Source organism: Cyanistes caeruleus, chromosome 1, assembly GCF_971803275.1.
Source record: "Cyanistes caeruleus chromosome 1, bCyaCae1.hap1.1, whole genome shotgun sequence".
Taxonomy (NCBI): Eukaryota; Metazoa; Chordata; class Aves; order Passeriformes; family Paridae; genus Cyanistes; species Cyanistes caeruleus.
Window position 1 is genome coordinate 99,763,747 of NC_141701.1, and position 246,510 is coordinate 100,010,256.

At 38.6% G+C, this 246,510-nt stretch overlaps 2 protein-coding genes and 1 long non-coding RNA gene across 6 annotated transcripts; 1 reads left to right on the forward strand and 2 right to left on the reverse strand.

The window, feature by feature from the left end:
* The first annotated feature begins 20,155 nt into the window (after nt 1–20,155).
* Nucleotides 20,156–224,582, forward strand: LOC147655768 (uncharacterized). Of its 4 annotated transcripts, none has more exons than XM_086844839.1 (6): nt 20,187–20,777; nt 23,785–23,866; nt 25,948–26,045; nt 80,043–80,100; nt 219,291–219,426; nt 223,090–224,582. In XM_086844839.1, exons 1-5 carry the CDS (start codon nt 20,695–20,697, stop codon nt 219,354–219,356), a joined length of 387 nt encoding a protein of 128 aa, XP_086700965.1. In that variant the 5' UTR covers nt 20,187–20,694; the 3' UTR covers nt 219,357–219,426; nt 223,090–224,582. The 4 variants fall into 4 exon arrangements, 1 of the variants encoding a protein (XP_086700965.1); XR_015274698.1 differs by lacking the exons at nt 23,785–23,866; nt 25,948–26,045; nt 219,291–219,426; nt 223,090–224,582 and adding exons at nt 90,077–90,235; nt 91,861–92,018; nt 94,037–94,083; nt 96,523–96,640 and having other exon boundaries at nt 20,199–20,777; XR_015274681.1 differs by lacking the exons at nt 80,043–80,100; nt 219,291–219,426; nt 223,090–224,582 and adding an exon at nt 26,900–29,425 and having other exon boundaries at nt 20,156–21,251; nt 23,618–23,866.
* On the reverse strand, nt 94,138–104,379 carry LOC147655769 (uncharacterized). Its single transcript, XR_015274705.1, has 5 exons — nt 104,314–104,379; nt 102,275–102,486; nt 95,578–95,780; nt 95,030–95,255; nt 94,138–94,382 (listed from the first exon to the last, which is right to left on the reverse strand). It is a non-coding gene; the product is annotated as an uncharacterized LOC147655769 (long non-coding RNA).
* INHBA (inhibin subunit beta A) lies at nt 127,353–145,220 on the reverse strand. The gene is made up of 2 exons (XM_023919523.2): nt 144,428–145,220; nt 127,353–133,427 (listed from the first exon to the last, which is right to left on the reverse strand). The coding sequence occupies exons 1-2, from the start codon at nt 145,218–145,220 to the stop codon at nt 132,541–132,543; spliced, it is 1,680 nt and encodes a 559-aa protein (XP_023775291.2). The 3' UTR covers nt 127,353–132,540.
* Nucleotides 224,583–246,510: the final 21,928 nt, after the last annotated feature.

A 246,510-nucleotide genomic window follows, 5' to 3' on the forward strand; every position in this document is an offset into this window, starting at 1 on the left:
TGACCTTCAGCCACACTTCATACCACTGATTGCCACCCTTTGGGCCTGAATGTTCAGTGAGTTCTGAGCCAAATTTACTGTCTGCTCATCTGGCCTATTCTTCATCAGTTTCCATATGAAGACCTTATGGGATACAATGTCAAAATGCTCTCCTCAGCACGTTGGCAATGTCTACTGCTCTCCCCTCAACTGCCAACCTATTCAGTTTATTGAGGAAGGTTATCAGGTTGGTCAAGTATGATTTCCCCTTTGTAAATCCATACTGACTACTCCCAACTGCCTTCTTGCCCTCCATGTGCCTGAAAAGCATTTCCAGCATTAATTGCTCCATGACCTTATCAAGGACTGAGGTGAGGCTGAACAGACTGTAGTTCCCTGGGTCTCCCTTCTTGTCCTTTTTAAAAACAGGACTGACATTTTCTTTCTACCAGCCATCCCAGCTGACATATTGCTCAAATATGTTCCTGATTAGGAGCATCTTTACATCTCATGACAAAAGATGTCATTGTATCCCCAGCCCCAGCTCCCTCAGCACTTGTGGATGCATCATACTGGGGCCCATGGATTTATGTACATCCAATTTGCTTAAGTGTTCTCTGACCTGATCTTCAGCCACCAGCAGCACATCTTCCTTGCTCCAGGCTTCTCCCCTGGTTGCTGAGGCCTAGGATCTCCGACTGAAAAGCCTTTGATGAAGACTGAGGCAAGGGTAGCATTTAGTACCTCAATTTTTTTTCTAAACCTGTGTCTCTTTCCCATTCAGCATCAGGCCCACATTCTCTCTAGCCTTTTTCTGCTTCTGGACTTAAGAGAAGCAAGGGGTTGGTTTTCATGTCTCCTGTCCACTTCAGGTGGGCTTTGGCTTTCCTAACACTGTCTCTGCATGATTGGATACTGTCTCTATGTCCTGTCAGGTTACTTGTCTTTACTTCCATCTTTTGTATACTTCCTTTTGATATCTAATCTTTGCCAAGAACTTCTTGTTCAGCCATGCAGCTGTTCTGGCACTTCTGCCAGGTTTGCTGCTTGTTGAGATAGACCACTCTTGAGCTTCAAAGGGGTGATCCTTCAATACCAACATTTGCTTGGACTATCTCCCTTCCAGGGCCTTAAGTGAAGAGGTTAAAGACTACTCTCTTGTTGATGCACTACATGATACCTAAGCCAGGGTATATGTAACCGGGTCTCATGATTACCTCTCATTTTGGCTCTCCCAGGCTGATCCAGCCTGCCCTGAAGCCAAAATCTAGGACTTCTGCCTTTCTGCCTTGAAAAGAAGGCCCTGAATTGCCATGAGGTTGTCAGCCTTTCCTGTATTCCGATGCTGCTCAGGTCATACAAGGACATGGGGTCACACAAGGACACTGGTTTCAGTAGATCCATGCCTCCATGAACTAACCAGCTCTGTGGGCTGACCTGTGTGTGCTGGATGAAAGAGAAAAGAAAGGGAAAAGAGGAAATGAATAGTAGAATGGTGGTATAAGTAATCCCTCACACAGGTATTGACATTCCCAATGTCAAATAAAAAACAACTGTTATCTTAAAGTTGGAGTATTTGGTGATTTATTTTTTTTCTTTTCTCTTCCCGCCCTTTTTTTTTTGATTGTCTTGACTACTGACATTCATTTTGAAGCACCACTTATTTCTCTTTGGAACCACCCTGCTATAACTTTTTAGTCTGTCAAAAGTCTGCTTTTGCTCTCAAATGAGAATCACAACATTTTTGTTTTCATTTTTTTTCTGACTATTTTCTGAACCAGAACTAATGAAAGTCATCTTATGTGGTCTGTTTTCCTGGCACTTTAACGGTAGGACAGAAATAGCTGAAAGCTGAGAAGAATATTTTCAAAAGTACTTGCTCATATATAAAGATACATAATTTATGTTGGAAAATACACTAAACAAAGGTACTAGGACTCCCGCTATCCTGACTCATTCAATTTCTATTAATGACTCTCAATGACAGGATTCAGATTTTAGATCAAAAAGCAACAATTAGCTCAAGGATTCTAAAGAGCATAATTTTAGAAAATTCAGGGACAACTCTGAATTCTCTCTTAGACTTAAAGGATTTAATTGATTTGAATAATATTCCTATTGTCATTTAAACAGTTGTGGGCTTGCCTGAATCTAGCATCTGTTCCTTCAATTTTCATAGCAGAGCTGGAATATAGTGTCTCTTTTTATTGTAAATGTCTACAGTATTAACAACAGTGTAGGGTTATGATTATTAAAATCAGTAACTGTTAAATCTGGATTTTTTGCCTTTAGTGGTTTAACACATACAAATTCTGTCTGATAAGGGAAGAAGATTCTCATTGAATTAAATTAAGTTACCCAGATAATTCATTTTTAGAGAAAATAATATAATTTTATTACTGTGAGACATTCCAGTGCTTCCAAATTGTAGGTGAAAATTTTGCTTCAACTTGACAGTGTACATTACTTGGCTTATAAGTGCTTTCTGCCATACATTCAAAACAAATTTTAAATTTTTTAATGGGATAGGTACTCAAAAAGCAAGTTCCTGCTCCACAGAGTAGGGACTGTTACACGGCACTCTGTTGTTAAGGGTTAATAAATGAGAGGTTGGAAATGCTGAATTCAGACCTACTCCAAGACATCTTGTCCTGCTTTGGTCAAATCAAGGCTTCTCTTGAATTAAGACTGTTTCAAGCAAGTAAAACCAAAGTCTTATTCTTTGGCCTACTGTCCTTTAACAACCTACAAGAGCGGACACTGTCTAACTCAATTATGTGTGACCTGGGACCGATTTAATTCAATTCCACAATGGCAGAGAACCAAGTGTTGGACACCAGCAAACCATTATTCCCACTGAAAAAATACCCTTGTGCGGTATTATTCTTTGAGGAGAAACAGCATCTAATTTTGTGCTTGCGTAGCAAAAAGTCTGGCGTGAATTTGGTCTGTGTTCATTCAATCAATGGTGTTGGCAAACTACAGAAGTTGTTGCCATTTGAGTCTTATGAAGTGAAATGTAAAGGGTATTTAGTTTTGTATACAGGACTCAAAATCTTCTTTGTTCTCTTTTAAGGATCCACATGGTAAAGAGAATCTCTTCCTGAGAGGGGCATAGATATACAATATATTGATTGTGGATAAACAGTAACAGCTGTGAAAACTTAATGGATTTTATGCAGTGTATGATCTAACTGCGGGAGAAATTGTGTACCAAACGCAAATGGAATTACATTGGGAAGAAATAACACTGAACATGCTAATTGCAATAAACTTGCCATTGATTATAACAGCATGTTTCATTTTAAATAGGAAATGGCATGGGAGAAGTGAAACAAAGAAGTGGGAGTACATCTAAGACATTAATTATTTAATTAGTGGCTGGTCAAATTATACAATGGCTAGTCAAATTCAAGAAAAACTGTGGACAATCAAACATCAGGTGCGTTTGCATTGCTAAATTCAAAGTTATACATATACTAATGCAAATTTCTCACACCTACTTAACAAATTAAAAGGAGAGGAAGGTTTTCTGTCTTTTTAAAAGTGTTTGTACTATCCAGTTTTTTTGTGCATTTTGGTGAAAAACTGAACAACTTCTTGATGGTGTTTGCTTGAAGCTGAACACTGATGCAGCCAGTAGAGATGGTTAGCCTTGGAAGTTCCCTCATCTAAGGACAAAGGGGTAAGTATATGTGATACAGGGCCGGCCTCCTGGGGAGACATGGTTGTGCCTGAGACTTCCAGCTCTAGAATATGACAATCTGAGCACAATGTTAGATCTGCTCACTCAAAAAGCATTTTAAGCATGTTCTGTCATTGGCTTTGTACACAGAACTAGATGTTTTATCAAGTACAAACAGACTGAAACAGAGATAAGGATTTTATCTTGCATTCAGTGAAATCATCACTAGTTGTCCTGAACTAATTAGTGCAGAAGTTATTTCTAAAATATGTATTACACGAACGAATGCATTTATAATCATTATTTAAGAAAAGGAAAAAAAATCAAACCAGATTAAAAGGTTTTCTACGGTTTCTTTCATGCTACTTCTGCAAAGTGTTTCTCCAAGATACTACCCTTTTTATACGTGAGCTTAAATCAGTGCTTAATCCTCAGCATTTGACACTGAAATGTGAGTATTAAGGTCTGATAAATGTAAGTTTCATCATTAGTTGCTTTTCACTTTCTCTTTGCATAACATTTTGAGAAGTTCTGAATTATCCAATGACTTGTGCTTTGCCTGAACAAGACCACCCACTACTGTGATATGATAGCTGCAAAGAGATTTAGTGGAGGTTGTTGCACATCAGTGAAAAGTAAATTAAATATTAATGATGTCGTCTAAAGAAGCAATGCATTTAATTTGTGAAATATTTTTGTCACTGCAATGAAATGATAATAGTAAAAAAAAATAAACTTTAGAAATATTAGATTCTTAAATAATCAATCCCACTACACTGGGCAGTGTGAGAGTTAGTGATTATGTGGTTTGACCCTCATATGGTACATCAATCATGGCAATGCTTTTTCTCTTTGCGTCCAAGTAAAACCACTACTTCCCACGCAACATGTCATTACCATCACAATAGGATCTGCTTGGTAATAGCATTTGGAAGGGATCCTTCACTTTAAAGCACTGTTTGAAATCAAAGCTCCCTTCCTGTTGCAACTTAGCTTTAAAACAGACTTCTAGTGATCCTGGCAAATACAATGCTCTTTTTCTTTACCGTCTTCAGTTCTGATTCCATTCACTGCCTTTTGGCTATATTTTTTTTAAATGGAAAACCAGAAAAGAGGTTTTCCAGATCTTGAAGTGGTATTAAATTCTAAATTTTAGAGGGGAAAAAAGAAGAATTTTCCAATTTACATTTGCCTGTGTAATTTTGAAACCTCCATAGTATGTCCTTTAATTGAAACCATCCCACAAACTGCAAAAATCCCCAACCTTTTTTCAATTGACTAACTCTAAAAAGAATTAAACTGTAAAATTCTACTTTAATACAGCTGCATTATAAAGAAGTAAGCTGCAAGAAGGAAAAATCCAGAAAACACACTAACTCCACCTGTTGCGGTAAACAGTAGCAAACAGTATTCACTTACAGCCTTCACTCTTTGCCAACAAATTGTGCAAGAATTCCATCTCTTTTCCTTAATTTTAAATACTGAGTCATTAGTTGCTAAGACTTGTACTCTCTCACATATTCAAGGGCTAATGTTGCAAAAGAAGATAGTTTAGTTTACTACTACATTTTGATCTTTCAGTACACATGGCTGCTGGGTTTTGGCTATTATCTAACCAAGAGTATTAGAAGTGAACCCAGCACTATGCTATGTGGGAGGTCCAAAAACATAATGGAAATAGTTATCTTTCTTAATTAAAAAGGATAAATATTTCCCTCCTTTCTCATGTTACAGCTGTTTTACTAAATAGGATACAATCCCCACTGGGCTTTTGGGACAACCTAGCTGGAGAGAATCATTTTTCTCTTAGGAGGGAGAGGGCCTGCCTTAGGACATTCACATTGTGCCATGTTATAAAGCTGTGTCAGTCTGATTCTCAGCTGGAGTTGGATGCTACAGGTCAGTGACCTCTTCTGAGAATATCCAACCACTGTGAATTCACATAAAGCTTCCCCACAAACTTAACTGCTAGTCAAGGAAGAGGGAAATGGCTCAGGATAGTAGAACCTGCTATAACTTCCACAGCTATGTATTAGATCTGCACAGTCAGCTTATAAATAGAATTTGAATTTGTCTGGTCACCTGCCACTGTCCTGTCTTCTCCACTTGGTGATTATTGAATTTTCATGGGTTTGTGTGTTCTATTTTTGTTTTGGTCATTTGTTTGGTTGGGATTTTTGTTGTTGGTGGAGTTCATCTGTTTAAGTTCTCCACATTGTTACTGAGGTTAGTGGGTACTGCAGTAGGCTAATACAGTTGGTGAAAGCACATACTTCTATACCTAGACCAATAACAAAGTTGTGCACCAGGACAAGAGTCTGTACCTGCAGACCAAAAAGGATACAAGCACAAAAGTAATATCAGGTGTTTATTGCTACAGCCATAACTATGGCTGCTTCCATAACTGTGCATTAATGGGCCTGTCTCCATGATGGGATATTTTGGGGCTATCTTTTGTTTATTCACTTGAGGTATTTTTGGGTTTTTGTTGTTTATGGACAGCAGAACATGTGTCTGCATGTGACATGTCTAAGGACTAAGGAAAAGTCAACAGCTTTCTATCACCAAATAATTGTGAATGGAACGATCGCATTACTGCGTTCTAATATTTGCAAAAACAATGATTTTCTATAGTTTCTAATAAAGAGAAATGCCATATATTTCATGATTACTACCCAAAACTACTTGACTCCGTGGATGTATTTATTTCCTCTACCAAAGAAATGAAAGATTACTTATGAACTTGTTGTTAGCTATGAGTGTCTTTTCTATAACAAAAAACCTTTCTATGACTACTTAACATGGGCCTAAGAATAGGGGAAGAACTGCCTAACTAGTGGGTGCTGATAGAGAGTGCACTTACCACTCTTGGGAAACACAGTATAAACCCATAGTGGTGGAGGACTTGACCCTCAGGGGAACTGGTCTAAGGGATATATCCCTTGAGAGTTCCAGAGCAAAGTACTCTCTCTGTAAAGCTGTGAGAGGGCATAGCAGCTGGGAAAAAATGATGTGCTGTTGAGGACATCAGACTAATCTGCCCATCCATTGCAGTCTTGGATATGAAATAGTGAGTGCTGCAGCTGGACAGTTATTTCAGCAGTTTCAGCATAGAAGCTATTGCCGGCACATTCTGGGAAAAGACAGTATTGCCCATAGGCTTGTGTAGGTTTTCTTCATCCATTTCCAAAATGTTTTGCTCCTCTTCCAGTGCACTTCTCCTTATTTAAACCTATTTATTTGACTTGCTGCTTACAAATGGGGAAGTATGGCTCACTGAGTACTTTAGCAATATAATTTGATTGCCAGACTGTTGGATAATGGCTTGAGTGTTTTATTTTGCAGCTTTCAAAACTCTGTTGCTATTGCCTCAGCCCTGCTGCTTGCTAATCAGTGTCTGGCTGAAAGGTTTGTGAAAAGACAGGTCACCAGTGGAGAGTGAATTGTGTAGTTTTCACCTCTTGAGGTTTTTCATGAAATTTGCCTTGTGTGAACGAATTGTCAGGGAAAAAATTACCTGAACTGAAAAAGGGGTGAGCTGGGAGATGATAGGCTGCTGACAGTTAATTGGGGTATGCAGGGAAAAGCTGACAGAAGAATTTCAGAATGATCCAATAAGACTGAATGACTGGTCAATAAAACAGCAGATTAAATTCAGTGTGGACAGTGATTCAGAGAGGAGAGAAAAATAATCCTATCTCTGCCTCAATTAAGGACAGTGACAGCAGAAGGACAGTGGCCTAGTCAGATCTTTGCTCCAACCTAGTAAATCTTCTCTATTTTTCCTGGCAAGAGTAGGTCTACAAAGACTGTCCCTTTTTACTTGGTAAACTATGGGAATTCACACCTATTATAAAAAGTGAAAAAAAAAAGAAGGAAAAATAAACTGTCTGATCCTGGGTCCATAAAGAGTTACAGACTTCAGTTAAAATTCACAGAAAAGCTTGTGCAAATCAATTTCTTCTTGCAGAACCTTTATTGTTCTTTTCTTTGTGCACATCTTTGTGGGAGACGGAAAGTGGAGCAGAGGGTGTCTTTTCTATGTCATGTGTCTCAGCATCTGACTCTAGTAATTTATATCATTCCTCTATCTCCTCAGTTCAGAGGAGAAGAGAAAGAAGGCAGTGTTTAAACTTTAGTGACATCCTCTGGTATACAGACTACCTAATTGTCTTCAGGTCTTTGTTTGAAAGCAAGAGTACTTGTGTACAGCTGGAGTCGGGATAGAGTGATGTCTACAAGAACATGTAAGGCAAAAGCTTATTTTTTTCAAAAATCATCTAGTGCTCTTGGTTTAGGAGGTTTATAAGGTGAGACTCAGAATACATTAGCTAACCCAGAGAGTAGCATTTATGCTGGTTGTCTGGCCTGCTCAAAGAGGAGTTTGTACAGTCTGTGATTCTTTGTGCTTATATTTTAGGACTCTGAGTTTAGTCTGGATTAGAAAACTTGGGCTGGACTCAGAACTCTTAAAAAGAGCACTCCAAACATTTCAAATGTTCAATTTTGAATGTCATTTCCTTTCTCTGGAGAATGTGGTTTTCCTAGATACAAAGTTTAGCATGAGCCTCAATGTGGCAGACCACTAAGGTGAGGATCATGACTTTTATCTTTAATAAAAAATTTATAACATTCTTAGCAGCAATCAATACTGCAGGATAGAATGCTTTATGATTTATTGCAGTCACAAAGCGCACACTTACTCGCAAGGGACTGAGTACATCCTCAGTCATTTTGCCATGACAAGCTGGGTGGGAGTGTTGATCTGCTGGAGAGTAGGAGGGCTCTGCAGAGGCATCTGGACAGGCTGGATAAGTGGGCCAAGGGCCACTGGATGAGACTCAACATGACCAATTGCCAAATCTTGCACTTGCGTCACAACCTCATGCAAAGCTACAGTCTTGGGACAGAGTGGCAGGAAAGCTGCCTGGCTGAAAAGACCTGGGGATGCTGGTCAAGAGTGGCCGAACATGAGCCAGCAGTGTGCTCAACAACACCAAAGGCATCCTGACCTAGATCAGCAACAGTGCAGCCAGGAGGACTGGAGCACTGATCATCCCTCTGTACCTGGAGCTGATGAGCCTGCACCTTGAATCCTGTGTTTGGTTTTGTACTCTGTACTTCAAGAAGAATCTGAGGGAGCTGAGATTGTTTAATCTGGAGAAAAGGTGTCTCATGGGAGACCTCTGCAATTACTTGAAAGGAGCATATAGCCAGGTGGGGTTGGTCACTTCACCCAGTTAACAAATAATAGGACAAGAGGAAATGTCCTCAGATTGTACCAGGTGAGGTTTAGGTTGGATAGTACCAATAAATTCTTCTTTGGGAAGATTATCAAACACTAGAATAGGTTGCTTAGGGAAGTGGTTGAATCACTATCTCTGAAGGTACGTTAAAGATATGTAGATGCGTCACTTAGGGACTTGGTCTAGTGGTGGAGTTGGCAGTGATGGATTAACAGCTGGACTCAATGACCTTAAAAATCTTAAAAGTCCTTTTCAATGTAAACAATTGTATGAATTCTAACTTAATGTATGACAGAATTTTCCAGCCACTTTGGAGTAGGGCTCCAAAGCATAACAACCATTAGTAGGATAAGCTAATTTTCTCCACAGTTCACTTAAATAGTTATAATTTTTTTTTTTTGAAGGGATTGTGGGAATTCTTTTTATGTGGTGAACCAAAATTAGTTTAGTATTTAATTGAAAGTCTTTGCTGTTCCTTTGTAATGTAAGTTTTCATTGATGCCTTCATAATGGATATACTATATAACCAATGTGTGTCTGATGCAGACAAAGAGAAAAAAATTGATGACAAGTGGAAGTGTGTTTCTAATTGCATTGGGAGTTTGAATTGGCTTCAAGTTATAATGTTTATGCAATATAAATTAATAGAAAGGCTCAAGTATTGCCAGTAGCTGAAACTTCTATTATTGGATAGAAACTTAGCTATAGCACAGAATGAGTTGAGTCTTTTATTGTGCACTCATACACACAGAACTACACAGACCTACTGATAGAAAGCAGTCTCTGAACCTAAAAATCACCAGATAATGTTAAAGAGGTGTTGGAGTTAATGGCACTTGAGAAGTTCACACTTTTTCTGGTTCGTTTCTACCTTTTCCAGGAAGTACTCTGCCTCTCAAATGTTACCAGTTCCTGTGTTTGATTTTTAACTTGAATTTTTCAGTGATCCATATTCAGGCTAGTCCCACGTTCTCTGTCGTTTTAGTGAGCTTTGGATGTAAGCAAGATTAAAAACAGATAGAGTAAGTGATTTGCATGGTATATCACAGGCAATAAAACCATGCACTATTTCTCCTGAACTGAGTACTATGACAAGAAAAGAATCCTGGTACTAAACCACATGTGAATATTAAACTCTATTCTAAGAGATTGGGTACACTATAGAAACATTTCAGGCAGTGAAAGGAGAGTTTTGTAAATAGAGTATATAGGACCTATGCTCTGAATGTCAGTAGACATTTGGTGTTACCTTGAAAAGCCTGTCTAATTTCTGGCTGAAAAAAATTCAGATGTGGAAACATTCATTTCAGAGAGATGTTGTGAGGCCCAATATTGTTTCCTCCAGAATCCTTTCCTGCTTGTTTCTGAGGGCATACCTGATAGGAAGCTAATTGGTTTCTAAACACATAACATTTGCCCTACGTCATGAACCCATGCCCTACAGATACTGATTTCTCAGATACTTGAATTTGATCAGAGAAACAAAATACTCAAAGGATTTTTACTCAAATGATTTTTATTGATGAATTTGAAGAATTGGGTTTTGAAAGTTACCATTATTTAAAATCCAATAGATCTGTTTACTTTATGGTATTGCATTTCTTTGTACATATATACATATGCTTTTTAGTTTGTATTTGTACTTATTTCCTATGATTGTCTATTTAAGAAAAGCTTTTTGCTAAGGCTTCTGATAAGAGGCTGCATTTTGAAACAGTTTCTCTAGAGAAATGAAGAAACAGTGTTTGAATTCAAACATCAGTTGTGGTTTAAAGGTCTTAGAGTGTCTAAGGGATGCTGCTGCTGAAAAAAATTCCAGTAACAAACTTAACTGAATTTCATATGCTGGAGTTGCTAAGATATTGCTGTTCTGTGAAAGAAACTAGGAGGGAAAGAAAAATAAATTATCATACGATATTAATTTTGAAGTTTGACTGAAAGAACAGGTGGTTGAATTCTGCTGTTAGTGGCAGAAAATTAGTTAGAAATAGCAACTGAAAAGGAAAAATGGAAGTCTGAAAAATGTATCCATAAAGCTAAAAAGTCTTTGGTCTGGTCTAACGAATATTGGTATGTGTGCCGTCATACTAGTGAGTATCAATGTTTACTGCCTGTTAGCCCAGCATGCCAGACAAGCTTGAAGTAAGAGAAGCAGATTTCCATGGGGCTCTTTCAGATATGTTACTGCATAGATATGGGATTGCCCAGCTGTGCAGTGCTTCCTGTGCACTGCTCAGTTTAGTCTGTCTAGCTCTTGTCATGGGTGATGGCAATACATTCCATTCCTTTCAAATGCAAAGAATTTAGACAGACTTGGAAGAAAACAGAGTTTTCAATTAACTGCTATGCTGAACGTTCATTAGGAATTCTCCATTCAGTACTGGTAATACCTAAATACCCAGTTTCTCATTCTGGCCTATAATCACAAATAAGAATAATTATTGACACTTAATGGTGATTTACTAGCTGTAGGAATGCTAGAGCAAACCAAAATTTTGTTATTTCATACCAAGGAGTCCAGGCAGCACAGACCTTAAAAAATAATTAAACAAAACCCTGAAAATATTGTAACAAATGGATTTTTTAGTCTCATGTTCACATCTGGTGCTAATGTGATTGAAAATATATATTTATTTGTGTGAACCTTTTAAAGAGGGAAATATTGAGAAAATACTTTTAGGATTGACTATAAAGATTTTAATGCATTACCCATTAAAATTTGTTTTTATTTTTACTTCTGCCACTTTTAAACTGGGTAACCTAGTGCAAATAAGGGCATCACTTGGAATCTGAGATTTCCATTTTGACAATGGGAATAACCTTGCTTAGTCCCACCTTTGTTCTATTTTCTTTTGCCTTTTTTTCAAGTGTTTTGCTTTCACTAGCTTCTTATGAGACAATATTTTCTTGCTGTGAATATGCAGAACTTGCACAGAGATTCTAATGAAGATTGATACGTCTAAGTATTAATGCAGTGTTAAAAATGAACATTATTTGGTTTTTTCACATCTCCTTTCTAGTCCAGTGGACCTTTTCTGTAGTCTGCTTGTTTGCAATTTGAAGGGTTAAATAATGTAACAGAGTTCTGCCTTCTGCAGTTTGGTTTTCTCTACTGTGTTTCTTGCTGTGGTGTTAAGGGAGCTGGTCAAGAGAACATAGAGCAAAGCAGTAGATATTTGTACATACATTGAAGACTTTCATGATGGTATTCTGGTCCCTTTGAAATAATTGAGAATTCAATGGCAATGTTCTCTCTGTTTAAACAGAGTAAGGATTTCATCTTCTTTATGGTCCTACAGGAAAGTTCTGGATTCCAGAAAAAAGCAGTACTTCAGTTAAGTGTTTCAGCAGTGTTTCTCTCAATCCAGCTGCACTCAAAGCCTTAATTTTGTGGTTTGATGTGAGGCTGAGTAAATGCTCAGGAAAAAATAGAAGTTTAACTTTCCAGCTCAGCTGTGACAAAGAAAGCAATTTAAAAAACCATCCAGGAAGGAGGAAGGTGAATCTCAGATGTATTTTTTCCTTAATGTGTAACAAGACACAAGAATTTTACATTTTAAATATTTTTTCCCTTGTTCAGGAACATTTAGTAAGAATATGTGCAATTTTTTCTGCATTTTGAGAGATATTTCACTGAGATGAGCTATTGTTGTATAGTGAGATCACTGCTGATAAGATAGGAGATTAATATATATATATATATATCTAGCCTGAATCAGGGTTTTATGTATGTTTCCTTGTTTGAAGGGAGTGAGGGTGGGACTTCCTGACTCTGTAGCATTTCCAGAGCATTTCCTGCTTTTCATGAAACAGCAGGCAGCATGTACACCTACAAGAATCATTAAACACAGTTAGCAAAAAGCCATCAAGTTTGTCCTGTGTTCTTCACCATGCTGTTAAAAACTGGGCATTAAACAGCTCTCCAAAGAACATAAGGATCATCTGAACAGATGTTGCAGTCTCTTTACAACTCAGTAACCCAAGGGATCTCCTGTCTCTTGACTTGCTACTTATTATTGCCAAGGCATGAGCAGAGATCTTTGCAGAATATAGAAAGAGATCAATATATCAATTTCCAAAATCCTTTTGATTAAGACAAGGTGTATTATTACCATAATATCACATATAGGGTTATATCCTATACATACATATGCACACATAAAGAAACCCCCAGAAGTTCATATAGTCATAGATATTTATAAAGAGTCATAGCTCTTTATTGTGTATAGCTTAAGTTTTAATAAGGCAAACATTTGAAGTCAGGTTTTCAAAAGAATTTCTGCCATAAAATGTGGCAGGGTGTGGGGTGGAACTTTAGTTCTCACAGCAAGTAACAGATAAATTCAGATCTGAATTCAGTTTCAAGCTTTTTCAAGAAAAAGAGTAGCGAGAATCAAGGATGTTTTCATGTGTGTCAGACTTTCAAGCTAAAGTCTCCTACACATACTTTATGCAAGTACTAAATAACTCTGTATTTTATAAATGAAGTAGGTGGACACGATGTTAAGAAATTATTAACTGGCAGTTGGCAGGTGTACCTTATAAAGATGATGGAGAAGTACAGTCAATATAAGGCTTCTGCTGAATTTCACAACTCAAGCACGTAGGTGTGCACATGAACAAAATTAGCCATTAAGTAGAAAAGTAGTAAGAAATTATAACGTTATAAAATATGTTGACTGTTTGACTTGTTTCCCATTCCTTTTTATTCTATAGGTTGCAAAGCAAAATTTTGCCCACATTTTAAGAAGTTAACGATCACTGAATGACACAAACAATATAAGTGGGACAAGGGCAAATGTATACTTGATCCATTAGGTGTGGCTTGATGGGATAATTCATGGTGACAAAACACAAGCAACATTTTAGCTTTTAGGCAGCTGGAAAACAGCATGAGATGGTGACCTTCTTGCAGTGCGACTACAATGGAAAAAAGGTTAGAGATGCAAGAAAAATACAAATGACTATGCAGACAGTTTTTCCTGCTCTCTTGATTTTCTTGCTCTAAAAGAGAAAGAGAGAGAGAGAAAGAGAGAAAGAGAGAAAGAGAGAAAGAGAGAAAGAGAGAAAGAGAGAGAAAGAGAGAAAGAGAGAAAGAGAGAAAGAGAGAAAGAGAGAAAGAGAGAAAGAAAGAAGAAAGAAAGAAAGAAATAAGAAAGAAAGAAAGAAAGAAAGAAAGAAAGAAAGAAAGAAAGAAAGAAAGAAAGAGACTGTTTATTCTTTTTACCTCATTCTTGATTTATTTGATGCAGCTCTGATTTGTTTTCAGTTTTTTTAGCCAAACTAGGGAAATGTTTTGTTTCAAACTAATTTGGGTAAATTTTTTTCTAAATTGTGGGAGGAGAAGCAGGGAAACAAGGAAAAAGCAAAACTTTTTATCTGATCAAGCCTTTAAAATATTTTTTTATTTTAACATGGGCAATTTTCTTAACAAAGCTGTCACTTCAAAATGAAAACAAATGAGTTCTTTTAGAAAAAAAAAAATTAAACTTTTCCAAAATGAAAGATTTTTTTTTTTTTTTTCTTTTTTAGCAAAGCATATAATAAAAAACTGCTCTACCTTTGTTTGGTTTTAGTTTCAACTCCTTGCTGACAACGTTTCTTTTGCTAATCCTACTGTTGTTAAAATTTCCTTTTCTTTTTCTTTTCTCCCTTTCACCTTTCTTTTCTCTTTGACTTTTTTCCATGCTGCTTCTTATAAATGCAAGTTCTCAAAGAATAATCAATGGAGGTATCAAAGTAGCCACAGAAACACTGTAGAGCAGCAGAGCTGACATGGCTCTGTGTTAGGTTTCTCCTTCAACTCGACTCATCTATGAGCTGCAGTGAGAAGAATATGGTGACTCAGAAAGGACTCTTGGAGGGCTCTTTGCTGGGTGGACCAAAGGGGAAATCAAGTGGCAAGTAATATCTTTATTGAAAAGTTCTCAGTCACGTTGTTTCCACTGTATTCAGCAGAGTACCGTGGTCTTTGTCTTCTGTACAATATCACATTGTCCTTTCACACCATTATCAGGTTTACACCCTGCTGGGCAGCACAAAGCTGTCATCCATCCTCTTCTAGCATAAGCAAACAAGGTTTAAGTTTGGAAATATTGACATACTACAGTATCTATCTCTTACTTTGAGAAAACCCAAATATAACTGATTCTAATGAAGGACCCCTCATAACAGTCTCTTTTCCCCATGTTTTCTCTTGAACTACATTACTCCCTACCTCAGGTTTTTGCTGGGCTGCATTCCTACTGCACATTAGTCCTGGGTCTAGCAAGGGAGTCCTGTGAGAATTGATGTGTGCAAAAATGCCATGTGAAAATAGATGCAGTTCAGGTATGGTGTTTAGAAGAGCTTCAGTGCAAAGCCAAAGCAACAGACTTCAGTGCAAGATTATCTCTCATGGCCTCTTCAGTTCATTTTTTTTCTTTTTTCATCCTTTCCTTGGTACAATGACCAAATTCAGATGCTGGAAACCTTACAGTAGAGAGGTCATAAACTATAGAAATCCCACCCCTCATTTCCTGTCTTTTTTTTCACATTTGTAGAAAGTATGTAAATTACAATAACTTCTATGAAAAATAAAGATGTGTTCAATATTAAAGGAAATTAAACAATAAAACCCAAGATACCGTTATTCATTTTGGTTTTGCCGTAAAGATTGTGTAAAATTTGGGTGCAACATTACTGTTTCCTTTTAAAATTCATCATAACCAACCCAGCAAGCTCAATTCAGTTTGGGATCTATTTATGTATTTTTCAATTTTGGACCTCTTGGCTGTGCAAATGGAGTTTCAGAGCCTACACTTAAGCTTCTGTTCATTTATAGCTTGGTCTTAATTACAATATTGAATTATTGCAATCAAAAACTCCATTGTTCTGACATCCTAGGATGGATGTGTGGATCAAAAACAACCTCAGGAAAGAAATTAGAGAGGTTGTTGTTTAACCTCATAAATTGAAGGCTGGAAGAAAATGTCTAATGGACCTTTATAAAAGCATGGCACAGATGAATTCTAGGATCAGAGAATGGGTGCTTAAGCTCAAGAACATCATTGGCCCAGGGTAAAAAACAGATATTAACTGACAAAATTTAGTCTGGAAAATGTTATTCTGATGGTAGATAATATTCTGCTAATAGTGTTTCGGAATTGTGTTTTAATGTTAGCAGCCAGACTCAAGCCAAACCCAACTGATTAGAATTTGAATTGCTTTCTGTATGGGATTAAACAATCAGTTTGCATTAGCAGAGGTCTTCTCTGGAGGCAGTTTCTTTTCCTGTATTCAACTTAATTATTTTTTATAACAAAAATTGTAAAAGTTTGTAAACTGGGAGCCTAAAACATTTTTCTTTAATATACAATATTCAGAGATTTATGTAAGAGTAATGTGAATGAAAAGTTTAGCTGAAAGAATGCACGATTGTTTGGAGTTTGTTTCTGGCATAATATAAAATAAATCCTGATTGTATGATATACTTTGTATTCATTCATTCTTGTATGATTGCTCTAGATAGAACTGGTAAGCCATTGAAAGACACAGTTAGAAAATACAAAGGACATTTATGTTCCTTTCAATACCTCATGTACTTTATTCAAAAATAGACTCTTGCTATGACATAACCTCTTAGATGTGCTGTGGTTTGTGGTCATAGTTTAGTAGCTTTGGATTGCAGCCCAAGGTGCATTGAAACAGTTTAGGTGACAAAAATACTACCCTATTTCCAAATAAAGATCAGCTTCCCTCTGCTTCTCACCTTGAAACCTTTGGAGATGTGACCTTTTTGAACTTGTTTGTGTGCAAGGATGATTCTGGGTACAAAAGAGAAAAGCTATTTGCTTTTAACTAGTAAAGTCTATGATACCCCATGCATTGCCTGACAGTCCATTATTCCTGAGTCAAACATTTGGGTTTCTCTGGACTTGGCTGTGCCTTTTTCCAGGTCCTGATATGCAACAGTTCACTTTTGGAATTCTTTGTTGTATGCAAAGCTTGCTTAGACTGGGATAAAACTTCCATTCATATGGGGTTTTTTGCTGCTTCTTTATCTCAAATGAAGTGACAATATATTATGTAAACTGCAATATGTGGCCTGCAGAACTCCGTGAATATATGTTGAAAGTCAGGTTTTCTGAATTTGGAAGAACCAATGAAAACCTGCCACTTGAAAGCCCAAAGATATTGAAAAGAATCGTCTGTGCCTGGGTCAGGGGAGAGTTTTAGTACTGTACAGATGGTAGCTATAGAAACAATATCTGAGTTTGCCTAGATGATGATGAGAAACGTAAATAATGAACAAACCTTACCAAATAAATGTACATACTGTGCTGAACAGAAGTAAAACAAATTCACTAAGAAATCATAGAATTGGCAGCTGCACATTTATTTCTGTTAAGTGTGTGTGCAGTGAATAAAGTCTTAGCCAAGGGCTGGGTTGCACATCTGCCTTGACCCTAATGCTACAAGCTCCAATATAAACATTACAAAAAAAATCGAAACCTATTTCATGTCTTCCAGCATAGCACACAAAGACCATTGCTCTCTGGAGTGATTTTAGTAAGTACAACTGCCCTTGCTTGCCATGTTTTTAGCTTTCAGTTTTCAACAGCTCAACTCTGACCTAGCAGATAAAAGCAGTTTTGTACGTGTGATTTTAGGTAAATGGAATTGGATTAAATGTTTCAGGCTGGTCCCTCTTTCTTTGTCTGCTCCATGTTACTTTCACAAGAAGATGTCTGTTGGGAAATCCTACTGCAAACTTTGCCTCATCCTACCAGCAGAGCTTTATGAGAGATGCCCAGACTGGATGACTTCCAAGAGCTAAGTCAGTGCAAAGTATGAAGTAAGACACAAGACCATTAATGAAACCTTTCATCTTTTCAGTTTAGTTTTGGTTCGACAAAGATAACTAGGTTTCTGTATTAAGCCTTTAAATGTCTGTTTTTGAACTGCCTCTTCCATTATTGCATATTCAGGTATGGAGAGATTGATCTATAGCATTCTGTAAATAATCTCATTTTCATATCTTACTTGATCAACTACGCAGTCAAAATAATTGTTTTAAAGGCTTTAATTTGAGGGGTTAAGGGTGTCTCATTCTCATTTGTCGCACTGAGCAGAAAATAAAGATGTTCAGCAATTGTTAACCAAAACATGCTGCTTGTAAAATAAATTGTTTTCTTTCCACATATGTAAATTATTCCAAAAAATTGAAAGAAAAAAAAGAAAAGAAATTTAATGTTGGTGGTTGGAACATTTTACCCAGGAAGTGGAATCACATGAGTTATTGTGTTTAGTCTGTTTTTTATTCATACTCATGTGCAAAGGGATTAATAAAGGAGATTGAAATACCCACGTAATCACCAGAATATCCAGATAGCTGTTCTGGAGATGGTGGGTTCATGTGCCATTTGGCAAACAAAAACTGCCTGTATTTTACTATAAGTGACTGGGTTAAACCACTTTCTTCAATTTTAAAACAATCAAAACAAACTTCTGAACAAATCTTTCCTAGTTTGGCTTGAATTTATAGAATTTTCAATCTGAAATTTTTATGAAACATTTTATGGAAATTTTATGGTTTGTGGATAAGTTTTGCCCAGCTCTCATCTGTGTCCAGATCAAAGCACACCTTAATGTTCTTGACTCAAGCATCATCCTGCACATGTAAGTATAAAGAATTGTCTTTTTAATACAGGTGGACAAGTCAGGCTCAAAAAAATATGCTATGTGCAGTCATTCTCTAACACTAATATCTCCTGGACGATCTGACAAAGTAGAAATCCAGGAAGAGAAAATTTTATAGTTCACTGGTATTTATAATAGCAGGGCTCTTGTTCCAAGAATGGGGGCCTAATTACCTTCTGAAATTCGAAAAAATCACACTGACTATAGTATATTTTACATCATGTGCTACAGTTATTTTAAGATATGAGCAATTTCAATCTTTTTTTAATAAAAGCTTTTTGCATGGCACTTTAGCAAATCTGTGTATAAGTGGGTTTCCAGAATCACTTACTTTCTTGGCATTTATTCAGGAAGATGCAAATTCTGTTAACTGGCATCTATATATAGATATCATAAATGCACAGACATAACTTAATTACCTCTTGGGGTGTTATTTTTTGTTCTTTTTAAAAACATCTTTCAAATAAACTAAAATTCTGTGTATCATCTTTGAGGTAATTTTAAATAAGGCTAACTTACAACCCCTGGGAGAATGCCTGCCTAGACCAGCCTTTAAAAGTTTGATCCATATAAATTATTGTTCTCTATTTAACAACAAAATCAATTAAAAAAAAAAAACCAACAAAAAACCTTAATTTTTGTTGTTTCCACTCATGAAAAGATTGAGAAATAATTAACAGAATGGTAGTGGTGGAGACACCAAAAAACAGTCAGAATAAATTATTGAATACTATAATAATTTTCACTGCTTGCAATGCTTCAAAAACAATTGCTCTCTCAAGGGTCTGATCCTGGTCCCTTTCAAGCTGATGGAAGTTCTTCAATTAATTAAATGAAAAACAGCATAGACACAAGTTAAAATGAACTTGTTAGCTGGAGTGTCACTTTATATTCTGCCTCCACAGAGTTTAAATTTGTTGCCTGCCAAATAAAATTCTCTTCATTTGCTTTCTACATTTTAACTGCAAAGTATGTGAAAAGCAGTATTTCAAGTTTTAGTGAGAAACATCTCTGTCTTGTGTTTACTTGGGTTTAATCTTCATATGCCTGCGCCACTATGGGAGGAAAACTCACAGGTTTTCCATCTGAAATCAGTCTCTTACCTATTTACCTGTGAGTTGCTGCTGAGCATTAAGCTTTGGGTCACCAGACTGCTGGCTTGTCTAAAGTCACTATCTCCATCATACGACCCAAGTTGCTTGTTTTCTGAACATGCACGCTTTTCATGTTTGCTTTCATTTTCTAGTGTTTGGCACACCTTTAAGAAGACAGCTATCAAATCTGTTACAGTCACTCAGTGTAAAAATGGATTTAAGATCATTCCAGGCAGTGCAAGTACACAGCATTTCTCAATGTGGAGGGCTGCCTGCTAGGCTCACCCAGCCGAGCTCCCACTCCTCCTCTTCCACAGGATGGGAGAGAGAGTAAAATGAGAGGGAGAAAAAAGAAAAAAAAAAAAAAAAAAAAAAAGGAAAAAAAATTAAAAAATTATAAAAAAGAGGAGCTTGAGAGTCAAGAGAAAGGGAGACCATTTAGCGAGGGGTGGAGAGGGACCGGGTGCTGCGGTCAGTCAGGGGTGAGGCCAGCCCCTCTTTGCCGCTCCTGCTGTCTCTCGCTGTTTCCTTGCTCCAGCGGGGGTTCTCCAAGGGACTGCGGTGGCGGAGCCCCTCATCTCCCTCATCCTGCTCTCCCTTCGGGGCTGCCAGGGCCTTTCCTCCCCCTTTTCCCCTCACGCCTTCCTGCCCGGGGCTGCGGGGCTTGGCTGTACCCGGCTGTGGCCGGCGCTGGGCTGCCCGGCCTGGCCTCGCCCACGGGCACGCAGCCGGAGAGCCGCACCTCACACTCCTTGTCAGGAGACGGGCAGGACACTCTGCAAAAGGCCGTGCTCCTGGCCCCCCAGCTTAAAACAAGAACTGAACACTTCAGTGGTGATAAACTAGCAGTTTATCAACAGCAGCGAATTTTTCCTCCTATGTTTCTCAGTCAGCAACAACCAGGGAAGATGGCTGGGTATGGGCTTCTCAGAGTTGGTCAGCTGAGAACTTTGCTGGAGTAGTTGAGCTGCTCTGAGTATCCCAGCTCAGTCCTTTGAAAGTAGTCTGGATGTCTCTCTACTTGAGTAAAAATTGCAGCAATTTCGAAGGCACCATGGCTTGGAGAAAAAAAGCCACCAGACAGCCAAATAGGTAAAAAAAACAAAACAACCAAAGAAACTAAAAATCCGGAGCAAACCAAACAGCCCCCAACCCAAAAACACACAAGCCCAACACCAAACTCCACTTCTTGCAACATCTGTACCTTTAAAGGATGAGGATCCAAAACCCATGAGCTATTTATGTGCTTTGCAAGAGCATAAAAAGTTGGTAAATTAGAAAAACAGCTTTGAAAGGGATCTTTGTCTCTGTAGTTTTGTTTAGAGGATATGCCAGCCTTTACTCTCTGATGTCAGGGGAAACCTTTTCATGTTGGGGCAGCTCTTCCTATGGCCACTTACTGAGTAGACTTTGCTGCACCTCTTACCAAGCTGGGACTGCCCACAGTTGAAGAGAGGAAATCAGGGTATATGAACCACTGGTATCTTTTAGTATGGGAGCTTTTTTTTTTCCATAAATCTCAACCAGGGAAACTGGAAGAAGTGTGGTTTGGGAGCTTAAATTGAGGTAAGAAACAAGGTAGGTACTGCAGGTGGATTCTTCTATTGCATCAGCTTTTGGATTGAAAATGTCTGGTAAGATGTTTGGGTTTGTTTGGTTTTTGTTTGGGATTTGTGTTTGTTCAGTTTTTTGTTCAGTTGGGCTTGGTTTCTCAAATCTTTTCCTGTGTGTTACTGTCTTTTTGCTACTATATATTTTATTTATTTTTTCATTTTTTATAATAAATAAACTTTTTATTAGTAGATTGCCATGCCAGCTATATAATTTTAATATACCTCCAAGATAAATCCCTGACAAGGTCCCATGTAAATCAGGTACAGCTGTTTCCTAAATCCAGTCATTCCTGCCTTGTTGTTTTCTAGTAATTACCTCATCTACAAGAAATACTGTATTCCTGTATTGTGCCCTTGAGTATACCAAGTGATTCTATTAGCTTGGCTGCTGCTGAGACACCTCAGAGTTTTTGGTGTGGGATTGTTGGTTTTTTTAAATACTATGTTTTTTTCATCTAAAAAATGCACTTTGCATCTCCAGTATTCCTACTGGTTTAAGCAAGAGTTTGGTGTACTGGCTCCTTGCCTCCTTTGAGGTCTTCCTCTGGATATTTCAGGTTAGGGCTTACTTACGTACTGTGGAGCTTTGTCAGTCATTGCCCAGAGTTGGCATTCTGTCTGATCGTAATTTTTTCACAACTTTTCCTGGGAGATGTGTATCTGGTTTTGTCATTTAGTCCCTGGATTTTTGAACAATTACTCAAAGAATTAGTGTAATGTCAGCAAATTACCCCAGTCTCTCTCAGAAGCCTTTTTGCCTCCAGATGCAACATAGTTTCAGAGATATTTTTTTAAATGTCCCCAATTCTGAAAATGTGGGGCTTAATTTATGTATTTGTTCTATGTCCCTTAAGCCTGTTACAATTTTCAGGGTCATCTTGTCCTATTTCTGGCCCCACTAGAGTAAAACTCATGAGCATTCATTTATCTTTAGGTGTTTAAGTATTTCTGTTGTCTTTCACATTGTTTTGATGCCTTCATATGAAAAGTAATCTGCTTCCTGGATAAAATATGGTTTATTTCTCATATTCAGTGTTACTGCTGCCTTCCTCTTGCAAATCTAGGGTCTCTGTCATGCTTAAATGAAAAGCTAAAGTTAAATACATTTTCTATAAAAACTCATTTTGACATGGTTTGCTCTCTTCTCTGAGTAGAACAGATCAAACTATGCCAAAATCAGATTGAAAACCTGATGGGGACATATTTCTGCTTGCAGTAGTAGCAATGTCTTGTCCCATCAGCTACTTGGTTCTTTCACATTGTGTACTCCATGTCCTTCTGTTCACATGGGATGACTTTTTTTTGCCTTCTCTTTTTCCTTGAAAACATTTCATCCCAAGGATAACATTGGCATAATATTGAAAGTGAGATAATACTGTGCAAAGTTTTCCAGGTTTTATGTCATAGCTTTCCCTTGACTTTGCTCATGTTCACATGAGTCCTATATAAGACTTTTTGAAAATGGAAGAAAAATTCTTGAATCTATTCATGATCCTTTTCCAAGCTTTTTGGGTTGCAGTGATTGCTGTTTTCCATATAGCAGGGGTGAACAAACAGCTTCTGTGCTCTGTATTCTACTGACTTTTTGTTGCAAAGATGACCAAAGAAATGTCAAATATTGTAAGATTAATTAGTTTTAAAAGCCTAACAACCTCTGTATCAATTAAACATTAGTTTTTCACTGAGCATGTCATTGCTCAAAGACTTTTATGCAGTGTCTCTCTATTCTATGTTCCTAAAGTGTTGAAGCATGAAACAACCCATTCTGAATCAAGGTGGATGACAAAATACCATTTGCACTTACAGCATGACTATTTTTAGGATTTCCTATTAGCTTATGGGCTTTGATTTTTCTTTAAAGGCCTGTGAAATAAACATTACCAGCTACATTACTTTCCAAATAAGTAGGATCAGGAGAAGACATATGCTAGTATTTTCAAATGTAAATGTGGGATTGCCTCTGGACACCTAGATTAAGATATCTGTTAGTTTTGTACTTCACAATATAGGTATTTTTAGTCTTGCTATTCATTTCTGGTAGTGCTGGAGGAAAGTGTTCCAAAGCTGTAAAAGTCTAAAGAAAGTGCAAGAAAAGAAGAAACTGGTTCCAGAAAGGGTAGATAAGAACGTGTCAGATTTTTTTTCATGGTATTATACTGTTTGAACAATAGTGTTGCTTCATTGCAGTAATTTGAAATTTAAAAGTTCATTACAAGAAATAAATATTTTGATACTGCAGCATTAGATGCTTTGATGACATAACGATTGCTACCAATTCCTAAAAAAGAACATATTAACCCTTTATATCTTTTTTGAAAGCAAGTTAATGGGATTCCAGCTGCATTTGTGAACCTCTCAGAAAAATTGAGGTTAACCCACCGTAAACACAACTTCTGTCACAGCACTTGAACATCTCTCAGAGGTTCTAGGTAGAAGTCACAAACAAAAATACTCCATATTGACTCATGAACATTTCCATGATCCAGGACACTGGAAGAATGTTGTGTCACTTGGAGTGATAAAGAATGCCAACTGTATTTATTTTCTGAGGATCCTCCTTGCCAGGCTGTGAGTAATTCTCTGTTATCCATTCTACATTTTTTGCTTCAAAGTCCACATTGTGTTCCTTGTTCCAAATTGTGAATTCTGGACATCTTGCAGGCAAAACAAATTTTTATTACCCCTTGGTGTGATCCTTAGCTAAAAGAAGTTAATTTAGGTGACAGAGACAACCACTTCAGTGCAATTGAAAAGAAAATTGAGTTTCCTTGTGTTTCTTTGCCTGTATCATAACTCAAGCTTTGTTTCTGATGCAGGATAATGGTGAGCCTTTAACATCTTTACAAAGCATATCAAAAAATCTTCCCTAATTGTAGCTCTAGTAAGACACCATCTGATCTTCAGTAAACACACAAGTATAAGTAGCATAAATTAGAGTTTGAAATTTCTGCAGTAATTTCCTTCATCCTCTTCTTAAATAACTTGGCTGTGGATGGTCCATCAGTTTAAATGATAGAACAAAAGGTTCTACAGCTACAAAACAAACTATTTTGGCTTGCTTCTTGGGTGGCTGTTCATTGTTTTACAAGACAATGGGAATTGTCATAGTGTTTTGGATTATTTTCATAAATTTATTGAATATTTATCATCAGGAATACTTCAGTTTTGTATTTTGAAGTTTGATGCTACTTACATTTTTAAGAAATCCTCTGGTACTTTTCCAGTTTTCCGTGACTTTTTCTAACCGCTTGCTCTCAAAATCCTTTTAATTTTTGTGAACTGAGTAAACAATCTGGAAGTCTTTGATAGACAATAAAAATGGCACCCCACAATGCTATTTAAAAAAAAAAAAGGGCGACAGACACTATTATCTTGTCCATGTTTGACATACTTTCCTGAAATTTCCCACAATTACTGGCTCAATTTCAGCTCTGCTGGTGGTAAAAAATGTAGAAATGTTAGTATACACAGGACACTGATGTGAACTAGTGTTTCGGATCATCCATTGTTATTTATTGCTATTTATTACTTGTGTATTACAATTTCTGTGACCCAGCCTTGTGGATCAAGTATTTCATTGAGCTTGGCACCAGGCCAGCTCTAGAGAGCAAGACTGTCCCTGCCACAATGGGTTAAAACACCGTAGTTAAACTGCCGATGAGCTGTGCACCTCAAAATGTCTCTTTGGTTAGCAGAGAAATGCAGAGGTAGACCAACACAGCACCCAGAAAATTAAAATACTAGTTTCTGCTTTCACAACAGCTTCCATGTGGAAGTTGTGCATTCTTTACAACTGCAAGATCAAGACACTTATGGATGTTTGATTCTACTCACTACTACAAGTATTTTAGAAATAAATATAAAAATTATGGAGGGGGTTGAAGGACACTGACCATGAAAGACATAGTAGTATGCAGGTTTTATTCTTTTCTGACAGATGTAGCAGTAACTTGTCCTTCCTGTATACTTATGTAGGTTTCTGGAGAGTAGGAGAAAATAAATTTCAAATAGGTTTTATCTTTCTTGTGAAAATTGCTCCTAGACAAATATATTACTGCATACACTGATATAGTCTCTAATTTGGCAGGTCTAGTTCACCCCTAAGCAGAGGAAAACAGATTCAGTAGACACATAACTTGTAAAGAACTGTAGAAGTAATTTGTTAAACTATAAATGTTACTATGTTCACAGTAGCACAGAATCCGCTATTACTGGAGAGCTGAACATATTTTGATTGATCTGAGATCAAGCTGTAGCCTTAAAACCACTTCACCTGTTCTGATTGGTTTTGACCAGAGGAAGTATATTTGTTCAAATGAGCCCTTCTTTCAGAGGAAGGTGTTTCATTACCCTTTGAGAACATGTGCTAGAATAAATATGTTTTAACCTCTGTAGATTTTCCCTAGGGGGAAAAGGTACTGTCTTTTCTTTGTTTTTGGGAATAGATGAGATTTCCATAACTGTAAGAAGAAGAAGAAGAAAATAATTTGTGGGCACCTTGAAGTACTAGTTTGTCTATAAATTTAGCTGGTAACAAACTGGAGTGGCATACTGAATTAAGTTAGTACAGTATAACATTAGCCTGGAGCATTTTTACTTATCCTGAATTACATTACTTCTTGATAATGATTGGATTGTTTCTTCTTCAGCACCAAATGCAGCATTGCTGGGAATTCACCATGTTGTGTAATGGGATTAACATTTATTTATGGACTTCATTCATCAGTACTGAAGTAATTTCCCAAAGGTATTTTTGAATGCTTTATTATTATTATTGTATCAACTTTCCATTGTATCATCATGATATTTTTGTAGGGAGCTGGCAAGTATGCAGGCATTTCAAAAGAATGCAGGAACTTGGAGCCCCACTGGAAGGTTTTCATTTGTCATTTTTTAACATTGCCAGTCTGCTCTAGGTATTAATATTTCTTTTTATCAATTATAATGGGTAAATAAACTGCTCTTAATTAATTTCTAATTGTTTCATGGTTTAGACAAAGAGAAGGGCCCTTACTGGATTTATTGAGAGTAGGACAATTGTTGGAATCTTCATATGATCTCTATAGAAGTGACATTTAGAAATTCTAAACTTGTAGAGGTTACAGGGATATATTTTCCCTGCCTTAAAGTCCTTTGTGGATCTTTAAGATTTAGGCAAGCTCCACCCTGTCCTTTGATAAGGAGCATTCACTTTTTGTTTTCTCCTGTGCTATCCAGAAATAAAATTCAGCTTGCCTTTTATTTATTTATTTATTTATTTTAAAATCTCTGAAAGTTTTATTCTCTGAGATCACAGTTCCCTGGAACACCTCTCATGGAGAGAGGAAGATACTTCTTTTGCTTCTGTACAAAACATTTGGATGTAGTATTTCCATTGTGCAGCTAATTTAGCAAGTTTCTGGGTACATATTTACTTTTCTATGACCTTCTGAGAATACCATTATTAAAACCTCACACATCATACTATGAAAAGTATTGATTTATAGTAATCTTACTGGGATTATTTCTGGGTTTTCTAAAAGATCATTGGGTGAGGCTATCATTATAGATGTTAAAATTGGAACTGAGACCACTAGGTAAAGACCTACTTTTCTCCTTCAGAAGTCCAACCTGTTGAAGATGCACAGCTACCAAATCCTTGAGATCATTCTTTCCACTTAAAAATTTGCAGTACAACAGGAAAACAACTGAGAAGCTGCATGCCCCATCTCATCCACATAATGAATGTAAGAGATCACAGAAATAAAGCCTAGCTCAATCAAGTGATCCCAGGTTAGAAACTATAAAGAAAAGACTTAAGAGTTTAGTAATCCATGGATGAGTGTGTTTAATATTTCTTGTCTAGAAATTAGACTTTTTCTAAGAGCTACAACTAATGAGCATTAACCCTGCTTTGAAACACATAGAAGAAAACTAATACAAATACATTTTGAAACAATTCCAGGAAGTCAGGTGTCATTACACTTGCCTTTAGTGATGAAGTATTTTAGAGATAGGTCAAATTCCTTCCAAGACTAAATTGCATTAATGGGCACAGAACATCTGGAAAAATATGGTATGCCTAGAAACACCTTAAATGGCCTGTTTTCAGAAGACTTGTCTGTATAACATGGTTTGACGTTTTTCTTATGTGTGATTCAGCTGTTTGGTTGTTTTTTTCTGAAGTAGAATATAGGCTAGGAGACAAGATATAAAAAGGTATTTGGAAGACTATGGTCTATTTATGTAGCGTTAATTATTGGGGAAAAAATGGTTTTGAATGGAAAAATGAAGTTATATGTGCTTGCAGGTAATTTGTAGTGGAAAAGAGTATAGGGTGAAGATAGGTCAAAAAAAAAAAAATCTGAAGATCTGCATTGCGGGTTTTACCTTGAATGGTTTGCATTTTTCAGATGGACCATAAGTAGATCAGTTTGGAAGTTTTCTTAATCTGGGAAATTCTTGTTCACAATTCATGAATCAGTTGTTTGTTTCCCTTAGGGAGAATATGGCTAAAGTAATTTAAAATTATAATGAAACACTTAGCTTTACTGCATAAGTTAACTCAAAATTTTACATAACATCTCATGCTTTACATAGTTCTTCAAAGTGAACAGGAACTAAGAATTTCACCTGAAATTACATCTGTTATGTTTTGTTGTGAAAAGTGCTTTATGATATTAATTTGTCACAGCTAAAGTTGTGTATTAGAAATGCAGTATTTACAGTAACTAAGTATTGCATTTTCATTGAGCATTTGATTGGAAAATTGTCAAGAGTTTGGAACAAAGGTATCAAATTTTGCAAAGAATTAAGTTCTTGCATATTGAACCTATTATTGAATGTGAGCAGTGTCCTCACTTGGTCAAAAGGTTGACTCAGGCTTATTTTTGTCCTAGTGCAGTGTGTTGGAAAGAAGTAGGCTTGTGTTTTTGTCTTCTTATGATGAAGCTTTAGTTCCACAGAGGCGAATACCCAGGATAGAGTTCAACATAAACCATCTTCTTTCAAACCATTATTCCAAACTCCGGTGTGTGTAGCTTTCCTTTTAATGTTGAAGTGCACCCTTTTTCTCTACCAGTCTGGGTCAGGAAAGTTTTTGAAAGTGTGCTGAATGTTGTGGATACAGTTAAGTTTGATTTTTGTTGCTTCAGAGTGTTAAGGAAATATTAGGATAAAAGGTTTCAATTTAAAATTTCCAAGTATGTCTTGCAGATATGGCCAGGACCGGTTTTAGAATTGTCTGCCTCCTTTCTTATTTGTACCTCTGCAAGTCAAAGAGGGAAGAACAAGTGTAGCATATAAAAATTGTTATAAGGTGCACTTAGATGAAAAAATCTGTTTCCTCGGTTTCTAAGGTGCATTTGAATAGCCATTTTTGAATAATCTTTAAGGCAATTTCAGGTATAGAGCAAGAACAAGGTCAGAGACAAGATGAAGAATATGTTTCAATCAATGAAATACTTCATTTTCGAAATATTTTCTCACATATACTGTTTCTTGGTAAAAAGGAAATGTTTTATAAACGTGACAGTGTAAAGGAATAGGCATGGATGACATGCTGAATCAAATCACTACTGATATCAAATGGTCCCTTCAGCCTGAGTGGACAATTCTTTTGAAATAGAATGTGGCAGTTCTTTTGAAATATCTCTGCTTTATTGCCTTGCAACTATTAAATAATAGTTTCAGATATTTAAGGCTTTTCTCTGTGTCTTTCAGGGGCAAAAAATGCCTGTTTTATGCTGAATGCCCCTTTTGTTTCACTCATTTTGCTGTATTATTTTTATTAGTTTCTTTGCAAATAGGAATAGTTCAGGATGCACTCTGTTACTACTTATAACGCTAAAGAAACCGCAGCTCCATCCTCACTGTAAGCAAAACTCGTTTCACATCCATCGAGTGTCTGAACAGACAAAAGTGCTTTGATCACTTTCAGCCTCTTTTAACAAGGGACTTGTTTTATTTATAGAATACTTTAGCTATTACTAAACATTTGCCTGGCACAGTTGGCATATGACATCATTTTACAAAAGCTTGGGTTTCTTTAGAGCATTCCAGCCTTAGGCTGCTCTTCTTAGAACTAAAGAAGGAGCATTATTTTTCCACCAACTGAAAAAGGTATCTTTAAATTAGAGCCAATAAAAATAAGATTATAATCCAGAACCATTCCCAAGTAATGACCACAATGCAGCAGTCTCCTAATGAAGACCTATTTATATTCACTGCTGCAGTATTTCCGGTGACCTCATGACAATACCAAAGATTTTTCCTATTCACTCATGCAGGGAAGAAAAAGAAACAAAAAAAAAGAAAAAAGACAGAACTTCCAGTAATCTCCCCACCAGTTTTCATTTTATGAAGTTGCATTGCTCTCTGAAAAGAAAAATAAAAAAACAACCCCCAAAATGATGGAGTGTTTTTCTATCCTTGTATATGCTATTTAAAATGTACATTATAGATGAAATGCCTTGTAGGATGAGTATAATGTAAGAAGAATCTGTCAGATCTGTAAATGAATGATGAAGACAGTAAATAATATTTAATGTTTGATTTTGACTATGTTGCAATATGGATAGTTTGTATAGAAATAGAGTAGTAATATTTGTTGCCACTGCTAACTGTCAACATTTTCTTTATTTCTTAAAGTGGAATAAGATATGATGAAATGGGTCTTTTTAAATTATATTTTAGTAATTCTTTGGTAGAGCAGAATATGAAGACTGTTCTCAATGTCATTTTTGTAATTGGTGTAAACTCTATACATATCCCATTATTTGGGCTTATTTGCTCTTGTCTTCATTCAGCTTTAAGACTTAAGTCAGGATTACTTTTTTCCTAATGAGATGTAAACTATTCATATTTTTCACACAACACAGTGTGTTTAAAACTTAACATAGCGTAGCTACAATATTATGACAGTGGCTGTCTGAAGTTAAAGTTTTATAAAAGCTTCTCAAGTTCATTGAATAATTTCTCAGAAATGAAGACTGCTGAACTAAAATTTTACAGTCTGGTGTTTGTCCAGGTTCAGACTTTTCCTCTATTCTTGGGAAAGTAATTTGGTTTTGGATGTCTCAGCATCACCAGTATAGAGTACTGCTTCTAGGTAAAGGAAAAAAGTATATACATTTCTCACCAAATCTTGGTATTTCTGCATTCCTGTAGGTCTCAGTTCTGATTTGATTGACTGCAGAAGGGTAGGGTCAGTTAGGGAGAATCAGTAATCCAGGCAAAGAAATTTTTAGGACCATTGTAACTATTTCAATTATATTTTTGTGGAAACTATTTTTTTTTCTTTTTGAATTACATACCTGCATGAATTTATTTAGGATTTGTTTGTATTTTCAGCAGTGTTAATCCTATTCAGTTGTCTGTTGCGTATGTTTATCACTACCCAGTAGCTCTTTGGTTATTTCTAAGATAAGTTTATCTTTTTAACAACTTTGATGTAAGTAGGGTCATATCTGCAATGTATGGTAAATAGCAATGAAAATTAATTTGCTTGGGCTATATTTATCTGAAATTTCTTTAAAAAGCTTGTCAGTGTACCATCTGGTGATTTTTCTCATGCTAAGTCTCAGAGATTATTTACTTTACTCGTTGGTATTACTAAATATTTGACATAAGAAATCTTGCTTTCTCAGAATCATTACCAAAATACTCCAATATGACTTGAATAAATTCAAAAAATCTTAATATGTCAATTTATATATCCTTATTGTAATGGCTTTTGAGCCACATTTTAGAACACACGATTTTGCTTACCAGTGTAAAGAAGTGTTTGTATTACTGTGTTTTTAATGTACATGATACAAAAAATTACAATTATTTACCTAGATTAAACACATTACAGAAGTTATAACTTCGAGTTTTTTAATTCAGTGCATGGGTTGTGCATTACCACCCAAGGCACTACAGTTGACATCAAGAATCCAAAATTTCATTAAATTGGATGAGTGTGAATGCTATTCAATACCATTTTACATTTGGCGGTTTTAGCTTTCCATTTTCATAAGGTTGAATAAGATCTTGTTTTCTTAAGCTTTGGATTTGCCTGCCTTTGAAAGAGAACTTAATTTTCTATTTTAGAAAAATTATCTCTCTGCAGTGTCTACAGGGAGCATCTACATGACAAAATTAAGCAGTGGAACTGTAGTCATCTTTATCACACTAATCCTTCCCAAGAGATTAGACTGTATTTATTCTAGTATCTGAAGTATTCCAGTATATTTAACATGAATAGATTCATATTATCTTTAATTATGCTATTTAAACCCTGTTCAACTTAGTGCTCAGATAAGTCATGTTCTTCAGGAGCCATTTATATGCCTAGGGTGAGAAGTTATTAGGATAACGTCACTGACAGTCGTAGTAGCTCTGATTTAACTCTATTAGTGTGACATATTGAAACCTCATTAAATTTCTCCGTTACATCGAGGGATGCCAGCCTTGTCAGTTGGTGAAAGTTGCACACTAGAACCAGCTGTGTTTTCAATTTAGGAAGGTCTTAGCATAGGCGTGAGACAGAAATGAGAGCTTCCCCTGTTTGTGTTCACATCATAGCTCTAAGCAGTGGGTGGAGGGTTAATGCGATGACATTTTGTGAAGGCTACCTGCACTTCAGGAGGCTGCCCCTTGTCTTCAGAAGTGTTGATAGGTCTTTATTCCTCCAGAAAATCTGATACAGTGCTGGAGCCCAGCTGCTGCTGGTGCTGTGTTTTTCACACAGATAACAGCCTTTTAAAATACTTTTGCAAAATATAATTAAAAAAAAAATTCAAAAATCAACTGTGTGCCATAAGTAGTGTTATTAATACATAGGTAGCACTTGTCAACATGAACTGTTTTATTATCTGGATCTAAAATAAGCTTTGTAACCAACACAGTTTTATTCTGCTGATTCTGGAATGGCACAGGGTGTCAGCAAGCATTTGTCCTGAGTTAACCACTTCCCGTATTTCCCCTGAGAAGCAGTGGTGCTGTCTAGAGGGAAATGAGAAGGATGAGAAATTATTTAGGGATTCTTTAGGGTAGGTTTGCAGAAGTACTGGGCTAATCCAAATGTGCATTAATTGACCTGAAATCTTCAGGTGCATTCTCTTCATTCACTTTTACAAGCAAGAAACTTGGAGAGGGAGAACTGGAGAGATGAGAAGACAAAGCAAAAAAACCTACAAACCACATTTCTGTGTTTCTCTTGAGCTCTCTGCCTTACCTTTGAGTTGGTGAGTTTTCTGTCTCTCTCACTCACTGTAAGTGCTCTTCTTCCTTGAGGATGAAGAGCCAGAGTAGGCTTTGCTACTTTTCATTAGTACCTGCCCTGGAATGTCTTTGAAAATTGGCAGGGCATTCTTACAGGGCACTGTGTAGAAGAGGGGTAGCAGGGCTGCCAGTCTGTTCCAGCACTTGTGAAAGACTTCAAAACACATCTCCTCACAGGTGTTATTTTTATGCTGTATAGAAAGGGAACCAAACCAGAAATGTTGTGTAATGTGACAAAAATATTTAGGTATGAATCTGACTTAATAATGCTGATTTTTCAAAGCTGGTCTTAATAGAAGCTTACATTTGAAAGGATGCTAAACTGGAAAATTTTTGCTCTTTTTGTGATGACATTACAAGTTTTGATTTGAGAGAAACAGCTGTTTGAATAGAAAGGTAGCTGGTGCAACATGAGAAGTGTCTAGAATGGGAAGTTTAAATCACATCTCTGCAATGTATCAGGTGAGTCACCACACTTTTATACCTTTGGCTTTCCTTTGGTGGAACTGTTCCAGTTTATAGAAAAGAAGAAAATAAAAAATTAAAGGGAATTTAGGTCTTAGTATTGCACAGGACTTTGTCAAGTTATTTTCTAACTCAAATACTGCTTAATGATAACCTGAAATTGAACATGTATAACAAGGTAGAAAAATATTTAGCTGGGAATAGCAAATCTGATTTCCATCACTTTTTTTCCTTACTTCAGTAGAGTTGAGAGCCAGGGGAATCCTGACCCATCTCTGATTTAGGCTGGTATGCACACCAGGTGCAGGATGACACATTCACAAACTCCATCCTCATGTATAGCTCATGCATAGCTCATGCAGTGCAGTTTCTGCAGCGAAATACCTGCTTCTTGGTTCCATGACAAATGTGGTTGTACAGCTTCTGGTTACAGACCTCATGCAGTTCATGGTATGATCTCTGTGCATGAGTCATTTACACAGTGAAGATCTGTGCTTAAAAAACTGAGTCTCATCAGGCATGGCCCCCTCCTGTACAGATGTTCCACAACTTGCAAAAATCCTTTGTCTTGTAGCTTTCGGCCTCCATTCACAAAAAAATGAGATTTAAAGGATGACTCTTTCTCTCTTTCTCCCTGAGGAATGTAGTTTGTTTGCATAAACTAGAAACCTAAAAACATGACAAAAGCAGATATTTCTTGAGATTGGAGAATATAAACATGTGTTGAAACTTTTGTTTTTCAGCATATTAAAAAATTACCATCTTCATTCAGTGGTAGACTACTGCTTTTTTTTAATAACTGTCCTTGGTTTCCTAGTGAACTAAGATGTTCTCTGGCTACTACCATGGAATTGTGGGGCTTTTTCCTAGTAATGATAGAATTTTAGGGTTAAAAGGGAGCACAAGAGAGCATCTAGTTCATCACCCTGCCCCAAGGCAGCATGAGCTAATCCTGACAGATGTTTGTCTAACCTGTTCCAAAGCTTTACAGATATTCTTTAAGGCCCCCAGGCAACCTATTACAGAGCTGCACTACACTTACTCTTGGGTATTTTCTGCTAATGTTTAAAAAACTTCTGCTGTTAAGCTTGTCACTTCTTGTCACTGTGGATATGGGAAGCAGATTGCTAGTTTGCCCTTTGCAGTAGTTTGGGGCTGTTTTTGTTTTGTGTTTGGTTGGTTGGTTTGTGGGCTTTTTTAGCTTAAAAATCATATAATGTCTTTGCTGTTTTACTTTGCTTCCTAGAGTTCCAGCCCTTTCAGTCTTCTTGTGCAGCTGATGTTTCTGTAGACTATACATATTGCTATCCTGTATACCTGTAAGCTCCATTCAGACAATTCCTACTTTTCTTTTTTCCTTGCCATTAACCAGAATATATTCTACTGATCAGTTTGACTGCATTTTTCTGTACTAGAAACTTAGTTCTTAAAAAACCCTCTTTGTTTGTAGTCTGCAATTGAAATGATACATAGCAGCAGTACAGAGATAGCTGATGTATTTTTTGGGATCAGAGATTACCATTGCAGGCAGTAGTGATATCTGTATCATTACTTAGTAGTTACCCTTTCCTCAATATGGGTTTAAGACCAGTATTGGAGACTAGATACTGAATTGGATGGTATTACCAAAAATGGCTATATGCTTTAATAATCCATGGTTTTAAGTGATGTCTTACTGCTGAGTATATGAAACTTCTAGGCAATGTTTCTTTAATGCTTTAAAATTGATGCAGTAATGTTAAAAGGCCTATTGAATATTCATTTTGTGCTAAGTTCATAAAGAGAAATCTTCACTGTTGGCTGTCTCACTGATGGTCATGTCATTTGGTGTTCCACAGAAGAGCCAGCAAATGATGTGGGTCACGGGAAACCCCTGGCAGACAAACTCTATGGAAATAATTTTATCCTAGCTTAAAATGGAGGGACTTGTGGCCATTCCATGTACATCCATGGAAGCTAGGCATTTATAGATATCAGAGGCACCATGAATGACTTGTAATCTTCAGGGAAATCTTTAACAAGCATTTACCCTAGCCATGGTCTTGAATTTCCATGACTGACTTTACAAAAATGTATCTCTCGGGGAAAATAGTGTTTTGGTTTGATTGTTAAATTCAGAGTGAAGAGTTCAGTTATTTGTGTAAGACTGTTATTAAGTCATCATGTCTTAAGAGTTAAGTGATTTAAAGGACTTAGCTATAAAAGAACTTTCATTTTCATCAGCCTTATCCTACTTGAAAGCAAACCTTCAAGGTGGGAATCCAGCTTCTGAGAAAAAGTTCTTCAATAAAAAAAATATTCTTGGCTATTACTTTATGTTAATTTTTTTTAAAAAAAGTTTCTTTTTTTTTCCCTTTCTTTTCCTTTCATTCTTATTTTCTTTTTGAACATTCATATATTATTACAGTCATGTCTCTATCACTGTCCCCATTTTTTCCTTGAATGTTCTGTTTTAAGGTATGTGCACCTTGTCTAAAAAGCCAGCTGGGATGCCACAAATAGTGTGCTCTATTTATGACTGCAAAGTAATTACAATGGAATTTAAAGACTTGGTTTATAGATCCAAGACGAGGATCTTCTGTGTACACTAAAAGGATGAATCCTTTCCAGACCACTTCTTATTTGGCTGAAGATGAACTTGAGGAAGCATTTTGGAGTGTCAGCCAAGGCTGCTTTTAGAAAGACCTGGGTGGGATTCATACTGTTGATATCCAAATAAAAATAGGTCCTGATTTTAATCTCTGCATGGTTACTTTATTGTAGTTATGAAACCATGAATTAACTTTAAGGCTTTCAGGGATGAAAGGAGATGTATAAGTAAGTGCCTGTTATCTTTTTTAGATTCATGGGAAAATATTTCATCCAGTGTCCTAGCAGCTTTCTCTTGTGGACTTGTCTTTTGTTTATTCTGTTTCTGTGTGGTATGCATTTTAGTTTCCTGTGAGAGCAAAATCTCTGTGACTGGGAGAAATATGTTACAGGAACAGGAGAAAAAGATGGGCAATTTGGGGAGGAGAGGGGGGCTAATCTGCTATATATAAATGGAAGTATACTAAGTATTCGTTGCTTAAGGGGAAGTTGAATATAGCTCTTTCTGGTAGCTGTCACTGAAAATTGTACAGTTTCAGTATTTTTTGTGAAAAGAGTTTATTTCAGAATTCAGTAAGGGGCAACAGTTTCAAAATACAGGCCTAATAACATGAGGGATATAGATATAATCATTCAAAGGAATATATTTTAGATTATCCAGGAACCTTTTAGAGTTAAAATGCTGTTTTCTCCCTGGTTTGTTTAGAGACTTCAGCACCCCTCTCCCTGTCCATAAATCTTATGGATTTCAGGGCATAATTTGAAGGACAAATATATTTATTCTGCATAAAATTTTAACAATTAAACATAAATGTAAGTAACTTTGGGACTGGGGAGAAATATACATTTATAGTGTGTGTGAGATAGAAAAATGCATTCTCTAAGCACTACTTTACATGATTTTGAGGTAGAGAGGTCTCTGCTATCAAACTAAGACTTTGTCATCAAGACAAAGGATAATTGGCTGCATGATTGCATTCCTAAGCAAATGTTCGTATCTAAAGGAATTTTTGTATCTAAAAATTAAGATATGCTGGTATTCCCAACATATACAAATGGTCTCTTTCTGGTTTGCTTCTTGAGATATAGTTAAATGGGATTTCCGTGTCTTACTGGAAGGCAAAACTGGACTCAGCTAGTGATAATGGCATCAGTTAATGAGCCCATGACCTATAACATATAGACAGTACAGAAGAGAACAGTGCTACCACTTTGAATGTAGCCATAGAGTGAACATACAGTCAAAAACAGGCTTGCTTCTTCTCATCAACATGGAAAATCAGATGCTTCAAAGTCCATTCTGCATTCTTTTATTATGAAGTTATACTTCTTGAGCCGACCTGCATGATAATGATGTTATTAAAAAATGCCTTCCAAAAATGAAATTCCCTGCTTCATTTATCTTTCTTCATGAAGTATGACCATTTTCTTTTTTCCTCCATCTGCTCCACTCACTGTTTCAGCTTTCCTTTTTTTTTCTACATTGTCATTTAACAGCTGTAGTAAATGTATTAGGGTTCCTATATATAGTTAAACTCGTGGTCTTAGCACAGTTAGAATAAGACAACAGAAAATGCAAAATTAAAACAAGACTGGTGTGCCAAAAAGGTGGCCTAAATGGAGGGATGTGGTTGTCCTTGGCAGTCTGCTCAGCAGATACTGTCAGCGTCACTTGGGGGCGAGAGGGAGCAGGAGATGAGCAAAAAAAAGACCATCTGTTGTGCGGTTTTTTTACTGTGGGATTATACAGTTTTCCTCATCCCTGTTCCAAAAGTGGCAGATCTTGAATGTCTGTGTGGTTTTTTTTAGTGGTTACATATAGCTGCAGTGCATGTTGGCAAACAGAACTGACACCATCTTTGTCAGGAAGCAAACAATTGTCTCCCTAGTCTGAGTTTAGCAAGTATTCCTGTTCATCCTGGCCATCTCTGCATTCCCAACCTACATCATTTTGCCTTTTTAACCTTCTCAAAGAGGAAAATGTATAACCAAATTCCAGATATTTTAGTGAGCCTCTACAAATATTATTGCAACTGTATTGGCATAAGTGAGAATTTCTCTTTGGGGCAAAGGCTGCTAGTTAAACAAATACACTTATGCCACTCAGACTGCCTATCAGTTACTGGAGCACTGTCAATATTTTTATATATTTTAATTTTTTTTTAATGGCTGGACATGAGGACACAAAAAAATACATCCAAAGATTGGAAATTACTTATAACCTTGTAGAATGTAAAAATATGTGGAATAAAGCAGACCTGTGTACCTGTGCCATGTGGAGCTTGCTCTTTGTCCACACATTAGTGGGAATTTGGGTTTACAAACTTGGCATACCTTTTCCCTCTGCTAGGTCTATATGGCAGGAATCAGCTCCAAAATTCTGCTCTGTCAGCATGGGCAAAATGCCTTGTGAAATCAGCAAACTCATTAATTGGAATTTAAAAGAGTAACAAGATCTGAGTATGGGAAGTACAACCATCATCCCTTTTTGAGAGAAAAAAAAATTGTCCTTAAAAGCTTAGCTGAGCCTAAATCATCACTTAGGTAATTCAGTTGACAGTTATTTAATGTTGGCAGCAGTATGTGTGTATGTACCACTGCCCTGGTAGTCAATGGAAGATGTCATAACCATTCAAGTGATTTATCAGTTTATAATTGTTATGTGTTGTAGTAGCTAGAGGCCAAGAGGAAGATAGTAGAGATTCTGCTTTAGCTCAGATTTTCCCTGTGGAAACATCCTACAGAATGCTAGTAAGAATGAAATCATGCTTTACTATGGAAACCCAATAGAATTATCTCATCCAAAATCCTATATAATTTACTGGCCATAATTGTAATTCTTCACTCTGTTCACCATAACACAGAATTGCACTTACTCTGGGATGTTTGAGAAAACAAACTACAAAAATTTTTGATGAGGTTATCATTCTCCATTAAATTTGGTAGTATTCTTCCAAAATAATCTAAATAAATAGTGTCCAGAATTAGCACATCCTTCAAAGAGGAGCTTTTATAAAGCAAATTGTGCTAACATAATCTATTTCTACCAGAGGAAAGATTAGGTATAAAGAATAGGACTAATCTAAGACAATCAGTGCTCAATTTACCAAACCACATGCCCAAAAAAAACAAACCAAAACAATTAGGTGGGCTTACTCCTTAGCAGAGTCATTTCCAGATGCTTTCCTTTATATTCCAAAGCTGATACAGAATGATCAAAGACTTCCATCATTTAAATCTCTTAAACCCACCTGTCATTTCTTGGGTTGTAAATATTAACTTCTGACTATGAACACTGTTAAGTAATTGAGGTTTGCCTGAGTCTGCAGGTAGCCTGAATAAAATCTCAAAGTTGTTTCTGTCCTGCCACTTTGAAAAGAAGATGATGCACATCATTGTTCCTGTTATTAAATGTTTCCATAATGGCCTTTTTAGCAAGTGGTTTGCATACTTCCCCAGGAATTCAAATGTTCTCTCATTATCATAAGTGCAGAATGCGCTGAGCTTCTGCCATCCAGTCATAAATACCCTTAGCCCTCTCAAATTTTCCACATTCTTAAAACAAAAGTCTGCATTGAGAACTCAGACTGTTTGCTTTTGTACATTTTCTTTAGTAGAAATGGATTTAAGAATCATGGTGACAGAAGTGCCCTTACAAAGTAAAAAGTAAAACTTTCAATCAGTACTATTTTTAGAGACTGTCTGGACAATTATGAAAAAATCTTACAGAATTTATTTTAGAATGCTAGCCTATCATATGAGTACTTTATAACTTTTTTGGTTTTTAATAGTCATATATCAAGAATTGCTTATTCTACAAGGATGTTTAAAGGGTAAACATAGGAGAAAATAAGCCATGGGGACACTGGGGACAAATGACTTGAAAACTTAAGCATGGCAGTAACAATTTGAATTTCGTAAGAAAGAAAAGAGTAAAATAATCTGGGTTTTCTAAATGTATGGGGTTACAGTAGTCAGAAAAATGGAGTTAGATTTTCATATTAGCTCAGCACTTTTTGTGTTTATCATAACATGCTGAATAATTGCGCCTCTCTGGTACTGAGAGAAACCGAGACATGGGTGTGCTACATGTAATCAGAATTGATCAGTACTGTGCCTTTTTCCTACCTGATATAATTTCTGTAAGGTGTATCTGCAGTTTTTGCATAGTTAGGCATTCTGAGCTTTTAACAAAACTAGCAAATTTGTTTTAAAACACAGCTTCAAAATATGGACAAGTAGTCCCACTGTTTTCATGACTCAGATGGGAGCTCTGTGGCAGAGGGCTTAATATGGTTTCAGGTCACTGATACGCAGCGAGTCTGATGTCCTGCTTTAACTCAGCTGTAGGTGGACTGGAAATAGAAGGGACAGGAGTAGCTCTGAGCCAGTTTTGGATCCCTCTGAAGTCTGGGGCTGTCCTCAGATAGACCTAGTTCTTATAAGAAACCAGAGGAACCTCAGAACCTCACTGTCTATTGTTGTAAATGGAACAGAGTGCAGCAGTGGTCAGTCCCTTGTTCTGTGTAGAGAGCTTTGTACAAGTGATCTGAGTTACCACTGCTACTACCTGTATAATTTTTTAAAATATCTTGAGAAATTCCTTTCAGGGGTGCAGGTTATATTTTAAGTTGTCCTTCTTCTGCTTGCGTGTTGTAAAAGGGCTGGGACATTCAAAGCCAAATTAGGCCCAAAACACACAGGGACCATTATATGTAGTTCCATACACCAAACGGGAGATCTTCTTAACTTTATAAGGTTTAGACTGAAAGGGAGTAGATTGTCTTACACCTGTGCATAGACTACACTTAAATCACATATTTGATTTTGCCATATGATTTTTATATCTCATGTACCTTCGGTTTTACTTAAATGCCAGTATAAAAAAAGCAGTACTGTAGGCCACCAGATCTATGTAAGCAGCAAAGAGTTAAGAAACTAAGACAGTCCAAACGTGAAGAAAAATGTAAAGACACGTTGCAGTCTGATGAAGATTACCAGACCATCACAGCAAAGCCCAAAAGCATCCTTCAAACATCAGGAAAAAATGCACTAAAGAGTTACCATGGGAACAACAAATTTAAAGAACAAATGAAAACCAACAGCTATTTACACCCCAACAGAATTATACAAATAAACAACAAAAACAGAATCGTAAATCAGCTAAATTCAATCACTAAGCAGAATGTGGAAAAACTAAGATATTAAACATGGGAATAAAGGAGAGGGGGAGGGCAAGAAAGGAACCATCCCACAATCCAGTGCTAACTAAGACATAAAACAGAAAATAAAAATGCTGTATAGAAAACAAAACTGATCATTACCACAAGACAAAATATAAAGCTAAGCAAATGCTTCAATCTAAATAAATGTTAGCATTTTTTGTGTGATTTCTGCTAACTTCTTTATTGTATCATCAGTGAGTTTTTCCAACATCAATTACAAGCAGCCTGTACTGAAATCAATGTGTTATGCTGACTTAATGAGAACAGCTTTTGTCCATCACACTGGTATTCAGGAAGAATATATTAGATATTGATACCTTGATAATACAGAAGACATGGTATTTCGATTAAAGGGACTTCAACCTATATTTCCTTAGACATTTAGGTCCCTTTAAACTCAGATTCCTCCAATATATGCCTATCAATTTTTAAAAGCCAACTATGGGAAACTAAAAGGTAGTGTTATAAGGTGACATTTGACATGACGAGGAAAGGCTATTAACCTGTAGCTGTAATAATTTTTAATGAAGAACTCAGATGTGATAAAAAGATGAGTGAGAATAGGCCCACTAAGATTAATTTGCGTGTTGAGAGTATCTTGAAAATGTTGTCTTCCTCAACCAAATAGTTGATTTATGGATATGATGCCAATAAAAATTTATACTGCAAGAAAAGGGAAAAAAAAAACCTAAACCAAATCCAGAAACTTATCATACTTCAGTGTATTGGAAGCATCTTTATATTTTACTTACGAGATAAAACGTAGTTTCACAAATTACTGGAGTCCATTAAGGAAGAGCAAGACTGTGTGGTCCAAAGTCTCAAGGGATTCTGGTCTATGTTCGGGAAGCAGCTTATTCATTTTCTCCCAGACAAATATTTGTTACTTAGCCATTAAATCAAAGATGGGTTTATGCTGCCAAATAGATTTGAATTCAAACCATTGGAGAATTTTAGGTCACTCCCTTGCAGAGCTTTGATTTGTGCCCATCTCTTAATGTGGTGAGGCTTTTAAACTTCTGCTTGCTTTACCAGCATTAGTTAACAGATGAAACTGTGTGAACATGGAAGGGAGGGTGGGAGGAATCCTGCCTTTTGAAAGATTCTATTAATTTTCTTTGGCCAGACTTTGAGTTTTCCTCTTTCCCCTTTTTGGCAAGGTCATGGTTCTCATGAATATTTGACTGAGCACTTGAATCTGCATATGAGAGAACTTACGGAAGTGGGTATTTTGACTTGGTGCTAAAGAAAAGTAACTAACACAAAACACATTATATATTTGTACACTGTACTATTAGAAGATAATCATCTGCACTTAGCAGTCGCAAACACCTTTGTTGGGTGAATTTGAGTTACAGAATTTGCTCCTTATCATTCTTCTTGCAGCGGGAGATAACATGTTCGTCAGGTAAATAATTAATTAAAAATAGATTTTGATTCTATTGATTACCATTTTAAAAAAGAGAAACCCCACCTCTTCCTGGTTGGAGGCACAATTCTTTCCTTGTATCACCAGGTAATGACCAATTTAAAACCTACCCAGTCATGTAAACTTAGAGAAGTTAGTTGTCTGCTTCAGATACCAGTTAGTGTCTGTGCCACAGTTGGGAATGCATCTCAACATTTGTTGGGTTCCCATGCTGTGATAACATTCTGAGTTATTCCAAGCAGGTCAGTGCCTCCTGAATAACCATTGAATATGGTAATCTGTGCAAAAGTTGAGATTTAGCAGCAAATGGAGAAAATTATAACAATACTATAATATTACCACCTTGAAGCAAATTAACTATGCTTTTATTGTAGAAATATCATACTGAGGTTAATCAAAATAGAGAGAGTAAAGAGAAAACCACATCCTTCCCACCTTGAAAAGTGTGGTGTAATCAATAGCAAAAAATAAATGGGTGATCAGTGAAGATCTGTTTAGTTTACTGTTTACTGTTTACTGCATGGTTGCTAAGGAATGTCTTGCATGATGGGGGCCAGGTTTGTGAAATTAGTTTTTTATCCATTACAGATTTTGTTCCCCATGTGAGTCTGCGTCAGTAGCACATAGTGAAATTCAAAGTTATTCCAGACTCCTTCATTACATGACTGCTACTGAAAACCTCATATGATTTTAAAGTACATTTTACACTATAGAACTCAAAATTTAATGCAACTTTTTGAATAATTTCAATTTTTTGATGGGAAAAACAAACCAAAACAACCCAAGCCAAACACCATGGATTTGTTCCTTTTTGTTTACAAGGATATGATTGTGAAACATTACTAATAAACTTTTATTAACAATAATAAATGACAGCTGTGTGTAACATGTACCAAAAGCCTGTTCCAAGATTCATTTCTAGGTTGCATGTCATGTTTAAAGCTATAAAGTATAATGACCTTTTCAGAGATCAAAGCCCTGTCTTTTTTTTTTTTTTCCAAAAGAGATGTTTGAGGTTGTAAGAGTAGTGAACCCACTGAGTGAAGTTCCAGTTTCTACCAGAAGTTCATTAATAGAGAAGTTGAGAATGATAGTGCCATGGGGTGAATAAGGGGATAAGGGGAACAAGCCAGGTAGACAAGCAGTTGACCACATACACTTTTTCTCATGCATGATCCAGCAGATTAATTTGCTACCCATGGATCCTCTCCCTAACAGAGGACTTGTAATGAACCTGCTGTAGGTGGATTTCCTTGTGTGTATTGTGGTGGATTTGTGGCTGGCACAGAGCAAGGCTTTGCTGTTAGTCAGCTTGCTATGCTTCATCACTCATAACATTGCACTCTCTCATGTCTGCACAGAAGCATGGCTAATGTGGTAGCTTTGATGCTCTTAGTCTTGTGGAAAGATTTCCAGGCTGGCTCCATTCAGCCGGTGTAAGCGTGCCAAAGGACAGCCGCATCATCTGGATGTACATTCCTGTATCTCCATCAGTATTGTCACAGGCCTTGATAGTACTCCCTGCCTACCAGGAATCTTTACTGATGCATGCTATGGAAGTAGTACATGTTCTTCCTGTGGCATGTACTATGCACTTTGCTCTTATTTAAACACTAGTTTAAATTTGTTCAGAAAGGTGTTAAAAGGCTCTCACTGTCCTCAAACTTGGCTTAAAGGAAGTTTATAAGGTACAAAGCAACAAACTGATGTGTGAAGAAGCAATGATGTTTGGAGTGAGCTACCAGGATATTGTCACATATACAGACAAAGATATTTTAGTTGGCTACCTTTGGCCTGGAATCTTGTCTGGAGAGGTCAGGTAGTCTCCCTACAAGTGAAACTTGCAGGTTGTCTTGTTCTGCTGTAGCATAAAAAAAAGTAGCTTAGATCATATAACACAATGTTGCTTGCTACTACTTGCTGTTGTAAAATTCAGATGTAATTCTTCCAGGCATTTCTCTGTCAGGTGAAGGACCATGAATGAGTATTTTAACCACAAGGTTCCAAATTGCAGATAAAATCATTTTGTTAAGTCTTCTGAGAAATAAGTAAAAATTTATGATGAGTGCAAAATATTCTTTTCAGTGTTTTTTCTGAATGAAATTTTGTCTAAATCATTTCATGTTTTATGGGAAGATCAGCACAGTCTTTTCAGAACTTCCGTGGTAGAAGCTGTGACTAAGGGAAGATCCTTCTTGTCAATTTTAATCGACCTGGAAAGGTAAGATTTTCATCTCTGCTCTTGCGTGAATGTTACAGCACCTCTGACTTAGTCTGTTATTGTAAGTTACTGAGTAAAGATAGGCTTTGCAAGGAATGTATTCAACTCCCCACTGTCGATAACTTTGCTGACGCTGAGCAGATGTTGAAAAGGGTAGTTCCAGTGCTGATGTGTATTTTCACAATCTTTGGTCAATATTCTTACCATCTGGTCTCTTAGGCAGCATTTTTCTATGCTTTATTCATCCTTAAAATTCTTTAGCTGAGCAGAGACAGTACAGGTGGGGTCCATCATCAGAAGTACCTGGTATTTCACCACCTTACTTTTACTCAGCATTGTTTTAACTTCCTAGTAAACCTTTCCATACACCAGATCCCCAGTTTCTTGCTTACAAGTGCTGTAGAGAATCACAGGGAGTTTGCCTTTCTGTGCGTAGGCTGGCACAACGAAGTGTTTCAGCAGTGATATCTTAGCAGCCAGGTTTGAAGAGCTGCAGCTCAGAATGAGGGAAGGGGCTATTTTGGGTGGTATTACTCCATTGCAGACACAGAGACTCTGGATAAGCACATATATTTATAAGGGCTGAATTTTGGAAGACACCAGATACCACAGTGATAAGTGCCATACAAGTACCTCGATAAACTCTTTTCTGGGATGCTGCCAGTATAACATCAAATGAAGTATGAAGTTAACACCTTGTGTTGCATGTTGGTCGTAAACCAGGGCATTTCATCCTGAAGAAGAGAAGTTGATATCATTGTGCTATCAGCAACTTCAAGTTTTAGCCTAATAGAAAACTAAGTCTCCACAATTATGGCACCAGAAAAATCAAGAGATGGCATTTTTTAAAATGACACTGAGAGGAATCAAGAGAAAATACAAGTTGAACAGTAAATAACATATTTAGCTATGGCAATATTTGTCTATACAGAATTATTTTCCCATCAGTAACAGTGCACTGGATTTAGATAACACTGACAAAGCATTGCAGTTCATATACAAGCAAACAAATGTATACATAACTAAGTTTTCAGAATCAAAGAAGCGATTAAGCTAACCAGTATACATTTGATACAGACATAAAATGACCATATAGCACCCTTATCTCTTGGTTTGGTCATAATATTGTGCATATATATTTGTGGTTCCTTTCTTTGCCTGTCTCTCTCTTTCCCTCCTTTTGGTAACATTGTCCAGATCTTCTTTCCTGCCTGTGGGGCCTCACATTAGGGTATCATATTTTTTCCTATCTGGTGGCCTGCGGTTTGTCTGTTCGTCTATCACTTGAGTGTTTCTATTTTGGTGCCAACTTATAATATCCCAGACTTCAGATCAAGGGTTTCTAACAGAGATTGTGCCATGGACCGGCTTCCTTCCCATTTGTGATCATAAAACTACCCCTTTTGTTCACAGAAAGCCCCTGCAATATGCTCCTCAAAGAACCCAGACCTGCCCTAACAAGGCAGAATTTCTCCTAGTGAAAATGGAATGATTCCCATGGAGTCATCTATATGCTCCACACTTTTCTCACCCAGGCGTGTAGGAGTTGTGTCTGGGCAGACTGGGTACAGTTTCATTCTGTACCAGAATTAGGAGAGCAGATGGGTGATTTAGAGTCATATTTCCCTCCCATCTCTGATCCTTCACTGAATCCAGATCAAAATCACTATTTTTTATCTCATCACCCTCATTCTTTTCTTCTAGCTGGGCTAATTATTTTCTCTCTTTCCCAGTCTCCACAAGGAGACGTTGTCTTTATTTCAACAAGAGATGGGTACCAAAAGTTTCCTCTAGGCATTGTGAAAAAGGATGAGTGTTGATCCAAAGCTGGAAGGAGGTATGGAGTATCTTCTTCCTCACCTTCCAATTCAAGTAGAATGAAAGTAAACTTGTATTAAAAGCAGAATTAATTTTTTTTTTTTTTAAAAAATAAATCCATTTTAAAAGCTGGAGAGATGGCATGCTAGAGTAATCATGTATCCTGAGGGTGACAATACTATCTTAATAGGGGAAAGATGTTCGTTCTGCAGGGAATTCAGCCTTCAGTGTGCCTACATTAAGAGTTCCCTCAAAAGTGCTGCTGCTGTTGCATTTCTGAATGCCTTTGAAATGTCAGGTTTCTGGCCATAACAGCTTTGATTCCAGATTTATTCTTCGTGAGGAACCAAAAAATATTTCTATTTTCACCTTTACACAACACATTTTTCACCTTTTTGGGGATACACTGTTATAGGGAGAACTGGAGTTGTTTTATTCCTTTCTGTAGCTTTTTATTCCATAAAACATGGAAAGCCAAAGAGACAAAATGGAAATACAGAACCTACCAGTTATCTATGCATTAGCTGTGGAGACCGTTCCCTGTGTCTTTCTATTGAGTACTTGACTTTGTCTACATTTATCTTTAAAATTTAATTTTAAAAAATTTAAATCACTCTTTTTGCTATGCTGTTCAATCTTCCATCCAATTATTTAAATCAGGTGCACTACACAGTGCAATTCTTTACTTGGTGTTGGTCTAGAAAGGAAATCTCTTCAAACCTAGGTTAAATTTAATATTAAAGTTATAACTAAACAGTTCAACGAAAGTTAATGAGGCTCCTTCACATGCATTCCAACACTCTCTAACTTCTTTTTCATGCAAAGCAATCTGTGCCACGTAATCAGTACTATAGAAATGCTGTTGCTCTGTTTGAGGACAATGCATTGCATAAGAGTATGCACTTCTGCTATCAAAACTGGCTTTTATGGCCGTAAGCCCAGTCCTTAAAAGTAAGACTAAGCAAGATTATGCTATCTGAGATACTGATGCTTTTATTTTGCTCTGGATGCTAAGCTGTATTCTCTTACCCCTTAGATTTCATTTCTCTATCAACCTTACTATGTTTTAGTTTGTTGTTTCTTGTGTCTCACATACTTTGAAGCATAACCACTATCCTGAACTTTAAGGACACTCCTGTCAAGGGTGTATCAAATATGACTGTGTCTCAGGGGGGACACCAGCACTGTATAAAGTAAAGCAAACTGAGTGGAGAAAGGATCCACTGACAGAAATTGGTGGATCCAGCCCCCAACCCTGCATATTTTACCAAGCAGAATATAAGGGCATATGCACAGACAAACTGACGTCCCATTACATTCCTCCAGGGTAAATAATTTATCAGGACCAATGCTGATTAAGTATAAATGTGGAGAGTGTCAGGAATCCAGGTGACACAGTAGTGAGTGCTGGTTTTTGCCTCCAAGGAGTGAAAATCACATTTCCGCCTTTACATCCACATCCTCTTTCAGGGATTATTTGTGATTCTTGTGTGCTATTTTTCTTTTGGGCAGTAGAACTCTTTTAGAAGAAAACAAAATATATTCACCAGGCTAGCGTCATAGCACACATTTAGTCCTAGAGCGTGTCCTCATTAGGAGGTAATTACATTTGGTTGGATCTTCAACTCACTGATTTTATTCAATCCTCTTTATAAATCCTCCCATTTCAGTCCTCCCTCCTGAGTACATTTTATTCCTGAAGTTTTATTTGTCTGTTTAGAAAATGCTCCAGTTTACTTCTGTCTTAAGGCCATAAGCTTTAAGCAGGTTAAAAGTAGTGTACACATACCTTTCGTCAGATGGCAATACTCACTGCATAGTATTGTTATACAGGCACTGAGACAGGCCTTGGAACTCCAGTAGCTCGCAGGACACCCAAAAAGCTAGATTTTGTAACACCTGTGGGGGTGTTGATTTGGAGGTTGTCAAAGTATCCAAAGCCACTTTTCCAAATGTATCTCATCCAACATATTCATTTGGTTCCTGCACTGCTGAGATGGGAAATGCCAAATGCTGTTTAAAATTCTAGGCCTAAAATACTGCACACTGATGCAGAGTGCCTGAGTTCTGCTGATAGCAGCTGCTTAGAAGATATTTGTCAAATATACAGTTTACTTAGATCAAAAGTGTATCCCCTCAGAGAGGGCAAAAAGTCAGGATGTGAAATTGAAGGAGTGCTCTCCTCCAGAGAGAGCACAAGGTTCAGCAGAAGCTGGAGCCACTAGTGACTGGCCACACAGATGAGAGCTTTGACTGTATGTAAACCAGCAGTGAGTCCAGCTGGAATGCACAGCTGGGGCAATTGTTGGGAAGAAGCTAAAACTGTTTTTACATTCTCCTAGTCAAGGAACTTGAGCCTAGTTCTGCCAGGCTCACTTATGATACGCTTCATAATGTGGCTTGGGTCATCCTTAAGGCAGTACTACCACAGACAGGAGGAAAGTGCCTCTAATGCTCTAGAGCATTCTCTGTTGTCAGATAGAGAGATGAACTTTCATAGCTGATATTTACAGCTATTTGTTTACAGCTATATTATTTGTGCCAAAAATGCACACCAGTGGAATCTCAGTGGAACTGGCCTTTTTTAAAACCAAGAAAAGTAGCAGGAGATGACATATGTTCCACTTGAGGTGGAACAATTGATAGGGCCATTACAATATTTTTGTGGCCACCAAAAATGTATACCTGGGATCTCAGCTCTAAACTCATCCGCAGAGTTGACAGATAAGGAATTGGCTGGACAGACACAGCTGAAGAGTTGTGGTCAATGGCTCTGTGTCCAGGTGGAATCTGGAGATCTTCAGGGCTCTGTCTTGGGACTGGTGCTCTTTAATATCAGTGACACAGACAGTGGGATTGAGTGCACCCTCAGCAAGCTTGTACATGACACAAAACCAGGTGGTGTGGTTGGCACAACAGAAGGACAGGATGACTTCCAGGAGGGCCTGGACAAACCTGAGAAGTGGGCCCACGAGAACCTTGTGAGCTTTAACAATATCAAGTGCAAAGTGTTGCACCTGAGAGAAGTACTAGGGGGTTCTGATGGATGAAAAGTTGAGCACAAGACAGCAGAGTTCAATTGCAGCCCAGGTGCCCAATGGTATCCTGGGCTACATAAAAGGAGAGGTGGCCAGCAGGTAGAAAGAGGGTGATTCTTCTCTACTCTTCCCTTTATAAAACTACATCCAGAGTGGTGCATCCAGATCTGGAGTTCTCAGCACAAGAAAAACATGAACCTGTTAGAGGGTGTCCAGAGGAAGCCACAAAGGTGAGCAGAGGACTGGAGCATCTCTCCTATTAAGACAGACTGGAGAGTAGTGTTCTGCTTGGAGGAGAGAAGGCTTCAAGGAGACCTCATTGTGGCCTGCCTTTAAGTACTTAAAGGAGACTTATAAAAAGAGAGGGAGAGTGATTTTTACATGGGCAGACACTGACAAAATAAAAGGAAACTATTCTGAATTTGAAGAGAAGAGATTTAGGTTAGATGATAGAAGGAAATCCTTCAAGAAATCCTTCACTTTGAGGGTGGTGAGGCACTGGAACAGATTGCCCAGAGACATGGATTCTCCTTCCCTGAAAATGTTTAAAACCAGGTTGGATGGAGCTTTGAGCAATCTGATCTAGTGGGTGGCATCCCTGCCCATAACAGGGGGATTCTAGAACACTAGATGACTATTAAGGTGCCTTCCAATCCAAACCATTCAATGATTCTATGAAATCAAAAACAGATATCAAAAACTGTTCAGCATTTTCTTACAGAAAAAGAGAGACATCCCTTTCTTTATACTTACAGTCCTAGCATTCTCAAAGTCACTGCCCTTTGGAATCCAAGACAGATCTCTTGGAATTACCTTTCTCTATTTCCTATATAGCTCCTTGTAAGTCCATTAACAGGAAATCCAGTGGAATGTGCAGAAATAACTTCCAGACTCATGGAAGACAATCCAATAATTTGTCCTTTGACAGGCATTATTTAAAGTTAGGCAAAACAAGGTCTTTAAACTAACCAAAAATCTACCAACTCTTAAGAAAAAATATTATTAAAATACATCTTGGCTAACTTATAAAAGACTTGTCATTATAAAATAGAAATATGTAACTCTTACAGTAGTTTGATTAGAGTTACTAATATTTTTATTTAGACTGTATCTGTTCTGTTCCATTTTCTTGTGTTAAACTGTGTTGACAGCTATGCTACTGAAAGTATTTCAATGCACTGAATAGATGGGGAAAGACATAAAAGCTTCCCAAAGAATAACTGAGAATAAATCCTATTAATAAATATAGAAATGAGCTTAAAACCACAAAAATTTATTGGCGCTAGTCTTGACTTTTCCCAAACATTAGACGTATTCAAATCTAAACCCCTAGCCTTTCTTTATTTGGAAAAATTGACTTAGAAAAAAAATCATCTGAGAGGTTTAAAATTTTCAAAATGTGTTGATGAAAACATGTTTGTTTTTCTAGTTTTGTTTTAATTTAACTTATCAAAACAGATACATTTTCACTTAGGTTTCTTTAAATCTGAATGCCAAAACAGTATTTTATATAAACAGCAACATTATTGTTTGAATGTTTCATGTTTCGTCATGAAAATTGTTGGTACCATGATTGTTTTTCTCTTTTTCTGGACAGTCTTACAATGCTAGTAACTTTGTTCAGCCTCTGAATTACACAGCTGCTGGATTTTACTCTCAGTCCCCCTAATTCAGCTTTTCTTGCTTCACAGGATTTGATTAATCAATCAAATCAATTATTTTAAGGTTACTGTTAAGTCTGGCAAGGGCTGTAGCCTAAATGAGGAGTAATGCTATCTAAACTTAGGCTAGAAGACTGCACGAAACATCTCGATGAAGGAAAAAATAGACTCAGAGCTTGCTTCTGAAATATATTCTCATTTTTGGTGTTTAAATATAGCAGTCATGTTCATCAGAGACAAGTTAGAGGACAGGGAGAATACTGGCTCTGCTCTATGTGTCATCTTGACAAGGTGAAAGGAGAGTGTCATTTCAAGCCAGTAGTGAGAAGAGCACAGAGCCTTCTTGGAAGTGGTACAAGGGAAGTCTGCATGTTGCACAGGAGTCAGTCTTCTTTGGAAACCTTTTATTAGTACCAAGAAATAAACTAACTCGTGTGTGTTCAACATCATGAGATACAGTTTGAGTGCTCCTCGCCCTGCTCAGAGCCCGGCTGGTAGCAGTAACAATTGTGAGCAGTACACGGCCTGACCCTTCAAGGTCTACTGCTGACTGCAGCCTGTTACTCATCTCACGTAATATCTGAGGCAGCTTGGGCTGATGCAGCCGACTTACCTGATTTACCCTTTCTCTAGGTGGGAGGAGAGAGCAGTAAGCACCTTGCCAGTGAGACACAGTAACATTCCAGTGTTCCTGAGCACTCTGCTGGAGCTTGTGGCCTCGGACAGCAGTCACCCTGTTGACTGTATACGCTACTGGCATTCTCTCAGAAGCCAAATCAGATACCTGCTCCTTGTGAAGGACTTGGATTGCCAAACAAGAGCTGTGTTGAATTCAGCATTTGAGTGGATTTGGAATGCCGTTTGGGGGGAAAAAAAAGTAGAAAATAACATGACTCATTCTATGACAACCATAAAATACAGCAGTGTCAGAATCATAAATTTTTGTCCGTGAATGTATCACCCACCTAGCAGAGACAGATTTCTGCCAACATCTCTGCCAATAAGAGATAGAGTTTTGCATAATTTTTAAGGTGGAACGTGCTGGATTTAATTACAGACCTAAAAACTCCTCAAAAAACATCATGGCATTGTTTTAGATTATTTCCTCTTCCATTCTCAGCAGCTCTACTGTGGAGCAGTAGCCTTCTTAAATATGTTTTGTGGACATTAGGACAATAAAGGAAATCCTGACAATATAGTTTCCAAAGTTATCCAGAGGTCATTACTAAAATGGGATCACCAGCAAAAAGGCAGTGTAGAAAAAATAAATCCATGCTTCAAACAATGTCAAGTTTTGACTTCACTCATACAGGATGTTCTGATAAACCCAGAAAAATAATTTCATTTGCCCTTATTTGCTTAGTTGTCCCCTTCGTGGCTTAAAAGTCAATAGGTTCATACAACTGATCTCTAGCTGAATCACCCTAGTTACAAGGAGCAACTTGTATTTTGGCTGAGGTAGGTACAAAATATAAGCAGTTAAGGGCAGAATGGGATAGATTGTTTTAAGGGGTACTATATGTGCTCACACAGAAGAGGGAAAAAGCCACACATCCTATTCCAACCTTCACTAGTCTGCATGAAGTATGCTAGAGAATGAATACTGTGATCATTTAGAGCATTTTAAACTCAACCATATTTTCATAGTACTGGTGTTGGTTATCGTAGTCTCTTAGAAAATAAGCTAATTCTGGGAATAAAAAGTGATAACTGTAGGAGGGACAATAAAGCAAGCCTGAGAGCTGATGTAAGGATTGCCAGCTTCTTAACTTTAAGGATGACATAATTGCTGTCACCACAATCCATCGATGCAAAGAGGCTGGAAGCAAGCTGGCAGAAACACAAATTTTTCAGAGAGTTGACTGGTGGAGTAATTTATTTAACTGTCCTTTTGAGCAATGTTAGGACTCGTATAAGCTCCCCATAGAGCACATACTGTATATTGTCCCTATGAAATATGATGAAGCACAGATCTTTCTGAGCACATTAGCAACCAGATCCAAAACAACAGGGCTATAATTTTACAGTTACTGTGCATGATTCATTCGCCTACATCCCCTCATCCCTTTTTTGGCTGTTACTTTTTAAAACATGAAATATATGCTGTAGTGCAACCCTTCCTGAAAGAATATATTAGCTGTGCTTCTGTGTAGCGGATGGAACTGTCTAAAGATTTCTGTTATGTTTCTAATTTTCCCAGTGTTTTTCAAATTGTTTTGAGAATGAGACAAGTCAAAATAACTTGAGCTAAGAAAAGGAGGAGCCACAGTTAAGAGTACTACTATATAATAAGATTTAAGTGACTGTTAGGATTTTCAGTGTCTTAATTGTAACGGGATCCTAGCTGAAGTGCTTTGGATGCAAGGAAGACTGTAAGTACTATAATTGCTGAAGTTAAGCTTCTTCACTGCTCTTGTCTGTAACACAAAATCACCTAAGGAAAGTGAAAGTGAAAGTTTTGATGACTGGTGCCTCCTCAAGTGTATAATATAAGAATCGTTCAATCAGATGTGGTGCTATCATCTTGTTGTATCACCACTGACATGGCTTAGAGAATCTTCATAGTCTAACACAGTGAAGAAAAGTATTATTTTACACAATATATGGGACTTGGCAGGGTGCAGTGAAACAGACTTTTTTAATACCCTTTTTCTCCTCATTTATTCAGGAGAGAAAAAAATTTAATATTGAAGCAAATACCCTAGAAAAATATCATAGGAAAAGAAGCTACCTCTCTCTTGTGGTCTGTAGGAGTGCTTATGTTCCTGCAAGCAGCCTGAGAAAGTGGGAACAACTTCTTTCTGTAGAATCTCCAGAGACTGCCGGTTCTATTCTGCTTCTAACAGAGTTTTCTGGAGGTCATAAGCAATACAATGTATTTTTAATTAAGAAAATATTAAAAGATTTCTCTATGAACCTTGCTGCCTTAGACAGAACCTGCCCCATTTGGCTGGGATTGTGATTCCATTTTCTTGGCAGTAAGTATGAAGACCATGGAGCATGTGGAGCATAGGGGAAACTACAGCCTTATTCCAAAAGCTGCAGAGATGGTATGGCAAAGCTATAATTTCTCATATGCCCCCACATAGTGTTTTGAGAATTGTTTGAACCCTGTTCAGAGGATTGAAGTCATGCCTTATGCTGGTCCTCCACAGAGGAATGATATTCATCCAGTGTGAATACTTTTGAATAGAGAATGAATATTTAAGCCCCATGGGGACAACTGATTGTTGAACTGATCTGACATTGATGCAGCTGGGAAAGGAGTCTGACAAGGAGCCCACATGAAAATATACAGGATTTGTTGTTTGAAATGACAGGTGGCCATCTGACTCAAGCTCCTCCATGTCACAAGCAATGGGGACATTGCCTCACACAGTTCAATAGTTAAAATTTCAAAACCAAGCTGTGTGATTCAAGTCAGGAGATTCTGATTTGTTGAGTGTATTGCAAAAAATTATCCAGAAGCAACTGGTCTGAAATTGGCTCATCTATTATTCAGTATGTAACATTTTTTTTCATTATGATTCATGCATGTCATGTAACTATCAACTGATAGCTGACAGTGGGAGCCAACCTAAATCTCAGGATAAACAGGGAGGGTAAACATTACTTTCAAAGGAGCTGTGCCTGCTCCATTCCACCAATTAACTTACTTAGCTTCATTAAATGCCACACACCATTCTTTGTTGTGTTGTGTTGTCGGGAAGATGGGGATTTTAAAAGATGTGCAAGTCTTTGTGTTATGTGGCATAAATCAACAAGTCTTGTGCTCTGAGGGAGAAAATCCACTCCTACAGTGAAATCCTGGTTAGTGCTAGGAGCTCTGCTTTGAAGAGCTCAAGTCTCACGCCCTAATTTTCAGAATTAGCAACCAAAGTATGAATGAATTTCTAAGTTGAGAGTAAGGACAGTTACAACTAAAAGATACTGAATCTTTGTGTTTCTGCTGAACAAACTGAGGTAATTGCTTCAGCAAAAAAAGGTAAAATGACTCTTCTCAAGGGTCCACTATTTGAACATATATCTAGTGTTTACTGTGTTTTCTTACTGTGCTCCCTTTTGGCACACAAAACCCCTGTTCTCTGTGGGAAGAATTTTTGAAAGCCCAAAGAATGCAGGATCAGGTAGAAGTTAGGCATGGACATACTGGCTGTGTTTTCAGAACATGATATATCATTCCCTTGCTAGTTTCTCATAATTCCTGGCTTGGAGAATACACTTTATTCAGGGAAAGCTGTGTAGCTGGTCTATGTCGTTGGGACATAGCCCAGATGTGTGTCAGGGGCATGCAGCACGCAGCACTCTGCTATTTGTTTTCTGAGTACTTGTATGTCATCATACTGCCCATACATAATTCAGATGTAAGTGAAAGCCACTTTTCTGAGCTCCCTTGTTGATCCATAGGGTCTTTTTAACTTTGTAGAAGATTGCAGTGGCAAAGGGCGGAGGTAATTAGAAATGGCCTTGTCTGTTCTGTAGGTTGCATCTGTTTAAATTTCAGTTCCTAATCTGACATAGTGTTCTCAGAGCCGTATCTTTTAAAACTTCCCAGTAATATTAATAGGCAATGAGGCTAAGCTGTGTCAATTTTACATAGCAAAGGATTTTCTTAGCTGAACTTTTAAGTATGTACAGCACCATTTTCTATCGCTTATCTCTGTAGCATATTTGTTGTATAAGAATGATGTCTTTTCATTCCTCCTACTGCTACCTTTCATTCTTTGCCAATCTACATAATGATTTTGGAAGATGAATGAAGAAGCTCTGTCTGAGCTCTTAATGAAAGCTCCCTTTTTATCTTATCTTCCACTCTCAAAGTAACTTTCTGATAAAATTGTTTGTTAGAGAGGATAAACTGTTTGCTTCAACTTTGGTTTAATTAGGATACTGTAAAAAAAAAAAAAAAGACTTAATGGGAAAGTGCTTGGTCAATTCTAGAACTGGAAAAATATTCCTGAATTTCTACAATTACTTAAAATTTGCAATTGACTTCACCCTTTGGGATTGCTTTGTACATAAAATCAAGGAAAAAGTTTGTTGGCAGAATATGTTCAAAAAAGAGCAAAGTTTGGACTTAAACTAATTCCCCTTGGTTCAGGTTTTAAATAGCCAATCTTATTTATGGTTTCCTGCTTGATTTTTTGTTTGTTTGTGAAGTTGGGCATAAGAAATCCAGTCACAAAGAAGTGCTGTGGTGTGCTTGGTGCATATGTGTAAGATGACAGTCAGAGATTAATCTGAGTTGGAAGAGACCTGCAAGGATAATCAAGTACAACTCTGAATTGAATGGCCAATATAGGGATTGAACCCCAACCTTGGTATTACTAGCACCATGTTCTAACGTAGATGATGATGATCCCTGCTACTACAAGTCTAAATTTAAACATGTCCTCTGTCTGGATATCTCTCAGTATGTTTTTCAACAGAAATCTTGTTAAAATGGAAAGACTTTTGACATTTGTTCAGGGTGTCTTAAGGTCCCAGATACAGTATGTGAGATCAGTCCATGGGGTGTGTGGAGAGAGCAGGCAGGTACAGGCTGGTAGTCTGGATTTGTCTGGTAAAGTGAGCTCAAATCACTCAGTGCTTTAGGGATAGGTATTTAGTAAGTGTTGTGCATGCACCACTAAGTGCAAAAATAAACGTCTGAACCTATGGAACTGACATCTAAGACACCACATCAACGACTGAAGCACAGAGTGTCTTGCAACAAGCAGTTCAGAAAGAATCTACATCTATTCAAATGGTGAAATTTATTCATGAGCTGAGAAACAGCAGAGTGTTTTGAGAATTGTTTGAATCCTATTCAGAGGATTGAAGTGATGCATATGCCTTATGCTGGTCCTCCACAGAGGAATGATATCCATCCAGTGTGAATACTTCTGAATAGAGAGTGAAAATCTAAGGCCCATGGGGACAACTGATGAATAGAAAAAGAGGATAAATTATCAAATTAATTAATATTAGTAGTGAGTGCTTACAAATAGTGCTCATCAAGGACTAGACCTTTTGTTGCTCTGACTGGGTGGGCCCTTGCTGGTTTGAATTATCTTTGTAAGAAAATGATCATCAAAGAAGGCAAAAAATATTTTAAGAAACCCTTTTAATACAGCATAACTCAGAACAAAATATACTATTGTTTAATAAAGCTATCATAGGCACAATTCAGAATTTATAAAAGTTAGTGTCTTGGCTTGAAAGAAGAACAATATTCTATTCCAGTACATCTCTTTTCTTATTATGAGGAGATTTATTCAAATATAATGTATTTGTTTGTAATAACCTGGAACATAACTGGCCCATAAAAGTGGAAGAGAGAGCAGCAAGCCAAATGTTAATGCCTGAATTCTCTGAAGAAGTATTATACAACACATTTATTTGTTTTTTATCAGCACCATTATTAACTCTTAGATGCAAAACATGCAGAAAACAATGTAGAAGTTCTACACTGTTTCTAGAACATTTTTATACTTCTATCTGTGCTCTTTCTGAATTTTATGCAACCCTCTCAATTTTAATCACTTTCAATTTCTTTAATGTAGGACATTCTCACTTTTAAGTTTTGTGATTTATTGTAACATCTGAAATCAATAAAAAGGAGCTTTTGGGATATTCTAAATAATTCTAAATATTTTAAAAATTGTTGATGAAAAACTAAAAAAATGCATGCATTTTAAGAACAAAGCATACATAATTTTTGAACCATATACCATAACCAAAAGCTTCTGAAGTGCAACATTTCAAGCATTAAATCTAATAATTTCAATTTCAAAATCTATGTTGTTTCATTGAAAAAAATCTTGCACTTTCAGATTGTAAATTTTTGCATTTTAGCAAAGATTTTTAAGTATGTAAGTGTCCTCAGATAATTAGAACATTGCATAAAAAGGAAGCCTGCAGTCTTTCGTTTCATGAACCTCACCCGAAAAAAAGTATTTCCAGATGGAAGTATTATGCACATTTGACTTAATTTTTCACTAAATTAAATTTATTTCCCTCTGTCCTTGTCTCTTCCCTAGGTGTCCCAGACTTAGTTTTGGTATGTCTTCCTTAGCTGACACCTTGCCAAGTATAATTTTATTTCAATGTAGTGTTTAACTTATACTTACATGATCTGTACTAACACCACAGTTTTCAGGTGTGTCTGCTACTGTCCCAGCTTTATTCCCATTGAAGTCATTCAATTCCCCTTCCTCCCACCTCTGATGTCAATGGCAGCAGTTAAGTTATTGTCAAATATGATCGGAAAATTTGGTGTCTATTAACTCTGCACAGTCAGAATAGTGATCCTATCTGTGATATATCCTGAAGTAGTCTTACTTGGGTTCAGTATGAATTTTTAATTGAAATATAAACTAAATCTCTGCTTTCTTCCCAGTCTCAGGCCAATTGGCTGAGAAGATATTTTTGCCTCTTCATAATTTAATGTTTCTAAACTAATTTCCTTGCACATAGATTTTGAGTTTCAATACAGGCCTTTTCTTTCAAAACACAGCAGTGTCATCATGGTAGCTATTGGCATCATTAGCACTTGGATTTCTTTGCAATGGAAAGAAAATCTATGCAAAACATATCTTCTCAATGACAGAAGAGATGCTGACCTGTGCACTAGGAAAAATCCCCATGCTGTGTTTTAGATGATATAAAGTATATATACATTGCAAATAACCATGTCAGAGATAAAAAATTTGCTGTGCAGAAGCTGTAGCCCCTCCAGCAGTCTGGAAGGTGAAGCTGAACTGAAGAGACTGGAAATGTTTGCATTTAACCTTCTCAGGGAAGAAAGCCGGGGAGCTTGCAGGGAAATAACAGCTAGTGTGTGGATCCAAAACCCCTGAAGGGACCATCATACATAACAGCAGTAACTAGAACCAGAGGGCAGTGAAGGTTGGCGTCTTCTCCCCTACTTCCACTGACTAGGGGTAGCCCTGCCCCAAAGGCCGCCTGCAACCTCCTCACCCAGCTCAGGGAGGGAGAGGCATCCAGCTGTACCAGAGAGATAGAGTATGTCTTCCCATCCCTTCACATGATTCTTTTTTTTAACCTGCTTCTGTTTTGCCCTTTTTCATTTTACTTGCTGACTTTATTCTCTAAAATTTATTTTTAATAATCTACATTTTAATGCATTGATCTGTTGCATGTCTTAAGTCACGTAGTTTTTTTGGTTCTTCCTTATTTGGAAAAGGCAGCATAGTAGGTCTCTGATAAGCTGATACCCATCTGCCCTGAGTCAGTGATGTGATATTAAATAACCTGCATTATGCAATGATTACCTGTATCAGTACAGCATAAGTCACTCTTCCAAAAATAGTGCAGACTTTCACCTGGTTGTTACCTTAGAGCTTTCTGCCATTTCTTACTCTTATTTGGGGTTTTGCTTGGTTCTAATTTTGACACATCATGTTGTGAAACTCTCTCAAATATACCTTTAAATTGTTTTTATTGTTCCTAATAATTCCATTCCTTGGAATAGCAAAAAATACAAGCTTATACAGCTAAACTTCAAAATGTCCATGGTGCAATAGATAAAGCTTTCTCAAACAGTTATAGAAATCTTCTTTTCTTGTAAATTGCATTATGACTGCTTTGAAATCCAATGGAAATAATTAAAAAGTGGTGAGAGCATTTGTTGCAAGCCCATCTTTAACATATTAAAATCACTCCTGAAACAATACTGGCTATGGACAAAAGGTAGTGTTTCAAGAAGAAAATACTGAAGAAAATAAAGAGTTGGCCTGCCACTCCCCAACACATGCATGCACAGCCTGCCACAACATTTTTGTAGATTGTCCCATTTTTAAATTACCAGGATGCAAAATAGACACTTGTTTTATTTTCCACATTTGAAGCAGCTGGATGATGTCAGAGACTCCCATGTTAAAAATTATTCTCATATGAAGGACTCAACAAAAGTTGAAATCAACTTTGGGCATCACTAATTCATAGATCAGTTTACTGATGGTGGATGGATATGGGGAAATATTTTTTCCCAAGCTTCTTCTTTGAAATTTTCTATTAGTAGTGGAACATATATATGAATGTGTGTGTGGCAAAAAAGCTTTCTTCCCTATGTGCAGAGTAGGCACACTATCCTAGTGCAGTGTGCTACAATCCTTGCTCAGAGATATAGGACTTCCATAGATGGGTTTATTACCTTGAAGCTAATAGTGCCATAGCTGGAATTCAGTCTATGACACTGAAATACAGAAAAAATATCTTCCAGTGTAAGAGAAAACCTATTCTTAATGATTCTTCTGTTAGTATGTGTGCCTGGTGAGATATGTTCATGGCCTGATTTAAAAATCAGGGAGGTTCTGACAAGGTGGGAAAACTATATTTATAGATACAGAATACTAACTATGGACAATGGTTTGATATTTAAATTCTGTCAGGAGAATTATAAAGGTCTCTAACTCACAAGTGGTGAAGCAAGAAGTATGGTAAATTACTGAAATACTATTACACATGTCTGAGCAGGAAAGTGCTTTATTAGCAGCTGCTGTAAATTTCTGGACTCCATCTCTTAATGCTTTAAGTTCATGAATTAATTTTTACCTTTTTTTAATATGGTTTTATATATTTGACTAGTATTGAAGGCAAGGTAAGAAAAAAATAGCCATGCCACACTGAGGCATATCACTCCATGTGTTAAGGTTTGGCTTTTTCTGTGGTTTGCAGAAGAAAGATTACCTGTTTTCTCCATTTTCTCATCTCAAGTTGAGTTGTTGGAGTGGTTTTTGTTTGTTTGTGGAGTTGGTTCTTTGCCTTTTACCCTGTGGGGACATGAGATCACAGATACCTAATCCATATTAAACTCAGCTTCTTAACTTAATGACATTTTCTACTGACTCCTAGAGTATCTGCAGATGAAGAAAACCCTGAGTTGCCTGAGAAGGAGGACATTTTTTCCTTAATACAGCCATGTACTGTATAACCAAGCCTTTATTCCTTTATATGATGCTGTTTTAAAGATATGAACAAGATCTGCCACTGTGATGCTGTTGCCTTTAGGTACACTTGCAGCTCTGGGTGGCCACTCCCCACAGACACAGACCTGGTCTGTGCTGGAGTTTGAAATTGCCCTCAGTTCTGAAGGAAACCTGTATCTGCACCTCTAGATGCATAGAATATTTTTTATGTATTATATTAAAAAAATGTTAAGCTAAAAATAAAAGAAAAACAAAAAGGTGAATAAAAATCCTGGAATCTTAGATTATGTGTTTAAAACCAACAATCAACTATCCTCTCCTTTCCCTCTCCTTCACCCTTCCTCAGCCAATAGTTTTTGATCCCATGTAAATGCAACAGACATGACTGATTTAGACAGGAAAAGATGTGGAGGACTTGCTCTGTAATTTACTTCAAAGCAAAAACAAAGTGCCAAAAAAAATATTATAGTACCCAAGGTACTTCTTCAAGGAGATATACTTTCACAGTAATTAATGCATGTATAAAAAAAAAATGGGGGATTTTTTATGGAACTGGCTGATAGTTTCATATTCCACACAAAATGAGTACTCTGAAGTCTTAAAGAATACAATATAGGTCACATTACACTGCTAAAAGCATGCATATGAACTTTACTAAGGCAGTTATTGAGGCTCTATCTCATATCACCTCACAGTTTTGAGTTATGTTGTTGGTTCTGACTGTAAATACTCACATATAGTTGTGAACAAGACTTCAATTTCACTTCAACATAACTTCAGTGCTGCTCACTGTAATTCTACCCAACTGAAAACAAGGAAACTTACCTGCCAGGTATACAATAGAATAACAATGGAATATGTTACAGTTTCTATATAGATTCTATATAGAAACTATTCTGTAGATTCTTGTTATTATTTAAGAGTTTTCTAAGTTGCTTGTGACTATTTTATCTGTGATATGCTGCTGTGGTAATCCCCAGGCAATGGGACAAACACAGGAAGGATCTTACAGACATGAAATGTGGCTCTCCAATAACCATTATAACTAATTAATTACATTAGCAGATAGTACTGTATTTCATTACCTTCTTCATACATTCAGTTTGGTAGAGTCTAGATTGAGACTTTACAATGCTAAAAAGAAAAAAAAAAAGCTAAAAAACACCCAAAACCCAACAACAGCCTCCCCCCAAAATTACTCCAGCCAAATCACCAAGACCAAAGCCCCCAAAACTGCCAACCAACAAAAAAAAATTATAACTCAAAAAACAAATGCAAGATCAATACTGATGGAACAGGGCTTCCTGAATTCACAAGGTGAGATAGATTGCACATACCAAGTGCTGCATTGTAGAATATCAATTTTTCTTTTCTGTTAGAACATATGTCCTGATTAGAGATCATCATACATAATCTCTCTTGTTTTGAGATTTTGGACAATGGTAGCAGGCACATCATATTACTTTTGTGGTTAGCCTGTGCATAGCCTGGGAGTTAGTCTCGATAATCCTTGTGGGTCCCTTCTATCTCATGTGTTCTATTATTCTATGATTCTGGGATAATGAAGCCCATAACTGAGATGGACCGAGAAAGACAACACAGCTTTTGATTCTGTACACAAAAAGAGATTCAGATGTGGTGGAGACAGGAGAATAGGGTGAAAAGAAATGGGATAATGGTGTCTGTGGATTGATAGCAAGTCAGAAAAATTTCAAGAAGGGTCAACGTGTGCTCCTCTTTTCTACCTAAAAGAATCGTGTTTCACCAGCAATGATGTCCGAGGATTGTTGTCATTGTGGGTAGTGTTAGATATTCTGATTTGCTCTCCCCTTCACTGTCCTAATGTCAGGAAATAAGTAAAATCCTTAAGGTAACTGTTGGTGAAAGCACTGTTACGAGCAGGATCCAGCTTTGGGAACACTTTCTAGGGAGTTTTGCATCACTAAATGCTGGTTTCTGGTTAGATGTTTGTCTGAAAGAAAGACATCTCTTTAGGTATTTTCAACTGTTTGGCTATTTTGCCTTTTAAAATTTGTCTGAATTGAAGAAAAGATTGTACTAGACTGACCTTAATCCACTTCCCCATTTCCACAAAAAAAGGTGGTGCATAGAGGAAGTGCAAAATACTGGCATTACCCATTTATCTTTGAATTCCATGTTTTTACAAAAGGTACCATTTTTTCCTAGAAGACTAAAAAATGTGAAGGTAAATTTAAAAAGTTTTGATTTAACTTCTTCAATTTCCTATGTATTTGTGAGTTGCTTAGTAGATTTATTTGCTTCCTGCTGCTATTTGAGATTTTTGTCTGTACAGAATCTGGGAACATATTTTTCTTAGTTAGAAATAAGGAGCAAGAATAAATACATTCATATCTTGCATCAAGGAATTGGTGGGCTATTTTCTGTAACTATTTTTACTGTGGTATTTTCTTCTATAATAAGTTTGCTGACAAGTTATTTTTCCCCACAGGAGTAGTAGACTCAGGGAAATTAGAGATGGAAAAGTCCTATTAGGTCATATTGCCAATTTTCCTGTCAACACAAGAATGCTCCTTGAAAAGAGGTTTTCTTCAGTATTTCTATCTGCTGGGGCAAATGAAAAGAGTGAAGAACATGCATTTTCTTATGTAATAACAACAGTGAGAAAAACAGAGCTACTGTTAAAATTCCTTTTTTGAGGCAAACGTGGTCAGAACAAGCTGGAAAGAAATTCAAGGCAGTTCTTTACAAAGTAAAAAATATGTAAAAATACTTAAAGGTGAAGTAGAAGTAAACAGTGAATTTTACTAACTTTATCAGAAATTAGCCATTTTTGGTAATGACGCTTCATTATTTTTGTTTGCAAAAGGTGCTACACATACAAAATGTCCACATTGGGCCCCATTCCCCTGGCCATTGTTCACAAAAACTGTCCTTACTTAAGACATACCACAGATTGCATTGAGGCTTGTCATAGGAGTAGGAGCGGCTTTTACAAGTAATAGTTTTCAACAATGATTGTATAAGCTGTGAGAGGGAAAATGCAGTATGAAGAGCAGGGCAGAAAATACATTTTCTATTCTGTGCAAATTTTCACATCATAAAACGTGTTCCTGTTCCAGGGTAGGGAAGGAGGTCAGGAAACATCTTTAAAAGTTTTCCATCTTGCAAAGAAGGTGTGGATGTACTTGTTCACTAGCTCAAACACGCAGATCAGCCAACTCCTTTGTGCTTGGGGCACATATCCGGCTCTGTGCTGTCTTTCACCAGTCTCATGATGGCTCTTCCAATGTAGGGCTCTCCTAGGCTCCTTATTGCAAGCTCTTTCTTGGCTTGATTTTTGTAATTTTAAATGGGGCAGCTGCAATGAGAATGAGTGTCCATAATATGGCCCAATTTTAAGAGTCTTACATAGTATGTGAACAGCTATCTGAAAAAAAACTCTGAAGTCAGGTCTCACATCCCCAGAAATCATCTGTGAGCTGTTGGCTGTCCTTGATCTTCACAGTTTCACACTGGGACTCCAAGGCTGTTTTTCCTTAAAAAATCTCATGAGAGCTGGTATGCTTCCATGGAGTTTCATCTTCAATGAACTTACTCCACATTTTCCATTATAATCTGTTGCATTAAAACATTTGCCACTACCTCTGTTTCTCCATACTGCCAAACCATACTGTCTTATAATAAAAGAGTTTTCTAAAAAAGAAAGCAAACCACATACTTCTATTTTGAATACAGAAACTCTGGTTTGTTCAGAAAGGCAAATTCTGCAATACTAAAAGACATCCAAAATACCAAGCAGCTCTTTCCTGATGCTGACCGTTTCCGGGGTGGTATTTCTGATCATTCATTAGTGTTTGTTTATTTATATGATTTATTGGGAGGAAAAGGAGTATGAACTCTGCAGTCCCTAGCTATGCTCTCATTGTGAAAAGTGTCAAAACAATGGATCTGGTTGCTTCAGAGAGTTGTCTCTGAATGCATTCTGAGAGCAATGTTACAGATAATCACATCATAACAGTTTTTTCCTTACATATTTACCACTACGTTGTACTTCTTAAACAGATTAGGTAAAAAGTACATATATCAGACTGAAAACAATTGCTGAACTTCTTCACTACTGTAACCTTATTCCTGAGTGTAAATACCTCTGTTTGCATCCTGTTTATAACCTACTGAATAAATACAATTACTAAATTGCTTTTATTTGATGACTTTATTTACTCAAGAAGACCAGTGTATTATGGCATCCTTCACAATATTTTTTTTCAATCCTGTTTAATAAAATACATTTTGTTTAAAAATTTTTTTACAATTTATTTAGCATTTTTTGTTATTGCTTCTATTCCTTAGTATTAGCTTCTATTGCTTGCAATGGATTTTGTATCATAATCTACACTGTGGCATTGAAATATATATGGGATAACACTTATTGTTTGTCAGGAGGTGGTTTGATTTTGGTTTTGCAATTTGTAAGTACATGACAACATTTATGATAATATCATATCATATCCAGAGTGAAGTTCTGTCTAAGTTCCAAATTAATAAGTATCAAAAGACATAGTGCATAAAAGAGATTGTAATCTTTGTCTAAAACTACAAGTTGGCTTGGTATGTAAAAAATTCAGGAAACGGTGAAAATATTTGACATATTTATTTACTTATAAAGAAGATTGTTGAAAAGCAAGAATTACTGAGTTTTGCCTATGACCTTAATAATAAGGTTTGGTTTTGGAGTGGGGTTTTTTGTCTTTCACTTGGGGCTTTTAACCACTTTCTATTTTTGAAAGAAGTTTTAAATTCTTGTTCTTGTCATGCCATGCTGCTTTATAAACAATTATGCATTATCTGCCTCTAACTGCATATATATATTCAGTTGCTTTGCCTCTGGGATCTCTTAAAAAGCTGTCCATAGAAATACAGATAGAAAAGTGGCCTCTTTGCTTGTCTCGCTGGTTAGTTTTTAATGCAGGATAATTTTGAATTCAGTGGAATTTCTTATGCTTTTGTAAAGAAGCAGTAGCTGATTTATTCTAAAAAGCAATGTTTGAACAAGTGCATAGTTATACTCTGGGCATAATTTCATTGTCTTTCAGCTTTCCAGAGTATTGTATAACCTGAAATAAATGTAAATCCAAATTTTATTTATTTATTTATTATTTTATTTTATTGTAGAACTGCTAAGATGAACTTTGGTAAAGGGCAAAAAGGTAATATTTGATGAAAGGAAAATGGAGAAAAAGGCAGCCTTGAGTCTAGTGAATTGAAAGTGCTAGAACCTGCCATACTAATGTTGCAGGTTTTATGGCTGGTTTTCTAGGAAAAATAAAATTTAAAAAGTATGATCTCAGGAAAGTGGAAGGTCATGCAAAGAAAAGAAATGTAGGCTCAAATATCCCAACCTGACAGGCTAACTATGATATACCACTGGTAATGAAATAACAAAAATAATGTATGAGGTCTGTGTTCATTGAAAGATGCATTTCTAGAAAAAATGATGATGGTGTAGTGCTATCCAGCATGTGCTGGTTTTTCCTTGGTGTGAAGCCATGTAAACACCTGCAAAGCCTTTTACACAGTGTTTGAGGGAGATGGCTCAAAATTAGAACATGAGCAGAAAAAGATCTCTTTTTCCAGTCTGAAAAGTCATAAACTAATCAGATTTTTTTTTTCTAAAAATGCATGCAGTAGATAAATGAAGTAGAAAATAAAGAATCATGCAAGATTAAGATGGGACAGAGAATCAAAGATTATTGACTTATGATAAATTTAGGCAGGAAATTAAGTCAAGTTTCATGACCATTATAGCACCGAGTCTTCCAGCTGGGAGTGAAGGTGTGGATACAAACACTTGTTAATATGTACCTACAAAAGTTTTTTACCATATCTCTGAAAGTGGAGGACTCAGCATGATGGTGCAGGAAACTACTTTTTACCTTTTGTTCTCCTCGTGTAAGAGGAGAGTAGTGTGGTATTGTTGAGGATGGCAGGGACATTTGAGATTATCTGGTCAAACCTCCCTGCTCACACAAGGTCAATTGGTCATCCAGGATTGTGTCCAGTCAGGTTTTTGATGTCTCTACTACTTCTCTGAGCAATCAATGGCAGTGCTCAGTCAAGAGGTTGAAGAGGTACCAGGTAGAACACTCATGCACGTGGAACCAGACAGGGAAAGCTCCATCAGGCACATTTCAAAGTTTCTTGTGAAATGTGTTTATTACTTCCAAGCTTTGTGTAGACTGACTCCAGCTCTTTAAAATCTGACCTACATAGATGTTTGTGTAAGGTGAAAAGATTGTTGGAGTTGTTTTATGCTTCAGAACACAGATTTGGGGGTTGGATATGGATGTTAGGATTCATGATCCTACATTGTTTCAGGACTGACAATGTTGTAGCAGTAGACCTTTAATTTTCTATTGGTCGTTTATCATATATGAGATGTATACTCAAAACCCAATACTTCAATTAGTGGGACTCCAATTCAATGCAAAGCTAAGAACAAAAGAAGGGGGGAAAATAGTTTTTTACAACAGTTTTTCCCCGTGAAAAGTTCCAAAGCATGTAAAGATCAGCAGTTGTGTAGTAGTGACATTTTTGTGGTCCATGTTTCTGACATGTGAAAGAGCCTCTGTTGAAACAACACTGCTTTAGTGACCAACTTGAATTTCATGTAGGATTTAGGTTGATAGCATGGAGTTCAATGGAGTTATTCAGGGCCAAGTCCTGATTTCCTTACTAATGCAGGTGGTTCCTGTGGCTTCCATGTGACTTTAAATTTTTAAGAAATGATTTTTTTAAAGATATTTCTTTCATCAACAAGCTTCCAAAGAGGTACTTAAAAAAATATATCACCATATTTTTCTTAAAACTCTGTGATCAGTAGGAGTGGTTCCTTGATTTCTCTTAAATAATCTTGTAAATAATACATTCACCTCAATACTCTAGAATCTAAAGTGCAGATGAGAATATATTTCCAAACTGAAAAGACAAACAATGTCTTATCATGTGATGTGCTGAGATAGCTAAGTAGAGGTGATTTTTTTCCATTTTTTTTCATTCAGGGTGAATACACCATACTGACCTTATTCCCTCTTTGTGCCCAGCACTTCAGAGCAGGACCCATTCTAACTGTTGCAACTTCATTTGTTTCATACTGAGATCCAGAGAAAAGCTTTTTGAAGGTGTAATTGCAAAGTTGAGTCAGGTATTTACTTTCCAGAAAACTTCTGTTTTATGAGAGGGAAGACCTGCTGATAACTTACCCAAACAAGCTGGACAGGTATTCCCTTACCACTATCCTAGTAAGGGTATTTACTAGGTCAGGTTTCTAGCAGAGAAAAGGAAGTTATCTGGTGTTGATAGTAAAGTAAGTTTTTACAGGGAGGTATTGGATTTCAGTATTACCCTTTCCACCTGCATTATCTTTTACAGATACCAAATGACAATTGTTTGCTGACATTTTACTGAAGACTGAGTGAAAGAGTAAGCAGTTGAGGGGAAAATCTTTGTCCTGAGCAGCCAAAGTGAAAATAATAAAAAAAATCTCTTGGAGAGGGGGGCTGCTAGAAAACAAACATGAAAATCATTCTTGTAATTGAATGTTTTCACTGCTATTTTAAAAATGCTAACCATTTTAATTTTGCCTCATAGCTCATATTCTGATCCCAATCTTCTATTCTTTTGCTTGTTTACTCTTTTGTTGACGTTTCTTTAAAACTTGAGATTTGAAACCTTATCATGTCTCAGGGTCTTACAAGAGAGTATTTAATTGACTGTGTAGGGATCTTTCTAGCAGGACAAGACCAGCTGAAAAGGCCCTGAAAAACAAAGGCATTGCTGAGGGTGCAAAAGGCTTCCAGAAGATAAACTTTTAAACTTTGTTTTTATTTTGTTCTGCTAATTTACCATGGCAGACTGCCTGGGCTCTTCTTTCACTAGATGTTCAAGTAAAGCTAACTTTGCATTTACAGGATATCTTAAGTGTTGGTCTCTGCTTATTGGCTGCTAGACACCAGGCTAGCTACAGAGAGAAGCATTCACTCCATCTCAAAAGCCCTTTGGGTTTTTTCTTTTGGACTGGGTTAAATGTCTGCATACACTAGTCATGGACAGCTGACTTTATCAAGGTCAAAACTTGGTGAAATGCAAAGGTGTGCTTAAAGCTCTGGCTCAGTGAAATAGCAAAGCCATGACTGGCTGCTTCTAGTTGAATCTGTGAAATCCATAGACTAAAGCTGTAGTCAAAAATTGATTTCTCTCTCCTAAGACTACTTCATCTCCCCTTCCAGTCCTGTAACATGGCCTATGCACTTTACTGTATCTTGACATACAGTAACATTCTGAATTGCTGGTTTCCAAGGGCAGTCTCATGAAAAGGTGCATTGTACTTTAAAAATCAGAAATCAGGAAAGAAGATTTAGTCAGAGTAGCCAGGGGATAGAGTTCATCTGCATCTTTCTCAATACTACCCTTCCCAAAGGCAAACCAGCAGAACTGAAAAAGCTGTGCACCACCTGGTTTTTATATTAATATTACTCTTCATGCCATTCTGTAGCTGTGAGCCCACCAAGGTCTGCACAGCTCCCTGACACCTGAGGCCCAACATCTCTGCAGAGATTTTGCTCTGCCACTCCAACAGGATGAATATGAGTTTGCAGAAGAGACTGCAGTGTCTTGCTGCCTGTGGATGCTGGGTTTCTGCCTTGCTTTCCTGGGAATCAACAAGATTCCTATGCAGGACTGCAGAGGTTTGCATGGTTTTGCATGGTTTGTTACTTGAAGTGTCCCTCAGGATTATAGAATAGAATACTTTCCCACATGGGATGTCTGATATTGATTTTGGATATCATATAATCTTCCTTCCTAACCATTTCTGTTGCTCTTACAAAAATGTTTCTTGAGGGAGAAGGGGAATCCAATATGAAGACGATTTGTACTGTAAACTTTGGCACTAATGAAACTATGTCCACAGCAAAACCTGCCTCCCTTCCTGTGTAGTCCTGAAGGGCTCTCCCACAGTATATTCAGTATTCTTTTCACACTCCTTGGAGCTGAACCCTATGTATCCATTACTGTCTCCTCCTCCTATCTCTTTAGCATCTTCAAATGTTTCACAGTGGGGTGCAAGGAATCAGATGTTCCAGGATCCTCTGGACAAGAAGGAAAGAGCTTCTGGGAGCTGCTGTGGATGTCCTTTACGTGCAGGCATGACCAGACTCTTGTGCTGCTGTCCTTCCACCCTTGGATTTCCAGAAATTTATGAGAAACTGATATCTTTTCAAATCCTATCATCTCCCACCTCTGTCAAAACATAGTTGAGACTAGCATAAAGGTTCAAAACTGGGAGGAGAGGCAGATGCACAGAGAGCATAATCATTCAAGCTTATTCCTCTGCAGAACTCAAGCTTGCAATGCTGAATTTGTAGCATAACTGGTGTTACATTTGCAGATAAGGGGTTAGGATAACCATTAATAGGGGAATGGGGGTTCATGTTATTCCACTCAGGTTATTTTGCTCTGCTGTGAATGTTGTCTCTGCCTCTCAGGGACTGCTCTCAGATGATTGCAGACAGCAGCACCGTGCAGAGCCCTTGGAAAGAACTCTTGAGGTTGCAATAGGGCTCCCCTTGGCATTTTTCCAATTTTGTTTCTGCAAAACTGGACACCTATGAAATTTCCATTACATCAATATAGTAGTTGTTGCAGCAAAACACAGATCATTCAGCAGTGTTAGAGAATTTGTTTGTACTGCCTTTTTTCTTTCTTTTTTTTTTTTTTTTTTTTTTTCTGAGTTGAGTTGAGTTGAAAAAATAAGCAAGCTGCATGGAAAGGGTGAACATATACCCAGGAAATAGTTTGCTGATAACATAGGAGCCTTCATGTCTGCTGGGTGGTGCCTTAAGTTTTCTTAACAAAGAAGTGAGTGTTAGTTCTTCAAATAAAAGTTACTTTTTGCACTCACATAACTGAGGCTGAGAATTTCCAAGATGAAAAACTTGGCCTTTTATTTATTTTTATTTTTTTTATTTTTTTAAATGGAACATAATTTGAGTGGGATCTCCTCTCCCTCCAGCAAACCCCTACCCCCCACATTGCCCTCCCCAACTTATTAGGATTACAGTATCCCAAAAAATCTTTAGTACTGTGAGGAAAGGAAACAGAAATGGCTTTGCATTATGAACTGAACAGAGATTAAGTTATTGGAGGCCTTGAAATAGCTCTTTCTCAACTTTCATTCCCATGAGGTTATCCACATAAAGTTGCTGTTTAGTAGAGTCAGTGTGATGAAATTTATTTGTTGAGTCTCTTCAGTGCCAATGCTTTTGCCAACAATCTGATCTACCTGATAGTGGTACTATTTCAAAAATGTCCAGTCAGTAGCAGAAATGCAGTAGAGTTTCAAAAACAGCAGTAGTAAGTGGGATTAGAGCAAAGAAATCAAAGCAAAAAAGTCTCTCCTTTTAATAAAATAAATGCATGTAATTATTACTTAGACCATTTACAAGCTATGAAAAAGTAGACATTACTTTTTCATTTCACATACCACGGCTGCCCTGGGCATATGGAGTCTTTTTTTTTGTATGACTCTATCAGTGGACCTTATTGGATTGCTTGTGTCAGCAGATATATAAAATAATTAACTCCTAGCTGTCCTTTTCAGATAAAAGTTAATTGCAGGAGAGGCTACAGGACCAAAGAGTTAAGATGGCATAGACTGTGGATTTTGCATATGGTGTCCATTTTTTTTTTGTTTTGCTTTATTACATTTAAAGAGTTCTCTGCCTAACCATTTGCTGTACTAAAAAATCCTTCAGTACTGTATATCTACATAAATTACACATAAAATAAAAGCTTAGGAAATGAAGTATTGCCATTTTAAGTACATATGTTGTAAAACTATATATGTTTTCATTTAGTCTCCAAACTGCAAGGAAGCATTGTCCTTCATTTCATTTTTCACAACCTTTCATTACCAACATCAAATGAAATTATGATAGTCTTCTCTTTGTTTAGTTATCTGTGAAATGAGTTTATGGCATTAGTTTCCTCTAAGTCAGTATCACATCCAAACCCCAGAGCATATGGGAGTGGTGTGACTATGTTAACTATGAGCCATTCAATACCCCATTTTGCATTTTATAAGGAATATATATATACAGGTATAGGAATACCACAAGAAGCTTTCCACTCAGCAGCCTGTCTTTATTTTATTTAAGACAAATATGAAATCTTGAGAAAAGTCCATCATACCCTTGTCTCCCTCTGAAGCTTGGAATGGATCAACTTGAGACGACTAAAACCACCCTTTTCAAAAGCCTCACTGCTCTGATCTGCTGTCCTACTGCACACTCTAAGATTATGTGATTTGATCATCATGCTTTCTGCTTACATACAAATATAAACCAAAACTTTTAAGAACAAAAACAAAAACAAAGAAAAAATCAACAAATTTGACTTTTGTGTTCTCAGTTAAATGACATAGGGCGTTTACAATGCAAAGGCCTGTATTCATATGTTGCATTGCAAAATAAATGTCTGGCAGGAAGAAAAGTTAACCATCTGTAGTTTCAAATTTCTACATGCCCAGCATGGTGCACCAGCTGATAACATTATGGCAGCTTTTTGCTCACCTCAGCTGCTCAGTGTGCTCTGACCTATTCAGAGGGTGTGTTTTACCTGTCGGTTCACCTTCACACCAAGCTTCACTGCTTCACCTTCACTTCAAGCTTCACCTTCACTGCTTCTTCATGACTCCCTGTTTCATCCAGGCTGCTGCAGCAATCCTGCAAGACAGCCATCCTTCTGTAGGTGTCTCATAGCTGTAGCAGGGAATATAATTGTATTTATTAAAGCTTAGGGTTAACCCTCACTTGGTGAGAATGGATCCTGCCTGGTAGGCATGCTTTTCCACTTTTCCCCAGGTCCTCAGGTTTTGGCTATAGGAGATTCTCTTAGATTTAAAGATTTCAGAATGGTCATGGAAGCCTTTTTGAGCTGGTGTTGTCTAAATATAATACAAAACACTTCAGCCTGCCAGTATTTCTTGGAAAGAGCAACTCTGTGGCAGGAATTTTTTAGGCTCAAGCAAGGTAGGCTCTGATTTAAGGAAAGGAGACTCATGAAGGCAAAATCACAGTGGCAATAGGTTGCTTTCTGTCTTTATTGAAAGACAAAAGGCTGTGCAAGAGGCTGAGCTCCCTGACCTTGGTCTTGGGTAGCCATATTTCCCAAGCTGCTGGTGTATCCTAGTTGGTGCCTTGAGATATTTTGGCCCTGTTTTTTTCTTCACCCACAGAATGGCAAAATTTGGTGTTGCCTACATGGCGGGGAAACTTGAAGCTTCCCTTTTGTAAGGCTGCACATGTTCAGGCATCAAGTTTTGAAAATAGGGTGGAGAATGTGTCAAGTGCCTGCAAGGTGTACTGTAACATTTTTTAAGACAGGTTAGGATTGAGGGTGGGCCTCATAGTCATGGTTCATGCCAGGACTGCTTGTCATAGTAGCAGTATGAGGAACATGTACAGTGTTGTCAGTATTATTTTAGGAATTTAATCAAGGGCCATATGCTGACTCAGTCACAAGGGGATGATACAAATCTCTTCTGAGTTCTACTCTCACAACTTGTTCTCACTCTTTCTTCCTAGCCTGTACTCTCTTTTTATGCTAACCACTTAACTCTGATTATATTCTAAATTATTTTTTTCTCTTTTTGTGATGTCTTGATTGTCTTCTTCTTTTTATGTTCTTCTGATTGCAATTAGAAACCAGTAACAATTCAAACTATTGGTGTCAGAGGATTTGAAAAATCCACATGATGAATTAATTCACACACCCTTTATTCAGATAAAAAGATGTCAAATGACAAAATTTAAAAAAAAAATAAAATTAAAAACTAGTATTTCAGGAAATTTCAATATTTCAGGAAATACTGATTTTTTGATTCTGATGAAAGAAAACTTTCAGGTTTCTGTATTTTAACAATTAATATTAGAGGATGACAGCAGTAAATGATTCTAAATCTTCAGTTTGACAGTCTCTGTATGGACACTGGTAGTTCAAATGCATGTCATACAACCCTTCACCCCTTTGTCTTTATGATAAACAGCTTGGTATTTTCTCCTAAAGTTTTATTTATCCTATTGTGTGTTAAGTTTCTCGCGCCAAATTCTCTAGGTCTGTTTTCATAATTTACATGATAAGATAAACAGTATTTGTCTGCTGAGGAAGGTTAAATTGCCTGCCACTTGCTTTATGCTTAATCTGTTGCTTCAAATAAGATAGAGCAGATACAACACATGAATAATATCAGAAATTTATTTTTGTGGAATGCATATTGATGGAGCTTTAAAACAAGTAAGCATTAATTAGCCTTGAGTAAAGGCTGTTGATTTTAACTCTTTAGTTCCCCAGCTTCTACTGTCCTTCTTGTAGAGGCTTCTGCAAGCAGGCCCACCTTGATCAGCATCCTAGGTGTGTGCTGAGCCAGTGCTCCAGTCCAGTCTAAGGTGAAGCATGCTGGAGAGGCAGGACATTTCCTGGTGAGCACCCTTGCCTACTCTGCATGATGAAACCCAGCAAAACAGCAGTAGACTTGAGGCAATATAGGGGAAAAGGTGATCTCTTCTGCAACTTGGCTGTAGGCTTCAAAGACAGTCCAGGCACAAACAAGCTGGCACCATGAGGCCAGGCATGCTTGTGGATTCACAGCCATCCCACCTGCAGAAGAAGGAGGTCAGCAGCTGGACCTGTTCCAGCTTGTTAGCTTCCTCCAAGGCTGACAGAGAGCAGCCGCAGTCTTGCTACAGGGAATGGGAGTCCAGGCAGAACCAGTGCCACCTTAGGGAGCTGGACAGAGAGGCCAAACAAGGCAAATCTTTGACAGTCTGAAAGTCTGAAAGATGAGCTGAGGCTGGGGTTGGGGTGTTCTTTGGTGAATTTGGGGTTGTGTTCACATTCTGTAGAGGTAGAAAGACAGGGGCAGTGTACACCACCAGATGGATAATTATTAAACAACAGCTGGAGTATCTTTCTCAGAAGAGATTTGACCTCTGTGAAACTCCAGCCCTCCGTAAGGGAAAGTGTGAGGTGGAGGGTGGCTTGTTGTGTTACAATTCAGTGCACTTTGATGGGCAGCAAGCCAGTGTGGAGAACTGTGCATAATATACAAATAGATGTGCATAATATACAAATATACAAAAGATCAATAAGGTGGAAAACCACATATAGGTAACTCTTAAAGGATCATGTTCCTCCCACTCTACGTGCTCTCACAGCCTACCTCCCTGCATTCTTGAGCACCTCCCCAGAATGATACTACATTTTTTTTAAAAAATGTTGAATACTCCAAGTCCAGGAATTATGGTGTGACATTTCTCATATGAATGGGCTAAAGAGTTTTGTATCCAGTACAAAAGAAACACAAGAAACATAGAATTTTGTATTCATAAGAGAGTATATAACATAATTTGGATTTTTCAGTCTTCATAAAACTGATACACGGAATTAATTCAGGACAATCTTGTGCACTTTTTTCCATTGAAAGATTTGATGTGAGTACGAAGAGGAAGAGAAAATTGGACAGTGGAACAGGATGAGAATTTGAAAACTAGAAAATAGCATATTCAAGTCAGAACCAAACAAATGTAGTTACCAACTCCAAATACAGCAATGAAGGGCTAAATTTCATTAAAAACAAAACAAACCAAAAAATCTCCATGCAGCTGTCTGTTGATAATTGATCATTACAAGACTGCAGTTTCAAAATATTTAAGAGAGCTTTGCCCTTGTCCTGGCAAAAATCAGGTTTTTACTTCATTGTATATTTCTCATACTGATTTATTGCATTGCAATTGCTGTAGCTTGGCATGTATGTAGCTGAAGGCCATTATTTAGAATTATGGTGTTTACATGTTTTTGTTTTAATTAATTTTGTGTTAAAATCATTTAGAGCTACTTGGCCCAGATACCTTCACAATGGAAGACTTCATTTGTCCATGTGATATTTCCTGGTAAAAGAATAGTTAGATTAATAAACAACAGGAAAAAAAAAGAAAAAAGAAAAAAAAAACCTGCCAAACTCTAGGCAAGTTTTCATACTGGCATTCCTTTCTAAGTTATCATCATCATCAGACATCCCCTCAAGTCCTGCCATGGTGCTGTTGATTTTGTATTATGAGAACAAGACAAGTGCCTGGAGGTGCTGCAGATAGCATAGCTGGATTAAGGAAGCCTGCAAATTGTGGCAGCAATTTCCATTAAATTTTTTTAATTACCACGTGGATCATGCCAAGAAACTATTGCAAAATATGGATAGTTTGATTTGTTTCATGTCTCCAGGGTGTGTTGTAAAATGGGAATCTGGGACTATTACCTTTAAAAAATAGTGTGACTATTAGACAGACTAACATACAATGCTTGCAATGCCAGTGGTATTCTGCTAGGTCAGGACTGGTGAGCCAAACAGTTTCTTGTTTTTCTAGCAGATAGAGGGACTTTTTTCTCATTTGCTGATTTCCTTCTCCTGAAAAAGCCCCTTTTTGGCATATTCGTTTTAGCGAGATGCAGCCATCTTCTGGGGTGTCCCATGTCTCACTGCCTCACTTCATAAGGGAAGTATAATGCATGACACTTTCAAGGGGACATGGACTCCACCCTGAACTGAAGAAACATGTATATCAGCAGGAATGCAGCTGAGATTTCCCAGAAACCAAACCCTGTATGTTGTCTCTTCCTCCACTATATTGTGGTGGGCAAATACAGCTGGGAAGCTGAGGTATTTTTTAAATTGCATCTTTAAAACTTTTGAAAACTTTAAAACAATCCAGACTACATGGAGACATCTGCTCACTTACCATTCCATGAGTCATGACTCGGTTGTTTTGGTTTTTCCAGTGTGAGAGTTTTGATTTATCGAGATTTTTGACCCTGTCACAGGACATTAAAATTAAAAAGGATACATATTTAAGGATTATTTTGTCAAGGTTTTATCATTTAGCTGTAGATTAGGTACTGTTAAAAGCTTTTAAATGCTTCACATCTGCTGTACCACAGCAGAGAAAAACAGAGCATTGTCTGGAGTTTAAAGTGTGGTTACAGTCAAAAAAAAAAAAAAAATGGTGACTGTGAAAATGGCATGTTCTTAGTCAACAGATCCGTTCCCTATGTGTATTACCACTTTCATATGCATGCTTGACTTGTGAGAGTAAGTCTGTCATTACATTTCAATCCCTTTGCCCGTGGAGTGCCTGCAGGCCTATGAGGACCAAACTATGGAATGCTTTCTTGTACATCACAAACTGATTCCTCAGTAAAATCCCAGCATCAAAATCTTTTCCCATTGAGAGGGTGCATGTGACAACCTAACTTTCAGAGACATGGCTGATGGCATAATACTGGTTAACCTTGCTTCCATTTCCTTTCCCCCTGACATGCCTAAAAAGAAACAAACCAAAACAAACCCTAGCCCAAAACCAAGCACACGTACCATCTTTTTAGTTTCAAACCAAATAAATTTGATCTGGAAGTCATTGAGAAACAGTAAACATGAAACCCTACCGTGACATATTTACGGAGTGATATATTCAGAAAATGACCGCACTTAAATAAAATAAGTTCAAAGACCAGTAATCAAAACCAAATATGGTCAGTCCATCTTCCAAAGGAAAAAACACAAAAGAACCCAAAAAACCAAAAACCAAACCAAAACAAAAAAACCCTGAAATTAGTATTTCTTGAGTTAGATTGATACTTTTATATAAGTGGTAGTGAGCAAATGATAAACTGGTAGGATTTGAAGTAGAAAAATTAGCATTAGAAAAACTTAGGTGAACAAAAAGCCAGAGGCAAAATTTATGTATTAGCTTTCAACATTTACGTTATTGTTGTTCTAGAAAAACTAAGGTGAAACTATCCCCTCTCTTCTCCTCCTTGGACTGCTTTAAGAATTTGTAACACAGTAGTGAGCAAATCACTGCCATAATTCAATCCTAGCACTTTCCCTCTGATACAACTGGCCAGCCCAGCTGAGGTTGAAAACTCATTTTTCCTAGGTCATTTTTCTCATCAGCATACTCCTGAACTGCTCTGTCTCGCGGGGGTAGGGTGAGTGGGCACGGGTTTCTGCAGTCCCAGAGGTAAGTAGATGTGCTTTGGTATGGGCTGTCTGAAATTACCGATGTCAGGTAACGTTTTAGAGCCTCACATTCTTGCAAACTGGGAACTGTATGAGAGGTGACGTGTAGGAGGGTGAAAATTATATCTCTGGAACTTTCCAAGTGAATTTCCACATGTGGAAAGGATGGAAGAAGCTGTAAATTGGAGATTCTTACATTCACTTAAGTCCTTTAAACTTTCTTCTGAATCCATTTCTATATCCTATTAGGTGACCAAATTTGAAAGCCTCTTTTCTATGCTGACATGCTACTAATTTATCAACTTGTGTATTTTGAAGTCAGTGGGGAAGAAGGAAGAGACTAACAATTTTGATTAATAACTTTCATCTTTCTTGCTTTAGGAATTATTACTCTTCGGCTGCCATGTGTTCTTTCCTACAATATTTCACTTGCACTTGTTCTGTTTTCTTCCTGTCATGGAAGTCTCAGTGGAAAGTACTATGTCATGTAAATAATATACACATGACAGTCTATTATGTTGTGAGGTTATTAATCCCTGTAGAGTTGAGAGCTTTCTGGTTTGCCTTAATGTAAAATCCATAAGCATGTTCCCACACTGAAAAACTTTCAGACTTGTATTTCAAAAAGCTTAGAAAAGATCTTTTGTGAGATTTCCTGAGAAATTTTAAGAAACTTAAAAACCTGCTGATAAACTTTGAAATGCAGATTAGGATTCAGGCAGGCTTCACTTTTAGCTCTGCATAACTGCTCACAGATATTTAAAAATTACTGAAGCCCCTGCTGTTTCTAAGTTCGGTGTGCGTTAATGAAGCCTGGAAGAAATCAGTTTTAATTGCAGATGGCACCAAAACAAGTTGTCCCTCTCAGGAATGGTGAAATATTAATGTAGGAACTTGGAATCAAGCCATCATGGAGTACAAAAGAGGTGTTCCCAAGGCCTCATATCTATACATAAGTAATGTCTAATTCCTGCTTCCTTTACTATGTATGCTTACTAAATTCTTCACAAAGCTTCTAAGTTAGAAATGCATGTATGCTTGTACAGATGGGGTTTTTTTGAGTGGGAATTTTCCTGAGAGAAGGTCTAAGTTACACCTATTGTACTGTATTGTACCATAAATGTACAAAATTGGAGTTTCAAAGTGTTGTAATTAGTCAAAATCAAAATAAAGTGAGATCCTCTTGCTGGGGACTTTTTCCACCCCAGGTTTCTACTTTCTAGCTGCTTCTAGAAAGTCTTGCTGTTCTAAAATGGAAAAGAGCCTTTTTTTTTTTTTTCTGAGGTGGAATTTTCCTCTTTCCCTGTACTTCCTCTCCCTTTATTTTTACAATCACTGAACTGTTCACCCTTTAAAAAAAAAAAAAAAAAATTAATCACCTGCAGCCAGAGGCTCAGAAAATATAATCCTAGTGATAGCTGTCTGAGAAATCTATCATTGTCTGGAAGCAAGAGCTGTGCTATTGACTTCTGTTATCATTTTTGAAGCAGTTCCTTTTTCTGCAGGATCTATAAGTTAAGAATCATAAAGTTGGTAACAACCATTATTAGATAACAGTTACAGTATCTCCCTGAAGGAAATAACGGCAAAGAAATGAAACGAAAAGACTGCAAAGCAGAAAACTGAACAGCCCATTTAATGGAAACTTGGAAAAAAGAAAACAAAAGTACTTTCATAAAGGTTGAATAGAAGGAACCACTAAATATTCAGGCTGTGAAATATTTTTACTTCAAATACATGTAATGCCCCATAATCTCTTAATAACTCTTTGGCAAGAAAATAGTTGATTGTCAAAAGGCCTGGATTTCCCTCTGTCTCTCCCATCCCATTCATCTCCAAGCTCCATGCTCTCTCCAAATCCTTGCAGTGAGGGAGGTCAGGCAAAGTGGTGCAAAACCTAGGGTGTTCTCTTTGGAGGTCAGCAGGCTCATCCTGTTAACCCCAAAGAAGTAGTTCATATAGATGTGAAATTGACTCCAGTGACTCAAAACAATTCTCCTGTTTCCCTGCAGGTTGTCCCTGGGGCAGTGGCAGTCTCTCTTGCCATATTCTCCTATGTCCAGCACACAGGTAAGCCAGCTCAGGGCTATGGAAGCATCATGACTTGACAGCCTGTTCTGAACACACTAAGCAATCTCTTCAGTACCTCATTCTACACCATGCTGAATTCAAATTGAGAAAATTAGTTGGGAAGGTGAACAACAAACACATTTTCAAGACTACTGATTCAAAGGGCAAATGCCTGAGTATAGGAAGCTTCACAGAAATAGGAGAGAAAGTTATGTCCAAGCTGCTGGAAGTGATCTTTGTAAACACTGAAGCTTGCATCCCTGTGTTTTACAAAGATCACACAGCAGCCAACACCACAGTGAATCTTAAAAACCAATTACATGTGTGGTTTAGCTCCCAAGGTCTTCCCTAGTACTATTATCTCTAACAAAGGCGCCAGTGTTATAAAAACAGTCACTGCTGGCTAAACCACTTGAATGCCATTAAGAAAAGTGTCTTCCTCCCTGGATTACAATTGACTATTTATTTATTTTTATTAAAATTGTAGTAAAATGATACATGGCCCTTATAGTATCAGTAGCCCCTATACATAAATTGTATGTCGTTAGCTGTAAACAAACAAACAAACAAACAAACAAAAAGTTTTGATAAGAGTATTTACAGTTCGTGTCAATCAGGCTTTTAAATATGGTGTCATTTCAGTTTTGTTTGAGGTTTGAGTTCAGGTTTGGGCTTTTTTTTTACTTTCACATTTTAACCTCTCTAATGAGGAGGATGTTGCTGAAAATACTGGCATAATGCCTGCTCTAAGTGTAAATGCCCTGTCCCTGGACATGTGTTCATATTTCTATTGGCAGAAACAGTATGCATTCTGCACTGACCTGGAATTTTGCAATTTTCTTCTTCTTAGCAGGATGAGATCTTCAGGAAAGCCCTGCTGGGGAGTATTTTTCCATGTTCTTCCCTCCTTTTTCTACTTCTGTCACCATCTGGTAAACTGGATTTTGGTAAATTGCATAGCCACTCCTGTCATAGTCTTACTTCATACTCTCAATTTTTTCATTTCAACATTCCTATACTCAGTGCTTTCCAATGCTCATGCAAGCAGACTGGCATTATTCTTTTTTATTGGATTACTAAGCACGCCACTGAGGATGTTTACTGAGGAAGGAAAGCCTGACATGAACCTGATATATTAATAGAGAACTGGTTGCAGATTTTTTAAGAGAGTCTGGAGGGGTTTAATATTCCAGAATTTCATCTCTGGTGAATAATGCACAGAACTTTAATTGATTCCTGCACAGTGTCTTTCAGTGATGAAAGGGATGCTTCTCAAAGAAAAGCAGCCATCAAAAGTTTCACATACGTATGCACAAATGGCCTTGGGATGGCTGCAGTGAGACTTCAGATTCTGCCCTGGTTCCATGCTGACCTCCAATTAAATGTTTTACCAAATACAATCAGCCAGTTACACCCTGATTTATATTCCTTATCTCAGACTGTATCTCAAACAGTTTTTGAGTAGTACAGGGGAAAAAGTCCAGTCTCATTCTAAAGTAACATTGAAATCATTTATTCTTGAGTTAAAACAAATTCGTTCAAAGCTAACTTGTGGGCTTCCAGAGAATATCTTTTTATTGAACCAGATAGAAAGAAATAACCTTTTATTCACACTTTTCATATATATATATAATTTTTACTTTAGATTCCTTATCCTTGTAAGGAGACAGAAGTTAAGTAACTGGTATGTCTGTACCTGTCAGTCTTTGTATCTCTTTGCTTTCTGCTCTTCTCCGTCCTTCATTCTTCCTGCCACAAATTTTAACTCATGGTCCTGTTCAGCCAGGCTTGGCAGGCAAATAGACATCTCAAAGATGGGTCTGTCTGTGCAGATCTCTGGGACTGATCAGTTGGGTTGGGTAGAAAGCTCTGAAGGAAGGTGCAGATGTAAGTAAGGATGAAGGATGTAAGGATGAAGTAGGAAGAACAGGTGTTGTGATCTCTGACAAGGCTTTCAGACCCCACTTCCTCTCTGGGTAAGTGACACGCTCTCTCTGGTGAATGAGAGACACCATCTAGGGTGTTGGCAGCAAAATGGGAGGGAAGGGGAAATTCTTTATGAGACAAACCAACACATATGTAAAGATGCAGGTTTCATTAGTTCAGCTGTACCAGAATGACTTTAAAGTCCCCCTAAAATTGACATATGTCCTAAGTTCTTCAAAGAGTTCTTTTTTTTTCCCCCAAGATACTCAACTGCTGGTTTTGTTTTTATGCACAGATATATTTCTTCTAGTTAATTTTCCTTTACCCATATGAAGGCTATTAACACAATCACATACTTTGACTCAGTAGTTCCATGTGAGAGGCATGTATTTTTCTGTCAACAAGAAAAACAGTAGAATTCAAAACAGATCAGTTTTTCAAGATCACATTTTTTAAAAGATACCATGCTTTTGATTTTGTGAATGAAAGACACATGCTAAAATGACATTTAAAAAGCAGCTAGTGTAAGGTTTGGGAAACGAGTCAGGACAGCTATCTGGGAAAATAACATCTATCTGTAAGCAAGCCATTTACACCATATACTAGTGCTTCTCAATGAGTGAAAATCCAAGAAGTAACACATCCACTCAAGATTTACTGAAACACTCCCCTTTCTGGTGATATCACAAGAAAAACAAAACAAAAAAACCCCATGTAGCACTGTTGGCCTTGTGATGTCAGAAGTGGTGCCATATGTCATTTTAGGAAGAACTTCCAGCCAGTAATTGTGCCCTGTCTATTATTTCTGTTTTAAATAATTTAAACTCATTCTTTACAGACAGAAGTCTTCACAATGGATTGTTACTACTTTGTTATTTTCTAGATGCTTTTATTCTTCAAGCCTACAATATAATGACGAGATTTTCACCCAAGACAAATTTTCATGATTCTGTTCTACTTGAGTTAACGATTTTACATTCTGGATGTGAGATAGTTACTGTCTGTTGTGAACATGAATCTTGTACAGATGATCAGTTATTCACCTGGAGAATGGCTAGACTGATACAGTAATGTATTAAAACTCAAAAGTTTGGTGTAACATTTGCTGCAGAAATTTGTTTCTCCATCTGAACCTTTCAGAACCTTCTGTCATTTCTAGTAATGATAAAATGGTGAATTTTTGCTTCTTTCCTTTTTGGCAGAAGTTTTTATGATTTTTACTTGTATGTTATGAAGTATTTTATGCAGTGAATTATATTTTTTAATACCTCAAAATTCATATTTACTATATTTTCTAATTTAGCCATGGTAAAAATTACTTAACTTGTTAAAAAAGAAACTCCCTGCCTGCTAGTGACTTTTTATTTACTGTTTGATTGTACTAATCTTAAGACTCAGTTCTGACTATCGTTAAGAATCTCAGTTTGGCAACCAGAAAACAGCCCAAGTTTTAGAAAGAGACTAGTTATGTAAAGATGGGTCATACTTGGGATACGCAGTTCAAAGCATTCTCAAAGAAGCAGGGTTTTTGGAAGGTATTGTCCCCTAGGAATTTTCCATCCTCTTCAAATCAAGCATAAGACACTAGCTCTTTCTGAAAATTAAACCAGTGGTCCCAATTGCAGCTGGAGGCAAACTTCCCAAAAATTTCACAAGGAGCTTGTACTTTGAGGTTTTGGGGTTTTTTTACTGGATGCTATAGGATCAGGATATTCTGTCTCCTCATAAGCATCTGAGCATTGAAATTTTTTCCAAAGTAAGGTATGAATTACAAGCTTTTTTTCTTTAATCTTTATATGAGGTGATTGAGAGATAAGACTTCAAGGGGAAAAAAAAAATTGTATAATTCATAAAATAGTTACTTTTGGAGCAGATATGTCATCCTTATTGCTGAATTCCTATTTTAATATAGCGGAGTGCTGTTTTATTCTGTGCAGTGTGATTGTATGGTGTTGATTCAGTGCCTGTGTCCACTTGAGTTTGACGCTAATCGGCTGTAATTGCATAATTTACAGATGATTACTGAGAAATCCTCTTCTGGTCTAGCAAAGACCTTCTGCATATCTGGGCTCTGTAGTATCAGGCCATCATTCTTGTGGTCCTCAGTCTTTCACAATCACATTAGTTTGGCAAATGCCCAGTAACATATTTAGTCATGAACTCATTACTGATACAACAGGCAACACAGGGCATGAAACACAATGCTGCCCACAGCATTCCTCAATAATGTGTTCTGGAATGCTTATCGTAGATTCCAACTTGTTATTACTTTGGCGCACTTAAATAAATGGACTTGTCAACAAATAACAATCAGGAGCAACAGGCAACGTTTCATTTAAGTTATGTCATTGCCAGTCAGATTTCATTGTCCATATGTGAAATGCATTTTGTTCTTGGGAAATAAGAAGCATAGGGAAAAACCAATAACTTTTTATTAGTTTTTGATAGTAATTCGTGTCTTTGATGAGTAAAGGAGACAGTGATACCAGTCTTAGATAGCAGCATTGTGGTAGCCAAGACCAGTAGCTTCTACTCCATATATTACCAGTGAGTCAGTGCTTCATTTCAAACTGCAGCTTGCCACCAAGATAATCCTTTGACCCCTGTTTTTGTGCAAACCAGCAAGAGGTGGCCATCCAGAATTTCAAAGGCAGAATTTAAGAAGCAGTCATAAAATGTATGCTTATGACGTCTCTGTGCTTCCTTGCATCCTTTCGTAAATTATAGGGGAAAAAAAAAATCTTCATTTTCATAAGCATTTTGGAACCCGCTTTATTCCAAGTTACTGGAGTTCATGTCAGTAATAAGGACCAGTATGCTCTTCACATCTATTGTGAAACAAGTAGACTACAGAAAGAGGGCTAATTTCCTTTTTCATATGGTTAGAGATTTAAAGATTTTGGTGTGATTAACAGTCTGAGATTTAAAGTGAGCTTTCACAATATTTCATGCTTTAGGAAGAACTATTCCAGTCATAGGATCTGTGTGCGTGGGAAGAACGTGGGAAGGGGTGTGTGTATAACTGAGGGCCTTGTGAAAAGAGCAAGAGCAGTTCTTTCTTGGTTTACACTATTTTAAAGAATACAGTGTGAGTTTAGGGTCTTCTTTTAAAATACATATAAGTACTTCTACTCTGGGCACGGGGAAAGGAACATAGAAGGGTTAAGTAAGACGTTGAAAATGGTACAATCAAAGAGAAGGCATAAGTGGGCAGTAGATAAGGCAGAGGCAGTACTGCTGATTATGAGTGGTGTGGAGTGTCATCAGTTATAAGACAAACCTATAAAATGGGCCATCTGTGAGCTATCCCTCTTTTCTGTCACTAGAAGTTACCTCCAAGTGCAAAAAATATTAGCAGCAAGAACTATTCTGGTATATCCGAATAGATGTGATATCCTGATACATCCAAATACACTCTTCCAAAATAAAAGGCAGTATAATTAAATATTTTATTGTGAGCATGGTGCTATTGCTACTTAACAAGGCAACCACTTTCTTTGTCTTGGATTTTAAATGTTCCTGCATTGCTGTACTTCCCTTACTTGAGGCTTTGCTTCCAAGTGATACCAATTTTCCACTGAATCTTTTTACAGCCAGTCCACTGCTGAAAGGAAGCTTGAAATTTTCAGCTATGCTGGGTATTTCCCATTGTAACAGCCTACTGTTTCCATAGAAATCCTTCAAAGTGTTTTAATAGAAACTGATTTAAAAAGGAGTTTTGTTGACACATTTATTCTGTGAGGTTTTAAACAACTTGATTAATGTCTTCTCAATATTCACTTATTTTAAAAAACAAAAGCAAAAATATAGGTAACATACATGCTGCTGCTACAACACTTTCACTGTCAGTTTCCAGGACCCTTGAATTTGTTACTCCTTTCTCTTTTTTCCCCCATCACCCCTCAATGCTATTGTCATTTTGTCCCTGAAAGCCCTTTTCTACATAAAATTAGCTCTAGAAAATCTACAGTGGTGACAAAACCCCTTTAAATCAGACAGTGAGCATTTTATGATTCATCAGAAACTCTATGCCTCTGAATCAAGTTGCTTACTAAATGGTGGCTTCATCATGGGCAGAGCAAGATGTGAGTAACCCATGTCACGCATTGTCAGAACTTTTGGAGCCCGCTGGAGATACCCACGTTGAGCTGAATACATTTTGTTTTAAGGGGGTGTTGATTTAAATGTTGGATGATTCACTGCCTCCTGCTGTCTCCTGCAGTGTGGGCATAATAGTCGCACATTTGAATGCAATGCTTTTTAATTGCTTTCATTTAATGTCCATCCTCCTCATCTATGCCACAGCATGATGCCAGTTACCTTGTGAAGTGTTCCAGCTACTCCGTTCCACACTCACTCCTTATCAGGCTCCAAAGTTGTACTCCAAACTTCCTAGGAGTCATAATTTTAGCTTTCAGCATAGTTGTTATTCCTGCAAGGTATTATTACATATAGCCATGTGAATCCTTCTCATGCCTCTCCTGCGTTTGCTCTGTTCACATTAAAAGAAGAATTAGCTGTCTCTAGTTGTTAAGTATGAACAGAAATAGATAATTCTGTCAATGACACATATTAATTTGTTTTATAATTAGATGTTCTGACATCTGGAAATGAGGTTTTGGTGAGTCTGATGATGATCAATAGACTTTTTATATGATCAGCTGACCTATTTGTTCATGACAGCAGTGGAATTATTATGAGCATAAGTGTTTGCTCATGAACCTCAAGAATTATTTGAGTTTTAGCACAAAGTAAGTGAGTTCCCATTTTTGTACCCATTATGTAATATCAAAGATCTCAAGCTAGTAACTGGCTAAGCAAAAGTCCCTTAATCTGTCAGGCCCTACAATTCCCTCAGCCAGTGAAGAAAGAGTAGACTCCTTAATTAAGCATCTAGCTGTTTACCCATCTTAAAATGTTTTTCTCATTTATTACTGCCCATGTAAAATTTACACATTTTGAGATAAATTTATGGGTGTTTTAGTATAGGTATTTCATGTCTGTTCAGATGTCTCCTCTAAGTATTTTGCAAATGTCTCGGACAGAAGGGTGTATCTAAAGTGGCAGTAGACAGCTATACTGAATCTCATTCCATATTACTTTTCAGTCAACATTTTCCTCACCAAACACTCTATAAATCAGATAAATATAGGGCTCCTTAAGTGCATCTTCAAATGACTTGTGGTAGGTAATAAGCTACCTCTGGTACATGGATTCCATTTCCATTGGAGTGAAAGAGACCCTTTTTATAGCTTGCATGTCACTGGATCACACTTCTTTGACTATCCTGTTTTTTCAATGTTATCAGAAAGAATTGGTGTGATTTGAACATCTACCCTTCTGTTTGTGGAGATTGGCTTCTGCCTATCAGTTGCTAAATTCTGTTCAGTGTATGTCAGGGACCAAAACTGAAGTTGACACCCATGATGAGGAGTGTTCTGTACACGTCCCTGGAAAGGCAGGATTTTAGTTTCTTACTGTCACTTGAGTAAAGTGTCACTATTGCCAGGGGACTTCCACAAGAGTAACAAGCCTACCAGATACCATGCAATCACTCTCTAAATAGCCCCTTCATGGCACTCATTTGGGATTTTCTCCATATGTCTTGCATTGAAAGCTCAGCAGCAGTGATTAAATATATGGACTGCTTCTTAGCTGCAGGTAAACTAAACAATTTATGAGGAAACTGAGTGAGAGAAAACACAAAGTAGGAAAGCCTGAAAAAGTTGGAGGAAAAATAAGAGTGTAGTGTCACATCAGTGGAGAACACTGACAGCAAATGCAGATCTGAAGAAAGGTCAATCCATTGTGGTTTCTTAGCAAACCAGGCCAGCAAATTTATGGAGCCATTATGTTTAGAAAACCAGGGAACAAATAAGTAGGTGAAGGATAAGATATTGCAACTCCATTCCTGTTAAAGCAATTTTTGCCCATTTAAATATTAAGCAATACAATCTTGTCTTTTACATGAACCCAAGCATGAAGCCTTTTAAAGCTCTGATAACATAAACAAATGCTCAGTGAATTGCAGCAAGTGTATTGTAATATGTAGTGGTTATGAGAGCTTGCAGAAACCGCCTTAGGGTCTTCTGTGTTCTCTTACAGTTATGCTGCTGCTAAAATTCTTTATTTAGGGGATAGAAACAGCTCATTAAATTAAATGCAGCTTCTTCAAGATGTGACAGAACATAATGAAGTTAATAGTGATTTGGATTAAGGAAATTTTGATACTGATATTTTTGCTCTGACTGTTGGCATATATTGAATGACTGGATAATTTCTTTGCAATGAATAATGGATAATTTTGTCTAGCATACTGTAACATTATGCAAATTCATCACGCACAGCAGCGGTACAAACTTTGCTTTTCCCTCTTGTTACATCTGGCCTGTGCTGAAATACAAAGGACTGAACTCAGAGTAGTGGAGTTGTCCAGGGTTGCTGGGGTTTGTAACAGCTTTGCCATTAAGACCATGTTTAAATACAGAAGTTGTATGACTTCTTGTCAGGTTTCCTGCATTCAGATCAGCATGGCATGCAAGCTTTGCCTACCTTTTGTTATTTAAGCAAAATTAAGGTCATGTTTAGCATCACTACAAAAAATCGCTTCAGCTGACCTACAAGCACAGTGTTAGTTAAAACCCAATATCTCTTAACACAGCCTGTGAATCTGAACATGCCAGGAATTTTGCTATGCCTCAATTCATATTGCTGCAGAGCTTACAAGAAGTATAATGCTTACCAGTGGCATCGTTACTGAATAGTGTTTTCATATTGGCGAAAACACACAATAGCAGTGTGGAGGATTGTTGAATTATACAAAAATATTGGGAGTGGAGAGCATATTGATTTATTTTTGTTGCCTGGGGAAAGATGATTTTGCACAATTTCAAATGAGCTATCCAGAAATGAATAGAAAGTAAAAAAGCTTATCCCCAAAAAGCCTTCACATGAAAGCTGTAATTCGGAAGCTCTGAGGAATGTCAGCAGTAACTATACTGTGAAAGTGCAAAATTTTCAGGCCTCTTCTTTCCTATTCACAGTGTGGGAACTCAAACTTAGTGGAAGCTATTCCCCACAGAAAAGGAGAAGAATGGATCCAGCCACTAACTGGGATAATTAGATCCTTTCCTACACTACTTCATGGACTTACACTTTTGACTGACCACATAAATGTTTCACCAAATATATAAAAATTGCTTTGTAAATTTGATGGTTAGATAAACCCTGCTGACTTTAAGCTAAAAGCAGAACGTGCATTTTCATATGTGGACTGCCACAAAGTTCTCTGAGGGTCTCATGTGGAACAACTGCTTTCTGGAGTGTGCAGCACTCTGCCACAGAAATCTAAGTATGCACTGGAAGTACGGAATCTTCAAATACAGACAGATAGCGTGTTAAGTATTTCTGCTTTGTACAATGCTGAGAATGCTGATGCTACAACTCTACTAGCTAACTTATAGTCTCAGCAACTAGAAGGAATATAGAAAAGAAATCATCTGGAGAGGGAGGAAAAGAAGGGAGAAAATGGGAGCTGGGTATCTGTACTGTTACCTGAAGGAAAAGATACTTGTGTTTGCACAGAACAGGTAGATAGACCTGACCTTGTGCTACCACTGCTTTCTTTGAGGAGAGTCAGTTGCTGCCAGGGATTTACTAGGTAGTCAGGGGCCAAGGTTCTGGCTGCCAGGAGCTAAGTGGAAGGAAAAGGTTTGAGAATTGACCAGTAAACTTTTTTCTTGGAAGATTACATAAATGAGAGGTGTTCATTGAATTTTAAGCCCTCCAGCCTCTCTGGGAATTACATGTGTCTCCTACACAGTGCAATGCTCAAAAGGCTTCTGGGGAGGGGAAAAAGGCTGTGTCTTCAAAGTTTCTTTATACATCTCCTCAAGGGATTTATTACTTTCAGATGCTGTTTATCACTCAGTGTGTGTAATCCCACTCTTCGACATAGTTCTGACTTTTACTCAATAGGATTCAGTTCTTGTCAAGCCCTACAATGGGTCAAGACTCTTTTAGGAACATTTTCTCTTGTGTTGAATCACAGGCTCTGTGTAAGACTCAAAGGAGCACAGGAACTGTTTGGCTATGGCCTTTTAGGACTGCAAACCTGTTTCATACTCCTGTTACCGTATCTCTTTCCTTCTGAGATGCCTATGAAGTCCTTGCTGTAAGGAGGATAACATGGTATAAAGAGCAGCACGAGGTACAGCAGATTATATTCTTCACATTTATTGTATGTTACTGCAAATGCACTAGCTTTCTGTACAGTGTGTTTTACTTGCACCTCCTTTTTTTTTTGCTTTGCTTGCCCTGAAGTGGCTGATTTATGTGTTTTTTAAATAATTGGCGTAAACAAATGAGTACATGAGACCTTTTGCAGCACTTTGTGAAACCCCTCCCAAGTCCATCTGTCCTTTGCAGTTGTTCCAAGCCACAGAAAGGGGTGTGTACATGTGCTTGTGTGTGTATATGTAACTATATATATATAGCTTAATAACAATCAAACCTATACTTTTTTCATTAAATTGTACTGAAAAAACACTCAGTTTTAATTACATTATGGCTTCAATACGTGATTGTTTTTTTGCCTTTTCACTAAAAATTAAAAATAAAAAAGGTATCATGCAAAGTTGCACCATTTGCTGAAGAAATCTGAAGTGGATGTCATGCAGAAAAACACTGCTTTTTGTACTGACTTAGTTATGAGAAGAAAAGGAAAATAAACAAGGACTGAAAATGGGCAGTACCTATATTTTCTTTTGCAGCAACTTGTGATGTGACATCAGATTTTCTTCTTAATATCCTATTCTTTTCATCCTTCAACTTCAAAAGTACCCCCCACCCTGGAAATGTTGCAAAAATCAAAGTTTTTAGCTATATATAAATCAGAAAGTGAGCAAACCTCTCTTTACAGTGTGGCAGTTAGATGTGTTTGGAAAATTGAAAAATTTTCATTCAGGTATTTCCTGGTCCCTTTGTGAAATCCATAATATAAATAACCAAGACTTGCCAATATTTCAAATATTTAAATCAGAGAGTTGCAACTGTGCTGAAATGTTTATTGAAAACACAGGCCATTTTCTCACTGAAATTTTACTGCCGATGAAAAGTATTGCCACTTTTTTCATCAAACCTAATGCTGTTTTATTTAAAATTAAATGAACAGCATATTAATGACTATTTGATGGATTGTTAAACATTATTAAGTAAGTTATCTCAGCTGGTAAAGATTTTGAAGCTTTGGGGTCTTTGTGTGCATGTGTGTGCGTGCATGTGCGTGTGTGTTTTTAGTACAAAGATTGCAAACCCCTGTTGAGGCCATGCTCTAATATAACTAGTGGCATTTTGGGGCTAAGACCTGAGCATAATTAAAATTTATACCCATTTTTTCATTGTTGTGGATGAGACAACATGTCTAAATAAATTCTTCCACCAGTAATCTATGCTGTTCTGTATCTGGTGTTTTAATGTCATTCTGTGATTCTATGGTATTACTGGTTCTTTATCATCTAAGGAGTGCCATTTCAGTACTTGTGTGTGAACTCATGTGCAGTTTTATTTTCTATATGTTCAAAGATGTGATGTGCAAGGGCTGTGTGAACCCCAGTTATGGACAATCATTTAGGTTAGCTTCACTGAAGAATTCCAATGTATTTGTGGAAAGAGTTTCTTGATGTTTCTTTATATCTGAATAGCATGCAATGAACTACAGTTAAATTTCCCTCCAGATAAATGATAGAAGTACAATTAAAAATTTTGGGAGTAGTTTTAATCAAACAATTAAAATATCCGCTGTTTTCAATTCTGTAATGGTGATACTTGCTTCAGTTTTCCTCCCATAATGCTATAGTTGAATGAAGCTTGGAAATACAGAGAGAGAATAACAAGAATTATATAAATAACTAAAGAGGTGAGGAGAGAAAAGGAAGAGAACACTTAAAAGAATCCAAAGAGAAAAGGAATCCATGTGCATTTTGATTTTTAAGGTGAGGTATTCATCTGTTCTTAATTTATCCACACTAATACAATCTTCCCTATCCACCTCATCATCTCCTGATGAATAATGCATGGATAAATATTGCTAGCTATGAATGCAAAAGTAGTTTATAATTCCCCAGAAAGGTTTTATTAATAGTACAGTGTTAACCACCTTGGTCTGAGTCATAACTAATTGTTACTGTATATTTGTGAAACCCAAGGAAATGAAGACAAGAGGAGGCAGAAGATAGGAAAAAAATCCAACTCTGGAGTTAGTTGTATTGAAAGAATAAGTTCTTTTTAGTCTGAGCAGGAAGCTGGTAATACTTTTTAATGTAGTCGTTCTTTAAAATAGTCTTTCAGATGATTAAGTTAGAAGTCTTCACTATGCTCTAGCCCTTAACAGAAACCACCTGAATTTTTGGAAGGAAGTCCAATGGAAATAGAGTTATAATATCCAGAAGCCTCTGTAATGGCATGCTAAAGTTTTCCATTGAATGGTTTCAGCCCTCATATTCCCTTCTCACTTTTAAAATATACTATTAAGAAGAGGTGAGCATGCTTGACATATAATCCATTTGTTGCTTCACAACCTATTAAAGAGAATGATACCACTTAGTTTAAGAAGAAATAAATCTAATTAGTAACATTAAGTTATATTATACGCACACCACTAACCTTGTGCTTCACACTGTTTCCAAAAAAACCCACATTGAAAGGTGACATAGCAGATCACCAAGAGGACCAGAAGTGAAACCTGAATGTGCAAAATGTAACCCAAAGTTCCTCTGTTCCTTCATCAGTGTGCAAACTTTGTAGAAGATAAAGTCCAAGAGAGATCTGGCAACAAAACAATTCTTCTCTTAGTACAGTTGAATGGATTGGACAGAAGAGAAAGCCTGGTAAACAGTGAAAAGCACTAGTAAATAAATATAAATTTAATGCTCTGAACTCCTCTGAACCCTGACAGTGGCAATTCATTCCCAAAGAATACTTATTTGTCATTCCACCCACTGCTGTGCTATAGCTGACACTGAAAACATATTAGGAAAGTGTATGTAATGTTCAAGGCATCTTCAGACTCTTTCAGATCTGAGAAATCCAGACTGGTTGCTCAACCACCTTTTCTACCAAAACACCAGCTGGAGAGAAGCTCCTAATTATTTGGAACTCGGTGTGCTAGTATGAGCTTGAACAGATGAAGACTAGATGGAGCCAAATTGCCCTTTCACACCACCTTTACACTGGTATAACACCACCAATTTAAACACTATTAAGTGACAGATGAGTGTGTCTGCATATCTGTGTATAGAGTGCAGAGGAAAATGAAAACTTTTTCTCTAAAATGATCTTAGGAACTGTTGTGGGCAGAGGAGGGAAGAGGAAACAAAAAATATTAGGTGGTCAGAAAAAGAAATTCAGTCAGTTCACAGGGGAGGAGAAAGGAAGTTCACGAGGGGAACGGAATTCCCATGTTGAGAGACCTCTGTGCATGGTGTGTGTTTCTTACTGTCATACCTGCAGTATGCAGCAAACATGGAAAAATACTGTGAGTATTTGTGATCAGAGATTTTTCATTTCTGTGCTGTGGAATGTCCAGGTTAAACTGCATGAGCACTGGACATGGATGCCGTAAGTAATAACATTTTGTTCAGGAAGCTGCAGAGGTTTTGGCAGCTACTTCAAAATTAGCACAGATACTTGGAGATTTACAGAATCTTTTTGTTCTCTGTCAGAACAACATTTCACCCTGTTATCACTTGATGTAAATTTATTCTTGCAAGAAATTCCATTGAATCTATTTAAGGAAATAGGAATTTAGAAAATAAATCTTTCATGACTTGTACTGCTGCTGGTTTCACTTTTCCTTTAGCCCATTCTAGAATGTAATTGGCTGGATTTTATTACTTGACTATTTAGACTAATATAGGTCTAGGCAAAATCTCAGGCAGAGAATATGTATGCCATCCCTGAGCCACTGATAATAACATCATTAACATGACCTATCTGTTTTTATATTTTTTAGCAAGAAAAGCTAACAGAGTGAGACTACTTCATTAGAAGAACACAACTGTGAGTCTCTGAAGTGTAAATTACATCTCTTCTTGCTGCCTTTGTCTCTCCAAGTTGAGGGAGCATTATCAAACCATTTATTTACACTGCAGGGTAGCATTACTCTTTGGAAGATCTCCAGCGGATGCTGCAATAAGCCCTTTAGGGGCAGCTTTACACAGTTCATGCTGCTTTCTTCTTAGTAGCATGGAGTCAGAAAAGGGGACCATGCACAGGCAGAGTTTTGTTATCCTCCATGAAAGAGCCTGAAAGATCTCTGAGTAGTCCTCTCTCCTCCAAGACACCCAAGAATGAAAGACCTAGTTGAATGAAATTGCCTGTTAATAATAGAATCATAGAATATCCTGACTTGGAAGGAACCCACAAGGATCATCGAAGTACAATTCCTGGCCCTGCACAGGACATCCCCATTCACACTGTGTGCCTGACAGTATTGTCTAAACACTTCCTGAACTCTGTCAGGCTTCATGCTGTGACTGATCCCTGAGGAGCCTGTTCCAGTGCTCAAACATTCTCCAGGTGAAAAATCTTTTCCTAATATCCAGCACAAATCTCCTTGACAGAGGTTCATAATGTTCCCTTGGTGTCCTATCCCTGAGCACCATAGAGTAGAAATCAGTGTCTGCCTCTCATGAATTCGTTGTAGAATGCCATGAGGTCTCTCCTCAGTCTCTTCTCCAGGCTGAACAGACCAGGTGACCTCAGACTTCTCATTTGGCTTCCACTCAATAGCCACATCTTCATAGCCCTCCTTTCAACACTGTCTAACAGCTCAATATCCTTCTTATATTGTGGCACCCAAAACTGCCCCCGGGACTTGAGGTGAGGTGGTCCCAGTGAGGAGCAGAGCAGGACAATCCCCTCCCTTGTCCAGCTGGCCATGCTGTGCCTGATGCACCCCAGGACATGGGTGGCCCTCCTGGCTGTGCAGGCACTGTTGACTCACATTCAAATTTCTGTTGACCAGGACCCCCAGGTCCCTTTCCATGGTGCTGCTCTCCAGTGTCTTGTTCCCCAGTCCGTCTGTACATCCAGGGTTGACCCATCCCAGGTGCAGAATATGGCATTTGTCTTTGTTCATGTGCTTGATGGTTGCCCAGTCCTCTAATTTGTCCAGGTCTCTCAGCAGGGCATCCATACCTTTGATGGACTCAGTGATTTCTCCCAATTTGCTGTAATTGGAAAACTTGTTTTAGTGTACTTTTGAGTCCTGTATTTAAGTGATTTATGAAGATGTTAATCACAGGGCCTAGGCTGGAGCCCTGCAGAACCCCACTAATGACAGGTCACCAGTCTGATGTGACCCCATTCACTGTGACCCTTTTTGCCCAACCTGTGAGCCAGTTGCTCACCCATCACATGATGTGTTTATCCAGCTGTGGGCTGCAAATTTTGTCCAGAAGGGTCCTGTGAGAGACAATGTGGAAAGCTTTACTGAAATCCAAAAGGATTACATCAACTGGCTTCCCTTGATCAGGTGGGTGGGTGGGTTACCTTGTCATAAGTGGAAATTAGATTTGTCAAGTAGGACTTTCCCCTCATGGAGCCATGCTGGCTGTGAACAATGACTGCATTGTCCTTCAGATAATCTTCTCCATAATTTTACTGATCACTGCAGAGACACCAACAGGCCTATAATTTCCAGGGTCATCTTTCTTGCTCTTCTTGAAAACTGGAATAAGTCCCTACCCGATCAGCTGGAACATAAAAGAATAGGAAAAAGGTTCTTGTTTTTTTAAGGTACTGTAAACAGGTGAAAATGCAGTCTCTGTTTTAATATACCATCTTAGCACTATAATCCTACTAGCATTATACAGTATACTTGAGTTACATAGAAACAGTCTAGTTAGTGTACTAAATACACTATTCAAGACGTAAGAGTTTGACACGTGGAGAACATACAGCCCCCATGTATGCCAAGAAAAAAATGTTGTTATTATACATAGAACTACAAGGAAATTTACATTATCAATGAGGCAATAGTATGTCATGTATTTCAGTTCATAAAATTGACATTTTTAATAAAAGGTGTTAGTTTAATTTAGAGCATAAGCAGAGAACCTAGGCAAATATTTTCCAATTCATTAGGCCCCAGGCCCATAGCCTGGAAATAAATTCTTCTGATGAGTCCTGTCACCACATTGTAATTCCAACACTGACATTTTCTGAAATTAAGCAGACCCATGCCACCCTTTGCTCTGCTGATGTAACTCCAAATATTTCACGTGGGTTTCCCAGGGCTGTGATGCTGCATAATAGTGGGAGCCATCTCACAGGATGCATATGGGGAATGGAAGGGGTGTTTTGCCCTGAGTAACTGGTTTAAGATTAAGTTATGAGCTCATGAATCAGGAAAACAAGCTATTTTCAGTTTGTCCTCTCTTCCAAGTAATCATCTTGATGCCCACTCACACAAGCATATTTGTTCTGCATTTGTAGGACTCTAACAAGAGCAGGGTTTTGAGGATCCAAATATAAGCTGTGGATGGTGCTACCCCAATGTAAGGAAGAGAAAAGAAGAAAGACCCAAGTCAGCGCTGCAGCGTCTGTGTTTTTGGTAGGGAGGAATTCTATCATGTGCGGCCTGTTGGAGGGGTTTCCCTACTTTATTGTGCCAACTGGCAAATCTCTTACTGAAACTTCTGTCAGTTTTCAGTATTACTACCAAAAATCAGTTGGCAGTTGTAATCCTTTTGTTTAGATAATTGCAATCCACTGTAGAACAAAAGATTTACATCATCTGCAAAAGTATCCGTTTGTAGAAAGTGCATGGAATTTTTTGTTATTGTTGACATTTCCTTTCAGCCATTCATATTTATAAAGGAGTAAAATCTCTTGGCACAGCTTGCCTGGTGATTGTATTCAGGATAGATATTTGGAAACAAATATTGCTAAGCTATAGCACTGTTGATATTGGTAGGTGAGGTTTTTCAGATTGTCTCATCAGATGTGAACTAGTCAGAGAGGTGAGCACATCCCTTTTGCATTTTCCCTCTTTTTATGAAACAGTCCATCATTAATTGTAGAACACTTAGTTTAGCATAAATTATGCAAAAAACAGTTCACTGACGGGAAATACTTGGAAAACATTTCCAAGTGGAAAAAGTGGATCACACCACTTAACAACAAAGATAAAAAAGTAGTTGTTTTTTGGGGTTTTTGTTTGGTTGGTTGGTTGGGGTTTTTTTGAGATCTGGCTAATAATTACACTGTGAATGATGTCTTTGTCCATCTCATAGATACAATATGGGCATGCTGGTGTTTGGGAAAATACCTTTGCTCTCCCAAGACCCCATTTGGAGTGCTGCATGCAACTCTAGGGTATCCAGCAAAAGAAAGACATGGACCTTTTAGAGAGAGTCCAGAGGAGGCCATGAATATGATCCGAGGGACCTATCCTGCAAAGACAGGCTGAGAGAGCTGGGGTTGTTCAGCCAGGAGAAGAGAAAGCATTGGGGAAGCCTTACTGGGGTATTTTCAATATTTAAAGGGGGCTTTTAAGAACATTTTTGCCAAGGCCTGTTAATGGCAGGACAATGGGCAATGGTTTTAAACAGAAAGAGGGAAGGTTTATTCTGTATATAAGGAATATTTTTTTTTTATTGTGAGGTTGGTGAGAAACTGGAAGAGGTTGCCCAGAGAAGTTGTGGATGACCCATCCTTGGAAGTGTTCAAGGCCTGGTTGGATGGGGCTTTAAGCAACCTGGTCAAGTAAGGTATCCCTGCCCATGACAGGGAGTTTGGAACTAGATGAATTTGAATGTCCCATCTGACCCAAACCATTCTAATAATTCAAATAATTTTGTCATTCTATAATTCTATGAAAATTAGAGTTTCCTTCCGTTTCTATCGGCAAGATATTGGGTCCAAAGGGAAATCCATGTGATCCAACACTGGACACAGCTGTCCTTTGTCCTGCAGCCCAACTTCCCTGGCCTCAATGTGAGTGCAGCCATCTTCTAGTGATTATTAGAGAAATGGTCCTAATTTGATATTGAGAGGAACTTTGAAGGGAAACAAGAAATCAAGATGCAACCAAAAAAGGTCCCTGGAGACTGAATTTGGAATTAATCTTCCAGAGGTTTATATTGTGTCTACAAAATTAGCACCATATACACAAATTTTTCAGTTACTGTGTTTTAACAAGTAAAAATATAAGAAGATTTTGCAAAAATTAGACAATTTAAGTATACATTTCATGTAATTCTCTCCTATGGTTAGGAAATGAAAGAAAGTTTATGTGTGAAAGTATTGTTTCACACTATCTTTTAATGAAAAAAACCTTGGATTTGGTTGCTGAACAAAATTTTCAGATTCAACAGTGCTAAGTACTATTCTCATACTTTTTTCTAAAGTGTTAAAAGCAAATATTGCACTTGAGGTAGATTTTTTCCTAAAGGTTTGTCACAAGAGCTTTTTAATTTGCTCCATTTCAGTGCCATGGTAACAGAGACATAAGATATCTGTGGATGTGGTATTTACTACCACACTACCACTGCTATGTTAAATAATATAATCCTCTTAAGTACTTCTTGCATAAATCTAGATAGCATTAAACATATAGATTCTCTAGAAAGTATTGAAAGTACAGTACATTATATCTAGAAAGTATTGAAAGTAGTCTTACATTAGGTAGCCCACAACAGAATACTGAATTTGACAGTGCTCAGCCTAATTTGAGTATTATTTACATTCTTTTGTTAAAGAAATAATTCACTATGTCTCCTGGTTATCAGAATTTTTATGTGGAATTGTAATGCTTGTCATAGATTCGCACTAAAATCAGTGAAAGTATGCAAATTCTTAAAGATCTGTACTTTAAAATATTAAAAAAATCTGAATTAAAATCTGAATCCTGTTCAGATTTATATACCCTAAAGCAGTGGAAGTCTTTTCACTGATACTAACAATAACTGGGTAGGAATATGAAGTGCAGTAGTAACCACATTTTTACCATAAGTGGTAAGTAGAAGACCCTATACTTGTCTTACATACTTATATTTTTCTGTTCTATTCCACTTTTTTTGCAAACAAGTTGGTGTAGCTGTGCTAATTTTTTATTTTTTTTTAATGGGAACAGTTTCAAGGGAGGACATCTTTAATTGTTCCCTCTTAAAGCAGTAATAGGTACTTCCATCTTGAAGCAAGGAATGTCTGGTTTTTGTTGGTTGTATTTTTCTGTTCCCCAGATAACATAAAACCTCAAATATGCATAGGCATTATGTATAGTGATTAAGGTTTACATAGTAGAACACATAAGTTATATATTCAGTTTTGCCACAAAATATAAGTCCTTTTTTGCAAAGGAATGTCTGTATTTCCAGTCTGGTTGAAGAGCACATGATTTTCTGTAATTTGTTTTGGTGTGTATTTTTTAAGGGAAGCTTTTCTATATTCTAGTTTTAAATAGTTTCTGGGAGAAACTAATAGGGTGCTAGAAGGAAGTTTGTCTTATTCAGTAGCCAAAAATAAGCATAATTGGAAGTTTGTGGAAGGGCATCTTACTAGTCTGGGTCTTGATTCAGATTTGTAGTTGTTGATGTGGTGGTGTCTCCTGTTGCATCAGGCAAGTAGGTGGAATGGGGCAGGTGGTCCAGCTAATTGCGTTAGTGTTTATCATGTCTTGCATGGGGATTTTTACATCAAGGCACAGGATGAATGGATGATTAGAAGTTTGGCAAGAATGTTTTGTGGGAAGTAACCTAGGAGGAATATCACTATTATAAGCACAGCACAAAATATAAAGATAAGCAGAAGAGAGAGCTTACAATGGCAAAACACAGTTTGTATCAGCTTAAACTTCTGAACTCATAGTTTGGAGAAATTAGAGCAGTAGCTATTATCTGAGATCTACTTGGGTCACTGAAATCTTTTACTACAGTCTGTGTGCAGACAGAACTTCCATTTCTTTTCATCTAATTGACAATTGAGAGGAAATTTTGGTCTGCTGTCGGAACATTTAGCTTGCTGAATTGCGCTCACTGAGGTGATTTCCTAATACATGATGTGGTTGGTCATTTCAAATACCTTTAATCTCTGACTCTCACTACTAATTAAGAGGTGATTCTGTCATTTTGAAGATGAGCCTTCATCTTTAATAGATTTTGCATATTTCGTAGTAAATTCTCAGCTCTGATTTTATCTCTTTAGTCAAGCAGTATAGAGGGACCCAACCCAGATGTCTGCTAGAAATCTGAGGAATGCTACAGATGCTTTTAGGAATCTCCAGTTTAGCAAGATCTGGCAGAACTTAACTACAATCACCATCTCTCTCCTAGGTGCCAATGCATATGCCTCCCATAAGTCTCCACAATACATCTGCTTGTGCCACAGTTTGGCAGCACATATTCATTGCACAATTCCTGCTACCAATGTATTGTTTATTCATCCTTCTCATGGATGGTCAATGGCAGTTTTATGCAATGTATGTACATAAAGAAGAGCATTGCTTAGCTCAGACTTTTTTCCCCCGGAAGAACATTCCAATATATACTGAAAAAGAGCTTCAGTAGCAAGTCTTTCCTTTGTCAGGAAATCTCACATTGTGCTGCCATGAATGTTGGGGCTTTTTATATCTTTTTAGTTACCCATTACTTTACCTATTACCTATTATCTATTTACCTGTTACTTTTGGTGAGCATTCATATTCTGTTATTGTACACAGTAGAGTTTTAAACAGTGCATGCTGTCATTCTCAATATTTGTAAAAGCCTGCTTCTCAAGTAGTTCATCATTCAGTTTTGAGGTTACACGGGCAGAACATAAAGTATCATACAGCTGGGCCAAATATCATATCCATTGGACTGCTGGTTATTCCATATACTTAGGAAGTACATTGTATGTGTAATATCTAAATCTCTACTTTCTTCCTCTTTCATCTTTTTGCAGCCACCAATTCACCTCTTCTAGTTTTTGTTTTGATAAATTATTTCTATAATTTCTCTTCAAGACTTTAATGTGGACTTTTTTTTCCTTTTTGTAATTTCTTTTTCCCAGCTTTTTTCTTTTGACACAAATGCTTTATTTATAGCTACCTACTTCATTTCATATGATTTTAATGAAACCCATCTTGCACAGCTACACAGGAGTATACAGCATTTATGATATTTTGACTTACTGAGATCATGAGCAGTAATAGAGGTAGTAGAATTATCAATGACTCAATGTAAACAACTGGAAATAGGAGGAAAAAAGTGCAACAAACTGAACAACTGACTGCACTCCCCATCCCCTGTCCTTGACCTGAGCTTAAGGAGAGGCAGAGCTAATTCAAAATTGCAGTTGAACAAATAATCTGTGGAAGATAAAAGCAGTCCTTTGAAGTTATAAAATACAATTTATGCTCTCTTGTTTTCCTTTCTGGCTGTCTTGGAGGCAGTTCTCTCAGAAATGGCTAATCTGCATGTTTTGCTATATGTATTTCTGGCAGCTATGTTTTGCATAGTTATTTAAATGGAGAAAAAGGTTAACTGAGTAATCGAATGTAATAAAATTCTCCAGTGATAGTAAACACTAGGCCCAAACTGAGAGGGAGAATTGAGCTTAGAAAGCAGTTTTACACTGCTGGCATTAACATGTAGTCTTGAAAACACTGACTGGGCTCTGCTTCTCATATTCAGAGCAGGAGAAACAATGAAGCATAATGCTATCTGATGTAAAAATACTATACTCCAATTTAGTTTTGAGTAGTATGATCCTAGTGAACAGAAGTCAGGTCAGATCAATTTGAGACCAAAAATCATTTCACAAGCCCACCTCAAAATGTTAAAGCTGTTTTTGCCCTCACAAGGGTATTTTGAGGATTAATGTCCTGTCAGCACTTTGAAAATGTAAAGTGCTAAGTATATATTATTATAACCCTTTCCATTTATTACTTTTATTGATGGTCTCGTGGTTTCCATGACGCTATGTTGATTTGCACGGGATTTTCCTGCAGTGTGCATTTCATCTCATGAAGAATAAAAAAACAAATAGTTCTTTTTAGGCCTTGTGCCTTGTTGGATAATATCCAGTTACTGGGGGACTTGTTTATGACCCACTATCTCTGCTGTGAAAGCCTTACTGCAATACATTATGCAGCTGTTTGTTTTCAACTTTGTTTTCTCAACTGTATAAGCCTCTGCTGCTACCGAGACCCATGTGCTGCTCCTAACTGACTCCTAAGGGGTTCCTGAGTGAAAAGCAGACTTACCACCCACTGAACTTCTTTATTTTTTAGTAGTAGGTGCCTTTTTCTCATAGCTGCTCTGTTGTGTTCAAGGTGTGGGACTGAAGCCAGGCTTGTCAATCATTGGCAATCAGGGAATATCTTGCTTGTTGAAGTTCAGTCCAGTTTTTTCTGCCTCTTCTGGCATTGGCATTACAGCCAGACCTCCTGGTAGCCAAGCTTTTCTGAGGAAAATTCTGAAATTTATTTCAAAATTTTAGATTTACACTTTGGCTCTGCAACACGTCTGTCTAACTCCCAGCCAAGTCCCCAGGCGGCATTTACTTTTGGAGCAGTTTGCCTCCTCAGCTCTGCTTTCCTGCAGACTTCAGGGATCAAGTTAGGCCAAGAAAAGCCAAAAGCATATGAACCATGTGTGCCTTTTGCTTCCTCTTCTATTGAGACTCTCAGCATGGAGGTTGGCCCTGATCTGTCAACAGTGTTCCCTCAGCTGACAGCCTCAACCAGGTGGGTTTTCCTTGGCCCTCATCTCCCCTTAAGACATAAAGAGCTGTGGAAGCCACAGCTGCAGGTCAGCCAGCCTGTCTCTTGCAAAAGGTCATGTGACAGGGCAAAAGTGCAGCAGGTTGTGCCCAAATGCATGGATGAATTGCCACACAATGCAGATACCAAAGCTATCCAAGTCTGTGCTCTTGTGACACAGCTGACATTTTTTAGGGCCTGTATCAACTGTTGTACCTTTAACTATATCTCTCTACATCTTTTTCTCCAGGGGTCCAGGGGGCTTGGGGGTGGAAAAAGCCAGAAGGTGTTGCAAAGAGCCTTGGAACTGCTACCGCTTGTAACCTTTCATGTCCCTTGCTGAATCATTTCACAGACTGACATCTCCAGGAGAAACACAGCTCCACTTTACTTCTTCTGTGAAATACACACAATAAACTTTTTATCACATAGAACAGTGGACTAATGTAGGTTGGAAGGGACCTCGGAGGGTCAACTCCGGCTCAAATCCAAGCTAGGGTCACTAGGTAATAATCAGCAGTGTGGAGCATGCAATATGGTTTCTTTTCCAGAAATCTATCCTGAATATTTTTCTAGAGCATTTTCTTAGCTTAGTCTTCCTCTCTTTTTCAATTTAGTGAGGGAATAGAGTGCAGAGAGAAGAGATAAGAGGATAAAGAATCTAATGATGCAATCAACAATGTTTTGTTTAGCACCTTTGTGGACTAGAGCAGACGTGATATTGAGGAGTAATATTGAAACAACAAAACCTCAAATCTGATGATTCCTCTAGACAGACAGCACTCCAATTCTGTCAAAGCAATTCCTTCTCTTAGTGAGATAAATTCCAGCTGTCCATGCTGGAGGAATATGTAATATATTCTAGCATCTTAGGATGTCGATTAAAAATAATCAGAGCCAAAGGCTTTAACTTTATCCAACAAAACTTAGAAGTTTTGTTCAAAGAACAAAACTTGTTCTTAGAACTTGTTCTTGTTCCTTGTTCTCTATGAGGAAGAACAGCCAAATTTTCCTGATTCACCTAAAAGATGCAATTAATGTATATAATGTGCCTAGTACCTTCTGTATATTCTTCTCAAGGCATTAACTGCAGACTGCTATGGTCTCATGCTCACAGTATTGGTCCAAAAATGCTGCCATATCTACTTGGAATAGCTTATCTCCCTTCTCTGTGTGCACTCCATATGACTGATGTGAAAAAAGAACAAAAGTCCAGACACTAAGGAAAAAAAATGCGCAAAAAGGAGCCTTTTTGACAGAATGTTTTTGGTATACAAAAGGAGTAGGAAGTTGTAACGCAATGACTGCTCAAGACACAATTTAAGATCTTTGGGCACTGCCCCTTCCACAGGCATTGAGTGTCCCATCATGGTGCTTTGAAGTGTCTGGCATTGTTCCCACCCAAGTCAGACAAGAACAATCAGCTTTATCTCTAAGAGGAACTGTCCTGCTTCCGGTGGAGATCTATCTCTGTGTGTGCTGTCTGCTGAGAGGAAAGAAAAACACTAAGACATATACAGAAGAATTGCATGCAGAGGTACCTTTCTTGCATAGCTTTGTGGGCTGGCAACTGACTTCTTTGGCTGTCAGAATAGTCAACAAGAAACATCATGCAACCCGTCTATATCTTGTGACCTCACAGATGAGTTGATAAATGATGTAAAGTTCAGAAAGTTCCTTGGTCTATGTGTTCACAGTCCCATGTTTTCCATTGTTCCTCAAGGTGATGCTGAAATAGTGAAGAAATTGAGAAGTGATGCTTGTTATGCCATGCTGTCGCTGAGGTTACAACTGTCATGTCAGATAAACAAAACAGATCTTTAATCTTAGAAGTTCCAAAGAAGAGAAAAGGACACATATTCTCTCTGGGACCAGTTAGGCTCAAAATAATGAGTAAATGAAATATTATTTCTCTGTTGATCTCAATTAAAAAAAAAAAAAAAAAAAAAAAGGAAAAATAAAGAAGTAGAAGATGTTGCAGAGTTTGAGTTTTTTGTTTTGATTTGTGTATACATTTAAGGCCATTGTATAACTAATATAACCTAACCAGTGGGATGAATTCTCCACTAATGCCAAAACAGAAGATTCAAATCTCTCTCAAAACCAGGAAATTATCTGCAACTTGGAACGTTAAAGATGAGATCCTTAGGAGATTGCTCACATGTATCAAATCCTGAAATGTAAAAAAGACAACATTTAACCTTATTTACTACCTAGAGTAAACCTTATAGAGGATAACTATATTTCATGTGCCATAAGAACACTTTCTCTTACAGGACTCTGATATCTACTGTTAATTCTGCACCTAATCTTCAGAATTGCAATAGTGTTCACTCTTAAGCTACTATTTCTTGAACTTACTGAAATATCCAACTACACTGTTTTACAACACTATGGGATTTGGGATCTGTTGTTCTAGATCCATGTCCCCCTACCTGTGATAAGCAGTCAGCTTATCACAGCTGGCCATCAACACGTTAAATGCTTCTGACAGCAGACAACCATCTCTTTTTTTTTTTTACAGTTTTTACAGCTTTGTATTTCTTGCCCAGAAAACTTTTCTTCTTTTCTCCTGAGAAATTTTAATAAATCTGCACTGCTTGGATAGCCATACATAAAAACTCTTTTCTACCCTTCTACATCTTTAGATGTGTGTGAGAATCCATTTGTTACTAAATCTACATCTGAATATGAAGAAGAAGAGGGATATTTATCCATACACATTTAAGTATTTTGTTCTTCTGGAAAATAAGATTCTAAAATCTAACTCTTCACTGGGAAGAATATAATCCTAAATAGAAATGAGTATTGATGTCCAAGGACTGAAGTTTTTCTTGGAGCAGAAGCCCTTCATGCTTTTTCCTCCTAGTGCTGAATTATATTTAACAAGATTGGTGGTCGGAGAAAATATGTCAGAGTTAGCCCTACTGTGCAGATTACATCAATTAGAGAGAATGTTGGGAGGCAGGGGATCCTCTGGTGTTAATGCCTTGAACAGTCAAATTTTGTGCCTATGAATCTAGCAGGTTGGAAAAACACCCCATGGATGGACTTTTATGTTGTGTTACCTGATTGCAATACATTTGCAGCTGACCAAAGATTAATTGTCCTCAATTCTTGTTTTTCAGAAAGGCCAAGACCACATTTATGTTGCCCAAAAATCACTCAGAATCAATCACTGTAACCATGTAAACCCTTTGAGTTTATTTCTGTAAAATATGTCTCTGCTAAATGTTAATAAAAGTATTCAGTCTGAAAAAGTTTGGCCACACACTGGACTTTCAATTAAATAGAAAGCTCTGAATGGGCCAAATATCTGTGTATTTTCAAGTTAGTGCAGTAGCTGAGGAGTGACTGTAGGTTTCTGTCTTACTCCTCACATATAGCGTAAAGCAAAGTAATAAATGGAAATCTGACTTTCTGCTTTATGGCTATGTAAAAGCATTGAAAGTGACATATGATGAATGTGAGGATGATTACAAAATCTTCATGTGTAATGCAACTTACTTGGCTGTTTCCTTTTCAAGGAAATCCAAGGAGGGCAGCTAGACTGTTAAATCTGGATTATAAAATAAATAGCATTAAAGGGAGAAGCTAACACTTGACATTATTTCTGCATTCACTATATTTTTCCAGTCTCTGGAGAATGATCAAATATCCTTCCAAATAATAAAATATTTAAAACAAAATAGCTTCAATATATATGCCTGTATATGCCAAGATAGGTCAAATGCTTTATGAAAGGGACGCAGAAGTTCACTGTATTTTTCCTTTTACTTTACACATTGGAACAGACCCAAGTTATAGTATCATAGAAATGGAAAAGACCTATTAAATGATGTGTTTCCTTGCCAGTGTAAGTGTACTTCCAGTGTACAGAACTTTCCATCTCAGGCTAATAGGCACCTACCCTGTCATTTGAGGACTCAATTCCACAGCATAATAAAATCAGTGTTGGAAATTTTCCCTACATCTCAGCCTAAAAATAGATTTGTTCTCTTGTATTGCCTTACACCTGTAAGCCAACCTTTTCTATGCTTGCTTCTTAAGAGTTCAACTATCAAACTCTTATAAATTGTTGTGATATATACTCCAAATCCTGTGAAGTCAAACAAGTGCAAAAGCAAAGTGGAAAATATGTTTTTAAGCTGAAATTCCAGACAAACTGTTTATATTTACTAGAGGTGAAATATCTTCCTCCTCTTTCACAAAATTTCACAGTTGTATCAGGTCAAAGCTCTTTGGACCTGTTCTTACCTTTCTCAATGTCTTCCTGAGCATTTAGATGACTCAGAGATAAGAAGGGCCATATCACTGATACAGTTCTACACTTGCAATAGTATCTCAAATTTGACTTTAGAAACTGCTCAAGAGGTGTTTCTTTCATAGAAGTCTGCTACCTCAATTAACATGAGCTCCACTTCAGCTGTTCATAGAAAGAGTTAACTTAGGAAGCAAAAGCCCTAGTGAGCATGTTGTGTGCTGAGCTGGAACAGGTTCCTCCATAACTCCATATAGTAAATGTAGTTTCATGGGCTTTATAACCTGTCTGTTAACTTGTGCCTTCAATCACTGCATTACTATTTCTTTTCTTACTTCTATTTTATTTGTTTCCCTTAAGCTCTTCATGGTAGGTAATGTGGACTGTATACAAATGGTGAAAAAAGACATTTGAAAGGTGCAAAGAAGGTAACAGGCAAACATTCTAAATGTTCATGTTGGAGAAGGGCTGTGTACTTAAGGGGGAAAAAAAAAGGCGCCACCACTGGTTTGCATGGGAATTTGTGGGTCGGCTGCCCATTGTTAAATTAAGTCCATCTATTCATTTTCAAGAGTATTCATTTTCACCATACTAGTTACCCTACTTTTTGCAGTGGATACAAGCCAGGTTGGGGATTTACAGCCTTCTATGGCTACTCTTGCCAACACAGAGATCTTGAGAAGGTTTTCAGTGTGCATGAAGAATCTTTAAAACAAAATTTGTTTGCTGTAGGCACTCACTGCTGCCTCTCTTTCCCTTTTTTCTCTCTGCCTCTCCACCACCTTAATTTGTCTGTGGACTTGGCTTCTTTGTTCTTTCATGACTAATATTACCATCTGTGACATTACATATCAAGATAGCAATGCAACATATTAAGTACAGGAAAACCCGGAATGTTTGAGCTCATCCAAGCATTTGTTGCTTAAAGCTCCAGCATTACTTGTAGCCACCTGAAGCATCCCAAAGTTTCTAAAAACACATTGCAATAAAACAGCAGGTTTCCATGTTGTTATTGAAATTGAGATATAAGACCTTATTGGAGCTGCCTTCTTGCAAACAATCTTGGCAACTTACTCGGTTTTATTTCTCACTAAAGGCTCATAAAAAGAGCTTTCTTTTTTATGGCCTTAGCCTAACTACCACCTAGGGCAGCTCATTTTGGGAACTCCCCAACTCACTTTTGTCAAGATCCTGTTCTTGTTGATCAAGTTCCTGCTCTACAATGGAAGCACCATTCCCAGCTTAGACCTATGACCACAGCCTATGGGAGCTATGCCTTCATGCAGCAGAAGCCCAGCGAACAGGCAGGACCACAAAAAAGTGCTTATCTCTGCCACCTTCTGCCCTTCCAAGGATGAGGAGGGGGCAGCAGGTGTGAAGAGAAATGTATCAAGTAAAAGAATCTTGAAATGGACTCTTCTCAAGATGCAAGCTCAAAATCAGAATGGAGGTCTCCTTCTCCTGCTTCTCATATAGTTCTAGACAGATCCACATCTTACTTACCTAATAGGGATTGCAGTAACCACTAAGATCTGATATTCTGAGACAGAGTTTTCCCTCCCATTGCTGATTTTTCAGACAATGAGTTGCTTCACTGTTTATCTCAGAACCTGTATTTATCTGCAGACATCAACCTGTCCAGTTTATCTCTGCATTAATAATTTTCCACTTCAAATTCTAATACCTTAATGTGGAATTCAATATTTAATAACTCTATGTTTCAGACTGTGTCTTATTTGCATTATTGCATTCTACATTTTAAAAGAAAAGAGCTATATCTATAGCACATAATAAAACAGTGAATTGTGAAGATCTTTGTAAGGTTAGGGGAGTTTCTTCATGTCCACATTAGAAGTCTGTTATCTCTTTTCTAATTTATCCAGATTGTCATTATCACAAGTGAGGTGATAGCAAGCTTCCTCCCCTTATCTGCTCCACCTTAGCACCCACAGCTCCTAAGAGCTGAGGAGTTCATGAATCTGCTTCTCATACTTCCATATACATGTGTGGGTATGTACATTATATCACATTTCTATACTTTTTAATTCCCCTGTATTTGGACATTTACAAGTCTTTCATATCTAAAATGACAAATAATCTAGTAGTTTCCTGATGAAAAAAAAACCCTAAACAGATAAATATAATTATTCTTTCTGTGTAAGTCAGAAATGAGAGCAGTATTTCACAAGAGAGATATAAAAAGCACTATGGTAATGTCACGAGATGGATTTGTTAATTTGATTTGGCATGATAGACTTAGAAAAATATGTAATGGTTGTATTATTCAGAGGAAGGAAAAGGTGAGCTGGAGAAAGGAGGAAACTGTAAGGGCAAAAAAAGGGGAATGACAGCTGAGAAAGAGAAAAAGTGTGCTTCAACAGAAATCCCCTCATCTTTTGCCCTTGGCCTGCAGGGCCAAAATATTTGCTAGTGGTGACGTCACCAGCCTGTGTTTTGTGTGGACACTGGGTCATTTATGACCACTGTGTTGACATGTTAGGTTGTATGTGATTTATCACTACTGTAGGGTAAATAATCTTCCTATGAACAGGAATTTAAGGATAACCAACATGCACATTAGATAAATGTGTGCAGACTCAAGAGTGCACAAGTAACACTATAGATGAAAATCTGTCTGCATAGAAATCAACAGAAGTGCAGGTGTTGCCCCAAGTGTGCATACATTTTTAGTCCATTGAACACATATGTTGAAATATGTGTGTCACTTACTGTAGTTCTCTGCACTACAGTGAGAGATACAGTGTGATACAGAAAGTGTATTCAATATTCATTTGTGTAAATTGTTCAGATCCTGCCCATTTCTGCAGCTGATGGTTTAAACACTAAGTGTTATGGAAATACTGATGGTATACATATAGATGACTGAATTAGACATATGGTTAACTTCTGATGTCCATCCCAAAACACCTCGGGGCCATAGTTAAAGTTGATAGTGGCTTCTGTTTGAGAGCTGTCTTTCTGGCTCGGGTCCATGGGACCCCAGTCAGCTGAGATCTTACCCAAGGAGGTGGGGCTGGGCACTTTCCTCAGTGGGGTGTAGAAAAATCTTCAGCAATGAACCAAATTTCTCACTGTCCCTCAGAAGTTTTTTATGCCACTGCTACCCCCTCCCTGTGGCTCCAAAACAGGGTTGATGAGGCACAGGAGACTTTCCCCTTGCTGTGGTCGCTCCTGGCCCCAGGCGCCCGTGGGGCGGCAGCAACCCCTGCGGAGATGGGGATGGGGAAGGCAGGTGTTGTTCCCACGGCCAGAGCCCAGCTCCCAGGGGGAAAAAGTGGGGGTCAGGAAGTTAGCAAAGGTCAGCCAAGTCCCGCTGGCTCTTCTTAATCCTCTTTTCCACCCACAGCCCCTTGAAACTCCCCTGATTTCTCCCAGTGCGGTGTCTGGGGGAGTTGCTCTACTGCTGCAGGATTCAATTTATTTTTCTCGCTTCCAAGCTATGCTTCTGCAGAGTCTCAAGTCAGTTTTGTTTCAGCTGGTGTCGAGCAACACACAGGAGAGATGCCGCTCTATTACACTAGTTTGTTTTTCTTTTCCTTCCTTTTTTTTAACCTTTTTTTTTTTTTACTATTTTGACAGGAAATCTTGCTCCTTTTTCTCTTGCATAAGTATGAAGTAACCCTGTAAAAACAAATATGATTACTTGTTGTTTACATGTGTAAAAATAAAAGGACAGTTTTGCTGATCAAGTTATGTCTGAAGACTAGAGTTGTATAAAGGATTTATTTATTTGTATTTTTATGCTAGCCAAACAACAACAACAAAAAAAAACATAAAAAAAATTCTTTTGGTCTACCCAGAATTAAAATTTGTCAGTTTTACTGCCAAACAGCAACATACAAATTTGAAAGAAATGTCATTCCAGGTCAGAAGACATTTCAAGTAGGCTTTTTAACATTGATTAAAGATAAATATAGGTAAATTTCAAAAGAAATCCTTAATATAAAATGAGAAGTGGAAAGTTTATGCTTGAAAACATCAATATGATTCTACTTGACATTTCAAAATGCTTCTTTTGATCGAAGAATTTCATTCTGCTGTAATAAAGATTTTTCCTTGTAAGGAAATTAGAGCAAGCTTTTTGAGATCAATGATGCTTCCTTACATAGAACTGGAAAGGTTAGAAAGTGGTTAACTAGCAACCTTTTTAGGTATATCTGGAAAATGTACTTTTTGGGTTTGGCTTTAAACAAAGCATCCAGGCACTAAATCAAAATTAAAATACATAGGCTATACTGTCTAGGGAAAGTTTTATCCAAACAAAATTTAAACAAATTTATGCATTTCACTTGGTTAAAAAAAATCAAATAAACAAATAATTTTGCACATATGTAATGGTCTCAAGATTTTGTAATTTCTCTTCTACTTTTAAAACAATAAAACCCAAATGTGGATAAAATCATCTCACTCTTCCCACTCAAAGTGAAGAACTTATTCCAAGTTCTTATGCAGAAAAAATGTGTTTCTTAGGAATTTATGATTAAAACGATATAGAATAAGGGTTTTAGTGCTCTAGTTAAGGAAAAATAAACAACTGCATTAGCTAATCTGAGTTCAAATAAACAGATGCATAAGCTGGGCTATCTCAAAGCAATACAGAACTGAACAGGGACCATTAACACTCAAAACACTTCATAACGTTCAGAGATTAACCTCTTCAAAGCAAAACGTGGCTAGGTCTTGCATTGTTGCACTGAGGGAGTGAGTAGTAACACTTCTATATAGTGGCAAGCTGTAACTGCATATTTGCTGAGCATGTATGCTGGTACACAGTGAGGCTCACATGAACTTAATTTGAAAGATGAAGAGAATAAAAAATGTGGTCTCATTTACTGTTTACCGCAGCCAGCAAAGCTGACCAGACACAGTGGTGTCCAATACGCTTTTGAGTCTTAGCAAAAAATTAAAATTTTCAGGAACGTTAACTTCCATGTGCCAGAAGAAAGCCCCTTTGAGATATTACCTAAATGTTGTAAGATGGTATTGAGCCTTGCTTATTCAGCGCTGTGTACAAATGATTGGTGTCTCATTAAAACAATTTCATGATTTTTAAAAATATCTTGGCTATCTGTGCAGCTGGGTTACAGATGAAAAGCACAAAATTTGTGCTTTGGTGTATTGTGGATTTTCAAACAGATCTCACCAGCTTCCAAGTCTACAGGCTATTTTAAAAAATCTCAAACCAACCAACCAATTAACCAGGAAAAAAAAAAAAAAAAGCCAAAAACAAAACAACACATAAAAACCCATGGCTAAAAAACCTAACAAACAAAAACCACAACCATTTGAACTAGGAAAAGACTGTTGTATGTAGGTCTCAGAACACACAAGAAATGAGGGCCTCATGCAATAGTGCTGATATCCTGATAGAAAATAAAAGACCTGCCTGTTACTGATATGAAATGAGTCTTGACTTTTCAGGCAAGAGAGAGCGGCAATTCTGACACCCTAGGGTTACCCAAATCTCATTTTCACCTGCCTGGGGACTCTACGTCACTACAGAACCTCACCTCTCACCTGCCAAAGTATTTTTCCAAGCACTGTTTTGCAAATGCTTTAGATTCAAAACAGCACAGATTTCTTTTTATGAATTTTTGATTCAATCAGACTTCTTCATACTTCTATAAAATAATTCAGAATCACTGTTTAGCTTTTAACATTTCTGTTTATTGAGGGAAAGGGGGGAATATTTACCACTTTTTGAGACACACCCAAATAAGATTTTTCTCCTCAGGAGTCCAGTCCAGGTTTTACATAGACTTCAGTACAAGCCAAGCTAGGATTTCGGTGTTTTAGCCAGCACTATGTCATTATACATATAGAAATGATCAATAAGGTTTCTAGTTGCAAAGGTCACTATTAAAACCTTTACAATTGCCATTTGCACATAATTAACGTTACCACACAGTTTACTGTATTCCCCACGCTATGAATGCCGCTGTAAAGATAATTAGGGAAAAGTTAGAATTGTAAAGATTTGAATTTGTGTATTCCTTAATACAGAGTCTCAATGCTATGACTTAAGGAACTCCCAATAACTGCAGAAGCTCCAGGGGACTTTGCATGGGAAAGGAAGAACAGTATTTCTTTTAAGAGCTTCTTAAAACTTTGTTCCACGTATGAAATCCTCTATAGTATGTACTATTATAACCTAAATAATCTGTACTATAATTCCAAATTTGCATATTTTAATTACTTCGTTCTCTTAGCGAAATGACTGTTTCTTCTGTTGGAAGAATTCCGCTTGGAAATTTCATTTTCAGCATTCAATAAAAATAGCTGTAAGAACTCCTGATGGGCTTGAGGTCAGAGCTTTTAAACAGGTTTCCACATTTGCCAGTTTTTACAGCCCATTTTGAAAATATGTGCAAGTGGCAAAGAAGCGCAGCTGTGCTGAAATGACAAACATGGTGTGGGATGCTTCAGACTGTGGATGACCTCTTCAAAACACAGGAATGAGTCTTGACTTCTCAGGCAATGGAGAGGAGCAATTCTGATACCACAGGGTCTTCCTGCATTGTTCTAGGTGGATACTTATGTTCTTCCAAAACATGGGTCCATGGAATGTTCACTTTTCAGTAGAAAGCCATAAGCTATTTCAGCTGAGATGTGGTATCTCTCTGTTACCCCACAGCCTGCAGTGCAGACAAGTCCAGAGTGTATTTGAGATGTATAAACATAACCACAATCCAAAGAGTTTCATTGTTCAATACAGTTTTGTGCTGTGTTTGGAAACGGAATTATAAATTCCTTTCCATAAAAGCACCCTAAGGGTAACAGATGCCTAAAATATACTGGCTCCATTATCAAGAAGTAGACTATCCAAGCTGAATACACAGCATCAGAGTTTACTGTTTTGCATATAATCTACATTCTTAACATTTTCCTGGAGTGTTGTTAGTTTGGGTTAGTAGGACTTACTGTACTCTGAGCGTTGAAAGATGAATAGGCCTATCAACCGAACGGCATAATAAATTTATTAGGCTGCACATGTCGTGCTCCACCTCTCTGTCGTTCCTCATCGTGTATAATGTAGCCTAATGCAATATGGCAGCTGTTAGCAGAAAAATGGTGCAGCAGCCATAAAAAAGTGATTTATGCCTAAGTACCAAAGCAGCTAATATTAAGAAGCTGGTGTTTGGGAGGGCAGCGAACAAGTGAAATGTGAAACACAGCATATATATATATTCATGAAACATAGGAAGCTGTGAAATGTTAGACTGACAGTGAAATTTTCCCTGGGTATCCACTGTAAGGTCAGATTAATAAAGGGGGTAATTGGTGGTGATGGTTGTGGATGTTCGGAGTTGCCCACATGTCACAGCTGCTTATGCTGGAGTATCAGAAGTATGTTAAATGCATCTCCTGACAGGAACCCAAAGATCCTTACTACCAAATGACATAAGAAAGGCTAATTTAAGGTGGCAGCTGACAGAAAGAAAAACATATCAAACAGGAAAGTTGTTCTTAGCAGCCATTATGTAGAGTGGAAACAGTGGGACGAGAGAAATAATGTGGGCCTCATTCCTCCGCTGCATTTTTCTACTGGTGTAAATCAACCAGTTTAAGACTGCAGTCACAGATTATGGATTTCTCGACAGATACTGAAACTGCATCAGAGAAAATTCTGTCTTTACAACTCTCCTAATGTGACTAAACATGATCATGTTATGTGTTGTCAGTTTTGCCACTGAACGATGTAACAGATTAATATAAGACACGGTGAACTATGGCTGTCACGTCAGATTAATCCTTGGTTTCTGTTCAATGTATTCTGTGTGTATATATACTGAAGACTCACATATGTCTATATGTATATACTCATGCTGCTGCTAAGTGTGATGTTTTTGGTTCAGTGGGTGGCACTCTTCCTTCTCAGTCAGTACTAAACTAGTTCTTCCTCCCATGGTGCTTAAAGCATAGTGGAATATGGTCGGGTCAAAGAGGTTAATAGCCCTACTTTTGTGAAAAGTGCCATGGAATCTCTCTTAGCAAGCAGTGAGAACCTCACATTAAATACCCTCTAAAAGAGAGCCTGTGACTTGCTCAGAGTTACAAACTGGGGTGTTGCTGTAATGCAGAAATAGGGGGAACCATGCTATGTACTTAAGTAACTGAGTTGTCCTGCCCCCACAGACATTTGCCAGATGCAGTGAAACTTTGCTTGTGTGGATCTACAAAATCATGCCAAAAGGTAGTATGGCTGGAAAATACTGGAGCTTTTCTTTGGCATTTTTTAAAAAATAAATATGAAAGAAGCTCTCACCTGGATGTGTGTAGTCATGTCGTAAATAATTTGGATGGAGATTTCTCAGACCCTTTGCTGTCATATTCTGGATTCAATAAGTTCTGAACAAGTTCAAGCAAGTGAAACCTGTGGCAAAATGGCCACATTTTGTGTTGTTGCTAGAGGCCTTGGCTTGGAGAAAATTCCAGTCCCTTTAGGAAAGGGCCATGGGATTCCTAGCTGCTATGCTTTAGATGTCCTAAAGTACTTTCTAGCCACTGGTTAACCAGGATAGAAATTATTCTAACAGAATGTTTTATGCTTTGAAGTTTTGATCATATCCATGGCCAAATGAAACAGCCAGGAGGACTCTATTTTGTGCAGCCCTGTTGCGCTCTTGCCCTTTGCAGCTCAGTGTGGCTAGAAACTTCACACTGGCAGTTATATGAGCTTTCTGGACAGCCACTGAAATTTAGCCATCAAAGTTTGTGTGGGTCCAGGACTAGGTACTGGTTTTGCAAATGCCAGCAGTGTCTTCATATTGTCCTAAAGAGGCTTATGTAACCACAGAGCATTTCTGTACCTAACTCCACAGAGACCCAGTAGGTCACTGCTAACACTGAACTTTTCAACTGTGATTCAAATCACATTGAGGTCCTCAAATAACCATTATCCAAGGGCATCAATCTTGTTGTCCTCTAACATAGTGATGGTGAGTTTCCTGAAGATGCAACTGCAAATGTGTCTTCTCTCCCCTTCTCAGTCTTTCTGTCCAGTACCAAGGAAACCCTCTTGTGTGTTCAGAAGAGCCCCAATCTCTGTTAGCCCATTGGTGTTGAATTCTGCCACAAGCCACTTCAAATATCAATCATCAATCATTTGGGATTCAAATACCAATCATCAATCCATGCTATCATCTTTTATTTTTTCAGCACTGATTTATGCCAGAGGAAGGGAGCATGCCCTGCATTGCTGTCACTAGAATTGACTGGCTTGCTGCAGCAACATGCCAAGGAACTCAAGCTGCCTCTGTACCCATGAGTGGCTTTCTCTTTGCCCTGTGCACCATGTGTAGGGAACCTGTAGCTACTAAACATGGCAAAATAGCTTAGGAACAATCCTAGCAAAAGGTGTACCTAGCGCAATAGGAATTCTTAGGAAAAGACTTGGGAAGGACAGCAAGATTCATCCCACTGTCTCTGGGATTGAGACACCTCTTAATTGTGTCTCTACACCATAACTGTTTTCACAACCTAGATGATTAAATTCTATTGTGAAATTACGGTACCGTACTATTAAACATAAATTTTTTCAGCAGTTTCTCTGCAATCTCTCTATTAGAGGATATGAAATAATATCTTTACATTTCTGGTTTTAAAAAAATCATAAACCCCTATGTTAGACAATACTGAAATAGTATTTCTATATTTATTATGTTGTTCAGTCATTACTTATCCCTTGAAAATTGTGATTGTTTCAGAAGTCCAAATTAGATGTTCAGCCTCAAGACTAATTCCAAGCACACAGCGATTTGTCAGATAATAACACCCCTGCGTTGGTATGGCCTGTTACCTGAATAGATTCCAAAAACTAAGTACAAACCATGTTAGAAATTACTTCAGCTGTCATTACTTTGTGGTATTCAAGGTGAAATGAGGTAATTTTTAAATAGTATGAAGTAAGATTGCATAATAATTTAGGTCAAAAAGTGAGTAACAAGTCATATAGCTGAGATGAGCAGAATATAGTGAGTGTAGAACTGCAAATACAAGGCATGCCTATCATAATTCTAGGTCCTATTAAACTATCCATTTCTTGAAGTCCGAGTAAGAAAAAAATGTTAACACTGCTTCCAGGAACTGTTCTTACAAAATTTGATAACAAAGGATGATTTGTATTTTTATGGGGACTGAGTGAAACATATTTAGAGATACAAGGTACAAGCAGTGTACAATTACTGGAAAGCTGAAGAGCTTTTCTCATGAGGTATAGTAGTTATTAAAACTGCAATAGAAAGAAGCAATTCCTGCCCACTACAGAAGGATCTCTTGCCCAGTTATAAAAGGCCGTGTGATACTGGAAGATAAAGCAATTCAGGCAAATTAAAGCATCTACTTTCTTGCCTTTCATTTTTGGAATGGGTGGCCAACACACATGGATCAAAGCAAAGGGCTTTGTGGCTGCAATCTCTAGCATTTGTCTTTTATACGCCAAATCACACAAAAGCATTCCAAACAAATTTTGCCAAATACTCCTAATCTTGAAGGATTATGATTAGGTTAACTTGTTATTCTATATAACTATTTTACTGACTCATCATTTTTATTATTTATATGTTGTATTTCAGCTTGGTCAAGTATGCTGTTGAAAAGAGTATGTTTCTATCTGAGTATGCTTTCTATCTTTCAGTGGCAACCTATGCTTTGGTTTTGTGTCCTTCCCCCTTTTCATGAATCACTAAAGAAATCCTTTGCTTTTTAACAACTACCTTTGTAGATTAAAGACTTCCTTTGATGGAAGCACCATAGCCATCTTGTTTGCAAGACAAGGAATGGGATCACATGTAGTTTTCCATCTAAACAAATAAATTTATATGCAGCTTTACTTTCAGATCAGAACTTCAAAAATCTGTCTTGTTCTGCTTGCCATATCTTAGAATACTTCTTTAACTTCCTGCCTATTCACTCTCTCACCTGACAAAATGCATAAAAGCATTTCCAGGATCAGTATTTTAAATAGCTTTACATGCTCCTTCCACCCCAGAGTTTTCCTCAAGAACACCCTGAACATCCTTGCAGTAATTCTAAATTAGGGAATTTATTCGACAGAACTGAGTTCCTGTGACTCTCTTCACATCAGCTGAAAGTACCTGAGCTTGGGTCAGACATCAGCTTTTCAAGAAGATCTCTGTTGTGCTTAGGTACCTTTTTGGCTTATGTAACTTTTCACTTTTTTGTATATTTTTTATTTTTTTCTTTGACTGTGTTCAAGTGTTCCATAATGAAGGATATTTCTGCTCGTTTATTCCAGAGCTTGTTGGTCAAACTGGACTACATCAGAAGTAATCGAAATGTAGTAACTCCAAATCTCTTCTGGTGTCTCTAAGATCAGGTCTGACTCACTTCTCCTATACCTAGTCTTTAAAATCAAATCTGTTCTTTTTCTCTTTAAAACTGTAATTTTATTCTGCTGTACTTTAAATTGTAGTATTACTTTGAAGAAAAAAAAATGACATTTCAGGCTTCTATATTTGTCTGACAGTTGTTTCTGTTGCAGAAGTGCTCATTTTATAAGTTAAAAAGCTGTCTTTCCTAATACTTTCCTAAAACTTAGACCAGAATGCACAGGGTGTTATGATTCGAGTTATTGACACACCATCTTGATATTCTGCAACCACTGTAGGCCATTTTACATTTTAAAGCCTCTGTTTGCTTGCACCACCCTGACTTCTTCAAATCATGCCCCTGGTAACACTGGCAGACCTTTTGCATTGCATAAGCATGTTACAGGTCTAAAGGATCATATTATGCAAGGCAAACATACACTTCAGTAAAAAAAAAAAAAAAAAAAAAAAAAAAAAAAAAAAAAAAAGGCAGCTCAGACTTCGGGTTTGAATGGCAGGAATCACAATTATTAATAACAGTAAAATTTCCTTTTTCTATCAGAAACAAATAAGGTTCTATTCAAGGTCATTCTTTGGGTGCCAGATTTAATGCATAGCACTTTCAGCACAGAGATCTGGCCACCACCAAATGAGTCAGGAAAGCCTTAATTTGCTCTCAGAGGAGAGTCTAAGAAAATTAGAACAGTACCTTTCAGTTTGGCAGAAGTGGTGGTGTGTTCAGCTGCTTTGTCAGGGAATATGCTGCTGAGGGTATACAGGCAGGAGTTGGCAGAGAAAGGGGTTAACTGAAAATTATTGATGTAGGACATTATAATGGCACCAAGCAAACTTCCACATCTCCTTGCAGTCAAAGGTCTGTCTTTCATTTTCTTTTATAAAATATCTCAACCCATTTAGCATTAAAAGTACAACTTCTGTCACATTGAGAGTGTGTTGTAACACAAAGGAACAAAAACTGGAAGTTGAGGGAAATTTTAAAAAACTGAAGAAACAAAGAAAAAAATGAAGACATGAAAGAGTTGTGTTTATTTTGGAAAATAAAATAAACCAAAACAAAAACACCATCTTTCCCTTCCCTCCTCGCCTTTTTAAAAATATACTTGAAAATGCAACGTTTGGAAAAATCTACACATGTCTAAATTTAGGGTCTGTGTTACTTTACTCTGCATTTCTTTATCACACTTTGCTCATCCATATATCATTTTGTAGAAAGTCTATGTGGCAGGCTGATGCATGTCTTACTTTATAAATATTTATTACCCACTGGTGTATTCCTATCTTTGAAGTTACAACCACTTCTCCTTTTCAGTCCATGTTCCATCCTTTTTCTTATTAAAAAAAGAATCTTGTCAAACAATTTTGTTTATGTGAAAATGCTGTGAAGACTAGTTTTGGTTTTAGCCTCATCTTTATTTTAGTTTGCCTTGCTTCCCCCCTCACTTTTCTTTTTAAAAAGCATAGGCCTGGAATAAGAATGTAAACAGCAGGATCTCAGCTGCTGTTGCATGAATGTAGCAAGGCAAACCTGGCCATTCATAGGCTCATATGCCCATGGATCTTTCTCCACAGGGACTCCTAATACTCCTCAAGTAAGGAGGACTTGAGCTTGAAGGGACTGGCCTTTGAAGAAAGTTCAGAGACAATCATCACAGGCTGTAGCTGCTCAAAAATGAGGATAACACAGTTTTGTGGTTTAACAGGAAGGGATCTTAAAAACATATTTAAAAACAAAAACAAAACCCAACCAACTAACCAAAAACAACAACACAACAACAACCAATAAAACAAAACAAACAAAAAACACCCAAACAAACAACAACAAAGACCAAAACCACACACCCCAAAAAAAATCCCCCCAAAAAACACCAAAAAACCCAGAAAACAAAAAAAAAAAAAAAAAAAAAAGAACAAAACAAAACAATCCCAAAACAGACAAAAAGGGCAACAAGAATCCAAAACCACCAAGTATTTGGCTGTGTCAGAAGGATAACCAAACTGTCTGGTTTGCTACAGCATGAGTGTATTCTTGCCTTGTTATGCAGAGTGAATTCTCTCTGTCTACACAGGATCACTGTATTCTTATAACCTGATCCACCATGTTATTCTACCAGAGAAAGTGTGGTAAAGGAAGTATTTTACGGTGCTGAAAGTAACATACCTAAGTGAGAATCAGCAAGTAGCTTTTCCAATCAGAAACATGATCACTTAAATTTATGTCTTATTTTTCTTCCCTATCTCTGTCCCTCAAAAAAAATTGCATGTGAAGAGTTTGAGTAAGCTGGACTCAGAGAGAGCAAAAGAGTGGCCTAATTGCTGTCTTGACCTACTTTTACCCCCAGACACTTAAAACCAGGGGTTAAATCTAGCTTCTTTTGCTCTGGGTAAACGCAAAGGAGAAATATTGACCAGATATCCTCAAGAGGTAAAAATCACACTAAATTTTACTGGCAAGCTATGAAAAATCAAGGAATTTTAGCAAATTATTTAGTACATCATAAAACACTTATCACAGCATAGACTTAGCCCAATCAACATAAAAACCTGTAAAGCCATTTTGATGTTACCTTCTGTGAAAGGAGAGTTAAAGAAGAAGAAACAGAGAAAAACAGAAAGAGAGGAAATATATAGAAAGACAGTCATTTAACCCCCCAACTCCTGGGTTCCCCTGATGTAATGGGTAGAAAACTCCAAGAAGCCTTACCTACTACCAAGAAGGTACAGTTAAGGAACAACATTCTTGCCTCATGGTCAGGCTTCTTACTGGCTCATCCTGGCCCTTCTTCCCAGGTGGGATTTATGGTCTCTTGCCCACTCAGGGGCTGGATTAGGCAAAATTGGGACTGCCTCCAGTGTGCATGATTGACAGACACTGTGGGGCCGGGGGTATGGGGGACGGGGCACTACCTCACCAGAGCAAAGCCTGACCCATGCCCTACTACACATTCCAAGAATCCCAAGATGTCTAGAGAGAAATTATTCTTTTCAGTCTCTGACACCTACCAAATGAGAGTTTCTGTTTTACCCTAAAGTCTGCCATTCTCCTTCGATACTCAAAACCATGTCTGCATTTTCCAGCTACACCAACCAATCAAAAAAACTGTTTAGCTTTCTTTTCTTTCTGATAATGTGCATTTAGCTCACACTGATCATTATAATGCTCAACTCCCATTCCTGAGGCACAGTTCATTCCTATGCATGCAGCTCAGTTCTGTGCAAGTGTTCAAGGCCAGGCTGGATGAGGCTTTGAGTAACCAGGTCTGGTGAATGGCATTCCTCCCCATGGCAGGGAGATAGGAGCTAGATGATTTTTAAGGTCCCATCCAATATGAATCATTCCATGATTCTATGATTACTGATATTCAGCTGCTCTTTCATTATTTTGTGAAGTTCTTCAACAACTCCATGCCATCAACCTTTTTCTCATTCTCTTTTTCAGATTTTCATGCTTACAGCACAGTCCCTAATGCAGAGCTAGACACTAATGACATCTTTTCTCTCATCTGTTTTAATTAAAACTATTACTTGTGTGCTGTCTTCTTTATTCCATGATAGGTTGGTTTCTTTAGGAAGAGTTAGGGGGGTATATTTGTAACTTCCTCCTGAAAAATCCAGACTGACTGTGTCAGTGTGTTGGGGGTTACCATGAACTTGTTGATTCCTTCATAGAAATGAAACAGGTTTTCCATATAGCAAGCACACATTTACCCTTATTGTAATTTATTTTATCTGATCTTTTAGCTCATTATTAGATATTATGGATTTTGCAGGCTGTTCTCATTCTTTTGCAATTTTATCTAATATGTTTTTAGGATTACTTACTGACATTTCTGTTCAATTTTTCCTCAAATTTGACTTTTTCTACTGTCCCATCATACTGACTTTTGGTCTGTTTTTCAGTACTGTGACTCTACTGCAGTATCCCTAAATAGTCTGCAAGCTGCTTTGAAATATTCAGCCCTCCCTTTTAGCCTCTTGAAGTCTTCATTAAATTTTGCTTTTTATTTTTCTGCTGTAGCAGAAGAAGGTGGAAAGATGGACAAGTATAACTTACCTTCTTCCTATTTCAGAACAATATTATAATAGATTATTGAGTTGGGTTATGCAAAGAAGTTTCTTCTTTTCCTCTTGTCCAGATGCTCCCTGAAGAAGCCATTTGTGGCAGCAAAATACCAATCTCTGCATCATGACCTGATGTGATTATTATTGCCCAGGAGTAATTGAAAACACTCCCCTGTTGCTGTGTTTTCTCTCTCTGCAGTCTCTCTACTTTTCCTTGGATGCTACAGACCCTCTCAATACCTGGGTGGGTCACTGGCAGGGCAGGTCTAGTACTGGACTGCTCTTGTTCGGACTTGGAGTTTCTATTCGTAGAGAATGTCTCTTATTTGTTGACATAATTAATTTATTTATCTGATCTGTCTTCTTCCTGACCAGACATGTGGGGGTGGCATAAAGCTCCAATGCCTGAGGGTACTTTCTTAGGCTATAGAAATAGGAATGGAGGAGCAAAGCCTGAAGCCTAAACCTAGAGACAATTTCACCACAACAGCTGTGTACAAATGACCAGGCTGCCCACTGAAAGCGTGAGAAAGGAGTAGGATTTTTATGAAAAGGTATGCATCTGAAAGCATGCCAGATTTGAACCTGATTCATACTAAGGTAGTTTTCCATTGCTGAGAAGGGCCTGAATTGCTTGTGAGGGTTGTGTCATCTGCTAGAAATTTAAAAAAAATGTAATAGTGTGGTATGTCACTTGTTAACCAATCAGTCTGCCCAGACTCAGATTTCTGGCCTCTGTATACTCTCCTGGTGGGAAAAGCAATGAGTGTCTGATGTCTGAAAGTGGTGCTGTGTCTTCTTCCTGATTTGTGCCATTTCTGGGGCTGACATTACCTTGAGTCAGCGAAGAAGACACGTAACTCATCTGAGAACTAAGATTTAGACTTTTGAATGGGCTTCTTCAGTAGAAAGACCGGGTGAAACTGTATAATTGCATTCTGTAACTGGAATTTCTTTACTTCTAGACTGATTCCAGTTCTTTGTATTTTTCAAAGGTGTTCAACTCTGATCACTCTCATATGTAGTTCAGTGAGGTACACATATTTCCTGCCTCCTTACTATCTGCTCCTTTATACTCAGTGATCTTTCTTGGAAAATAGGACTACATTTTGCTTTCAGTTAAGCCACCCAGGTCTGTAACACCTGTTCTGTAACACCCACCTGCCTTCATTAAGATCAAGCCAACTGCATCCTAATTCAGCCATCAGAGGCATTTTTCTGTGTGTGGAGGAGCAGTCTGCTCAAGAGCCCCTCTAGGGATCTCCACTAGTATCTCTTGCCAACTTTCCTCTGAATGTTTTTGTTTGAATAAAGCTGCTATATTGTTTTTGTCTGCTGTTATATGACATTCTAGAAGCCATAATTGTTGGTATACATTTCTATCTTCTCAGAAACAGTAATTTGCTAATGTAATAGAAACTGTATGAGTCAGATATAGTAAATAATTCATAGAATTGTAGAATGACCTAGGTTTGAAGACACCTTAAAGATCATCTAATTCCCTGCCATGGGCAGGAACACCTTTCAGTAAACCAGGTTTCTCAGAGCCCCATCCAACCTCACCTTGAGCACTTTCAGGGATGGGGCATCCACAGCTTTTCTGGGAATCCTGTGCCAGTATGTCACCACCCTCACAGTGAAGCATTATTTCTGACATCTGATCTAAATCTACAGTGTTTAGTTTAAAGCCATTCCCCTCTGTCTTGGCATTGGAAGCTCTTGTAAAAAGTCCTGTCCAGCTCTCTCACAGCCCCCTTTATGTACTGGAAGGCTGCTCTAAGGTCTCACAGGAGCTCTCTTTTCTCCAGGTTTAAAAACTCCAGCTCTTTCAGCCTGTCTTTGTAGGAGAGGTGCTCCATCTCTCTGATCATCTTTGTGGCCGTCCACTGGACTTACTCCTGCAGGTCTATGTCTTTCTTATGCTGAAGCCCCCAGAGCTGAACACTGTACTCCAGGTGGGGTCTCACAAGAAGGGATTAAATTTGTCCCTGTGTCTGCCATTCAAAGACAAACCCATTCCCTCTCACAGTATAGATACTGTCTAGTCACATGGACCTTTTCCCCAACTCTTTCACTTTTGGTGGTCAGAGTCAATGGCTATTGGAGGGAAAAAGGAAACCTCACTGTTCACTTAACTCTGTACTGCAGAGAATATTTGGGATTCTCTAGCAGATAGTGACTTTCTGCACTATTCTGCACAAGTTAATGCAATTTTAGCAAAGCTGATGAGAAATAATAGTAGACAGGAGAGATGAGATTATATGGTGACATTAAGTGACACAGCTCTTTTGAAACCATGAAGCACCCAGAGGTCACAGAAGTTGGGCAGCAGGTATTTGCAAGCCATGGATCTGACCACTGTGCTATACTTCTATCAGCAGTATAAGGGAGGACAGTCACTCTGACCCCTACGCAGTACTTCGGTCTGTGTTTGTATTTCCAAGAGACAGACAAACTTAAGTAAGAAATGAATCACTGAGGGCAACCAAAACTTTGACTCTGCTAGCCTGTTGACAAACATGGAAAGAATCATGATATTCACTGAAACTAATCCAGTGACTCAATAGCCAAAGCAGCAGTGTGAAGATGCTCCTCTAAGGTATGAAATCTACACTGAGTAGAAACTATCCATGTATCTTTTTACCAGAATAATTTGGTATTATCTGCCTTTGTATATTATTAACTTGGTCTAATTTGTTTAGGTTTGTTTTTTCAGTATTAGCATATTGTTCTACCTGTGAAAAAGGCAGCTCTTAGTTCTCCACTGTTATTTTCAGTTGGAGCATTTCAACAGGCTTATTCAATAGCAACAATTCTCAACAGCATTCTTAAAGGAAAAAGTAAATAAAATGGCTGGAGAAAATGGAAAACATTTGGATTGCACTATCTAGTATGGCACTCTGCTCTGTCAGAGAAAGGATAGCTCTCAAGTGTAAGGATCAGTTGGACTAGGTTAATACGCTAGCAGTTGGAATCAAGTAACTCTTATGGTTTTCTTATCTTACAGCAACTTCCAAATACAGTTGGATTTGTCTTTTCTGGCAATAATAATCGTAGAATCATCTAGGTTGGAAAGACCTTTAATATCACCGAGTCCAACTGTATGAACAGTGATCATAATGAAGCGAAGAAATATTCAAACATGTCTTAGTGGTCTCTGAAACAAATGCTTTCTCTAGCACTGATTGCATTGACTTTTTTTTTTTTTGGGATATATTTTCATTAAAAGGAAACCAATTCAGTTCTCCAGGCTTTGTAGAAAGGCTTCCAGTGCCTAATTATTTAAAGGCCTGCTGATAGCAATGATGCTTGAGCACCATGTAAATAATCCGTTTAAAGATCAATTTCAGAATTCTCACCCCACTGGAATGTAGCATGAGTCCATTCATCACCATAGGAATGCAATGACTGGTGAAAACCCTTCATAAATTCACCCTACTTTCAAATATGAGGATACTCAGATAATTTCTCATTAAGAGCAGGAATCAGAGCTTGTTATCAGGCCCCTGATCATTTAATCTGACAACTTATCAATTTATAAATTAACCCATGTTTACTGACAGCTTTCCAAATTTTTTTTCTTAGTAATGAAAATTCCCTTTTATCTGTGTAAGCATCTAGTTCTGGATTATTTCAAGGGAATTGTGGTGATAATAGCTGAAGACCTAACAGTCTACAGGCAAATGGAAGTTGCAGTTGGCTTTAGCTTTTGTACTCCATGTGTTTCACAAGGAGAAGTGAACAACCTAAAATTCCATTACTTGTTGGGCCATGAATTCAAATGTCCATTTAACATACTCACTCTGAAGAGAAAGATATAATACTGTTCAGTCCAAAGAGATATTATTTCCCAAGTTCCCATGAATTTCCCAACAAGGAATACATATTAAGGAATGATTACACAAGGCTTGGTGAAACTCCCTTTATTTATTTCACTTGTGTTGTTGCTGCTGTTGTATAAGAAAGAGCAAAATAACAAAAAGAACAAAGTAAAATAAAGTAACAGCTGATCCAAACATTTTTAACATGTTGAAATCCCATTCCAAATGCAAAGACTCTTTCTTTCTGCCTTTTCTTTGCATTGATTTGCACAAGCATTTTCTCTGTGAGCCAAATACATCTCTGGTATAACTTCACTGAAGTCACTGGACTTACACCAGAGGTGTTTTTGGTCCTCTGTCCTGGGTAAATACAGTAGGAATAAATTGGTCACGCAGGCAGAGTGTCTGGCAATAAGTGCACTGAGTGGTCCTGGCAAATCAATAGGAAAAATCTAAAATAAAAAGCCCAAATAAGTCTTTTACTTAATATAGGGCTTAAAAATCTACTGGGAGCTGCTGAATACTGCCCACTAACTGTACAAAGTATAGGTAGCATGCCTTCCAAATATCAAAATACCAGACGGAATGCCGTGAAAATAAATAACTTCTAATATAAACAAATGAGAACATATCAAACTGTTACCTCTTTAAACATAATGTAAATAAAAAAAATACCAGTCCTTCTACACAATAAATATTAAGAAACCATTGACATAGTTGAAATGTACTCATATAAATTAACAACTTTAATTACATTAGCCAAACAGACATTGGTTAAAGCACTGCATGTAGTATGCAAAATAATAATAATAACAACAATAATAATAATATCAACAACAAAACACAAAATGATAAAAACAAAATAGGCTTCATAATATCTTGGCTTTCATAATTTATATATATGTATATACATATATATAGTTGTGTGTGTATATATATATACTGTAGACATATATATAATATGTATATATATAATATAATACAATGTAATATAACATAATATATTATATTATGTCATATTATATTTTATATATACATATTATTATGAAGATATATCTATATACATATATATAGAAAATATATATGTGTATATATATATCTTCAACCTATTGTCAATGTATTGTTTTAGAAAGTATTTAAATACAAAGAAACCCATTGAGAATTAACAGATTCATTATATCTCAAAAAATAAATAGCTATAAAACCCAGAAGTGCTGCTTGTTTCAGCCCATGAAAACCTTGCTTCTAGTTGTTCACAAAAGATCAAGTTATGATTTTTATTTACTCATGCTGAAAACGTTTTACTCCACGTGTAATGCAGTGAGAGCATATGGGGGAGTAAAGCTTTTTTCAGTGTAAGGAAAGGGATTAGCATCTGGTTCTTATATTGATGCACACTATTGACATGAGGTTTAACTTAAAGAACTTAATAATTTCCATTGTATCTACCTACACTTCAGAAATAGATTTTGCTCAATATATTGGTGCTGACTGGTAGCTTTTTAGGAAAGGAGACCCTCTGAAAATCAATGGCATTGCTTACAGAGTAAGGCACAATTCTACAAGAGTAGCTATAGTCCATCAGTTTTTAATTTTACACACAGACTTCACAGATGCCTGAACTTCTCTACCTAAGAGATATTGCTGCTAGCTTCTACACGGTCTTGTGGTGTCATTGTTAAATGAACTTGAGGGGTTAATTCTCAACTAAATGCAAAAAAAAGGGGTATATATATAATGGAGCCCTACTTTGCAGTGATTTATTAGGAGACTCTTTCTGTTGAAGTCAATGACAAAACTCCCATTTCACTCGGTTCTACGGTTTTGGGCACTAGACCACATGAGTGCATAATAATTACAAGCATCTGTAAGCATTTCCTTTTGCTAAATCTAAAGAATACAAATACATTCAGCCCTCCCAAAGAAACATCTTAGCATGCACTTATGCCAGTACCTTAGGCTTTGTATCCAGTGAGCACCTGACATGGAGATGTGGAAAGACAACCAAATGTAGTCAACTCTCAAGCAAGAAGATTATGGAGGTACTAAACAAATGCATTTCTGTGATTAAGTGTATATTGAAAATGTATTTTCAATATAAACACTAAGTAGGTTATATGGAAAAGAATGTGTTAGTAGTTAAGAGCCTTTCTTTTTTTTGGTACAGTCATACCTGAAAGTAGAAGTAATTTTTAAGGCTGCATGCCCTAGAACTGCTTAAATATGGTAACAATTTCTAATGCTATTTTAAGTACATGCAGATTTAATTAAATCAAATTATCAGGGATGGGCTATTTGCTGGAATCAGTCAGTCTTGATTAACATCCAAATTTCTTATTTTACTTTATCATACAGTTTTTCATTTCCCCCTGCTTTAAATAACTCTGACCACAAATCAAAACCCTGTGACTGATTCTAGAATTTGGAGGGAGAAATCTTTAAAATTTGTGACTAGTATACACAAACAAGTGAAAGCTAAAAAGTAGGGCTTGGGAATAGTAACTTCTTGACTTGAAAACTTTTACCTGTTTTTGGTGTAGTTATCATGAAACATGCTCACAATATCTAAAATCCTATTTTCTTTCCTCACTTGGAAGTTGTCTCAGGCTAGTTTCATGTTTTTCAGGTCAGTCCCTATTCATCACTTTAAATCTGCTATCAAATTCAGGATCAGAATTATTTTTTCAAGGATTTTTCTCCTTTAGCCAGAGAATCCATGAGTCTAAAACTACTTTGCTAGTAGACAATGGGAGCTTTGCCATTGTCATCCAGGGAAAGGTCTCCAATTTCAGGGATTTCAGGTCTCCAATACTCTCTAAATAATCACTGTTGAGAATAATTTTTATCCATGTGAGCCATCTGACCTGCTTCCCTTACCACTGTGCTCAGAGATCCACCATGATGCAAACAGCCTCATTTAAATAATTTAACAGTGTTGGCCATGGTGCCATTCATACAGAATCTTTTCTCTCTGTTGACAGTGCTCATAGCTGAAGGAACCTGTGATTCGACCTGGCACAACTTTACCCATATAAGTAGTTTTACTGATCTTGTTAGGAGACCAGTTGACATCAAAGGGCCTGTTGACATGAGTAACCATTCTGGGACATCTGATGGTATAAATAAGGGTTCTGGGGCATCCAATTTTAAGGCCAAGTACAAAGACCAGTGAACTAAATGATACACTTCTCAACAATTCTCACAGTTTTTGAGGAGAGTATCATATTGTGTCCCTGTTCCTGCTGTTCCAAAGCCTGGCTCTGCTTCTAGAAAAATCAACAGAAATTCTGTTTCAAATTAGCGGGGCCAGGAACTTGGTTAAAGTTATAAAATAAATTAGTTGTGCATCTTTTTTTTTTTATTTTTTCTGATTATTTTCCTGCTAGCATTTGGTAACCCTCCCTTTCCCCAGGAAGAAAACACAAAAAACCCAAGAAACTTTTGCAAATAATTTAAATCAGAAAGCCTTGATATTTTACAGAACACTTTAGTGACAAATTTAGTGTTTAACCAATTATATTTTTTCAACTTTTTTTTTTTTTTTTGCAAATTGCAAACAAGTCTGTAAAAAAATGCATTGTATAAAAAGTACATAAATGTATAACCCATTAGCTGTACTATGCAATCTAAATATTGTGGAATAAATTAGATAGAAAACTTAGCTATACGCATGTATGTCGATACCTATTCAACAGAGGAAAGGGCTATTTTTTTTTCTTTCTTTTTTTTTTCTTTTTTTTCCCTTTTCTTTTTTATCTCTATAGATACATACAAATACGGACATGCGCCCATGCGCACATACATATGCACACGCAGAGAACACACACGCACACATGCACACACAAACAGTTTTGGCTGACAAAAAATGAAGGCCCTGATTACACTGTTTAAACATGGTTCTTGCCATGAAGGTGCTAACACACTATCCCTAGCCAGTGTGACTGGGTTATATTGTGCTATCTTTTTTCGTTTTTCTTTCTTTTTCTTTTTCTTTTTTTTTTATTTTTTTTTTTATTTTTATTTTTTTAACAGACTGTGCTCTCAACAAGACAGGGAGCCATGTTAGTACTTCATTCCAGGAAAGGCATTTAGAAGCCTGTCCCATCAGAAGGCAGCTAACGGGCTTGGTTCAGCAAACCTGTGAGAGTCTGAAGTTTCAGGCTCAGGGTTCTCAAACTCAGTGTAAACAGGGCCTAAAGGTTTCTCCCATTCCCTCTTATCATCTCCCTCTACCCAAAGACAGATGTAAGTTTAACATTCTTTTAAATATGACAGCGAAAAATTTTTAAAAAACAACTACTATCTACCTATGCCCTACAGGTTGGACCCTTCAGGTTAGGTATTGACACTGAAAATTAGGTCTTACAGGTAATGCGCAAACCCAATAAGAGTTGTCATGCTAGAGGGTGGTGGTTGAGAAAGCCAGTATTTCAGCAAAGACTATATTCCAAACAGAAATCCAACCACAGTTGCCATTTTCTGTATATTTGCAGGAGCAATGGTGGACAGGGCCCAAGGCTGCTTGCAATTTTACATCAACACTTTTTAAGTGTATACCAGCACTTTAGGTTTCTCTAGCACAAATACCATTTTGAACATGTAGCCTCCCACTTGGCAGTAAGAAACAAAAAATCTTTTAACATACTGTGCTTTGCACACAAACATTCATTGTTTTAAGAACAGTAAAATGAAGCCAGAAGTGCTTATACCTTGTGTATCCATACATATATATATACAGAAATATATACATATATATGTATATTCCTTGGACAAAATTGTTTCCCTACAGTGCACATTTGCTGTGCATCAGGGCCAAGTTCAGTGTTGTACATACAAAACAGTACAATTATGCTCAGATGGACCTCAGATCCGAGCACCTTGGATCCAAATCCCAGGGATTTTCTGGGCTTACTTCAAATGGCAATTTTCTGTTGAGGGCACTATTTGAATTCAACTGGTTAACAGATATTCTAGCCTGAATGTAATCAACCCCCTGACTCTTAATTCAAACCCTAACTCATTACAGGTGAATGGTACCAACCACAAACAGACTTTATAGAGGCTTGCACAAATGTCTTTGGTGTATGTGTCTATTCATTTTAAGGTACAAAATAATAATAATTATTATAATAATAAAAATAGCTATTTTGTGTGCTGTAGCAGTTCTTGTATAGCTCACAATAAGTGCAGCTCTCAACCCCACCCACACCCAACCACCCTCCCTTGCAAATATTTGTTAAATAAGGATTAGACAGGTCAGACACCATTGTAGTGCAAATAGTAAACGATTAAAAATTTTTTTTACAAAATATAGAAATGTTTGTCTCCAGTAACTGGACAAACATGTTCCTTTCAAGTATCTCTCACTGATGATTTTTTTTTAAAACAAGTTACTTCCATTTTAAAAAAAAGTCTCTGTTTTTTTTTTTTTTTTCTTTCTCTTGCAGGTAAACAGTTTCAAACCATCTAGGTTGCATAGTTCTAACATTGTAAGCACCTTTACAGAATGTAACTTTTAATTTCATTAATTTTTTACTCTGTTTTTTTCTTCATTTTTCTTTTTTCCTTTTTTCTTCTCTTTTTTTTTTTTTTTGTAAATGTAGTGCAGAAGATGAAGGTGTGTACACACCTGCACACTATTGATCCTTGATCAATGTTAAGTACATGTATTTGTATTGTGTCTGTATATATAAAGACATGTATATAAATACATAGCCATATATATATACAAACACAAACACAACACACCTACTCAGTTGCTCTGTAAATGTGGGGGGAAAGCGCCAGTGACTGTAGTGATCATACACATGGCTTTCATTGACCTATTGGACTTCGTCCAAATTTCTGCGGGTTACATGAGCTGCTACCATGGCTTGACCTGATGGGTAACTAAGGGAGGGAACAGAACTTCCTTCCCCTAGTAGTAACTAATGTTTAGTATACTATGTAACAAGATAAGGAGCATACTGAAAGGAAGGGGAAATCCCCAACCCATAACCAACATTCAGACCTAACTTATTCAAGCCCAGCTTCATGACATTTTTTTTCCTTTTTATAGCTGAAGCCTTTACTGATCCTCCATAATTTATTTTTATTTTGTTTTCTCTCTCTCCCTTTTCTTGCTCTCTTCTGTTTTTGCTTATATTTCTGATGATTGTTTCACTCAAAAAATATTATACCATGTCTGGTCTTTCCTCTTCTTGGGCTTTTGATACATTTTCTTCTTAAAAAGAAGGGTCTTGTGCACACCAGTGTCTATGAGCAGCCACATTCCTCCACAATCATATTCTGTATGTCTTTCTTAATGATGTTCTGGCCATCATCATAGTAGAGCATGGACATAGGCCGGAGCTTGGTGGGCACACAACATGATTTGAGGTTGGCAAAGGGGCTATGGCCCCGCATGCGGTAGTGGTTGATGACAGTGGAGTGGAAAGATAATGAGGAACCAGATGTGCCTGCTATATGGCTGGGACACTCTCCTTCGCAGTAGTTGGCGTGATAACCTGTAGGAGCAATGATCCAGTCACTCCATCCTATGTCCTTGAAGCTGACAAAGAACTGCTTCTTGCAGCAGATGTTGACTTTGCCATCACACTCCAGGCCTCGTCTTCGTCGCCTGTGCTGGCGATCCTCTGAGTGCCGGGCAAGCATCATCAAGAAGGGCCGATGTGATTGCTCCTTCTCCTCTTCTCCTGTGAATTCTCCAGCTTCCTTTTCTTTCCCTTCCCCATCGTCTTCCTTTTTCTTCTTCTTGCCCATTAGCACCAGGCTGGCTCCAGTCTCTTGACACAGGTCACAGGTAATCCGCACATCCAGAGAGTTCTTGCCTTGGTCCAGGAGTCTCTGGACACTGCTGGAGACAGGGAAGATGTGCCAAGTGCTCTTACGGGTGTCCACTGCCTTTTCTGAAATCAAAGTCTCACTCTTTTCACCTTTCAGCCCCCCATCCTCTGTATCTTCTGCTCCTTCAGAATTGCCTTTTGGCTGCCGCTGCTGTTGAAACAGGCGGATGGTGACTTTTGTCCTGCTCCGGTTGGCCTTGGAGACCTTCAGGAAGAGCCACACTTCAGCATGCTCCACCACCGATAATTCACTGCCTTCCTTGGAAATCTCAAAGTGCAACATTTTCTTGGCTGTGCCTGATTTGGTAAATGGAAATAGACAGGAAGAACTTGTTAGTATGTCTGCTTGCATTTTGTTAAAGAGACTTCTGTTACTATTTCCACAGGCATGAAGTGCCCTAGGTTTTCTATTTGGTTCTTTAAATTTTTATGGATCTTCTGTTCTAACCTTCCTTCACCCCCTCCTCAGTTTGTATTTTGTGAAAATTCTCTTTTTAGAAAAGTATATATTTGCTGTTTTCCAGCATATTTTAACCAGAGCATTTTTCATAGTAACAATATAGTCATCCCTTGGCAAATAAGCATAAGCGGGTGCCAAGGGTTCACTTGCTTAAGCTGTCTTTGTGATCACTGTTAGCTGAAAGGCAAAAATGCTTTGTGATGGCAGTCCATATGTATCATATGCATAAAAATCTACACCTAATATCTGGTTAGGGAATGAGGTTCAGTGCTGCCAATTCTTAAGGAATACTTTGAAAATTATGTGTAAAAGAGGTTTACCCTTTCTCCCTCCGTAAAAATACATCCTTCATTTGCATCTTAAAATGAGTTTAAAATATCTATTGTTTCAAAAACAAACACATGGTAACATTTGAACCTCAGCTTTAAGAAGTTTGCAGAGTTATATTGTAAAGAATTGAAGAACTGCAGCAGGCAGGTTTTTCATCCTGTTAGATATTAACTGTAGATGCTGTTCTTAATTTAACACACTGTACTTGCTGTGATTATAGTAATGGTGAATACAGTGAGAAATGAGCTAAAGAACTGTATAATTATGGGGATGGTTCTCTGGCATAATTGTATCAACTTGCTGAGATGTCATTATGATGATTGTGATGGTGAGGAGGTGTTTCTCGGATACAGAGCTCATATCCCTGGCAGAAGTTGGAATGAATAATGAGGGCTGTTTAATGATTTGATCACTAGAGCATGAAGAAGTTAAGAGAGAATGAATTAGCTGGGGGGTGGTGGTGATATTATTTTTTCAAGAGAGGTACTTTTCTCTTTTCTTGACAAAGAAAAAGGCCCTGATGACATCTTTTGTTCCTTCTCAGCATGGAGGCCAGGGTGGACTGGGGTCACATATTTGCAATGTACAGATATCTGGCCTTAGTGAGAAAGAAACAGTACTCATAGTTCTCAATTTGTCATTAATGTTATTCTTCAGCTATCCATAGTTCTTTACCAAATTTTCTGTGCAGCAATCCTTCTTGTCAGTGAACCAGAACTTTGCACCCTAAAAACAGCAAATGGTGATCAAAACAGAACTGGTTGGACAAATACAGGAAAAAATGTCCTCATTGTAGCAAGGCTCTTTTCCTTGCTTCCCACTGTAACTGAATTCACAAGTACAGGCTCCCTTACCATTCCCCTGTTCACTCATTCTCAGGTGAGACAGAACTGGAGCAAAATCACAAGAGACATCTACCTTGTGTTCACTTGCTGATTCAAGAGTTACTGATTTCTGAAGTTTGTAGGCAAAGCTGTGCTGCCCCTTGAGCTACCTGTTGCTTTTCTTCTCTGTGAAGTACTGGCACTGACACATTCAGCTGTCCCTCATGGCCTTCCCAGGTCAAAGAGAGAAACATTTTTGAATTACACTGTCCAAAGGGCACAGTGTTTTGTTTTTGTTTTCCCTGTAAGTGAGAGTGTGAAATTGTAGACTTTAACTGTCACTGAGATATGGAAACACATGGTTTGTGTTAACTATGTCTCACAGACTGCTGATGCCAGTCTCCAGAGTGAGTTACATTAATTTCTCAGGGAGCTACATGAACCAGCAGGACTGTGCTTTTGAAAAGGAAGTAGCTTATAAAAAAGGCAGAGCAAGCTGACCAGTACTGTGAAGCATGATGAAATTACTCTTTTACTATTATTTTTTTAATTTATTCATTCAATAATGACTGAATAGCTAATGCTGTTTCTTTTCCATGATGGTAATCAAACTATGTCAAAGCTGCCAGCTGTTTTGGAACAGAGGTCAGTTGATAGACACCAATCTCAGTCCTGATTCAGTTTCAGAGCATGAGGAGTTGTACAATGACATTCCTCCAGACCAAAAGAAGTCTGGTCCAAAAGGCTGGTTGCCTTGTATGCAGAAATGTTTTAGAGTGTTCTCTATGAGAATGGATACTTCTAAGAACCAGCTGGCCTCTGGCTTTATTCCCCTGACTCTCTCTTCTAAAGCAAGTTTCTAACTTTAGGTTATCCCTTTCCAGTCCTGATAAATCCTTTCTGAGGGGGACCTGGCCTTCAAGGGAACCTGAAGGCAGGTGATGTGCCAAGGGTGAGTTGCTGCCTACCAAGACTCTCCATCCAACCCATTCTGCTTGCTGCCTCTACCCAAGCAAACCTTGGTGGAAAAAAAAGGCGATTTAGATCAAGCTGCAGAAAGTCTTCTGGCACCAGCAGCCTCTTCCCAGCCACTGTCTTTCCTCAGAGCTCACAAACTTGTGTGTGGAATAAGCATAAATTACTGAGAATTTCCATGCTTATTTTGTATTCTTGAGAAACCAAGCTGGGCATGGACAGCACTTCTGGCACTAGCAGGGGTCCTGTGCATGAGTAGATCAACTGTGCTGGACATGGACAAAAAGCCTGGTGTGGTCATCTGCTCTAGAGAAAGCAGGTGGGGTGTGCAGACCTGACTCAACAGTGGAAGAAGCTGTATGACACACCTAATCTGAAAAGCCAGGCAGCATTACAGAATAACCTAATGCTGTTAAGTGCTAGTGCATGGTATTTCATATTCTGCTATTTCCATGCTAGTGGGAGTTGAAAATAGTTATGAAGTGATGTATCTGCAACAGCAAATATTCATATTACCTTTTGCACTGGCCAGAAGCATAGTGATGCAAGCAGTCTTTTTGACAAATATTACATGAAAGAAATAGGACCTTAAAAACCCTCTTAAATAGCTTTTAAAATGCTCCTCTATGTGTGAAAGTAGAATTCTTCCTCATTACTAAAAATATTTGAACAGTATGGAGAAAGTACATAAGTACTTGCTTTTTCTTTACTTAAGGGAAGTGAGCTTGAACAAGGTAGCCTAAGACATGTCCTTATACAGGGATAACAGCCTCCTTGTAGGTTGTTAGCTACAATCACAGCCTCTCTGGATGTGGTTAGCTACATTTTCAGAAACAAATGGTGGATTAATATTCTAATGAAAAAAGATGCAGGAAGCTTATCTGAGCCTAATATTTCTGAATGAAACAAAATCCTGAAACCTGCATAACTAATAAAAGGTTTTATAGCAATTAAAAAACACTTTCCCTTTCATAGGTCTTTTTAGAAGGAGACTGGGAATGGTGCAAGGTTGAGGATAAAAAGCAAGCTTTCACATTAGGAAAAAACGAAGCTTTTCTGAATTCTCTCCACATTCACAACTAGTTTGTTACGATCACACAGCACAAATGGTATGAATCCTGCAGTTTTTAGGAGGTCACTGTTCTCAGACAAGCTCATTTTGAAATCAGAGTTTGGCCTGTGCTAAAACCAAATTGAGACCCTAGGATCTGGCTTAATATGGTTACACATCCACTTTATAACAGGATCTTTGTTTCCAAAAGGTTCAGTGCTACAATAAAATAAATTCTTCAAGTGTTCTGAGATTAAAAAAAAAATAAATAAATCTATATTTAATTTTCTTGAAATATTTTTTAGGGATTTAGCAGTCTTTTCTTTTAGGTTTGAATTAATGGTCAGGATCAAAGCTTCAGAAATATATACTGTTCATCAAGCTGAAGTTAAAAGGGCGATTCCTGAAATTTGGGGGTGGCATCACTTCCATAATTACATAATTACATTTTGTTTACCCTTTACATTTCTCACAGCAGATTTTCAAGGGTCTTTTTCCATTTGTAATCATCCTGCTCCTCCTGCCTGACTGCTGAGGAAAGACCCACAGCCCAACAGTGATAATGCCTTCATCACTTCCATGCTCATATAAACAGCAGTGTCAACAGCCTGGATTGTTATCATAGCAGAAGGCAGCTATGATATGAAAAAGGAGACAAGGGATTGCTTTGGGGTTCTTTTGATTGCTTTTCTGCACTTCCCTTTCCCAAAACTTTGGAGAGGCCACCTCTCTGCTTTACTGCTGAGCAAAGTCCCTTCCAGAAGGAGGGCTGTGATGCCAAAGGAGCAGTCTTGCAGGGTGAGCAACACTAGCAAATGATGTGAGAAGTGGTTAAAAATACAGGCTCTAAGAAGCAGTGCATATATGGTAAAAGGTTTAATGGAAGGAGTTACTGAATGGAAAGAGAGTGTAGCAGTATATATAGCATGGGAGTTTTCTCATATCTGTTTTTCTCTTCACTAGTGCTCATGCACCTTTTTAGGAGAGAAACCTGAACATGCAAGCAGAGGGGAGCCTGCACAGGTACCCTCCTCTCCACCTCTGGAACAGCTGGCCAGGGCTCACACGCAGCACTCTGTGGTCAGCACCCGCTCCCAGGCAGAACACTTGGGTGATGCACAGGAGCCCGTGGAGAGATTGGCAGAACCCTTGAGGGCCCAGGCACGGGGGGTCTGGAGGGGCAGCCCTGCATGAGGTAGCTCCTGCTGTGCTCCGGCAGGAATCTGCAGGGCCAGTGTGCTCTTCCTCTGAGGCTGAGGATCCTTCCTTCAGTACGGACGGCTTTAACTATGCAGCTGAAGTTCTGTTATTTGCAATTTGCAGCGGGATTCAAGATCAAGCCCTGTTAGCTCAAGCTACATATGTATACTAGGTGGGGTTGAACCTATACAGTTGAGAGTATCTTCTTTAGAGTAGAATAAGATATTGAAATTTTTTTAACTATATGCTGTTAAATTATTAAGGCTTTTTTTTTTAATAATGAAAGTGATTATCCCTTATTATGTGTGTAATATAATAGACATTATAATGTGGCTTATTCTTAATTTCTCTTAATACACAGGATTTATTTTCCTTTGAAAAATGCTCAGTGTGTAAGAAGGTGCTATTGCTTTAAATTTCTATGCTTCAATGGTGCTTAATTTTAAAACGTTTTTACATTATACTGTAAGTGAACTGTTTTTCCATACAAAGCAAGCTTTTTTTTCCTTTTTTAGTTGCTAACTTTACTACTGCCTATGTTTAGATTTGGGGGAATTTGTACTGCGTGCCAATCTGTAATTACATTCAAAAGCATCCTTCCCTTCACTTCTCATTTCCGTTCCCCAGGAGACAGAAAAAAAATAGGTTACTAGAAAGGTTCCTCTAAAGAGAGTGAAGAGAAGAGCATGGTTATTGAGAGATAATTGCTCAAAATGTTTACTAATGAGTGACCACTGGAGTTAGATGAATTCTTTGCAGCTTAGAATTTATTCAGAGAATTTAGTGTTATCGTCTGGTAATTATCCCCTAGGCAGACTGATGATTACAAATGTCCTATTGCCACAGTTAGACAGTGGCCATTTCTGTGAATGCATTTCAGCCTATGGATCACTGGCAAACAATTTATTCTGATTATTCATTATCCGACATATGTGTCCGGTCATCCAGGTTGCATACTTTCATTCCTGCTCTCTTTCAGTTGCCTCTTACAGTGGGAGGAGAAATAACGGCACAATTAATACCTTATCTTTATGCTCACCTACCATTAGCTGTCAGAAAAGGGAGATTTTGTTGTAAGAAAAAAATAAACTGAAAAAGAAAATCAGGAAAAAGGACTATTCCCAGAGTGTCGGGGGGGGGGGGGGGGGGGGGGGGACGGGTTGAAGCAGCAGTGACTTTCTTTAAATACCTTTTCTTGAAAAGTTAACCCAAAGAGGCATTGACAAGGTCATTCAGAATGTGAAATAATTCAGTTCTGGTGAACCTTGACTCTCCTCTGCTATTTTGTTAGGAGGGAAGCACTTTACATCAACAGCTTTGAGTTCTTTCCAAATTGAAAGCCCTTCCCCCACATGGCTTTAAATATTTAGAAACAAAAAAGGTGTTTGTTTGGTTGAAGCTGTTTTTTTTTTTATTTGATTTTTTCATTTACGTCTAAAATAGCTCAAGCAAAGTTTAGTATCATTTACACCAGTAAAATATTCCAAGGTAAAAACAATCCCAAGTCTTTGTCTCTTTTCTTTTTTTTTTTTTTGAGAGGGCAATTTTTTTGTGCATACTTGTAATAATTTTCTGTAAATTCTAAAATTAAGTGGATCAGAGGCTGCCAGTCTGTTTTCATTAAAACATTTAATTTCTATGCAATAAGGCCCAAATCCCAAGCCCACTGAAATGAATTACAGAACTTCCAGCTGCTTCCAGTAAACTAAGATTCAATCCTAAATCAACGTTGCAAAGCTCTGTTGCATTAAATGAGATTGCCTTCTCATAGGCATATCTCTATATATAGATATAGATATAAGAACTCCTCACCATGAATCACTTATGTGTATGCAAGGTGGATATATCCTGCACAGAGGAAAACACATGAATGTCCATTCTTGTCTGCAGGAATGGTATGGACACAGGTACAGGTATATGAGCATGTCTGCCCTGGCACACCTGTATGTAAGGACATACATGTTCTTATACACACATACAGGCAAATACATATTCAGATATTCCCTACTAGTACACAAAACTGTGGGCCTGGCTACACAGAGATGGACACATTCAGTACATTTTGTCTGTCAGAATGTTTGTTATAACATACCTCAGAAGGTACGTTTTTTTAAACTGGTTCCCATCTTCCTAGATTCATCTGTGCTTTCTCAGGTTGTTCTTTAATCCATACAAGCCCCCTGAATTCTCACATTTTGATACAATTAAACAAATCAACACAGAATGGCTTTCCTCTTCTGGTAGGACTTGGTAGGATTTGGTAGGCCAAGGGGGGAAAAAAAAGAAAAAAAAAAATACAAGGGAAAATGGGCTTGTTTTCTAAAAGTGAGGAGATTGCAATAAAAAAAAAGATATGAGCAAATCATTTCAGATGATGATTCATGGTCACATTTCTCAGTATCTTGTAAAAAAAAATATTTATAATTTCTGATCTCCGTAGATTTCCAGCACTTCTAGCATCCATCGGTTTATCTTTTACCCTTCTACCTATTTCCTTCCTGCATTATTTTCCTTGAAGCTTTCAACTCCAGTAAATCCCTGCCTTTTAAACTATAAGAGAGAAACGAGCCCCACTCAGAGCAGCTACAGATAAGCATAAAGGTCTCTGGGATTCAGAATCCAATTAGGTAAAATCAGGGTTTGCAGGAAGGTTGCCTCTTGTGGTGCAAAAAGCCTTAGGAGTGTGCCCTCTCGTGGCCGTTCTTTATTCAGCAGGAATACTTGTACCCTCAAATATAATCACTTTCAAAAGAAAATTGTTGAAATTATCCAAAATACATAAGCAATAAATCCTTTGGGTTTTTTTCCTCCTGAACTTCAGCTTGGTTGCATAGGGTAGGTATCTTCTGAGAAAACGCATGAATATGTACATACATGTATCCCTCTGCACATCAAAGTTGGCATCACATGATCAAGTCAGTTCACCTTGAATTCTGTATGAAGTAGTACAAAACAGCAGAAGTGGTCTAAATAGCTGGCAGATTTCTCTTTCTTTTTTTTTTTTTTTTTTTTCTCCCCCTGGAATTTCTCCTGATGATAAACCTTTAGATTTCAGTATTTCCATCCAATAATTCTTATCACCTTCTCAGGGGCTGATGTTAGCAACCCATTTCATTGGTAGTTTAGTTGCCAGGATCAAATTCAGTTGGCAAAATCCCAGACCTGCCTAATAAGCTGTCTACTTAAAATAATAAACGAGTTAGTAGAGTAGTAAATAATATAAGTATTGAATATCGCTATTATCAAACGTGTTGGATTTGCTTGTCACAAAATTATATGACCTCTCTCCTCAAAAAACTGTTTTTAATACTTTGAAGTAACATGCAGAGCTCTGGCACAGCTACCCTTACAGCAGAAGTAATCAAGGTTAGTAATCTTAGTTTGATATGCATGTAGAAAGTAATTTTCATGTTTTACTTGTAAGAGTGCCAAAGGACAGTAGGGTGCATTTGTAATTTTTGCCCAGTACTCACAGTCATTAGTTTTGCAGAGATCTGTCTGGATTTGTTAGCTGTGAAAACTACCTGCCAACTATTTTGCCGATTTCCTGGACATAACTACACCTGTGTTTCAGACAAGTTGCATTTATTTCCCCTCTAATTGTCTGAAATCTGTGCCTGTTTGAATTTTGGTCTATTCTAGAAAATAGTCTCAAGCCTGCATGCACAGGGTGCTGTTTGTTCATTCACTCCATTTCTTTGTATGTTTGAGAATATGGCTGATGAAAGATGGAAATATTACTTCTTTTATAAAGGGAAGTAGTAAATGTGGCATCTGAAAAGCATGGGGTAAGGCTCGTTTATGTCAAGCCATATCCGAAGATACAAGAAGCCTAAAGTCCTATTTTTCTTTTTATACACATTTATTTGATACAATATGTTTTCTCTCATTTTCATTGATTTCTTATTGCCCTCTATCGAGACAGAGTGAGTTTGACATTAAAAGCAGGAAACACATTAACCTGGCTGTGAGCAGAACATGTTTATCCTCCTGCTTGGTGTTTAAACTTCTTCATGCTACTCCCAGTTCCCACAGAATGAAAAGTGGAGACTGTCCCTGTGGCTATATTCTATTCCTGTCTCTGTAACTCATACTTCCTATATGACATGTCACTTGCCCTTGTTTTTTGCCTCACTTTCCTTTACAGGAAAAAAATACTGGTTTAATATTTGACAGTCAAAACTCCCAGTGTACAAGAGGACAGGATCTCAAGTAGAGCTTAAGTTGTTGCAGCATTGGCACCTGTAAAATGTGGTAGATCCTCTGATGTTAGCAAGTCACCAGATATGAATGGCTATAGATAAAGAATATGCTTCAGTAATCTGAAGTTACTCCATGGAGCGAATTTATCATTTCCATTATAAGCCCAAACCAGAGGTCATTTTTTAGGTTGCTAATTGTGTCTCCCTTGTCCCAAACCAAAGAAGTATGGAAAGGCACCAGGTACGGAAAAAATGGACAGAGCAGCCCTCCCGCCTGGGCATCCAGGACCGCCTTAGTATGAAGGAAGAGAACAGTGGCAGGGAGGAGAAAGCATGAGAACACAGTGGATGCCCCTGTCCTGCAGCTCCATAACATAAGTCCTCTTCAAGAAATTTGTCTAGCAGCCGTAGGAGAAGGCTGTGTGAATCCAGCTGAGCGACGTGTCAGTGTTGGTGGCTGGTGGCGGGGGATCGGTGGCGGGATGATTGGCCAGTGTGTGGGCAATGGCATGGGGTTTGCTGCTCACGTGACCCCAAGAGCCAATGGCTTCGGGAGCCGCCGTTGGAGGGTATTGTACAGAGTAGGCATATATCAAATTCCAAATTCCTTTGTGTCAGAGCTCAGGAGAGACAATAATGTGTTTACAAATGATTGCGACTCGCACAGTGAAGAGAAACCACTGTTCATGCCATATGTGTTCCACTGTGCTCAGAGCGAGCTTCTGAAAACCAGGTGGGGAATCCGACTCATAGATAGCTTAGAGGTTTCCTTGCTTTTATAAATGAATTTCTAAACTAACGTTGAGCTATCCCTGCTTCTAATGACCACTGGCATTGACAACTTCTCCCTGCTTTCTGAAGTGGAGAGGATGGAAAAACTGAAAAGCCTGAGCTCTCATGCTGAAAGAACTGATAATGTGTATATTGACAAGGGCTCCAAAGGCAAGGGCTCCTTGTACAGTTGGAAATCAGACAGCCAGCAGGAATGTCTGCACTTAAAAGCATGCACACTTCTTGTGCATGGCTTCCCTGCAATCAGAACATCTGAGTCAACAGGTTTTCAGGACTGGAAACTCTGAGTGTTGTCTTAATTGTTTATACTGCTGCAGCAAACTTTTAAACAAAAATGCTTGGAGTTCCTTTGCATACTTTGCCTACCATATGCTGTACCAAACAAAACAATGACATTCTTTTAAAACCGTCTTGGCAACAGGAAAAATGCTTTGGCTAGACAGCATCATAAAAAGTTGCTGTTAGTTAGATGATAGACTTATTGCAAGTAACTGCTATTGATGCATGCATTAGCATACTCACATACACTAACAGATATATGTGCAGATGCATACACGTTGAATTAAAATGGGTTCTGGTCCTATTAATGTAGGAACAAGACAGCAAAGTACAACTTTAGAGCTGTTTCCTATGGGCAGTTTATGTGAGCCTTAAGACTTTACTTATTAAATATGTATGTTCTGAGCTCTTACTGCCTAAGAGTTAGGGGAAAAAGAACTGTGAAATAGTTCAAAATACACCCTACCAAGGTTTCATTTTTTGGCAGGAGTGTTTTAGGAGTAGAATCTTTTTTCCAGTATGCAGAAGTCTGCATTACAAATTGGATCAGCTACAGCAACTTGTCCCGTTCTATTGAAGTCATCTGACAGTCCCTGCAACTCTTTATTGCCGAAGATGCTGTGTTAAATTAAAAAAAAAAAAAAAAAAAAGGAAAAACCCACGAAAAAAGCCCTTTCACTTCTAAAATTTAAAGCTGCTTCATCTGATTTTGTAACTTCCACTATAATTTTTACATGAAAGGGTTGTTTCTGAAGTAGTTTGCAGTTTACTTTCTGTCTTGATAAACTCCCCAAAAGGCTACAGCCTTTTTTCTTTCACCATGAACTCTGCAATCCAGCCCTTTACTGCAAGTACTCTGGATTTACAGGCAGAGTTTTGAGGACCCTGCTGCAGCCTGACTTTATGTTCAAGACTGGTTAGAGAGCTTCCTCCCTGTGTGACTGACTGTGCTTAGCAAGTGTAATCTGTAGCCAAGACTAAGCCAGAAAAATCAAATTCCTTCAGAGTCCTACCCCCCCCCATCCCATTCCTCCCTCTCCCTTCCCCCAAGTCTCATCCTACAATCCTGCAGAAAACATTATTGCTGAGGAGAAGAAAATAAGTTAATTGCACTTTTGGCACAAAGGGTATTTTTCAGTATGGGCACAAAGGATATTTTACAGTTTTGTTTTTCAAGCACTCACCTGATTCTGCGAAAGTGATGATTTCTGAGGTTTGCTCCACAACTTCATTCATTTCGGCTCTTCTTCCAACATCATCCTCTATTTCCACATAGCCATCCTCTCCCACCTTTCCCACGTGGAGTTTTTTGATGGCATTTAAAAGTGCTGCCTTGGGCACTGGCTGGGTGATATTAGGTCTGTCCCTCAAGTGCAACATGTTCAGTATGTGCTTCTTTACTGCTTCCACCATCTCAGGCTGTGAGCTGGGCACATCCTTTGAGAGCGTGGCGAGGGCACATGATGGACAGTCAGTGACTGAACTGTGCCCCTCGGATCCTGGGGTTGGGGAACTCCTCACTATAATCCAGCAAAGCACCAACAGTAATCCTCTCTTCCAAAGCAAAGGCATCCTGGCAGCAAAAGTTGTTGTGATTCCCTTTTTAAAAGGCCCTGCTTTTCCTCCCCCTTCACGAACAGTTTTTTTGGGGGCTGGTTTAGTTTGTTTGTTTGTTTGTTTGTTTTTCCTTCTCTTCAGCAAATTCTCTGGAACAAGAACCAAAAGTTTTCTGTGAAGTTTTGTTTGCAGGTTCCCTCTCTGAATGCAATAAGTGCTGTAGATGTTTGTGGCTGTCAGGGAGAAGAGTTCTGACTCTGTCTCAGAGTAGGAGAGAGACACAGAGAGAGGGAGAGAGAGAGAGAGGACGGATTGGCCTAAAGTGAGTGAGTGAATGAGAGAGGGAGGGAGTTTTGTCTGTGAGTAAAGGCTATGATTAGGAAGGGGGAGGAACAGGCAGGCTGGCTTCCTTATGCTCATTGCTCCCCTAACACACACCTCTCTTCAAATATCACTACTCGTGGTTCCTTCCCTCCCCCCCCCCCCTTTCTAAAATATCTTCTCATTCCTGTAAATTTACTCTTTTTTTTACCTTTCTTTTTTTTTTCCTCTCTGTTTGACCCTCCCCCACCCCCCCAGCTGTCATTCCCCCCCTTTTTTCTCGCTTTCTTTTTGTTTTGTTTTGTTTGTTTTATTCCTTCAACAGTATCACTGGCTTAACTAAACAGAGGAAACATGAATGAATGAAAGAGTGAAATCTTTAACGAGCACCTTGCTCTTGGTCCTGCCTGGTATTGTTGGTGATAGCAGGAGATGTTAAATAGCTTGTGAATGAGATGGGAGTGAGGGAAGGGGCTCTAAATATTTTGAACAGAATATTATGCTGCCTGGAGTAGAAGAAAAAAATCTTTTCTGCTCACTTCTAAGTGCTGGGGGTTATCAACACTGCCAAGAGGTCTGACAGGCACAAAATAGCACTGTTGTTTGGAGGGCTCTATAATACATGATACACTCCCCAGCTGCAATTTGCAGTCAGGCACTGAAAGCCTAAGCAGGAGTTGGTACATATATGTGAGATGCCATGGTAATGCCATGTAATATCCCTGTTTCTATGCTATACTTCTGTGCCTGGAAGTTCTTGGGTAGATATATTTAGGTTTGGGGTTAATCAAGCAATGCCTGAAAAGTGCTTTGAATGTGAAAAGTCTTACATGTCATCTGGCCAAATCATACTTGCTTCTGACTCAGGCAAATCCCTCATCGATGCCAATAATAATTCTGTCTGAGTGAAGGCTGAGTAAGATCTTCTACATTTGGCCCATTGTTATTAGAAGGCACTTATTACTTCATTCATTTAAATCACGGAGAGCAATCATAATATTAGAATAAGACACTGGAAATTAAAAGAAATCTAAAGCACTACAAGGAGCAGGAGTTTCAACTAGTGTTGGTAGCCCCTTGTCAGTTTATGCCCCGGAGGGCTTTGCTCTGTAGTGAAAAGGCATTCCCTGTGCCACTGCTATGGCTTCAGGTTGCCTTTACATTCTGTATCCTCTCCATTCTGTTCCTTACACAGCAAAGCTGAAGTTTGCAAACTCACATTTGAATTTGGTAATGGAAAAATATAGCTCTAACTATAACTTTTGAGATTCTTCCCTTTCAGGCATTATCTTGCACAGATTTTCTTAGAGCAGCTCCTTCTTTTTTTAGTGTTTACCCTCTTTCTTTTCATTCCTTTCATTCTCTCTCTCACACACCTCTGTCTTCTCAGATAGGCTTACCTCCTACCCAGCAAATATTCAACTCAGTATATTATTGTCAACCATTGTATTTCACAGTGGAAAGGAGTAATTTATAAATATAAGCATTGAAAGGTCTCTAATTTCCATGAGATGACTACAGGCACATGGGCTAAGAGACAGGCAAGGAATTATAGGTAGAGTAAATGAAACATACAGAAGTAATTGAACAATCAACCAAAGTCTTACAAATGTTATATATTGCTAGTCCTTTTCAATTAAGATCTTTTATAAGTCTTTTACTGTTATAAGGCATCCACAGTACCCCCTCATCTGTGTTTTACTGACCTCAGTTGCTATACTGTTATATACTGTTACACTTACAGGTCTTTCAGCATTATAAACCCTGCAGCCATTCTTATAAACACATCCTTGTAACACAAACCTCTCTATAATACATCGAATTTTCTTGGATCTTGTGAACAGCCCAAAGTCTGTTGTAATTATACGAAGTCTGAAAGTCAGCTTGAAATAGAACTAAAAGTTTAATTGGATGAAAAAATAATTTCAGATGAAAATATGCATTCATGATTAGATGTACTAACAGATGACATAATTAAAGGAGTTATATATAGTTCTAATATAGCACCTATCCTAACAGTGTCTGATGAAAAGTAAGGGAGAGGCATAAATCAAAATAAAATACAGACAAGTATGTCTGGGTTCTTGCTGTGGGGTATAGGTTGCTTGCCATATACTACAGGTACAGTTATCGCATACAATCTCTGTTACATAGAGGTATAGCATATTTTGCTTGCATGCCATGATGATGACAGATTTAATGTAAAGCATAACTTTCTAAAAACCACTGTTTTATAAAAGCGAGTCTTCCAATACCGCTGATACATGGTTTATTTGTACTTACATGTATATGCATATATGTACAAAAACACATACAGAAATGTGTTTGAATACATACAGAAATGGTGGTTCAGACTCTTTCTGCAAATTACCTGAACTGCAAAGTTCTGTATATGCATTCATTCAATATAACCCTAACAGTATGCAACAGCATGCACAGGAATTTAAAGTTTCAGTTTTAAAGGAAAAAAAGCTGATTGAAAGTTTTACCTCTCTAGTCCTGACTCTCAGAAGGAGACTGCTGTATTGTGCTTTAAGAACTGCTGAAGTTCCTCTTTGTGGTACTTATAATGCGAAGCTTTATACTGTACTTCTCATGTGTACACTCACATATAACGTCTGTCAAAAGTGGGCCGGATCACTGTGCTGGATTGGTTAATCCTGTTACATCAGCAATTGACTGTTTTTCCTGTATGAGACACACTTCTGGTAATTATCTAATGGAAACTCCTAATTCTCTAGCATGACAAAATATCGTGGATCAACTTGTAGTGGTGATTTCTGTATCCATTTAAAGACTAGAATTTAAAATCAGACAAAGCAAACATTATGAGTCAGGAAGATACACTCTAACTTGTTGTATTGCATAGCTAGATATAGACATTATTAGATGTAGATAACACTGTTCTAGTTCAAATACAGTATTTGCCAGATACTTAATTACTACTTTGCAAATTGTTTTCTTCTTACATACTTAAGGATATACCAGATAATCTTTCTGCAAATTTGGATTCTTTTCAAATTCAGGAAAATGCATTTGAGTAAGAATTCTTTTGCTTTGGATGAATTTTTTTTAAAATTCAATCTCTGAATAAATATCTCCTTCTGTTTAAATTAGGGATCCCTTTAAAGCTCTTTAAAAAATGAATCATATTGCTCCTGTCCAAGTCTTCTGGCTCCTTGACGTGCAGATTGCATCACACTATTAAAAACTGTTTAGACATCTAAAAATAAATTACAATGAATGACAGGTCACATTTTTTGCAAGTGTGGTATGAACATTTGTGGAATAAAATAAAAAGCAATTTTCATTTCAATTTACATTAATGAAAATCAGAAATAACTATGCCAATTAGGCAGTACAGAAGTAATACATAAAAGGTCAAAAGTAAACCCGAAATCCATCTCCTTTCTTAAACACATATAATAACTGGCTTTATGTGGTACCGTTTATGACAAATGGCATGATCATGCAGTCTTTACTCATTCATAACACCCACTGATTACCAGAAAATCCCCATCCCTCAGATTTTTATTTTTTTTTTGGCCTGAATCGTACTTATATTTTTATGTCCTGTTGGTAATGTAACTTTAATCTGTCTTGGAATATGGCTGATCTGGATCAAAGAAAGATTTCAAACTTTCAATTTACAGTGATACCAGGGAGTCCTTATAGCAGCGTTGATCCCAACTGGTGTGTGTACTGTATTCACACAACAGCTTTAGTAGAATTAGAAAAAATCAGAAGTTAATGGGAAACATATGATCAGATAGGTTGTTTTGTTTCCCAATTTTAATACGCATATAATAAGTGAAACAGGTTGCAGTAGCTTTTCTGCAATCTGAGTTTGGTGTTCCAGTTGTTACAAAGAGCAGCGCCTTTTTTTTTTTTTTTTTTTTTTATCTTTTGCTTTTTTTTGCCTTTTTTCTTCCTCCTATTTTTTTCTTCAGGGACAGTGAGACACTAGCTTCAAGAAACAAGATAACGAGCATGTATGTACCTAGTTAGTCACAGGACTCCATTTTTAGTGGGGGATCCTAAGCCCAAGTTTCGCCAAATGACTTTTCCACCTTGCAATCCTGTTTTCCTCAGGACCAGGCTGACTTTGGTTTCAACCGACACCCTAAAACTCTTCGGAATTAGTCGCGTATTGGTAGTGCAGTGCCTGTTGCAGTTTGGCAGCAGACATATTCCCAGCAAGAGCCCTTACATTGCGCTGGTTCTGCGGAGGGCAGAGCCCTTGCCCTGCGAGGGTCGGAGCTGTCTTGTTCTCGGGCTCAGAGCGGTGCGGTGCCGCTGGCAGCGCCCGGCCGGGACCGAGCTTCTCCCGCTGCGCCGGCGGGGCCGAGGATTCCCAGCGAGAAAGTGTGTGGTCTGTGACAAAACCAGAAAGCTACCGAGTGAAGCACAGCAAGCATGTATGTGATTTATAGCGCAGCATAACTTCTGAAAGGAGTTTAGGAGAAGTGAAAAGCATTATTCATTTCAGAGCATGCTCCTTATTGCCTCGGGGAGTTTGTGTACAGCTTTACCAAAGGCCTAATGAAAGCTTTACTCGGTGACTAATTTTTTTTCACACCTATTTCTCTCTTTATAAATATTTTTCTCCCCACCCCCCCCGCACTCCTTTTCATTTTGTTGAACACAGCAACACCTGCTGGCAGTGGTCCGGGAGTACTGCTGGAAAGACCCACTGATCTAACTCTTCAGACCAGCTGCCATTAAGCACTGCCAAGCCATATTAATGAGCTGCCTCTATTTTTACCCCTTCCTGCCAGAAAGGGCAATTGCTCTTGGGAAAGACTGTAGCTGGGTTTGGTTTTTTTCTTTCTTTCTGATTTTTTTTTTTTTTTTTTTTTTTTTTTTTGTGTCAGCTTCAGTGTTCAGATAATCATTGTTCAATTGGGATTTCTAATTTAAATTCTGATACCACCAACTGAGACCACATAAAAACATTAGAGTGATGCTGAGCCTATCTTGCTGGTTCACAGGCATATTTTAGTTCCCTGCTGGATCAGAAATAACTAAAGGAATGGGACTGAGAAAGAAAGGTTGGTACTCCAACAACCTGTCTCTCTCAGGTTTTTTTATTCTTTTCCTAATTGTGGGTTTTACCTTACAAACCATTTAAAAAATGGTCCAATGCCACTTCATTATTCACCCGCTGGATATTGTGTGATTTACTGACTACTTTGGAATCCTGAATTGCATACAATGGTATCTGTCCATCTCCATCCCTGCTTTGAGGAACAGCCACTAGTAAACACACTGGCAGAGATTTCTGTGCAAATCAGATGGAATTTCACTCTGTTGGACCTTATTTTCCTGTAGTAATAAGAAATTATATGCCAGAAATTTATATTTAAAAGTTTTATGTTTCTACTTTTATGTAAGTGGACCAATTAAGGCTGGTCTTGCTGTTGCTGCTAACTCAAATGCTTATGTGCTGTTTCGAGGGGTCAGTGATTTCAATAATAATTAGTGAGCTGGTCAAAAAATAAAGTTCATCTGAGGATAAGAACTCGGCCTAGAGGGTGGGGTAAATAAGAGCTTTCTTTCCTTTCTTTTTAGTATTGATGGATGACACTTTTTACAAGGGGGCAGGAAAAGTATAATTTCTGTTTTCCAAGAACCTTATATAGAGTCATTCTCACAGATAGAAGCAAGGATGTTAATTTTCTCTCTAAACTCTACCTATATCTCCTGACATGTCACTCATTGATATTTTTTCTTGCCAGCACATGGAACAGTGAGCTTTAGCAAAGATATTTCATGTCCGTGTTATTTTAGCACATGTTGCCTTCTTAGACTTAAAAATAAAAGCCAAGGCTTATGAATACATAAGCCAGGTGATACAGATGATGTTATTTGTGTGATGCAATATGACACAAATATGTGTTATAATCTGAGCTTGTTCAAAACTTTTCATTTTAGGAAAAACCCATTTACAAAGAAAATTTTTTCTTGAATTTATAGAGACAGTATGGATTTAAGTTGCAACTGGTGAGAGTAGCCCAAAGAACTAAAGTTGTTCATTCAGCTTGTTCATTTGACATGTGACTTTTCAGTACATTACTGCAAAAGTCATCTTTTTTTCCTTGAGAAACAGTTCTGTAATATGTAAAGTATCTTGAGTGATGCTGTCTTCAGAGATATTTTGAGATTGTGATTAGAGTCATATCAATGATTTAAATTCCAAAGAGAAGGACCACCAGGTAACAGATCCTATTTGGCTCCAAGTAGGGTGAAAACATTTATAGGTGAATTAAAGCTATTCTTGAAATTCCACTAAAAATAATTTGCATGCTGTTGAAAACTTTGATTGTTGCTTGAAACATACATCAAAATAATTTCTTAGGTAATTGTACTTCAGTCAGTGGAGTTTTATGAAAGATATCTTTGCACCAACTTCAGAATAATGGGAAATGTTATTTCTCTGACAAACCCTGAATTCCTGTTCTGTGTTCCTTTTACTAGTTAATCAAATCACAGCAAACACAACCAATTAATGAACAGATTCCCGTTAGCTTTTAGGACCAACTCTGGATGCCACTGAAGTTAGTGCTGACTGTGGGAGCAGAAGTCATTTGAATCAAGCTTTGGCTCTGAGGATAAGTATAAACCACTGATGGACAGAAAGAGAAACAAGAAATCATATCTTAGATAAAAGCTGTTCAGATGGTTATTCACTGATGTACTTCCCAAAGTTATACTGCCTCTGGATTTTAGCAAGATTTATGACTGTGTTTGTAAGAGGAATGTTAGACCCTTAGTTAATATGAATTGGGGTAGCTCTTCTGACTTCAGAGATTGAGTTACATCAGTAGAAGGTCTGATGTAAGTCTATGTGCTTAATTTATCTTCTACATATTAATGTTTAGGATTTGGCCTTTCCTTTTAAAAACAGATCCCAGATTTTGTCTTGTTTGAAAGGTCCAATTTCATCTTGGTTTAACTCCCTCTGTGATGGGGATACATTTGGCGTATTAAGTTTTGATTACTTATAAATCTGCTGATGTGTGGGAGGGAATTGAATGAAGCTCACAAGCTTTCTCTTTTCACTGAGCTGAACTCAACAAGACATTATATTGGCAAATCTTCCAAGGTAGTCATCATATACAGGCCATTGGAAAAAGTTGCAGTGTCACACATCAGCAAATACTCTCATCTGTGAGAGTAACCAGCAGAGAACTGACATAAGTGACATACTGAGGACACCAACAAGTGAATTTAAAAAAGTATATATTGATCTTCTGCATGGCTGCTGCTTTGTCACTGTGAATCCCCTGTGGAGCAAATCATTGTGGATGAAGTAAATAACATTTTACAGTGAGTTTTTTAACAGGAAACCAGACTGCTTTAAACTCTTACTGAATAGAGTGCTAGATGGGGACCCAGGAAATCTCAATACTGTGGCTCTATCATCAACTGCTGGGGACAATTACCTCATGTCGCTATCTGTAAAATTGAGGGAATCGGTATCTCTTCTGAGATCTGTGGGTCAAAAATGACAAGCAAGTCCTTCCTGCTGTTTTGTTTCTCATGGTCACTGGTTTTCATGTGGGTTATTGTCCTGGGGTGATTTTGGATTTTGCTTTCCTGGGGGAACCCCATTTAGAGGTTCTCTCCTGAATTTTCCCTAAACTAGGACAGTTATGTAAAATAATATTTGGACGCATTTCCAAGAGAGACACAGGTTAAATCTGAGAGATGAGTTAGCTTCAATTATTATTTTCAGGGAAACACAAGGAATGTGGGGAAGTGAGGGGAGTACAATGAACAGTCATCATTTATTGACATAATGAAGCTGCTCCCCTTCTCTATGCACATATTTCTGCCCCAACACTGTCTTAACAAGAACTGGAGATTACCCTGAGATTACAGGTTCAAATATAAACCTACCTATGTTTTGATAATTTATCTCAGATTTTTCCTCAAATCTGAGATTATAGCACTTGAGATTTAACTTGGTAGAATGAAGCTGAACTTTTGAAATATGTATGAGATCCTGAAATGTGGATTTAATTTCAATTCTGTTAAATTTTCTAATTTAACTTCACATTTTATGGTTAAAATCTTATACTTGTCATTCAGTGCAGGTGGGATATGTTAAATACCTACTTGCCTGGTGTCTGCTTACAGACTAAAATGTGCACGAACAACTAGGCTTGAGCCACTTTATCAGTAAGGACAAAATAGTACCTGCCAAGCTCACAGGTCTTGGAGAAGTGCTTTTAAAATGAGCTTTATAATACCCAGTAACAGTTGGGGGACAGAGGGCTGATAGGCAGCAGTGATGGCCAGTTGCCTAGAATATCAGTTCCTCTTCAATAACTTTTGTATGCCAACTATGAACTTATAAACAGTTATTTTCTTTATTCATTGTCTGCTTATTGGTGTCATGCCCTCATGATGACTCCTCTAAAAGGGGTGACATAAGGTAGCTCAGAATAAAGTTTTTGTGTGCAAACAGGGCTCAACTGTGCGTCTATGCACACATTTTTAATTGCTCCTTTGAAGCTGTCCATTCAGGGACAGTAACCAAGCATCTAGGAAGTATAAAAACAACAAAGAAGTGTTCAGATATTTCTCATAAAGCAGATTCTTTTTTGAGAGGGTCAGTTCTGGTTCTTTTTTTGCCCCTTAAACTGAATTTATCTCACGTGATCAGAGTCAAATTGACAGCTTTGAACAATAATTTAGTCTGCTTGCTCACAGGAGAGAACAGCAGGGACAGCCACAGGACAATCTTCCTCACCCGTGTTCTTGGGTACACTGTTGTTCATGCCCTCAGTTCAGCAAGTTCTGGAGACATTCAGCACAGCTGCCAGTCTGTTGTTGTGTCTTGCTTTGAGTGGACAATGAGCTGAAAAAAGTGAATCCTTTCATACAAATCAGCAAATAGCCAATGTAGAAGTGACATTTAGGTAAGTATTCATAAAGGGTATCTGCAAACTAGAGAGAGATGAGTCTCAGATGTATCATTTAGAGATCTCCAAACTTAAAAAAATGTAATGTGTAGTGACAGTTCAAAAAGCCAACAAAAAAATTGGATATTGTTAGGAAAAGTGTGAGAGCAAGACAAAGGGCACCAGATTGCCTCTATGTATGGTGCAAAGTGGATGTTGTCTGCAGTTCTGGTCTCGTCATCTCAAGCAGGACATAGGAGAGTTAGAGAAGAGACACTAAAACTGTTAAGGTTTTGGAGCGGCTGCCTAATCAAAAAATTGAAAGGCAGCTTGGAGAAGGGAAGACTGAAGGAACATGTGCTTGGGGAATAGAAAACCATGAAGATGGTAGATAAGGTGAACACTGAACTTTTATCCACCAAATCTTGCTGTTTTGAGGGAAATGCGTTAAAACTAGTAGGAGAAGATTTAAAACAGATACAGAGCTTACATAATGGAGACTGAACTTCTGGGATTTGTTGCCACAGGAGGCTGTGGAGGCATACAGTATCAGAAGACTCAAGAAGGTCCATTAAAAACTACCAGAGGGAATAGGCAGGGACATATCCTTTAACATCCTTAATACAACAATTGCAGATGCTGGGGATCTTGAAGGGATTGGCCTGTGGAGAGCAGCCTGGCTCACATTTTCTCTCCAAATAGCATCTATTGTGGCCAATGCTGGAATGAGATGAAAGGGTTAGATGGACCACCAGGGGGACTACTCAGGAAGTGTCCTTATGTAGTAGTGAGGCACTCCTGTCTCTATGCTGTGGAAAGAACAAGTTCCTGAAGGTGATTCAGAGCAAAATGTAACTGTTCCTGCCATGAGTCACCTTCAGAAAAGCCCATCTCTTGCCACCAATTTCAAAGGAAATCTACCATAGACAAAAGGAAGTCTTGTGAATAACCACATTTAATCACAACTGACACAGGTTGGGTTTGAACTGCTGCTCTAGAACAGAGAAAAGTGTCATATATAAAAACTTAATCCAGACACCTCACAGTCATTTTGGTGAGTGCTTTTAAGAGCAAAAACACTGTATCAGATTATTGGTTAACTTTGATCACAGGCAATTGGAAACATTTCCTCAGCCAGTGATGTTGAAGTATCATGTCAAGGTCTGGTTAAGATGAAAAGTTAAGAAAACATCTTATGTATACATTAGACTGCTCTCTCATAGTCTCAAAGCTGAATCACTGGGAAAGACTGCCTCTGCTGTCTAGTTGCAAAGCTGATCTGAATTTCCCAGGTATGGCCGGATGTCCTAACATTCATGGGAAGTCTGCTGCATGTCGGCATCTGGAAACAGAAACAGGCTGTTAGGCTGGAATTGCAGGATGACATCTGACTCAGAAAGAGGGGTGAAAGTCAGGAGGTGATTCTTTTATGTAAAAGCCACCCCAGTAGATTCATTTGAGCTCTCCAGCTCACAGACATGAAATAACTGTTTAAGGGACAGTTTGGTATTTCAATACCTCATCTCTACATACAGTGAGCTATTTTGACATCCAAATACAGACATATTTGGACATAAATTACCAGAGTTAAAGTTAGAAGACATTTTTAGGTATGTGCTGAAAATCCAGTCATCCCAGAAGGAAAAGTTAGTTGTTCCAGAACATATTCTGAGATTCAGTAATAGGCTAACATGCAATACGAACTGCACAGACTTGTCTTTTAAATGTGTTCTAATTGAAAAGTGAACATAAGTACAAGGGATAAAAATTACTGATCTCTGGTAGCATGAATATTTTGTGTATGTATATATTTTTTAAGAAATCAAATCACTAAATGCTTTGAAATAGGTATGTCACTTTTTAAACTTTGAAGATATAAGGTGGGAATTTGCTGCTCAGGGCTACCAAAGTCTGCACTCAGGAGGGAACCTATGGTGGTTCCCAAACTTTTCTTCCTACTTGACAAAATATGTTGCTACCTACTCATGAACTGTAAATACACACCAAGATGCACAGAGCCTCAGACAGAAAATGTTTAGAATACAGTTAACTGGTCTGTGGTTGACCATTTCAGTATCTGTAGTACTCAGCTCATCTTCTGCATGAGTTTCCAGGTACTACCACTGGGACCATTATTCACTGATTCAGTTTAGAAAATTCTGCTTGTTTCCCTCTCAAGAAGTCTTTGTGAAAATGAGAACTACAACATCATTAGTGTTTGGAGAAGAAAATTGTTAGCTTTCATACTCTGTCTTTTGTTTAATAATGTTCAGAAAAGGCAATTGAATTGTCCTAGCTTGGGGAACATTTTGGCAATGTAAGGTCCAACCTCTGCAGCTCCCCATTGGAACTGTTGTCTTAGTGCCTATAGGACAGAGAAGTTGAAAGTAATGTCATATTCCCTTTGTATTATAAGTGCAAAAGCTGTACACCTCACACAAAAAATGTTTGAGGGAAAAAGCTCAAAGTATCTGACTTCCTCTCAGAGCACCTTGTAGTTATACCCTGGGCTGCCAGGATAAAACTACTTACAATGTAAGTGCTGTTACTCTGTAGGGGTAAGAATTCAATTTATACTGGAAGTCTTTTCACATAAGCATTTCAATTCAGTTGGTAAATATTTCCAGGTGGTCAAGTATAATTTTAGGGAGGGCAAATTTGCAGAGGTTAAATAGCAAACAGGATTAGTCTCTATCAATTTGAAAAAAAGAAAATGTAATTAAACACAGCATTTTCCCACAGATGAACCAGAGGCTCAGGATTCTCCAAAACATGTCTTTTTGTGTTGTTGCTGCCAAAATCCATGCTCCAAAGATGAAAAAGCTGCTTTTGTAATGTTCTGTAACTGGCAATGAAAAAAAGTTATCACAATACCAGTAGACGAGGCAGAAAATGTGGATAATGCAGCTTTGTGTTAGAAAGACCATTGGGATAACTTTTGACCGGTTTTGAGTCTGTGTGCATTAACAGAGAAAGGGAAGAACTTGCTACAGGCCAAAAGAAACATCTTGCAACCATAAAATGAACCAGAAGAGTTAAGGTGGTGTCTCCTATTCAGAAGTTCCACCAAAAGTGTCCTTCATTTCAAGGGCCCTTTGTGCTGTCAGACACTGTTAGCCCCTTGTTAGTCACTGCTAGAGAAAAAAATCCTCAGCAACACACAACTAAGTTTGGTCAGTTTGCTCAGCTGCTGTTGATGTCACTGCTTGCCCACTTAAGAGTAAGTTACTGTAATAATCCTCCCCTTTTATTAATCATAACTTTACAGAAAGCAAGAACAGAGTGACATCATTTTGAAGAAGACTGGCTAAATAATGCTCAGCTTTAGTCAGCTTTGCTATAACATCTCTTGTGTGTCACATCAAAATAATTACCAGCTCTCACTTTCCATGTCTGACCAATCATCCCCCTTTTCCTCCTTTATGAGGCTACAAGTCTCTGCCTATTTCAAACACCTGTTGAAGGTGTAATCTATTTACAGATGAAAGAGAATATCTTTAACTGGAAGTTGGGGCATTCCAGGGGATCCATATAAGATGAATTCACTTGCCATATAAAACATTAGGGGTATTTATTATGGTAAAACATCATTATCCATAGTATAATATATTGAAGTGTTTCAGATAGAGGCTATCTCATACTCTTCATGTGATTCCAGCATTGGTAGGTTCCAGTATATATTTTCTTCACGTTTTTGTTTTGGATAACATAAAATGTTTGTCTGCTTGTACATCTATCTGTATAAAAATGAGAAATAAGTTAAAATTCGAGGACATCTTTTTCATTGTTGATGTTTTGAGGGATAAGTAATTAGTTATTTGCTAAGAGGTCAATATTTGCTAACCTATTGGCTGAGATCAAGGAAGAGATAGATTCTACCCTTCACTTTTGCCTCCATAGTTCAGTCATTTTCAAGCCAAAAATACCTTCAAGACAAGCACAGGTGATAAGATTAATTTAGACAGTAAGCAAGGGTTAGTTCATTAGGGCAAGTGATTCTTTCTCACCAGAGAAGGAAGCACACCAGGACTTAGTTTGACAGCATGTCATGTTTGTCTGCTAATTAGAGATATTTTTATTATCTGATGCCTTCTCTTACTGTAGAGACTTTGAAAACATCATAAAATTGCATATTAATGTTCTGTTTGGAAGGTTAATCATTTGAGCTTCATGTGGTTTTCACCCATGAACAGTCCCCTAGGTTAAATTATTCTTGTAATTTTCCCAAAACCCTTATGATTTTGTGTTCCTGTTTGAACACCTTCCAAAAAAAATCCCCAAACCTCCCCCCCCCAAAAAAAACTCCCCCCTCAAGCAAACAAACAAAAAAGGATAGTTTGATAGACAGAAAAAGCACGAGTTTTTTAGTCCTTTGCAATAAAATACAAAGAGCTTTGCTCATTTTTTTAATTAATGTGACCTCTTAACTTCTTCTCCTGGGGCAAAGTGCCACATAACTGTTAGTATGACAGGTATTCTCTGTTCAAAGGTGTATTGCCTTGGTCTCCGTGGTGCTAAGACACCTGTAATGCACTTGAGCAGAACTTACAAAGTGCAGTCAGCAATTAAGACAGGTCACTTAAACAGATCATTGTCAGTTGGGTACTCTGCCTAAGTGATCTATATTATTACTATTGTTACTATGACATCAAACTTTCAGTGCCTTGAGCAGTTAACAGTAATGATTAAAATTTATATTCCACATAATGTAACTTGTAGTACTGAGACACTGGAAGATTTGGAAATTAAAATGGAAATGAAAATGATTTGCACTTTTCTAAGTAGTTCCCAATGTGCAATTAATTGTTATCTTCTGTACATGTTTTAAGCTTAGGAAAGGTTGTTTGGCATAACTGAATCTTTAGGAATCAGAGGGACTATAATGAAACTAAGCGGTTTTTTTCTAATAATCTGAATTTTCTCTATTTTGTAGATATTAAAAACCAGTACTTGAGTGATAACAGAGCATTGAAGTCAGCTCCTTTAAAATGTTTGAAAAAATGCATTTGACCTGGGTTTTGTTAACATGGGTACACTATGGCAAACAACATCTGTAGTTACTGCTAAACTTGAAAGTGATCCATTATAAAGAATGTGTGCAATCTCCCATTTTCTTTTTTACAGAAAAAATACAGAACAGAAGTAGTTCTAATGCATGTTTGCTCTTTTTCTTTTATTATTGCAGACATAAAAATTCCAAATAGAATTTGACCTGATGTATTGCTGGTGTTCCTTTTAAACGTGATTTATAAGCTAATTGGGACAAGAAGTATTTATTTCTGCAATTAATACCTACTGATCATGGAATTTTATTAATACTTTTTGCTTCCCTTACCAATTTTTTGTACTCCTCTGCATCTAATTTATATTCATTGAAATAGCATGCTGTTCAATATTTCAGCAGAATCTCGAGTTTTAATAGGTACTAAGGGCTTTAGGAAAAATGGAAAATCATGTCACTAAAGAAAAACCCATAAAATAACATGATTTGGAGAAATACATATTAGTATAGATAAGGGCCACTTAACCTCATGTCAACTGATCATGCTTAATTTTCCAGTCCACTTAGCTTAACCGTAAATTGCCATAATGTTTAAAATATCCATCTTTCTCAAAAGTATTTGATATATATTTAACGTCATAATATTTTTCATACATACCATTTTGCCTGATTTGCTCCAGTCTGTCTTGAAATTATTCTGTGTGATTCTGTGAATTATGCTATAACCCTCAAAAAGCGATTGACCACATTTGAACGGTATTACTGGAAGAATAAAGAGTACTCGCACTGCTTCTGCTTGTAACATGCTATGCTCTGTGCATAAAGGGGATTTTGGTCTCCAGGCCACTAATCTGGCATCTTTCATGAACACAAAATTCACAGCCAAAAAGGTTAAGTTTAGAAAATAAAGAATTCTGTATCTGTTTGAAATCTCAAGGAAAATATAGGCAGTTGGAAGGGAATTACCCAGTTTATAATTTGGCTGGAATTACTTCATGTGCTTATTCATAAAATTCAGTATGCCTAGACTGGATAACTTGCTCCCTATGACCTCACTTCAGTATTTGCATTTTCACATGATGATATACTTGAATGTACATTAGCATCATGCTGTAAAACATAATGCATTACCCAGCAACACTGTAAGTTAGAAGAAATTTTATGTTCTCTAGTATTTTTTTGATTAAGTTTTTGTACGTTAATTTATGAATACACCTGCATACATACATACATATATAATTTTTTTTTTTTTTTTTTTTTTTTTTTTTTTTTTTTTTTGTATATGAATCCAAGTGCTTCACTAGCCAGTTGTTAGGAAGTAACAGGCGGTGGACTTCTGAAGCATGTCTGTATGGATTATCCTGTCTGTTTATGCTTTTTAAGCACAATTTCTTTGTCTTGTGTATGCATCTCAGACATCATATCTCATTCCTTCCAACCAAGCAGCAGGGGTGAATTTAAGGAGATGGCACTCTGCATCTTCCAAATGGTTGTGATAGTAGAGCAAAGCAATAAGAAACATTTCTTACTTCTCTCAATTATATGAGCCTCACTGTCGATATCTTAACTTCCTTTAGTTATCTTACAAAGTTAATATAGGACAGAGGCTGACTTTTTTCAACGGAGGTGCACCAGGCCAGTCTAGCAGCCTTCAGCTCATGGGGTGTCTTGCTAAAATGTTGCTTTTCTTGTGAAAGCTTCCTTGTCAAGGGCTTTGCAACTTATTTAGGTTTCAGACCAACATCCATTTATTATTTTTGAGCCCTTGTGGATTCTTCTCTTCAGAGATTCTTGTTCAAAAACAAGTTTCTGATCTTCTTGAGACTAGTCTCTCTTTTTGTGCTACATGGCAGACTGCACAGCAGGAACATTGTGCTTCTTAGAGCTCGCAGGGTGACCTAGGCTGTTACAACTCCTGAGACCTTAGGGAGAAAAGTGCACAGACCACTGGGAAGACTGGATGCTGGTCACCATCCAGTCAACAAGGGGTCAAGGGACTTTTGAGTTTGTCAGAAGCATTGACACTGTCACCACTGGTCTGTGAAATCCACCAGCTGTGGTCACAATTCACATATTTCCATTTCAGTGATTGTGTGCTCACTGCCGTCAGTCCTGGCCAGTCCTTGGTGCGGCGCAATAGACAGAGAACTCCTCCACCTGTTAAGCTTAATCAGAGTTTTTTAACTCTGGTGCATTTGTAATGTTTGTCAAGCTGCGTATCACTCCTGATTGGCATCTTTGTTCTTAGATATTTCTTCTTTGTATTCAGGATTTAAAGTATCTTCTGATGATAGCTTAGATTGCCAGTAATATAAATATCATTACAACCATCATCTCTGGCCTTTGTTGCTGTCTTTAAAAGTTTTTCTTGTCAAAGTCATGTTAGTCCTAACTAATCACAAGTCCCATTTTCAACTATCACTGCACTACATTCTCTTTGAGTTCCTGAAAACTGATTAAAATATCCAGATTTTGTTCCTGAGAAAACCACTGGGAAAGAAGTTATACCCAGCATAGAGAGAAGATTTGAAAATATCATAAGTTCTCTATACTCTGCTCTGGGACATGACTGAGCTTTAACTTATAATTCCTCTTAAAAATTTCTGTTGTGGCATCATAACAAATGTTTTCTTGAGTACAAACTGTCTTACTTTTCTAGGAATTTTTTCTCAAAATCAAAGAAAGATTTGTGGATGTTCTGTCACACAGTATCTCTGAATTTCTCTGTTCACTTTTTATTATTCAGTTGCATGTAGCTGCATGCCCTCAATTACTCTTTCCTTTAAAGTCCTCATGAGATCACTCAAATGTCCTTTTTTTTGCCTGGATCACACTCCCCCCTGTTATCTCTGGCAGCCACATTCAAATTTTGCCAGTAATTCAGTGCTCCCACAGCTTGACAGATTGATTAACAGATTGTTACCAGGCTTACTGTTTAACAGGCCAATTTTTAAAGAAAGTAAAAATTGGGGTGGCAATTACCTTGTGATTAGAACATGCTTATCTGTTTCAGTTTTGGTTTTGCTTCAGAGGTGTCCATTAAAAAATCTCATTTGCATTCACTCTATAACCTTGCCCTTTAGGCTCAACATCTGCATCTTTACTTGAAAACTGAAGCAACACATTCAGATCATTGTTGAAGCCACATCTTGAGAGCTGTCCCACCCTTTCTCCACAGCTGTAATTCTTGTTATTTTATTATTTGTATTAAACAAAGGACCTTTTGCTTTTTCTTCAAAAAGAGTCAGGAAATTCATGAAGTCTGTGTGACTCAATATAACTTCTCACTTCTTTATCTCCAAAAGGCAGTCTTGTTCATGCATACATAGTTCCTTTCTTATAAAAGCTTCTCTATATAATCCTGGTTTTCTTTTCATATCCTTGTCTGCCCAGTTAGATCTGGAGCCTTTTTCAAATACTTTTTGTCTTTTATGGCATACAAGCCCCTGATAAAAGAAAGGTATTGTTTGGATCTATGGAAGTCATCAGGACTGGCAGAAAAGAATAAGGCATGAAAGCTGCTAGAGCATTTTAAGTTTTCCCCAGCTGCAACAGAATAAAAAAAAAATCAAAATATAAGTTAAGGAAAAAAAACACAAACCTCTATAAAATACTAATGAACTATTTATGAAATTTTCTATTACTTCAACCATTTATTTTTTTTTCTAAATGTTCATATTATCATTATGAATGTAATTTGAAAATGGTTTCCAAACTACATTTGTGAATTTCTGAATGACTGGCACTTCTGCTGGGACAGAAATTGCAGGTACTTTATCTGTCTTAATTTCCTAAGGAACATATAAAGGAAAACTGTCCTTTTCTACTAAGCTTCAGCCCAGCCAAGTCAACATTTTTTCTGGAGAAAAACTTGCATATGACTGAACATTTTCCATCCAAATAATTTCAATTGAATTTTATTCTCCAGAACTGCATTATAATGCAGTGTCATATTAAGCCACTGCCTTCTGTCACTTGGCTGTCCCTTTCATTTGACAAGATGCAAGTTCATTATATGCTGTAGTATTCTGATTCTGAGAGATTTAATCTTACAAACTAAGCTATAAAAAGTGTAGCAATTTGCCTTCTGGCAGTGCCACCATTCTTTACGGCATCCAGTTAAAGTGACATGGATGGGTCAGCATTAGATGAAAGGTATCCTTGTGAATGGGGGAGGCTGGTGGAAAATAGGTTCTTTCTCTTGGCAGAACATGTACCAGTAAGTATGTCAGAAGCTGAAATGATTAATACTGGGATAGGTATAATGCCTTTGGGACAACAAGCAGTGACAAATTTCTGCCCAGTTGCAGTCATTATGGCTCCCAGCCTAAGCATACTTGCCACAATCTATTTTCTTGAGTCTTGCCTCTTTGATCAGTTCTCACAAGACAGTTACATACTGCTGATCTAGGTTTCCATCACGGTTCTACCTGCACAGTATTCTTCCCAAAGTCCTTCTGCATAGCAGAGGTGTGATGTGTAGAAGTTGTCACTCTTCACTCCTGATCTAGTTGTGTTCAACCAGAAAAGGGGAAAAGATCATTGAGTCCAATTCCTGATGCATCCCAGGACACAGTTGGCCCTCCTGGCTGCCAGGGCACTGCTGACTCATTTTCAGCTTTCTAAGCCAAGCAGGACCCCTAGATTCCAGCATCTCACTCCCTAGTCTGTCCATACATCCAGGTTTGCCCTATCCAAGGTGCACAATCTGGCACTTGTATTTGTTCAGCTTCATATGGTTGCTGCTTCCCAGCCTTCTCATTTGTTCAGGTCTCTCTCTGGGACCTCTCTGCCTTAGAGGGAGTCAATAGCTCCTCCCAATTCAACTTGTCAAACTTGTTTGGTATCCCTTCCAGTCCTGTGTCCAAGTAATTTATGAAGATGTTGAAGAGCACAGGGCTGAGGATGGAGCCTTGTGGAACCCCACTAGTCACAGGTCACCAGTCTGAAGTCACTCCATTCACTGTAACCCTTTGTGCCTAACCTGTGAGCCAGTTGCTCATGCACTGCCTTATGTATTTATCGAGCTGTGGACTGGACTTTTTGTCCAGAAGGATCCTGTCAGAGACAGTTTCAAAAGCTTTACTGAGATCCAGAAAGATTACAAGTGGCTTCTCTTGGTCAGCCCAGTGGGTAACCTTAAAAAACCATAAAATGAAATTGTTTGACAAGCAAGACTTTCCCTTCATGAAGCCATTCTGGCTGTGACCAATTACTTCAAGTGTTTTTCAATAACTTCCAGAATAATTTTCTCCATAACTTTACCAGGTACTGAAGTGAAATTGGGGCACTTATCAGCTTCTAGTTGACTAAGACTTGTCCAGATTGCCAAGACCACTGAAAAGCCATTGAGAGAGGTTTTGCGATGACATCAGCCACTTCTTCGAGTACCCTGGGATAAATACCATCAGGCCACTTTTCACTTCAGATCAGTGAAATGCATAATGCTGGGTTTCATTTGTGACTGTAGATGGATCAGACAGCTTCAAAACTTAGTAACTTCCACAAATTTAAGTTGCTTGCTACAACTCTTATGCTTATTTTTACCTCTTGTTGTATAGACAAAAAGTGAAACTTCAGTAAAATTTAAAATGTGTCTGTTCTTTTCATGCTCCACACATCAGTGTTCAATTCAATTCAATGCAAAAGTTCTAATATAGTATGGAGTCAATATAACTAGCTTCTTCTTTTCCAGACCTTTACAATTGGAGCTGGAATTGTCCTGAGAACAGTGGCATAGCAGATAAAGTATCCTTTATTTTTGCCATAATTGAATTCCAAATAAAATTCATTTATAGCTCTTGCTTCCTAACAGACAGTAATTTGTATGTTGAAATCTTACTACTAAATTGTAATTTTCAGATTTTAACTATTTCTGGTCAGGAAAGTGTGAACCCACATAGACACTGAATTATCTCTGGCCTCACAAGAAATAGTCCCTCACGTTATGGCTGAGGTCATTGTTAGAATGTTTTCTAAAGGCTTGTCTGTATTCTTGGGAGACTTAACCCTACAAAGTGCTGAGCACTTCTGATAGATACTGAACACCATTAGCTTTCATTTGGATTAAGATAAAACTGAGGACACTCAATCTGTCTTGAAAATGTTTAGTGTTTCATAAGGTTGAACCTTGACCATTTTTCTTTTCACTTTACAGTCCCTAAAGAATCTTAAATTTAATTACAAAAACTCTGTTGCAGCTCAGGCAGAATGGACACTAGTACATGCCAATGGTATTTAAAACTGTCTGTCAGTGGAGTATTGAATTGCTCTGTCTGGGTTTTAATAGCTTTTTCTAAATGAGCACAAAAATAATATTTAAATCCCGTGTAATGTAAAAGTAATTAAAATGTACTTTTAATGCAAGATAGTACTTGTAGAAATTGTTGGATATCTCCCCTGTACTTAGGGCAGAAAAGAGATATTGGGCTTTGGAGTAGTTTTTTTAAATCTAGTGAAGGCTTAACATTTCTCTATTCACTCCTTGAAACCAGAGATAATCAAATGATAAGTGGATAGCTCTTTTTTTTGCTGTTTTGTTTTGTTTTTTTTTAATTTAATGAAGGCCTCCCAGTGCATATTCCTGTTGGAGGTGATGAATAGCCCCTTTGGGACACTGTAAGCTCCATTTAATATATTTAAGGAGTATATTCCATTTACACAGACCACATTTCTTGATTGGCCCTTAAGGATGAGGGGAGAGAAAAATAAGCTGTAGACTGCTTTTTCTCTCTTTTTTTTTTTTCCAATTTCATACCACTTGTTTTAAGCTCTGTTTTACAACTGTAGCAAACTGAAGCTGTTGGGATTAAGTCTGGCTTTAATGCTAGAAGACACCTTCCCAAACCTAAAAGCTATCCAGTTAAAGAATCCATTTTAGATGAAAAAGCCACACTCTCTGAGGAAGACTTACTGGGAATGAATGTGAAGAAAGAACTTTTTTCAGCCCAGCACACAAAACAGCAGCATTTTGGATGCACTGTCTTTTTAAACTATACCTTTAACACGGCCTCAAATACTTCTTATATTTCCCTTACAATGCCTCTGGCAGCTGATGGGTGCACTCCAACAACACCCTTAGATCTTTGTACTACAGGTGTAGGTCAGGTGAGTTGTCCCAACGTTGCACCTCCTCTGCATGAGCTTCTCTAGCTTTTACAGACACTCCTGATGGCTAAAATACAGTGACTGTAGTAAAATTGATGGGGAAAATGAAAAGGAGATGAATTACAGACAATAACGCACGCATCCATCATGAATTCCTCTCCTGTAAGTGAGTGGGAGATGAATCTGATTCAGACTCCAAGCTAAATGGATTGCAAAGTTTTGAAGTAAAGAAAAAATATTCCTCTGGGTTAGTGTAGTGGATTTGGGGATTTTTTTGTGTTTCCCTTCTTACAGCAAAATTCATGCTTTATTTCTCAAGATCATTTTATCCTAAAATGATTTTAGTTCCCAATAGTTAGATGCTGATGGTGCTTGATGCTGCATTCTTTCTATGGCACATTATAGTTCTGGATGCTCATTATTATTCATCATCTTTCCTAATTGTGTTACATAGGAGCTGTTTCATGGCCTGTGACATGTGGAGTAGATGTTCTATGCACTGTTTGTAATTAAACATCTAATTCATAGTAGCCTACAGTGCAAAGAACGGTTCACAGATGGTTCCAGATGGTCCTTTCCAGTTCTGTGTTCTCACATTTTTATTACAGTTAAAGGGTAGCAGAAGCAAAAGGTAACTGGCAATCTCTGTAACAAAGATTCTCTGGATTTGCAATGCTCTTAGATCTCCATTTCCTTTGAAAGAAGGAAGGAAAAATATGTTACTTGAAATCAAATGCAGAAATGAAGAGTGAAATACAAGGTTAAAAAGTATTTGTATGAGAAATTTTTCTGTCATACTTGGTTGGAAGGCTTTCACAACTATATTTTATTCATTTTGAGTTGAATAGCAGTGCTTCTCTCCAGCTACTAAATGAAGCACTCACCAACTGTTTTCATCCCTCAGACACCATCTAAGAACAATGTCTTGCCTCTTCTCTGATGTTAGTAGATTTAAAATGCATTATCCCCGACACAGGAAAGTGCCAGAGCTATATAGACACTTATCTATATCTATGCCTTTATCTGTATCTACATCTTGCTAATAACTTGCATATGAAGCACTCTATGTCTTGCAAAACAGACATATGACACTTTTGCTGCTGTGTAAAGACTCCACACTGATGTTCCCACATGATTTACTGACACACACATGCACTCTAATGCAGAGGAATGAAGCAACTCATTAGGGGAAGTCTCAGACCAAAGGGGTTCACTGATGTGCAGAAGTGGGAGAACAACAGATGTGCTACAGGAAAGGTCCCAGATCTTCTCTGCAGCAAGTAGCTCATGCAGAATTGCCCCAGTAATCCATTCCTCTGAGTATACAGCTTGCCCATGTCAGATAGGCACACACAAAATATACCCTTGTTAGCAAGGCCGAGGTACTACTGAGGATCTCATTTTACACATCGTGTGTAACACTGAGTTTCATGCTCCTTGGGTCATTAGTTATGGGGATAAGGATCCAATTAAGCCCTTATATGTTCAAAAGTTCCCACTTAGGGAAGTGCATATACTGTTTCTGTGACTCTTTGTATTAGAACTGTGGCTGAACAAAGCTCTAAACCCTAATAAAAAATTAGGGGCACATGAGGTAGACTTTGGATTCAGACCAGAATCTGGTAGTTCAGGCCCATCCTTGTTGTATGAGGATGTGAATGAGCAGTAATGCTTATTGCTGTCTGTACAAGCAACTGCATTTCTAAAACTTTGACACAATAGGACACTTGTCCTATTGGCAATAGGACAAGTCTTGCACTTTTGCTGGATCAAAATTTCCTTTTGATTGAAGGGTTCTGCTAGTGTCACTCCAGCATATTTTCAAACAATAATTTTGTGTGGGCCAGCACTTGGGACGAAAACCTCTAACCACAGGTTAAAAGTTAGCCAATCTTCTAATTTATCAGTTTGAATTAGCCCAGCATCTGAGAACTGAGCAGGAGAGAGTAAATCATGAGGTAGTTGTATCCGGACACTCCAGTAATATATGGCAAATGAACTGCTGCAGTGTTTTCAAGATTAACTGATTTTTACCCAATGAGTAAATGTTCTAGACCAAATTTATGCCCCAGGCCTGTTCCTTAAGGCATTTTAGAAAAGATAAATTTGGCTTGTTATGTACAAACTCATTTCAATTTTCAGTGTTTCAGCCTGCAGGAGCATTCAGCTGGAAATAAAACACTGGATTTACCTCTACATTTGTATAAGTAATGGGGAAAGAAGTTTTAATCCAATGTTTTTTTTCTGTAATGGATTTCATACATTTGATATTTTTTTTATTTTTTCCTCAGTCAGTCAAAATCGCAAAACTGACCTTGACAAATGATTTCTCTCACTTCTTCTGAGTGTGAATAATCCAAATTATTTCGGTGCGGATGGTTTGCTTTTATTATGGATTTCCTTGAGACTAAGAAGCTTGAAATAGCAGTTTTTATCTTAAAATGTTTAAACTTGATTAAGTCACAATACATAGTATTCACACAAGTCTGAATATATAGATAGATATCTGTTCTTGGCACCTCTGTGGCCTTCACTGATGTAGTGTTTGTGCATCTTGCAATCTTAGCAGGTTTTTAGTCCCACTGCCCCTGCCAGGCAGGGAACTGTTAGCTGCCTCTGCAGATGGAAAACCAAAGCGTGACACACAGCCTATCCAGGGACTCCTGGGAAGTCTAAGTGCAATTTTCCAGCAGCATCCACTGGGTCAAGCCTATCTTCTTACCATATTATCAGAGCAGTTGGAGGAACAAAGTAAAATCAACCTTCTTTATCATATGTTAACCTACTTTTGAATTAAATTTGGCCCCTCATAATAATCACAATAACTTACAAATAAGTTTAAGCATGGATGATGTTGTTTTAAAAATATCCACTTATATAGTCAAACCAAATTGATAACTGTTCAAGCTGTCTTACCAGGCTGCAATAAAAGCAAACTGATTAAGACGCAGGGACTTCAATTAAACCAGTTCTGGATTTTTGGTGGTGGAACTTGAAAGAGTGAGTGAGCCAGCAGACTCACTAGTGAGCAGCTGTTATGACAAAATGTGACAATCCTTCACCTGCCAGCACTGAAAGAAACTTCTTGATTATTATAAATCTGATATTTTTCTAGTTGGCCCATCAGTGAACATCATATTTTCCTACAGGATAGATATCCACTATCAGTTGAGTTGATGTTCATATGTACAGTGAATAACCATATGTAATCTATGTAACTATCTTTCTATCTAATATGTAACCCATATGTAATCTAATGTAACCCAATGTCTGTTTACAGACTTTGTAAAAGAAATGTGAACAGGACATGGTAGAGAGGAGGGCAGTGATGTGCTGAGGCAATCACCTTACAGGATCTGCAATGTCTGAAGCTTTCCTAGTCCTTGTATGTCCAGCTCAAAATTGACTTACCCATCTCTATCTTTTGCTTATGCAGTGTCAAATGGGAATAAGGGTATTTTATCTGTACTTATCCAGCACTGACAATCACAAAGCCATTTGATTTAGGAGGGACCTTTGGAGGTCACCGCCCAGCTTCCTGTGGAAAGCAAAGCCAGCTTTAGAGTTATACCTGTGAGGTTAAATCAGGGGCCAAAGGATGTCATCATTTCTGTCTGGTATGTGAGACCTCATGGATCAGATTGTGAGTTAGAGGGCAGAGGGACCTCATGGGGCAGGGTCTTCTGAATATTATTTCCTGATGCAGGCATTAGAGGGTTGCTCCTGGCATCCTGAGCATCATGGAAGGCCAAAGTTTGACACGGCAGTGGGTGCGATATGGGTTCTGCATTCCAGAAGGCCGGTGGCTGCCTCATCACCACTCAGTATACATGCCAGGCCTAATGGAGAGGTGGGATGTGAGAGGGTAGCAAGAGGACAGAAGCCAGCATGCTGTTACTCTTGCAGGACTATCTCTGGCTTCCCAGTGTGTCTATCCCTGTAGATGCTACACGCTGCAAAAGGAGCAGCCGTGAATTGAATGAGGAATGTCACAGACAGGAATGTCACAGAGTAAGAGCCTTAGTGCTCCCCTGCCTTGGGGAAGAATTTGGCAGGCATAGCGAAAAAGGAAAGCAAAAAGAGAAGCTTCTGCAGATGGACTGCAGTCACTGCAGTCCAGCACGCCCGTGACCCACGCCCTGGCCGCTGCGGTCCTGCTTGCAGCCGGCTGTGCGTGCGAGCGAGCTAATCCCGCGGAACGGGAGCCGGCACCGCAGCGCTAATTAGCCGAGAGCGCTCATTAGAGACGCTCCCGCGCTTGATCGGTGTCCGAGCGCCCTCTCCTGGTGCGGGCTGGCCGTGCGGGGGCAACATCCCGGGAAGGAGGGGATGGGAAAGGGGAAAGGAAGCCACCTTTATCCTACGCCTTGGTGTATGTAGCTAGGATCTTGAACTGCCTGTAGCGTGTTGCTGGGCACTCAAAACTTGGCCTGGTCAAGTTCCCCAGACTCTCTCTCTCCCCATTAAAATTTTTCCCTTCTTATGTTATTTGGTGTCCAGGAGAAATATTGGATTATCTAGCATCTTTTTGATCAATGGCTTCTCTGATGTTCTATGGAGATAGGCATTAGCACAGGTTTGCCTCTGAGTTATTCTTCTGTCTCTGTGAAGGAGGAATCATTTCAAGCTATCATCTCTTCCAAACACCTGATTCTAGCAGTCTGTGCTTCTGCAGAGAGACCCCAGACCAGTTAATCTGAGGAATTTAATGCCAGTTGCATATTGGTATATATGGAAGATTGTTCAAGAGTAGCTTTATAATTAATTGTGTGTATCTCACTTTCTGGATACTGTGACCATCATTACAGGACACATAACTTACAACACCACAGTAGCTAGAGTAATGATGATCTTGCAGTGAAAGTAATTATCATGCAGAAGAGTCTGGGTTTAACTATAATCTCTATTCATTTAAATACCTTCTCTCACATTAAATGAGCTGTTATCCAGTGGCAACTGGTTTTTTCTGTTCAAATGGTTCCACTAGGAATTTTTCAGCCTCTTGTAAAGGGTGAATTCCAGTAAAATAGGAACTACATGAACAACCACAGTCATTTGACGTAGGAATCAGGAAAGACTGAGAGCATGAGTAAAAAGGAACAACTTCTATGTAGCTGTGGAAGAGTACCTGGATTGCCAGAAAAGCGAATTGCTCTGTTCTTGGACAAAGATGCTGTCATGTGTGCAGGAGGTTCAAGACAGCTGGTTTGAATGAGGGAGAAACATTCTTCAGAGTCAGAGAAGCCTTTACCCCTGTTCAGCTCTCAGACTGAATGTTTAGCACTGTCTGCTGCTATCTGTAGTCTGCCCTCAACTTCGCTTCTCTCACCCAAAGATCCAGGGAGAAGTCAGTAATTGTGTAAGGCTGGAGATGCCATGTGGTATGCAAGGGAGTGGGAAAAAAAGCAAACCTTTGGCTTGCAGGCCACAGAGTTGACATAGACTGAGGTTGTGGGCCAGCCACAATTGTCTTGGGACTGCTGTTCTCTTCTGCTGGCACGTCATCTGCCTGCAACAATGTGCTGACTGAGCCTGCTTGTCTGTTGTAGCGCTTATCCTACCACTCCTCTGCCCTGTAGAACATTTCTGTGTTTCACTTGCAGATCATAGCAACTAGTTTCTTGTTCTGTCCCTCTTCACAAAAGACAAGAACAGAAGCAAGAGATTTTCTTGCTACCACACAGATACACAGCACATATACACAGCACAGATACCACCCGAGGGTGTGGGAATAGGCTCCTCAGGTTCATTTTTTGCTTGTACCAACCTGTCAATCTCTCTCTTGTTTTTAAGAAGTTCATGTCAGCACTTGGAGCTTTAGAAGAGTGTCACAGAGACAGCCCTGTCCTCTCAAGAAACAGACTACACAATGTGTGCTGCGGTGCTGTGGATAGTATCCCACATACCCAAATAGCCCACAGAAGACAGGAGTACTATGTATTCCTAGAAAAGACCTTAAGGAGAAGCTAGAGATTAGCATGTTTTAGTCAGCAAGCTCTCTGTGAGCAGAGATTTCAGAACAAGCATCCTTAGAGAAGCGTCCCAAAGTACTTGTGGAACTCACAAGTGCAGCCAGCAACCAAGATGCCTATGGCTAAAATGTGTATCAAAAGAAAAATAAAAATAATAGCTTAGAAGAGTTAAAGCTTTGGCTTGTCTTTCTGTGCTTCCTCAGGAAAGGATATAAACTAGCAGCAAAATGTTCTCAGCATCAGCAAAAATTCTAGTGCTGTCAAAAAGATCTGAGATGTGTTAAACTTCTGCAGATGCGAATTGAAGTCGTATCAGATGTGATCGCTGAAGGAACTGTGTGCCCTGAAATTTCACAAGAAGTCATGCCCAGCAGCTCTTAGAATGCCCATTGGGACACAAGGTTCTACTTATGGTCTAAAATACAGGGGGGTCTTAAGCATTCTTCTTTCAGAAGTAATTCTCTTGCCATTGTAGGGAATATGGACAGTTATATTGACAGCATGGGATGAAGAAGTATAACAGTGCATGTGGCCCCTTGAAGGACCTGTGGGAATAGCTGGTGCCGCTGTATAACAAAAACAGTACCCAAATACTGGAAATTAGCTGAGAGCTACGATTCCCAGCTGACAGCCCAAAAGGAACAGACAGGACTAGAGGCACCTCTTTTGGAGGGATAGGCTTTCAGAAGGGTCGAGGGACTAAGGGACTGTTGCTAAGTGAAAGAGCTTTTATTCCCCACTGGATTAATTTTAAAGGGCATTTCTGTCCAGCTTGCTCAAAAAAATGTTTATCACACAGCTATGGCTTTTGTTGTCCTTGGCTAACAGAAAGAAAAACCAACCTCAACTGTGTATTCAAAAAGAAAATTGTGCTTAATGTACATTTTCTCCCATTATCCCTCTGCTGTTTCTCTAACCTGCTTTGGAAGAGGATTATCTGGAGGTGGCCTTAGATAATGATGTTGGCTTTTAAATACTTGACCTCACTACCAGGTGTAGCCAAAGGGTTGCAGTGGTGCGTTTCATGGAGATTTATGTGCTGTGTGAACAGGAATGCAATCACTAAACTTATTTTACTCAGACCAGGATACAGAAAGTAGATGGCAAAAAACTTCAAGTCATTAGTGTAATGTTTGACACATGACTTTTTTTCTGTTGCACTTTCACAGATGGTGCTTATTGCAACACTTGAGACTGAATTTTAATCAAAGGAATGCTTGTGAGAGCAACAGATTTTACCTGGAAAATAAAAAAAAAAAAAAATAACTACAACATTGCAACAGATAATATCATTCCTCCTGGTTTTTTTCAGCTTCAACATAGAATTTATTCCAGAGCATTCCAACAAAGAATTTAAATCAAAACTTTTTGAAATAAATTAAAATGATGGTTCACATTTAAACATTGCTGTCCAAGTGGTGATGACATGAAAAGAACTTACCTATATGAGCTGTTTCCTCTACTGCTAGTAAAATTTAGTCTCCTGATAGTTGCCACCACCTCTTGAGACTCATCTGGGGGAGGGAAACAAGTATGGGCAGGAGAATGCAAATGTGTTCACTGTGCTCCCTCTTACCTGTTAGAGCTTCCATTAGAGCTGCTATTACTTGTTTTATAATAGAAAATCTAGGTTTCAGCAAACTCAGTCTTGTATTATTCTTCTGCTTAAATAGGAATGAACTCCTTCCTATCTGCAAAATTGTACTTTACTGTCCTCACCATAATGATCCCCTCAAGCTGCAGTGAGAGACCAGTCTCACCTCTTGCTTCGCACTGCTGTCTAGCTGGGATGCCACAAGTCCCCCACACTGGCAGCTGGAGCATCCATGCCCACTGTCTGTGGCTGAAAGCCTAACCCCATCGTACCATTTCTTTCTGACTTCTGACTTTCTGACTTCTGACTTTCTGACTTGAGACATATTTGATCTGTTCTCTAGTGGATAGTCTGGCTTTGGCATTGTGGCTGTGACTATCAAGCTGGCGGATAGTTTTCTAAGTCTCATTCCTCACAGATTTTTTTCCTTTGCTGTTTCACACAACTGTAAATACATTATTGTACCTATGTATTTATGACCTAAGCAGAAATTAGCACTGAATTCATACATTCAGTGCTATCAACACTGAAGAAACCAGTTCCTGTTCAGTGGTGCACTCCGAAGATACAGTTGGATCCAGTCACACATATTTACTGGCCTTTTTTGCTGTACTTAAGAGAGTGAGTTTGCTGCAGCCTTTCTCAGCCATCTCATTGCCCCGTGAATGTTTTGAGCAACTGATACACCTCACTGGGTGTTCACTTAGTAACTTGAACTGCTGATATTCTTTGCCTTGCACATCATGATTCGCTATGCATAAGCATTGACACTGTATAATTGTTTATTGGTTTTGGCTTGTCTTTGAATTTTAGAGTAGGAATCATATTCTAAGAAATAGGTTTTTAGGTCAAATTCTCTCTTGCTTTTCCCATAGTCTGTCATTTCATGAACTTGAATCAGGTTTTTTTCATTTGTGTTCTTTGGAACTATCATGTCATTTATCTAAGCATATATCCCAGGCCATAACAAAACTTGTCTTGCCCTTTGCTAACTTTTTTCAATACCTATATTACTGTGTTTTTCTGAAACTGCTGAAATCATCATATTTCTCCCTCTGACATTACATGGTTCTGTTAGTTCTTTTCTTTCTCAAGTGCCAAGATTGTGGCAAATGCCCTTTGTTTACAGTCCTTATAAAACAGTGGATTTTAATTAGTGCAAAGCTAAAGGAGAGAAATACATCTCTGTGATAATTTTCTTGCTCTGTGGAATAAAAAGAAATGTGTTGTATTTTTAGCTGGTGTAGATCTGTTTATTGACTTGCTAAGCACAGGACTTCTGAAGTTGAATTGTTTTCCATATCTGTGTTGTATTTTGAAGCTCAGGAGAAAAAAAAGTTTGTAAAATACATTTTTCCATTAGAAAGTCACTAATTTATATAAGTAAAGTACTATGCTGCATCAATAAAGCTTGAAACAACTTCCCAAAATTCTCTATATCAATACAGGCATAGTATTTGCATTCCAATTATGCAGAGCAAAAAGTGGCTGCAGTGTTGTTGAGAGATGTTACGTAAATAAATATATAAATATAAATTATATATTGCTGTTATATAAATAAATCATCATAATTGAAAGATGTTATATAAATAAATCATTGCTTTTTCTGCAATAAGTAATTGCTGTTTTGATTGATGCATAAATAACAAGGTAGATTGATGAAACAAAAATATTTTAAAATAAATGAACAGAATTCTTGGTGGCTGATTTCTTTGTCTAGAAGGGTCCCTTAATGCAACACAATTACCTTTTACAGGAATATATTTAGTAAGATGCAGAACATCCTTCTGTAGCTTACCATGGCTGAAGTCACCCACAGAGGTTAGTGAGAATTGCAATCATTCTCAAAGTGGTGTGTTTGCTTCAGCTTTTCTCCTCCTCAGTGCAGATGCTGCAGAGCAGAGAGTGCCAAGCATTGACTTGAGAGCATTTCAAGCATGGATTGCATGAGTGACCTCATTGACATGCTCCCAGGATGTGAGCATAGACCAGGGGACAGCAGACTGGGCAATTGTGACTGTGGGAGGAGGTACCCCAGCAGCGACTGTTGAGTCTGGAGTCAGCATACTCCCACAGGAATGAGCTATGGGCATCATAAGAAGCACATTTCAATATTCAGGCAAGAAGATACCTGAACTAGTGAAAAAAAAATTGTTGTTGTACATCAACTCTTTCTTCTTGGTTTTGACTCCTGAGTAGTTGTGTGTGTATTCAACCAGCATATGTTTCTCTATAATACACAAAAATTGTCTCTGTCTTTCAATATAATCAAACTGAAAACTCTTTTTTAAGCTAGATCATGAGACATTATATATCCATCACTTCCTTCCTTCCTTCCTTACTTCGGGATCTCTGATACTGATTTTGAAGGGCTTAGGGGAGGACTAATACTGACTTAACTCAGTAGACTTTATTTTAAATACCTTATAATTTCTGTGAGTATAGATAATTCTTTATTGAAGGAAGTGCATCAATGAATTTTTAAAGGTGTCTGAAGCAGATCAGTCGGTATTTATGAATGATCTGGTTGACACTGGGCAGATGACACATGTGATTTTGCTCCTCTTCAAGTAATATGCACAAGTATTGCTGTGCTATGGCCCAGACTGTAAGAAGAAATTTATGAATCTGCAAATATTTTTGGTGCTGGGCTTCATCCATATCATCAGGCTGAATTTTTATAGAAGTGCTTAGCCAATGGAATTTCTCCTGGATCATCTGAATTATTGATTTACATCTCTTTGTGAGACATTTTTTTCCTTATCACATAGATCTGAGGGTTGTGCTGGTTAGCCTCACTGTACGTGATACACAGCAAGAATCTTTTTAACTAATTTCAAAGCTGAGCGAGTATTTATCCTAACATCAGCGATACAGCTGTATTTCTGACCTAGAGGATCATTGTTTCATTAGGCCTGATTAACAACAGCGTTATTCCAGTTTTGCTTTGTGGATCTATATCAGTGTACAGCTTCAGTAATGTAATAAATTAAAACCAGTGCGCCAAATCCTGATTCAGCTGAAGTCAATAGCAGCAGTACTGCTGACCTCACGTAGCAGAGTGACCTGTTTGAAAGCAGTTGTAATGTCCTTGTATCTCAACTTCCTCATAGCTTTTTATGACCGAAAGTAGAGACAGAATTTTTGTTTGTTTGTTTTAGCTTTCTGTATCCTCTCTGCAGCATGCTATTGTGCTGCTTTTGCAACACACAGTATATATCTGTTACAGTGTCCAGTTCAAAGGATGTAGCTCTGCTGCCTTTGTCTACTTAGTTATTGTTTGCCCTGCATTCACTGGGCCTACAAAAAGATCTGATTTACTGCCTTACTGTTACCCAACCAAGTGACATTCTTGTGGCTTTAACTGTTTCGTGTATCCTTAAGAATGCTTTTAATTTGATTTTTGAAGTGTAATTGATCAAATGAAGGCAAGTTTACCACCCATATGCTTGACCCTTATTTAATAAATAGAAGCTTTTGCTGCTCTGCAAATCAATTGCTCTTCTTGAGCTTCCTATCTGCATTTTTGTACTTTAAAGCCTTTTCTTGATGATTTATGTGCACTGTCCCATTTGATGGTGGGGATTTAACACCCTTTACCTCAGTGCAGCTACGACAGTTTTACCAGCTGAGGATTTGGCCTTGATCTCTGCTGCCTTAATTTACACAGGCTCCCTTACAGCATCTCTGGTCAAGGTTAAATCAGCTTTTCACAGCAGTGAATCAACATCATTGATTCATTCTATATTCTACATATGGGCCTTGATATTATTCCTGTCTGTTTCAAGATGTCTGTGTCAAGCCCCAAGCAGCTATCTAAACATTGAATATCTCCTTGTAATAGAGTTACATGGTTCCTTTAAAATCATGTTTGAATTCCAAGTTAAAAGGCATTTAAAGTTACATGAATCAGACATACCATAGTGCCCATGGTGACAAATGAAAGAAAAGGCATCAGATACATGACATAGTTAAAATTACTTTGCTGCTTACATGGTCTTTATTCTGTAAAAGTGTTGTGTATGTACCAGGAGAAGTGCCATACATGAAGAAATGTCATTATGTACTTGAGAGGAGCATTCTTTGTGAGGAAAGGTATATAAACTGTCACATAAAATCCTGTTTTCCTGCTCTAGTTTCTTCCAACTATAGTGAACTTTGACTAGTTTGATAGCTCCAGCCTTGCTGGAATAGAATATCTGCCCCCTCAAAAAAGTCAAGAGTGCTGTACCTCATAGAAAGTACATCATATTTATTTAAGGGATAAGTGCTCAGTTTAAATGTATCCTGTCTAGCTTCTGGGAACCTGCACCTTATGCTGGGCACTCTTATTAACTTACTTTGAACTTGTCACTAATTTAATAGCATAAAAATTCCATTCTAGTATCACGGTATTAGAATGTACCATGTCATATATATATCATCCTCAGAGGCATCTACTGAATATGGGAAAGTCAGGTAACCCCAGCTGTTGTTATTGTTTTTAACCCAGTGAGCTTTTGGTAATTACTCCCACTGTCTCTTACATTTTAATAGTGCAGTTCAATGTATATCTTGATTTTATTATAACTAATACGGAGTCCATAATCTAGCAAAAGAAAGTTTGGATCTGATATATAAAAGAATAAAAGACGAGAAAGAATGTTAAAAATTTTAGAGATTTTGATATTCTTTGGCAATGGTGGTTGTAGATCTGTTCTACTCAGACTAACCCCGCATGAAAATGAGATTGGCCTCATGCATACCCTAGTTTGACTTGAAATGGATGTCCATCAGACTCCCATTGGTAGATCGATGACAGGGAAATATTTGGATATGCTGCTAAACCAGTTTTACAGCCAGAGCCTGGGCCAAGATCTGGGGTTACTTTCCAGTTTCCCATATGAGAAACTCTATAGTATGTGAAAAATAGAGCAGACACCTGCTCCTTTACAAGTTCTGCTGAGCGTATGTGAAAAACAAAGTGTTCAGTACTTCATCCTGGACCAGTCTACAGGTTATGATTTTGTGTCCTATTGCACAGCAGGAATGATAATCCAGCCACATCATTTTCAAATGCTGTTTCATTTTCCACCTGCCTTAAATCTGCTTTGCTGCACACCAGTGTCTTAGCAAATGCCAAATCCCAAGAGCCGTGTCTGCCAGTTTCCTGCCATAACCACCAAACCACACATGAAGGATTCTTCCCAGTGCATGATGTATTCATTTGGCCTTCAAAACACGGCTCTGTTGCACTGGATCATTTTTAGGCAAAGTCTCTCAAGTCACTAAGAGACAAAGACAAATTTGTAATGAAGAAAATTGTACAGTGTTCTTCTGTTTAAATCTTATGGGCAGATCAGGAGTATATCATTCCTGTGCAAAGCAACAAAGGACTGACATTGTCTTTGCTGTTGCAAATGGAGAGTTCATTACACTGGAAGGGCAGGAGGGAAAAAACCTCAGATAAGACTCTTTTTACATATCTTTATCTTATAGTTCAGGTTTTCTTCTTCCTTCAAAAACCTTTATTTTTACATTACCAAACTTCTTAGACTAACTACAGTGGTTCCAAAATGTTGTATTCATACCTCTGCATAGGCACCTGGTACTTGAAGGTGGAAGCTATGTTATGTGGCCTGCAGCTTTCCCCAGTTACAGGTTTCAGACAGGAGGGTGAGTAGTTCTATGAGGCTGAGGCAGCATAGCTGATCCTGAAAGAACCAAGTCAACTGCAGGAAAGATTTTGCATGCCCAGAGTGGATTTGGACAATTGCTATACCAGCAATGTAAATGGAGTACCCCATATTTAAAATATTTTGTTCTAACAATGTTTTTTTTCTTCTTGTCTTAATAATAATTTTCTGCCTGCAGCTGTTTGCACTGCAGAATGCAGTGCTAATGCAACTTAATCTGAAACAACCAGTAAAAATCTGAATAATGAAAATGATTTGGGCTTCAGGAAGGAAAAATAGTTTTACATGTTACAGTTTCACATGTTTAATGTATTTGCTTCTTTATTTTTTATTACCATATCAAGCCTCCCATTTTTTCCATTTTGCTCTGCAACAGAACACAGGGCAAATTTATTCTCTGAATCTGAATACTCTCAGTTCATGAGTTCCTGAACTTTAGTTGCTAGGAGTATCAAAGTCTAAGCCAAGCTGAAAGGCAGCCCATTTCTGTAGTGGTCAGAGTAAAACCCTTGATCTCAAACTGAAAATGTTTGAAATCTAAGAATCAAACCCTGGCCCAAGCTTCACAGCTTTAGCCCATCTCTCATAGTGACACTAACATTCTGCTTTTACCCAGAGGGTGATACCAAGAAGTCACTTGTAATGGCATTAATCCCAAGATGTGTTTGTAATTGTAAAAAAAAAGCTCAGTGTTGCTAGAGGTAATAGAAGATATCACAAGGAATATTCTGGGAGACTCCATGTTTTCTGCTACACTGGTCTCTAAGGCTCAGCTCCTCACCTCAGCTCCAGGCAGAGGCTGCACATCTGGTTCCTAGCAGAGAAGGGACATGCTGCACTAGCTTGCTGCTGAGTGAAGAAAGTGGTTAACTTCGGCTGTGTCTGCACTGCCATGTCTGTACTCTGTGCTCGCTGTTGAACTGGACAGCTATCATGGAGAGACCACTGATTTTCTTCCCATGTTCTTTAACTGTAGTCACATGTGGCCGAGCTAAACCCCTGCAGTGCAACTGTTTTTTCCTATTTACACATGTTACTAAGAAACATCAGCTAAGGATATGTTATTACAAGTTTGTGAATGACCCCATTCTTGGCACAAGGCCAAGCCAAACATTTTAGTTCATTTAAAAAGCAAAACTTGATAGAGTCAGTAGTTATGATTGACAAGCAGAGGTGGAGTGCTACTATGAAACAGAGAGACGGGAAATTCCAATAATCCAAATTAATAGGCATAGTCATTAATTCCATCAGTGGGATTATAAAACAGAAATGTCATTCTTTGTTAAGAGCAGTTTGGCCAGGAAAGGACACAGGAGACAAACTGTAAAAAAAAAAGACTGATTCATTGATCAAGACACCTTGATATGATAAAGACATTAACACTGAGATTTTTAAAAAGCTTGTTTTTTGTTAGATTCATTAAGCTTCAAGTCTATAATAAAAAAAAAAATAAAAATAGAAATATAATTTAAATAGCAATGAAAGACACAAAGAGGGGTAGAAAAATGATGGGATAGTCTTATGAAATAGACAAAGAAGCTAAAAACCATTTCATTGTCTCTAGTGCAACACGGAATGCTTTCTCTTTGTTACAGCAGTACTGTTGTAACAAATTTCGTACTCTTCTTCTCCTGTTTACATACACCAGAAGGAATATGTTGCTTTGACAGTCTTGTTAGAACATATGAAACACTAGTAACATTCTAGTAACAAAATTACCCTGTTTCTGTGGTTATTTTCTGAAGACAAACAGTAATTCAGAAATTACTATTTTCCTCTCTTTGTACTGTTATTTCATTGTGGACTCCAAATGCTGGCATGAAACACACTGGCTGCACTGGAGTAGAAATTGGAGGGGATGTTACTGGGGCACCCGCTTGCACTATTCTGCTGGAGAATTTGTCAATATTTCAATTGCAAACTGCTCCTCGCACAGATTTATAACTAGGTCATAAAAGTTTCATCCCAGCTAAAATTTTCACTTCTTTTAAGTTTTTAGGCACAAAATTGAAGTTGTATTTTTTTCATAGTGTATATTTCATCATAAGGCATAAAGATTTACACAGTTAAATCCCATTCTTGTTTGGGAGAGTTACACATCTGACTCCATTTGCAGGCATCAGCATCGTGTTCTAGGGGCAAATCATCACCTGGTTGTCTCTAACCTCAGTGAATCCCACAGAAAAAAGGCAATTAACACCAGCCAATCTGGCTCACAGTCAGTGTTCTTCACTTGTTCACTGTGGTCAGATTGTTTTTGTCAGCCCTTTGATCAATATAATTTCAGTATGCTTTCTAAACTATTGGTGGAGGAGAGGGACACTCCATTTCAAATGTATGTTATGAAGTTTGGAGTCAGAACAGAACAAATATCAGAGAATAAAATACACCTTTTTCCTTCTAGAAACTAACTTCAGGACTAAGACCCTGAATCCAAGCTAATTGAAGCTAATGATGCCCATTGGCCTCATTGATTCTTGTCAAAAACTATAGAAAGCAACAGCTGGAAAAGTGTCCACAATATCCACAGCGCTCTTTCACAGGAGGATCTCCACTGTTATGCCAGGTACAGGGTTTATTACAAACTCTGAATAAATGATCAATTATTTGTTTAGGAGTTATATTTCATGTCAGATATAAGAATTGAGGCACTGTTCTCCTGTCTGTTACTATTTGTGCACAAGAACTGTACTTCAGTTTGTGAGCAGTATTTACCAACTTTGCATGGAGCTGGCTGTAGGAGAGGTATAAGGGCTGTTGTATCAAAGGCTTACTTCCTTACTGAAGCTTTAAAAGAGTTTTATGTATCTTTCCCAAGAGTATTGACTGTTCTTCCACAGTTCTTCCTGGATTCTTGGAAGATCTTCCCATTCTTCCAAAAGACAGATCTTCAGGTAGTTGTGATGAAAGCTGTGGGCTAGACAAATAGAGGACAATGCAGTTGAAATGGTGCCAAATCCATCCTAAGTGCAAGCTTCTTGCAAAAACACCACAAAAATACTTAGGCTGTCATTTCACTTTAACTTTTTCTAATACTATTGCTATTTTACCAATCTGGTTTTCAGGGATTTAGTTCTCTTCTGTAGACACAGCCATACTGTATTTCCTTCTCCAATAACTAGTACCATGTGAAATACTCTCAGTCAAATCCCAAACCTCTAAGCACTGTCTTGGTTTCAACTTTCATTATGAACTCAAAATTCAGACCAGGATGGTCTATTGAGAAAATGGTTTGTAAAGGTTCACAAACCTTGCAAACAGACTTTAGGCCTATTTTGATTAACTCTGCTTTTAACAGTTGGAGACATGTTTGAAAACCAGGCTGAAGATGGCTCCTCGTGATGCATTTCCCAGGTCTTTGGCTTAGCCAACCAGACAAACCAAGCCCCCACTTAGCCACTGCTTCTGAACAAAGTCTGTAGTGCAGTCTGGCACTCTCTCAGGTGGTTTAACCTATGTTGGAACACAACATTGAAAGGGCCATTTCAAATTATTATGAAAACTGCCTCATTCTCAGTGCAGGCTTGGAACTACCTAATCAGAGCTGCATGTATATAGTGTTCAGGATTCTTGGTCTTCATCCAAACGTATGCAGAACCCAAGGTTTTAAGTTACTCAGTTAGTTATACATTCAGAACAGAATGACAATTTTAACTCCTAAATAAGGTAATTAGAAAAGAAAGCCCCACTTCACCCTCAGTTTTAGCTCCCTGAAACAACTCCTACCACTACAGCATTCAGTGTACAGGGGTGTGTAATCATGACAGAGACATTTAGCTTTTGGGTTTTTGTCTTTCCTGGTGTTATATTCCTGAAAGACTGTTTTATCATCAGATGAAAGCTTTGGAATTGAAATACTGCCGTGTGGCTTACATTAGTGATAGTAATAGTCTGCTCCAAAATTACCCACCCAACATGCCTTTGAATTTGTTTGATTGAATTGACCCACCAAGGTCTCAGACATGGCTAATCTTTGTTCTCTGGCAGATTGTCTTCATTAGGACATTGCAGGGTTCTGCAGAAGCAGCACTCGGCTGGAATAGTGTCCTTTCCCAGTATGCAGAGCCTATGGAGAGTAGGTTTGTTACCTCACTCTTAAATCAGTATTTGTTTTTTGTTGCTTGTGCTTTTTGTTTCCTCCCTATGCACGCTAGCTTCAAAGCTGGGGTTCCTCATAGCAGTTCATACTAAAAGAGACACCAAAATAGGCAGATTGTACATAAAGGGAAACCCTATGTCTGGGATAGGCACTAAATCAAGTATAGGTTGTGTCACTGTTGAAGCTAATTCTGGATAGCAGCTATGAATGAGACTGACTAATGCTGCAATCTATCACATCTCACCCTAGCTAGTGTGACAGGACTTGCTAGGCACCCCATGTAAAAATAAAATATTTCTTAAAAAGTGTTAGAAACTGGTATGAGGTGACCTATTTGATTTGAAACGTGGAGTTATCAAATAAAACAGCCATCTGTCAGATCAGGTGTATCCATGGAGCAGCAGTCACTTCGAAGAGTGCTGTATGACAGTATTACAGTATTACTGTGCTGTATTACAGTTTTGTAAGCTGTCCATTTAAAATATTTTTCTCCCTTTCTCTTGCCATATCTTGGTTTCTCTCTATATTTAGATGTCCAACTTTCCATACTTGATGTTCTGTTTATTTCACTATATTCACATAAGAGAAGTAAAAAAAAAAAAAAAAAAAAAAAAAAAAATTACTGTGTGGCTTAGAGGCTAAGCTATTTCCATCTCAATGAACAGAGGGAGAAAGAAAGGGGAAATGCATTTAAAAAGGATGTAGAGGATTTCATGTACATTTGTCTAACACTAAGCATCACAACATTATCTGAAGATTGGGACGTATACTGAACATAAAAGAAAAACCTCTAAAGTTGATTAAAAGAAATGTTTTGATCTTGGAGGTGTAAATTGATCTGTCATTATCACTACCACAAGGTGTTCTTGAGATTAAGAAGAAAATCTCAAACTGTCTGGGGAAAGGGACAATGCTTCAGGTGGAAGAATGATGAGGAGACTGCAAGAACCAACAGGAGAAAGAAGAAAAGTGATAGTGGATGAGAAAATGGATGAACCTAGTGCTGACTGGAAAATGAAAACAGAATTAGAATATATTTGGACAGGAGAAGGAAGAGAGGGAGGGAGCAGAGTGCTGAACAGGAGTCTGGATCATGAAGGAGAGAAAACCAGAGCTAGCTGGCTGGGCAAAGATTTGAGGGCAAACAGTTAATAACAAGGTAGGTACAAACATATATCCCATGTGCTGGAACATGGGAAAAGGAGACATGGCAACAAAGGGTAGGTGGTATGAGGCAGTTGCCATAGAGCAGCAAAAATGAATAGATGAATTTGAATTGTAAACCTACAATCTATAATGAGAGTTGAGGCTTTCTGGACAGTAAGATTAGGACTGGGGGAAGAAAAGGGACTGTGCACAAGCACCCAGAGGACTCAGACTTTTTAGGCAAGGAGAGAGATGTGCTGAGAGCAGCGACTGGAAAGGTTTCATGAGAAAGATGAAATTTGGATCCTGAGGCAGAGATTTGGATCCCTGAGGGAAGAGATTAATGAAGGCAAAGCTGTGTCAGAGAAGGTGAGACAGGAGGGGTAATGCTGACATGGCATAGACAAATGGCTGAGGAACATGGAACAGTACATGTGATATTTAGGTCTGCTCCCAGTTTCTCTGCTGTCAGCAAAAGTCTGTTTAAATGCAAGCATAGTGTGTGTCATCCCACTTCAGTGTTGCCAATAAAGAGGTCAACAACCTATTGCTATAAACTACTCCATTAAATTAAATTACCTAGACCTGTGTGGAAAATTCATACAGTTGACAGTGCTGTGCTTACAAGTAGTTTCATGATGGAACTTCTGTTTTTTCACTTTGCTTTCAAAAAGCATAAAAATAACCAAAGAAAAATATATATTAATAGTACTATTAAAGTTTAATTTAAGCATTAATTTAATTTAAGCATTAATTTTTTTTAATTTCCAAAACACTCTGAACTTTGCAACCATGATTTTGTTTTCCTGCTCATTCCCATAAATTTGCTCTTTATACCAACTTTAATTGCAAGCACACTGGGGAATTTTGTTATGTTGGGTATTTTTTCTCTACAGGCCATTTACACACTGACCAGTTTTGGGTGTGAATCAGGAATGAGTACTGGGGCAAGATTATGTCTTTAGCACTCTTTCTTCACGAAAACCTGTGAGATGTACGGTGATGTAAGGTGGATGTAGGAAGAAAAAGAACAAGCCATATGGCTGTGCTAATTGAATACTGGCTCATGAAGCTGGATTCTCTCCCTTTCCCGTCACCATTCAGTCCCTGTGTTTGCCAGGCATCACACTTTTCCACAGGTGGTCACTAATTGTGTTTTCCTCATTTCTGGGGTCCTGACAAGAGACTCTAGGGTCTGGTTTGCAAAAGTGCTGAGCATTCACAGCTGCAACTGAAGTTAGTGGTACTTGTATTTTTAACACATAAAGGATTATGTAACATTATATACTCGGAAATATCCATATGACAAATTTTAAGTGAACTGGATAGTGAAGTCAACTGGCATGAAAAATACAGGGATTTAAATGTGGGGGAAGTTTGGAATTTCTCAAGTCAAAAGTAGAAACCTTTCTGTAATTTGGATCCCAACAAAGTGGGTGGAAAAGTCTTACCTAGAGGGCCCCAGCTCCAATTGAATGAATAACCATTTTGAAAGGGATATTAAGATTAAGCAGGGAGCTTACAAGAGATGGAAAAAAGAATCAACCAGCAAAGAAAGCTATGTCTTCAATGTCAGAAAGTATTCAGACAAAGTGAAAACTGCCAGGAACCAGAGTTGAACCTTTAAAGGAGAATTAAAACAAGCAGCAAGAAGTTATTTGGCTATAGAAATAAAAGAGAGCAAGAGAAGAAAGGAGATAAAATTGGAATGCTCTATAAACTAAGGATATGGCAGGGATTTGATTCTTAAAGTATAACCAAAAAAAAAAGTTAGTAAATACCTTAGTTTTCAAATATGGGTGATGGTGGGCAGGTTGACAGACAGGGAGGAAGACCTGAAGGAACCAAAATGATGTGAAGCAAAATTCAAAATCCTTGCTACAATCAAGTGAGGAAAGAGGATAATCTCCATTTCTGAATGCTGGCATATGAAATTACAGGTCACATGCAAAGTAATTTAATAATCCATAAAAAGACAAGTACCAGGTAATCAGCAAGAGTAAATGACACATTACTATAAAATTATATCTAATATTTCTAGTAAAATAAAAATTTTGCGCTACTGAAAAAGAGAGGAAGAAAGAAATCTGATTTGGAGGATGGATTTACATGTCTTCTAAGCTAACCTCAATATGCAGCACTTTAGTCTATATTTTAAAGACATGGACAATTAGAAATTGTGGGGGAAAGAACTAAATTGCATCCAGGGTGTATCATACCAGGATAACTTTATATCTGTGTTTGATATTTTGTGTATTTAACTGAAATTTTCTCCTACATTATGTATGGATTAAGAAGAAGCAGACAGCATTTAAGAAGGTGGTAAAGAGGTACAAAGGAATGGCTGGTACTCATAGCTGAAGGACTTCTGGCAAGAGAACACACATAAATATTTGCAAAGACTATTTTGGTCCTTAGTTATTTGAATATTTTCATTAATGATGCTGGTTCAGAATTAGTTATACGTTAATAAAATCTGCTCTTAACTTGATGGAGAGCACTGTCAGAAAGAAAGGAGAGATCCAAGTATCTTATGCAAAGAATCGTATGACACTTGTGACAGGACTGTTGGTGATATTATGAACATAAAGAGCTAAAGCCAGAAATTTCTGCTCTAGGCTGAGAACTCATCAATTTTCCTATGCATGAGGAAGAAAAAGGCCTGGGGATTTGGGTTACATGGTGACAACAAATGCTTATGTAATTTGAAGGAGCCCAGAAGCAAATTAAACCCTTAAACTATGTCAGAGATAACTTCAGTAAAGATGGAGAAGAATTAAAACTATATTACAAGTCACAGGCAAGATCCAAGAAGGGTATACCATGTACAGTTCTGGCTCTGTATGGTAAAGAACAATGAATTTAAACTAGAATTTTTGTCTGTCTTATGGGAGAAAGTAAAAACAGCTTTGCCTGCTTTTTCTGGTAGAAAAAAAACTGAGGCAGGAAATTGTTAATCTCTATAAATACATGTGAAGAGGTGGAGCTGGTTTGAAGGTATGGGGGCAGTGAGAAATGAGAGTAGACAATACTGGATTTCAGGGAAGTGTTCTCTAAGCTAAAGAAAATTAAGGGCAAAATAATTCACTGATGAAAAGTACATGTAGGTATTACCCTAGGAACTGGGATGAGCTTTTTGAGCATCAGAAGTCTGCTGAAAAGCTTCTGTCAGAAGAGAGATGAGCATAAAAAAGGCTGTACCACAGCTGTAGCTAGCATCCCACCAGTGCGTACTGGTTTTCTTGCTGCTTTCTCTCCCTCTGACCGGCAGCAGCCTGGATTCCTCCCTCCAAGCCCCATGCAGGTTGCTACATGTTCACTTTTAAATACGTTTGTTGTTGCCATGTTCTTTGTGCCAGTACTTGCTGATTTTCTGAGGCCAGACATTACAAGCACATAAGTCACAAAAGAGACAAGGAATCTTGTCTTGCCAGCCCATTACAGCGTCATAAGTCTCACAGATGTTCAAATATATTGGTTTTGAAATGAAACTCCTACTATGTGGTTGAATTATTGCTTCTAGTGAAGGACCTGCTTCCATCCTATCTGACCTCCCTTTATTGTTTTCATGGTTGTTTGCATGTACTGGCGTATCTTATTTCCAGTGATGGCTAAAGCTCTGCATTTCCAAATACCAGGCTTGGTTCCATTTATTGTAACACATGGACTTTCTGCTTTTATCCCATAGCAATATTCTTGTTTTTCTCTACCTCTTGCATTTTGCCCACAAAAATGGGCTGGTTAAGCTTGAAGGTATCTCTAACTCAATATTTCATTTCTGAGGATGGTCAAGACCAGATGTCTAAAGAAGGCTGTGGGAAGAGGGAAATGTAGTGAGACTTCCTCAAAATACTCTTCAGGCTGCAGGAATTTGTGTCTCGGCTAATTCCTGAGCCAGAGATGGGGCCTTTGTTTTTAATAGCTCTGATGGATTTTTCTTCTGTGAATTCGTTCACGAATTTTTAAATGCAAGTTAACTTGTGGTATCCCACAACATCCTGTGGCAAGGGGTTAGCTGAGTTAAGCAAGTTAAAAGCTACCTTTTTATTTGTTTGAAAAATGCTTCCTGCTTTTCATTTGATGCCCACTTGCTTGTATACCAGAAGTAGTGTGTAGTTGTTTCCTATTTACCATGCTTATGCCACTTGTGATTTTACAGGCATCTATCATAATGTCTCCTAGGCTGAAGGGTTTTCCTCTATTTAATCATTCCTTAGATGGAAGCCAGTCCACAGCTTCTGTAAGTCTTGGTATCCTGCTCTGTGTGTTTACCAGATTTACTAACTATTCGGATATAGTGGACAGTAGTTCCCCCTGAGGCAATTTATACTGGGTTTTCATATCCAGCTAGAATTGAAAGGTGAACTCATAGCATCCTTTAATTCCAAGGTGCTCATTCAGATAGTGTTTTGGATTCGAGCCTTTAATGTGGCTCTGACCAGTGCTCAGAGCAATGCTCTGAGCTGGCAGCTTTGCAGACTTCTTCAAGGTAAGTAACATTGTCCCTGTTCCTCCTGTACTGATTTCTGCCACTCCCATTTCATTATCAGTATGCATACAGCCTCTCTGGTCTTCTGCAGGCCCTTTCAGCCCATCTTGAGTGGCCTCATCTCAAGAATAGCAAACATAGCCCGTAAAAGTAAGTATCTTCTGCTGTACAGCTTCAAATGCCAGCTAATTAGAGCCTGTCCAGCTTACCTCTCCCCCACCTTCCTAACCTGGCTGCTTGAGAGCTCCTGCTATCACTTCCTACCTATTTCTCTGCATTTCTATTCCCAAAGCCATAGGATGTCTCTTCCTCACTGTCTCCTGCCCTTGTATCCCATACCTATGCTAAATCCTCTGGCATAGCTATCATAGCCATTCCCCAAAGCACCTTCTTTGAGCTGAGTATCTTTGAAAACATTTCAGAAGAGGAAATTTAGGCCTAACCATGCTGTCAACCCAAGAGTCAGAGCTTATACCCACAGCCCCACTCAACTTACCATTGTGCAGGGAAGAGCAGGCATGGGAAGGAGCAGGCAGCCATTTGGTATCTGCATGCACAAGAGAGACTTTCAACCTACCTGTAACCTTTGGTCCTGTCAGCTTCTTATCCCCATGCCACCACTGAAACAGACTAAATGCCCTCATTTCAAGTACATGTCAGAGAAGGAAAGAAAGCTTCCTTTTCAGAAGGAGGAAAACCTGCAGGAAAAAGAGAGAAAAATTTAAATTGCCTCTTTCCCTCCCTTTCATTGCGATTGTCCTGAAGCCATACAGGTGAGATACCCCCATCTCAAAGATGCTGCCTTCTCTGCCCCACAGACTAAGGCACTTCAGGATATTCTTACTCTTTTTCCAGGTCTGTTTGGAACCTGGTATCTTTGTATGTTAATTGTCTAAGGCAGAGCTTGGAGGAAGCAAGAGCCAGAAAACCAAAGGGCCTTGCATATAACCAGTGGATTTCTCCTAGTCTAGGCATGGCTTTTGTCTCTCCATTTCTCAGGTCTGACCAGTATCTCTCAGAGGTCAGGTGTCTGGCTTCCTCTTGTCTGCACTCAGATGCATTTAACTCTTGCTACTTCCTTGGATATTGGTTGTGACTGTCATCATGTAATTCACTGAATATCGTGTTTTTATTACCTTTGGCTACTGCAACAAGATTGTGGTGAACTACCTGCTTGATGTTCCTTAGTCTCTCTAGTTAGGGACGGGTTTAGTTCTTGTCAGAAAACTTAGGTAGCTACATTTGTGACAATAAAATTGAGACTAAAGATAAATGCTGAATGTGATGGCCAATAGCCAGGTGACAGGCAATATGTTCAGCAGCCCAAGCCAACACTAACATCAAATTTGGGCAAAAATAACATAAATTTTGCCCAAAGCAATTTTACTAGTAACTCCCTGCTTTACTGGTGTAGTGAAAATCTTTTCAGGATTCAACTGTGTAGCACACATACACCTTCCTTTGAAGGTTTTTTTTTTTATTACTAGAGCACTGATTCTTTTTGTGCTGGGTTTTGGCTGTAATGGTTAATGTCATTCATGCAACTACTGTTAGTGACTTTATCATGGTTAGATATTGAGCTGCACAGGGAGAGTAATTTCTGGCTTCAGCACGTTTTGTGTCTTCTTAAAATGTGGCTTTCTATGCTGGAGAATATTGAACAAGGTAATTATTCTTGTTCTTGTCTCAAACTGAGCAAAAAAGTCTGATTTAGTTGCGTGATTTGTGCTGACCTGCTGTTAGTGGATTGGCCTGTCAGTGACACCAAGCTTTGCTTTCTAAAATGCTCATTTATATGGCTGTATTTTTTTCTTCCTGATAATTTGCACTGAATAAGAATTAGTGAACTGGTAAACTAATTGTCTTATATTACTTACTTAACAGTGTTGCATTTCTAACAGACTGGAAGTAAGCCTGATAAGTTTGTTAATCTAATACATTCATAGAAACCATTTTTGGCGATAGGTTAAATAAATGTAAAAGACACTTATCATTTGCTTGCTACCAGTCCAAATCTTTGCTGAGGCCAAAATTGGCATCTGTGCGAACTGTTTGCTACATTATTCCCATGGCCTACTCATGCCTAACTGCCCCAAACCACAAATCATTTGCTCATTCTTGTTCAAGCCATCAGTCTAGCCCTCTGGGCTTTGCAGAATCCAGCAATAAATCTAGCTCTGATGACCCAGATCTTCTGAACCCTAACCTTAAAATTAGAGTTAATAGTCCAGAGACCCCTAAAAGCAAGAGAATTAATCACGAGCCATTTGTCTCTGTTAGTCTAGCTGCTAGTCCTACAGGTCATGCAGTATCCAACAATAAAACTACCTCTCTAGTCCTTGCCATCCCAAAAGTAATCTGAACCCCAACTTTTAATGTAGCCCAAACCCGAATATCTAGTCCTGAATTAACAAAGTTTCTTTAGTGTGTAGTGCAATTAAGAGACATCATTGGATAGACTTGATGTAGATGACATCAGAAAGTGAAAAATAATGACTTACAGTTCCATGCTAGCCCATGGGTAGCAAGTCTGAATGACTAAGGATAATTTGGATGTTATTAAGGTTAGAAGTGCAACTGAAACTAGCTGGCAGGAATGCTTAGTCTTGTAGCAGTGATAAGTTGTCAGGTTACAGTTAGGAGTAGGTTTGGTCACAGAAAATGAGGAACTTATGAATTACCTTTACAAACAAATCATTTCCTCTTCAACAAGGTGAAGAAAAGATCTGGAGCAAAAATCATCCAGGGCAGGAAACAAAGAAAATATGTAAAGTCAGCCTGGGCAGATGCTGCCTTATTATTTAGACCTGGAAGTACTGGCCTGAAAAGTCTCATCTGAAACACTTAATGTTGACATTATCCTTATTCTAGTACCTACATAGAAACAATCTTTTTCAGCCTTGCAGTGTACAGAAAAGCTGTTTGTCTCCAAAACCCAAGGCCTAATTTACACTATTTCCAAGTGACTAAGAATACTGAACTACATGCTTTTGCTAAGTTTCCACCATCTTTTGTCTGGAGGACTTGCAAAATAATAATAAAAAGATTCTCTCATAGTGTCTCCTGTTTGTAAACTTTCCCTATTCCAAATGCTACTATTGTCTTAATGTTAGTAAAGAGGCCAAGAACAGGTAAAGACTCTTCTGGTACTTTCTCTAGTATTTGATCTTTTATCATGGCAAATCTGGCATCCTGTAGTAGGACCTGCTAGATAATAGCAACCTAAAATACTTCATCCATGCTACTCTCAATGCTAAATCTAACCCAGTTTCCATATGATGGCAAGGGGAAAGGACACCTTCTTATTTGAGTTTGAATATAAGTTGTCCTGAGTGCTAGAATTCAGTTTAGGCTTACAAGTAACCTCACAAAAGTGAGAAAATCTGTGGCTAAACTTTACAGAAAAATTCTGCTTTCCCAGAATTAACAAAATGCTTTGCTACCTGTCAGATTCAATATCAAATGAATGAAAAAAAAAAAAAAAAGTTCCATAATATTAATTTTTTCCCCCTTATAAAACATGAAGATAAATACCAGTCTCCATACAGGGGAGGTTAAAGCCTCATGTGCTGGAAAGCTGGCAGGCAGACTTCTGGCACTGAGGAGGCAGTGAAAGTTTTTCAGCTATAGTCGGGTTCCCGTTATCACTCTTTATATCCCTTCCAGTCTGAAGAACATCAGCCAGGGAAGGAACAAAGCACCAACAAAGCACACTTCAGCTTAACTGAGACCTTGCACCTTGGAAGCTGGGAACTGAGACAATAAGGGAAATGTGCATGCAGTGTTGACTTTTTTTGGAAGAAAAGCCTATGGGCTTGGGATGTTTTGAGCCTCTCTTTCCTGAGGTGGAGCACAGCTCTAGGGAGTCCTTGCCAAAAATGAATTTGTGTATCAGTGGCACTCTGATCAAGCAAATCAGCTGACTTCAGCTGGCAGCAGAGGAATGGACACTTCTTGGTCTGCCACAGTGCTGGCCTTGGGTGATCATGGAAGACACTGCAGGTACAGCTTATTCTCAGTCACAGGAAGGCTGTTTTTAATTGAATCACACATACTGTGCTGGGAACAGCTCCAGAGAAAAACAGATATTTTATATATTGGGTTTGGTTAAAAAAATTTTTGCCATCCTCTATATCCTCTCCAGTACTGACTCCCATTTTGTCCACTATTGTTTAACTCACTCATCAATGACTTGGATGAAGCAGAAGATACCTCCTCAGCAGATTCAGTGATGACCCAGAACTGGGACAAGTGGCTGATACCACAGAGGGCTGTGCTGACATTCATCAAGACCTGGACAGGCTGGAGAGCTGGGCAGAGAAACGTAATGAAGTACAGCAAAGGACAGTGCAGGGTCCTGCACTTGGGGAAGAATAACCCCCTGCACCAGCACAGGCTGGGGGAGAAACTGCTGGAAAGCAGCTCTGTGGAGAAGGACCTGTGGGCCCTGGTGGACAACAAGCTGTCCATGAGCCAGCAGTGAGCCCCTGTGGCCAAGAAGACCAATGGTCTCCTCGGGTGCTTTAGTAAGAGCATTGCCAGCAGGTGGAGGGAGGTGATCCTGACCTTCTACTCAGCCTGGTGAGGCACATCTGGAGTGCTGTGTCTGGTTCTGGGCTCCTCAGGACATGAGAGACATGGAGCTCCTGTCGTGAATCCAAGAGAAGGGTGTGAATGTTAAGGGGCTGGAGCATCTGTCTTAGAAGGAAAGGCTGAGGGATCTGGGCCTGTTCAGCCTCAAGAAAAGACAACTGAGAGGGAACCTTATCGATGTCTATCAGTATCTGAAGTGGGGGTGTCAGAGGATGGATTCAGGGTCTTCTTGGCAGTGCCAAATAATAGGACAAGAGGCTATGTGTAGAAACTGATACACAAGAAATTCCACCTGAACACAAGGGAGAATTTCTTTACTGTGCAGTGAGCATGCAGATTGCCCAGAGAGGTTGGGGAGTCTCCCTCACTGGAGTTATTCAAGAAGCATCTGGGCACAATCTCGTGCTATGTGCTCTTGGATGATAACCTTACTTGAGCAGGAAGTTTGGACTAGATGACCCACTGTGGTCCCTTCCAACCTTACCCTGGGATTCTGTGGTTCTTTGGTGAGTGTAATTCTTGCCGTGGGCTTCAGGCCCTTCTCCTTTAGGGTGGGGTTTAGGCAATGCAAACTGTGAAGCTAGATTTGTTCATCAATCTTACAGCCACTAAGAGAATAAGAAGTTGCGTGAAGTTAGTAGGGGGAAAAAAGTTATGATAAATTTCTTATGCCTCATCAGATGAGACTAGATTAAAATGGACAATCTGCAATTCATGTGAACCATAAAATTAATCATAAACTAATTTACCTGGAGGCCACTTACATCATATTGGTCCTGTTGGCTAGTTCCCATAAGAAAGTCCCTGAAATTCTAGACTTCCTCTTCCCCACCTTACTTCTGCTCCAAAAGACTGGTTCTTGAAGTCCTGGAATTACTCACTACTTATTTTTTTCCTGCTAGTTGTGTCCTTCATCTTGTTATGATTTTCAGGGCAGGTGCATAAAACTATTTAGGGACTTCTCAGCTTCAACCTTGAAAGGGAAGTTTGCCTCCTTGCAGAAAGAAAACTTGCATAATTTCTGTCAAATGAACACACGACTCTGGCACAACTTGCAAGATTAGAGTATTTTCCCTTATTTTCTGAAAGAAATATTCTGAAAGAATATTCTATCAATATACCTAACTGTATGTCCTGAAACAGAAATCACAAACCGTTAGGGAAAAAAGGAGTTAGTTGTGAACTAATTCTCCCTGCTAACTATGTGAATCCATCTTTATCATAGCAAGACTTGCAAGACTGAGAAATGAACCTCAATTTATATTTCTTCTTTTCTTTTGAAAGATTGTCCTACAAATTGATTTGTCCTACAAATCCTAAGAACCTGAAAGAGATGCTTACAACTCAAAAGAAGTTATTTGAAAATCCAAGGTTTTATATTAAGAACTAGCTGTATTGGTTTTCTTTTCTTTAAGAGTGTTCCTGACTATAGTATTTGTGCTGAGCTCAGTCAGAGGCCAGGCAGAAAAACTCAGTCACACATCCTTTCTTCCACATTAATGACTGCTTTCTTTATCTTTCTTTACCAGTACCTGCAAGATTGAGGCTTGTGTTTCATTCTAGTTTTCCTTATACTAAATTGCAACAACCCTGGGTTAACCCAAACCGTAGCCTGAAGGCAGTAATCCAAGACAGTTTACAATGCAAATGTATTGCATTTTACATGGCAAAATCACATTTTTATGCTGTATCCTCCATCTGCTTTTTTGAAAATCAAAGATTCAAGAAGGAAAGCAGATCCTTGCTTCCTAATCCCAACTCTGGCCAGAAACTCACTGCTACTCAGTGTCATCTTGTCCCTAGGCACCCCCACAAGCGCTTGGGGAAAGCAGCAGCAGAGCAGCTGGGAGAAGGAGATAAAGTTTACTAAAACAATCCATAGGCACATGTCTGGCTAAGTAGAAGTTCCTGCTGATTTTTATAGGGAGAAACTGTAATGGGCTGCTTCAGCTGCTCCTTGAGCATACAGTAGGGAGTAAAGATATCCTTCCTAGCTAGATCTTAGTTTGATCCGTTGTCATGGGAGACCATTTTTTCAGGCAGTAACAAATTGATTCCTTTTCCAGAGCACACCATTTTATTCTTGTTATTGTCCTTTCCTATAGGATACCCAAACACACCTCTATTTCCCCTGTCCCCTGGCAGCAGGAAGAGTGTAAACTCTTTGGGCGCTCCCTGGAGGTCTGGCTTTGAGATTTAGGTCAGCAAAGTTAACAGGGATAGAGGTTGTCATGGACAAGGGTTTTCTTTGTCTCTGTACCTCAGGTCTCAGGGTGACATGAGGAGTGCCCAGAGGCTGCAATAGCACATTATCCTCTCATTCTAAAGCAGACTGAACCTAACTCATCCATTCGTTTTGGAAAGCTGAAGAGCTCTTACCTAATTTGATACTGAGTATCAATTTATGAATAAAAATGTAAAATAACTGGGCCATACAAGGCGCAGTCATAAGTAAGTCAGGCATTTCTGTTCTGGAAAGGAGAAAGTATAGTGACAGTATGATAAAATTATAAAATCTTTGGCAGAATGGAAAGGATCAATAGTGATTGATTGTTCACTGTCTCATTCAATACAAAGCCAGGGTAATCAAACAAAATCAGAAAGAGGCATATTTCAGAATGCTGAGGGAGTTGGTTCTTTTCACACTGGACAACTAAGGCACATAATCCTTTGCTGGATGACCTGTGGATATTGTTCACATGTGCTCAAGATGAGGCAAGATCATAAAAATTAAATTAATGGCTGAATATTCAGGGGTTTTTATTAGGCTTACTCTGTTTTAAACTCTAGGCATGTCTCTGTGACCACTCTGAGAGCCATGAGGACTGTTGGTTTGAGCTTCTAAAGCCAATTCATGTTCCTAAGTCCAAGTTCTACATGTCCTTATCAACTGTGATGACTGATCTGAAACAGCCAAATATCCAGCCATAGCCACAAGCTGCTTTCACTTGTCGTATCCGACCAATTTCCTTACCAAGCTGAGCTCACAGTCAAGGAGCAGATCAAACTGGCCACTCCCAGATCCTAATCCTGAGTTTAATGTGTCCCTTGGACCTGGGACACTAATTACAATTCACTTTTCTTTGAAAGAGGTGCACAAAGGATTGAGCACAGCTTCTCAGACACTGTCATTTTGAAGTTTAAGCTGATACTGTTGTTGTAGCCAAAACTAAAGGGCCTCAAATAATAATCTTTCACCCTTCCTTGCTCTGTTCCTTCAAGTCTTGAAGGATGTAGCAATAATGACACTCTTTTGCATCTCTACTTTTCACACTTCTAACGTTCTCCTGAAGCTATACTGTAGCTTTTTGACCCATTATCTCCCAAGTTTTCCACTAGCTCCATGAGTCTTGCAGGATCTGGCAATGAAACTGAGTTCTCTTACAAATCCTAGTTCTGTCACCAGCCTTAATGCTAGTTTTCCCAATCTTTCCTTAAATCCTCCCACTTCCAGTGCCCTTACAATCTCTTAATCTGCTGAAAACTGTTCTTCCTTCTCAGCTGTCTGTATGCTGGGCAAGATTTGCTACACCCTACACTTGTATTCAGTGGCTGAGAATGTTAATTTCTGCCTTTCATATTCTTCCCACAGTATGTACACCGAGCCATGATTTTCAGTCTGGCTATGTCCTGAGTCATTGGCTTCTTTATCTTGCATCTACATACTTGTTCTGCACTCTAATGGCTGTCACTGCTCTGATTTTTCCCTTGGACAGCTCCTGTGTTATTGACATTTGTATGCATTTCCCTAGGGTTGAAGATGATTCTCTTGATATTTTCTCCTGCAAACTGAAATCACATGTCTCACCAATAATGCTGTTTCTGATTAGAGAATCTATTTTGTCTCCAGAGTTACATGTGGATACCAGAACTCTCCATTGTGTAACTCACATATCTAACTTACATTCTTCTTAATTCCAGGTAAAATATTTTCCCAGCCTTCATCCCAAACCCAATACTTATCCACAGTATCCTTCTGCTTAAAATCATGACAATTATTATTCCTCTATTTCCCAGCCAAAGCATGGGATATGAGAAAGACAAATATTTGCCTTATTAATCCTTACAGTCATTTCAGTATTCTGCATCCATTTTTCCTTTGCTTTAATGATTATGCAATTCTATTTGTCTAGGAGTCCAGCTTTCCTGTGTGGTGAGTCATATTGCTTCTCTTCAGAAATGCTGCCTTGTTGTCTTCTAAAACATACACCTTTCTCCGGTGTGAGCATCACTCCCCCATCACTTCTATCCTAGCTAATAAAATGGCAAGATTTCATTGTCCTTCTATTAGAGAGGCTCTTTATTAGGAGAAGCCTGTTCACAGATGCTGCAAGTCAACTCCAGCTATGACTACATAATATAAGCAGACTGCTGCCTCCTCCAGACTTTTTTCTCTAGCTCACAGTCCATCTACATTACTGCATCACTAGAGAAAGATTCAAGTGATTTCCACAATTATCAGTATGATTTGCACCCTTTTCAAATTATGTTAAGACCTCAGGATAATTTTGCCTCCAAATTCCCTGATTGTTATTTGGTTTTCATAGCTATATTCCCATAGTCAATACAGCTCAGCAGAAGCCATTTTCAGCTATTTTTTTCAGTGACAAGATACCATTTATATGAGTTCTCTGATTCATCCCAAGACAGTGGGGAAGGGCAAGGGGAAAATAAAACAAAACAGAGTGGTGGAGGGTGTACTTCTAGAATCTAGTTTTGACTCATATTTCATTTCTGCTGACATGGGATCATTGATTAAAACACCACTACATCAAATTTGTACAAATCCAAATAAAATTCAGACTGGCAGACTACAACATATACTCTCTGATAAATGCATCTTTCAGTTCCTTTGAAAACAGCAATACTACAGTGATGTATTTGGCCTGGTGTTTCAGGGGACTATGCTCAACTCACTGGTCCCTGAGCTGCACTGTTTTACAGAGAGAGGTTTGTTTCATGCAGTCTGTGCAGAGTTTGTATAATGTGCCCTCCAATCACTCCTTCCTTCAATCAGCTCCAGTAATGTGGCATTACTAAGAAGGGGTGGACATATTTTGTTTCATTTCAAACCCACTCACACACTTTTAAAATGAGGAACAGAACTCCAAAAGGATTAGATTTGTTTTCCCTTTAAAGGGGGCAAAATGCCAATTTGGGCTGCTGTGAAGAGAAGGAAGACCTGAGTTAACAATGTATGAATTTCTAGCGGTGGCCAAACACTCTTCTCTCTGGCTGAGTCATGAGGAGGGATAAAATGCCACATTATCAGTGGATCCCACTTCTTACAATTGCACCCTAAAACTTCTGCAAAGCTCTCCAATTCTTCTCATTCTCTCAATGACCAATTCTTCTGTGGGCACAAAGCATAGTCCTCATGTTTCTTCATTTCTGAATGGAAGGTGCAATGGCTTGTCCTCTCCATAGCAAGAAAGTTGCTACATTCATCTGCTTTGAGAGGTCTGTTTTCAGGAATCACTAACTCCTATTCATTTCATTTTTGGGTAGTGGAGCAGAGCAAGGCCAGTGAAAATGAGGGAAGTGGAGTAACAGTGTTGTGCCCAAGTCCTGGCTGCCCAGGAATATAAACTGCTTGCAGTCTAATGGAGGATGTTTACAGCTGAAAGGAGTACAAATGCCAAAATACTCAGCTGCAGCTCTGAGCAAAGCATTTCTGGTCATTCCAATAATATGAGACTTTCTTGAGGCTCTTTGAGAAAGCAGTCTCCTTCAAAAATAGACACTTGGTTGCTTCAGAGCAAAGCCAATCCACATTTGTTTATGATGGTATAAATACCATGAGTTTTGCTGTCTTCAGACACCTTGCCTTTGTGCCTTTGCTGCAGCTGAATTTCAGACTGGGTAGCAAAGTCTTCTATGCAGCACAGCAAGCCTGGGTTTCTTTCATTTTCTTCTCTCTGAACAGACAAATAAAAAAGCATCCACTTGCAGAACTAGGCTGGTTTTTTTCCACAGCAAATGAAAACAAGAGATTTTGGAAGGATAAAGGCCTGTATATCTCCCCATGTGACAGTTTACATGACTTATTTTTTTGCAGCTGTCCAAATTACCTCTTTAAAATGTGCATTTTTAGAATGTCTTTATTCACTATTTCCCCTCTCAGTTAAGGCCACTGTGCAATGAAGATGCAGTAACAGCAATGAGGTTTGCAGGCGTGGCCTCAAGTGAGGAGAGGTGAAGCTAGGTAGCAGTGGGTGAGGGCAAACCAGCTGTCATGGTGGAGCTCAGAGATTGTTTTTCTGATGTGCTTATAGTTCGCATCATAATTTTATGCAGATTTGTGGTACAAACCTCTTGAGTGGAGAAGACATGAGTCAGGACAGCTTCTTTAAGAAGATGTGACATCTAGATCTTTGTTTCATTTTTTTATCCTTTCTTTTTTCTAAAAGAATAAAAAATTTCCTAGGTAATAAGCCAGTTTCAGGAGGTGAGACCTTGAGAAAGAAATCCCAACTATCATAATGGATGCAATAAAAACTAAGAGGCTTGAGGTTTCCTGGTTATTCTCCACTCTCAGTTGAGGGAAGAGCACTCCCTCTGATCTGCTTGGGTGTGCAAGAGGCAATGTATCAGCCTCAGTATCCTGCAAGGTGCCCAGGATTTTGAGGCTGGAGGTGAGCACCCTTATTTTGACTCTCCCTGCCGGACCTACGTGACCATTACTGTTATTCCAACAGAAGCAGTGGAATAGGAACATAAAAAGTAAAGTTATGAGTTTTCCAACTCTCTCCAATTTTTTCTTCCCCTAAGCCTCGGATTTTATAAAACTCTAACTCCAAAACGTATTAAAAGCCTGAGCTGCTTACAAAACCCCTGGCTCCACAGGGTTTGCTTATCCTTAGTAATTATCACTTAATATTTGGCCCAGCACAGCTATCTTTCAGTCTTATAAGGATAAATGTATTTGTTTCACTGCTATCTGAGCTCTGTTTCTCCATCAGACTGTAACCTATAGTTTATTATTTCTGGACAGAGGCCTACACACACTATATGTTACTTCTGTAGTTCCCTCAGTCAGTGGGAAATGTTTTAGTATTATTATCATTAAATATTTTGCCAGACACTGTGGTCTTCCAGCTTTCACATAGATAGGGAGGGAATGGATGTGTGGCTAAAGTGCAGGCTTAAGAGATGGGAGACAGGAGTGTTTTTTCCTTATCTGTGCCAAAATGTTTGGAGAGAAAATTCCTCTGGTAACTAGAAAGTCTAAGATACCCTTAAACCAGCTACTATCTCCTTGTATTTAGACTTCTGAAACCATCAAATTAAATGAAGCATTTTGTGCCCACAGGTACATTTAGCAATAAAGTTGGGCTTAAATAATCTATGCAAGACTTTGCATCATCTTTTTGGTAAATGTAGTAGAGTACAGGCTTAGTCCATATTTTTAATAGAGAAATTAAAGGACTCCTATTGCAAAGCTGATTATTTCAGTGGGTTTAGTACCTTCTCAACAGCAATTTCTTGTTGTTTTTGTTGTTCCTACATATTTAATCTAAAGGTTTAACCTGGGGCTGTAAATAATAGAGTTTAAATGCATAAAAGCCAATACCAAATTAATAATGCTTCAAAAATATAAAATAATGAATAAATTTTAAGGCCACATCTTTCAATATTCTGTGGTTCTGTGTCAGACTGGAAATTATAAGTGTTAGTTGTTTTAATACCTATGAAGCCTTTAATTTATGCAATTTTCATTATTTTTATTATATTATGTAGCACAGAGTATTAATCTGAGGGGGAAATGTCAGAGCGGGTTGAGATACAATATCATGGCAAAGTGTATTTTCAGTACAAAACACACTAATTTCAGACTTCTGAATCCTCTTGTGCCAACAGCTCTCCTAATTTGCCATTCCTCAACAACGTCCCAAAAGTTCATAATTTTGTTTATGAGAGTTCCCTTAGATACTACCTGAAAACTATGTGGGCCAGTCATCTCGTCTGTGCTGGTGTCTGTAGTTTCACCAGATATTCTCCACTGCTCAAAAGGGAAGTCTTAAAGGCAAGCACCAGTGTTGTTGTATGGGAAAAAGAGGAAGAGGAAACATTAGCGAAGAGCGGACTCCACAGAGAATCAGGGATCCCCAGTTCCCATAGCAGTGGTCTTACTGCGAAAGGAGGAGGGTTGAACCCATGAATCTCTCTCAGAGATTCACATCCCAAAGTTTCTGTTGGACGGGTTTGCAGTCCCCTGACCTCAGCCAGAGTTGCTCAACTTGGAAAATCTGGCCCCTTTAGGTACAACTGGAGCATATTGATTTCAGGGCTGAACTTGAGGAAATTCCAGTCTACTATATTACCCGTCCACCTGTGCCTTGGGAGACGTAACTGGACCAGGAAAAAAATAGGGCTCATAGTTTGGCAGAAAGACTTAATGCAGGTGGATGTAGAAGAGCCATACTGCCAAATGCAATAGGATGCTGATCCTTTTCACCTGCCCCAGGAGCTGCCTGCTTTTCCCCCAGCAGCAGAGGCCATGAGGACCAGAAACTCCCACGGTGGCAAGCGAGTTAATAGTTCTCCTAATGGCCTACATGCACTACATGCATCAAATGAAACAAGTATGAAAATGGTTCATTACCTTCCTGCGTTCCAAGGTCAGGTTTTTCAAAGGAATTCAGGTACATAAAGTTGCAGGTGGACAGCTAGTAATGTTTACAAAAGCACTCTTGTGCCAGATTCCCATGGATTCCGGTATAGGCTAGATCCCTGAAGATAGAGTGTGTTTAGGCATCCAAGTCCTTTGAGAGGTGAAGTATTTTGCATTTATTGCAGTGTCCTGCAGGGTGCATAAGGATAATTACTGCAGAGCAGCTTGTGTGCTGTCAGTCCAACATACTGGCTTACTCTGCAGTGACTTGTTCATCTTTGCATACCCAGTGGTATAAAATCTGTTGCATACATCCCACCTATCTACCACCCGGGGAGCCATTCTTACTTGTGTTCTGGAAGCTCACTTTTCCTATTAAGAAGTGAAAAGTGTGGTGGGGGGGAGGGGAAAGGTGGGAAGTGGAGAGAAAAAAGGCATCAGTGTCCAGCACATTACCAGCTACCCTGCCAATTAATGTGCCAGGATTCCCTCACTCGCACATGTTATGTTGTTTTGATGTAACTAAATGACAGTTGCATTCAGCTGCTTCTTTCTATGGAAAAAACATCTTCAAAAGAACATATGAACATGACCCTATTTCTCATTTTGTTTCCCATTACTTTAATTGTATATATATTGAATACATTATCTATCGTGGAAAATTGCTTTCGTCTCTGTAACATCTGCAGGACACTATTGTGGCAAACACTAGTGCATCTGCTGATGCAGGTTTTGCTCTCCCCATTTTTTGTTCCATTTCATATCCACAAATTCCAAACCTGTGCTACTAGGACTATACCATTAAACCCACTGATTTCACTGGGAAGAACAGGTGCTCAGTGACAGCAGATCCGGCCATTTTTGCTTAGGTGTCTAAATATGCATTCACTAGCTTTGACATTTGGACTCAATGTTTTTGCTGTGGGAGCATTAATCTTGCATCTCAAGTGTACACTAAATTCCAGTTTGCTTCCTCTGTCTCAGTCTGTTAAAAATTTGGTTCCATGTTTTTATTAATACCATTCAGCAGAGAGTTTTTTTTTGTTTCACCACACTATCAACCCTCTTCTTGCTCACTGGTAATCCCAGAATGATCTACAAGTAATGTCCCATGTACACATATAATTTTTATTGTTAGAAGATGAATGTAACCTGTATGCTGCAGCCAATACTTATCATTTCTTTTCATGCCAGGTTTGTGTGATTAACACTGAGGCTAATTTATTCTGTGAGTGGCTCTGCTTAGTCCCGTGACTGTCTGTGTGCAGTGCATGCATATCATCCCCAAATGCCTTGGTACACATGTTAACAATGGGAAAAGTACTTGGTGGAAGAATGTAACTTTCAAACTCAGCTGCTGCAGTTGGCACAGGCAGTTCCTCCCTTCATCCACAATTTGTCTTTCTTGATCTTGTGACTGCCTGTGGAAATGCCCCAAATTTTTTTCTTGCATTTTTCACCTGCAGGACTTTAAATTAGAGACAGGAAAAGCATTTCAGCAGTATTGAAATAAATGTTTTTCTAATTGTGTACTTTACTTTTTTTTTTTTTGACTGATTTTTTCAAAGCATTGATTTAAAGACAAAAATACTCTAGTTGGGGAAAAAAAAAGGAGGTAGGAAACTGCAAAGTTCCACATGCTGAGTTCTTTTTATTCCTATTTTTAGGGGAGTAAAGACAGTTTGCTTCCCTTCAAATGAGCTGTCAGTTTACTCTCCAAAGCAAGTGGAAGTCTTTCTGAGAGCCACAGAGATACTCGGATATCTGCCAGGGACAAGGATATTCATGACAAGGTTCAGTACCTGGTCTTACTTCCTGCCTTTTTCTCTTCCACTCAGTAATATCACCACACCCCAAGGGCTGAATGCCATTTGTGAATTCAGAGCCAAGAAGTATATTCGAGACTGGGCCTGCAAATCATTTTTACCTACTCCTCACAGTACCAGCAGTCCCTTCCAGATCCCATTTGTAAGAGAATCAGCCCAGAAATAAGACCTTGCAAGACAACACTTTAGAAACCTCTTAAATTTGTGTGTGTGCGTGTGTGTGTGTGTGTAGGCCAGTTTTTGTGATCTTTTTTTTTTTAAATATCTGTATCTATATCATTGATATCTATCTATATATCTATCTATATTTATATCGTCTATGTCGTTATCTATATATATAGCACCTTATATATACTTACAAAATTAAGCATGATCTACTCTGGTTTGCTTAAATCACAGAAATCCCTAGACAGAGCAGAACCCAGGTAAGAGATAGTGAGAACATTTCCAGAAGCACTGAGCCCTGTCTTGCAGCTCCCATTCCATTGTATCCAGTTCCAGAGGCACCATCTCTAACAGAGTGTGCATAAATCCTTACAGTGTTTTGAATCACTCCTACATTGTACCTTTTATCAAATTAATTCAGATTCTTGAAAAGAAATTACTATTTTGTAGTATGTTTTGTAACTAATAATTACTTGAGAATTGATTAAAGAATAAATATGGTTTTGACAAGGAATTAACCAGAATCATAAGTAAAGCTTATAGCTGAATTTTTAAAAACCTGAATAGGTAATTTACTTCAAATGTATAAATGTTCACATATAATGTATTCAGAAGGCTTTGAGTCTTTTTCCAAGAGATGTGCAAGTTCCTAAGTTTCTGCAATTCTCAGTGGGTATTAGGTTTGCTGGATTTTCATCACAAAAAACCCAAAGAAAACCCAACAAAGACTCATGCTAAGTCACTTCTGGTGCTTTGCAATCATTGCATTCCAATAAGCTCAGTCCTTAGTTTAAGCACAAAAGCTGATATTTTCACCTGAAAGCAGGTATTCTGTTCTCTTGGTGGTCTCTTCCTTGCTTCCTCTACTGTTTTTGAATCACAACAGAATAGCTTTAAAGTGGCCAGTAAACTACTATTTTAAAACAAACTAGCTCGAAACTCTTGTAATTTCACCTCAAGCTATAGATTAGAAAGCAGGAGCTTACATTAGAGCAAATGTAAACATCTATTTAGTATATATATATATATGGCATGTATTTAAGCCATTTACACATTTATGCCTCATTCCTGTGCGCAGACTAGGAGAATGATAAAATGTGCTGAAAAGTGTGGAAATAGAATTGAAAGAATCCTTGCAGATTTATTAGGGAAAAAAAAAATAAAAACTACCACTTTTCCTAATGTTTCCATCCCTGATTCTAGAAAGTCTGCCAGGTCAATCCTCTGTTGAAATCAGTGGGTGTTTGCCACTAATTTCAGTGGAAACAGGTTTTGGTTCTTTTACTGTAAATCCCCTTTTAAGAGAATCCTACTGATCAGTAATGACTCGTTCAGAAGCAGATCTGGTGAGACATTTGAAAAAGCCCTTTTCTGTATTTAGCACTGCTTGAAATTTATTATTTAAAAATTAATATTATGAATTAGCTCAGGAAATACAATTGAAAAGTTTCCTTTTTTCCTTAAACCCAGCCTCTTCCTCTCTTTACCCAGCTCCTTCTCCTAAAAGAAAATAGTGGAATATACAATAATGCCAGTAATTATGTGTGATGTGATTTTTATTGCTTTGCAATTTATTACAAATGTTTTTGTGGGTGGTACAAAGTATTTGAACAGGTTTTAGAACAAGTTAGAAATTTATTAAATATTTGCGATTGTTATTACAGGTTGTGTTTTATGATCTAAGGTTGATTTATATGTACAAAAACCAAAAGGAAATGCAATGTAACTCCTTCAGCATTCTTCCTCAGTAGTACTCTACGATGCACAGTGAGCCTTGGCAAGCTAAAGAGGCTCTACATATGCTGAAGACCAAAAAGTGGCCATTGCTGAAGCAGAAACCAGAATGTTCTGCATATCCTGTTGCTTCCACTAACTTAGGAAAGGTTTCTAGATAGTATTTACAAAGAGCTTTTTGTAAACTTTAAGAAACTTGAACTTTAGATGTTGGATTAAGAACATTTTGCTAAACTAAATATTGAAGATCACTTGAAATGCATCTGTAGAAATGCTTTCCAAAGGAATAGTAAAATAATTGCTGTTATGATGTATGTATGACTAAAAATCTATATGATCGATTCAAGGAAAGGCACAAGGCACATCATGTGTAACAGCTAGACCATAAGGTTGCCCAGATTATTTCATGATGCACACATTTTAAACTGTGCAGTAATGAGTAACAGTCAGGAAAAGGACACATGGATGTAGTTGCCCAGCAGACGTCCTGCTATTTAGCTGAATTTCTCAAAAGTGCTGGTAGACCTTCCATATCCTATCCCATTTCAAATACAGATCATAACATCAACCACACCATGCAAGGATTCCCCATACATCTTCTCTCCTCATTTGTTTTATTTTCCCTGTTGGTCGCCCATCAGAAATGGTTCCCATCCTGACTGGTTTGAGAACAGATAATGACGAACAGCAACTAACCACAGAAAATCTTAAATCTGAACAGGATGTTTTCAAATAAATAAGAAACATGCTTCTGCCTTGGGGAAAAAAAAAAAAAAAAAAAAAAAAAGAAAAAAAAAAAAAAGAGAAACCAGAAAGAAAAAAGAAGAGGAAATTCAAATGCAATGGCTGCTTATACACATAAAGACTTTCCCTTCTTTCCCCCTAGCTGCCAGAAAACTATAGATTGCTGATAAATTTAGAATTGGATATTTGTTCCACCTTACTTTATGATGGAAAATCTTGGGCAAAAAGAGCATGGGTGTTGCAAGGACTGAGGTAGCTTCATCTTTTCTTCACAAAGCTGGCATATCAGAGTTTATAGTATCTTGCTGGCCCAGAAATCGGTCGCTAATTTGTCTTCAGCTGTCAGAGGTAGTGGTGGTTGGGAAATGAGTCACATCTCTCTCTGCTTCTGTTATTGAAACAGAGAGATTGCCAAACTAATGACCTGCAAAACTGTCCAGGTTTCTCAAATTGTAGGGTCACACAGGAAAATAAAGTATGGCTTGTGCTTTGTTTGGGCCATCTCTATGTACTTGCATTGCAGCTAGCAGCAATAAGTTTCTGCTTCATTTCAGCCTTCAAAACCCATGGGATTTTTTTCTTACATTCTTGAGGGCAATGCAAAAAATTGATATTCCTGAGCATAGGAAAAAGTGTTCCAAGTGACCCTCTGGACTGACAGCAGAGAGGAAAAATCCCAGCAAGTCACATATACAAATCCATGGTGAGCTGCTGAAGAATAGTCTATGTTTTCATCCAAGTTCATTCCAGCCTTGAAAGCAAGTCCTGTCTAAATCAAGCAATGATCCACATGGACATTTTCTCTTCAGCTCTTTCCCCCACCATACTGTGACTGTCAGCATACTCCCAAACCTTGCCTAAATTAAAACATGACACTGCACACACAGCTCTCCCCTAAACAGCAGATGAGAGAAATGTTGTATAGCTTAAACCACTTTTGGAAAGTCTGAAAGTGTTATAGTGATGTAAAAAGAAGTGCCATGCTAAATGACAGTAGAGGCTTTTATTTATTCATTGACTGTTGGAGATTGTGATTGAAAATTTCTGTAAGCTCTTACTTTTTGGTGCAAGTTTTAAGTCTCTGTTGAATCCATTAAAACACTAAGTTGTAGCAAAGAGGGACATCATTCCTTCTTTAGGCACTTTACTCCCATTTATATCACTGGAAATTAGATAATTCACACATCTGGTCCTTCATCTAACTTTCCCAACTGTGTCCTTGGGGTGCTGAACTTGAGACACTGAGAAGGGCCTATTTTTAATGCTAAGAAAGTCACTTTCAGCATTCTAGCTACTATTACTGTGAGTAAAACTTGGCATTCCAAAGTGGAGGCACTTAAAGTCCCTAATTACTTTTAATCTATTTTATACCTTTATTTGCTTTTATGTAAAGACAGGCAAAACAATATTCAGCTTCCCTAGCTATATTTGTATCTTCCATCTTTTATTTCACATTAACACCAAGGTTATGGGTTCACTCCCCATACTTGGCCTTCACTTTAAGAGTTGGACTCAGTGAACCTTTTGGGTCAATTCCAACTCAGAATAATCTCTGAAATCTGTCAATTTAACATACATTAAAAGTATGTGTCTTTTCTTAACTTTGAGGAAGGTTTTTCTCCACTATTCCTTGCTATTCCTTGATCCATTGTAAATGTCCCTTATCATATTTATTATTCTCACTTTTCAAATTTGTTACTGAAAATACACACATGTTCATGTGCCAGTATACATCCATAATTACTGTTTCTGTGATTACACATAAAGGTGGCGCATTTTTCTTGATATAGTAAAAAACTCATTAAAATACAGTTTTTATTGTGCAATATTCATAATGTCCATCATTCTCATTTATGTAATATGTGCATTTCAGATGTATATTTAAATCCAACATAGCTTAAAAGGCAGGCAGTTGCTTTTCTCTAAAGAATTTATTTTTCTCTAGGTAGGTGAGACACTTGCTTTTAATTTCTCATCACAGAACATTCTTTCAAGTCTCTTGATAATTTCATTGTTTTTTGCCTAGAACACTTCCAGGCAGTTAACTGGTTTCAGAAATAAATACAAAAATTCAGATGATGTCAAAACCAGCATGAAGATCCATCCGCATGCTGATCTTACAAAATAGTGAGTACCCTGAGTGCAATCCAGAAAATACATTTATCTGTAGGCCCTCCCTTGCAGTATTTGTAGCCTGTGACTGAAACTTTAAATACAGCCAAATCAATGTGAGATCTTCCTTTCAGCTCTGTAATGCTGGGGCTCTGCCCTGCCAATCTTCAATGACTGGGTTGTGAGCTGTGTTGTTATACAGCTTGGAAGAGGGATCCCTATATTCAGTGACCCCCTGCTCTGTGATACTGCTCCTCATGGCAGTGCCTCACAGCAATCCTTCTCCTGCAGCACTGTGTATTTGGTTCAGGTAGAAGAACTTTATTTTGTGTCTTCCTGGACACACATCTAAACATGTTAGCAGCTTGCAGGGTTGTCTCTGCCTCAGAAATATGCTTGGTGGCCTTTCTTGGCAGTTGCTGTAAGAAGCCATCATGATGCAAAACTGGGGCTAAGCATGCTGATTATATTTTAGGTACTGGCCTTTGCAAGGGTCTTTTTCTTTTTTAATACAGAAGAGTGGAGGTGAAAAGGCCAAGGGTTCCTGACAGGGACACTGCAGCTGGCAGCAGCTGAATATGGGTAAGTCTTGCGTGAGCGTGTATGGAAAACAAGGATGGGCTCCTCCCAGCCCTTGCACTCACAAGAAGGGGCAACTAAGCCAGAACTTTGGCCTTTTTCATAAGTCTATGACTTTTAAATCCTTTTAAGAGTACAATGTCTGTGGTTCAGACATTCTTCTACTTTAACTTTGATCCTTGCTTTCACATCACGTTGTCCTGGTGGGGAGGTTAAACTGGAAGTGTGGAAATGCTCCCTGAAGCCCCAGATCAATTTCCAAGAAGTGTGCATGAGCCTGGGGCAGCAAAGGGAGGGACTGGCTGTCCTGCAGGGTTTCACCTCCCTGGAAAGGAGTTGTAGGAGCCCTGGGGCCCCAGGGAATGCAAGAGGAGGGCATTTGCCTCAGAATTCTCTGGGTTTGAAGCAGGTGGGACCCCATGGATTGAGCCCACTCACAGCAGACTGTTGACCTTACACAATGGGACTGAGCCAGGTTGTGACAGATGGTGTCCCTGGATCTGAGACTGGGTCCTGGCTCTTACTGTTTAGTTAATTAATTGGGAGGAACATAAAAATTAACTTGGTAAATTGTGTGTACAGTATAAACCCCCTGATTTTGTAGACACCAAATCCTGTGCTGGAGTAAAATGACAGGTATAATTAAAGTTGCTGGTAGATTTTGATGAATTCCTCATGACTCTTGTTAATTGATTCCCAGAAGTAAATTTGGAAGGACATTGCTAAAAGACCTATGGTCTGATGAGCTTTATTGGACAGGCAGGACTGATGGGATAGAATCATTCCTGGTGCTCATACATACCTCAGCAGTGTTCATCTTTAGGAAGTCTTTGGTGAAAAACTGACTTGGTGGAATGTATTTTTCCACAGCTAACAAAATCACCTAAGTGATATATCTTACAGCAGGTAAATGTTGAAGTCTGATTTCTGAGACTATTGCCTGAAATATTTTACTTTGTTAAGAAAGAAAGAAAAAGAGACAGAAATGTCCACTCTGTTGACACTGGCTGACATCCCTGTGCCAGTAGGAGAAATAAGTAGATTGGGTTCCTTGCTGTGCTTTGGGGTGCATGCTGCCACTTGGAGAAGGGCTGTGCCCATCAGAGGCAAACCATCATTCTGTGTATCCAGAATGGCACAGGAAATCAGAGACAGCAAGGCAAGGGTGAGCCTTGGCACAAAGCCTTTTCTTGCAGGCACACCCTCCATGCCAGCAGCTCGAAGGGAGTCAATTGTCCCAGTTAAACCCTCAGAGGAATGTCCTTCCCTTTGGTGAGATTCCAGATAACTCACACACACTTGAAAGCATTTTTCTATCCCAGCAATGCCAGTCTCAGGGCAAGAGACCCATCCTCTTTTGTCAGTTCTTTTGACATGTGGGTGATACGTCTGTGCCAAGATAGTCATTTACCTCCACAGTGGCTTTTTCCAGCAGGTTTCCAGGAATGAGAAGAACAGCTGGAGAAACTGAATGCTATGCTTCACTGGTGGGGGGAAATTCTCTGTACTGCAATATTAGTACTCACTGCCTGTTGTGGTCACCAAGCACTGTCATCAAGGAGCTTTCAAGGGGCTGGTAAGGAAGTGGGATGTACTGAAGCTCTCACGCTTGAGCTATTCAAGTCCAGAAGGGTAATGCAGGGAGTATGTTTATCATGTAAACAGTGAACTGTCTGTAAAAAGGGAAGTTTTATGCAGTGATGGAGTTGTGGGAAATGAGAAACCACAAATTAATGAGAAACCCTACTGAGGTTAAAGTTATTTACTGATTAGATTTGATTTCACTTTGTTTGGTCAGATTGAAAGGGGGAAAAGACATAGCACTGTGTGATAAATCTTTTACTGGCACAGATCTGAGATTATTCATAAGTGAGACTAACCCACATCAGTACCAACAGCTTATGCTGTACCATTCTGCCAGCTGGATGTGCCAGTTGAACAGCTGTTTCAGGCAAATTTTCTTAAACCTCACTAGGAATTGTCTCTTCTCTGTTTACCTGTGGAGGTCCAGTAGTGTTTTCTGGTATTTATTCTTTAGGGGGATTTTAGAGAAATAAGTAAGTTACTAAAATGCCAGTGTAGTTATATTGTGGCTGGAAGCAACCCAACTTCCCAGTCTAAATTCTTGGGACCTTCCAAGTATAGTTACCGGGTTGTGTAGAAAATTAGGAATCTCCCCTTTCTATTTAGGCCATGTCTTGCCCTCAAGGTTATGCAGAAATTTACTTCTGTCCAATATCAGGATTTAATCTGATTGCTCTTTTTGGCTAAGATTATATATTTGGGAAATTTTTCTTCAGTTTGAGGAAAGACTGAGAATGGTGGGACAGTAGAGGATACTCTAATTTTTAGGAGCAGAGATGAGGCACAATTTTAAAGTGTGGGGTGCTTTTTTGGCCATGTAATTTATGACAAAATGCCAATATCTGATTATATAGAAATCAGAGTAACTTGTAGCCCAGTACAGTGACATTTGAGGTAAAGAAGAGGGTTTTTTATGACAACGGTATAAATTTATTTTGCATCAGAGTTTCAATTGTTTTTCAAATCTTTGCCTGCCTGCAAAAAAAAGAAAGAAGAAGAAGGAAAATGTCTAAATTCTACAGCTGGTTTGGTATGAAGAATTCAGGGCATACTTAGCTCACACATAATTGCCATGCATCCATTGCTTCTAGCATGCAGCTGGCTTGCATTTGACTAGCTCAACACATGGTAAAAAGTTGTTTGTTGCATCTCTCCTTTGGACTTGGCTCAATTGCCTTTGTTTTGTTTTGTTGCAATGTAAGGTAATTTATGCAATATTGCTGTAAAAGTGAGCTTGAAAGATATAAGAAATCTTGGGATAGCTTCAGGAATGTTTTTCCTGTACTGTGGTCATCTTTCACTTGTACTTTATGACCAAATTGTTAATTCCTTGAAGTTACTATATCACTGTGATCTGTATGTACAAAATTATTATTAACAGAGTAAAAAGCATGTGAGAAAGAGACAGTATTCCCCTCCAGATTGCATCATATGAGAAAAAAATAGCCATTTGGGGAATTATTGTCTTCTACACACAAGTAACAGAGGGGAATTTTAAAAATGAAGTGTCTGCACAGATTGAAAGCAAAACTTCTGAGACTATTCTAACAGATGAGACATGCCTGCAATGCTGAAAACTATCAAACTCAACATGAAAAGATTTTAACTTCCCAGGTGATAGAGAAGTGTGTCACAATTTCAGACCATCAGAGTTCACAGTGTTTCGTGTCTAGGAGTACAGCTTTGACTTTCTGTGTATAAGCCAAGAGAATATTTCTGTATGTAAATGCAGCTTAGGACAAGGTCAGGTCTGAGTTCAAAGAAGTCTAAGGTTTCATTTCAGATTTGTTTACTCTGAAATCTTGCCAGACCTCTATTGTCCGTTATGTCCTCTGTGTCTTTTAACAGCAGTTCAGTGATGGTGATTAATACACAGGAGCCCACAAAGACCTTCTTGGTCATGTTTTACCACCTAATTGAAAATAAAATTGAGAGTCTTCTTTTCTTTTTATGATGCTGATGGAGAATTGGTATCCCTGGGACTCATAAAAATATTCCTATCTGTATCAAATTTTACAACAATAAAACTTCTGACAGATAAAATCCATCTCTGCGTTCCACCCTCTCCCCACTAATGACGCCTATTGTGTAATGCTGTCATAGTGACTGGGTCTTATTAACGTAAAAGCTCTGATAATCTCTGTCTCTAGACCAAGAAAGAGCAAGATACTTCCTGAGATTTCTGAAATGAAATTTGGAAGACCTACATAAAAATTTTGGATCCATGAAAATATATAACCATTTCTTCACAAGGCAGGTCTCTTTTAGGCCACTTGATAAATGACTGACAAGTCAACAATGTGTAAGCTGCAATACTAAAGCCACACTTCTACTTGTATTTCTACTATATTTCCACCATCAGGTATCAATATTTCACCTGATATCAAACTTAAAGGGGACTCGGTTTCCACTGAAAATTCACAATGCCTGAATCCGACGGCCCCACTCACCTTTGGCATTTTGCATATGATTCCCTCATTATGGAGTGCTTGTGGGTTTTGATTCAATTATCCCCCTAAGACCCCATGCACAGAAGTGTGTCGTGGTGTTGTATATTTGGAGTGCTATTCTCAGCATGAGCCGTTTGTCAGTCAGGGCCTTTCACTCTAGTTCAAATGTTCCTGAAATCCAGAAGGGCTCTGATTTCATAGGTCTAGTAGAGGTTTGTCACAAAACCAGAGGTATTTTCAAGATACGCAGAACCACAAATTCAGCCCCTGCTGAATTTCAGTTTCCCTTACAGGTCATTATTGTTTTCACCACTTTATAGTGGTACTGGCCAAAATCAATCTTTTACAACTCCACTTCCTACTCATACTAAAAGAAAAAGGTTGGGGCTTTTAATTAGAGCTATTTATATTTTCAAAATGAGGAAGATATTCTGAAAAAGGAATTGTTTCTGCAGCCAATTTGGGGACCTTCTGTCTACAAAATCTGCTCTAGACACTTTCCCACCACAACTTTCTTTCCATTATTAGGAACTTACACCACTTCGTATTTAGCTTGGTATTTTGCCAAAAATGTTCTTTAGGTCTCTATAGTACAAAATCTGACAGAAAGCATAACACAAGGAAAAAAAGGTACTTTTAAGTCCCTACTTTTTTCCATTTTCCCATCAGAAAAAAAAATTTTAAATATTAGTAATATAAATCCATCTCTGTTCCAGTTTTTGCTCTGGTTATTTATACTCTTTAAATGTGATCCATGTAGAGAAGTCAAACATTATTAAATCCATTCAGATAGTTCTTCAATCTATTCAGGAGCTGAGTGTACCTGGCACAGGCACTGAGTATTTCCTTTTGGTTTCTGAGCTAGAAATAATACTTGAAGTAAATTATTTTCTGCTGTGATAATGATGATACTACCAGACGTCCTGAGTGGAAAAGGCCAGGGAGGTTCTGATCCTGACTCTCATTCTGATATTTTGTCTTACTTTTTTGCCCTAAGAAAACTAATCTCAGATTCTGACTGTGGTTTTCAGTAAGAACAGTCCTTTCCTCTCTTCCTGCACAGTTTTTCAGCCAGATTGACTGAACTACAAAAAGGTCAAATGACTTACTTGAAGGGTAAACCATGAGTCAGTAGCACAGCTAGCACTGAATCAAATCCTTTCCTGTCTTCCAGTCCAACCACTAGACAATACACAGTTGCTTTTATTGACCAGAGAGCTTTAATGAAGTCAGCATTAGCTGTGGTATGTGGTAGCATGAATCTCTGAACGGTTTTCGTATACATTTGGATGAGTCTGTGAAAATCAGTCACTTTCTACCAGCAATTCATAGCGTGAGTGGCAGCAGCAGACCTTGGTCCCTCTCTGTGCGTGTCTTGTGTCCTGTCTGTGCATTTCACTGCTTGCACACTCAAGCCATGCAGCTGTGCTCCTCTCTGCACTGGGAGCTGGTGTGTAGGGTCCTGGTCAGGGACTGAAGTACAACCTTCGCTCCCAATCCTCAGTTCAGCTGCCCTTTCTTTACAGTCAAGAAGAGGGGAAAGGGTCTGTTATTCTGCACTGTAGTCATATGAGATCATGGTTTGGAAAATGTTCAGAAACACTGGAAAAGATAAACTCAACAATCTATTTTGACCTTAGAGTCTACCGATGTTTGTTTTAGCTGACCTATATGCATCTGCACATATTTTGGCAGATAGATGCCTGGAAACTTTGTAGAGAGACTGATGGAAAATACTGAAAAAAAGAAAATACGGCTGAAAAGGAGCTTGAGCAGGCATCAAATCTCTCCTCATCTCAAAGATGGGCTTTGTGCACATTACTTCTAGCAGCTGACTCAACTGCTACCTTCTACTTCTGCAGACAATCTGTGCTGTCACTTCACAATTGAAATTATTAGGTTAAACGTTCAGGGAACATTTATTGCCCTCCCTTATTGAAATGAGTGTGTCATTTATTTATATGATGTAAAACAATCAAAAAACACAGAATGCAATATAAAATTGTATGTATTACAAAGGCAAGAGTACAGAAATGTCCTCAGTGAGGATTTCCTTTCTCTTATTCTACATTTTGTAGTACAAAGAGCTTTTCCCCACCTCCTCTTTTTACTGAATAATGGCCAGTACTGCCTTTCTGCTAATAAGATTCTATTTGCAAAGATTTTCCAAATTTTATTCTATACAGTTGCCTGAGTATGTGAAGAAATGGTAATAGGAAAAAAAAAATGGTTTTAAAATGATACTGAAAATTTGACTTCTCAGTTCTTCAAAGCCAGGAAATTAGTATTGAATCATCTGACTGTGCTGTGCTCTGCTGTGATGTTTTAGCTCATATGGCACACAAGATAACCACTGTTCAGAAACCCTGCAGTAACTCAGCAAAATGGGATGACTGGAGGATGAGGTTTCTGCTATAAGTCATCAGGTCTGTAGTGTATATGTGTAATAGATGGGACTTAGGAAGTAGGGAAAAACGGGACTGTTGTGGAATGCCAGAAGGACTTTTAGCGTGTTTCATTTACTGATGACTGGTTGGCGGCTCAAAAAAAAAAGATTTTTAGTATAAGGTCATCATATAAATTAAAATGGAAAGAGCTACTATTAGATCTTCTTTTCCATTCCCTGTCACTATGGAATTATTCCCTACAGTGTTCTTGAGTGTTTTGTCCAGTCTTCTCTGAAATAACTTAAGCAACTTTTTTTCATTGCTTCTCCTTGGAATCCTACCCCACACTGCAGTAGATCTCATTAATAGGAAATGTTACTCTAAAGTATAAATCTTCTTGCTCTCCATTTCATCTCATTCATTCTACTTATACTCTTTTCTCTAGTCCTAATCAATCCCTTTGCCTCTTAAGTGTTTATATCCTAAGACTTATGGGGAATTATCATGGCCCAATTAGATATCATTCAGCCAAGATATGTGCAAAGCCCATTCCCTTCATTTTCCTTCAGCCCACATCTAAGCCCTGGCTCATTTTTTCCCCTCTCTGAAGTCCCTTCAGTTTGTCATCAAGTTGCCCTCAGTTTAAGTGGAAGAGAGTTCTGGTCCCTACACTGCAGCCAGAGATGCGGCGATCAGGTTTCCAGAACACCAGCGATCCCCAACTCACCACAAAGTCAGATGGAGTGGCCACAGAGACCACTCAGGAAGAAGAAAATAAAGGAGAGTAGCAGTTTGCAGGGAAAGAGCAAAGTAAAATGTCAACCAAACAGCACAAGCAGTGGCCCTGCAGGAGAAAGAGCCACAGGAAAGCTTTGCAGGAGTCCCGGGAGCTATGCCATCGCAGCGAGGCATGGCACCAATGGCTTACACCCTGGCAGCCCTGAGGAGTGCTGGTGGGTAGAAATGCCCCCAGATCACTCCATGCCCACCCCACACCAGCTGTGGCAGGCAGGGCTGGCATCACATCTTTGCCAGCATTGCAAACCACTCCGCACTGCCCCGCACCATGACCTCATGAGTGGCAGCGACCTGGGTGAGCGTGTGTTTCGCAGATGGACAAAGCCCACTCTGTGTACAGGTTTTTTCCTTGTGGCCGTAAAATTAAGGAATAGGAGAGAAACCTGGGCTGTATCATAGCCTCCTGGTGGTCCACTCCCTCCACCCAGCCCTGCAGACCATCCAAAACTTTGTCATTTTACCCCAGAAGGCAAGCAGGCCTGGGGTAGATCCAGAATGGATTACAACATAATCCAATTCACAGGGAGGGGTATTTTTGAAAGAGGATTATTTTTTTTTCCTCTGGCTGGCTGCCAAAAATAAATAAATGCTGTAAGTATAATGTAATGTTTTTAGAGGACACGGTGATGGAAAGAGAAAGCTTGTTTCCATATCCACATTAAAGGGAGGGAGAGAGTAATTTGATTTTTTTGCAGCACTATGCAAAGCAATCTAAGCGTACGTAAGGTATAAATGTCGGTATTTCATAGTGGAATTTCAAACACACTTGAAGTCTCAAGAAAGCAGAGCTTCATTTCTAATCAGAACAATGTACTATGGCTGTTTGGTCTGTATTTCAGCATCAAAAAGTCTCTGCCTGAACCTTTTGTGACCTTCAGAGAGTTTTGCATAATTAGCTTGATTAAAGACACAGCACAGTTTTAGCACCAGAGACCAAAAACCACAAATTACTGAGGATCACATGTTTTGCAAAATAATACCATTCATGTGATTATTTGTTTTGCTCTCATCATTTTTGAAATATTACTCCATTGCTTTGACTTGAATTTCTGGTTGTAAAAGATAGCCAGTTCCCAAATAAAATGTAAGTCTTTACAAAAATGTTTCCATTGCATAAAAAACTCTTACTGGATTTCTGTAAAATCATAGAGCTGTTTGATATTTGTATTAGGGATATGACTGAAAAACTCCAGCAGTACAAAGATTTTCAGCTGTCTGAAGTGTCATTTCACAGGGCCTTCCTTAGACTTTGCATTTACCATTTTGATTTTCGTGTATTAATCTCAAATTTTAAAGTGTGCCAAAGCCAGTAAAAGATCAGATCAAGAACGTATGATAGATTACACATCAATCAACTTTTGCATCCAGAGAGCATTGGGTCATCTTACTGAGAGCAGTTTGGGGACTGCTCTGATCAAAGAATCCAGAAGATAGCTGTGTCCCCAGAGAGGGGAGTGCTGCCGTAGTGTTCCATGGACCATGCATACACAGCACATGCCCGAGGAATTCCCAGAATAGACATACCTGGCAGTGGGACCCACCTACCTCCTGCATACTGAAACAGAGACTGCCTAGCTCTTTTCCTCTCCACTCACACAAGAGGTAGTAATTTCCCACTGCCTGAGGGTGGTGGAAAAAAAAGAGGTTCTCAGAATGTCCCAAGCATCCCAGATGGAGGGCTCTTTTATAGGATCCTCATCTTCTGCCAAACACCATTTTTCCTTGCTGCTTTGGTGCAGAGTGGCTGTGGATCCCTGCCCATCTGCTTGTCTTTTCTAAGAGGTTTCCTGACACATTCCCCATCCCTCTAACTATGGGTAAAAAGGACTTGGGTAAGTGCAGTTGGGCTCATACAATCTGTGTACACGTGCCTATGCAGCTGTGTAAGGCCAAGTTTACATCTTCTGCTCCTCTGTCCTATTTCCAGTAGCTACCATGCTAAAGAAAAATGGTCAGCTACATTACAGGATGTGCAAGCTATTTCAAATAACTCTGCCCTCGTCCACACTGTACCTACAGCCTTCATGGGCTGCTGGAAAGACTGCACAGATTTATGCAACCCTCTGCTGTTAGCACACCCTCATTGCTGCAAAAGATCTCAGCTTGAGACCTTCATGCGTTAAAAGAAATTAAGGAAGTTGCAAAATCTGTTGGTACAATAATAACAGTGGGTGTTCTTACAGAAACCAGTATAAGCTGGTTGAGTGGCACATCTGGGATGGTTTTAAGAAGAAACTTGATTAATACCACAGATGACTGCTATTTAAAGCCATTCATTTTGATGCATAGTTTGGGGGAGGTTCAGTTTACCCCTAAGGAAAAAGCAGGAGTTAATGCAGACAGTGAGTGTTTGTGCTCTACTGGATGGTATTGGTCACTGGCAATTAAGATTTGATATTTTAAAAATGGGGAACTTGATTACAATACATATGAGGACATTTCAGTGAGGCTAAAAGTGCAAGAAAAACAGTATCAAATCCCTCTGCCCATTAGATCAGATGTTTCAACTGAAGATCGGGTGTGACAATCTTGTTGGGAAAATAAATACATATGCATGTTGGTTATCCTGTTTCCAACACTCTCCTTTCAGCTTATGATAGGGGTTGAAAACTCTTGGGTGGATTGGAGGAAGCTGGAAGAAACTTGTATTCTGTGAAGAAATGGGACACCAGAGTACTCATCCAAAGGAAGTGAAGTATGAAAAAATAGGTGGTATACTGGCACAGGTATATGTTCTAATTAGATATAGCTGTTGTTAACCTGGATTAGAACGTCCACATGCTATTTGTAATAGATGAGAGGAAGAAGCTGGAAACCATCTACGTCAAAGAGTTAGGCTTCACATGCGTCCTTGAGAAACTGAGGAGTGATTTAGCAAAAGTGAAGGACCATATTTGCAGTGTACAGCTTATAAAGGACCAAGGCCACATAGACTCTGCTAAGGAAATTCAGCTCTGGTCTTTGCCAGTGAGCCTGATCTGAGCCTCTATGTTCAGAAGTAGGTGGAGATGGGTGGTGAATCCTCTGTTACCACACTGGAACTCTTCAGAAGCTGTATGACAGTGTCAATGTCTCTGTGGGATGCACAGAACTGCTTCTCTTGATATAAGAGAGCCTAAGATGGATGCAGCTTTTGGGATGAACAGATTTTAGGCAACATTCAGTTCAGCATACGGACTATTTGCGGCACCATATGGAAGGTGATGATATTATAGCAATAGATGCAATGGATCTGATTGTGATCTGGCTTGCACCAGTTCTAGGCAGATGCAACTCCTTCAGTTTTAATGGACTTGCCACAGCTTCACACCAAATGAAGTGAAACGAGTTTTGGGTACAATACATCTACATTAAGCAATGAAAGACTGGTGATTTGTGTGATATCTTTTTTAATTTCTCTCTTTTTTTTAATTTTTTTTTTTAACTAAAGTGCTAGCATGTTGTGTGGGGAGGCATTTTTTATTCTTATTAACAGTTGGCATTCTGTTTGTTGTAAGCTGTGTGTGGGTTTCTGTGCAAGACAAAGGCATGGCACTGCTCTGGCTAGGAAGCTTTGTGCCAGCTCTTCACTGAGGAACTTCACAGCAGTTTTGGACATATTTTTCTACACTGGGAGTGGAGGGAAGAAAACAGAGCATGTGTGCACAGCAAAGGCGAACTTTCCAAACCTGGTTAATCTTACTGTACCCATGCTGTGCAAACCTCGGCTGCTTTAAATTAAATGGAGCTGGAGGAAGCAAAAGCACAAGGACTAAAAGAGAGAAAACAAAGGAAAGAAGCAGTGAAGAACATGAGGAGGTAACAAGATAGGGAGAGCATTGAGCAGAAGGCAGGCTGTGATAGTAGTGCTGTTCTTGGAAAAGAGGCACACAAAGAGAAATATTTTTTGCTGATAAAAAAGACCTAGAGATTGGAATTGTGCTGCCTTTCCTCTCTGTCAGAACTTGCCTCCTGACAATCCATTTTTCACTACTACTCATCAGCCTTTTCTGAGAATAGGTGGCTGGAGACAAGGGGCAAATGCTTGTCTAAAAGAAGACCTCCTAGCTTGATTTAGTATGTATATGCAAATAGATGCATAAATTGATATTGCCCCTAGCAAGCAACCCTGCTTTTGGAAGAACAGGGAGGAAAATGGGGGAAGGTTAACAGGGTAGGGAAGATGGGAAGCAGCAGAGGTCAGGGCTGAAGAAAACAGCAAGAAATTAATTCCATGGCCCTCTTCCTCCTCTTCTAGCCTCCTGCTTGGCTGTGGCTGGAGCACATCTGATGTGTAGGCAGCACTCAGAGCCCAGGAATTTGTATGGCCTTGACATTCACAGGAATAGGCTTCTACAATTGTTAGAGATGCTCTTGTCTTGTCAATATGGAAAACAGCCTGGGTAAATCCAGGCCTGGGAGGCAGTTGCAGATTAGGGAAATTGTCTTTGGAGTTGTTTGTATGTGCCAATGTAAATTTGAAAAGGACAGTATGCTATTGCTTTATTTTTTTGGCCACAACTAAATAAAGAAAATATGTTGTAAATATAGAGGTGTCTACTTTCAGCTTTGCAGTCTTAAAAAGACTGATGATCTGGATTATAATCAAAGTTTGAGATTTCATTATCCTATAGGCTGCTTTGATAAAACATGAAGAAAAATCGCCTTTTAAAATATCCTCTGTTCAGAAAGACATTGACAATTTTTCCAGCTGATCTGTTGCCTTTGCAATTGCTATCTGGCTGTCAAGTAGAAATCAGTAGAACAACGTGCTGCAAAAGCATGGTGGAGGCACTGGAAAGGCATCCCACAGGCTGACAGCATATGATACCTACCTACCTCCTCTACAACTGTCCATGCCATGGTACAGAACAAGGGTAACCCCACTCAACTATGCTTATGTAAGACCAGGGCTTCAGCTGCACACACAAGGAGTTAGAGGAGAGTCATGATGTGACCACAGACAGCTGAGCAAGATGCACCATGAGAGCAGCTCCTTTACCACTCTGTCTCTTCTTTTCACACACAGTCATTCTGCCCAAGCTCACTGAGTGAGAGTTGGGCCAGCTGGCAGAAACGGCCCTGCATCTTTTCTTTCATATTTATCTGTTGGACCACATGACCTGTTAGAAAAAGCAGACAAAGTAATTTACAGTGCTTGAAAAGGGAAAAATAATTGTTGGCGTTCCCATGATTCTTGGGGAACTGATGAGGTGGAAATGCAGCACAAGACACACCATGTGAGTGCATTAGCCATCTTTGCACTCATTTGAGTTGCCACAACAGCTGTGCAATGCCAGGGGCCAGGGTATGCACTTCTGCAAAGTTGCAGAAGGGAAAATACAGCATTTGTTCTGCTTTTAACTCAGCTGATGTCATAATCAACTCATGTGAAAAGAAAAGCTTTTCTCTTTTGGTGTTTGAATGTTTTAATCTGTTCCATACTTCTATCACCAATAGCCTGCCTTTGAATGTTGGCACAATCTGCATTATACTTAACCCAAAGCAATCTTTATTAATGTAATTTTTTCTAATATGTCAAATGCTGCTAGGAAGCTACTCCTCGGTAAGGACTAGCTGGGTGGAGGATTTCAGCTCTTGGAGCTCAGCTGGTTTTAATTACCCACACAGATAAGTGTAGCCATTTATTTTCTTTGAACTGGAAAAGGTTGCTTTTCTATTTTTAACCCCTGAAGACAGCCGAGTAATTCAACTGAAAGTCCTCAGTCCAGAAATAACCTTTATTTTTCTTTTTCCCTATGAGGATCAAATTGTTTCTCATGAGCCAAGGTTTAACCCCTAGCTGTTCAGTAAAGTTTGATTATATTCAGGTCAGGTTTTCATAGATTGATTATAACCAGAGTCTCTGATACTCATCCAGTGTGGCATTGAGCAATTTGGCTTGCAATTTTCTCTTGAGAGAGAGTCCTTTTGCAGCAATACTCACACAGAGAGGTACTGCTTAGTAGGGTTCCCCACTGAGTAAGATGCTACTCGACATGTATAAGGGTGGCAAGGTCTGGTCCAAAACAAACATGTATGATCAATTTTCCAAAAGTGCTCTGCATGTTGCCATTAGTGCCACAATGGGCAGAAACTGCGTGCTAAGCACTTACAAAAATCTGGCCCTTGTTTGAATGTGAATGGGGGCTTGAGCTCTTTAGAAAATCTGGCTGCAATTGTGGGTGCTGAGTACTTAGGAAGCAGTGGTGGTCTTCAACCAGGACTGACATTACTGATTTACACCCTTGTCAGCCATCGATTTTCAACAGAGTTACACCCTTCTGGAATTGGAGCAACACAGACAGACTGCCATCATTTATAAATTAATGTATATTAATAATAATAAAATATTTATTTTTATTTTAATTTAATTTATTTTAATTTTTTTTAACTTTTTGTTTTTTTAGGAAAATTCCTTTGAAATATTACCCTGTTGCCTGAATCTGTACTGCTCCTGACTGTCTGCCAGCTCCCAGATTAAATGTAAGTCATTACGGAATGTTTTCCTCACATGGGAAAGACTGGAGTGGCCCAGTGTTAGTTTTGCCCTCCAACATTAATTCTAATTACCTCAAAATGCAAACATGTTTGAATTTCCAGCAGATGACATTATTTTTTCTTTGACATCAGACATCAAAGAAAGAAAAATAAACATGGGACAGTGACAGCATTAGGCCTCTAGTCATTTTTCAGAAGGTTTTTCATGTCCTGTTTCAGACTGGTTCTTCTTTAAGTCTTGTCTCAGATATTAGGGAGGGGAAAGGTTTACAGACTCCAAGACTGATGGAGTCTTTTCCCTTCCAGTTCTCTAAGGCAGATGGGGGGAAGGAAAGAAACAGTCTGGTTTAGATCAGGGTTGGAGTCTTAGTTTGCAGAGGCACACACACGCCCCCAGTAGTTTGGTTATTTTCTTAAATTTTTTAAGCTTTTCTTCTGAATATTCATGGATGATACTGCTACATTTAAAAATTGCAATAATTCAAAGAGAACAGAAATTTGTAAATGTGGACAAGAACCTCTGAATTACTTTCATAATTCAACCTCTGAATTATTTATTATTATTAGATTAGTACTTTTGGTAGACCATTGTTCAGACAGGTGTCATAGCAGCTGAAAGCTGATGTTGCCAGATATTTCCTCTACAGAGCACTGACCTTTCAGACCTTGCAAGTCCACAGGATTTATAAATGGACCAGTCAAGGGAGCTGCCTCTACTTCTACATGTCAGGGTTTGGAATGTGCTAGCTTGCCCCCACCTGGCTCTTATGAAGCTGTGGAAACTCACAGTCAGCTTTCATGGATCCTGACACAGGGCTGTGATCCTTTCACCTGCACCCCTGCCTGCACCCAGAGCCCACCTCTCCCTGTGGTTTCCCTTGCTTCTGGGCTGGCCCTGGAGCAGAGCATCTTTGCATCTGCAAAATGGAAATAAATGGAATAATACCACTGCTCAATCTGACAGACACCATGAAGAGATGAAAAGGCTCTGTGATTAGAGACCGTGACTGTGTCTTGGTGATGCAGGCTATAGAAAAATCCATGCAAGAAATTAAATTATGAGAAAATTGCAGAAGTCTTTTCCCAGGTCCTGGGAGAACAAGGTTATTGCAGGACATGGTGAAGATGCACCGTGCAGGCAGAGCTGTGCAGGGAAGCTTGAACAACATATCTGTGCTACTTGCTCCTCACTTTCTGAGCACTAAACCTGACTGCTGAGTTTTGAAAAGGGTCAGCTTGTGATGGACCAAGCCTGCAGGAGCTGCTGCTGTGGCTTTGTTGTGCCACAGCCAGTTCAGGATCCTTCTTTCTTCCCCTGATGGAAAAACAGCTCCTTCCACTGCATGGGGCAAATAGTAGTTTTTTACACACACACCCTCCCCACTCAATGCTTCCAATCCCACCTTCATTTAAAAAGTGTAGAAACAAATTCATTTTCAGTCAATAAATAACAGTAAATAAATAAATAAGCCATGTGCTCTGCAGTTGTTGCCTGCAGTGTGAGCTTTAGTGTTTTGAAGTGTTTCTCATTGGGACCCACAAATGTTTGTAATAAAACTGACTGGCAAAATCTTGGTCTGGAGCCTCTGGGCTGCTCAGCCAGCTTCACACCCATCCTCCTGATCCATTTTCCCTTGATGCGTGCCCAGGGCAGGCAGTAATTCCCCAGGGGCCCTGCAAGGGCTGTGGGCTGGAGTGTCTGGGCTGAAGGGCATCAGCCAGCTCACCTCAGGCTCCCTAGAGAATGTCAATCCTCATACTGAGGCATCTATGGACAGTGGAAAGATGCACTAAAATAATTTTTGCTTTTCTTGCCTCTTCCTGCAGTTTGACAGCATAGATTAGAGTCTGATGCTGTCAAACTGGTTTTTTCCCATTCTCTGCAATATCTGGAAACTGCACCCTGACACTACTCCTCCCAGGATTCATCATAAAAAAGGAACATGGTAGAGAGAAATTTGAGAGAATTTGATTGAGGTTGCCTTTCCAAAATTGCCTACAAACCTTGGGAGAGGTCTTGCAGGAGACATCCTGAAGGGCTCATTTGAAAACAAGAGTACTGAAAATCTGCCCTAGAAAAAGTCAGTGTTTCCATTTGAGTGCTCAGAAATGAAAGTACTTAAAATCAAGCTTTGTACGGAAATTTGAACCAGCCCGAACACTAATACTGGCAACAGCTCTGCATGTTGGTAGAGCATACCAGTCCTCATCAGGCAGAGTGTATCATTTAGGGGTATGTTTTCAAAATTAGATAACCCAAATATTCTTACAAATGGCTTTGATTATTTTCTGTCTGTACAAGACCAGGTTTTTGTAAGGGAATGGACAACTGCCTGAGGAGAAATGGTGGTGGGGTATGAGAGTATCCTTTTCCGCACACATCAGTGCATATTTGGTATATGAGGTGGTGCTTACACAGTTTTCCTTTCACTGTTCAGGCAGCCAGTTTTTAAAAATGTGGCCTGTGGTGTTTCTGTTTCTTTGATGTTTTCAAATGGGATCTACTTATTTTAACATGTCTATTATATCTAATTCTCTGCTAAGGCCACCTCAAGGCTCTAAGAGGAAATCAGACTTTGTGTTGTCCAAGCCATTTCACCCATTTCTAAATTAAAATAAAAGGGAGCTGTATCCTCTGCTAAAATGGCATTCATCCTTCTTGTTTATGATGTGAGAAATCCTCTTGGTTCAGAAATGTGCAGTCCTTCCTTTCTACTTAACAGAGTCCATTAAGTGTTAGAAACATTGGGCCAACAAAGAGTGGGTGACTTGTTCTCATCTCTTCTGGATGCTGTATGATGGATGATAGTAATAGTTACATGCACACATTCAGTATCAGCCTGATTCTTCACCCAAGGTCATAAAATGACACAAATTACACTGGAGTAGGTTTACATCTTCAGCAAAATCTGAACCAGCCAGGCACTTCTAGGACTCCACCAAAAGAAAAAGTCTTGCCCAAATCAGTTTGTGCTCAAGCTGTTGCTATGAACCAGCTAAATGTTTTGCAGGATGTAGGGGATGTAGGACAACTGGTACGACACAGGCTTTTTCATGAGTGATACTGGGAACCCCCAGCCCTTTGCTGGGATCATTGCATGTACAGAGACTGCTCAATCATTGCTCTGGTCAAGTGCTAGCTAATTTGTATCACTAACAACAAAGTAAGTGTACAAAGCTGTATAAAATTATGTACATGTGTGATAAGTAGCAACGGATCCATTAGTATTGTGTGACTTGTTGGGAGAGGGATTTTTCTAGTGCAACTTCAGAAGTGCTTAGAACAACAAGATATTCTCTGTGGGAGCCGTCTACTTTCCACGTGGAAAATGCATGATGGGGTTTTGGGTAGGATTGGATATATTTTGCTGCTTTGAATTACAGTCTGGATGAGTCAAGTTTTTTTTTCGTCCTGTCAGATCTCTGTGGTGTTGGTGAATAGTTATTTCTGCATGGACGGTGCATTAAAGTTCCTGATAACAGTCAGGTTCTCTTCAGCAGCAGATGTTAATCTTTTTATATAAAAATAAGCATTTAAAAACAATTCCTCTGTTATCAATACCTGCTTGGCAGTTTCACCCTTTGGGAAGCATATGTCTGGATAGGAGTCAGAGCTTGTTTTGGAAGAGATGGCCTGTTGCCATACCCCCTTGCTGTTTCTTCTAGATCTGACTCTAGTGCATCTTTCAGCTTTGTGGAGGATTTTTTTTTTCCCTCTCTCTTTTATGCCTAGCAGTGGTGTCTTATACATTCACTAAGAATGAGTCCAGAGATAAAGACAAGAAATTTAGGAAACTGTGAATGTCCTTATCTCTGCTGCTGGTGTGGGTAGAATGAGTACCCCAGAGAAAAATATTGTTTTGTATGAGGTAACAGCTGCTGTTGCTGTAGGTATTGAGTGAGGCTGTGCTGCAGTCATTAATCTTGTACTGCTCCTGCAGCCTTTCACTAATGAGAAATAAGAGCAAGACCATCACTGTTTGGGGATTAGAAATGGAGACAGTACCATTCAGGAAGGAAGACCCAAATCCACTGATGATAGTAGCTGGGCACTTTTTCAGATGCAACTTGGACTTCTGAGCTAACACTGCATAATTAGGAGTGCTTCTTACAGGGAAATAGTGTCTAGGTGCTTTCAGTAGTTGCTGTGTGGACAGGAGGCAACCTTTACATGCAGGTTCATATTAACTGAGTGAAAAAGTATACCAGTCCTTGCTGAACCTACCAACAGCCAGAACCTCTTCACAACTGTGTGAACACCAGTAGAGAGCTCCCATCGCAAACTGATTCATTATCCATTATCACCATGCAGCTAGTACACCAAGGAAGGATTATGATGAAAAAATAATTTAGATTTAGATATTTAAAACCAGCATGCTTTGTACTTGCTTGAAATTTTAAGAATTATTGGAAAGAAAAACATATCTCCCAAACCCAAAAATATAGGAGAAATATGAACAATGTGCTGTTCTAAACTACCGATGTTTGGACAGTAGTTGGTTGTTCCTCTCTGCTAAAGATTAACCTGGCAATATATCTGCAGGGACACCTACTGAAGTTCTTTGTAGCATGTTCAAGATTAACTCTTTTAAAAATGCCACAAAAAAAGAAAATAAAAGGCAAGATGCAGTCAGAACATTCTAGTGATTTACCATGGGCTTTTTTGAAGCAAAGCAAGTGCCTTGGATGGCTAGCAAGCCTCTCACATGTGCAGTGCTGATACACCATGAAGACTGGCAGCTTTTTCACTCTGAAGTCCTCAGGGGAAAATAGTTAAGGAAGGTTCTATATACTGGACCATGTCACATGTTATGTGACATTCATACATCTCCAGTTGTCCTATGTGGCCTCTTGACTGTCCCACTTCAGAAGGTGCCTTTTGCACATGCCTTTCTCAGCACATCTGTGAACTCCTCAGTGTGCTGTGGGAAACACAGACTAACTATGACGGTGTGACTGCATCAGTGGACAAGAGAAGAGCTGCAGATGTCATTTATCTGGAATTCTGTAATGCCTTTTACATCATTCCCCAGAGCACCCTTCTCTCCAAATTGGAGAGAAATGGGTTTGATGGATGGACTATATGGTGGATAAGGAATGTGGTTGCACAGTCTCATCCACAGAGACTCTTCTGGATGGAGATCGGTGACAAGTGGTGTCCCTCAGGGGAATACTGGGAACCAGTGCTGTTTATTAACTTCATCAATTACAAACCAAGGGATGGAATGCACCCTCAGCAAGTTTTCAAGCTGAGTAGTACCACTGCTTGAGAGATAGGATGCAATCCAGAGGAACCTGGATAAGCTTGGGAAGTGAGTCAAACATGGGAGCTTATCCTCCAACTTCCTACTTCATAGATAAGAGAAAAAGAAGTGTGGTTAGCAGTTGTGGCAATTACTTAACTTATTTTACACCTTTAAATTGGTATAGGAGTGTAAATACCAGTACCTTTAAATTACCTAAATTACCTTTAAATTGGTAATTCAGAGTGTAAGGAAAATGAGTCCAAAGTTTATGACATTGGATAAAATAAGGCTTCTACAGCTAATGTCGTTAGTGGTGTCTAATTCCTTTTGATTTAATCTCTGAAAGTTGGAGTCTATTTCTATATTGTGGCACTAAAGCAGTCTAGTTTTCAAATGTAATGAGGAATAAACAGGCCAGCTGACATTGGAAACTGAGACCTCTCCATCAGACTGTTTATGAAAGGTATCAACAAAAAGCTTCCCTCAGTACCTGTAAAGTTCTTGTTTGTCATTCCAGAGCTTTCCATAGCCTTTTCACAGCACACATATACTGCATGTATACCTCAATATGAAGTGTGTGCAAGGACTACTGCTTCTAGCACAGTCCAACTCTCACAGATTGAAACAGCACTCATTTTTCAGCATATCAGCTAGTAAGAAACCAAAAGAGAGACATATTGTCCTCTTAATATTACTGGGTTCAGCCTTGAACCCTGGGAAGAAACCCTTCTGTATGTAAACATAGGGATTGGGGCTGAGCTGGAGGAGATGGAATGGAAGAAAAAGAAGTATTTTTGAGACAATGAAATGGTACCAGTTGGAAGCAGGATGCACCAACTACCTGGTTGTTGGGGAGGGGTCAGAATTTTACAGAGGAGGTGTGTCACAGTAAGAAGTTCAAGGAATCTGCTCTGATTCAACAGCTGGTTCAATCAAACCAGATAAAACTGCCTTCAATACCATCCTGGACCAGATTTTTCAGAAGAATTCAGCAGCTTGGTAGCTAAGCCCTTTTGCAAAACATCTTCCACTTATTGTCACAATAGAAGCTGCTGGATGCTGACCACTTCAGAGAATCTGGACCAAATGTGAGATGCCAGGCACTTGAAACTCTGGCACTGGACTCTGCAGAGAATTTGATCCATTATGTGCTGCTCCACTTCAAAGTGCTTAGCAGCTTGTGACAACCGTACAGCATCACAGCAAATGTCACTTTTTGTGCAAACATTTAACCAACATAAAGCGGCTTTTTAGCATGGTAGTAAATTTCACCCAAATCTCAATTTGCTTTGATTTTTTTTTTTTTTTAATTTTCACTGAATGGAAAAGAATTACTGAGTTTGGGCCTTTCTGATGGAAGTATTTACAAATTTTTTCCGGGTAGCTTGGGGTGCAAGAATGACACAGGAGTGTTTACTCACCAATCTTGTTTACCGTTTTCTGATACAACAAAAAACCATCATTAGCACAAGTTTAAGAACAGAAAGAGAGATGAAACCTATTCTTCTGAGATTTTCTGTTGTTTTCTGCACAGTTTCATGTTTTAATTTTGAAAAAAGAGAAAGGCACACACCTTCTTGAAGGAAAAGGGGAAGACAGTTTAGCACAGACTGAGGTTCAACTCTGCAATCTGGGTTCAGACCCATCTCCAGCTTTCAGTATAATCTTTCCTTGCATATTTTTTTTTTTAATCAAACCCAGGAATTATACAGCTGTTGAGATAAGAATAATTAAGAACAATGCATTTCCTTTTAAAGCTCCTCAAAGGATAACCTCTAATAAGATGAATTGAGCGTCTCATGCAGGCCACACACAAATGATTGCTCTTATTTAGTAAAAACATTTTTTGGGGTAAAGATAAGCTAATTTTGCTTAGGAGCAGAGGGTGGTCTTTCAGCCTTGCATTTGTCAAAGAAACAAGCAGTTTTTTATCTATTTCCTATAATCTTCTACAGCTCAAAAGGAGTAATGTAGGGGGAGGGAAATTCAGGCAATGTATTTATGTTGGAGCACAAGCCTGAGCATTTGAACAGACCATAAAGTTAAAGAGACTGGATTGTGAAAACCTCACTTGAAATCCAAAATTTATTTGTGCTGATGCTGTTGCTCCTGCAGGTACTCAGCCTTGCAAATAAGTCCTGGTGAGTTCTGATGTGCCACAAGACTCATTTGAAAGTGTAAGGCAACTGGAAATCAGTTTCTCATAGCTTTCACGTCTGCTGCTTTTTAAAATGTTCTTTTCTTTCCATGGAATAGTTTCACTACTGATCTATGTGAAAGGTCAGCAACATCATCACAGTAAAAAAGAGCTTGCAGGATGCAGGGGGATCCCTGTGGTCATCTGTTCCCTCCCAAAATCTACTGTGATCTATGTCCTCTGGATGATTAGCACTGGATAGATGGTTGTGCTCTGGCAGTATCCAGAAAGACATTCAGGTCAGGCATTAGGACCCACACCTTGTACATGGCTCTAGAGCTCACGGAGAGACTTGCAGTTTGCTCTCACATGCACACTAGTGTGAATCCAGAAAAACACAGTGAGAATGATCCTTGGAAGCTTTTCTGCGGGGTGTTGGAGAGCAGACCAAACTAGTGCTGGTTCTCTGCACTCATGAAACTGGCCTCATTTGAATAGTTCATGGGGGAATGCAAAAAAATGAAGAAAAGGCAAGACACAGTGCAAAACATGCCACTGACAGGTTCTCCTCCTCCTCTTAAGACATTTCACCTGAAAAAAGAGAAGTACCAGCTGGAGTTATAAATTATTCCAGCTCCTAGTTGCCAAATGTTTCCACTCTCCCCTTTGTATCTGTTACAGATGCATCATCCACATATGAATGTTTCCTGGAATTTGGTTCCAGAGATTTGAGCCTGTGAAGTTTTGGGGCCAGACTCACTCAAATGGAACTCCCAGGGAGCAGAAATTGCCTCTCTGTTTAAATCAAGAGGCTTATCAGAGAATGTTAAATTATTTTTTTACAGCTAAAAGTCAAAAGATCTAACCAGTCTTTTCCTTGCTATTTGCTGCATAGCTTTCAAATTTAAAAAAAAAAGCAAGTAAACAAAAAAAAAAACCATCACAAACAAACAAACAAACAGAAAATACAAAAACTCCAAACCAAAGAAAACAAAAATAACCCCTGAACTCTTTCCAGTCCCCCTTGTCCTCCAGACAGCCAAGTCTGTTCCTGTCACCACCCTTCTAATTACTAGAAAGACCCCTCTTGGCTGGAGAGATCAATGCAGGATTGTTTTACACCAACACAGATATTTTGCCTGCTTAAGCAGAATCTAAAAGAGTAACAGAGTGATCCATTAGCCAATGAAAGAGCATTCAATCAAGCAGTGCTCTGCATTTCTCCAGCATTTTTCACCCGAAGCAATTAAGCATTCATTGATTACAAGCATTAATTAGGTCTAATCACATGCCTTCAAATAAGGCGTTATGAAAACATGAAAATGAGTGCTGCGTTTTAAAATGGATTTTTGTGCTGAAGAAGGACATAGTCATTTTATGAGATTCTGAGAAGCCCTTCATATTCCTAAAGACTAGGTACTGATCACCTCCCAAAAATCAGGCCCTGCTGGTCCATGCCAGGCAGGGCTGTCAAACATTGAAGCCTCTGATTTTGTGCCCTGGCAGCACTGAGATCAGTGGCACAGCCATCCCAGCCAAGGACAACACACTGGACGGAGAGCTGCCGGGGACAAGAGTAACTCAAAGCAGTTGCAGCATTTGCCAGCCTCCCTAGGACTACCTGGTATGATTACACTGTCATTTGTTATCCAAGGGGTGCTTTTCTCCTTTTTTCTTTGGCAATTCAATTTACATACAGGCCCACATGTATCTGGTGCTTTTAGCTAAAGGTGAAGTCACCCAGTTTGTGCCTGAGGCTGAATAGCAACTTAAAAAAGCTCTTTTAGCAGCTCTGTACCTGCCTGCTCTTTCTCTGTCTACTCAGCTGGTACTTGGTGCATTCATAGCACAGCTGTAAGACAATATCTAAACACTTATAAGGACTTTTCTCCCCCAAGCCTGGTCCTGCTTTTCATAAACTCAACCTTCTTGTTTTACACTCTAATTTCCATTGTTTAATCTCACCCAGCTCTTTCTGTCCCTCCCCTCAGTAGGACATAAAAAATAAAAATTGGCAATGCCTTCATTTTGCAATGTTGCAAAGTTGGGTGGGTTCATAGGAAAATATCAAAACAACAAAGAGGAAACCCAATCTTTTCTCCCAGATCCCATGGCCTGATTCCAAGGCCAAGAAAAGAAAAGACTGCAAGGCTGCATTCACAGGGGCTAGCATGGACACCAGGCTGCATGGCTGCAAAGTTGTCATATTGCTCCTTGGGAACAGCATAAATCATGAGTGAAGCCAGGATCCTCCTCACAGTGTGCACACACTTAGCTTTCCATGCATCCCTACACCTACTTTTTTTCTAAAAGTTAATCAAATGTAGGGACATGGGGAGACCTGATGCAGTTGCATAAGATCAGTCTCCATGTAAAATCTGCAGCATCACGGCACAGACTGCTTTCCCATCCCCACGTGCCTGCTCTGCCCTTCCTCTCTGCATAGGGCACAAAGTAGATGCTCAGACCTCCATTTGCTCTTGGCACTGAATGTGGTTTGCACCCAGCAAAATGCCTGGCCTCTGGTGCATGGTGCAGCAGCAATCCTTGCACACACACAGGGGGAATGCTCATAGTCCTCGTGTCTCCTGTCCCTGCACATTTAGAAGGGCCCATGTAAAGAAAGTTGCTTTGACTTTTCTCTTGACAGCAAAAATGAGGCAGAAGGTCAGGGGTGTAGCATTACTGTAAACTAGAACACATGGCCCACTAGTGGTGAAAAGGCAATCGCTCAATGGGAACGATAATGATTACTATGGGATAAATTGCAATTAGGATACCGGAAAGAGAGCTTTTCAGCAGAGAAGGTGCTGCATTAGCTCCAGCATTAAAGTGGTTGCCGTATATGACAGTAATTTAAGAGGGAAGAGAAATCTGGGCGCCAAATGGTACAGCAAAGGACCCTTAAAAAGCCTGCGAGCTGGGATGAAGTGCAAATGGCAGAATGCAGATGTTGATCTCCTTGTAATACTGCAAGGAGGTCCAAACCAGAACAGGTCTGGATAAACTACTGACTTCTTACCCCTGGAGGTGGTCCCCCAAGGGTAAGGCGAGACTCAAGGGTAAGGCAATGGACAAAGCCAATCACGGAAGATCTTGCTAGTGCTGTTGCTGTTGCTCAATGGATGAAGTGTTTGGGAAATGCCTGCTGTTTCTTGGCATGGCAAGTAGGGTGGCAGCATCTGAGTCTCAGCTTTATTCTGTCAGTGTTTAATGACTCCACAGGTCTCAGTGGAGTTGCCTCCATGTAAAACTGGCACATCAACAAGCCTCAACATCTGTAAAACTGGATAGGTTCACAAGGATTTAATTCCCTCTTAAGTATGTACAAATCACATGGGATGACACTGCCTAATTCCCTGCATTTCTGCATAGCACGGTACTGTCACTATTCACTGGGAAAGAATTTCATATTTGCATTTTTTCAAGTGCAGTAATACTGACATTGCTCATCTTCTCCTAATGTTCAGTAGCAATAATTTTTGTCTCTGTCTCTGGAGAAAAAGGCACAGATTTTCCATATTGCATCATACTACCTATGAGGGTCCTTGTCCTGATTTGATCACCTCTGAAGTACAGTGGAATGAAAGCACATCTAATCATGCATGCTTAAAAATCATCAGAAATAGAAGCAAACACAGGTTTTTACATATGCCACTTTTAAAGCTACAGAACAAGCTGAAGTTCTGCCTGCAGATATCTGGTAAGTGCCAACAACTAATACAGGCAGGCATTGGAGAGCAGACCAACATCATGCAATGTTTGTATCAGTTGCTGACTCCATCAGCTCCAAATCTGGTAGTGCTAGAGCCATTGGGGACCACTTCTTCTTTTCTCAGGTGCAATACTAATAACCTGACTCTTCTTTCAAGAGGCACACGAATCTTTAAAATCACATAAATCACATAAAGTTGCTCAGGGGTTACCCATCTCCATCCCAGCTCCAACCCCAGGTGGGTTGGACCCACCCTCCAACCAGTCTTCTTATACCCAGGAAAGCCAGTCTTAGGATATAACCTGAGGAGAACTTTCTTCTCAGCACAGAGACACGATCTGTCACAGCAGGCAGTGGCTTGTTTAGAGCCCTGGTGAGGGGACACAGTGTCATGTGGAGGTGCATCATCAGCAGGACTGCTGTGCGATGCTATCAGCCCGGCTGTGTAAAGGCCACATTGCAGCTACAGCACCACATTCTGTCCAAACATATTTTGTGTAAGAAATCACACCTCTAGGCCTGTGTTCAGCACAGCATGCTGGGGCTGTGTTTCATTTCACCCAGGAGTAAAGGGCTGCGCTGATCTGGAGCAGGGTCATTCCCAACTGTCAGGAGCAGTAGAAGAGGGGAAGTTGGCTGTGGTTTTTACTCTGGATCCAGCTCCCAGAGGCTGTGCAGATCCTGTACCATTAAACAAAGCTACGCTCATGAGCTATACTTGTGTAGCTATTGTCTTTGCTGCTGTTTTTGTTGTTAATACCTTGGCTGCTGCTAGTATGTCTGGTGTTTTTAGCATTGGAGCCAAGAAAACAGCATTAGCTGAACAACCTCAACACAGCAGAGGTTGCCAGGTTGAGAAACCCTCTGATGCTGGGAAACAAAGCGTCTTTCCCCACTTCAAGTCTGAGACCTGCATTTGCTTATGACCATGGAAACCCACACAGCCCTGTGGCTGAGTGATGACCGAGGTAAGTACAAAAGTTAATGGCAAGTGCTTGGGTTTAATTATATTGTTTTGTAAACTACACCTGTCAAAGGTGAGAGTGAAAGCACTGAAGAGAGAGGCTACGTGAAAACATAGCAGCTACAATAGGAGAAAACCAGTTGGTTATATTGGGGATTTTTTTAATTGCTCTGAATTATTCACAATATCAGTGGTTTCCTGTGACATCAAGCTTCTGAACATTGCTTGATTGCCATAAACTGTGGTGTATCCAATTTTCCATTCCCGACTACACCCAAGCCACAGTTCGTCTGAGAAGCTGCGTCTGCAGAAGGCATGTACTGGCTGGCAGCTGAATAACTGATGGGGGTAACACAGAGGCACCTGGTACTCAGCACTGGCATGGATGAATCCATGTGGTTTTTTTCATTGTATTTCCAGAGAAATGATGGTAAAATAACTAATGAGTCAAAGGGAGGAAATGAGAGCAGAGGCTAACTAAGTGTGTGAAAGACAGAGCTCTGTGGACTGCTCTGCCTGTGCCAAGAACTGGGGAGTTTCTGTCAGCTTGGTTGGGAAAGTCGAGCAGCCAGAGTGTAAACTACTGCCTGGACTGTGTGTCCGTAAACACTACTGCCCTCTTTTGGGTGGAATTAGAGCTGTGCGGTTGTTTCCTCCAGCAGCACCCGCTGCCGCATCGGCCGGGTGCGAGGAAGAGGGACGGCTCCTGCGGCAATGCTGACAGCGCCGCTCGCATGAGGAGAGCTGAGCAGGGCGATGCCGATGTGCAAAGGCTCTGCTCAGCAAGGATGCTGTCCGGGAGCAGCGTGGCCATGGCATTACAGGTGTAGCCCACCAGCCTTTTACCATGCTTTGATCTAGCTCCTCAGCCAGGCTCCAGTTCCTTGGGTGAATCTTGGCATCCGAGCCGCAGTTCCTTCAGGTGCTTTTCCCCACCTCGGGTACTTTTCCGCTCCATCACCTACTGTGCAAAAGGAACATTTTTCAGCCAAGAATGGCTGAGCAGATTTAGCTCCAGCCTTGCTGCCGGCAGGTAATTATGTCAGGTGTTGCATGCCAGTGCCAAGTTCTGCTGAAAACACTATGTCTGAGACCTTCACTGTGGAGTCGTCAAAACCTGTTCTGTTGGGGCAAGGTGCACCTTGAACCGAGCTCCCCGCTCCTTTATCCAAGTGCTTTGCTGGAGAATCTCTCATTAAGCTGCAAGAGCTGTTGTTAGCAGAGGCATAGATTCAGTATATGGGTCAACCTAATGGTTCAACATATTTGGTGACCTATGTCCAGCAACAGTGAGATCTCGTGGCAATGCTATTTGTCTCAAGCCAGAGAACGCTTCCCTCTGAGAGCCTGCTCATGCCCCCAGACATATCTGATTACACTTAATTCAGCTTCCTCAGCTACAACCATGCCTGGTCACAATCTGACAAAAGTCCTTACAGTGACCTAGACATAAAATTTGAGTTGATGAGTGACACTTTTTATAAGACCAACTGTTTCATTATGAAACTTTTGAGGTTGGAAAAAAAAAATCCCAAACAAATAAGAACATGTCCCTATTAAAAGACTGTCGGAGCATTTTTATGTATCCTCCTTGTAGCAATTGTGGCTGTGTGTAAAAGGCAAGCATGCTTTCTGATCGTGAGAGAGTGGCTAAAAAACATGAGTCACACAGTCGAACCTTGTGACTTGATAGAAATAAGGAGGTCTCCTTAAAGGCAATTTGTGGAAGAATTGGAGAGAAATGCAATTTTTCAAGGTCAGCCAAGGGCTAATGAGCACTCTTTCATAGTGCGATTGTATTGCCTGAATTTCTGTATTTCAAAGCCAGTCTAACTACTTTATTGCTGAAGCACTGTAACTGAAGAGGCTGTAATAATATTGACAACTAATCCTGCCAGAATCTGAGATGGTATTCAGCATAATATGAAACATTTTCTCTTTGCCTGGACAAGTACAGAACAAAGAGTTAAACAAATATGTGGTTCCCCAGAGTACCACTTATCTTTCTTCCCGAAGGGCATGTGTACAGATGCTTTGTAAGCTGGGTTGTCAACAGTTGGGGCTTGTGGCCAGATGCACATGTTCTCCACCTTTTGCTTGTGAGCTGCAGGAGAGTCATCTCCAGAGGGACAGCTTTTCATAACTTAATTAGATTGGCGCCATTTGCGCAGCTACAGTTTCAGGTTGTCTCAGCTTTACTTCTGCTCCAGCTCTCCAGTTCAGGGGATTACAGTAGCACTGAAATTGGTTCTGAACTAAACATTTGGCAACTACCTCGGGTCAAGGAGGTAATTTGTGTTACCGGTGTTGCTAAATTAGAAATAAATAAATAATCAATGTGCAGCCCTTAATGAGAGCCTAAGAATGAGAGACAAAATGTTTTTTGCAGCTCTCCACTGTGAATGTACTTAAGAATATGTTGCATTTTTTTCCCATGAATGAACAACTCTAGTCTAGTAAACCACTTTAGCTGAAGAAGAACAATCTCCAAGTGCATTCTCTTAGCACAGTTTTGCACTATGCTTAATTTAGTGTAGCTTTAATCAGCTGAGAATCTGCATGGGCTAACCAAAAATCAGCCAAAGTGTTCCCACTGGAGTTTCAGTGGTTTAACTACATCAGTTTAGAAATGGATAGAAGTGAAATCACTGAGATTTTTAGCATGGAGACAAAGCCCTTAGCCCTGACTAGCTTCATACTACTAAATTGCAAGTCAAGAAAAAGAGATTTGCAAGCAATGAGTGTAGACTGGAGGAAAAGTAAGAGTGGAGGCCACCTTTCCAAGCACCCCATGTAAAACGGGCACATCCTTCCGTGATGTGCAGTGTCATCTGGGACAATTTACCAGTGTGAATGTCTGGGCTCACTTCCATGCACAGTGAGCCACAGAGACTCACAGATCACACTGCCCCTCACAAGCTCCTCGGTGTCACTCATGCTGCATGTGGCTCCACTGAGATTTTAAGGTTCTACCTGGGCAGCCAGTAGCTGGAAAGCTGCAGTGATGGATGACAACCCATCCCCTAGCATGCTGTTTTGAAGATGTCAGCTGAAAAATGGAACTTTAGCAGGTGACAGATGTAATAAATTAAAAGGCACCTGGCAAACCTTCTGTAAAGCAAGAAACATAGATGTTTGCAGGGATGGAGAAAAATGGCCACTAGTCAGAAAGAGCAAATAAGGCAGTTCTTCTGGCCTCAGTGCTTGCAAAAGTGGGTTTGCCTGTTTACTGAAGGTACTGATTATTTTATGACTTTTCACTTTCTCTGTGTTATGAGCCATTTGTGAACTGGAAGTAACCTGTGAAAGCCAGTTAGTTGCTTCTCTGCAATACACAGCAAATAATTTATAGATAGGTAAGTCAGGGGAGGTGGATGGGGGGTGGGGAGTGGTGACCAGTTTGGGGAAAGTGTTTTATTCAGGGTCTGACTTTTATAGGTCGTTTGCTGGATCTTCAGAAACAGCCACATGCATCATTATCATCAGGGCCTGAAGTCTGATCTTTAAGAGCCTGTTACACTCATTTTTCTGTAGAGGACTTTCTACTTTTCTGAAAAGTAGAAAGCAGTTTAGTCCTACCAAGTAGCTTACCTGGCATACACCTGGTCTCCCTAAGACCCTTTGATAATCAGGGGGTAGGAAGGGGGACAGAGGTGAGCTGTTTTCCTCCAGAATGCATTTTTAAGTAGATGCTGATTTTAGGTATACTGAATCACCCCCTGTAGGAGTTTTTCTCCATGGGAGAGGCTAGAGGAACTGCCTGAGTGACTTGGCTGACTGCAGCTGGTGGTGTGAAATCCTTCCTTGCTGAAGCCAATGAAAACATCAAGAAACAGAGCCATCCACAACCTCTTTAACTAATTCATTCACCCTTATTCTTAACACTTGGTGCCAGCTCTCATTTGATCAGGTTTGAGTTCTGCTTGAACTGTTGTGATGGCTTTCTCTGCTTGATGGAGAAAGATTTAGTGGGGACTGTTTCTGTCCTTCATGCAGAAATTGAGACGCCTCTGAATCTTCTTTGTGATTGCATGAATAAACCCCCCTCCCAAAGAGTCTCACTTAGATGCAGTTTCGCCATTTATTGTGTGGCTTTTGGCAGGTTTTTAGCGCTCCTTTGGCAGTCATGACTTGCAGCCGCAGCCAGCGCTCCAGGGCCAGAGAGCAAGGCTGCAGTGCCCTGTTTGTCTCCTGCCCCCACCTTCTGCTCCATTCCACCTCCCATTCCAAGCCCAGAGGAGAGGCATATTGATCTTTCCCCTTACCTACAGCCCAGCCGGGTATTAGGGTATTACACAGTGCTTCGGAAGCAGAGCATTCTGCAGGATGCCTCTTGAGACCCCTGGGGCACAGTTCTCAGGCAGAAGAAGATGCTGCTGAATTCTAATAGTTGTTTATTTCTTAATGGACTGGTAGATAATTTGCCTTTGCGTATAAAATAATCTCCTTGCCACTCATTTCCAATACTGAAGTAATAGGTAACTATTTCATCTTTTTCTGCATCAATTTTGCCAATTTTGCTAGGATTATTTCTGATCTTAACATATTTTTAGACTTTTTGTTCAACTTAAATGTAGAAAGCCTGAATATTGAAGCAACATTTCCATTAAGGCCTACAGCTTCCCTCACTGTATTTCTACTTTTCACAATGTCATCAATATTCTTCAATTTTTTCCTCCTTTTTTGTTACTGGTATAGTTAGTTTCCAGTTGCTGATGAATTTGAATGAGTTTTTAGCTTAAGCTTGATTGTGGAGGAAGGCAGATTAATTATTTCTCTTTTATTTTTATTATGTCTGCACAATTTTCATTCATTTTTTTTTATTTAGATTTTTCATTCTAACTAATTTTGAATGCAGTTTACAGGGACTTTGGGAAATCTTTTTCATAAAAGAGTTGGGTATATTAATCACTATTTACAAATTTCTCTTTGCCCGCAGAGACTGTAATCACAGCACAATTGATGGTCCTGACACAACCAGCGACTTCCAGCTTAAATGAGGTCCATAGTAAAGTCATTTTCTGTAATTGTGTGCAAGTATTACCTGCTAGTTTTAGAAACTTTAGATTGTTTCCCAGTGGTATCAATGAAGCCTCAAAAATATTTCAAACTCAAATCACCTGTAACAATCAATTTTTTTTTCTTTCCTGCATTAAAAAAAAAAACAAAACAACTGCTGAAGGAGCAAACCAAGCTTTCCTTTTCCTTGGCCAAGTGATCCTGAAAGCTGCCTTTATTTCTTCCTGGGTTTTCTCCATGCAGTCACCCAAGTTCAAGATTTTTTGATCTGAGTCCCTATGGGGTGGTGGCACCCATAACATATACATCTTATTGCTTCTTACATTCCTGATGAGATTACAACATCCTGATGTTGGAGGTTTTTCAGCCAGCCTAATGTAATTTTTAATCTCATTTCCCCTTACCAGCTATATCAACTTTTAGAATTTATATGTAGGCATTTGAAAGACATTTTTCATTCTGCAAATTAATTATTAGATCAGCTTGGTTCATTTTTGTTATGCCAAATTTGAGATTCATACAATGAAATTAATACAACTGAAAATAAGAGTTTGTCTTGCATTTATCTTTTAACAAATATTTCTCGTCATATAAAAATATGACTTAATTGCATAAGCTTTTAAGTGAAAAAAACCAAATACATGCTCTGTTTAAAAATAGCATAATCAAGTATTTTACTGATTTTTAGACCTACATGGGCATTTCTCTCTTTATTTGTAAAGTGACAACAGAAATTACTATTGTTCTTTTCTTTTACTAGTTAGCAGTTCCCTGCAGTTGTTTCCATGCAAACAGTGCTTAATGTGAATAGGAAAACCCAACTTAAAATCTGTCTAGAAGGGGAAACAAGAAACTGTATGTTTCTTGTGGAGGCTGTGTCTGTGAAAGTGTCACCAGCCATCTCTCAAAACTGTATGTTTCTAGCAAGGGCTGAACTTTTCGTAAGGAATGTGTTTAGTGTCTGTTCTGTTCACTCAGACTAGTGTCTTATAAAGAACCTGATTTTCTGAAGGCATTAGCCATCTACCATCTTGTTTTGGGTTTGTCTCATTTTGAAGTGTTTCAAGTTGATTCCATAGAAATGAAGGAACCAGTAACTTATAATTGTTCCATTGTTGTTCTCATTGTTTTTAATCAGGCTCCCATTAGAAGCATGAGAACGTTTTTGTTTTTCATTCTTTTTTAAAATCAAGCCAGATATCAAAATCTGGAAGTCCTTTGCCAAGACAGGGCTTCCCTCTTCATGCAATTTTTTGGTCACTTCATCACGAGTGCCCAAGATGGACCCATGAAAAGAAGACAAAAGTACAAATGCTACAAAATGAATTATGCTTCTCATCGTTCTTGTGGTGCTTTATCTGCTGGAAAGCAAAGCCTATAGGTAGTGGATTTATAGTGATTTCCCTTAAACCTGGCTTTGGCTCCCTTTACCATAGTACCTGGTGAGGGCCTGAGCACCTGGGCTCTTGAATGAATCATCCACATTGGCTTCGGAAGTAAACCTTCCCAGCGAAATAACAGCAATATCCGGACTGGCCATCGGTTTTTATTCTGTTCAGCCCCAGCTGATATATTTCATATGTTTCTGTAGCTGAAGCTGGGCCAGGACTTCTCTCGCTTTGACAGGAGGGCTAAATGAGAGCAGGGAATTTTATGTGCCTCTTCCCACAGCATTCCAGTGACCGTGCAGGAAGTCATTGATCAGTGGGATTTAGGCAACGTGCACAAGAAAGGTATGTGTGTGTGGCCCGGTGGCCTCTGCAGCCTGCGCTGTGATGACACCAGCCTCTGATTCAGTAAATGGAGGGATAAGAGCCTAGGTGGTGAGCCACCCACAGCACGGCTGGGCTGCATCTCTGTGGCTGAGTGCATGCAGTGTGGGCTGTTTAAAGCCCGCTCTGTAAGGCTGAGTGTTTCCTACTAACACTATGGTTTAGATGTGGTCATAGGAGAGTGGCTTTCCTGGGAAATTGCTTAACGTTCTTTTACAAACAGAGGACGAATTCCCTGATCTGGTGGCTCATCCTACGGGAACAGAATCTGACCTCTCATAGATCTCTTGGTATTGTTTGATTGTCCTGGTCTGTGTGGCTCCTCTGTGCCACAGCCCAGAAGAGCTGGAAGGCCATGTCATCTCTTCAGTGTTCAGGCTATGCAGCACTGGGATGGTGAAGGAGCTGGTGTGCCTGCACACTGACCCAGAGCTGCTAGCAGTAATGGTTTTGCAGAAATGCAAATGATATTTCTGACTCAAATGTCATTAAACTCATTCTTAGTATAAGGTTACTGACCTTACTGGAGTTGCATGAAAAGAATACTTATCCTGTTGTCAGATATGCTGTGGACATAGAGAGCATTAGAAAAATTAAAGTATTTATCCAATAAATGTATGTAATTTCTCTGTGGTTTCTTTAGAACATTAGAATTGCTATGGAGAGGTTTCCCAGACCTCTACCTTCCTACATTTTACCAGGAGCTGTTCTAAAATAAATGAAGGAAACCTCATTGCAGCAGTTTGTGCATATTTGCATGGCAGGTGACAATTTGATTCTTCATCTTTCCTGTGCCTCAGTTTCTTTATTTGGCCACATTACGTGGCTTGAGGTAGGATTCAGCTGTGGTGGGGTGGAGAGGAAAGGAGTTTATGTCAGTTCAGTGTCTCTGTCACTGCATGACTCAGAGCATAAATTAATGAAGTAAATCTGTTTTCCTTCTCTCTCTCTTTCTTATCTGTGATTTTCCATATACAAAGGAAATGAAGAGGGGGAGGCAGTGAGAGGTTATCATTCAATAATGAGACAGGCTGTGAAGAAAAAGATGCTACTCCTTCAGCAGTCCCAAATGTGCTCCCAAATCTCAGAGGACCTGAATATTTCAGCTGAAAGAGTCAGTCATGAAATAATCTTCTCCCCAGTCACCAAAATAGTTGTCACTATTGTACAGCATCAACAGCCCACTGAGCTGAATGGGGGCAGCCTGTGCAGAGCTAGTGTTTCAATCTGTCCACCTGCAGCCCAGTAAATAATGGCAAGGATAGTTTACAGTTACAGAGGGATCGGAATTGCTGGCTGAATGGTCACAGTCCAAGGAAATGTGTTTTAATTTAGCTAAATGAAAAGTAATACATCTGGGAAAAAAGAGTTCAGGCTGTACCTACAGGACAGGAGACTCTGCCTTGGAAAACAGGATTATGGGGTCATTGTTGTAACTGCCTCCACAATAGCTGCTGGTTCAGTGGGGCTCAGAGAGCTCAGCTGACTCTGGGAGCCTAGAAGCAAATAACAGGACTTGGAGATGGTGGAAGCATCAGAAGGAGCATCCCTGGGCTGCAGCACCAGATGGTGGTCTCACCATGTCCACACCTCATTGAGAAAGAGGAAACACTATGGAGGACCACTGATATGGTGGCTGGGAATTCCTACATGGTCACTGGAATGCTGTGGGACGAGGCTGGGAATATAAATGCCCTTACAAGGGTTAAAGTGTGCCATCCAGTCAACTTTTCTATAACAATGTTTGCTATGTGTTTGTAATGCTGGATCACAGCAGTGCAGTGAGGGGCAGCTGAAGTGACTCTAATTCAGCTTTGACATGAAACCCTCCTTCCTAATGGTGCATAATGTTGGACAGAAGGTGGTAAAATCACCTCAGGAGGTTTACAGATTGTAAAATCACCTGTAAAGGAGGTTGCCTTTACAGGTATGTCTGAGTCCACCACAGGACAGAAACTCTCTGGCATGGGTGTGTAAAATTTGATTGGAATTATCACCTCTCAGTTCTTGTTCCAGTTCCTTTCTCTCAGGGTGGTAAAAAAAAAAATAAATCTACATTTCCGTCAATTTGCTCATTGTTGCAGCTCTGCACTGACACAGTGATGGTGCCCAACCTTCAGTTTTGAGGGTTTGGGCCACAGCTAGTGTGTTGTTGGGTATCTCTGGAAGCACTGGGCATAGATGGGGCAGCTTTGGAGCTGTGAGATGATGCAGTACATCTCTCTCTTTCTCCCTGGCACCTGCCTATGGCTCTCCCTGTAGCTGCTACTCCTGTGAGGATTTGTTGAGCGTTGCCTTGCCTCAGAGCAACCTGCCAAAATCACTTGGTAACATTGCATGAGGCGGTTCCCCCATTTCTAGTCTTTATATGTGGCACCAAGTAGCTTTGCTTTCAGAGAACAGTGGTATCTTGGTCTGTCTGAAGCATTCAGGCTCAGTGCTGGTGCTGCTGACTGCCCTGAGCAGCACAGGAGCTCTTGCCAGTTGTTCACAACAGGCTCAATTTGAACACTGAGAGCTGGGGGTCAAAACATAATCCTGTAGAAAGCATCAGGTCACATCAAACAGCAGCTCTAAATATGCAGCTTCCTCTGCAAATAAAGGTCATGAGATCTTAAAATACAGGGAAAGAGATTAAGGCCACCTAGGGACAGGAGTCTTATATTATTATCATCATCTTTATTATCATCATCACCATTATTATTATTATTATTGACATTATCTTTGATCTCTCCATTGTCTCATTTTCTGCTTCTGGAACCAAGGCAGAAGTTGGCTTTCTCAGACTTTCTTAATTACTTTCTTTCCATCAAGGAGTGCAGAAAGCACATGCTAAGGCAGAATTTAAGTCTTTGCACATTGCTTCATCTGACCACAACCACAGTCTGGCCTCACCTACAGAGTTTGCACTGCAACCTGTATTTGAACTTCCCCAGCTTGACCTTGGGTTTTGGATCTGCACATTAGTAAGAGGAAGACCAGCTGAGATGAAGGGGTCTGACTCTTGCTTCAGATCTTCCCAAACCATGGGAGTGTGCCTCTTGCACAGCTCTGATCTGAGCCCATCTCTAAATATAACCATAACGCAATAAAATGCACAAAGAACCCCCAAAAAACCCCAAGAAATATATCCAATAGTGGTTATTACCACAGTTACATCACAGCAAAAACAGGTGCAAGGAAATAAGCCTCCCAAAAGTTCCTATTCACGAGGGAGATGACTGAAGAAAGCAGAAGGAAAAGAGGAAGGTGGAGGTAAGGGTGGGAGCCAGGGGACAAAGTGGAAGTTGTTTCTCTTGGGATGTGGCCAGCTTAGTAGCTGTCCAAACCCAGGAGATGTCTTGGATGCTCCTTCTGTTACTGTCTTTGCTTTTTCCATTTCAAGGCCACCTGCTAGCAGAGTGCATGATAGTGCCAGTGTTGCATTGCCCTCTGAATGCCCTGGAACCTCCACAGAACTGTGTTCAGGCTGATGCAAGAGGACACATCCTTCTTAGCACATTTTGCACAAATTTCAAGGAATCCTTCAAGGACTCATCAGCTCAAATAATTCTCTCTGCCCCAAAACTATGGGGAAGGAAGGGAAGTGATTATGGGAAAGCTCATATTCATTCCTCCAGCAGCTGCAGTCACTTTGGGTGGGATTCATCTGACCTTCATAGAGGTCTCATCTGAGCAGTCACATTAGTCTCCTTTTATGGAGGAGAAGATGGGGAAGCATAGGCACAGCTATGAGTCACCCCTCCTCATTTCAGTGTCTAGAACAGGTCAGGCGAATCATGCCCATTTCTCTTCTTTACTTTTAAAAGGAGCTGCAGTGAAGGGACCAAGTGTATGACTGTAAAGTTAGACAAAGCTCATCCTTTATCTGGTGTCCAAACCAAATGATTTGATCTGGGACCAAAGGGCCAAGCTGTGATGAGGGCATTGCCAGCAAATGCTGAGTAACCACAGCAGAGTGGGGTAAATTGTCTCACCCGCAGCTTATTTCACTGTGGGAGAGGATGCAAGGAGTGCAGTTCTGGAGAGGAAATGGCCTAAGAAAAATGCCTATAAAAGTCACTGTGGGATGTCGCCCTAATGCCAAGACTATGTTTATTTTGAACCAGATCAGGTACCTCTGCTTTTCTGTTTGCAGGCAAAAGTTACTGCACTCCTGACACCACTGCAACTTGCTGTGTGACCAGTTACCTCCCTACTCCCAGCCCCTCTTTCCTTCGCACTTCTCCTTTCCAGACTTCAGTACAGCAGGTCCATCTTCAGATCCCTGTGGAGCATCAGGGGGTGCTGGCTCAGCTCTGCCGTGTCCTTTTCCCGGACGCCTGGTTTTGTGCTGAGCTCTGTGTCAAAACAGAGAAGCATTTCCCATGCAACGTGTGCTTCAGGGACACACAGGGAAAGGAAGTGCAGAGGTTGCCAGAAGCAGCAATGAAGTTCTGTTGTTATCTGATGAGAAAAGTGATGAAACGATAATGCT

Coding starts and splice junctions, on each gene's coding strand:
- INHBA (XM_023919523.2), bottom strand. CDS start 145,220: ATGAGCATAAGGAAGCCAGCCTGCCTGTTCCTCCCCCTTCCTAATCAT. Junction 133,428..144,427: donor CATCACTTTCGCAGAATCAG/GTGAGTGCTTGA, acceptor TTACCAAATCAG/GCACAGCCAAGAAAATGTTG.
- LOC147655768 (XM_086844839.1), top strand. CDS start 20,695: ATGTCTCTCTACTTGAGTAAAAATTGCAGCAATTTCGAAGGCACCATG. Junction 26,046..80,042: donor ACTGAAGTAATTTCCCAAAG/GTATTTTTGAAT, acceptor GTTTCCCTGCAG/GTTGTCCCTGGGGCAGTGGC. Junction 80,101..219,290: donor CTCCTATGTCCAGCACACAG/GTAAGCCAGCTC, acceptor CTCTCCTTTCAG/CTTATGATAGGGGTTGAAAA.